The sequence below is a fragment of the Caloenas nicobarica genome, chromosome 2 (genome assembly GCF_036013445.1).
Source record: "Caloenas nicobarica isolate bCalNic1 chromosome 2, bCalNic1.hap1, whole genome shotgun sequence".
Classification (NCBI taxonomy): Eukaryota; Metazoa; Chordata; class Aves; order Columbiformes; family Columbidae; genus Caloenas; species Caloenas nicobarica.
In genome coordinates this window covers 136398333-136686690 of record NC_088246.1, presented here as the reverse complement: position 1 = coordinate 136686690, position 288358 = coordinate 136398333, and the positions used below count along the sequence as shown (strand labels likewise).

The following is a 288358-nucleotide window of genomic DNA, read 5'->3' as shown; positions in this document are numbered from 1 at the left end:
CTCCTCACTGATCCATGTCACCTTCTCCACTGAGCTGGTGTCTCCTCCCAACCCTTGGCAGGATGCAGTTTGTTCCCCCCCTGCAAGGTGAGGGCAGGGCTGGGAGCTGCCCTTCTTCTTCTCCCAAACCAGCCCCTGCACCCAAGGTGGGCAGTAACAGAGCTCGTGCAGGCAACAGAGACCCTGCCCTCCTCAGGCTTTTGAATTGCCTCGGCAGCCACCTACTCCATCTTCTGCTATTTGCAATTATAAAGACTTTCTGCGCTCAAATTGTCTATTTCATACCTAAGTGGTTCTAATCTTTTTTGCAAGAATAACTGTAATTGCAATGCTTTTCTTGGATTCATCTACAGTATCATTATCCAGAGCAAAAGACAGGATTCAGCAAATATAAGTGTTAAAGAAGATTGTGGGCTTGGAGTAGAATTCATGTGAAAATGTGAATATGACAGAAGCAGCAGATTATTTGATTTTCTTTTCATGAGTTTGGCCAGATTCTCATTTCACTTGTGATGATGCTGACTCCTGGACTTCAGATATTTCTTGGTTTTAAGTCGAGGAAGTTTTTCACAGTTGAATGACACCTAGGAAAGGGTTTGGTAGAATTCTAATAGGAAGAGTAAAATCTCCAAAAATCAATGAAAAGCAATTCTATGAACTGTTTTACATGTCAAGAAATCAAAGCTATTGTATTTATAACATCACATCAAGGAAATCTCAATAATTTTCTTACGTATTCATACTTATTCTTTAAATCTAAATCTGTTCAAGTAAGGGCTAAATGCCTCCCATGATAAAGTTGAAAGATAACTAAACTGTGGTCATAATTTAAAACCCAAACACATGCTTACATTTCATTATTCATAACAGCTAAATTCAGTTTTGCATGACATATCTAACTTCCTTTTTCCAGGTAACTCATTCATAATATCAGATGGTAATATCAGTTTAAAACTAACTTAAGTATTTTAAAGATGTTTATGTAGTTGCAGATACATCTGAAGAAAAAGTTCACATGTTTTTTAGACATATTCCGGGCTGAAAATTAGTGACTTGATCAAAGCATAGGACAAGAAGGACAACAATGACAAGGAAAAAAAAAGTATTTTTTTCTAATTTTTTAAAATTCACTCTGGTGGGCACTCTTTTGAAAGGTGTCAGCATGAAATTGATGTGAAACATATATTATAGATGAACACCACTCAGATCCTCCAGAGGAAGCTCCTGGCTGATGTCATAGACAAACCCCCATCTTTGGTCTTTGTTTCAAGTCTTATGCTGTAGTGTAAAAAAATCCCATATCTTTTATGAAGATACTTGCCAGAGTGTCATAGATGCCAGTTTGCCATGCCTAGAAAGCTGCTAACTTGTTCTTGACTGAGTTGGCTCTCCAAGAGAAATGGTGGTTGTCTCAGAGACAAAATCTGGTCCTTGGTTTGCACAGTGGTATAGGCTGCCTTTAGAGTTTAAAGACATTGCTATAATGTTTTCATCTTTTCCAGATCGATGCTGAGTTTCACACAACAGCTATAAAATAACTGTAATTAGAAACATGATTAAGTGTTAAAAGTTGAAGGTACTGTTCTTGACACGTCAACTTCTTTAATGAGAGCAATTTTGCTCGGGTGGTTGGCAAGACTGACAGTGTTCTTTCAGCTAGTACCCACTTTCTAGGTATGTAGGAAATCTACTTAAATCTTTCTGTCACTTGCTGTAAATCCAGAATACTTCAGTCCCCATCTACTGCTGTGTTGTCACTGTGCTCTTAAACTGATGCTATAATCCATCAAAACAGTGGATGTATTTCACTGGAAAATGATGGGCCTAAACATGAGCAAACATAGAGTTTGTAAAAGCAGCTGGGGATCTTTCATGATGAAAGTGCTAAGCTGTAAGCAATATATTTGCTGGCCTGGATAAACACTACCAGCTCAAAGGTACAGCTAAGTTGACTAGAGCTTGTACATAACAGAATACATCTCTGGAGGTTACTCAAACATACATGAGACCAGATACTTTAATTTTTTTTAATCACCTGAAGTTAAAAAAAAAAAGGAGAATATTTAAAATCCCTATCTGGATATACATGCAGAAACTCATATTCATCCTACTATTCAGTTTATTCAATGTTTCTTCTGACTAATGTGGCCTTTTCAGTATTCTTTTGGAAGAAAAAAAAAGATGGAAGCTCATATTTTATTGCTTTAGCTTGAATCCCCATGTTTGAAAAGATTGATAACATAAGGCAAACACCCAGTACTACACTGCAATATAGAATGGCTTTTTCCTTTGCCAAACAGCTGATTAAATGAGTTCTGACCGATATTGTTTTTTACATCAGTGCCTCTTCACATACACAAAAAAATGGAAATAGAGATAATTAACCTCAATGGAGTATGACTTAAATAAGGAACCAGATTTTTATAGGGTCCTAAGTGAAATACTTTTCTTCTTAAAGAACCTGTGGCTGTTTCCTTATGTTGTGCTGTACATCCCAAGATTCAGGCTAGAGGTTAGATTTAGAGACACGCTTCTTTCAGACACAAAGCAGGTAACAGTGTAAATATTTTACTCAGTAGCTCCAGATTTATGTTTAAAAAACAAGTGCTTCAAGTTGATGAAGTTAACTTTTCTTGCATCATTAGTCTGTAAGTGTACTGACTACAGAAGTACTCAAATTTAGTCACCATAAGCAATTTCCTAGAGATCTGGAGGAGGCTGGAAGTTCACCCCAGAACCCAATTTACAAACCACCTGCTCTAGTTGAACCTGCTTTAGCAGATGGGTTGGACTAGATGATCTCCAGAGGTCCCTTCCAACCCCAACCATTCTGTGATTCTGTGATAAGACTGCGTCCGAACCCCACAAAATTTGTTTTGGGGCATTAAAATTTGAAGCTGAATTTTGTGGTACGGGTCCAACATGCAATATTTATGCTGGGCTGATGAATGCAGCAGCTGTGAACAATCAAATCTGAATAATAAATATCTGGTTTCTCTATTGTGTTGTTTTGAAAGAAGCGGTTTAGTGTAGCCACTTTTGCAGCTGGCCTTTTGTCAGTGTATTTTAAATGAAATGGTTGTGGGGAATAAATTAGTCAGTTCATCGAGCTGGCTCTTGTAGGAAAAAGATGTCCACTGTGAAGTATTTTCCCATAAAACAATATTTGTCATTTTTCAGTCTGTTGGAAAAATCCTAACATTAGCTAGGAGATAAATTGATTATTTTGGTTATGTCAAAGGGATTAGAACCAATAATAACATGCCCATTATCACAATTGTGACCATGCTGAAGTTCGCAGTTCAACAAAGAATCAACATTTGTAGCTAGATATGAGTGCATGTCCCATATTTGTGAAGAAACAATCTAATCTGGGAAGAAATCTTTCTTCCTATCCGGTTGAGACAGCAACTAAGTTTTAATACAAAAGATGAAGGTACTCCTTAGTATATTGCAAATAAAAAATTAAAATACTGTCAGGAAGTCAGGATGTTCAGGGTAAAGTTTATAGAGAGGAAAGCTATCTAGAGCTATCTTTTTTTTTTTTTTTTTTTTTTTTTTCAACAGGAATCCTTTTCCACTTGAAACAACTGGCTGGAAAGTTTTATCGTATTACATGGAGATTCCACAAACACCTTCAACAAAGCAAAATAGCTGAGCTATCCAAGATCAAAGGGAAGTAAGTGTATCAAGGCAGGTACAGATCAGTGCTTTGTGCTCTTGCGGTCTTTCTTGACTTCCCTTCATAATCGGGGCAACTTGGAGAGTTTTTTCCTGGATTACCATACAACACATTTTACAGAAACTAAATTTGGATTGCGATGATTTTAGAATCTCTGCTAAGCACTGTGATTTGTAAGTATTGCTTTTATGTTTGTTAATTACGACTGCATGCTGTTTCTCAGTAAGTCTTAAAAAAAATTATTTCACAACAGATGTCATCCCTCTTGTTACGTATGAAGAAGTTTGTAGAGTCCGTACAGTTTCTTGCAGCTGAAGGAGTGTTTCACTTGAAGCTGCCAGTTCCTTACTCTTTATGGTCCTTGGCTGCCAGCCGATTTTATTCGAGTTGAAAAAGGTTCGATTATGGTAGATTCTCTGTCTGTATCTATTGGTCCCCCTTGCATACCAGTCTGCATAGGTATGGTGGCTATGCACATGTGCTAGAAGTACCTCATACACATCACATGGAGTAACACATTTCCCTTTGTAGAAAGACATCTCTTTTCCTCTGCTGCATGGGTACAAAACCCAGGTGGGCCAAAGTGGTTTTAGCTCTGGTCAGCATGCCACCACAACTCCCACTGTTCTGGACATCATCACTCTCTATTGTTAAAAGTGGCTTTTTCAAGGATTACTCATTTGAACACTACCGCAATGCCAAAACCCAAGCCAAACACTTCTACTCCTTTTGCCTTCTTATAGTTTTATTTCGTTTAAAGAGGAGCTGATGGTTCTACTTTTGCAGACCCAAGGACTTCTAAACAACCTTCAAAAGGAGATACATATATCCAACAATGAAAGTCCCTCGGTTCTCTTTTCCTGACTTGTCTGGAAAAAGTCTGAGTTGTGCTGGGTATCTCTGAATATACAAAACTAGTGTGTGAATGTAATCTGCATTCACCTCTCCCAAAGAAAGTAGCCCTCTCTGCTCCACTTGTTATTGGAAGTGAGCTCTGAGCCCAACAAGCAGAATCGAACTTAAACAGGTTTGAGAGAGAGAATCTGTCTGAATCCAAGAGTGTTTCATGGTCAAGTTACCGAGACGTTGTTTGATCAACATCTGCTACTGCTAAAAGTGGAAGGTTCTATGACATTTACAACATATAGCTTCATCTTTCATTGGTGTTACTATGCAGTAAAGTTTGAAAATCAAGCAACTTCTCTACATGTAGTGACATTATCAACCAGTAGGTATTGCATTAAATAACTTCTTGACAAATACTAAATATTAGCATGTCCCACAGGTCCTGAACTGTTAAATCAGAAAAAAAAGCAGCTGTGCTCACCTTACTTGGATAACATGAATGACAATCTGGACAATTATCTGGAATAATTCGTACAAAGTGTGAATTATTGCTGAAATTAGGGAAATGCTTATGTTGCTGTTATAAAATCTGCTCCTCAAGAATTACTGTCTACCATTGTATTTTCCACTCATGTAACCAGAAATTCTTTTATGTCTCATTCCCATATAATGAGCAAAGGTGGTGACAGAAAAAGCTTAGGACAATGAATAAGCCTGTTAGCCACTTTCTGGACTAAGCTGAGCTATGGAACAGGGCAAAATTATCAGATACTGAACAAAAAAGCCAGGAGAAGTGAGGCCTCCAGCTCAGAGATGGACGAGGTTTTACAAGGATATTTTTTTAATGATATAAGGCAACATGAAACACCTAAATTAAAAGGAAACTACAGCTACAGAAGAAGAAAAAAACCCTTAGTTTTTAAAAAGATACAGATGGAGCAGCAGAAGTCTGTGGAAAAGGACAAAACCTATGTCACAGACAGGTGAAGGAAATTCTTGGAATTATATGAACAAAAATGTAGGTCCAGAAATGTGTTGCTGCATTATGAGAAAATGTTGTGTTGGCAGGTAAAGAGGTGTTTTAGGACTCTTAAGAGGACACCATTGCATGGATGAAATAATGTTATATCAGCATCATTAACTTTTTGAGCCAAACTTGAAAGGTCATTAAACATCTAAGATTAGTTACACAAGATTTACTGTCTATGAAGCAGAAAAACAGTTGAGACAGAAACAAAGCGTAGGAATCAAAATACCAGATCGCCTCATTTTCCTAAATCTAGAGCAGTATGTTCCTAAAGAAATGCAATTTGAGTTAGCTATTTAAATTTTAAGTTAGACAAAGAAATGTGTTCTCCTGTTCCACAAAATCCATTCAGCTTGCAACTGTAGAATTTCTCTCCTTGCTGTCCAGTTAAAATACCAATTAAACACTTAACCTTGTTAATCTTTAATCAAGAAAATGAATGCTACTTTTAAACTCTTATTCAAGTCTTATGCTGTAGCATAACAACAATAATTCCTCTCATTTATGAGGACTTTAATGTTGCATCCAGCTGCTCTACTAATGTAACAGCTATGCAGTACTGGCTGGTTATTTGCATTCTTTTTTAATGTAATTTATGTGGTAGCAGAGTTGACCAAAATAGCCTGCCTGAAGTATTAAAATAATTCAATAAATTTTGTGACCTATTTGAGGTAAGCACCTAGTATTTTTCCATGACTTTACTGGAATTTATTTTGCTGTGTGCATGTCCAGCTTTCTAATGGATCCTGGTAGGATTTTTGTTTGCTAGTTTATTGTTTGGGTTTGTTTTTGTTTTTTTTTTTTTCCTTTTTCATTCCACGAACAGTGAATGACTAAAGCCAGATGAACTTCTGCCAAGGTTCCCCAGGTCACGTATACCTAAGAGATGCAACTATGTCTATGGGTGGTATTCAATCCACCTGACTTTTACATGGCAAATATCACTGGGCCAGTATGAGACATGTTGGTACGCTCTTTCTGTAATGGTGGTGAGGGACGAGAATCTCCAGAAAGCAGAGGACTAAGGCCTGGAGGATAAATTAAGGTCTCTCTCAGAGACAGACAAGGTATGGGGCTTAGAGCAGACACCTGCCTTGTAGATGGCTGTTTATGTTTGACTGTAAGTGCTTCATGTGGAGAAGGAGGCACAGAATAATAATCATTTAGAGATTGGCTCTTGAAGATTTGCCAAAGTTTTCTCAGTTATATGACTCCAAACAGTAAGTTTCCATCAAGTTTTGCCCATACCGGTATCACACAGTCTTCAAGTCTCTTCTCAGTCTCACTGTTCACACTCTATTACAGGAAGTTTTAGCTCTGGGGCCAGGACTTAAAGGACCTGGGAATGGTTTGCATCAACACAGTAGCAGCACAGTAGTGTCTGTGGGCAAAACGAACTAATTAGTAACTGGATTTTCTCTAATAGAAATAATTTATAAATAGAAAAATCCATTTAAGCTCTGTTTTACACTAAAAGATAAATCCAGGCACGTATCCAGGCATAATTTCAAACATCACAGCTGTCAATTATAATTTTGTGCTCAAAAGGTGTTCTTCAAGATGTGCGGTGTTTTCTTAGTGATCAAGCTTTTGCTGCCATGATATTCTGAGTGTGTAAATGGAGAAGGATCTGAAATGAGGAGTAAGACCTTTAATCAAGCCAATAAAATAATAAATAAGCTGTTGGATAGAGAAGCCATCTTTCAGGTATATTTTTTGCTTTTGTCTTTTAGAAGGAGAATGGCTTTCTTGTAGAAGGACAAAATTGTATTTTTCTGCTGAAAGGTGAATGAGGCATTTTCACTGAGACTAGAATTTTATTTGGTAGAATAAAATACATGTTCTTTTCTAAAAATTGCTTTAGAATGATAATTGTTTCTTTGTCATTATTCTTTCTAGATTTCTCTGTGGAGAAACAAACAGGAAACAGTTGGCAGAAAATCACGTCATTAACAGCCTTAATAAGCCTGGGTTGTGAATTTTTTTTTAAAGTCTTCCCCTTTTGAATTATTTTTTATTTTAACACTTTATAGTAGTGTTCCTCACTTATACCTGGTTTCCTGGAATCTTCACTATAGATCCTGTGTTTCGTGATACACTCTTGCTCTTTTAAATTGAAAATGCATTCTCAACTGTTGCTCAAAACTACAAAATGTGTGCCAAAAAAATTTACTAGTTAAATAATTACCTCTTGTTTTGCATTATCTGTGTAGAATTTCTATTAATTCATGAAATAATCATTGAAGCATATCCATGAAATGGGTTAACAAATATGCAATGAAAATACTTCTTAGTATTATTTTCTGCCAGTTTTCTTCTCCTGATATCACAAGCTTTCTGGAATCTGGCAAGAGATGTTGCATTTTAAGGTAGTTTGCTTCATCTGATTTGTATTTACCATCTCTATCTCCAAAAAAGCCAGAACTATTCCCAATGCCCATGTGTTATTAATGAATACAGAGGAAAGATTTTATTTATTATCTCTGACTAATGCTATTTTACAGCTTTCAGAGATCCTCTACATCCTGTCATTTGGTGCATGGAAAATCTGGGTTTTTTGCATTATCAAGCTTGGCTCCCATCTAGCCAGGCATTCACAACTGAAAAGTATGCCACATCACTTGATAAAGAAGAGATAATGAAGTATAATCAGCTTTTGCAATAAATGGCAAACCTCCCAATGACTGGCAGGGTTTGTATTTAGTACTGTTGTATTTTTTCATGAGCTCAGTTTGCAAAAGCATCATGCAGCTTCATTTCTAATCCTGCTCTGTGTGCAGTGTTCTTGCAGGCTGAGATCAGTCCTCTGGGCATCACTGCTCTCAGATGTCCTCTTCAGGATTTTAACTTCAGTTATTCCTTGGTAAAAAAAACTTCATATGCACTGTTCTGCACTTTTGTATGTCTCCTGTTCTCCTGAAACTTGATTTGATCTTTGCTATTCAAGGTCTCCTTTTGCCAATAATTGACTTGTTCTTTCAAAAGTATTAAAAAAAGCCAGAATGACATTTGGCTTTACAAAGGAAAGGTTACTCTTTCTAAGAAAGATCATGGGATTTTTCAGACTGTCTGGAAGAAATTGCAGATTCGATCTCTAAGAACTCTCTTTTATTGATTTAGGTAAGATATCTGTGTATGCACTCAGTGCTGGCAGGAGAAGATGATCCCAGCAGTGATGGCCCAGGAAACGTTATGCCAGGCACTGAGCCTGTTGCTGTGCAGCTCGTCAGTGTGTGTAGAAAGAGCTTTGCCATAAGTACACCAAGTCCCTGAGATATCCCTAGCTCTACTGACAGCAACTCTGGCTTATCAGCTGCTGGCATCTCCACTGGCTGGCGGTGGTTTGCAGTGGTTTCCCAATGTCTTTGATGCCATCAAGTCCACCACTGATTCCCTCACAATTTTGTTGCCTATGGAGAAACCAGGACTATTGCCATGGTCAGGGTGGCCAGCGCAAAGAGTCCCAGCACCCTTGAAATGCAGACAACTTGCTGTGCCTCACCTTTCTCTTGGTTCATTATGGACTCCTTCCTTTGATTCTTTGCCAACCTTTAGCCCTTGTATGCTATATCATTTGCATCCAGGGGACATTTCTCCCATTCCCAGTCTTCAATAGGAGAGCTACAACGCCCATCAGTCCTCTTTCTGGGTGGATGGAATCCGCTTTGGACAAGTGCCATCCTTACTCTTTCTGGCTTCTATGCAGACATGCTCATCAAGTCACACGGCCCACATTTTTCCCATGGCTATGACATGACTTGCAGTAATATGGAGCATTCATTGTCCTGTCCTTCAAATCCATCTGAGTAGCCACCATGGGGAAAGACCAGAAGAATGGAACCTGCAGCTGTGAGACAAACATGCCCAGCATGACCTTCACGTTGAAAGGTTGTAGGTGTTATAACTTGGTCAGGTTTGGGCAACCTTGATCACAATAGGCTAGATGAGTTAAAGTAGCTGTGAAAAGTAGAAGTTAATAAAAATTGAAGGGTATATACTGTTCTAAAAGATTTCTGCCGCAGAATAGTTATAAAGGAAAAAAATCAATAAAATAGTTGCACTGCAAGTTATGTCTGAAAAAAACATAGAAAAAATATGCTAGAATGTTATTTTCAAAATTCTAAGACCGTTATGGCATATATAGTCTTTTGTCTTTTTCAGTTATCAAGCCAATGCTTGCTTACTTAATTAATTGGCTTCAGTTAAAGCCACTGAGGAAGGCAATTCTCTGTTGACTCTTGTTTCCCAAATAATTCCACATCATTTTTCACTTTTGTGTGAGTAATGAATGAAAAAGAATTATAATTGGCAATAACATTATGGCTCCATGATGTGAGTTTATATAAAAACTCAATGCTCAAGATAATGACTCCGCAAGGCTTTCATCTTATTGCTATGAATACATATGTTTTTAATGCCAGGTATTAAATCTTCAATATTAAATCGTCAGTTCTTGGTATTAAATCATCAATACACTTTTCTTTAAAAAAAAAAAAAAAAGTACTCAGTCTGCCACTTACGCGAAAGGTATATTTCTTTCATTCAATGATTTATTCATCCTTCCAACCTTCCTAAACTTGTAGTCATATTCCCTAAATATAAACCAACACTTTTTATGGTAAACATGACAAATTTAGGGCTCAGAGGTATCATGAGTGTTGTCTTCAAAAGCATTGTTTATTTTCATCTCTACCTGAGCCTTAGCTTTTAGTTGGAGGCCTTTTGATAATGTTTTAAGAACTAGACTTTCTTCTTCCTGGTATAGGCAGTTGGTCACTTTTTTCTTCCTGGATCTCAAAAGCTTTGGCACAAATCCAAGATGAAGATATCCTCTTTCACACATCTTTCTTCCGAGTTTCAGAACAGAACAGAGAACAGAAGTGAGGGGCGAGGAAAGGGAATTTACATTCCTCTCTGTTAACGTCACACAAATTTGAAAGCCAAGTAGAAGACAGCAAGCTGAAAGTTTCATTACTCACAGTGGACCTGATGAAATGAGATGGCTAAGGTTCCCTGCATCGCTCTTGACATTCAATTTGAGAGATTACCTCTCTCTCATCTCCAGAGGCTGGCTGAGCACTTGGGTGGAACTGCAGAGACTCTTCTCCTTGGTTCTCCACTCTGCAAGGAGGCAGAAACATCGTAGTCTGTCCACCTATCTCCACCATTCCCTCAGAGCAAAGCTCTTGAGGAAAGAATGCAGATCTGCTTAAACCATTGTCTGCCACCAGCCCCCTTCTTCTCACTAGAACATTTTTGAAGGTGTGTTGATTTTGACCAGAGGCCAGATGGTGACAGCAGTCTCCCACAGTAACATCTTACTCCATGATTATCTGGTGACTTCAGTGGTATCCCTTGTGGAATAAGGTGCTACTTGGTTAAAACATCATGTACTAATCAAAGTTATTACCCTGAGAGATCTTAGAAATCTTGGGAGTAATAGCCAATGACTTTTACATCATTGTAAAAATAGTGGTGGAGGAAAGGACAGGTTTCTTCTTTTGAATCAAGCAGGGCCTTTCGTTAAGCATTTCCTTCCTGACATTCTTTGGCTACATCCCAGCTGGCAGATCATAAGGGAACTTGGAGGTGTCATGTCTAAGTGCACATACTGGCCCAATACAGACCCTGGGTGAGCATCGGACCACGTGCTGTCCCCTGCCAGACACCAGAAGCCTCGGTCCTGAAGGCACACAGAATATGAACATTAGCTGGTGCTTTGTTGCTTTCACAAACTGGCTAAGCATCTGGATTGGATGTACTGAGAAGACTTGTAAAATTACCTAATTACAAGAACTCTTCTGGCATTTCTCTTTTGATAAGGGCATTTATCAGGATCAAATCCTAACATTAGGTACATTCACTACTTTATTCCCTTGGATATAGGAGGATTCTTCATTTGGATAAATGGCTTTTCATGTATGGAGAATGCATACAGTACGTAATTTATGATGGCAGAAGTAATTTTATCAGCTTTTGGTTTCCTTTAAAAGCCTACAGACTACTGAATAACCCCTCAAGTCTCTTAGCAGTAAAGAGCCAATATGACTTTAAAGCAAAAGGAGCTTTTTCTTAACTTCCTGGGTATTCTTACTGGGATTTACTGTTTAATTTTTAAAAGCATTGATAATGTGATATTATTAGCTAGACATATGATAAACTATATGATAATGACTACTGTCTATTTCATCATAAATCAGAAAATAGATACTCAATATTTAATTAAAGTAGCACACTTTTAAGAAAACTTGGTAGGTTTGTAAATGCCAGTAAATAATAGGGCAGCATTGACTTCAGTGTGCCTAGGATCTTACCCCACATGTGCTTCACATCTGTTTTATTGTTTTACTCAAGTAAACATGGATTAAACATTTTTTGTTAATAACCCAGACTAAGAACCTAGGCCTGAAGCATTATGTTACTAACTTCCAACAAAAACAAGACTTCTCCAGAAAGCTTTAACTACTGCTGAGTGAAGGCAGAATAAGAAATATCAGTGTTTAAAGAGGACTTTTTAGGGTAAAACATTTGTCTCACTAGCTTGTATTTCATAACATTGTTTTATTATATTCTGGTTTTAATAGCACGAGTGTTAGTTTGAGCAACAGTTTTGAGAGTTCTCATTAAAATACTTCTGACAAATACCGCTTTATCCAGAACTAGATTATAGACAAGATACAGCTAATATGCACTTTTGACATTAGTTACAAAAATGAAGTTCTGTTAAAAAGAAAGGCTTGTAAGCACGGGGAAACAAACTTCACTCTGGTTTTCACTAGAGCAACCAGTTCATCCTTTTAGAGATCATTCTTTTAGGGTCTCCATCCAACAAGACTGTTCAATCATTATGGCTACAACTAAATGTTTCAGTATCTGTAATATAAAATACTGAAACAAGACTTTTATTGGTTTAATGTGGCTATTTTTATGTTATTGCTTTCACTCATAAAGTGTTATGAAGACTCAAGGTTTTACTGAAACTATTCCTTAATATTTGATGGAAATCCCCAGTTTTCAGAGAAAAGAAATCTTCCCCATCCCTCTCTTCTGCTCATCTCTCTTCTTTCCCTCTTCTTGCCTTTGCTCACTTTTCCTTCCCTTTTTAAGGCCTGCCTCCAACCATCATGGTTATAGCACAGCACCTGAAATCTATGACCACAGTACACATCAAAAAACTCTGAAGAACACCAAACATAACACAAATGAAGTGTCCACATACATGTATTTTTCGTGAGTATTAAACAGGAGTCCTGCTTATGAATATTTAAGGTTACCTTCTTCTTGCATCCAGTACTACCTTCCTTCTCTTCACATGTCCTTTCAAATGTAGACTGTTTTATTTTTAAGTGCTCAAAACATCTCCCTCACCTCTCTGCTGCATTTCATGCCATCCCATGTCACATGCACAGATTACCAGGACCTTCCTTTCTCAGTGCCTACTCAAAAGCTGTGAATTAAGGCTTATCAAAAGCATCCCATCTTCTACTCTGTGCTGCACATTTCACCCAAGATTACAGAGATTACAAGATTACAGAGCAGATGTGTCAAAGGTGAGAGACACATTGCCTAGTCTTCTACTGAGAGCTGCTCACAAGTCATGAAGATTGGTGTGGTTAGGAGAAGCTTCATAAAGAAGTTAGTTTTCTATTTTTCATGCTGAGGTCTCTGTACGGTTCCTTACACAGGGGTCCACAGTGTACATGAGATTGATCACTGATTGGGCTGTACAGGCTCTGAGGGTAGCAGAGGTCACTCAGTGCTTGGCCATAAATGTAAGCTAGTTCCTCCAGAAATGTGCCACACTTGGCTGGGATGGTCTCTGGTCCTTTTGCCCCTTCCCAGAGCCAACAGTCAACAATAGCTTCTGTAATGCACACTGTGGCAGCGACATAACTGCATACTTCACTGTCTGCTAGCCACTGTCTGCAGCTTGGAGATCCCAATGGAGATGAGCAGAGAGCTGCTGTGCAGTGAAAACAGGTTGGAGGCAAAGCTCACAGCCAGCATTTTGGCTGATTGCCTGTGAGAGCCTCAAGTGGTTGTTCACACTCCCCACAGCCCAGGGACCACACTTGTGTCAGAAATGGGGGAAACTATAGATGTCCAAGGAAAAACACCCAAAAGACTGAGTCAGAACAGGCTTTACAGTCAGAAAGAATGAGGAACTTCGAAAAAAATAGTTGACTTGCAGAGGAATTATTTTGTATATCTCAAATGGCTGCTGAAGTGCAAGAAGTCGCTGTTGGTTGGACCCAGTAGGTTTGGAAAGAAGCCTCCAGTCATTTCTCATGCTAACTAGGAGCATTTGCTTGTTCAGAACTGCAGAATCTATGAGAATACGACACAGAATCAGGCATCTGTGCCAATGTATGAGCAAACTCTAAGGTCATTTTTCAAAGTCAAACTTCAAAGTTAAAGTAAGGCTACAGGACATTTGAGTCAATAATAAAGCAATCCTTTTCTCCTTAAAGGCAGATGGCAATTTTCTTCTATTTGCATTTTCCTGCTATTGAGTAAGCGTTTTGATGACTTTCAAGAATTTCATCTGGGGATCAGTTTTATTTCTGGTACAGAGGAGAGCTTGCTTTGTCCTTGCTAGGTGGACACTATTTATGTGCATTTATGGGATTTGAGTAGTTTATTTCTTTGTCATTTTATGGATCATTACGATGTGATGATGAAATTGAAAATACTCAGAGCTGATCTGATGGATTCAGTAGACTTAGATTTCTTAGTGACCCTCTGTGGTAACTCATTTTTAAAGACTACCTATAGAAGTGAGAACTTAGAGAAACAAAGCAATAAGCTAAGAACTATGGCAGCTTAACTATATTTAATCTCAATGATGTAGTGCACTCATCTTGAAGAAAACATGAATCTGCTGGATTGCAAGTGCTTCATCCATGTTCAGAACTTAAAAACATTTTACAACCTGTTTTTAAACTATATTTCAATATAATGCTTCCACTATCCTTAAAGAGGAAATGGCTTTGGCAAAAATGCAAGGGAAAAATCTAGCACTGAAATCCTGAAATAACAGATTAAACTATTTCAGTGAAGTCTGGGGACAGTACAGTCTTGGCCCGGTTTTACGGGCTTACAAGTGAAACTATTTTGCATCATTGCCAAGTACCAGCCAGTTAGCTGGTCTGAACCAGTAGTGTAATTTCTTTAAATAGGACATGGATGATTTATCACAATATTCAACAAAAATATTTCTGCACTACCACAAGCTTTCTGGCAGTATTTTTTTAACATTTCTATAAGGCAAATTACATTTGATGGCAGCGATGTGTAAAGCTAGTGCCTTTTGCCCAGATAATGTGCCTTGAAATATTCAAACCAGAAGAGTTCCTTGCAGTTATGAGGCATACTGAGGAGATTTGTTTCACAGAGGTTTGTTATTTGAAATTCAGAAAGAGATATTACTAAATTCTGTCATTAACTACCTAATTTGACTTAATTTATTGTTATTTGAAGTTTTAGTGGCAGGATTCTACACTCAGTAGGCAATATGAGAAGTTCTGTGAGAAATGGGCAGAGCAATAAAATTCAAAACGGAGAAAATTGTTAATGCACAATATATACTCCATTTGAAAACATATTACATACTCAAGAGAAAGAACTAGCACTGGTTTTTGTTCATCGGTTAAAACCTTTCTCAAAGCGTGAAGTAGAAATGATATACTCTGGCTTAGGTGATCGATCATAAATACGCAGGACAAATAGATACCAACAAATCAGTGTATCATTTATCCAAGGTATTTGGCAAATACTTATGAATATCAAATATGTGCACAGAAATCAAGGTCTATTTATGACTGGCATGTGAACAGAAAATAAAGGTTGTCAATACATTCATAATTAGACCTATTGTATTCTATAGTTACTTGTTCTATAATTTCCTGTAAACTGCAGTCAAGTGCAACACACAATTTGCTGAAAATACTGCTGACCATTTGATCTTGGAAGAATATGTCACCCAGCCTAATGAAGCATAAAATAACTTTTTCTTCTCTTGTTGTGTAGAGAAAAACATCATCTAGAAAGATTAGAAAAAAAGAAACATGAAAATCTAAACCCCAAGGAACAACTTTTTATTCTATTATTGTGTAGGGAAAAGCATTAAAAAGAAACACAAGAACGCAAACCCTAACCATCTTATGAACGTTGTTATTATAAACTATTGCAAAAACTGAGGGCAAGTTTCTGAGAAAGCCCAAAAAGTTTTGACAATATATAAGGTACAACATAGCCAAGACACCTCAGTGAGTGTGTCCTTCCATTAAGCCTATGTATGTGTATAGTACTAAATGCATACATACATTTTTCATGCGTATTTTATGGGGAATCATGGCATGACTCTATTCCTTCAGCAAATCCCAAGCTCCTTCAGCATTTTCTAATGGGCACAGAAAATGTTTGGTGCATCATAGATGCAAATCCTCAAACAGAGTTTAGGTTACAACCAAATTATTGAATAAAGGGGGAACCCCTGTGTCATTTTTCCAGAGAAACTGCAGCATGTCTATGAACATCTGTTAATTTAACAGCTACATTCCCTAAACCACAGTTTTACAACACACGTTTCCTTTTATCAATTACATCAAAGAGCATATAAGTAGTTTTATCTAGTGAAGAACAGAATTTTTTAGCAATCACAGTGCAAAACAGTTTTGTGCAAAACAGCAGACAGTCCCATAGCTTCAGTGAAGCTGGAAAACAAGCTTAAGCAGCATTCGGTTAAAATTTCAGACAGTTTGCCACCCCCTGTCGGTTCATCTCATTTTCTTTGTCCTAATGATCTTTGTTGCATTGTGTGGTATTGACCACATTCTACAGAAATTAAAGTGTCAATTGTGAGTCCATAAATGCAGGAAAAAATGTTTTCTCCACTTCTGTTCCTATAAACATGTACCTTGTGGACATAATTAAGGGAATAAAACATGTCTTAATAAATATTCTATAGTAGTCGTACATGTTGTGATAAAATACATATGTCATCAAGAGGCGAGAACTGACACTCATTTGAAGGAACAATATTATCTCTATAAATACGAATACACTTATTTCTTGCTATGTTTGAAACACTTAGTCTCTAAATAATTTGACTTTCCAGTTTTCTTGCTATGAAATCAGCAGGAAGAATGTTCACTTACTGTGAAGTGAAAATAATCTTGATTTTATTATGGTTTGAAAACTATCATAAATCACCAGCTTTCTGGTACTGTATTTTGAAAAGATTAAGACACCAATACATGTGGGTTTTTTTACTTATTCTTTTAATGTCTAATCACTTTTTGCTCTAACTGCTGACTTACGTGGGAAAAACTCAAGACCTTTTCCAAATGAAATAAGTGTGCTTACAGTAATCTATAGATAAATGCGTTGCAACAGTAGCCCATGCACCTTAGAAGTAGGCCAACCAAAGGTTTCCACGGCTTTGGAACGAGGCAAAATGTGCTTGAAGGTCAACTTATCTCTGAAAGCTCTGAAAAATAAAGAAAATATGTAAAGGCATTCCTTGAATCATGATGTCTGCTTCCAGAGGCAGACAGGGAGAAGAATGCTTAAAAGAAAATACACCTGGGATGCTTGGCAATCATCTGGACACAGTTCAGAAAAGCACTATGTTTTCTTTGTGTACACAATTTTAAGAACATTATCCATAATCTAAAGAGAAGAGGGTGAAGTATATATCAGAGGCTTATAGATGGACAGGTCTTCCATGAGACTGAAATGGCAAGTGGTGAGGAGGATCCAACTGAAAAGGAAAGATACTGTTAGTAAAGAGCAGTAACGACAACTGAGTTTGCAGACTGAACACATTAGTAAGCATAGTTTGTTAAATGCAAACATTTAACAGTAAGCAGAGTCAAATTTTTTTTCTTACTTTTGATGGTTATCAGAAAATATCTGTTTGGTTGTCTGAAGCTTTTCAGATGAATAAATCTGAAGAAATAAAAGATACCAAAAGAAAGTGAAGGACACCATCCCCAAATACCTAGTTGTCCAGTGGATATGGCACTCAGTGTGGGTGTAGGAGACACGGACTTCTGCTTTACTGGGTACTTTCTTATAGCAGAGAATACCTCTAACACACGAGGCTGATAAAGGTACATCTCCAGTATTATGGTGAGTAGGACACTACTCTGGTCTTGTTCCCAAAGTGAACATACGAACCCAGGACAGCAGTTGTTTCACTTACTTTCAGCCAACTAGAAGTTGAGAATGAAGTATATAACCTCTATTTAGACAGTTACTTTACTACATTGGGAGAAATGTTTCCTGATAGCTGTCTTGGGTGAATCATCTCCCGGATGTACCTATTTGTCTCTATTTGCTATAGCTGAAGACTGCACGTAACCTTTGCAGTGGGTTATACGCTTTGACAAAGGAACCAGTGCTGAAGCTCAGATCCTTTTTTCATGCCAGGATAGAGAAACAGATTAGCAATTGTGTCAAACCTTAATGTCCAGTCAACCTAGATAATTTCTACTCTGAATGCAGTAAGGCTTTGCTTATTCGTAGGGAAAGCAGAGAAGAAGGTGTCTGCCACTGTCACGGTCTTCTGGAAAAAGTATTTATTGATTTTGATCGAATGTGGAACGAAAATGCTTTTTATCCCCACAATACTTCTTTTTTGTTTACACCACTAAATATTCATGAAACTTGAAATGTAGCATGAAGGGAGTGACATGTCACAAGACCTAATGACTGGGCAGTTTACACAATACATAATGCTGTAGACAGAAGGCTATCAGCTGGCATTATAGAGTTTGTCACTTATAATGTCATTCACTTAATTATTGTGAATTTTTCAAACACACGTCTTTTCCTGAAGATTATTTTTAATAGTCTGATCAAATTTATGGGATTTTCTCTACTTTGTATATGTACCGTACGTGATGCAATTCAGCATTCAGTCACAGTAGTGTGCCTAAATAGGTACAAAGTTTAAGTGAAGCTGTATAACTCTCCACTCAAAAGTTTCTCAAATCATTTAGTGCTTTCCTCAGAAATAAATATACTGTGGTCTAGAGCTGGCTGAATAATGAAGGAAGTTATTCATGGGTAATTATTCTATGAGAAATGGCCACATTTACAATAGGTTTTATTCACAATAGATTATTTGACCGGTTTCACTGGGGACTGCTGTGAATCAAATTTTCTAAGCAGTCGAGCTGTCTCCAATGCGAGATACACATCTCAATGCTATTAAATGAAATTAAGCATTTCTGCAATATTATTCATGGCTCACTGTAGCCAAAGAAATACCTTATGCTCTGCAGCAGTTTTTATGGTGATATAAAATACTTTGAATACCTTTAAAACTATCAGAGTGTTGTCTTGGGATTTTTCTGCAATTAAATACGTTCCTTTCTGCATCATCATTTCTATACCATTTCAATATTTGTATTTTACAATGCCTGCATAGTGGCAGTCAATACACTGGCTTCATGAATAAATCATTTGTTTGCAGACTGTTCTCTGATTGAATACCTATGGGATTCGAGAGGTTTATTGTACTTCAGTTGCATATAGTATATTTTATTATTATTTACTTACCTCTTCTAACATCTAACACTAGGAAGAATACTGTGGTGATGGGTAACAGACATTTCAGCTGATAAAATATACGGTTTGCTTTTCAAGAGCAGGTAAGTGACCTGAAAGGTGGTAGGTCTTCTTAAATTGCAAAAAGCCACACTGTGCCCCTGATGAGCTCTTGAGGAAATCTGTGGAAGTGTGTGATAACAGCTGTAGACAGAGCTAGAAACTGCAGTTGGTTTTTTGTTGTTTTTTGATTTTTGTTTTTTTGTTGTGTTTTTTTGTTTTAATTAATTTGATTCATTCTACCAATGTGGAATGGTTCCTTGGACTTCAGTCAGTGGTACTAAACATAAAAAAAAAGCTGTCTGGCAGTCTTACCAAGTACAGTTACTGTAGCTGAAGTTTTCTTTGGCTGGTATGATTAAAATTTGTGTATTTAAGAAGAGTGATATCAAAGGCTCAAGGCCAAACTAGTCAGTGTTATAAAATCTTTTTTCCTTTATGATCAAAGAGGAAAGATTACACCCCAAATTTATTATTACAGTTTTAAAGCCAGTGGAAGCCATTACATAATGTTTCCCAAACTGCAGGAAAATAAACCAGTTTTTACTATGATATTATGAATGCGCAGATTTTTATTTGACATCTGTAGGGAAAAAGACATATTAATTTAAAAAAACTTCCATATATCAACCAAGAGGAAGTCTAGTGTTACTCTAAGTTGGTCAAGTAAAAAGAAAACCCCCAAAACCCAGGTCTCTGTTCCTACTTTTTAATTGTCTTTAATTTCTAGTTTCATAAACATAGTCCTTGTCTGAATGAGAACATTGACTTAATTTCTCTAATTGACTGTATTTCTATTTTTATTGTTGGATTTTGCCACGGAACAGTTTTTACAGTCAATACTTCTTGGTGCCCTGTTTTAGTTCAAAGTTAACTACATTTCCAATTTGCTTAAAGAAAATAATTTCTTATTTCTTTTCTGTCTTTGAAAAGGCCAAGGTAGTAAAATTTCCCAGACTGCTGGTGCTTCCTTATTTGCCCTTTGCATTCCATAACCAGCATCATTTCCTGCAGCATCAGAACTTTGAAAGTGTAAAATATGAATGTATATATACCTTTCCTTCTCACTGATGTACACAGACCTGGTCTGTGTACAATGAATGTGAGATGGGTGTTTTCTCCATGCAGCATCTTAAGATAGATGCTTAGCAATATGTATTTTTTTCTTGCCTGAAACCTCTTTGCTGGGTCACTGCAGTTATCAGGACTGTGAAGAGCAGAAGGTCTTTGGAGCACTACAGCAAAGCTCTCATACCTTGTAGCCCAATAATTAATACCTTTCTTGTGGGCTGTTGGAAAAATGGGCCAAGAGCCTCCATCTGGTGCCTTGCAAGTTTCTTCTCTGTCGTCTGCATCCAGGTCAACCTGAACTTGAAGCCTGTCTCCTAAAATCCTGGAGCCCTGGAACTGAGGTGCTCTCCTGAGTGTTGAGAGCCTTGGTCCATGTCCTCCGGAAGAAGAGCAGGTCTTCTTCTGTGAAAAATAAAGTGAAAAAATTAACCCCACTATGTTTAGAGCACAAAGTTACTTTGTTTTTGTGAGTGCTGCCCGGGACCCTCTTCCCCCTGAAATCTTTCTTTCTCCATAGTCATTGTTTTTGTTAAAATAACCTTTTAAAAAGCTTGAAATTTAAACTGCAGAGACCATGTTGCGACTACTAACATATCAGTTCAGAATTATTTAGTTGGAAGTGTCGTCCTTCCTCCCAATGTTGCTTCGTATTGACCATAATTTTGAAATGTTTTCTTAGATCTGCTGGAAATTAAAAAGAAACTACCTCACTATTTTCACAGATTTACCAAGGCTTAGATAGTCTAATTTTATCTCAAACCAAAAATAAACAGGTTGAAATGCAGCGTCCTATTCCTCTCAACTAGTGAAGGAAAACTTACTACTGAATGCAGCAGTGGTTTTATGGATATTCACTGATGAGAAAAACAAAAGCTAAAACGTAGCTTAATCCAGTTCAATTTTTGGCTGTTCTCAAAGAAGGTTATCAGTCCAATTTCAGGGAAGAAGAAAAAACATGTAGGAAATTAAAGGCCATTGATATATAGGCTGTTATTTTCCTGGTTTAGACATTTATGTGCATTTTGTTTAGTTTGACTATATTACCTCAGTGGTGGTTAAAAATATTTGAAAATAAATTAGAGAAGGAATTAACTAGAGTGTAATAGGAAACTAAATTATGATTGCTGCTATTTACCAAAACTAATTGTGGAGGCAAAGGTATAAGAAAAAGGAACTGAATCAACTTGAAGTGGATGTTTACAGGCCTGCAAGGTGTCCTGTGATAATTAAAATAACGAGTGAGCAGCAAAGTAGAACAGTTGGGTGTCACTGTTTCACTGGTGGTCAGCATAGTTCAAGTTAAAGGCTAACTTATTTCTCATATATCTCATTCTCAATGTAATCCATAATCACTTTGGGGAAAATATCGATATAAAAGATCCAGAAGAACTTGAGAGTGCAGCTTATGGGTATTCTTCACAGGGGGCTCAGGTATTTTAAACATTATTTATGAGACCATTTGGTGAAAGTAAGCAGTATCACTGTGAGTGATATCATGCATATAAAGCCACTACAGTTCTCTTGTGTAAACCTGGTTCTTGCTCTTACTGTATAATTTATGAACATAAAGAGAGACTCAGAAACCTCAGAGGATCCCTCCAGGTCATGGAAATAAGGTTGTATGGTTACACAACTTTTAAAGGGTGAGCAACCAATATGACCTAACAGCTTATCCACAGAACAGCACATAGGCTTACATTTGATATTTTAAGCCATTCACAGAAGAACTGTGTCAAACAGCGTATTAAAAAACCAAAATGAACCAGTAACCTATTTATGGTTGTTTTACTGAAGACTATAAGTTGTAGCTTGTCTTAATTTGCTCTTTCCAGGAGCATCAGTGAAATAAGACCCTATGAGTTTTACTGTGTCACATAATACCACTGGATGCAGATGGACACCTTTGCTTCCATGCTAATCATTCTTTCAAATATTTTACCCAGGCTCTGAGAAGCTAAAGGGGATAACTCTCAAAAAAAGTCTTTTTCTCTGACTCAGGACAAACTGGAGGGAGAGAGATGAAAGGATGGCAGAGGCATGAAGGGTTTAAACAATGGCCATGATTTGCAAGACAGTAAATAAGCATAAGGGACCATTCTCTCCTGCACTGGATTGCATTTTTGAAAGCAGCATTTTGGCCTACTACTACTCTTTATTAACTCTCCTGTATGTGTTTCTCGGTTTCCATGTAAGTAAACTAAAGACTGTATATTGTAACCTGGCTTAATTTGCTCCCTTCTGAGGGCATTTCCTAGAGAAATCACGATTCTATGAGTCAAACTACTTTTAGATGAGTCAAATTACTTGTAGACTTGCTGAAGTAGCACCACACTGCTGCTTGCCTGGAAGCTATCTGCAGAGTGGTCTTTTTATGAATATTTAGTAAAGCACCTGGATGAAAATGGCAACAGGCTTAGGGTTCACATGCAAAGCATTTTTAAAAATTAAATTCTTGAATCTTTTATGTGGAAAAGAGTGCAGTCCTGATAAACCATGGGACAGGTCTCTGGGAATAAATTCTTCTGAATTATTAGGCAGAATGCATACACTATGTTGAGTGTCATTATAATTTCAACAAAATTATAGATAATCATAGTGAAGTACTTTTCTTTTTTTTAATCTCTTTTCTCTTCAGTAATTAAAATAATTGCCAGAGGTTTCAGTTGTCAACATTGTGTCTGGGGTGTTTCGTATTATTCATGTCAGGGTCCATGAGGTGAAAGTGAAATTCTTTTACAACACTGGTGACAACACTTGCTGAGATAAAAGAAAGAGGTAGCAGTACCAGCACTGAAGGGATCAGATTGACTGCCAATATTGTACTACAGAGAAAGAGGTAAAGAGGTAAAAATTACTTCTTTTGAAGGTCAAACTGAAAAAAGGAAAAGAGTTATATGATTTTGATAGTCTAAAGATAAAAATTCAAAATTTGGGAATGTTAAATTGGAGCATTTGAAATCTGATTTTTTGAGTAGCTGCCTCTCTGCTATACTCATGGAGGTTCATGAATGTAAATGGACCTCGTTAGAAAATGTCTTACTAAATTTCTTACTAATTGCAAGACATTCCATAAAGTAGTGAGAGACTACATCTGAAAACTGTCAGTCTCAAGGGATTACTAAGCAGGGCCTAAGTTTTGCAAAACTCTGACATATGTAGTCAGCCTGACATCCTTGATGCCAAAGTGACTACTCAGAATAATGGTGCTGAACCCAGAGGTGGGACCAGATGAAGTATAAATTGGGGTCATGGTCCATTGGTCTGGGGTACAGCATACATATAACTTTAGAGTATTAAGCAGAATAATGTAAAATTAGGATTCTTTATTTGACTAATCTATGTTCCTAACATTTTTAATTAAATAAGCTAGTGTAATTTTTTCTGTCAAAGCTGGTGTTATGATGTCTAGCTTCATATTATGCTGAAGAAAATGGGATTACTTTATGGTAGTAGACATACAGACATTTTCAGAGCATGCATTATTATAATTTTCCCTAAAAGGTAACATCAGCTTTCAGAGAGCTTCAAATAAATCCCAAAATATGAGAATCCAGATAGGACATGATAATAAGTTATTTGTTATCTCTCTTGCAACAATCTTTCTCTTCAAGCAGTGCTAGAGATTTAACATTGGAAAAAGATAAATTTATAAAAAAGCAGTGATTTTCAGAATTATGGAGGCAGTGACATATAGTATAGATTCAGAACATAAAAGTCTGGGAAAAATAGGCACATTCGTTTCTTGTCTAAAGTAACTGCAACTACTTTCCTCTCAGCTTTACTGGCCTAATGATCCATAAATTTTGCTGGTTCTCCTTGTATAGTAAAAATATGAGTATTGCCTTAAAAACTAATTCGAAGCCTTGCTGGGTAAAGCCTGATATAATCCTATTTTAAATCTCTCAGCCACAGTTAAGATTGTGGAGGATTTAGAGAAAGAAGAATTATAATAGAGAATTTTTTTCCTTTTAAACACGCTATTCAATAAGCCTGTATCCCTTCATTTCCTTTAGTTAAATGTTCAAGTCAGCAACACTTGAGAAGAGAGCAGTTTCTGGGTAAAACACACTGGTTTATGTCAGGATATGCAGGCCATAGGGCATTTGCTTGCACACAATTTAAATATTATGGGCTGTAACTTCAGCTGATGTAAATCAACACACATCTTGATTCCAGTGATTCCAAGTCAACTTACATCTGTCAGGGATTGTCTGGTTCCGTTCCCCACTTATGGGTCTATATACATATGTTAAAGAAGAAAGGTAAGCTTTACTGATTTGCTGTTTGAATCACTCCTGAAGTTCTGTGAAATTCAAGTCTCTATCAACCTCTCATACTGTCCGAGAAGGAAACTAGCAGCATGATTTATTGTTGAGGTTGTCAGTGTCACATGTACCTCTCATATTTAAAATAGGCAGAAAGAACTCATCTGAGTGAATGGGCATATGCTGCTAATCTTCATGTTGTTCCAGAAAAGACGGATAATGCTTGGGGTATTTAGCCTATATAGGAGAAACTAATGAAAGACTTCAGTAGCTTCACTTATTAAACTTAATAACTTACATTATTATGTAATAATTATTAACTTCAATAACTGACATTATTGCAAGCTTAGCATTGTCTCTGCAAAAAATTAGAGTTACAGCAGAGAAATTAGAAATATGCTTCTAAGCAAGAACCAGCCACTGGCAATGGGACTCCAGATGGACTGTCTCCATCAGGATTCTATTCCAGAGCAGCTTACCCTGAAGCATCTTGTGGCTGCCTTGAAACACTGAATTGTGTCCAGTGGCAGACAGAGGTTCACTCAGAGACTGAGTGGATCACTTGAGGCTGCCTCTGTTCCTGAAAATACATGTATGTTCTGCTGACTTCAAGGAAGAAGTGTGCTAGTTTGTCACAAGGTTTATTCTGTCAGAGCAGAGAAACTCTTTTACAGCAGCAGAAATACAGTTTACTTTCTCCACTGGAACACATTGAAAATGGGAAACATGCACTGTGAGGTATGATTCACCCCAAAATAGAGAGAAAAACCTCTTCTGCTGTGCTAGGTTTCAGAGATTCCCCAGCACACACTCCCATAGTAGGACAGCAGCTCATTAACTTTTCCTCTCTCTGCAGGCACAGCTGGATAGCATTTCAGCTCCAAAAAGCAAGCTCTACACATTTCATGCTCTCTCTTTCTCTCTGAGGTTAGACTTACACTGGATAGTTTCAAGTGCATTTCTTCCTACACACCTCCTTCTTCTGTGTTCTTCATAACTGGAAGAGGATTCTGCTTCACAAATAGTTAAAGAGAAGGAGAAACTATTGCAGGCCATAGGTCTTAAGTATACAGGTAACTGTGAAGTCAGCTAGTCTGAGTTCCCATCTGCACAAGCCAGGCAATTTTTTCCGTATTGCATATAGGTGTTCTTGGGGGCTTGAGTTCAGACTGAAAATGAAACAAGGGAACCCAAATTCAGAGGGCATCATGGCACTGAGCAAATCAGGAAGCTGAAATACTCGACATGTTCTCTTGTCTCAGTTCTTACAGGCAAAGCCCTCTCCTGGGATCTCTGCTGCTGTTGATATGGTTGGGAAGCAGAGACGTAGATGACCATTGGGGAGCAAAAGCTTTAGTGGACTATTTAGAGCAGCTGAATGTCTTCCAATCCATGGGACTGGATGGGATACACCTGGGGGTACTGAAGGAGTTGGCTGAAATGATACTGTGACTCATCTAAGAAAATTTTTGTTGCTCAGGGGAGGTTCCTGCTAACTGGAAAAAAAAGCCAATACTGCATCCTTCTTTGAGACAGGCAAGGAGGTGGAAGAAGTGGAGAATTACAGCATTCTTGTCATAAAGCTGATGAAGTCCAGGCTGGATGAATGTGACATTTTCAACCCAGATAGCAGCCCAATATTCTCTGTTGAAACAGGATGTTGAGAAACTGGTGCGAGACAAAGGGAAGGCTACCACTGGCCAGAGATAGAGAGCATGTAGTCCACAAAGAGAGGGTGAAGCATCTGGGTTTATTTAGTCTTTCAGAGAAGCTAAGGGGCAGTAGAATAGCAGCCTGCAACTACTCGAATGGGGATTAGAAAGATGACAGAACCAATAGTGACAAGTAATATAAAAGAGGTAGTGACCAGACATTGCTACTTTGCGGATTTAGACTGGACATTATGAAAAACCTTTTCAACAGAATAGCTCAGCACTGAAACAGGTTCGCCAGAGAGGCTACTAAACCTCCATTCCTACTTGTTTTCAAGACCTAGATATGCCTACAGCTTACCTGAAATAGTTCTGGGATTAGTCTTGTTTCAAGCAGGATGATGGACTAGGTGACTTCCAGAGGTCCCTTTCTGCCAGCAGTTCTAAGGGTCTGTGACTACCACAATAGGAAGACAAAAAATGGTAGTGTAATTATGCATGGGCTGGCAGAATAGCTTGTACATGTTTTGTAAAACCTACTGCCCTGTAGGTTTGGCACGTGACTTAATATATGGGTCCTGATGTATTTTTTATTAGAAACATAGTATTCCCACCAAGGACACGTACTTCCAATACCACTTAAAACTATCTCACTCTGAATATTTTGGAGTCTGTTGGATGAAACAAACAATGTGTTGTACTGTAATATAACGGAAGATACCAGGTTCTAAGAAATGTTCGTTTACTTAACCACCTACACTAGAAAACATTAGCTAATATTAATTGCAAAATAAGTTGTCCAGCTAAGATAATTCTCCTTGGTTTATGCAGTTTCATACACGTGGAATACTGGAATTAAATTTATTTTCAGCCTGGAAAAACATCTTACCTTTTAAGTGTTCACGTTGAACAGCACAATGTCACTTCATGAAATACCTTGTTTGGTTGTGTAACATAGCTTTTTATTCTCGCAAGTCTGAGTTACACATGTATCTGTAGCGTACCAGAGTAAATTCAGTCAGCCCTTCAGATAATGGTGTTGACTACAGAGAGAAACATATAAATAAACCAAATATCCCCTCTATAAAAGGAGACCCTGCAGTATAATTAGGTCACTAACAGCAACACATTGATTATACTTGTACAAAAGAAGAAGCAATAGGCTTTTAAAATAATTTGTTGTAAAGTTCCTGGATTCATATGTACAGTTAAAGGAACAGACTTCAGGGAAATGGAAGCATTTCTCTAGCACAGAGAAATTTTGTAATTTTGATACGTATCCATACCTTTAAATTAAATTTTAGGCAATTGATCATTAATCAAATGACTGCTTTCACAAGATCAAGCATTATATTTGAATTGTATCCCTGAATTTCTCCTATTTATTTTATACTATATTTACTTTAGGAAAAAATCAGTGTAAGTTTATCCAGCATCAAATGATATAATTGTAGCAAAATAAATTTGGAATAGGGTCAACACTGTCCTTCAAATGTACCTTTGTGGGAACAGACATGTTGTCACGCAGCAGTAAAACAGCTACTACCTGTGCTATATTCTCTGCTTTCTCAGGTGGGTGATAAGAAATGGAATTTAGGTTCTACAAATATGTGTGTAGATAGCAACTTGCTGTTGGTGGAGGACAAACACATATGATTAATCTTGCCAAGGTCAGGGCAATTCCTTCCTCTGTCTGTCTCTAGGACTCATAGTCTATCCCCAGAAGATCACAAGTCAAACAAAAACAACCCCTTCATTTCAGATGGATTTAAACATTGTTCATTTTTTCTTTTTTTTTTCAAAGTATATCTTTAGTGTGATGTGACACCCCACTCAAATCCCTCAAAGACAAAGTAAAACGTCAGTGTTATAGCAGAGATTTCTCTTCAATCACTGTCTCTCTCTTCCTGTGAGATCTGTAGGGATAGTGTAAAGCAATAGGAGAACCGATATATTTAAAGCTCTGGCTCAAAGCCAAGGCTGAAAATGAGTTCAACAAAAGTCTCTCTGTGTAACATCTGAAGCAATGCTGTGGATAGAAATACATTTCTAGAGAAAATATCTCCCTAGATGCTGAAAATATGTGGCAGTCCAACCAGCGTGCCAAGCAAGATTTGGAAGTATTTTTCTGCCCTGCACTGCACTGCACAGTGCACTTCCAGCACTCACTGGAAGAGATTTCCTAACTGGCACGAGATCTGCATATACATTTTTCACAGTGAAGACGGCATTGTAGAGTGCAAATTGCCCAAGGTGCCACCAACTATTTTATTTCAGCAACTAGGTCAATTCTGCAACATCTCTGCCAACCCAGTGCTTGGCCCTTCTTTCACAGAAAAGGTGAACAGTCTACAATTCTCTGGGTGTATACTGAGACAAAAAAATCCAACAAAACCCAATCAGATTTCACTTCCAAAATTAAATACAGACCGGTAATTTACTCTTATTCCTCCCCTCTTCTTCCTCCTCCCCACCCCGCCCCCCATCCTCTTATTTTTTGTCTAGTTCAAGTCATAAATTGCAGTAAGGCAAAATAATTTTCATTCTATGCTGTCTTCCTCACACAGAGAAACTTGGGGTTGACGGGTCTTAAAAGAAGATTATTTTTATGATGTATAGTTCACCTGCTGCAGAGAAAATCAAGTATTATGACCAAATAATTCAAAATAAGTAAATTAGTATCTGTACTTCAGTGTATGCTTTAAATACCTCTAACAGATGAGAATGCATTCTTCTTGAGCCAAAGATTTTAATAAGAAAGCTTAATTGTTTTTTAAAGAAGCAAAATGCAGTACAAGTGAAAAAAAAGTGGAGTTGGATGAAAGTGAGTGTCTTCTGAAAGTCAAGAGTTGTGATATTAATAATTAGGCAGTAATTGTTCAAAAAGATAGTTAATTTTAAAACACGACAAAATACCTATTTTTTTTTATAATCACATTTTCAGTTCTGTCTTCCTCATAATTTTTTTCAAAATCTTAATTATTATGGGAGACTATTAACTATATTGAAAGGATCTGATTACTTTATAGCAGGGGTGTCAAACTCATTTTCACTGGGGGCTGCATCAGCCTCATGGTTGCCTTCAAAGGGCTGAAGGTAATTTTAGGACAGTGAAAATGAGTTTGACACCCCTGCTTTATAGGCTGATATGTTGTGGTTTTGCTACAGAAAGATACTCTCTGTATTCTGTTCAGAGTTTAAAGTGTTCACTATTTGCAGCTTCTTAAAGCAACATGAGAATATTCCTAGACCTAATTCTAAATAGCATGTGACATTTTCAGAAACTGGTAGCTGTGCTGGTTTTAGGTACCAGACATCACTTAGTGTCTACTTATTACTCAGCGTCACTATAAAAATTTTGCAAAGTCTAACAATTTGTCCTCACTTCTGATGCATTCAGCAACTTCCTAACCCCCAGATTTTACAAAGATTCTTAAGAATAGTCTTCTATGTCAAGGAATGTTCATGGACCTGATCACATCTGTATAGGTAACTTGCCCACTCACAGCAGTGATACCTGTACCTGTGCAAAAGAAGTTGAAGCCACAAGCAGCTTTTCTGAAATATCCAGCACTGGCGACTTGTAGAAACTAAACAGGCAGCTGTTCTGCCTCAGCACAGTCACTTGTATTTGCAGATCCAGCTTTGCAACAGTCAATGAGGTTTCAGTATTGTCTTTGTTTTGAACCCTTTGCTCCACCTGTATACAGCACACCAGCTGATGGAAATATTTGCTTAAAATGGACAGATCAATGGTAGAAGAAAAAGTTCACTTCCTCTGACACAAAACCAGAACAGCTTCACGCATTTACTTCATACAGCTAAGCTCTAAGAGTATTTTCCTGTATTTTCAAGGCTTGTAAAAATGCTGGTAGCGGAGACAATGCTCAGGTATACATATAGAGTGAGTCAGTTCTCACAATCTTGTGATTTGTGTGGTTGAAGTTCAATTTCTACAACTTATGTACTCTGTGAAGGAGTGATATAGCAGTAAAAAAGAAACTCTGGAGTTTCTGTCTAACTGGCAACTCAAGATCAATTGGTCCACTCAGCCAACTGACTAAGACCTTTTATTAGTTTCTATCAGAGAAGCACCTCTCACGTGGCCTCTGGGGAATGCCTAATAAGGAAAAAAAATCCTGTTCTTGTTCCTGTGATAATTGAAGCAGGGCCACTGAACTTTAAGGATCTGTACTAATGTACAGAGGCAAAGGAGTTTATGCAGGTACAATTAGTTGATCTGCATGACTGAAGATTGGTTCACAAGTGAACTACACAACTCACTAAAATGCAGTCCTGTAACATTTTAGGTACTCGAGCTGTTATGCTGATTTTGGGTAACAGCAACATTTTACTGTGTATTCATTGGCCAAAATGTCACTGTGAGACTTCATTAAAACCTCCAAATCAACAATCTTGAACTCTGAAGAAGAAAGAAGCTGCAGATGTCTCTCCCCTGAGAGAACTGTCTCCACTTTCTAGATGTTCTCATGCATAGATTGATAAGGAAATAATCCAAGTTTGCATCACCTGCCAAGGCAGCCCTTAAGAAATAAAGATATTATGTATTTTCAAGCTGTATTTGGTCCTGTTGTAAAGTTTATAGAACCAAAGAATGGTTTGGGTTGGAAGAAACCTTAAATATCATCTACTTCCAAGCCCCTTGCCATGGGTAGAGACATCTTCTATTAGACCAGGTTGCTCAAAGCCTCATCCAACCTGGCCTTGAACACTTCCAGGGATGGGGCATCCGCAGCTTCTCTGGGCAACTTGTTCCAGTGCCTCACCGCCCTCATGGTGAAGAATTTCATCCTTATAGCTAATCTAAATCTACTCTCTCTCAGTTTAAAGCCATTACCCCTTGTCCTATCACTACATGCCCTTGTAAAAAGCCCCTCCCCAGCTTTCTTGCAGTCCCCCTTTAGGTACTGGAAGGCTGCTATAAAGTCTCCCCAGACCCTTCTCTTCTCCAGACTGAACAATCCCAGCTGTCTCAGCCTGTCTTCTTCAGGGAGGTGTTCCAGTCCTCTGGTCATCTTTGGAGCAGGCTGCCTATGGAGATGATTGAATCGCCATGCCTGGAGGTGTTTGAAAGACATGTAGATGAGATTCTTAGGGACATCATTTAGTGCTAGTGTTATGTTAATGGTTGGACTTGATGATCTTGAGGGTCTTTTCCAACAAAAATGATGCTATGATATTTTCCTCTTCAAGATATTTGAGAATTCAGTGGTGACACCTGTAGGTTGATATTAATCTTATGACCAATATACTCATCCCTGCAGCATTGGACCGCATGTCAGATCTATTTCCTGGAGTATATCTTCCTTCTCACTTACTTGGGCACAAATAGATGTCCCAAAGAAATCTTCTTCAGCAGCTGCAGCTCCATGTGTTTGTAAGGGCCAAAGCAATGCAGAACTGTCTGCACTGGTATGTGCAGGAAGGACTGTGTAACTTCTCCTTGTCTCTCTCTGTGGACATGATACTGCACTTCCTCAAAGCCAGTCCAGCCAAAATGTGTCCAGTTAGGTACTGCTAACTGCTGTGATCTGCTTTGGAGGAGTCATCAGAAAACCAGCACATCTCTGCATCCAGTTTTCCCATCCAACAGATTCACACCAAAGCACCTCTGAAGCCTGGAGGAAATTGTGTGAGGACTGCTTCAGCACTGGAGGCCAAGGACCTTCTCTAGACTAGAAATCCAGAGTATAAAGAAATACTTTTCACAGAATCACAGAATGTTAGGGATTGGAAGGGACCTCGAAAGATCATCTAGTCCAATCCCCCTGCCAGAGCAGGAACCCCTAGGTGAGGTTACACAGGAAGGCGTCCAGGCGGGTTTTGAATGTCTCCAGAGAAGGAGAATCCACAACCCCCCTGGGCAGCCTGTTCCAGTGTTCTGTCACCCTCACTGAGAAGAAGTTTCTTCTCACTTTTAAGTGGAACCTCTTGTGTTCCAGCTTGAACCCATTACCCCTTGTCTTACTGTTGGTTGTCACCGAGAAGAGCCTGGCTCCATCCTCGTGACACCCACCCTTTATATATTTATAAACATTAATGAGGTCACCCCTCAGTCTCCTCTTCTCCAAGCTAAAGAGACCCAGCTCCCTCAGCCTTTCCTCATAAGGGAGATGCTCCACTCCCTTCATCATCTTTGTGGCCCTGCGCTGGACTCTCTCCAGCAGTTCCCTGTCCTTCTTGAACTGAGGGGCCCAGAACTGGACACAATATTCCAGATGAGGTCTCACCAGGGCGGAGTAGAGGGGAAGGAGAACCTCTCTGGACCTACTAACCACCCCCCTTCTAATACACCCCAGGATGCCATTGGCCTTCTTGGCCACAAGGGCACAGTGCTGGCTCATGGTCATCCTGCTGTCCACCAGGACCCCCAGGTCCCTTTCCCCTACACTGCTCTCTAACAGGTCATTCCCCAACCTGTACTGGAACCTGGGGTTGTTCCTGCCCAGATGCAAGACTCTACATTTCCCCTTGTTATATTTCATTAAATTTTTCCCCGCCCAATTCTCTAGCCTGTCCAGATCTCGCTGGATGGCAGCACAGCCTTCTGGCGTGTCAGCCACTCCTCCCAGCTTGGTGTCATCAGCAAACTTACTGATAGTACACTCAATTCCCTCATCCAAGTCATTGATGAATATATTGAACAGTATTGGTCCCAGAACTGACCCTTGAGGCACTCCACTAGATACAGGCCTCCAACCAGACTCCGCCCCATTGATCACAACTCTCTGGCTTCTCTCCTTCAGCCAGTTTGCAGTCCACCTCACTACCCGATCATCCAGTCCACACTTCCTCAGTTTTGCCGTGAGGATGCTGTGGGAGACGGTGTCAAATGCTTTGCTGAAGTCAAGGTAGACCACATCCACTGCTCTGCCATCGTCAATCCACCTTGTTACGTCTTCATAAAAGGCTATGAGGTTGGTCAAACACGACTTCCCCTTGGTGAAGCCATGTTGACTGTCCCTGATGACCCTCTTATCCTTGATATGTCTTAAGATGGCACCAAGGATAAGGTGTTTTCTTCCAAGGATCCACAGGGCAGACTAACTTTCAACCCCTTTTTTCCTCCAAATTCTTTTATCCTTTCATCCGTTCTCATTAGACCTGACTTTTCTCTTTTTAAAGTTATGATGTGATAGAGGAGTGTTCCACATTCTAATAAAACAGCGCTAGAAGGAAAAACAAAGGGTGGTGGGTTTCTTTTCCAGAAAGGGTGAGTGGTTTCATTTCCTTGCTCTGGCAGACATGGTCTCTTGTGGTTCCCATTCCCATACAGCACCTCTGCCAACCTGCTTTTCGAGCTTGGCTCAGGTGATACACTGCCTAAACAAGGCCATCTGCAGGCAAATTGGGGCTAATATGGAAGTTTGGGGAAGCAAGAAGGGGGCCTGACAGTCGTGTCTCTTCTTCCACTACTTACTGTGCTGGTTAGAGAGTAACACTACCAGAATCATTATGCAAAAATATGCTGTGGAAAATCTTACAGTCACTTTCACTGCCAAATGTATTTTGGAGAAACAGATTAATTTTTGCACTTCTAGGGTACTTTTCTGCTGCTTCTTCTTTCCTTGTAGCACTTAGTGGTAAATTGAAATTATACAAATTATATCCAGGATGTTTTTTTCCTGCCTTTTTCTCTGTATGTGTGAATATGTGTTCTAGCTCTTTAGACCAGAGAAAGCATGTAAAGGCTACAAAATGACCTGTCCCAATTCCTTTAAATGAAAAAAAAACCAAAAACGAAGAAGGGAAAAAAGTCAAACATAAGTGATAGACATAATTCACACCACAGTAAAAGGAAAGAAACCCATGACAGCAGTGATATTTTTAAAGTTTGAAATTTCCAGTTTTTGTGAAATGGGAAAACTTTTGTAATACCAAGAACTGTAAATGAGTTTTGGTGGGTTTGTGTGATTTCAAGAGTAAGAAAGTTGGCTTAGACTATGTGAGTTATGTCAAATAGTAAAGAGAGAAGGTTTGTTTGTTGGTTTTCTTTTTTGATCCTTATCAAATTTCTGCAACTCTGGGGGCCTCAGCTTAAGAAGGACATGGTGCTGTTGGAGCAAATCCAGAGGAGGGTCATATCTGATCAACAGGTGGATTTTTAAAATGAATTTAATCTCAGTGTTACAAATGATGGACAAAACAAAAGAAGTAGTTGTGTGGAGGTATTCAGACTGCCCATACAGGATGTGAGTGAGCAACAATCCTACCTTTTCAACAAACCAGCTAGTTACACAGATTATTTTACAAATTATGCTTCAAAACAGCATTTCAAAAGATGCCAACATGGTTCTAAGAACTGTGTAACAACAAAATTTACTTCTCTCGTTGTTGCAGAAGGCAGTATAACACCACATAGTTAGTACTTATTAGTGTAGGTTCACAAAAAGTTCTGCAAAAAACATGCAAGCAAATGGAAATGCCATTTCACCAAGTTCAGAAAATGCTAACATATTTCTAGGTTTAATTCAGATATATACACAGAAAGAGAAGATAACAGTGCAGAAAACAGCACTGCAGTATATTATTTTGCCTGGAACCATAGCTTTGACTTCATGCAACTTGGTCCTCAGGAAACTAATTTCACCCTTCTTTAGTACTTAAAAGGCCCTGAAAAGAGCAGTTATTTATTTATTCCAATAACAACAAGAAGAAATGCATAACAAGGGAAGAGGAAAAACCTATTTACATTGTCCTTGCTTTCTTGTGTTGTTATTACAAGCTGAAGAGACAATGTTGTATTCGGTTCCACCAAATCGCATGTGTGTGCATCGTGCAGGTCAGGGAAACAAAACCGACATTCCCGAAGTTTATAATCTGTGTTCAGGTCCAGCTATAAAATAAGGATACATTAACAGCTCCAGTGTCTCTTCAGCCTGTCTCCTAGATATGCATTGCACAATGGTAACGCTGGTACACCATTTCATATGCCCAAGATGTATTAATGAGGTACACAGGAAAAGGGTCACAAGTAGCTATAAATCATCTAGGTCCTCCTGAAACAGGTACATCAGGTAACGCTTGTCTCAAACTAGATGTGATGTGGTGCTTTGTGAGACTCGCAGGTTCATAAAGCAGCCACAAGGTCTAAGATTGTCAGATACCACCAAGGACCCAGACCAAAGCAAGGCAGATGTGTTAACCAGATGTGACTGCAGCTGCACACGTGATTTCTGAGAGCTGTGCTTGCACCTGCTTCTCTGGGGACAGGAACAGGAAACAATCTGGGACTGCTCGGTGCCTGAGTGCTGCCAAACGTACATATTAAAGCAGAAAGTATTTCGAATTTTGAGGGATGTCTCGCTCTCTTTCATATCTACATCTAATCTATACGTATAATCTCTCAGAAAACCTAATAATGATGCTGCACTGTATATATATATATGTCTTTTGAATAATATAGAAACACTCTGCTAGGTTTATCTGGTTTATTTTGAGAAAGCTGTCAGACCCTTGAAAGCAGCAGGAGCTAGCAATGCAGAAAACCTATTGAGAGGTAAAATAGGATCTCTGAGTTTGCATGTATTTGCACTGCTATGTGGAGGACAGTGGGAAAAGTAAGATATTTTCCCTTCTAGGACCCTTGGGAAGCAGACTTTGTTGCCTGCTTTTTCCAAGTTAAGTCAACCCTCTTCCTAACAAAACAGTTATTGTAACATATAGATAAAACTTGTTAAGATATCATATTTGACATATGATTAAGATAAATGAGTCATATCTTGAGGACTGCATTCAGTAGTAAAAGAAAAATAGTCATAAATATTACTTCACCTGTGACTGAATAAACATTGTTATCACTCCTTCAGTGCAGGGATTTGGGCAATACTTTTTTCCGTATGGGTTCACAGTCAAGGGTCTCAATGCTTTTTTCCTTAAGTACACCAGGAGGAAAAAAAAGTAGTATTCTGCCTGTGCTTTTTGCTGTAAATGACATACTTCAAAGACTCCTTCAGATTTTAAATTGTGAACTGGATATGAAGTGGAAAGGATACTGCAGATAGAAAAGTCACTGAGACTGAAAGGAGAAATCCAAATATTTTAGAAAATTGCCACACATAACTACATCACTATTTAATACTTCCTTTCAAATAGTTTTACTTTGGTCTAAACAGAATGTAATTCTCAAAGGCATGATATTGAACTTCCACTTGCTATAAGTCTTTGCTTAGATAAAAAAGTTTTTTTATGTTGGAAAGAAAGAATTATTCTGCTTTCCCGGTTATAAACTCAACGGATCTTTCAGTGATTTCTTTCCACATAAAGTGATGCTTATAAATGCCATTTAATAGTGTCTTTATATTTGGTGTATTCAAAGACTGTCAATTTTACAGTAATGGAAAATACATAAACTTTGAGAAGAATTAAAAAGAGTGAGAGAAGATGAAATGGTATATTGAAAAATCAAGCTGTTTATAAACAACATTTAGCCCCCAGAAACGCCTCACCGATACCAGAGTCAATATTAAGGCAGCCATGACGATTGCATCAGATAATTTTTTTTGTTTATTAAGTGGAAAAGGAGATTGAAGTCCTTTTAGCAAATAAATAGGTGTCTGAGAAGAAAGTTTGATTTTTTTTTTCAAAGAGTAGCCCAAAACTGCCTCAGACCTGAGGTTTTTCTAAAGAGAGCTACATGAATTAGATGCTCAGCTGCTCCCATGTGTTAGAAGATATCAAGCTTCTCTCAGTTTCTCCGAAAATCTCAGCTTGGAGAGTTACAGTAGGTGAAAGAAGATGTGTCTGATTTCATTCTTTTGAAGCGAATGTTTGTTTATGAAAATATTAGATTTTAGTGTATTAAAATACAAATTACAAGAAACGAAGGAACCTGGAAAGATTCAGGATTAAAAACTAGGACTATCTCCTTAACTGAAGTGCTTGCAGAGTCTTACAATCAGAATTCATCCAAAAGGTCTTAAATACAAATTTATCTACATTTTTTGGAAGACTAAAATTTTGTAAATGGTCAATACTGTGGGAAAACTGCTTCCACATCAAAGTATGAAAATACAGACCTATCTACACTTTTGGTCTTGCTTTAAACAGCAGGAGCACATATAAAAAGCAAGTAGTTGAAATTGCAAATAGACAATACGAACACAGCTTTTTGAAAATTTGCTTGTCTGTTGAAGTACAAGCTCCCTGGTGACATCACCTTAGCAGTAATCCCAGGAGAACCCGGTACCTTGAACTCTGCTCCATGCTGTGCTGCACCTCTAAGTGTTGGGATGTGGTTTGCATCAAATTGAACTGACCTGGGAAGGAAATGAAAAGCTCTGACAAGTTATCTTCACCTCTTGCCAGTTCAGACAAATTCCAAAGGGGCTTTCCAGCTTTTTTTCCCTTTCCGGGTCTCACACGCCCACTGCCTCCTTTCTGTCATCTGTTGTCACCATGGAGTTGAGCTGGGAGCAGGCTGGAAGTCTGACCTTACAAAAAACCCCAAACACCCCCTGTCCCACCTCCCCCAACAAATTAGGAGTATCTTTCAGTTCATTTTGCCAGTTTATTCAACCTACGCTGAAAAATCTTTGTTGAATGCAGGGTAGTACGCAACACTGCCACTGTCTGGGGTCATCCTCAGCTGGGGAACTTCACCTCACCCATACGTATCAGATTGATCTAGTTTAAACTAGTTGGTTTTATTTTACCTTAAAAACCAGTGAAACTTGCAATTAACAGTCCTAGTTGCAAGCCAGTTCCAGCTCTGATGCCGTCCCCCGGTGTATGTGGCTGACACTGTTCAGACCTGGAGAGCCCCAAAACCTCCAGGAATCTCACAGGGCCGTTGCAGAGTCCCCCAGAAGCTGGCTGGCCTGCCTTCGTAGCCCCTTTCTATGACCCAGTATGAAGAGTGAAATAAATTGTCAGAACAGCTGTTTACATTCTCCATCTCGCCTTTACATAATTAGTTGCAATCTATTTCTTTGGGTCTGCTCTTAAGAGTCTGCAGTTTCTGTTCTTGATTAAATTTGTGAATAGTTAATTAAACATACTTCCAATCATTTAACTCACAAATAAACTAGATTTTACGTAGTTTCTTATGTAAACTCTGTTTCTCTCTGTCATAATACACATTTCGCAAAAATCTGGGTTGTTCACAGCCCTTGACTCTGATCTTACAGTGTGTGACAGATACATGTAACCTTTTGACATTAGAATCACCTCTAATTGAAATCTGTCATGATGCATGTATCTCTTCTCTGACTGACCTTGGTAATGAACCATAGATTGTGTCGTACTTCTCAGGCAGCATGAGAAGCAGGGTAAAACCTGTAGGAAAATAACAAAGAACTACCATATAAATGATAAGTTCTGTGGTTTAGTGAATTACCTCGAGGAAATATAATTTTAAATTGAACTGATACAGAACAAGATATTTTAGTTCAATAATCTAAAAGAAATGCAAATGTAGGATTGCCTTTTTTACTTAAAAACCACTCAGCTAAAATGCTTGACATTTTCTAATTTTCCCACGGTATTTAATTCCATAAGAAGCATGAATATTTCCATTCCTAATTTTAAGTTACAGAAATATTAGAGCTATTGATAAAAACCTCTGAAGCATTAATGTAAATATGGAAAAATTACTTTTCTCTACAGAATAAAAAATTTCTGATGTTCATTAAGCTTGTTCCAATAGCCAAGTTAAATAAGTAAACCTGGTGGTGTCATTCACAGATTTGCAGAATGGTTAGAGTTGGAAGGGACCTCTGAAGATCATCTAGTACAAGCCACCTGCTAAAGCAGGTTCAGCTGGAGTAGATTGCACAGGAACGTGTCCAGGCGGGTCTCGAATGTCTCCAGAGAAGGAGACTCCACAACCTCTCTGGGCAGCCTGTTCCAGTGCTCTCTCACCCTTAAAGAAGTTTTTCCTCATATTCAGATGGAAGCTCCTGTGCTCATTGCCCCTAATCCTGCTGTTGGGCACCACTGAAAGGAGTCTGGTCCCATCCTCTTGACATCCACCCTTGAGATATTTATAAACATTGATGAGATCCCCCCTTAGCCTTGTCTTCTCCAGGCTGAACAGACTCAGCTCTCTCAGTCTCTCTCCATAAGAAAGGTGCTCCAGACCCCTAATCATCTTCATAGCCTGTCGCTGGACTCCCTCCAGTAATTCCTTGTAGTTCTTAAACTGGGGGACCCAGAACTAGACACAGCACTCCAGATGCGGCCTCACCAGGGTAGAGTAGAGAGGGAGGACGACCTCCCTTCATGTGCTGGTCACACTCGTCTTAATGCACCCCAGGATACTGTTGGCCTTCTTGGCCACAAGGGCACATTGTTGACTCATGGTCAACCTGTTGTCAACCAGAACTCCCAAGTCCTCCTTTGCAGTGCTGCTTTCCAGCTGCTTTCCAGCAGCTTTCCAGCAGGTCCACCCCCATTAGCGTGCTCATTTCATCATCTCCTTTGCGGTAAATCAGTAAATTTAGCAGATTCTCCACACGCAGTGGAGACTTGGTTTGTGCACGTCAGGGGCCAGCAGGAGTCCGGCTGGTCCACTGAAGAGAATGAGCTGGGAGCTGAGAGCCAGCATGGCAGGGGCAGGGCAGGGATGAAGGCACAGACCCACCTCATCAGGGCACAGTGGTGGTGAGAGGGACAGGGTCCACAGACAGTTCCAGGTGAGGTGAGGTATTGAGTCTGGGGTGAGCCCAGGGATCCCCTCAGGAGGGGCAGGAGCCATGTCTGGAAGAGGCTACTACAGCGTAGGTGGAAGGTCTATCCAAGAAACCCGCAAACCAGGACAGCTTGTCTCCTCCCTTACTCTGCTCCTTACTAGGTGATGGTGGCCAGATTAAGTTAACCACCTTAAACAAGGATATCATGTAGCCTCAGTTTTGTGGTTCAAGAGATTGTTGCAATATTTTTTTTAAGGTAAACATAATTTTAAAGACTTCCTCTGAAAATATAAGCAAAGCAAAGCAAACCCCCGAAAGACACCACAAACAACAAAAAACAACCTTTCAATTATATCGAATTGTTACTATTCAGTCCTCAAACCCAACAATAAAAGAGGAAATCTAGCTAGAGTTTTTCAAGATCCCTTCCTTGCAAGGGCTTGTGTATGTGGACTTGCCTATGCACAGATCATTGGGGACAGAGAAAAGGTCTGACACTGATTGCTAAGTTAAAGGTCTCATCATTAGATAAATTTAATTCATAAAGAAATTATCAACTTCCCTTGAAAATTCTTAGAAAATTAACTTTTTACTCAAAGAGTAAGTGCAGTAATTGGGGGTATGATTTAGTGCATTCTTTATACATAATAAATAGGATGAATCATTGCAAAACTAGGTGCAAAACTATGCCATTTCAACCAGAAAACTCCCATTTTCATGCTGATAATAAAAGCTGTATCATGTTATGCCTAATCACAGCAGGCCAGATGACTTTAATAGCAATACACAGAACAGCTAGGAATTAACACTAGATTAATTGTATGTATAAGAAAACAGACAGTGGAGTGCTGTGCTATGAGCAACACGGTCTTTCAGCTAAGCCTGAACACATGAGCTACTCTTGTGCCCTTTTTTTTCCCTAAAGAATATGGAAATGCTGGATAAACTTGTGTCGTATCTTCACCTCCTGAGTTACTAGCAATGTATTTGTACTTCTCTGAAGCATGAGAAGTGCAATGCAAACTGAAACACAATAGTATTCTCTCCTCTATGCTGTGAAGGACTCATTACATTATAATTTTGCTCAGTAGCCAGGAATATACAGCTGTAATGTGTCTATCTCTGCTTTATGTCTTTTAAACCTCAACTTGCCTCCATCAAGTCCTATTATACAGTCTGTGATGATGCTGCCCTTCAAGGGTGCAGAGAGAAATCCCCAGGTAAATAGTCATGGAATAACCTGTTTCCTCATTTCCTTTGTGCTGTCAGTTAGTGTTTAGTTTGTGCAGTAGTAGAAAAAATATGCGCTTCTTAAAAGAAGAACTGTTCCCGTTTAAATACTCTTGTGGAAGTTTTCGTTATCCAAAGAATGACTAATCCCTTTCTGAATGCTATTCAAGCTATTGGCTTTTATTATCTAACTCACAGGGAAACAAATAATATTAAAATTATAATTTGGTGAAGCTGGCTCAGGTACTGCAGTTCTATCAAGATCTTCAGTTTTAGCCAAAGACACTAGGAAAATGTAGAGCTGAGGAATAGTTTTTGAAGAAATGCAAAGGCTCTGTATTTTTGCATTTGCTCAAATAATAAAGCTGGACATAGTTCAAAACTTGTTACATCCATCTCAAAACTGGTGTCTCAAATATTACTCTAGCTGGTGGGTTTCTCAATAGAAACTGTTGTATTACATATCTGAGTATGTGAGAATGAATATGTAGTGCAACAAAGGTTTAACGGAGCAATATACAAAACAAGAACAGTACATATTATTAATTATAAAGGTAGTACTAATGTAAGAATAGCCCAGTCTTTGAAAAAACGCACCAAAAAGGCCAGCGTCTTGTAAAAACCCTTGCACCTTTCTCTTGCCTGCCCCTTTTTATGCTCCTCCACGTGGCTGTCCCTGTGACAGCCACGGAAATGGCCAGGGTATTGCTTCACAGCAGCAAGAATGCCTCTATAACAAATTTAACTGTTAATGAAAAAGAAACTCATTACATTTCATGCATAGCAAGTTTGTATGAGACTGTGGTTACACCCTCACTCAATATACACTCTACTGCTACTGAGACAGAAGGACAAGAGAGATGTCTGTGGCATTCATAAAGCTCTGGTGGGGATGGATCCAACAGCGCTTGTGGTAGGGATTGCACTTGGGACTCAGCTCTTCCTTCCCTGAAAATGACTCTGTTGGCCAGTGCTGATTGCTTTTCAACCTAGTTTATAGCTGAGTTACAGGACTGCTTTGGTGTAGCTTTACCGAGCAAAGCGTCTCTAACTCTAAACCAGAGATGAACCTTTAATTCAAAGGGAAAAAAGAAGTCTGCACCACTTTTATGTTCATATCACAGTTCATGGTGAGAAATCATTCTTATTTTTCAAGCTCCTAGAGTGCTGAGCTGAGAAAACAGGCCTTCAGTAATTTTATTTTAATTGGGAGCTCAGCAGTACAAAGGTGGCACAGGCTGGGGTGTTTTCTGAAATAGCCTGCTGCAGCTAGCACTGTGGTAATAATTGAGTCTAGGTGTGACTAAAGTATAGTCCCTCTAATGGCAATAATAGGTGCCGAAGTCTGGTGTTCTTTCATGGGTGATAAAAGGATAATTTAACACATGCGATACCTAATTCTGTTTTCAGTGGCTAACACCATATCAGGGTTTCAGTTCCTACTATAGGTAACTATTATAGCTGTCACCAATAACTTTGAGTTTTATTGCTGCCAGTTTACTTTCTCATGAGCTTTGTCCAACCTACTTTTTCCAGTTTTCTATGATTTTAAGAAATTCTCAGTTATATCAGCAGATTTTTGGAAACTGTTGCTGACATGAATGTGAATTATACAGCTGCAGGTTCCCGTTTGAAAACATACTCCTTAGGTCGAAACTTTTCCCCAAAACTGTTCCCCAGTTACCCTATAAAGACACCACAGTTAAAACTGCAGGGCCCATTCAGGAATCTAAACATCTGCATCTATGCCATTTCAAATGTCCTGAGTAACTGAAACACCCTCCTGGGACTGCAGGCATGGACAGGAGTATGTGAGTGTTATTCCTTTGTGGAGGATCTAAAGGGACATCTAAAATGACGGTAGACATTTGTGTTTCGGCATCTAAATTGCTTCTTTATGTCTCTGGTTTGGGATCCTAACGAGGGATGCCTGAGGAGCTAAGTGTATGGTTTTGCCATTGACTCCAGCAGGACTCATGAACTTTTGGTACTTCTCCAAGTCAAGCCCCCAGGACTACAACCACTGAAAGACTTGTGTAGTGTATAGATGCCTCAGTTCAATCGCATGGTCTTCAGAGCCTGCCCTCAACTGTAGTCCTGCCCATGCTGCTTTGGTTCAGGAAGCAAGAAAATGCTCAGCCTGGACTTGGGCTGATTTGTCTTAGACTTAAGAATTCTGTGTGCCCTGTTCACATAGCTCATCCCCACAACCTGTCTGCGTGCATGCAAGAACTCTCCCTCCCTTATATTTTTGGTAGGTCTATCTCATGTATGTCTTTAGATGTTCTGCTCTGGATCCTGCACAAAACAGATTTGTATCCAGTGGCATTTTGGCAATGGGATAACCTCTCACTCTGCCTTCCAACAGCACTACAGTCTTCCCTGAGATTCTTACCACTCCATTCTGCACCTTGAGCCAAACATTGGTTCCTTGGCAACCCCTTTCTGGTTTCTCCCTCTTAGTCTTCCCTTTGCTTTTCCCTCTGCAGTGCCTTCTGGCTACTACCATTTGCTGTTTGCTTCCCTGAAGCAGATGCGTAGCCTGTCTTCTTGGGAAGCATCTGCCAGTGGATCTCAGGAATTTTTCTCCTCTCCTGTGGGAACAGCTGGGATGAGTGTTTACCTAATCTCAGTCTTCTTGTAGGTCTGCTTTGTCCAGTAGCTCATTGCTTAGCATAGACAGCCCAGATATGGAATAGGCAGGACCAGCTCACCTCACTGCCTCACAGACTTCAAGTCTCCAGCTACCACCTCTGTGATGCAGAGCTGCAGAATTTTCTGAGATAGCACTTTTTGATTCTTTCCAGCTGGAAGTGTTTCTCTTATCGTGAACTAAGTACTCATTGACTATGAATGAATATTAATCCTAAATAGGATGAGAGAAAGCAATCTGAGTATGATTTCAGCAGCTACAGGACTCTACTGGGAAAATAAGGTTCCTGCTTCAATAAGCGATCATGGTGAGAATGTGTTTTGAGTATTCACAAGAGATTCTTATGATAAGGAATATATATAAGATGGGTATTACATGCTGATTCTGGCATGTTGCCTGTGCACCTTCAGTATCTTTTTAATGGAGACTTTATGGATGCCATTTCAGTATAACATAAAATCACAACATCACAGAATAGTTGAGGTAGGAAGGGACCTCTGGAGATCATCTTGTCCAGCTGTATTACATACCATTGAGGCACATCTACACCGGTAGGTGCAGGGAAAGTCTTGGCCCTCCTTTGCACTGTGGATGGGCTGAAAAACCTGAGCCGGCAGCACATGTGCTGACACTAGCACCAGGAGAGCTGTAAGCAGGGTGTGAAACATAAGCTACAACAAACACAGCTGCTCCTGGAAAGCAGTCTAGGTGTATAGGTACCACACTGTACCCGTGTGGTTAAAGTGCTCCTACATCTCAGCTGAAGCATCAACATAGGCTGCAATGTTAGATTTATTGGTTCAGATTTTTACCAGTTTATGGATCTCCCTAGTGCTCTCTGTTACTTTGTGTATATGCACTTAATCTTTCAGTCCCGTGTTGCATTAAGCAACCTTCCTGGGGGGACTGCTGCTGCTCCCTCTTCTTCAAAGAATCCATATTAAGGGCAAATTAAAGACTTTGTCTAAGAGATTAATGAAAATAAAGGCTGTGATGGGTAGAGTCTGATGATACAGGATCTAAAAGACACTTTTGGTATTATAAAGGGTCTTAATGTTATGCAAGAACACAGTAGATTAATTTTTTTACATTGCAGGAATTAGTAAGAGGAATTCTGTATTCTAGGTTATGTTGGTGACCAGGTTATCATAATATATCATTTTGACCTTGAAATATATGAATCCAAAAAATAAAATTGCTGATAAAAAAAGTAGGAAAAAATCATCAAGACTTTAGGCTGAAATCTATTTGGCAAATTTCTGATCTCGTATGATTTGGAGATTTTTATTTATTAACACATAAGGTGTTGAATAAATTACTAGAGAAAATATACAAAAATTAATAGTTCAGAAAGCTTTAGATTTGTTTGAATCAAAAATATCTGCAAAGAATACGAAAGTAGAGATACTTTTTCAGAGAGGCAACATGCTACTGTAGCATGACCCTTGCTCAGTTATAATGATTCATGGTAACTAAATCCTATTATTTTCAATGGCAAATGTTACTTAATTTTCTCGGCATTCCTGAAAACCAAGCCTCAGTGGGATGTATTCTTAATATTATGAATTTCTTTATTTGCTGTTGGATACCTTCTTGGCTTTCCAAATTTTCACCTACATTGCTATGGAGACCACTAAAATTTGATTATTATTGCTGAAGAAAATATACAGCACCTCAGCTTGAAGAGATTAAATAATTTTGCTTTTGCACATTATTTGCTGCAAAACCTGATTAACAGTGTCAAATTAGAACCACACCTATTGGGGCTTTTTGCTGGAAAGTCAAATGTGATTTATGACATAAATTCCATTACTATGCTGATTATTCACAGCAGTAAAAATTTATACCCCGCATGATGTGAAATATTTACTTTTAGAACTCTGCCCATAAGGAAACAGAAAGATCTACTGTACTACCAGGTCGGGATCCTATGTCGTCCTCTGAAATTCTTGCTGTTAACCAACAGGAAAAGCCTTCAAGCCAGCTAAATGGCCTCTTCATACCCTATGTTCCCTGTCTATAACCCAGAAAGTATTCAGTTTTCTTCTTCTGTGACTGCTTGAGGTCTGCAGATTAAAAATGATCTATAAAAATGATCTATAAAAATGTATATAAAGAGGAGTTTATAAGCTCTGTGAGAGTTTTAATCCTTTAAACTCAGTCTCTTGCAGCTTCACTGAAAAAAATGAAGTTTCACACTCCTCAATGAGTTTGCCCTGGGCAGTGGAGATGGGAAGATCTGCAGGTCTGTGGGTCATGTGTGTGTGGGTGTGCACTCACTCATACTCTTCATTCCTAGGAGGACACCACTTCAGTGCATTTCTCTTCCCTGAAAAACCTTGTGGTTTAACCCATGAGACAAACCACACACAAATGGGGGATGAAGGTGATGGGTAAAAGGCTTGAGCTTGTCCCTTATAAAAAGACACCTTTGAAAAGTGCTGTCTGAGGAAGCTGCTGGAAATCTAACATCTGCTTGGGTTCTTTGTTCCCTTGCGTAGGCAGCAAGAGCAGATGTAGCTCTGCACTGCACGGGGTTTCACAGAGCTTCTCTTGTACTCAAAGTCTACATCTGACAGAGCAGTCAGCAATGTCATTTGTCTCCATGGCTGCTCACATACAATTCCATGGGCAATGATTTTTTGTCATTTTTCTTATTGCCATTATTGATTGTCTGCTGCTATCCTGTTATCTTGTGACATGTCTTGGATCCTCCAAAACCAGCGTGAGACAAATTGTTCAGAATGAACCACATTTAAGATGGTAGCAGTCCTGTTTTTCTACCTCATTGGCCTACTAGAAATACCACTCAGAACTTGCAATTCACTTAAAAATGATCCTCACATAAGTGGAGAAGTATCAAAATCTGAAAGGTCACTCATCCTTGAAATCAGCACAATTGATTTTATATAGCTTGTTGTCATAAACCACTTTTTTCTTCCTGAGACATGACCTGATACACTTGCTCTCTGAAGCCTGCTACCTTAAATAATGGTGCTCAATGAATAGATTTGTAAAACAGCATTTCATACTCTGATACGTTGATTACAAGTAATGCAGTGTGTTGTCACAAGCACAGTAAACCTCCTGATGTATATCACTGAACGTTGTCCTGTACAGAACTAAGAAAATTAATGTCTAGGCATTTATTTCCTTGGCATCACATATTTCATGAAACTTTGTCCTCCTGCGTTGACTACTGATGAAAACCAGAATACAAAAGACTGTGTGTAGGCAAAAAAAAAGAAAAAGAAGAGAAAAGAATGACCAACCAAAATTTATCACGTCAGACACTGATTTATTTGTTTTATACAAAATGATTTGTGTAACAATTACATAAATCAGAACTTTGACTTACTAGAAATATGAGTTATGGCATAGCTCCCTTGCTGATAAGAACATATCTGTTGCATTTTAATTTGCTGTTTTTAACAGCAGTGTTTTTGTAGACAACGTGATAAAGTCACATAAGGATGGTGTAAAAGTAAATTAGAAAAAAATTCCAAACCACCAGATAGGATTGTACACCTGAAAGATTTCCTATTTTTATCAGTTCTACTTGTCAGTCTAAAAAGATACCTTTCTACTAAACTTGTTTCCTCTTCATGTTTGTGAATTAAAATTTCTCTTTTTTGCAAATACTTTCTGAATGATTTATTTGCTAAGAGTTTACTTTTTTATAATTCCTTCCAGTTTAACACGGTAGAGAGAGAAAAATGAGATCAAAAAAAGAGATGAAATTAAGAAAATGTGCTATAAAAGCTCAAGAATATTCTGAAAATAAATGTTTGTGGTCTTCCCTTAATAGTCAGAGATAGTGAACGTTACTTACCCTGTATGGCACTAAAGCTGAAATAACTTTAAAGAATGTCAAGCCAAATTGTTTGCTGGTTTAAGACAGTGCTACTTCATTTACCTGAGAGCTGTTTTACATATTTTCACAATAAAAACTAACATAACATATAGAAACACCCACTTACCTATGGAGGAAGGATAATGTAAGGTAAAATGTCCAGCTGCTGCTCAGAAGAAGTGGATGGAGCGTGGGCTTCTGTCTAGGTTAGTTTTTCTGGTGGTAGCGCCCAGTTTCCATCTTGTTAGGATTGCACAGCCCTTCTCCTCACAGGACCAGTGTGCATTTTCTTGGAGTTTGGTGTTTAGATTGCGTCAGAAGTGTAGGTGCCTCGTCTGCAGTTTTCTCATCAATGTAAGGATAGATTTACAGTTAATGCATCCACTCAAGTAAACAGATTTATTAAATCCCTCCCCCACCTTGTGGATTAAACAACAAGGCCAAAATCCTGAACAGTGGGTTAATTTTGCATGTGATTTGCTACACATTGACAAGTGGTGAATTCTCGAGAAGTTAAACCAAAATCACCTGCAAATTTGAAGGCCTAGCCCGTGAAATAATAGTCAGAATCATTGCATCACAAGTAGGAATATGAAAATAAATAAATATGTGGGAGAGGTTTCTTCAAAAGTAAAGTGAATGCAAGTGCAGCACATCCTGTTTCAGTAATTTCCTCAGTCATTCCCAGGTAAGACCCTTTCAATGCTCCTTCAAGTTTCAGTGCCCCATTCGAGTTGCAGCCCTACCCTGCTGCATATCCTCTGCGCCCCCACCATGTTCCCCTTGCAGTAGCAATACTAGCAACAGCAATGTGAGTTATCACTTATTTTTTTCTTTAAATAACATGCTAAATGGTGCTGTAACTCCTCATAAGGTGGGCACCAATCGCAGTTTCTGCTTAAGAATCCAGTTGGAGTAGATGTCAAAGGTACTCATTTAGTGACTGATATCAGCAGACTTACCCCAGGGATGAGTTCGAATCTTATTTTCCACAACATTAGTTGTCTCTAGTTGGTGAGAAACCTTTCTAATTATCTAAAACACAAAGCAATGGAAGAATATTTTTTTCCATGCATAGCTACACATCATAGATATATTCACATAGAGTAATACACCACAGAGTGGTCACACAAAGCTTCTTCTTTATTACCTTAGACTGTTAAATATACATAGCCAGAATAGTATCAGAAAATTTAAATGTAACCTTCAGAAACATTTTTACTTGGTAGGTTGTATTTATATGGGATGTATGATATAAGAATTAGGTTTTTTGTTAAAACATGATGTGATAATTCTGTCTTAATTCTGTTCACACGTGTGGAACAGCAATCTTTATTTGAAAGGTTAAGCAAATAAATAGTTACTATAGCAACCTCAAAATATGTATCAATGAAAAACATTGAGTTCTTTTCATCTCAGATGAGTCTCAAACTCTACTATCTACAAAACAATAACTATTTGTTTCCTATGGCACTCAATGTTTTTTCTAAGCAGTATCTCAAAGGGTTTTCTTATCAGTTTTCCAAAGCTGGTCATTGTAAGGGCATGGATCACCAGAGTAGGGCTGCAAAAGCTGTACACGGATGCCCTTTGTCTCTCTCTCATCCTCATAGCCAGAGTGTTCCACTGGAGAAAAGCTCAGATCTACTGTACTAATTTGCCAAGTTGCGCTGATTTTACTTAGTGTGCAGAATGCTTCCTGCATCTTTACTCGTAACCTTGGCCGGACTCTTCTTGCTCTAGAAACCGTAGTCAGGTCTGTCCTTAGCTGACTGTTAAGATTGGCAGCCAGTGGCCAAACCAGACACCTTTTCTCCTAGTTTAAGGTGTCCAACTGTCCTTAGCTTCACCACACACACAATCCTTCCTCTTGTGTGGGACTCTAACCATAGAGAGATGGTTTTTCTGATCTGCTGGATCCGAGTGGGTGACTTTGGTGAGCTCTTACTATGGAGAAGTCCTACAAGTTTCTTTCAGAGAGGATAAAAGCCTGAAGTTATGCAGACATGGAATGAGGTTACTGTCTCAGAGTAAAGAATTTCTGACAGAAGAAAATCTTTTCAATGCTTTGCTTTGGAGCCACTCTTTCAGATTCTTAACGCAAAGAGACAGGATTCCATTACTTATGTGGAAAACTCCTCCGCCCTTCTAATAATTTTTCATTATTTTTATAATGCTTTTCCCTACAGGTTCAGAACTCAAAAAAAAATTGTCTCTAAAGGCAATGAATGAGGCTTAGAATGATTCTTCATATGAGTAAATAAAAAATACTGGAATATAATCCTGAGTACAACTGAATTGAAAGAATTACATTTTCTGTACTTTATTATTAATCATGCAAGGGTTAAGTATTTCTCTGTACCAAAAATATTTGTAACATATTGCTCCTTTGTCCATAGAATGTTAGATTGCTTGATGTTTTATCTATCTAACACTTTAGGATGCTCGCTCTGCTTATTCTTGGCTGATTGATACTTAATTTCAGTAATAATTGCCCTCGTGCCCAGTATCATCCAACACAGAATTTAAGATTATCAAAGTGATTTTTTTATGATGTTTATTATGTAAGATCTTGACAGACAAGTACAGAAAACGAAATTACCTTAATTATCCTCTTTCCTCTCAAATCAGATGTATTCCTTATTTAAGTTTTCTAGACTATTGAAGATTCTTCTGAACATGGAAACTGGAAACTTTTCAAGTTCTCAGGCTGCCTTCTCTACTAAAAAGGAATCAGAAATTATTTTAATCATCTACTATTTCATCTCTATCAAGGATCTTTCTGAATGAGGAATTGGCCTTGTATCATGCATAATAAGACTAACTTGTTTATAAAGTTCACAAACTTGTGCGAAATCTGTCATAGCTGTAACAATTAGGGACAACACATTCAAAAATGTAGAAAATGATGTGCCATATGTAAATCATACACATTTCTAAGTAGTCTTGCTTCTCCACAATTCCAAAATAGTTTAAAAACATTCTCATAGACTTAGTGGACCAATTTTCCTCCGTTTGCCTGTGTAGCAGCAACTTGGAATGGAATAATAAACTATTAATAAAAAATATGTTTGAATACCAAACAGAAAACTATAAATATTATTAACATGGTTTTCATAAGTTACATGTATGCTACTTTAGTGATACATGAAACTTAGAAGCTTCCAAGATTAAGAAAATGAATTTCTCACATTCAATGAAATGTCACCAATGGGCCTCTCTCTTTCTCCCTCTCTCATCCCACCAAAGAATTTCCTCCTTTTAGGAAGTTGGTCATATTTATTCTCAGTAATTTTTTAACACAGGATTGGTCCTTAAATTTCTTAAACTCTGAAAATGACAGCAGTATTTACTACCTTTTTCTCCATCTTACTTAAGATAAGTAATTCACACTATGGATGCCTGTTTCTGTTTGTTCTACTTGGAAAGTTTGTGAAGCATGGTTGTAGTACAGAGCTTTAAATGGTACTTTTCCATGAGGGAAATATATTTTTTCCTGGAAAGTTTCTTAGAGTCATATTTTAAGAGAAGAAATTACAAAACTGGATTAGTGCATAAATCAGAGAAAATATTTATTTACAGACATGTAAAAATTATGTTACAATATTTTGAGAAAACTATAATGAACCATCAATCTGCTCTACACGGGCAAACCCTGAATGTTTTAATTCTAACTTGCAGTGGCACTTATTAAAACTATGACTGCTTACAAGATTGTAGCTATCTACATAGTTTAAGTACAGTGATTTTTCAAAACTAAAAATGGATCTACAGAGAAAACTAATAAGAACTGCAATAATATGTCATACAAGAGTTTACAAAAGTAAAAATATTTTTTCTTGATCCAAACTTTAAAGCTTTTTAGTAAATGTTTTCCATTCATGCAGCTGCACAGTTTTGAAACAAATATCTGAAATACACAGAGAGTATAGGTCTGTGTAGAAAATGAATTGGTTTAATTCAGGACTGTCCATAAAGAATTTTATAAGACTGTTGACTATCCAAACCAATTGACAAGATCCTTTACGTTTCCTATTCTTCCATAGTGCAAGGGATGAGGAATTTTGACAAAAAACAACTGACAAAACCCATGTAAAAGAAGTATAGGTAGTGATGGCAAACAACACTGAGCATACCACATACATGAAAAGTAGAGAACTATCAAGCTCTGCTGACGCTACCGGCATACTCTGTAGTGATTTGAAGCAAACATGCCAGTAAGAAACCTTGTGAGTAATTCACTACATGGCACAACAATCTTCTGGTTTGCAAATGAAGTAGTGTCTGATGGTGTTATCAGAGGTGTCTTTTTGTGTTCAAAATATATTCATGACATAAACTGTGGCGTGAAACAGTGTTGACATTATGATGGTGCAATCATTTCTGTGAATAGATAATCTAAGGGTAATGATTGGAAAGAATTTCTAAAAATCTACTAGAGTGTTTTCTGTGATTATTAGCTCATTTGGAATGGAGGTGGTGAAGAGATGATACACCTAGCTGATTCTCATACACAGTTAACTGACACCAACACCAGAACTGATCTCCTTGGATGACATTCTGCATCTTTTAAGTCAGCCAACAGTTCACATAATTGAAACGGGCAAAATAGTTGTTGAGCTGCTCACGTTTGGAACTCCTTTTTTTAACAGTCAGCTAGAGATGGAGATCCCAAAATGGCAATTCTTTTTGCATTTTTACAGTTAAAAATGATCATAACCTATTCTAATAGATAAGTGGAGAAATATTTCACTCTTTGACTTGACCTAACATTTCACTTACACATAAGTAATCTTTTTTTCGCTGCACTTTTCTGGGAGAGTCAGCCTTGGTGGATTCTGACACTGATTCTTTATGCTCAGGAGTAACTACTTACACTATTCTTTCCTTAATTAAGTAGCTAGGTACTACTCAGCACTTAGGTAAACCATGTAACTCCACACACAATAGACAAGCTAAATATAAGATACACAAACATAACTGAGAGTGCTATGTTACATAATCTCCTAGTGAAGTAAATTCCCACTCAGTAATAGATAAATAAATTCAAATGTATGCTCTTCTTCCAAATGTTTGAAGAATATCAGTCCTTCTTTGATGATAGTTCCCATGCTGGAAAGTTGACCATAGACCTTGAACTCCCACCTCCTCATACCCCCACTGTTCGAGGTGAACCTGTCATCTCAGAAACTGCTGTTTTTTATAGAAATGGAAAGTTTGATCTTTTAAAGAGTCTCTCTGGTACCTTTATTTTTCTCTTGCTTTTAGCCTACTAAGACTGATTGAAAGGGCAAGGCAAGAATTCGTTTTTGTGGTTCTGAATGATACTAAATACCAATTACCCCTGGCCATAGATGTCAGTGGACATGAGGGCTCCACACTGCAGATTGGCACACAGCCGGGTCTGAAGTCCATTTGGCTGTGTCAGACATTTCTTAAATTAACTCCCCTCCCTCTTGGAAGGCTGTAGCTATTAATTTTTTTTTTTCCCCTGAAATCACTTTAAAGACTTGTCTCTTTGTATAGGAGTATATCTCACATAAAGATGTAGAAAAACAAATATCTATTCCTTGTTTTATGTCATCTGCAGTGCTAAGGAGGTCTAGCTTTGGGATAGTGGACAAGTTCCTACTTTCATTACAGAAGATGACCTTGTGCCCATGTATTAGATGCTTTGATACCCTTAATATCTCAGTAACACAAGAGAAATAATGCATCCATTCCGTTTGAAAGGAAATATGATTTATTAAGAAATTCTAAACTGAGATTCCCCCTACAACATCTGTAATAATTAATTATTCCAACTGATGTATTTTAGGAAGGGTTTAGGTGTTTGGGAGTGGAAAGACTACTGCCAGAAAATAAACCAAACAGTAATCAGTAGGCTAATCCAGGCTCTCAGATATTGGCAGTCTATAAGTAATATACATTGTTAGACAGGAGACTGACTGTCATGTAAACTTTCCATATGGTAACAACAAACTGTCTTTAGTGACTTGAAGGAACAGCTGTAACAACTGTCTGATGAATGGCATCACAGACAGTGCTTATCTGAAGAAAGGGATCTACAGGAGCATTCAATTTACAGTTTATCAAGGATTACTCTCTTATTTTGACATTTTCACTTTTCAGCAGCTATCTCTGTTAGTAAATATAAGTATTTCCAATGGTGAATATAATAAATAAAATAATGGAAAATACCATACAATGTATTTAATTGTGACACTGATCATAATGATCTTGTTTGAATTAAGCTGTAAACAAAGAAGTGCAATATCACCTGACTCTAAATATGGTAAAACACTAAACCATGCTAATCATAAAAATAGCTTTTAGAAATATACATTTGTATACAGTGTTTCCCACACCTGTTAAATATGTCCTTCATATTATTATGATACAGTACATTGGCCTTTAAGACATCAAAATTAAAAAAATAATACCAATAATTAGCCAGAGAAAAACACATTTACAATCTAAACCATAAAAATCTGACAATTGTACAGCTTAGAACATATAAGAAATGGAGTTTCTAATATTCGAACAATAATGTCCATTTTGATAAGTAAATTGAGTTTTCATACAAATTGAATCAAAGGTGTTGCTAGCCAGTAAGAAACCGCAGTTCACAATTTTCTGTAGGGAAGTCAGAGTTCCTCTTCTCAGTCTTCAGGGGGTTCACACATGACATCTCGTTACTTGATCTGTAGAAACTGAGAAATGAAATGTTTTCTTTAGTATGAAGGCACAGATATTCCTCCAGCACAACCTCAAAAGGAAGCCAAGACAACTGGGGAAAAGAGGGAAGAGGACTATGACTTGACTTTTTCACAAATCAATCCAATATTGGTAATTATCGGACTTTCCCACCTTAAACCTTTGAAGGCTAAAAGAAAAGTCGTGTACCTGCACCAGTGGACAATCGGGACTGTGCAACAGTCCTAAATTAGACTGAATGGCTCAAAATAACCACAGTGAATCCAGCAAGAGCTGTTGAGCCTGAAGGATACTTCCCCTCAACAATGCTATGTGAGCAACTGCTGAATAATTTCTATTTTAGCAGCAGAAAATAGGAGAATGTATCTTAGCTGCTTTGCAATGAAATGCTTTATTTGGATAATAGCATTTAATATAAATAAATTTCATGTAGGATTCTTTGGTTCAGTCCCATCGCACTATTTATATCCCTTATTACAGACCATTTACAATGACTGTGTGCTTTCGACAATACTTATAGTTACCAGATTGAAGGATCCTTCCTCAGTGGCTTCCCTTTTGATGTTGTCTATTTTATTACTGTTGTTGTGTACATGGTATAGGCTTTAATTGCATATTTTTTGATTTCTTTTGTTGCTTCACAAGCCACAGTGTGAAATAGCAAAAGTCCAGTGTCAGCCAACACTTCTTCTAGCAGTGGCTGGAGGCAGATTGCATCTAAAAATCTGAGAATCCTGCTATGTGACCCATTAATGCTACCAGCTTCAACTAGACATTCAGTGATGCTGCAGGGGAGCATAAGACATACCAGCTCTACCAACCCACAGAAAAACTGACAACACTTTTCCAATCACATCTGTTTGGAAAACTGACAGTAGAAAATGTTAACAGAAATAGATGGTTTCTTTTTTTAAGTGATTTTTTCAAGTTTTTCTAAACTTTTGACAAGAAAAATATATTCCAAAACCTGGTGCACTTCTGGTGCAATTTCCCCCTCCCTCAGTGAGTTTTAAGTCTGCTTTTTTCTTCCCCAGAAAAAAAAAAAAAGGATTATTTCAGTTAAAATTTCCATTTATTAAAAGCCTAATTTTCCAATGAAAAAGGTTATAGCAGAAACATGAGAGTCTCTGCAGGACTGGTCCCCTGCCCTTTGAAGCAGCCAGCCATCAGATTTCTCCCTTGTTGCAAAGGAAGCACCAGATTTCTGGTTTTACTCTTCACAGGTAACCAGGATTAGGGGGAAAAGCGCATGTGAGAGATCCCAGAACTTTCTCCTTTCAGTTAAAATATCCTGAAACTATTATTCTTCACTTGCATTGAGAAAAACCATCTCCTCTATTTTTAGCTCCTGATCCCTGGACAGACTTAACTACATGAAAAAGATTTTTAAAATCTCCCCTTAAGTCTGAGAGAGGCCTAATGGTTGTTAAGCAGCTATACATCTTACAAGAAGCAAAAAAAAAAATCCCATTGTACATCCCATTATCTCCAGAGAGCGTTCCTCTTTTCTAGCCTTTTCTTCACATATGCTTTGCTCTTCCATTATGCCATTATAAAAAGCAATAATTATACAAGTAAGATGAGAGACAGATTTTCAAGTTATTTATTGAAGCTTTTTTCCTGCCATAAACCTTTCAAGCATTTACCTGTCACCAGCACTGAAAAGCTTCATTAGGTTACTATTATGAAGCATTACTACTAGCCATCTGGATCCAAGTCATCATTGCTGCTTTGCTGTCGTTTAGAAACAATGACAAAAATTTACCATCCCCAGCAGTCCCAAATCTTGTGTTCTTCAGTACATGGGCTTGTTATTTGCCTCTTAAGGCAAATAAACTTAAAGGCTGAGAAGAAACTTTAAAATTTGAAATATTCAAGCTTTTATTTTCCATAGAATGACAGTAACCCAGAGCTATGATTAAGACAGTGTAATGGAATACTGATTTTATTCTATTACTTTCTTCTGAATAGTGCGCAATTTATCAGCTGGCTTTATGGTAGTGCTGATGATATTAAAAAACCTCATGATGACTAATGTTTTTTGGTTTATTTTTAATATTTTCATTTCCTTCCTGTTATATGTATAAAAAACATTCTGACACAACAAGGTTGAACTGAATTATATTTAAGCCAGCAATATGGTTTTCATTTGATGTAGTTCTAACAGAAAACCACTTTAGAAAGCATGATTTGAACACAATGCATTTTAAGAATTGAATAACCCAACTGAGTATATAGCCTTGGCAGCTGTAGACAATACCAAAGAAACAGTATAAACTTTCCTAATTGCCATCATAATCTCTGAAAAAAAGGTAGAGGTAGGTTATAGAATATTTATTGGTTCATTTTCTACCTGAAATTATTCCTGCTGTTTTTTTCCCTACCTGGGTGGCTTTTGGAGCATGAGTGATTGGAAACAGTATTCTTAGGCGTAACATGGTATTTCAGTCTTCCAGAAATGCTATTGCTACTGTTATTATAGTTCCAGTATGATCCTTCTAGCATTTTTATCAGACTCAAATTATACTAGATTCAATTAATTTTAACTTTACACTATTACAACGTATATAACATTGGGAAGCCAACATTAAATATTAAACATCTCACTAAATGAAAGTGCAGTTCTACTTAATGAGCCCCAAACTATAATCACTAAAAATGATGGAGTAAATTGATAAAATTCAGTAAAAATACAGTTTTCCATCTTGACTTTTAGAGGTTCAACAGTTTTATCACTTAACATCCCCTCAAAGCCTAGATAATTCCAGTCTTTACATCTGTAGATATTTAAGAATGCCCTGCGTGTAAAGGACATTTTTTATGGGAGAGCCTGGCTGTCAGATAACCTGCCAGGTGACCATTTCCTCTAAGCTCTGTGCTTCGTGACCAGCAGGTTGAGGGAGGTGATTCCCCCGCTCTACTCAGCTTTTGTGAGACCCCACCTGGGACAGCTGCATCCAGCTCTGCAGCTTCCAACATAAGAAGGACATGGACCTGTCAGAGTGAGTCCAGAGGGGGGCCACAAAGATGATCAGAAGGCTGTAGCATCTCTCCTGTGAAGACAGGCTGACAGAGCTGAGATTATTCTGTCTGGAGAAGAGACTGCTTTGGGGACACCTTAGAGCAGACTTCCAGTACTTAAAAGGGGCTTAGAAGAAAGCTGGAGAGGGACTTTTTACAAGGGCATGTAGTGATAGGACAAGGGGTAATGGCTTTAAACTGAGAGAGGGTAGATTTAGATGAGATACAAGGAAGAAATTCTTCACTGTGAGAGTGGTGAGGCACTGGAACAGGTTGCCCAGAGAAGCTGTGGACGCCCCATCCCTGCAAGTGCTCAAGGCCAGGTTGGATGGGGCTTTGAGCAACCTGGTCTAGTGGAAGGTGTCCCTGCCCATGGCAGGAGAGTTGGAACTAGATGATATTTAAGGTTTCTTCCAACCCAAACCATTCAATGATTCCATGATTTATAGTCACCGAGCACAACACAGTAGGAATAGTTTGCACCTAAAAGCTTTTATGAGAAGGCAAGCTCAATATAGTTTAAAGACCTGAAGGCACCATTTTTTTAGAATGAGGTGGGCCACCCCCATTTCCCAAGCCTCCCCAAGCAGCTGGAAGCCGCAATGGTGACCACTGCTTCTGTGGCAGGGGGAATGCTGCTGGCCTTTCTAAACTCATTCAGGTGGACTTTACTTGTCGACAGGAGACATGATTTTTGATCTTTGCTAGCTGGATCCAAACAGAGATCAGCTTCTTCCCTGTTTTGGTTTATTTCTCCTTCCTTACAGCTCTGAAAATGGGTATATATCAGGGATATGTTCCTTGATCCCCATAAATATCTAGTTTCCTTCTCACAGGGTTTATGGGAAAAGTGTTCTTTACCATGCTCATCTTCCTCACCTAGATGGACAGGAATAAATCTCACTGAGAGCGTAAATTCAGCATGTGTCCTTGGGAGAGAGTATTAGGAATGCAGCATGAATAAATGCCACAAAAGGTGTACATCATTAACAACTTACCTTGTAGTACATTAAGAAATGTTACAGAATTTACTCTATGGTTTACTCCACAATAACGATAAGCAATAAGAGCATCCAACAAGTATATACAAGATGTTAGTCTGACAAAATCCATCCGTTTTGAAACAATCGATTGCTCTGAATGGTTTTTGTGATAACAATAATGTTAGAAATTCCAAGAAATTTCAGCTAAATGGTGGATAGATAGATGATGGTGCACATATACACATGAGTTTGAAACCCCAAGCCTCAAATATCCTTCCTGTTCCTCTCCTGCCTCTTTTTCCTTGCCAGACAAACCCATTCTCAGGACTGGACTTCCGAGTTGAACAGCTGCAAGGGAAGCATCTGAAGCTAATTCTGACCATTGCTTGGTTTCAGGTGAAATAATTCTGCCTCTGTCAGGCTCCTGTTGATTCGGAGACTCTATGCCTGACGCCTTCCTAGGCTGTTGCTGGTGTCTGACGAGGCTTTGGCAGTGGGTTATGTGACAGCCATACATCACTTTCTGCAAAACAAGTGCAAGCTCCATTAAAATGCAGCTGCTACACTGTCCTTTCACTCACAACACTGGCCTTCATACTTGCACTACCTCAGACTGCAATCATAGCATGATTGCTTTGATTGCCTCTGATGCTCACTCCTGTGCTGTTATCTGTACAAATGAGAACACTGAATCCAGGTCCACAGATGCTACTACTATGTCCTCTAGGATGGCATATTCTGTTTAATTTCTAGTAATTTTTCTGATTATGAAAGGTACTTTTTGGACAGCCAAGGAGGTGAAAAACCGAAGCTGTTTGCAGAATAGATTTTTTATAAAAAAACCCCAAATCTTGGTTAGTCATTATTAATCCAGGTATTCCTGTAAAATGGGAAAAATCAAGATGCATCACACAAACTAGTATTGCAAATTGTCATTCTTTTTATTTGCTGTGTCTAACTCAAGAAAATATCCTTCCTATCTCTTAAGCAGGAAGCTCACACTGAGTGCAAACCCAGCAATTTATGTTTGTAAGATACCATGGGGGCAGGAGCTTCTATGAGCTTCTTTTACACAGGATTCATCGTGACGAATGGGAATCCACAAGCAATGAATAGGGCTTACCAAAGAACCTGGAATTTTTATTAGCTATCACGCTGACTCCACAGCTGCGTTCATTTGAAATACACCCTGAACTGTCCCTCGATTTAAATAATGAAATCTCTGATTAGGTAACACGGTTATATAGGTGATGTAGTACAATGTCGCCATATGAAGTGTAAACAGTCAATTCAGCAGGTGTTAGCAGGGGAACATGAGTGTGCATTATGGGTCTGCTGATGTTATTTGTAACGCTTGTAAAACACGACAGACAAAAATTATAGCACTAAACCAAAACTTTTTATGATGAACTAGTGATAGAATATTCACTGTGTATAACAAATAGGAGGAATTGTACAGTTTGGTAAATACTAAGAAACAATAATTAAAGGAAGCAGTTACACCTTCTTTAAACCTTTCTTCAAATGATGAAACCTAATCATTATCTTTTTTACTCTGTCAATCATACTTTAATTGCTGAAAACACTACGGAATTGTTTTTCTGTTCAGTGAGCAGTTTAATTGCTTTGAAGTGTTAGTACTTATGTGGGTACATGTGAGAATGGCTGTTTTACTCATCAGTGAAAACAAATTTCTATCTCCTTTGTATTAAAATGCTCTGTTTCACTTGCTTGCCTGAAAAAAAATCAGCAGGAAGAATGAGATAGCCCTATCAAATACTGATTCTTCCCCTAGATCAACATATATTTTCTTTCTCGGAATCCTGTGTAGGCAAATTTGTGATGAATACTGTTCGGCATAGTGATGGAGACAGGATCGAATACTTGGAGAGTGCCAGTGAGGACATGCTGCAGTTGAGATGACAGTCGGGTGTGAGGCTGAAGGAATGCCTTTGGGATTAGAGTTACCATGGTCATTTGAGAGATTCGTTGCAAGGAGCTACAAGGGCAGCGAGGAGGAGGAGGAGGGAAAAAACTGGATCTGTCCACTTCACTTTACTCCGTAGGTTTTCCTGCTACCCTACTGTTTTTGAAGCAATACCTTCCTCTACAAGGTCGTTTTTAGCTGTAGAAGACACAAGGACTAGCAGTGTAGTTTCTGGTAATGGTGGGAGGGATCTGAGGCTGGAGGCAGTGGACCTTCTGCAGACCCTGGGTTGGGCTGCAGGATCTCCCAGCATGAGAACATGGAAGAGCTGGGAAGGTGGAAAGGTGATGCTTTTACAGCACTCACTGCCCTGAAGCCTTTACCCATAATACACTTGTAAGGCTACCCCATGGTGAAGCTGTGCTCCCACCACCACCACCACTCCATTTTGCGTCCTCTTTTGGCTAATATAAGGCGAGATCTGGAACAGCGTGAAAACCAAACCAAGCACAGTAAGGCCTCACTGATTCTGTGCACAGAGTTCCCTTCGCTTGCATCAGCGTGTCTTGAGAGCAACTCAACACCTTTTTGGGATCTAGTGTCAAATATAGCAAAGGGGAGAATGTCCTACTTTCCTTTAACCCTGAATATGAATGGATATTCATCGTGAATTCCCAGAGGTATGACTCTCATTGGAGATCACTACGTGCTTTCTGATTCTTAGGGTGGGTTCTGTTCCATGAGAAACAAGTCTAACTGAGTCCTAGCAGAAGCAAGGACCATCCTTGATCATTCTGAATGTTATGAAGGAGATGGCCTTAGGATGCAGGGTGCTTTCAGAAAGTTGTAGAACAAAATTCCTACTTATTTAACCTTTGCTTGGTGTGGGGAGCAGGAATTACCTGGTGTGAGGTGGTGGTCCAATTAGTATGAATTCCAAAGGCAATAGTTCCCGTCCTAATGATGCCAAGGGTGCAAGTTTGAACATACAGCTTAATGTATAAAGTAACTATTTAAACTTGCGCCCTGAGGCCACTTACTATGTCTACACTTTAAGTGGTATGTTTTTAAAATATGTGAAAGTAGGAGCTTATGTGCTACTAGAAGAACTACCTTAAAGTAATGATACAGAAAGCACCTGTTAAACTTTCCCAGTATTGCCAAATTAGACTTGAGGTAGGTATCAAAAACCAAAGTGCATCATCCAGTAAAAGAAATTGTACAGGAGGATGGTAATAAAATCAAGAATGTCCTACACAATCAACATGAGATTTTTCAGTTACTTTGAGGCGGAAGTTCTACTCAACATAAAGACCAGGTGAAGCAAAGTAAAAAGCAAATTAACAGAAAAGAAATGGGGAGGAGAGGTTGCTGGAGGAAGCACCTGGAAGCATTTAACGTGAGATGACAGAGACACTGGGAAAGCTTGGAATAAAACATAGGAAGGAAGAGATGGATGAGACTAACCATGGTGCACAACAGGTACTTAAACGGTGACAGTAGTTACTGAATTAAGACAGTCAATTAAACATACAGGATGTAGAGTTACCTGCAAAAGACTTATCTGTGAAGGACTTGGTTTGGCAATGGGATTCAGATGGAAAAGACAATAAAAGCTGGTGCTATTTTAGACAGGTTTTGCTTGATATTTTCCTCGATAATGCTTGCATGAATGAAAAGTGCATAGTAGTACATAACATTTTTGTTTTATGAGGATTTCAAGAGACATTTCCTTAAAAATAAAAATTACAAAGTAAATTGGTGGACTTGGAGTTACACTGTGGTTTGCAAATGGTGCATTATCATCTAGTGTATGAGAAGGCAGTAGTATAACCCTGCAAAGAGGAAGCAGAGAAGAATTTAGCCTTTTGATTTACTCTTTATTTGGGCTGGCACACAACCTGCTCTTTTTGAAAGACATTATAGATCCGTAGTGTGCTTTTAGAAATCAATAGCAACACCAATTTGAAAACTCCAGATACACATATCAGCATAACGGGCTGGCTAAGATGGCATGTGATTAACTTCCAAATCTTCATTTTGGCAGACGGAGCTTGTTTTATTCCTCACTGATTGCTTTTTTATTGAAATGGCAATTACAGTTCTATCACCTTCTAAATAACTTCCCTTTTCTGAGGTCCATAAATGTCTCTGTACAGATAAATTCAATCTGCCTTTCATGTTTTGGTATTAATCATGCAGAAAATCTCCTTAGTAACACATTTATATTTCTCAAAAAACGGAGACCTTTTGGAATAACTGGGTCACTAACTGCAACGAGTCTGCAATTTGTATTGAAAAAATAAAAACAGATTTAAAATTTGTGACTTTTTATATGGAAAAATAGCAACCTTTTAGCTTTTCAGTGTTTACTCCTCTTTACTTGCATGAAGACTTTTGACAGAAAACTGTTTCCTCTGGGAATTTTTGATTCAGCATTCTTGAGGCTCAAGCATACTGATAAAGCCTGTGAAATTAGTGTTTTCTAGGGGAACTAAAGCTATTTACTTTCAAAGACTGACACACCAGGAAAAATGTGTGATGCATAGCAATTGCTCAATTTCAGTTAAATCTAAGAATTTGAGGATTAAGCTGACAGGCTCAAATCCATAGCCAAACACAGACCCAATGGCTGGCCTGAGCTGTTGTGGAGGATTTCAGTGTCCTCGTGAGAGCCTAGAAAATACCAGTGTCCCCTTCCCATTCCTTACCACTTTCCCACTGTACCTTGCTCTGCTGCTTTGGTATATGTGCTAGGTTACTATTCTGATGCCTATTCCCCCTACACAGGACTCAGGAATATTTGTTGCAAATAATGAAGGAACGAAACCCTATCCAGCACCTTTCACAAGTCATCCAAAGTTTACTGGAGTCAACCAAAATACAGGGAGGTAGAAGAAGAGTGACTCCACTAGAATTAGTGAAAATTACATTGGTAAAAATGTTCAGGGGGAGAAACTGAAATCAGTCTTCATTTTTAAAGTGTTGAGGTACTTTAGTTAAATCTGATGTTTCTTTACCAGTCATAAGTCACAGCAAAACGCTTGTGATCTTTTTTATAAACCACCATCAACCTCCCCTGAAAAGGGATCTAGGTTTTCTTCTGGGTGGTAAGTGTTTGGCTGTCCTTGTTTCTGTACTGCACTCAGAAGTTGTCTCTATGCTCATAAATTTTTGGCTAGGAAAATCTATGGAGCTAATTCTGATTTACTTAGAGAGAGTAAACATAACCAGGCCACTAGTACTGAATATTAAGGTCAATTACATTCTATCAGAGAGGAACTGATCTTTTTTAGGCAAGCATTTTGTTTGCATGTCTGAGAGAATTTTTGGCCTGATCTGACAGCCTCTGGATCCATTCACAGGTTTTTTTGTTTGTTTTAAGTTGGAGGCACAACTTTTGTTTTTAACAGTTGAAGCTGAGCCATTAAATATTTTGATGTCTCAAAAACATCAAGGACCATGACTATCTTATTCTTACCTAAAAGCTTAAAAGAAACATAGTCCTGCCTGAAAAGGAAAAAATAATAATAAAAAACCCCCAACAACATGAAAGTATCATAAAAACAAATAATGAATACTAAATAATGATAAAACTACTGACAGTGGGTCAACGAACAGCAGAGTCCCTATTCCCCTCAAAACAGAGAAAGCACACAAGCTACCCTTCAAAACATAGGTTCACAGGAAGGCACTGCATGAGCTTGACACAAAGCACTTAGACAATATCTAAAAACCAGTAAAACACATTAAGCAGTAATCAGAAATTCTTTTATGTATCAGATGTATTGCCAAGATGTCACCCATGTTAGTGTTTCCAAACAGACATGTCACCAACCTTCCACGAGGCTGTAAATCCCACATGCAAACCAGTGCTCTGTATTGACAGGCATCTGCTAAATAAGTGTATTTAGGACAAGCCTCATGCAGCATTGGGCTATAATCAGCTGTTGTTTCAGGTTGTCTGGGGTAGTCTAAATACCAGAATTTTGTGACCAGTTCTTACAGTGTCTCTCAAGGAATACAATAAACAAACATCCCCCCCTTCCATTTAATATTTATACCCATTTATTGTCTCGGAAAGGATGTACCCCATTTAAACTGCCAAGGACAGATGGTTCTTCCGTGCTCAGTGAGACTGACAGGGTGTAGGAGAAGACGCTGCACTTTTGCTGCTCTTGCTGTATGTGCCTGGGCGTTATGCTGGAAGCTGCTGGCAGGGTTTATTAACGTTTGCTCTGCTGGGTCTGAAGGGACCTGTCCAGAATTGCCTTGCATATAGGCAGACCTCAAAAGGAGAGGCCATGCTAATAATGCTACGCAGTAAATATAGAAAGTTAAAGGATGACTGAAACTTCAGGCAGGTCAATACTGATGGCAGGGGACAGTAAAAATTAAAACAAATTCATTGAAGAGTATGTTCAATGTTGTTCAACATGAAAAAATAAAATTTGCAATTTTCTTGACAGGAAAGCATATAATTTATATAAGTTTAATCCATATATTTGGGGAATGCTCCTATCCCACATGTTGGCAGCTGACCTCAGAAAGAGAGGCTGCGTGGAGATTCCCATTCCGTCTGCTGAGCTGCATTGCCCACTGCATTGGCTCAGTGGCAAAGCTGAGAATGGGATCCAAACTTCCTAATTCCCCACATTTTGCTTAAAAAAAAAGAGAACCAGAAGACAAAACCACTCTTTTCAAGCTCTTTTGCATCAAGATTCTAATGACTGTAAAATAATTATTTACCTTATAAATGTTTAAACAGTTTCATGCTTTTGATTTGTTTTTTTACATTTGGGGACTAAATAACATAGAGCAGGTTCAGAGGAATAGATGTGAAAGGTGACGAAATTATTTTGCTCATTCATTTTACAAATATGCAACTACAGGGAGGGAAGTCTAGCAGAGAGACACAAAGTGCATGATAACAGTGCCTGCATTTTCTGCAGGTTCCCATGTGACGTGTAGGAGACAGGATGTAAATAATAATTAGAAAAATATTATGTAGTCAGTCAGGAGTAACCTGTTTAAAACCCTGAACACCACTTAGGAAGTCTTCCTCTGAGAAATCGACTGCCAGGAAAAATGGGGAGGAGGAGCTGGTATCAAGGCTTTTCCAGTGGCTCATACAACAGTGTGTGAACAACAAACATGCCTAGTGTGCTGTTGCATATCTTAAATATAACAAAACGGCATGTCAGGAAGTTTCTTACAATTTTTGATTTCATGACATGCTTTTATTACTTTCTCTATTTTCTCAGTCACAGGTTATTAGATTTACTGGAGTTTTGGAAGGCACAACACATTAGTATCTGTCAGGTATGCTGCCTCTAATGACTTCCTTAGCTTGCTCAAGTACAAACATCTTGCACTGATATTTATCAAGTGAACACAATCTCTTACCTATTCATTTGTCTCAGGAATGAAGAGCTTCATGTTTTCCCTGGTACTGAAAACAAAATTTCAACGAAGTCCAAAATGTTCAGTGCATCAAAAAGACAAAATTTTGCTTGGTCTCAATGATTTTTAAAGTAATCTAAATAAGATGTCTGGCACAACATTGCTATGGCCATTGCCATTAATTAGAACTTCTGTCCCTATTTTCTTTTTTCTAAGTAGTACTCTCTATAAGTGCACTCAGCAAGCTGCAAATTGTCATGGTAGTTATTGATCTTGTTGACACGCCTAATCAGCCTAATTCTGCTGATAATAGAAGAGTCAGTCTGGTCTGCCCTGATGCTATTGACAGAAAAAAAAAAGTATATAAAAGGGGAATGAAAAATCCAGTTTGATTACAATAATACATTAAGTACTATCAATCCTTTCACATAGTCACATATTTGATCAATCTTGCTATTTGAATTATGCGAAATTTTTCTTGAACTATCCGATAGACAGAAAACATGCAGTGCAAAGGTGGAGAAAAGGACAAGAGTAAGAAATGAAATATCCTTGAGAGGTAAATGTAACTGAAATATACTCAATAGAAAGAGAACTGTAATTGTTGTTGAAATAACTGCATAAATCTACACTGTAACCAGAACTGGGCCTTACACCGTCTCTGTACCTTTTGCTTCTGACATAATTTAATAAAAACGCCTCTCAAGGCAGCTCATTAAAGGTGACTCATTATTGTGGAACTCTTACCTAATGCTTGTGTGGCTTAGTTATTTTTAGCATTGCTACACCAGCATAAAAACACAATGCCGTGACTGTGAATATATCCTTCAAATTCCAACCAAGTTACAAGATCTGAGTTACAACACCATAAATCTATTGTATTTGAAATCAGAAAACTCTGTTTGCTCTACTGAATGCTAAACTACTGAACCACTGCTGTGCTATTACCATTGTAGTTATTTATTGTGAAAGACTGACAGTTTGATAGAAACTGTTCTTCTCAGGCAATGTAATATAGACATGAGTGCTTGTGTATAACTCATTGCAATTAATTAATTTGTTGATATTTTATTCAGTGTTAGACAAAAGGTTATTTTGTTTTCTTTTTTTTTTTTTAAATCTATAGTACTTCAGGCTTTCAGCTAATTAATTGGATGCCACCTTTGTTATTTACAAGGGGATTGCGATGATGAGTTATAGCTCATTTTGAGCCAGTGCTTCCTCGATGATCGATTAGAGCCATTTAAAACAAATTCAGAGAAGTTATATGAGATTCTCTGGGCCTGCACTGGGTTGTCCAGCCACTAAATGAGCAGAGTAAGGAAACCACCACACATACTAACTCGGAAATGCTTTTTCTGCGTTCTCTCAGCAGCGCCACACATCGCTAATGCTATTTCTACTAAGGAGAAGGAACTTGCTTTCGAGGTGCTGAGGCCAAGTTGCTTCTCAAATATCAAAATGTGTGTTGTACGGTGCTGCAAAGGTGACTCTCCTGCTCTCTGCTGTGCAGCCACAGGAATAAGAGGAGGTTACTGGCTTTCCTTCCCACTCCTTACAATTAAAAGCCGTGGCAGCCACCTGAAAACTGCTTGATATCACTGATGACTTGTGGCCTGTGGTTCCCACGATTTATGGCCTGTTTGTGACTTGTGTGTGAGGTGAATTTAGTAAACATAAAGATCTTTCTTCCTAGGAGCTTGTTTTCCTTCAGCTGAGAGGGAAAGCTGCAAAGGCGTGTTGCTTTCTTCACAGAGCAGCTGAGGGACAGTTTACATTAAAAACAGTGAGAACGGATGTGTGCTCACTAGGAGGGAACACAAAGATTTCTAATTCACTGCAACTAGAAGCTGTTCAATGCAAGAAAGCTTGACTCATGGGTCCAATAAAATTTGGGATAAGAAACTTTTTTTTGTTTTTAATTTAAAGGGAGCAAAGGAAACAGACTTGAAGTTTTCATCCCCTCCAGCTATCTCTGATAATCAGTTAAGTGAGATGGGTTGCAGAGTAAGCCCAAGATTTACATTCCAAGTTCATTATTATTTTTTATATATATATATCTACAATGTATTATCGCATGCCCTTGTACAAGGGGCAGTGGAAGGCCACCATGTAAGAGCAGGTGGGTGAGAGGCATATGACACTCTTCACAGAGCAAGATGAAGTCAGTCGTTTGATTCAGTCTCTCCTAGCGTATCCATACATAGCTGGATCATATATCTGAAACCATCGTTTAAACAAGTTTTCAGTACGTCAGTGCAGCAAAAGTCGTTGGGGATTGTTCTAAAAACATTCCCAAGCTGAAGTGTCTGCAGCACTGGAGACACTGAGACACATTTGTGGGCAAACAGTTGGTACAAAAGAAACTTTCCCAATAGGTGATGTTTGATGACTGTGGCAGATACTTCAAATGCAGCATGTCTTGAATTAGAGTTCAGATGGGCAATCAAGTTATTGTGGCATAAAAGTTTTTCATGCTTCAGCTGAGCCATAACGACTATTTGTGGGTGTGTCTTTAGTCCATAGAAAATAACAGTGCCAGGATGAACAACATCGTGATCTAAATGGTGGGTGAAGGTGTGCAGCTGTTGAATGTGATGTGTTTTTGTGTGTGCAGCCAGGCAGGTAAATGAAGAGGCTAAAACCTCCTTAAATCCATGCCTGACTTAACTCAGACTGCAGGCTAAACTACTTAGCAGTTGGTCCAGGCTGAAGGCAGGCATGAGGACTGCTGCCATCACTCAGTTAATTTGCTGTAACCTGTTCCTCCAAATAGACAGTGTGTGAATTCAGAGAACTGATCCTACCACCTAAACCCACAACATACATCCTGCATAGTCACTTCCTTTGCAAGTCAGAAATAAAGAAATATAGTTTTGAGTCCTCTGGGCGGAAGATGCAGACCCACATACACAGATTCAGAGGCTCCATTCTGGCAGCAGCTGGACTCTGGCCGTGGGTCTGTCCTCACTGAACCCTTCCCTTTACCGCTAGCCTTGAGGCTGGTTACAGGGGAAACAAAAAAGAGACAACAATATCGTGTTCAGCAGAAAGAGCCCTGCAGCAGGCTATTGGCAAATAGCTTGGCAGGAGATTTATAGCTAAATATGGAGCACTGCAAAAAAAGGTTAAGATCTAAATTTAAGTCATACTTCTCTCTCCTTTTAATAATATTTTTCAGACTAGTGGACCCACAATCAATTTTTGGTGCTGAATTGACTTCAGAACATTAGCTATGCCCATTTCAAAAGTTCTCCTATTTGCTCTGCTGCTCTTAGTGATGAAAGAAAAGAATTTTTTTTTCATGATTGTCCTAAATCCCTTTAGCTTTATATTTGGAAAAGATTATAGATTTCAATTAAAAAATGCCTTTTGGAGGGATATTTCTTATTCTGAGTCCAAGGTTATGTTTTTCCACATGGCAAGTTTGCCCTAATTGTTTCACGTTTAACACTTTTCATGCTTGAAAATCTTTTTTTTTTTTTTCTGCAAATGAGTTATAACTGGCTCCATTCCAAAATGACACATTTGCTATTAGTCAGCACTTTTTCCTAAATAACTTAGTTTTCATAAACCAGGAGAGGAACCTGTTAGGACTTCTTGTTTTATAATAACCTTATCTATCTACTTTGCCTTTCACAAAACACAGGGTAATGCCAGATAGCAGGACACAGAACTGGTAGAGGCAGACTGAAATCTCAAGTATTCCTACTAGAGTATTCACTATGGATTTGACAGTATTCATATTGACTTTCCAGTTATACAGCTACCAGTGATCAGAGTGGGAAGTAAAACTTATAGGAATTGGCCATTATATCTACATAAATATATGTAAGTATAAGTGAAAAATAGACTAAATTAAAATATGCATCATAAACTACCAGCTTCATATTATAATGGTACTGGCTGTTACTGCTGAGTGTTTGGGTAAGACCTGTAGAGGAAAGATGCACGGTTCAATTTATAATTGCCTCTCCATGGCAAACACCCATTGCCTGAGATTTCTTTGAAGTTATCCTTTGCAGAGCAATCCTTTATCCCATCCATAGCAGTTTTTCATTCATTGATCTCCCTAGGCTTTGCAAAAGAAAGAAAATGTTATTATCCCATTGTAGCAGGCAGGAAAACTAAGGTGAAGGGGCCTCTTCCAAAGCTTAAGGAAAATGGCAAGTGAGGATGAAAAGCACAAGGATTTTACATCAGTGGAAATATTGGCTCTGAGCTTTAAAGTCTACAATACTGCCAGCTTCTTGGCTAAACGGTCCCAGTGTCTGGGAAGGTGGGAGACATGAGGCAGCCTGTCTTTGGAGCTGTGTCTGCAACATGCTGCACTTTAACTAATGTCATAACATACATCTTGGAAAGGCTTTTTAACTTGGAAGCAGGGGTGTGCGAATGTGCTGTGCCGACTCCAGACTTTCACTGCTAATGAAGTCTTCCTGTGCTGCTTTCTTTTTAGAAAATTTCCTGCTTAGGCCTTTGCTAGATGAAAAATTTCTTCTATATCACGCTTCATTATACAGTGTGGATACATGCTAAATCTGTCATACTCACTGGGTGAAATGACAGCACTGAACAATCAGAGGCTAATATACTGTACATTAACTTCCCCACTTAGTGTCTGCAGTAGGGAGTCTGACACCTAATTAGTGCAAAACCCACCAGTCTTGCTAAACTGTGGTCACCCCTATTGCTAATATCACTTCAGCTGTTCAGGTATTAGCCATGGTGGAATACTATATTTACAACTATTTATTCATTAAAAAATTACAACTTCCTACAAATTTAGAATGACAACTGCTGACAGAGGTCCCTCATACATCTACAAGAGAACACGTTCCTTTGAGAAAAAGCGATAATGTCATCTGTTCTACATGGCATGTTAAAAGATGGGAGATTCATGTTGTAGTAGGTTCTCCTGGGCATAATGCTGTTCAGGATTTATAAATCAAGAGGGCCATGTGCTGGCTAAAGGGACACTGACCCTCAAATTAGCAGTAGGTTTAAATTGCGTCTCCAGTAAGCAGTACAAAACACTGCTTATTATCATGCCCCGTTACTTCAGACTTGGTGTTGGCTCAACTGTGCCCATCGCTGACTGACTTCTATTGGCATCACTGAATGATTTTTGCAGTGGAGATGTGATTAAGTGTGTGTTAAAATGCAAGCAGGGACACTGACACTGAGCAACAGAAGTGATGCCTGCTCGAAGCAAAAGAATATGAAATCTGGGAAGAGAGGGAGAGTATTATAGAGTCTAAAATGATGTGGCTGATCCATTCTTATTAGGAGTGAAGAAAAAAGTGTAAATCTGACTTTCAAAATATTTTTAATGTTTTTCCAGAGGAACCTAGAAGTTTAACAACATGATGGACATTTCATTAATTGTATGGGCTCAGGCTGAAAACCCAAACATCTTAGCTGAACATTTCTTAGGGAAAAAAATCCTTCCACAACAAAAAAATCTATAGCTGCCAACACAGTCTGCAGAAGATGCACATGTTTACTCATGAGAAAGTTCTCCATTCTAGAATCTTATTTGATTTAGATATGCTCCAGTTAGGAAAACGTTTGCTTTTTTTTTTCCTCATCTACATCTCATTAAATGTAAAATAATAAATGTAAACCAATTTAAAGTACATTTCCTTTTCTTTCTAAAATCACCAAGTGTAGTAAAATATATATTTTCTTGTTTATCCTCAGAGGGCCTTATGCTTAATTGGTACTAGACTGTATGAAGCACATAGGACTAGGCACTAGTTACAGAACATTACAATGCTGCTGTGAGCTTCTTTTGCTAACCCAGATTATTGGTTCTCTGTGGTTACTTGTAGCACCTGTACAGACAGACATGGCATGGTTATTCCTTACCAGCTCATTGCTGCCATCCTCATCAAAATCCTCCTCTATCCCATCAGTCATCTCTTCTCCATCCCCATCTGCATCTGGCCCTCCTTCAATTGGCTCTTCTGTAGAGTTATCTGCATTTTCTGATATGCATTCTTCTTGAATCAAATCAGCATTATCTTCCATTTGTTTCTTTTGAGCTTCTGTAAGGAAAACATACTCTATAGAGATTCAGTAGCCTTCCCTGTTGGTGGCAAAGAAAAGCGGTCTGAGGAAGAACCCTAAACTTCCCATCTCCAGATGAGCTAGCTTTGTAAAAATCAGTGTATTAATATCTACAAGGCAAATATGATCAAAACTCTTGTTTTCAAAAATTAATGCATAAATCAACCATAGTACCAACACACTCATCTATCCCATGCAGTGGACGAGGGTGTGATTTACCAGCAGATCCAACTTTTTGATTTTCTGGACTTTACCTTGGGAATCCAAGTGGCAAAGTCACCATATATTTACTTATCTGCAGCCAATGAGAAGTACATAAATCTCTATGCTCAGAGAAGCAGAAGGCTGTTAATTGCCAATAAGTGAACAAGGATTTGCATAAATTTGCTGTGAATACAGCAAACATACAGATAATCAACAAATCCTCCTAGACATCCAAACATACTTTTTATGGAGTAAAGTAACAGTTTCTCCCGATTGGTATAATGTGACACAGTAACTGGAGAATGTCCCCCTCCAATTACCCAAATATAGGGCTTCCTATAATTTCTGCAAAGTGGTGAAAAGAAAGACCATTTCCATGGAGGCCCAGAGGATCTGTTCTGGTTGGCTTAGTGCAGAAAGCTGCATTGTTGTGATTATTCATTGCAAGACTCCTGGATCTGCTGAGGAATTTCATCCAGCCAGCAGAAACCCAGAGGAGGATTTAAGGAGGAATGACAGAGACAGAATGGCCAGAAGAGTGGTTGGAGGAATCAGTCTTACTCATATGCACATCAGGAGTTTAGATGAAAAGCTTTATGTACTCGAAGTGAATGTGGGCCAGAGAATTGGTTGCATGTAGCTGGAATACCAATGTCTTTTCAGGTGACAATACCCATCAATGATCAAATTTCTAGGACAAAACCACTTTTTTCTTTGTTAGATTGACTGTTCTGCAACACTAGTAGTGCATCACTTATCTTGTTGGAGAGCCAATGAATCTGCAGATTGCTTGTGAAGCTCTGTATTTTTCAGCTCTATGAATACATAATTATTTTACTATAAATTATTTTGAGCTGCATATAGTAGTCAAATTTGCTTGTACTTTTCTGTATCAGAGTCTTAAACCAAGACATTTTTTTCCTTCCACCTCTGCACATAAATTTTGTAACTTTCATCTTTTCAGTTTTTGTTAGTCTCTAGTCCTTCATTCTCATATTCATTTATTGAAGACATATAACAATTAAGCTTTTCTCCCTTAGCCACATAATTCCTCCAGAAAGATTCTTGGATTTAAAGAATAAAAATCATCTTAGCTGCTTTGACAGTACTGTAGTCACCCATATTAGTAGAAGATTTAAACCATGGCATGGTACTCTATAGAATACCATGCTAGTTATGTCATTGTGTTACTTGCCTTACCGTGCAAGAAAATGTGGATTGAACCTGCTGTGCCTACTATGTCCCGTCCCACCACCTTCTGCCTCAAGCCATTCCGAGATTAACCCAGCTGTGGCAGTGTCAACTGAATCAACTTTGGTCAAGGAAGTGTTCCTGAAATTATGGACTTGATACATGTACATTGGAAAACTTTTGGGATACAGCTGCTAAATTGTCTGAATGAGAATGTAGGTTAGATTCTTCAGAGGAGTCTAAAATACCAGCTCAGCATCTAAGTCTGTTGGGCTCTTCTGAGAAGCTAAACTTAAGATCCTACCTTTCAGCATCCATCTCTGATATTACAGGGAGAATATTCTCCCCTAATAATTTTTCACATCACAACAGTTTCTTATCCCTGGCTTCATGGTTCAGATTTTTACAAACAAAGGAGCTATTCCTGCAGTTTCCCTATGTACAGGAAATCCTCTTATCTATATTCCCCCAAATGGAGCGGTCAGGGGTTGATAATAGTAAAAGACAGAACATCAGCTCTTACTGTAAGGAAAGTTTTCATGCAGCTGTAGAGCTGTAACCAATGTATGCACTGACCTTGTCCAGCTTGTCTGTTTAACCTATCACATTCCTCCTGATATATAACTTTTAAGACTAATACTTAAATATGCTTCATGAGAGTGATGCAAACTTGAAAAAACAAAAGAGCAAGATGATGGCTTGATTTTTGTTTTGCGTAAAAAAGACATAGATCCTCTCTCTCTGATCCCAGTCTTAGTGAGGTCACACCTTCTGGCAGAGGAAAGTAAGAAATAATATTGCCAAACCATAGAGAAGGAACAAAATCTTCTCATATATGACATCATAAACGAAACAGTTCATCTACCAATGTAGCTTGATATTACACAAATCTTTTAGCTGAGGAAGGGATCATCTGCAGACTAATAACCCAGGCTGCATTACCCTCTACATCTGCTCATGAGACCTAAATGGGGATCCACGTTTACTGATCTCTCTGAGGTGTTTTCTTCTCTTCACACCTTCTGATGGGAGGCAAGGAATATGGGGGATGGGTTTTGCACCTGACATTTTAAAACATCAACAATTTGAAACTAGTTTTTAATCTCTGAGCATATTATTCATTACTTGTCTTCAAAAGGCATAACAGTATGATTCAATACAAGTCAAAGTTTTCCTCTTTGAGCTGATTTCTATTTAAATGAGTTCACTACAGTCTTTTAGCAAAAGTGAAAATTGGATATCAAAGTACAATGACATGCAGGTTGTTTTGCATAGTAATGAATTTTATCTAAAAGCTCCCTGAAGTAGGGATACGCCATCTCACAGCATTTCAGTACAGAAGTGATTCAATGGAGTGCCTTGCAATTACATCTTCACTGATTATACCAACTTTTGTCTAACTTGCATAAAGTACAAAATAGAATATAATGAATATATATTGTGTACGGTTCTCCTGAAAGGGATAATCACACTTTCTACTAATGGTTTACCTTAGACTTGGAAAAAAGCATTCTGCTTATTTTGTGGGGTAAACTATAACAGCTGAGGGATTCATCCGTGTCCATCAACTTAGAAAATTATTATAAATACAAAATAGTTTTTTTAAAGAGGTTTGGGTTTTTTAAAAAAATTGTTAACGACAAAATATTTTTCTGTAGTGTTCTACCCTAGGAAGACATTAATTAGAGTTATTTCTGAATGCTAGCAGGAAAATTCTGGATTCAGAGAGATACTCCCACAACAGATCAGCAAACAGGGCAGGCACAGGAGGGATCCAGATCTGAATATCTATTTTGCCTGTGTCAGGTTCCTGAACCTCAACTGCTAATTCCCACCAATGTTTTAGATAGGGTTGATGGAGCTTTCTTTATGTGTCCTGTTGGGCCTTTTTGGCTTCACGTAACTGATTTGATTTAGGCAAGGGACAGAAATCTGAGTGCTCAGACACCCAGGCAGCTGCAGATTCTGAGGCAGAGTTTCTTTCGCACATTCCACACAAAATGCATAAAAACTTTTCTTCAGAGAATGGAGGGAAAGAAAAAAAGGAACATTGAGATTTTCCATGAGATAAGGCTTCCATTTCCCCGCTGGCTCTCATCAAATCAGCTCACTAGTACACAGCTCCTGTACAGAGATATATCACGTAATTTATAAGGAAATAGCCAAGCAAATACCATAGACAGTGGTAAGAACTGTGATTGTTTTCTATATATACCATGGTGAAAATACAACCTTATAAATCCCTTATAACTGCTCAGCATGGCTTTAAAGTGCTGCCAGGTGAGATCATTCAGCTAACAACATGATCACTGCAATGATAGAAATAAAGATCTTGATTAAATTAGAAAGTAGTTTTGGATTTTAGCATTCCCAAGATGGGCCTCAAAATAAAACATTTAAAGCCAGAGAAAAGCTGAACTAGAGGTGCGGTCAGTTTTACAGAGACACCACAGCTTCACACAATAGCTTAGGCTGGAATCGATCTCTGGACTCTCCAAGTCCAACTTCTCTTCAAAGCAGGGCCAAACTCAAAGTTTGGTCCAAGTCCATGGGGCCTTGCCCCAATGAGTTTTGAATGTCTCCAAGGATGGAGCTACTACAGCCTCTCTGGGCAACCTGCTATACTGCTTAGTTGCATCTCTTTTCCTTAGATCAAACAGGAATTACCCTTGCTGCAGCTTGTGACTATGGCCTATTGCACAGCTAATAATTCCTGATATAGACCATCTAACAATTCTTAATGTGGGTAGCACAAGTGTCCCCAAGGTCAACAACCTCTAACTTAATTGTGTCTAGTCAAATTTTTAGCGATGTTTTGTTTCCAGAACATCTAGTAAGAATATGGTTTTTTTCATTACACCACAGAAAACAATTCTTGAAATGATGTTGCATGCTCTGTGGAGAATATTCATTTATCCTCCCAATAGTTCTACCTGAGAATTAATTTACCTTGCTTCAGGCCTCCATTATGTAGCAAAATTTCTGGAAGGCTTTCGTTCTCTCTGGTCTGTCTGTTTGACTGACAACTAGGTTCTAATTTATTTCATTTGACTATAAATTGCTTTCACCTACCTGCTTCAGCTTTTTGCTGCTTTTCAATCTTTTCCAGTCTCCCTAGCAAGGAGTCAATTTTTGTTTTGATTTGGGTTAATTCCTTCTTGATTGTTTGCAACTCATCTGATTTCACTGTGGAAAGAGAGCAAAGATGCAAAACATGAAATAAACTATATTTACAGCCCCCCAAGAACAAAACATGTTGTTTTTTCTTTCCTCTGTAGTCAGAGTCTAGTCTCTCATTTCTGTCAGTGATTTTAGAGATGTAACTCTCAAAATGAACATTGTTAGCTAAAAATTCCGAATGCTAGGAAATCACAAGATTCTAATCCCTAATGGCAAGACGTTATGTGAGGTGTATTGCTCTGTAGTAAGCATTTCAGGTGAAAAATCTCAAGGGCATTCTTAGTAAATCCAAGTAACTTTTACAGAAAAACAGCATGTAGTGAAAGAATGATTCAAATATGACAGACAGTTCACAGTCTTGCAACGCTATTTTGCTGGACTATTTTGTAATAATAGAGAGAATAATAAAAAGATCCCTTACAGTAGCAGTAGGTATTTTTCAACAAGAGTGAATGGTAACATAAATGCTAGTGCAGCCAGGAATTTAATGTTGTGTTCTAGTCAACAACTTCATTGCAATATGCGTTAAGTATTATTCTTTCAAAAGCTTTCAGTTCTGGCAATTTCTTCTACTTTTTCCCTGCTATGGATAACATATGAAAATATTTCTTTTTATGATCACATCCAAGGACATGGAGGCAACACCTATAAATTAAGAGCTGAAGTTTCCAAATCTTTGTTGCATTGCATTACTCTTCATTTATGTTCATTACTGCACTCTCATTGTCTAACATAAGAAAGAGAAACTGCTTTGGAGGTGTTTTGGCTTCAGAAGAAACAGTACTGCAGCACTGACGAATGACCTCATTATTATGGCATTGTCAGGACATGCTTTTATGCTCAGAAGATAGTCCAAACAAATCCACTTGCCCTGTCTATGCTAGGATATCATGTTGAAAAGGCCAAAAGAAGAAAATGGGAACCCCATGCTAGCATGGAAGAATAAGGCCATTTATAAAGGTCAAGAGTATATAACACGGATGTCACTCTTGCAACTCTTGTAGGAAGAAATGGACCATCACCTTAAATTGTGAGGGACTGGCAATGGAAGAGCACTGAGCAGTATTACTCCTCTATCCTTACCATTGGTGAAGGAGGATGTGGTGTGTGTATCCAGAGCAATCAGAAAGCCCTTAGTAAGCCTGGGAAAAGGGACGTTCTGCCATGGAGAAGAACATGTTCCATTTCTGTCCAAAGGGTCTCCTGGCTGCATCTTGCCATATCAGTCCCATTCATTGCCTCTTGGGCATGTATCTCATCATGGTGTTTCATGGGTATTTTTTTATCGGACAGTCAAAATCTGATGATGAAGTGTGCAGACAAGCTACTGTCTGTGGCAGTGGTAGTAAATGAGTATGTGCTTGTGTCAAAATCAGCCTTATTGCATACTTGGAGCACATTCACCAAGGCTGAAACCAAGGCATTTTATCTTAGAGTTTGGGTCATATGCATTATAGTTAAAACAAGTCTGGTAAAGGTAGTAGGTTGCTATATGTGGTAATGAACTTGTTTAATCATGTGCTCATATTGAGAAATTGAATATCTCACGCTATTATAGGCTGAAACCTCTGATCTCATATTAATGAATGGTAGGACTTAGAGAACAAAGCTTAAAGGTAACCTTTGCAATAGACCCTTATATGCTATAAAGTATTTGATTTAATTATTCTGTATATTTGTAAGAGCAAGGCCTTAAAATGTTCTTGGAGAAATAACAGTTCACTGTCTAGTCCTCCAGATCTGTAACAAAACATTAAGATTCTGACAACTGTGTATTTAGAAGGTTACTGCTTCCCTCAGGGCAGTGGTTGGTCTGGGCTGGAGCAGCAAGGCAGCGCACATTCCAGGATGAAATGGTGTGAATCTGTTCAATGGGAAATGCCAAATGTCTGCAGCAACTCGCGCTCAAGCCGGCTGGCAACAGACCCTGTGCAGCCGAGCTGTCGGGTTAGAGGTGCGCCCTTGACTGGCAAACAGCTGGCTTGACCAAGGCTAAAAGGTCAAAAGTCAGAAGTGATACCACAAGGACCCAATGATATTTCTTCCCAGTCTAAAAAGCAAAGCAGAAAATGTTTGCACTTCTGAATTTGGTAAGGAAACAGGCAAATACGTAGGGTTACCGTTCAACTTGGGTCAAACCTTCTGCTTCACAGGGACTTCCCTGTGGTGTCTCAGTGAGAAATCAGTTTGGGAAGAATGCACCAGAGGGAACACAGACACAAGTAAAAATTCCATAGCAAACAAAGATGCTGTAAACAACTAAAGAGCTTTATTGCTACCTTGTAAAATACTCCTATGCCAAAACTATTTCCTCAAGCTTTGGTCACTGAATCTGCATTGTTTCACATTCCATCATACAGCCAATCACTACAAGTTAATAATAAAAAGCACTGAAAGAAAAAAAGGGAAAGATTTTTCAACAAATTTGCACAAGTTCTAAATTTCCACCCTGCTTTCAACATTGCTATGGTGCAGTTATCTGAGTTGTTCATTGTCTTCATCTGCAGGGAATTATACAAATCTTAAAAACCATTCTCCTAGACAAATACCACTCTCAGTTACATTGTACTAGGTATTTCTGTAGTGAACAGCAATTACTAAAGACAAGTTACGAAGGGTCCTGATGGACAACAAGTTGACTATGAGCCAGCAAGACACCTTGTGATAAAGAAGACCATCAGCATCCTGGGCTGCATTAGGAGGAGTGTTGCCAGCAGGTTGAGGGAGATGATCCTTCTCCTCTACTCAGCACTGGTGAGGACACATCTGAAGTACTGTGTTCAGTTCTGGGCTTTCCAGTACGAGAGGAAATGAAGAAGACAAAGCCAGACTCTTCTCAGTAGTGCCCACTAACATGTCAAAGACCATTGGCATGAATTAGAGCACATGAAATTCCATCTAAACACAAGAAAACCTTCTTTTTTTTTTTTTTTTTTTTCTTTTACTCCTGTGAAGATGGCCAAACACTTGAACAGCCAGCCCAGAGACACTGTGGAGTCTCCACCCTTGGAGATATTCAAAAGCCATCTGGACACAGTCCTGGAAACCTGCTGTAGGCGACCCTGCTTGAGCAGGGCAGTGGGACCAGAGGAGCTCCAGACGTCCCTTCCAACCTCAACTCTTCTGTGATTCTGTGGTATAGAGCTTGGGAAGAACTTTAGGCTTTTTAAGTGAAGTACAATGACAAAGACAAAATGTAAAGACTCTAAATACTGTACTTCAAGTGTCCTGCTTTGAGTATATAAATTCTCTTCTAACATGTCACAGATTTTTTTTTTTTTAAATTGATCTCAGGCAAGAAATAAAGCAGTCGACAACATGAAATGAGAGCTGCATGTGTCCAAAATATCTGTTCATCTGCTTTTGAGAAAAAAAGTAGCTTACTGCCTTTTTTTTTTTTTTCTATTAGCAGATAAGCAAAGGCTAGCAGGCGACAGAAATATATGCATTAAAAGGGAAAGAAATTACTAATGAAATTCCTCCAGCACTGGCACCCAAACGGCTAAATGGTTAAATGGCTTCAACAACTTTGGTGGAAAAAAGTAAGTAAACAGGCAAAATTTGCTGATGACATGCAACTGGAAGGTATCATCTATTCAGAGTGAACGGAACAGAAGGGGGAATCAGGTGACTTTAAGGAATGCTACATTAGAAAAAAAATTAAACGTAGTTGCACTGAAAAAAGTCCTACACTTGATTGAGTAACAGCAGACCTCTTACCCTTAACATGGAAGCTCATCAGTAGCAAAAGACAGTGACAGAATTATCCTTGGGTGTAGCCATAATCTCAGGCTGACAATAGGCCATCACTGTAATGCAGCCATGAGAGGGAAAATGCAGTGCTAGGTTTTGTCAAATGGTGTATTGCTAAAGACGGGGAAGTACAAGGACCTGGTGAGAGCTCATCTGGAATAACATGTATAGGTTGAATCACTGAATTCTAGTGGGTACGTGGGGAGAATGGCCAAGAAAATGACCATAAGAATGGAAAGCCTGTAGTGTGACAGAAGAGTTTTACTTGTTTGCCCAAGACAAAATAAGGTAGAAGGAAATAAAACTTTTAAGCTAAGACAGTGTTGGTACAACAAATGTATATGAAAAAATGAGAAACAAATTTAGGCTGGATATTAAAAGAAACAGAGGCAGATAGAAAACAAACCCTAACCAGCTTTAAGATGGAGCATAAAGGATTAGATGATGCAGCTACTTGCAACAGTGAGGAATTAGATTCAGTGACCCTTTCCAGGCCTCTGCCAGGAATGCAAGGGCCTTCCAGAATGCATCTTTCATTGGAGCATCTAGCACCAAAGGAGACAAACTGCATCCACCTCAAAACAAGAGATTTAAAATTGAGGTCAGTCACATTTTTAGAAACAAAAGTACTACTGTTGAATTGTAGCTATATTTGTGGAATATTTTTTTCCATAACTACAAATTAATTCGTCCACAAAGCATGATTCAGATTTCTTTGGAAAGGAATGTCATGTATTTTTATCTAAGCCCTTCATGTTTAATATAAAATATTTTATCATATCATATTACTTTAGATTTCACTGAAAAATGGGTTAGCTGATGAAGCTAAATATAAACTATATGAGTCAAAAGGAATGAATTTAAAGACACAATTCAGTACATATTGTAACATCTTAAGTGTCTGCTCCCTAATCTCAAGCCTGCAGGGTATAAAAAATTTGATTAGTCTTTTCCTCCTGTTTTCAGATGAGTAAGATGAAAGTGCGTACTCCAGTTTCTGTAGTTTCAGAAAAAGTAAGTTTTCCCCAGTTCTAAATAGCAATCTGCATCTGCTGCTTCATACCATTAACACGAAGAACTGCTATGTGTACTTTCCACACCAACATATTTCATTTTGTGAGTTACTTCTGATAATGTGGAAAGGTTGATTGATTTTTTTCTAGTCTTTGGAGTTAAAAAGAATACCAAATGTTGTCAACTGATCCTTGAAAAATTATGGACTCAGGAAAGAAATAAAATCTTCCTAACTTAGGACACATATTGCCACTTTCTGGTAGAACAAGAATTTACTTCACTGGCAGACATTATTTTTGCAGATATACTCATTAATGACCAAGGCATTTTTGGTATTATATTTTTAGAACATCTTTGCTGTGTGCCACAACAAATTTCTGTCTTTGGATTGCTGGTTTTCAGCAATAACATTACCTCTAAACCTGGTAATTTCAGTGAGGGGTCCCTTGTGTTCTGACCCTTACTATTACATGGTATGGGTTCATTTTCTGGATTCAGGCTGAATTTGGAGAACAGCTATGAGAACAGTTATGCCTATGAGACTTCTACTTTAATCTGAAAAGTCTGTTAGGGGATGTGATCTCATGAGAGTTTTGCTATTTGGGCGTGAAATCTTTCAAGCACAGGCAATACCATTTTGACATAGTTAATTATGAACCTGTGGTTAAGCTGTTTTACAGTCCTGAATTTCACAGAATCACAGGATGTTAGGGATTGGAAGGGACCTCAAAAGATCATCTAGTCCAATCCCCCTGCCGGAGCAGGAACACCCAGATGAGGTTACACAGGAGGCGTCCAGGCGGGTTTTGGATGTCTCCAGAGAAGGAGACTCCACAACCTCCCTGGGCAGCCTGTTCCAGTGTTCTGTCACCCTCACTGAGAAGAAGTTTCTTCTCATATTTAAGTGGAACCTCTTGTGTTCCAGCTTGAACCTATTACCCCTTGTCCTATCATCGGTTGTCAATCCAATTGGTTTCAATTTTCATTGAAAGCCCAAATATCTTCCTTTCCACAAACTATGTTTCTCCTTATTGAAGAGATCCTTTATTTAACTAGCAATAAATTACAATTAGAATTGACAGTGCATTGGTTCAAGGGGTTCAGATTAGCAGTGTAGAGTAAGGGGCAATAAAATATTGAATTGCTTCATCCCATTATTCAATTTAACCAACTTTTCCAAGAAAATGGCAAAAGAAGCCAGAAAATACATTCTCTGCTTTCCAATTTGAATCCCCTAAGGGAATGGCTCCATTATTTCTCTGATAAACGTCTTACAATAAGCTGATTACATTCCTGTCCAAGTCAACAAAATCATGCTTCTACCTTTATGATGGGTTGGTTGGACTTGACTAAAAGGTAGTAATTCTATGGGGAAATTAAGCATGAATGTCTGTATACTGTGTGTCTGACTCCTTTTAAAGATGCCCTGCATGCATAAGGAATATTTTCTGAAGTTTATTCCAGCCCAATAAATAGCCTCTGTAATTGTGTTCAAATTGCCAATGTAAAGAACTGAGGGTGGAAACCCAGCAGGGGTCAAAACATCAGCCCACATTTTTAGTGATGCATCTTCCAGCTCTCGCTTCAGTGTTAAAGAGCTGGACCCAAAGATTGATCTTGTCATCTGGAGCTTGAAGACTCCAGTTTTAGAACTCACATCACACCTGAATACATTGAAGGGTACTTTCGCTGGGGCATAAGACTGTCTGTTAGGATGTCTACACTCCTGATTACATGCCATTAAATAATTTAGAGGTTCTGCAACATCTACCATGTTATGCAGACAGTGCTTTGGAGGTCTTATAGCATGTGGCTATGGGTACTCAGACTAGGTTTGAGTCCTATAATCTATGTTATGCATTACTTAAGTCCTGACACAGTACTACAAAACATGTTCTGAAATGCAGAATAAATAATAAAGAAATTTGGTGGTTATTCCGAGGAACAGATATCTATGTGTTAATGTAATATGATCTGTCCCATTCATTGCAATAAAAATCCAGATTTCTGGGTGGGAGATTTCCTTGACATCCATTGGTATATACTAAGGTCCTCAGCTTTCTAGAATAATTTTGGTTATTCTTGTTCTGGACAACAAGCAATATATATTAAAAAAAACCCAACTTATCTGAAAATAATTCATCTTCTCAAGGCAAAGTGAGTCCAAAAAGCCCATTCTTGTTAGATCACACTTTAGGACAATTAGTGAATTGAATGCACTACTAACTTTTCATACAGATAAGAAAAAAGGATGAACAAAGGAGATCTAATGAATGAATCTGTAAGTGTATATATTTACTAAAGCTTTGATTCACTGTATGAAAGCCCAAAGACTCAAAGGCAGGAAAAAACTAACAAAATAATTTATATTGTAAGTCTACTGAAGTGAAGATCTTGAGCTGTATGTTTTCTTTTAAATTACTATAAGGAATCATGATTCAGTACTTTGAAGTATTGAGGAAAGACAAAAAGTAGCTATGGACAAGTGGATTAGTTCAAGATGTGTATGAAAATGTCTGGACTCATGTTCATCCTCTAGAGAACAAAGGAAGTGCTGCTACTCCCGGACATCCTCTTAGGGTGTTAGTAGCTCCATAATATGACACCTACATTTAGATGTTTTCCTATCAAAACTAGGTGTCAAAGCTTCCATTATTGGTTATGGACATCTAGCCAATTCATTCACTAGAGACTCGAGGGTGATTCAACTGTACAGCCAACAGAGCCTTTCTTTCTCAGAATATCATCCTTTCCAAGGAGTGGCTTGTTCCTCAGTGTACAACATTATCTTTAGCTCTGTTTATCACATCTCCATTCTTTCAGTCACATGCAAATTTACTACATATTTTCTTTCAAGGTCTTTTATACCATCAGTTCATACAATAGGATCAAGAATGGATCCTAGTGGGCTCATTAGAGGTCCATCTTCTTTGTTAGATGCTAGTGTGTGAGATTTGGATATGTTATTCAAGTAGAGTATATAATGGGCTCATGTTGATGTCATAATTAACCCCTCTAGCAGTAAGATGTACTGTTGGTGGATTCACTTATTTCATGGTGAGACAACATGATGCTTTGTTGGCCAGTCTAGTACTGCAAGTGTCTTATTGAAGTGCCTTCATTCTTTCTAATATCTGATCCCTACCTGATCTTTCTCTTCCTCTTCCAGTGACGCTTCCAAGGACAGTATCACTCCACATAAGGGGCAGGGGAAGACAGGTGGGTGCTGAAAGATGCACGAAGAGGAAGATGAAGTTCCCAGGACATACTATGGGGTGGGGAGCTTGGTGAACAAGGAGGAGGGGATGCCTATGGTTCATCAGCTCTTCTAAGGCCAACTCACTAAAGAAGGGTTGAATAACCCCAAGTTGCCAGTCCTGTTTTGGACTCCCTTTGGAACAAGCAAAGACACTTTGCCCCTTTCTAACCTCAAAGGAACCTGACAAAAAAACCACACACAACCCAACCTCCCCTGTCCCACCCCAGCCCACCAACACCAGATCACATACTACCCTCAAGTGTCAACAGAAATTATTCCACCTCTGTCTATAACAAGATTATTAGCTTTGCTTTATTATCAGTTATTCACAAGACATCATGGTGCATAAGCAGTTGGGATGACAGGAGATTTTAAATAAACTTGTTCTGAGATGAAGGGAGTAGGTCAAATGTTTTTGAAGGGATTTCCTTCAAAAGTTACATCAGTGTGCTCTTTGACTTGCAGGAAAGGCACAGTAGCTTTGGTAATCAAACCAGGTTTTCAAGCTAAAAGGCTGAGGGTAGGGAATGACTGTAGCAGAGTGATATAGTGGAAGCTGTTCACAGAAATTACTGGGATCATTTTTTCAATAATATCCAACTGATATGAGCAACTCACATTTGGATCCTGAGGAAGAAGCCCCGCTTGAGGTGGATCGTGATGCTCCTTTCATGGAGAAAACCCCTTTGCCTCTGCGAGTTGTTGTCACAGCCACACGAGGACGCTTCAGTGGAATCACTGCACGGGGTGGTGGGGGGACACGGCCATGGTAATCAAACAATCTAGAAAAGATTAAGTCAGCTGAACTCCATAAAACTTTCTGTGGTATCATGTCATGGAAGCCCTGTCAACTAATTTTTCATGTTATCTTTGAGAAAATTACCCTTTGAAACTGTAATCACTTTATATCACAGTCAAATTAGATTTCAAGGACCTATGCACATTAAGTGCTATATTCAGATTTCAGTCACAGACCAGTGCATAGCTCAGATTTTTTGCATAATTTAAATGAAAGATGCATTATGGATCTCCGTTATTTGCAGTATGGAAAATCCATAACCTACTATCCACAGGTCCACACGATTTCATTGCACACAACATACAGCAGTACATTTTGTTGCAGCGACATTTCAGCTCCTTTATTACAGGCATAGCTTAAATTCTGGTTTTCTGTCTGCTATCCTTAAAGACAGAAAAAAAATGAACTTTTCTGAAGCCAACCATCACCATAAAGAAATATCCTGCAGTCTGTAAAACAGCAGAAGAGTCTTTATAGTGAGAGACCTGTATGTCCATCTGAATGTATACAAAAGATGTCCCAGCATATGTTCTCTTTATTGAAGAATGAATTGATGTTGAATCACTGAAATTCCCAGGCATGCTTAATGAAAATATCTTGTTTGAACTAAAATCACTGTGGCAAGTAGATATTCAGAGAATTACCACTACAGTCAATAAAAGATACTCTACAACTAAAATGAACTAGTGTTCACAAACAGAATATCCAATTCTAAAAACACAGTTATCAACAGCAGCTAACTAACCTAAGTAGAAGAAAATGAAGGCAGTAGAAAAGGTAATCAAAGCTATAGATATATTTAAAACATAAAAGCTATGGGCTCTGAATATGACAGGTCAGGACAAGAAGGTTCAGAAAATAAACATTACCAGTTCAGAGACTGAAGCAGATGGACAAGCAACATTCTCACAAAATATTCTTGAGTTTCTTTCAAATGATACTTGCAACTAGTAATTATGGAAATTTTTAACTGCATGTTTAGTTTTCACAATTCTAACTACTGTCACCCAGCTGGGCAGATAGATACGTATTTGAAAACAGACACACAAGAAACAGTAATTCACTCACCACAGGGTCTAACAGCATGCTGAACTGGAGGCAGAATCAAACTTAAGCCTTCTAGCTTGTTTTATGGCAAGTAAACAGTGCTTAAATCCCAGGATCCTTACTGTTGTCCGTACTGTAATCCTACAGACAAAGTAACCAGCTCCCTCCTTTTCCATAGCTGCCTACAAAATGTGCCACAGATATCCTGTCACCTCACTGAACTTGAACTCCATGGCCTTGGATATTCTTACTGAATAAGCAGTTTCTAGCTGTTGTGAGCATAACTAAACAATTCTGTATGAAGATGAATGCTAAAACATTTTTTTACTTTTTTTGACAGAAATATTATTTTTGCTGTCACTCATCATTTATCATATTGGATGATCTGCAGGTTGGTCACAATCTCCTGTCTGACATTACCGGAAAAAAAAATGTTTCAGAAGAGCTGTAAGCTATCATGAAAAAGATCATTATGTAATTTTTCCTCCAAAGGTGATTTTTTTTCTAGCTTCCAATAGTTCACGATCAGATAATGTAGTGAAATACAAAACTATGCTTCCTTTTTCGAAATATATAAAAGGATTATTATCTAATATTACTATTCTTACTTTTATTTTTGAAATTATGCAAAGCTTTTGGACTTGGTATTTTATTGCACAAAGTTCTACATATTTCAATTACATGCTTTGTCTAAAAAAATGCTTCCTTTTATCAGCTTTGACGTACCCTTCCTGTTTTTGTTGTAATATGAGAAATGATAAAGAGAACTGCTCAGTACTAAAGCAATTCTTTGTCCACATAATCGCTAGTGTGCATATAACAGTGCCTTTTCTTTTACTCACCCTTCTAAATTGTGCAGTCCTGATCTTGTCAATCTGTCTTCCGTACGGATTTTATTTTACAGCACTAACCATTTTTGCCACCCTTTTCTGACCCACCACTGCTTTAGTCAAGATAAGATACATGTCTTGTCCCTTCAGGGAGGTTGGAAAATTAATGAATATTAGAAAAAAAGACCTATCACTTGGCATAAACCACAGAAATTCAGAAAGTTCATGTTTGGAAATTCAAAGAAACATTACTATATTTCTTGATTTATATTTCCAAAAGGCATGGTGACAGTACCTTGGACTCTCCATGGGATTTCCTTTTCCATGCCTACCACACAGAGCTTTTCATCTTCCACTTCCATTAACTTGGATCTAACAGAGATCCTTAACTTTCTAAGGTTTTTATTGTGAATAGATCAGCATCTCCAGCGTTGTGAGACCAACCTCACATTTGGGTTTTCTACCATAGATGTCCTGCTGTCTTAATCCTGAAAGATTTCTAGATCAGAAAATTATACTATTGAATAAATTTATGGTCACATTTAACTGTCAGTGCTTCTCCATAATAAGACGATGACCAAGATAGACACCAAGTTCCACAGAAACAAGCTTTAATATCCTTTAAGTATTTATTTTGTTGTGGAAATGTAACCATTATATTTGTTCACTTGTGCTGCTCATAATATACAGAATTAGGGAAGAAAACTAAAGGAACATAACTTTATTATTCAGGTAGCATAGATGAGAAACAGTACTTTGTTTAAAAAGCACACAAATCCACTGATGAGTTTTGGAGCAGTAACCTTGGGGAAAGTAAACACAAGCCTGCAGAAGTTACCAATTTACAGGACATGAGCTGCTCCTGCTGTCAAGGCTGGGGTGAGCAGGATTAAACTACGTTGATGGCTTTTATTCCGTATGTTTATAGCTCACTATTTTTAGCTCTGTCCAAAGTGAGCATGGTCATTTACAAGCAAAAATAAAACTAGTGGCTCAAAGTGAATCAACACCAGGAAAAGACAAAAACAAACCCCATTGTTTCTACATTTTTCCTACAGTGTTTTAAAGCAGAAAGTTACATAGTGCACAATAACTTCAGAGTGTAAACTGCTCCCCTGCTGTTGTCCATTGCTTTACATAAGAGAAATCTCAGACTTTAGAAAAGCCTTTTATATGGTTTCCCACAGCATTCTTCTGGAAAAACTTGCTGCTCATGGCTTGGATGGGCATACTCTTCGTTGGGTAAAAAACTGGCTGGGTGGCCGGGCCCAAAGAGTCAAATCTAGTTGGTAGCCAGTCATGAGTGGTGTTCCCCAGGTGTCAGTACTGAGGCTGGTTCCATTTAGTCTCTTTATCAATTATCTGGATTGGGTGCACCCTCAGTAAATTTGCAGATGACACCAAATCGGGTGGGAGTGTTGATCTGCTGGACGGTAGGAAGGCCATACAGAGGGATCTGGACAGGCTGGATCGATGGGTTGAGGCCAATTGTATGAGGTTCAACAAGGCCAAGTGTCGGGTCGTGCACTTGGGTCACAACAATCCTGTGCAACACTACGGGCTTGGGGAAGAGTGGCTGGAGAGTTGCCGGGCAGAAAAGGACCTGGGAGCATTGGTCGACAGCCAGCTGAACATGAGTCAGCAGTGTGCCCAGGTGGCCAAAAAGGCCAAGAGCATCCTGGTTTATATCAGAAACAGAGTGGCCAGCAGGACTAGGGAAGCGATCGTCCCTCTGTACTGGGCACTGGTGGGGCTGCACCTCAAATCCTATGTGCAGTTTGGGCCCCTCACTACAGGAAGGACATTGACATGCTGGAGAGAGTGCAGAGAAGGGCAACGAAGCTGGGGAAGGGCCTGGAGCACAAGTTTGATGAGGAGCAGATGAAGAAACTGGGGCTGTTTAGCCTGGAGAAAAGGAGGCTGAGGGGAGACCTTATTGCTGTCTACAACTACCTGAAGGGAGGTTGTAGCATGGAGGGGGTTGGTCTCTTCTCCCAAGTAACAAGCAATAAGACAAGAAGAAATGGCCTCAAGTTGTGCCAGGGGATGATTAGACTGGATATTAGGAAAAATTTCTTCACAGAAAAGGCTGTGAAGCACTGGAACAGGCTGCCCAGGGAAGTGGTTGAGTCACCATCCCTGGAGGTGTTTAAAAGACGCATAGACGAGGTGCTTAGGGACATGGTTTAGAGGTGGACTTGACAGTGTTTGGTTAATGGTTGGACTTGATGATCTTAAAGGTCTTTTCCAACAAAAGTGATTCTATGATAAGGTCCTTCTAGACTTCTAAACATTCTTGGAAAACACATTTTTCAGGAGACATTCTATATCTTTTCATACACATGGATGAGAAGACAAAGACATGCATGTCTTACTGAAGAATTTTACAGCTGCTATATACTCCAGAGAAAGTAAGCCTGGAAGAACTCTGGAGGAAGAAACACTGAGCAGTTAAACTGCCATTAAACTGTTCAGCACAGAAAATGCCCCAAAATCTCTTAGAGAAGGATAAGACCAAAACAGCTGTTGAATGAGCATACATTTGGTGGTGGTAATCTTAGCTGTTTGTGATATATTCAAATAGTCTTCTTCTGATACACAATAGAAATAATGAAATGAATAACATTGAAAATCAGAACAGACCTGTTTAACCAAATGCTGTGATTACATTATAAACAAAGAGTAGAAATGGTGTAGGATGTACAAAAATATAACCACACTTACCGATTGTAGAAATCATCTCTGTAGTAATCATAATCAAAGACATAACCACTGTAGAAAAATATAGAAAAACAAGAACGAACTGGTTTAGAGAAAAAATATACAGTGATTAAATCATTTGTGGTAATACCGGCTTACTCTCACATTCCAAGCCCTTTTTCAAAGTCTTTCCACTTCTTTTCCTCAACCATACACTCTACATTATGTTTGTCAATGCTGTTGTCAGCTATCACTGTAGTATATCTGGAAATGTGATGTCTTGGGCAAGCAGAACAGTGTAAACAGTTGACAGCACATATAGAAAGGATTTAACACAATGAGACAGTTCTGTAGTTAGAGGATCATAATAGTGTAATTCTTTGAGTGATCAAATGAAATGAGGACTTTAATATGGAAGCCCTCTTGTTTGCTGGACTAACATAGCATCATCAGTGGGCTAACATACCATCATCAGTGGACTAGGAACACTGTTAAATATATGAATGACTGGTAGATGAGCAAGTAGGTAAGCAGAGATAAGACAATGAATTTGATTTATGAGAAACACAAAAAGGATTGGACTGTTGGTCCTTGAGTTTGCCAAATCTTCCTTCATCAAAAAAAGAAAAAAGTTAGGAAGATGAATGATGCAAGTAAAAACGTTACAGAGATGCATTTCCCCTCAGGTTCAGAAGGGAATATACATGCCAATCTGGGAGAAGAAAGGCACCATCAAAGGAAACAAGTATAGGTAGGAAAATGCGAAGTTCCAGGGGAAAACTATTTTTGAGCTGTCAATTGCAAAGTCAATCCTAAATTGACCTTCCTAGTTTTGCATTCCATTAACAACTTTCTGCCTTTATGGTGAAGAAATAGCAATGAAGGCTATCTATTTCACACATCCAAAAAAATAGAACCAAAGAGCTAGCAAATAATCTGCATGGAAAAGTCACAAGGGATTTGTAATCTGCCTGATGAAGGACTAATAACACAAACTCCAAGTTTTTCACTTGCCTGAGAAGGACAATTATGAATAGTGAAGGATGAAAGGCATGAACAAAGTATCACAAATAAGGAGAAGATTTAAATAAGAAAGCAGAAAGGTAGGACAAAGCACAGAAGAAAATACTCATAGAAAATAAAGGGAGATGAATGTTGGTAGCTACATATTAATGAAGTTTGTTTTCCCAGGCAATGGACTTCTGGATAATTTCTGCTCTTGAACATTGGAGCAAAATGTCTTCAATTTTTTTTTTTTTTAATTTTTTCTTTAGTACATAATTTGAAGAAGGGGCCAAAAATTCTGGAGTTCTTTGGGTTTGTTTTTCCTCATCACATTATGCCACTTTCCCCCTTTCTTCCATTTGTTATATCCCAGAAGGTGATCACTTAAATGTGGGGGAAAATTAGAGTTGTCTGGCTTAAATTACCTCAGTAATAATTTCATCCCAGTGCTTTGATTTTGAGGGTTTGCAGTTTCCTTTGTCTGCAACTGGCAAAAACATCTATCAAAGAAGCAGGATGCTGGGGAACAATTTCTATCTCTGCCACATCTGCCTTGGATGCAAATGCCCAAACCTCTAGTGACACTATAAGTTGTACCATCTACCTACATAATACTGGATCAGCAGTGAAGATCATGAGACTCACCCGGTCAGATGGGCAACTGTAGTCCTGTTGGTAATTTATTTGAGAAATTAAAGCCCTATATGCATTTTATATGAAACACTCATTAAATAAAACAGCCCTGGGAGACTAGGACTCAGCAGCAGGTAAGGTGTGTGTGGCAGAAGGAGCAAGATAACATTAAGTAACAATAGTTAGACCTCATATAGTGATCAAGTTTCTGTATCTTACCTTAAAACAAAACTAGCAAAATTTTCCCTAAACTATGCAACAACTCTTCTATTGTCTTTCGCTCCATAGTCAGTCTACATGGAACTAAGCAGGTAGCAAACCTATTATTTTATTTACAGCTCTCCACAGTTTGCTAGTGTTTTTATTTGGCCAAAATGATGAATAGCTGCAATAAGCCCATGCTTAATATTCAATTTGAGTTTTTAAGTAGAAGATAACAGACAATAGAAAAAAGATTAAATTTAAAAGGCCTGTCACATGAAACCTTTTACCCAGAGTGACACTAATTTAATTGGCATAAAGACCAGATAAATTCAGTTTTTCAAGGTTGAAAACGGTGAGGCCGATGGAGAATAATTCACTTCGCATCAGCTAGAGTAAGGCTGAAGGGCAGCGATATTTTCCTGTGGCAGCTCAGCTCTGGCCCACAGGACAAATTAATAGTAAGGTCTGATGGCCCTTCGCTGGGATTTGAGAGCATGGAACTTTTCATATACAAATGCCATGACAGAGATGGCTCAAATCCATCTCTGGGAATGGTAGCACTGATTTGGCACAGGAGGGAGAGAGGTCTTAGGCAGAGATCTGGGAAAAATGTCAGTAGGCTTGGGAGAAGGTTGAATGGTTGGGGAAGGCTAGTAGGTTCCTTGGATGAAGGTAGTCACAAGAAGTGGAGGTTTTGGGTAGGCAAAATGCAGGAAAGGTTTGTGGTGTGGCAACCAAGTGTTTCTCTCCTTCTCTCCCTTCTGCTCTCATTTTGTCACTGTACCGCTGAGAAGATCCTGTCACAACATTCTTCACGTAGAATATTTTTACATAATAGGAAAATGTGGATTATCTTATAAAAATTATTGTAATTTTTTTTTTTTGCATTTTTTTTAAATTTAGTGTAACATCTGGGAGAATACTTCTCTTTTGAGAGAAGCAATTTTGCACATCAGTCAGCCTCTAAGAAATTCTTTTTTTCTGTTCTCTGTTCAGGTAACTTCAGTCTTGAAACTGAGCTCAGTTCTTTATTTTCCTTCAACTTTGCAAGAAGCAGTTTCAGCCCACATGGTCTAATATTTATCTGTGGGACCAGAGCATGAAAAAGTAGAAGCACATTTTTGAGTCTCATTAGTCTCACATGGCAGTGTAATCTATGCATTATTGTAAATTTTTATGGGTTGCTTATATTACCTTTTAAAAATATTTCATTGCTTCAGAAGCATCTGATACTGTTATCACATCTTTAATTTTCACCCTGAGAAACCCCAGTGGTTTTCATACAGAGTTTTACAGGGGAAGCTATCCAGACAGCTCTGCTACAGATGTTGCCTCTAACCTTAAAGTTAGAAATGCTTTGCATTTTCGCATGGTTTAGTTCAGTAGCATCCATTGCTACCAGGAAAACTGCAGGTTGTCTGTATGTTGCATGGCTGTCAGCCTCTGAAATGGGTATACACGTGGCTTTAGCTGCTACAAACATTCTCCAATTTGTCCTTCTTAACCATCTCTCCGCCAAAAGGTTACTGACCTCATGGCTGGGGTATGAGATGCAAACATAATTGTGGCTTTTAATAGTGCAGCCTGTTAGTACCACTGGCAAGCTTACAGGAGTCGATTTGCCTCCATTTCTAGTCTGAGTTTATTGCAAATGAGATCATCACAATTCAAGGGCATCCATGTGAATTAAGTCCCATGGGTGCTGGAGACTGCAGCAAGAGGTGGGGAGCGAATCTCCGCTTTCCCCACAGATCATTTGGGATCTCTCTGCACAGGCAAAAGGCATTTCTGTATGAAAGTACCGTTCATATGGAGGGGGAAAGAGCCAGTTCTGCACATGCAGAGACTCCTTACCTGGGACCACTGGCAAAGGTGTGGTAACAGATACTTGACCTTTGAGGTAGGAATAGCACCTAGAGGTATTAGAGGTGGATGGGCTGCGATAAGCTCTCAACAGAGGAAGGGGCTCAATTCCTTTTTCCCTTTGCCATTACTTAGTCTCCTTGAAGAAAGTTGATGGAATTCAAGTGTTGATCATCAAGGAAAGACATATACCCTTCCCTGCTATCTATTAAAATAACAGAAGAGGAATAGTACTGTAGAACCTTATCTGTAGGTATTGACCTTTATGGAATCAAACAGGTAAAGGAGGATGGGTTTAAAGCTTTTGGAAATCTTGATGTGGACCCTTCTTTATATCCATGATGTGGGTCTCTTTTTCCCTTTCTGAAATTCTGCTTGCAGATGTGGCAGCACAGGCAACAAAGAGACAACACGCTGTAGCTCCTGGTGTCAAGTGTCCTTCATTGTGACTGCTGATTTAATAGCCCAGGGATGCAAGACACCATGTGAGATCCTTAGAGGTCTGGGGTTTTATAAAGGCAGGTTCTAGTCCTCTTGGCTGTGAAGCAGTTGTCCTGCATGTGTACTGAAAAGTCTGTGAACTAACAACAATGAAAAGAACCCAAAATGGATGACCTAGGAGAAAAAATGTCTCTTCTGTTTTCCCAACTCATCTTACTTGGCTTTTTTCTTTTTCTGTTTTTAATTTTTTTAAATTAAGTTGAATGACAATATGTCTTTTGTAATAATATATTAAATAGATTATACTGTGAAAGCAACCAGCAGATCACTCCATCTACAGCCATAATTGTTCACACTTATGCATGCCAAGGGACAGACATAAGCTTTGGTCAGTGCTGAGGTATAAAACATAAAGCAGAAAATTAGCACAGATAATCACTGGCACTGAGATCAAGGTGTCTGTAGGGCTCTTAACCTCTTGAAAGTTATTCCTTAGCAACTCAACAACCTGTGTTACGGAGGCTGCAGGACACAGCTCACATAGTGTTGAATACCAAATACTCAGCAAGTTGGAAGCAGAGAAAGGTTTAAATGAGCCTGTGAACCGGTGGAGTCAGCGATTTCCTAACGGCACTGTAAACAGGCAGATTAATTACCCACAAACATATGCTATCTCTGCAATATTAACAACAGAGCTGGGTGCATGATGCTGCTATTAAAACAGAAGACAGTAAAGGCACTGTAATGCTCACACTGAAGCAAAGAAAACTCATCAATAAAGTGTATTTCTGTTAAGCAAAAGTCATGCTTCCTTTTTCTGACCAAGTATCACCAAGAGAATCTTGTACGAGTGGTCTCTTTAGCTTCACTTCACTTAACACTGTGCCTGCTTTAAGTTGTGTATGCCTGAAGAGTAAAGGATTCCCCAAAGACCATATTTTCAGATTGATGATGGTGTACATATTCAAATTTCCTATGCATATCAGCACTTGCACATGTGTAAATCAGGCAAATGCGAAATCATGCTTCTGCATCTTTGAAATAAGCCTATGGATGGTCTTTATTTATCTGATGACATTGTATATTGAAAATATATTATTACTGCATAATTTTGGTTTTGTTCTGTGTTCTATGCCCACAAAACATTTTTATAAACTAACAATCACATTATGTTTTAATTTACATAGCTCCAAACACTAGTGAGGGCAACTGATTTCAGTGGAGTTATTCTGACTTTTGAATAGTTAATGCAGAACAGAGCAGAAATAGCTTTTGTTATTTTCATGGCAACAAGAATTTCTGTCTTGCATGTGAGTCACTCTTGGCTAATATCTATTTTTCTTTCCATGGGTACAAAGATGTATTCGTAAATCATAAATGTTGACAAAATGGGCATAATGTATCTTAATTCAATTGACAGTGCTATCACTATTTACACTGTCAATTACTTCTCTGTTGTCAGGGCAGGATAAAAATAATAAATACAAAAGCAATATTCCCTCAATCAAACTCTTTTTTAGGAGGCACATATCAACCTAATTGTTGAGTCTAGTATTCCAGTCACTTGTAAAATCATTTCCCTTGTCATGTAAAAAGAATGCTAGAAATTGTTCCTGTTGAGTGCAAAAGAGAATCAATCTCAACTGATGTGATGTTAAAAGAAGGGAGTGGGTGAGGGTTACTAGATGATTTAGAGAACAAGCATCAGGTGGTGGAAACTTTCCCTGATAGAAAATCAGACCACAAAGGCTATCATGAGCTATTGAAAAAAAAAAAGGGGAGAGATTTCAGGCCTCTTTTCAGTGGATGGTTACCCACGCTCCCCAAAGACATGAATTAAATTGGTGGGCTGAATCCAACCCCTAATTTAGAGGTTATTTGATTTTAGTTAAGGCTGAGGATGCTAGTAGAAGTGGAAGGACTCTTCTGTTTTGCAGTTCAGTCTGTATATTCTGCAGAGAAAGGGAATAGTCTCCAGAGTCTGCTTTTTGCTGACATACTTACTGTCAAAAGGCAAATCTTGTCAGTGATTCCTTTAACGAATACATTCTTGGAGATTTATAGCAAAAAAAGAGAGAGCCAGAAGAGAAAAAGTAATTGCAGAAAAGTATTTAACTTTAATTTCCATAACAGAGTTATGAGGGCAAACAGGTACAGTTAAAACTGAAAAATAACCACCAAAATCCCCAATCACTTGTCCCAAAATACCAATTGAGTATAACCTACTATTTGTATATTTCAATTGCAGATCAATTTTCATAGTAATTTTGTAACTATGTTAACAAAAGTTTTATTCTAATTTGACATGTTCATTCAATTAATAAGTGCAAGATAGATTTTTTTTCTTCCTGAGTTGGGGAAGAAGTATGGAGCCAAGTTTTAAAAAGCACAGCAAGCAATGTATTACTGTAAACTGAGAATTTTTTTCTGCAAAACCGAGAAGTTTTTGGCAAATCTAATCTGAAGAGGTACAACCTGTCTGAGCAAGACATGCATACATAAAATAGCTGACATATAGTACTCCATTTTCCATTAAAGTATCTTTCTGCAGGCACTAGACAGAATTTATTTGCAATATGATTAGGCTGTATTTTTGTCTGTCTTCGGATACATCCCTTCTTTACTCTCATCTTCTCTCCTTAAAACTGTTTTCCCAATGAAATGTATTTTAGGAAAAGCCTTGAACTTTCTCTCCAATCTGAATTTTAGGCAAAACTTGGTCAAATATTAAAACTTGCATATATGCAATCAAGTAATTAAGTTTACTTATACTCTTTCCTGTAGATGATTAGGCAAAGCTTGTGAAACATGGGATAGTAGAGACATCAAGATTAATGTTCAGCCTCTGAGCTGATCTGGGAGCTGTTTATGGCAGCCAGACAGGAACAAGTGATGAAGGGATTTCAAGGCAAAGTTCAGCCCCAACACTTTTCAGTACAGCTGAGTGCTGTACTTACTGTGGCTACAGTGGCAGTCTATGCTTAACACTGTTAGCCTGATGGTTTTTAGAAACAGAGTAGTAGCTTTTCTATGTAAAGAAATCTGAATAAGTATATTTAATGTCTCCCTGGCTTTTCTCCTCCTGCTGTTAAACTATTTTTCTTGTCATATAAATTAATCTCCAATTACTTATGTTTCCTACAGAGACATATAGTAAGGTAATGAAAAAGCTTTCCAGTGTCCTAACCAGTGGCCGTACGATTACACAAGGTGTCCTTTAATTTTATTGAGTGACTGGGAAATTCTTCATGTCCAGATGGTATTTTTTTCTTAGTACAAGAGTAACGAGTCCTGGCTCTTAAAAATGTGTTTTAAATTCAGTGTATTCAAGGTACTACTGCCAAAAACCATACACATGTGAGTGATTCTCCAATATATTAGCAATATTGTATGCATTGCAGGAGTGTCATTTAACTTGGTTTGAAAAGTACAGAAGACTGTCATTGACAGGTGTAGGAATAAGAGATGGATTTAGGTTTTAAAGCATTTCTACAGCATTTCACTGAGCAGCAGATTGATAAATTAAAATCACAGTGGTAGCGTCGGAGCTGAAAGACTTAAGATTACAAACACAGATCTGTGAAAACTTTATGCACCCTTCAGAGTAGCTGTCTTAGAAGCACTGAAACAGAAAAGCACAGTTCAGAAAAGATTAATCAATACAATGTGACAGTGTCAGAGTTCATGTAAAGAAAAAAATCTTTCTAGAAAATTGCAGCACATGTTTTGCTCTCCTCTTTTCAAACTGTCAGAAGGCTTAAATGAAATTTAATTCTCTTCTCAATTATGCTAAGTTTACTGATGAAATTTAATTCTTTTGGATTGAGCAACTCAAGGTTCAAAGCAGCAAAATGGAGACATGAAAGAGACCATATTTGTCAATGTCCTGAATACGGCTTGTGGAGACAAGACATACTACTTCTTTTTCCAAGAGTGCACTTTGCATGTGAAGTTACAACATAAATGGAAATACTGTGAATCCAACAAAGCATTCTTGTATTCCTGACCCATTGTGCAATAATTTCCAAGGTAAATGGATATGGGATGTGCACCTGATACAAAGGGGATTCTTCTGTAACTGAGCACAGGACTAGACTGAATTCCAGTCTGGTGGAAGATGAGTGGAAAAGGCAGTTGTGCATCACACAACCACTTGTGTATCCTCTATAGCAGTGCTAACTATGCTGACCACACTTTCCTTGGCTTCTGACAAATCTGTGCCCCCTCCTAATAGTTTGGCGCTCTGGAAGGGCCTCTGTCCATTCACTTTCTGTATACACAATGAAGAAAACAAGATTTATTTACTATAAGGGAATAGAAAAGTCATAAACCAAAGGAATTCCTGAAATACCACTGGAAAGACCTTTTGATTGACAGTAGGGTATTCAAATGTCGCCACTCTGAACTACCTCACTGTAAAGCCAGAATAAAGCAGTTGAAATCAAGGGATCTGATATAATTATTTATCTTAAACATATTATTTATCTCAAACATTTCTCAGACAATGATCTGTGTATCCATGTTTTCTCTTCCATACAGATGAATTTCATAACATTTTAGAAATTAAGAAAATGACTGCACAAAAGAGGGCTTGGGGAGCTTTATGCTTCCATTATTGCCATTTTCTGTAGCATGTGCCTCTGTATCATGTGGTCACAGGCCCTGTCAGATTAGGGCTTTGCTTGCACTGGTATGCATCAAGGCTGGTAAACGTTTATAGAAAGCTGCATTTCAAGTGTTTTATCACTGTGGGAAATGCACATTAGAAGTCAACAATACAGACACATCTTAGCCTAAATTTGTTTTTTATAGTCTATTGAAGTCAGCAACCATAGCAATTTAGTGCTGAGAATTGCCTCCAGCATCTCTTCCCAAACCACAAGCCTCCGTGAAGGAATTAAAGCTGTTAAGATCTCTCTCTCTCTCTTCCCTCCTTCCCCCTCCCTTACCTTCTTGCTGAACTCCCCTCATACAATTTCTGCCTTCTACCAGCAAAACCACATTACCGTTACTCACCTTATATGACTTACATGAGTGGAATGTTATTTTTCTATGAATGCTCTACACAGCAAGACAGTTTTATAGCCTATAAAGTATCAGCCAGAACATGAAATACACCTAACTACTGACACGTAGGCAAGGTCTACTTGAAATCAAATCATATTTGACTTCAGATTTAAAGTGTAACCATGATTAATATGTGTGTATGTGAATAAAAACATTAGTTTTGTGAGGAAACAAAGCCTTATGCTCTATCTTTCAGGTTCCTCTATCTCTACCAAAGAAATGTGAACACTTTGACATAATACTGCTATATAAGACACACTAACAACCCTCAGTTCTGCTTCACTAACTTCACTGTCTCAGAAGATGTACCTTCCATTTCTATCCCATATTCTCTTGTACACCAAAAAAGGATAGATCTGCAGGATGAATTACATTATCTGAGAAATGCTTCAGTTTTCCTCCTTTACATATTGATCCTAATTTCTGTGAAGATGTTCGCTATTTTCAGGTAGTCAACAAATAGTCCACAGGAAAAATGCAGTCTGAAAGTTGGTAATTTTTCATTTTGACTATTTGTTGTTCATAGTGTGTCTGGAAACCTACCTGTAGTTTCTGTCCCTTGATTTAGATGGCAAGAGCATAAACAAGGCCATACCTTGTAGGTACTTTTTGGCAAATTATTGCTTTTGATAAAATTCCTAATTTGCTGGGACTTACAAGTACTTTCTGGTGGCTATCTGGGTGGTTATGAAAATGTTTGACAAAAGTAGCTACAGGACAATAGCTGATTCAGCCTCCCATCCTTACCCCTGAGAATACGAGCTACAAGACCCAAGTGTGATGGACTTCAGGAAGATTGTTTTTGTATAAAGCACTAGAGGCAATTGAAAAAAAAATAAAAACAATAAATATATATTTGTTGAAAATGGGTTTACTCTTTTTAAATTAAGCAAATACTCTAGTATTAGCTACAGAGTCACTACTGTAGCAATATAAACTGTCAGTTGCTGTTGACGCATGACAGATACACATATTTATACACATATTTAAGGCACATCCTCCAACTTTTAATTCTAGTCTAACATGTAGTTGAAAAGAAATTATTGTTTCTGAACAAAACTGACCCTTACATGAATTCAGAACCAAAGCTGAAGACTTTACAAACAAAAGTAATCAAAGCACAGTAATTAATCTGTTAGCAATAACACTCAGCATACTAGTGGCCGTAAAACTTGTGACCTAATTCTTATTTATTTTTGTGTACATCATCAGCAAAATTATTACAACATGTTACACCTGTGTGTACACCCCCACAGGGATGTGTATGGCTGATGTTGACAAAGTTGTACTTTGGCTTGCAGAACGATAAGAATTATAAGAACTCAGCTTGAGCCTGAGATTAAAAAAAATCACAGAATCACAGCCCAATGGATAACTGCAGATTAGTTTTGAACTGCAGCTTATAACTGAAACTAAAAAAGCCCCAAATAGAAACCAAAATGACCAAAATGAAGACCCAAACCTCACTTTGGGCCAAATAGAGGCTATTGAATATGACCCTAAATACCCTAAACATCATCCTGCTTCTTTTCAAATTAAGGTGTGTAAAGGCATTATACCAATGTAGTTGAAAAGTGGTCTGTAAATGAGGTCAGATCTCAAAATAAGCTACATTGGTAGAAGATAAACTATTATATGATTCATTTTACTAGTTGAAAATTTGCATAGTATCAGGACATATTCTGATTTTGTTTTATTTTGAATGAGGGGTAAATGGCAGCATGCTAATATGCAGCTGGACAATCCAATAAGGCAAGATGTGTTGTTGTTCCTTAGTACCACGCACAAGACCATTGACAGACCAGCTCTAAAGACAATGTCTCCTAGCTTGAAGCTTAATATCTGTTAAAAAACCTCTAGCAAATATGAGAGAGAAGTAGGAGTTCCAATTTGCTCTGCGTCAGCAACGCTTCTCTCTGATGTGCCTTTTTCTCCACTGCCTCCTCTTAACAAACTTCACACCCTGGGAGGGGCCATTCTCCCGATTTCGCAGAGGAGAATCAGAGGCTGAAGGTATCACTGCACATGCAATGTGTCCAACACATAATGCGGGTCTCTTGCCTATTCATAGAGCTGCAAGGGACTTCTAGAAGGCGTCTGGTCCAGCTGCCTGTCCCAGGGGGAACTGTATCCAGGGCTAGACCAGGTCGGCCATGGCTTTACTTAGCTGAGACTTGGAAACTTCAGTGGATGGAGACTTTACAGGCTCTCTGGAGGACATCTTCCATTTCTTCCCTGATCTCACCTTTGGTGATGCAGCTCTCTGTGGGACACAATGCTTCAGTGAAGTTGTGGAGTCTCCTTCTCTGGAGACATTCAAAACCCGCTTGGACGCCTTCCTGTGCAACCTCACCTAGGTGTTCCTGCTCTGGCAGGGGGATTGGATTAGATGATCTTTCGAGGTCCCTTCTAATCCCTAACGTTCTGTGATTCTGTGTGGAATTATGATAGATTAAAAAGGTATAGAATCAAGAAAAAAAATCTTTCCCTCTTCCTATCACTATTCACGGTAGAAATCTTCATCCTTAGGGTTGTACATTCCCCTTCAGCACAAAACCTGGAACAGGGAAGTGAAAGGATGGTCCCATTTAAACTCAGAGAGGGTACATACATACTGTCATGAGAACACATGGATAGAAGGGAAGACATGTCCCTTTTTCTCTTTGCTGCCCCACCATTCTATTCTAGCACAAGTGCAAGTAGTATGTCAGGTAGATTAACCAATCTCAGATTTCACTTGAAAAAGATTAGACTCATTTCAAAGGTGGAATCAGAGGGATCAGTCATCAGATCCTCTCCAAATGTTTGTACAAGCCCTAGCACCCTAAGAACTTATCTTAAGAAGAGTTTCAGTTGTTACTGTCATACAAAAGTAGTAGGAGCTACACAGGCAGAATAACAATGGACAAATACAGATTGACTGACTTGAACAGCATTATAGGGAATTTGAAATTCAAAACATCGAAATTCAAAACATCAAACTTCAAAATTGTTATATGTTTCAATATATTTATTGTGGGGAAGATATTGAATTAAAACTTCTTTGCAATGTTCTGGAAACCCATGAAAATAAAGTAAGTCTTTTGTATGCCAATAGGCATACAAAGGAAGAAAAAATGTCTCGATTTTCAGAGGTGGTGTGAGTAGGGAGCTAGGTCTCATTTGTGAAATTGCTTCACATGCCTGTTAGCCTGCCACAGTAAGCTGTGCATATTCACAGAAGCCCACAGAGACTGGTGGATCAAGACGTTATGTTGAAACCCCAGAAATGGGAAATAGGAACATGGTGCTAACACAGACCTCTCCAAACACTGTTTTCTATAACTCCTGGATCAGTGACTACTGTTTGGGCAAAACCCAGTGAGTCTGAAGTAAATAGTGTGTAAAATACCTCCCTTTTTTCTTCTTTGTGTAATCCATTTCTATCCTCATGGCCCTGCATCCCTGTTTATTTCCTTTCAGTTCCCTCCCCCCACCACCACCCAGAATGTTTCAGCCTCCTGACTTTCTTTCAGAAACATTCTCTTGCACAGCATTTTCCGTCCTCTAAAGAACATCGTCTCTTGTACATAGGTGAGACTACAGATATTCAGTTCTGAGGAATTGTTCGTCATTAGCCCAGAACATAAATGACTTACATATCTATTGTTTTCCTAGAATTACTAATGAAAGGGTACTCTTAAATGACAGAAATAACAGAGAGTAAATTAAAGGGAAAAGCAAATAGAATAAACGCAAGAGAAAAAAAAAGTGGTCTCATGCTCTATTGCCTTTCTCAATTATGAAGCATATTGTTAGTGATGTCATTAACGTCAAAGGGGGGAAAAAAAATTTATTAAGGTGCATATTTGTTGAGTTTGTTGCTAATAAAAGTTAATAGAATCAGGAAAAGACTTTCTTTTTGCTGTATGTATTAGTCTTTTTTCTATGCAATATATATTTTTCTCTGTGTGTGAAAGTGGAAGTAGTGTAGAATGAAAAAGATCAGGAAAATAGAGGAACCATCAAATAATTATTTAGATGGTAGATGAATAGAAAAATACATAAATTGGGATCTTTAAACACTGAGTAACAGCACAAAAAAACCTGGTAAGTGCAGTAACAGGAATAGACCGACATTATTATTACTGTGGCTTTGTAATCTCTTCTTCAGAGATATCTTCAAACAGAAATAAACTTTTTATAAATTTATGAAACAGTGATATTCATCCACTGTTTCAGAGTCTTATAATAATGGAAAGCAGGCAATTATAGAAATGCTTAATCTTTGTGGTGTTTGGTAAATTGTTGTAAGAGAAATGTATCAGTAATACTGCTTGAAATTAAACTGCATAGAGCATCTTCCACATGCAGATGCCCAGCTTTCCATATGTGCTATCATCCTCCAAATCCCTCCTGTCCCTCTGGGGACCACCCTGGCAGCCTCACCATGCACAGAGCTCTTGCAGTCCCCTGACTTCTGCTTCTGACACCAGGCTAAACCTCACATACTTAGAGAGTTGGTTGTTTTGGAGGGTATTCTCTGCAAATGCACAAGACTTGCTCCTGCCTATCAAGTCACAGAGTCTGAGTGGTTTTAAGCATAAGGAGTTACTGCCTGTCTCTAAACAATGAGTTTACATAATTGTTAAGTGTGTTCAGTCATCCCACGTTTTTCATCAAAACACAGCTCCTGAATACCTGATGTGAATTTGAATGAGTTACAAAATTATATTTAGGTTGGTATTTTTATTAATTTCATATTAATAGTGCAAAATGCATCCAGTATGTCATCTTTTTATGTTTTTCCTCTGCTGAAGGAAAAGTAATTTTCTTAGTTATCTCTTTTCAAAAGCTGGATGGGAACAGTAGGAATAGTGTCTGTGTCCTGGTTTTGTTAAAAACAAGACCAGTCCTCTTTTAGTGATTTTTCCTTTCAGCTAAGTTCTTCTAAGTACCTTCTAAGTAACTGCATGTTTTTTTGGACACTGTGCTCCGAAGCTGAGAAGATGACCAATGGAATGCATAAGAGGCCCATGTTTAGATATATTGCTATAACAACCAAGCATTCTGATAAAATTCTGCCACCTCCACCGTGTGAGGCGCGTATTTCAAAGGAGAGGCAGACAGAACAGGTGATTAAAACTGACCAACTGAGTATTCCATCCCATACGTGTTATATACCATATAAAAGTGGGACATCACGAGGGTCTCGGGCTCTTTGACCATGGCCGGCACCTGAAGAGGACCCTGCCAGTTGTGCCTGCAAATCCGAGGCCTGATTCCAGATCCTGCATCCCTGAATGCAGTTCCAGTTTGCTGTGAAGTCCTGCCCAGGACTTCCAGGTGCCTGCCCTGCAGCTGCTGGAGCGACACCAGCTCCGCGCTGGAGGGGGAAACGCCGCTCTGCCCCAGACATTCAAGACTGGTTTTGTATATTTTGTATATATTCTCTATTTATTAGTAGCATCAGTAAAGTGTTTAAAACTTTTTTTCCAACTTAAAAGTCTCTCTCCCTTTTCCTTCCTTATCACCTTTTCCTAAGTGGAGAGGGTGGGGGGGGATTAACAGAGAGCATCTGACATGGTTTATTGCCACCTTGCATTAAACCTTGACAGATTTATTGGTGGCCCATATGGGGAAAAATAAGAGAAACTGTGACAGTCTGCTCCTTCCACTGGTGCTATCTGATAATCAGGATGGAGGATGAGTATTATGGCATTTGTTGTACAGAAGATGACATGTGGCTACATTCTGTTTTGCGCCTTATAACTTAGTGCATGCAAAAAAACCCCACGCAAAAACACACACAAAATGAACTTTGGATTGAAAGAACCTGCATAGTTTGGAAGCAGACTCAATATTCTCCTAAGAGAGTCTGCAAGAACTAGGGTTTTTTATTTTTTTATTTTTTTAACTATCTCACTTCTTCAGAATGGGATCCTTCAAACTGGTGTTTGAGTGCAGGATTTCCTACACATCTTCTGCAAAATGGCCTTATGGGAAAGAAAACACTACTGAGCAAGAGGAAGAAATATGGATGACAAAATCCAGTTGTCAGACATTTCTCAGAATAATTCTGCCAGAAGAAAATCAGGTGGTTTTATTTTATTTTATTTTATTTTATTTTATTTTATTTTATTTTATTTTATTTTATTTTATTTTAATGTTAGATGCACTTCCTAAAGCTGGGTCCATCATAATTCCTCTATCTCTTCTAGAAGTAAGTACCTGTGGCTCGAAAGGTACTGTGATTATGCTTCAATTTGAAAAAAACATGGCTTTTCTATTGTCATACACTTTCTAGAAATAGGACCTCAGTGAGGAAAGTAGTAGTTCATACAGATCTCCTGTCTTTTTACTGAGAATGTCAAAAAATGCAGCAATTAGTGCCAACTTCACTTGTATCTCTCTTTGTTCTCTCACAACAGACAACTATTCATCATGTAATAAATGCATACAATGCATTTGTTTCGTGGCTCTCTCTGGGTTTTCCGCCTAAATTTATACTGTTTATAGTAAACAACCAATCTTAAAAAAAGAAAAGAAGAGTGAAAAAGCAGTTTGCATTGTATTTTTTTTAACATCTACACAAAAGATAGACAAATAGATTGAATCTCAGCTGACAAGCAGATGTATAAAACACATGCATTTTCACAGACAAACTCACTGAAGAGCTATTGCCTTCTTATCCAGAAGTAATCCCATTCTCTGCAGCTGGCAGTAGATGAATCTAAGTTCTCACTAGCCTCAGAGAAAATCAGCTCTGTTTCTTACTCTCCTTGTCTCTTCTGAATTCAACAATATGGGACATATTATTAAATGACACCTAACAAAGAAGACAAAAATTTGTAGAAGTTTGACAAATTCATTAGTTACTGTGATGGATTTCCTTCCACTGCATGTGTTAAACAGCGGATGATACTCTGAAAGTTACATACAATTACAGTTAGATATAAACAAGAATTAATGCAAAGAATTTCTACAGTGTGAAAAGGTTACAAAATAATTATGGTCTCTCTTGGCTGTGTAATACTATCACAGGTTTTAAAAGATGCTGCAATGGCTGTGTCTTACAAAATGAGTTTTGAATATTAGGGCTCAGACCGATTATAAATCTGCATGCAGTATTATCTGCAATTTATCAAGGGCTAAACTTATACATGCAGATAGTTATCATGAATCAGCTGCCATGAAATAGCTGGGTGAATGATGAGTGGCTGGATTAGAAATTTAATAATCTAGAGAGAACAATAATTTTGTTCAGGGGACAATCGTTATAGAGAACAAAATGCCAAATGTGAATTGTTAAAAGTTGTTGGCATTTTAAAAAATTTTCATGTTAAAAAATATTATACATCCTTTGCCACAAAGAAGAATTAACATGAGATGGCTCATAGTTTGTCATTTTTGCATTATCCATTTTTTTTAACCTCTTGACCTGCCTCGTCTTTCTAGGTCTGAATCTTTCAAAGACTTCTGTGTGAAGATAATTTGATACACCGTGAGTAGTCTTCACTTTGGTGGAATCAGTTTCTAAAACTAAATGCACATTCAAAGCTTTACCAGAACTGTTGCCTCTGATGGTAAAGTCTTCCGGGCATTCTGGCTATTTGCACTTCTTTTTTATTCCAACCCTACATGAACATGAACCCTACATAACATGAAGGGGAAAGAAAGTCCAGACAACTCTGTCTTGCTCAGCTTGAATTAGGACACAAAACTCCAGAAGTGTGGAAATAACATCCTTTGCCTCTGTGGGGTAACACTCACTGTTCAGCACATTAAGAGATATTTCAGCCTTGCCTAGGGGATTTTATTTTCACCTCTAAGAGACAAAGGATGACAACATGTATCTCAAATTCAGCTTTGTATTCTAATCCAAAATGATAACATTGAATTCAGATACTCTTATATGAATGGATCACACACTTGATGTGATCCTGACTGCTACCATTAGACACTTGCATTGAAGAGGTTGCCATTACTTCAGTGCCAAATTATGCCCCTGTCTTGCACAGGGAGTGAAGGAGTGTGGATTCTTCTCTGCTATAAACTTTGCCTAGAAAGAAGGATAAATTGAATTTCCTTTACCACAGCAGTACAAGAGCTGTTCTCTCCCTGCATTTGAGACACAAACCACAAAAGCAAGAGGTGGGGTCTGCTTGTTTCTGTAGTTGGCTGCTTTCTGAGAGAGGAGCAACAATGCACTGTTTTAAGAATCAATTTTTCTTTACAGGTAGGCTGCAGCCCTGCACATACCTGCAGAGCTCAACAAAATGCAGCTGTCTTGAACTCTTAGGCTGCCACACTTCATGTTCCCTTCCTCTCCCAATAGAATTAACAACAGAAAAGAACCAAGAAGTCATCAGCTTAGCACAGCAAAGTGAAAAAGCATAATTAGCCCCTACAGGCAGTATAATATAAATGTGGAAACAAACCTCTGTCGCAGAAGGGAGATGAGCGCAAGTCTGGTGTGCAGGACCAAGTCATCTGTAGGCAACCTAACGTAATTTAGACACGTGTTTTGACCAATTCTGGCTGCAAAAGGCGTTAAGGACACCCACGTGTTAGTCTAATTGAGGCTGAGTCAGCATTTCTTCTGCAAACACTGTATTTTAAAAGCCTGGTGACTGCAGCCGTTAGTCTGGGTTAAAGCCTTGGATACAGGTCTTGGCACAAGAGCTCATCCTCTGAACAAATAAACCTCCTGATTACTGAGGGACTAGGAAGAGCATCTCTCTGACTGCTGGCACAGGCCCCTCCTCAGACCATGGTGCTCTAACCTCTGCCTGAAGCCCTCCTTTGAGGTGGACGAAATACAACAGTAAAAGGCAAAAGTAGCACAGAGGCAGGGATTAATTTTTACATTTTTTATCCTTATTACTGTGAAGTTGCAAAGAAGAATTCAAGTACATTACAGGCAAACTTCTGGGAAGTTCCGGGAAGAAGCTCTGTCTATTTGTTGATAAAAGACTTTCCGAGAGGAATCCAGTTTAGCAACAAAGTCGCACACAACAGCTATGCGGAGATAATGCTTGTTAACACAGTGGCCACCACCCCACTCATCTGGAGACAAACACAAATCAAAACTATAAAACATAACACTTCCTCTTAGGTAGTCATCTTCAACTATCCTAAAATTTGCAGCAAAATTCTTAAGACCATGACAGCAACTACAAAAGCAGGATTTATTATTTTACTGTAATTACTATTAATATAATTGCTGCCATTGTATTTTCTTTGCTTCCTAGGTTTTTATACTTTCAAGTTTGCGCCTCAGCCACAATGGCATTCAACTTCTTTTTCAATCTAAAGTTGAGATATTCAAGTAATCAATTCTTTATGACAGTGGAGGCCTAAAAAAGCAACTCAATAGTGCAAGTTACAAAGTGGAGTAATGAGAGGTAAATAACAGAAGTGACTGAATTTGGTGATGAATTTGGACTTTTCAAAGCATGCAAACCAAGAGACAACCCTCCATCACCACCATTTGACCAGAATTTAACTTATTCTTCAATAAGTTTGAGTTGGTAGAAAGTAGAAATGGCAAGAAATTAATTCAAACAAACCAAAGTTACCTTAGAAATTAGAACATATCTCAATCTTGCTTAGTCTCTTTTGTTAAGTTTCTTTGTTCATAACTGATACAGCAATTTGGAAGCTATTGATTATTACATGGTAGAATTAACACTTAAATGGCTACTTAGCATGAGTTCTTTTGTCTTCAGTTTGTGTTCTTGGTAGCATGAAGTACAGTGTTGTGAACAAACAAAAATGAGAATGAAGAGATGTAAAGAATATACAAATCTGAAGGAGAACAAAATGGCAGTGAGAATGTTAGGGAACTTAGGGAACATTAGGGAAAGATTTAAAGAAAGAAGCTAAGAGGAAAACAGCGCATGAAAAATGAACTTCAGACTCAGAAGTAAAATACAGATACTTACCTTTAATATATATAATGGTCTACATTTTATAAAAGAATGGTAGTTTTTTTTTCAGAGTATGTCACATTTAAAAATAAGTTTTAGAAAGGTGAGCTAATTTTAATATATAGACCACATGACTAAGTGGCTATGAGACTATGAAGTCAATAGCTATAATATAAAAATCAGTGTACATGAGATCTAGAATTAGGCTAAAATGTGATATTTTTCTATTTTATGAATTTGATTTTTTTCCTGTTATTGAAGTATCATAAAAATTTATTTAAAACAAAGTATTACTTATTTGTTCATGGGCTTAGACAAGTAGTATAGGCAATATTTGAAATGGTTTCTGACTGAAACAAAATAATAAAACAGCTACCATTCAGTGCAACATTTAACTCCTACATGTCTTTTAGTATAAATTTTTGTTGCTCAGTAGAGGTAAAACATACTTTGTAGTTTTTTTTTCAGAAGGAAGAGATCCACAAGTTTTGACTTTATTGACTGTAAATTACTTTTTCTAAGCTTAGGTACAGTAAATAACATGATGTTGGATCAGAATGCTTATGCTCAATGTAATATTGTATATCACATTTTATAATAGTTGAAGATATAAAGATCTATGGAAATATAAATAGTCCTACTTACCCAACGGACAGGAAAGGCTCCTTTGATTCAAGTCTGTCAAGTAAATAACAGAAGTTTTAAATCTACATATATTTATTGTTTTTTCAGAACATTTATATTATGAATTTAATACAGCTACTCTCAGTATCAAATTTCTTTGATATGCAATACATAATACGACAACAATAGAAGAGTCTGATCCATTATGCTAGGAATCTGACCTGAAAAAAATCCCATTTTTCTAACTGAACTTTGGTTTAGAAATCAAACATTTACAGAGCAGCACACTGAGGCCCTTTAAATTTCACAGATTCACATGACTTGTGAAGATATTTACATGGAGATGCCAGAGTGAAGTAGGAACACTTAGTTCCTTTTTTACTTTTTTTTTTAAACTTTAAACATAAAATTTATTATAGGTGTAAGAACTTTCCCGATTTGAGGGTTTCCACACGCATTTTGTTTACTTTTCAACATCCTCTATTCATGTGGCATGGTCACTTCTTCATTGTGAGAACTTCTAGCCCATCTACCACAATCAGCCTTGCCCTGGAAATGGATGCCACTAGTTTGATAGATCCAGAATCATGCCCAGTTCTAAAACCAGTTGTTAAAAGTGTTGTTCTCCAAATCCCTGCTGTTGCTGCTTTCTCTGTGAGGAGCTGTCCCGCTTGCATACTGGCAGGAGACTCTTCTACTAGTAGTTTCCAAACAACCAGAATATATTTTAAAATCCTCATCTATGTTATTGCACTGTATTTCTGCTCCAGTACCTGCTACTGGCTGCCCTTAGCTTTGTAGTGTGTCCTGGCTGCAACGAGTTTACTAGTATCAGCTCCTTGTGAGGACCATTAGCATATCATTTTAGGGTCCTTTATAAGCATATTTAAAGAAAAGTTACAACTCAATTATTTTGAGAGGTTGCATGATATGCAAATGACGCAAAAGTTCTGTTGGGCTAATTTCCATTGAGAGTACTGTGTTAAGAGAACAGCGAATAAGAACCCCAGGTACTTAATGTCTCTTCGTTGACTTTCAGAAAAGTGTTTCTAACAAAGCGAAGTATGTCACATTCAGAACTGAATGTTTCATTTGCGATGAACCCTCATATCCAAAATCAATTCAGTTGCACAACAAAATATCTGAAATAGAACTGTAAACAACAGGACTAATTGAAAACAGAAGGACTGTAAATAATTTGTCAATGTCTTAAGAATGAACATTTTCTGTAAATCTTTTGTAGAAAAAAAGCCAAGTACCTCTGCAGACATGATTCATTTAGCAAAGATTTTGTCCAAAAAGCTCACAAACTAATAGACCACTTTGGTTTGGCCATTTGTCCAGAAAAGTATTTACAAAAGGTGAACTTGTCACTGTGCTTTTGAAAGGATTATATGATTTTGTTTTAACTGAAAAATACTGCAAAAGCCTTTGCTTCTCAGAAAGAAGTTTTCCAAAATCACTAACGGAAATAACTTAGGAGCCTGTCTTCATTCACAGGTCTGGTTCCAATGTGCTTTAAACCTGGTCTCCTGGGTTTAGGTTTCCAGTAGTGGCAAGGACAACTTGCACAAGGCTTGAGGAGAGGCCAAAATGTATCAAAACATAGTAACTTTTCTGTTGTCCTCATGGCTCTACCTGACCTTCCCATTTCTTTCTGGGATTGTGATCCACATGGAAGTGAGGGAATGGAAGAGGGAATCACTGATGGACTTGTGTGTACCTGGAAGCACATTGTAGGCCCAAATCTGGGTCTCCCCATGCTCAGGCGGATGCTTCTCTACAGCAGTCCAAGTGCTGTCATGAATGGTTTCCCTCCCAGACTGCCAGTGCTGCACTCCAAATCCCTTAGAGCACCAAGAAAACGCTTCACTTGGGAACCTCTGTGCTTAAGTAGTACTGCCAGAGAGCAATAAAGCGATGGGGCCCATCACCTGGGTGGTTGCATCCTTCTCCTGCAGGCTTTGTGCAGCCACCATACCAGCTTCATGGACCAGCTGTTCCTGCTGTGGATCACACTGTTTCAGGAAAACATCTGCACCAGCTTTGCAGCTTCTCTCTGCTGTATGAGGAAAAGCCCAACTAGTGTTACGCTTTTGTTTCCTGTTTTTCTGCTTGATGAAATGAGATCTGGGAAGTACTCAGCGTTTGGCTCAAGAGAATAATGAGCAAAGAATGAAAGCTTCAACACATTTACATACTTCATAACACAGAAATTTTGTTACGAAGAGGCACCTGGCACTATCCTGATGGAGGACATTCTGGTGGATTTTACTTGCAAATGAAAAGTGTGTAATAGAATGCCCTGTGGACAAAATACTGCAATTAAAAATCTATTTTAAATCCATTCTCGGGATGGAATTCAATTTGATTTAAATAGTGTTGCCCTAGGTTTGACCCCTCTCTAGTATATTTGACTAAATGGTTTTAGATAATTTCCTGCATTACTTTAAATTAGTTCAAGTGTTCCTCATAGTAAAGGAATACAATTATATGTTGGCCTTTTATTTAAATTGGTAATTCAATATATGGCAAATTAATATAAAGGTTTTAAAACTGCAACACCATATAAAATAACATCCTATATCATCTTTACTGCTGACATTTATCAATATATATTATAGATTTTTTTGCCTTACTTTTCTAGCCTGCAGTACACCAAATTCTCAGGAGTTTTGAGAAAGTCTTTCATAATTAAATATGAAATCTCAAAAAGAGCAAACCTGATAAGCTCTGAGAAGGTCTGTCGTACACCTTCAGGAAAAATGTTGAAACAGAAATTTTACTTCTTGCAAAAATTTATTGAGTGTGCAAGAAATACTAGTTCATACAATAAACGAAGGGAATTATGTTTTAATTACGTAGGAAGGGTAACGAAGCAGGAGTGATCAGAATCTTTCCTTCCTTCCTTCCTTCCTTCCTTCCTTCCTTCCTTCCTTCCTTCCTTCCTTCCTTCCTTCCCTCCTTCCTTCCTTCCTTCCCTCCCTCCTTCCTCCCTCCTTCCTTCCTTCCTTCCTTCCTTCCTGAAATTGTTTTCCCATCAGCAAATTTCAGTTTGTCAAAATGCCAAGGCAATAAATCAGCTTGAACAGGGAGAGGGCAGGCTAATTGGTTGCATGCCTGGGACACAACATACTGAGGTTGTGTTTCCCTTTGATTCGGGGCTGAGATTTTCTGAAAGGTCTGACTTTCTTATCTACATATAATGGATACATTTTTGCAGGAGGAAAAGGTATTTTTACACTAAGTATACTGTTCAAGTAAAATCAGTCACTGTAAACCAAGCAGGCATAGGCAATCGATTCATACCCATTGACATACTACAGTATTGTCACACTTTGTGTTTAAAATAAAGAGCCTATAAATTTCTCATTTAGTATTTAATCCCTTGTAACCTGTATTGGAGAGATGTTTTACAAGACCTCATTAACATAATTGTGCATGTCATGATTTTCTTTGCTGCTAAGTTCGCTCATATTAATGCCAAATATCTAATTCCCATCTTTGACACAGACTGAATATGAAGATGGACAAATTTTTCGTGGTTTGCAGACAAATGGGGACATGTGAATTCCACTATGACTTGTAAACAAATCATTTAAGGGCAGGAAGATCCCAAAGAAAACTCCACTTTTCTTGCATAATTGTCCTATTAAGATTACAGGCAAGATGGCTTTTTATATCTGAGGCCTGACCCAAGATACATAAACCAAAATAATTTCTTCGTAAAGAATCCTCACCTCTCCTTCCCAAAATCTATTTACAGGACAAAGTGGATAACTCTTCTAACAATATCAGCATGGTACACAAGCAAATGGAATTTAGCCTAGCATTCTCCAAGGTAACTTGTTATGAATTAATGTATTCTTCCTCAGGTGATCATCTAATTTCATCTCTTAGCAGTAAGCAAGAAAAATGTGGAATTTAAGGGACTTTTCAGGGCTCTTATTCTGAACTTTTAGTGTCATAAAACTGTCTATCCTGAGTCAGGGAAAATGATGGTTAGGAACCAAAATCTTTTTAGGTGAGTCACAATTTTTTGTTACATTCTTCAAGTCAGAATTCCCGAGGAGTATAAACTGAGCATGCTTCCGATGTCATATATTTTCTTATTCGACTGTAAAATCCATGAATAGTGACTGCGGTTTTTTAGGAGACTGGAAGAGTTAATACCTCTAACAGGAATCCAGAGAATGCAAGCTTTTCATTTAAGCCATGCAGGAAAGTCAGGCCAACTAAAAAGCATTTTGATGGATTGGCTGTATAGTGTTAATGTATATATCGTATGATTGATGTGGCTGACTTATTTACCTGTCAAGTATGTCTGTCTCTTTGTGCTGTACAGCTCTAGGAATGAAAGATTTAGTGAAAATATGTGGAGTCAAAGAATATTCAGATTTATGGCTCACCCTGTTTGCCAATGAGTTTGATTTTGAAAGGATAACCAAGGACAACTCAAGGGACCTTTCAAAAGAAATGGAAATGGTTTGCTGTTCACAGTGATCAGCTGAGTTTATATTATTCTCTGCATGTTGACTTTGTGGTTTGTTTGTCAGTAGTGATTAGAAAACATCTTCTTTTGGAAATTTTTAAGGAGCATTGGTCACATTTTGTCCTTTAATTCCTTTATTATACTTTTTCAAGCATGTGCATTATAACTTTAGTAACTCCCCATATTTGCATACAATGCAAGCAGACCAAATAAAAGCATGTCTTAATTTATAGAGGAAATATTTCATGGAACTTCAACTTTCTATTGAGACTAAATAGTCATTGCTGTTGTATGCTAGATAATCTTTCCTTCCTTCCTGCCTTCCCGCCTTCCTGCCTTCCCATCCCTCCTTCCCCTCATCCCTTCTTGCCATTTATAATGGTTTCTGTGAGTTAAAATAATTTCAGTCCAAGATAATTTTTCTAGACATCAGTATCTGTTGTTAGATAGAATTAGGGAAGAAGCTCATTCTGTCTTCTGAAACTGCCTTGAATACCCTTATAAACATTGGCAAGTTTTTCAAGAAGCACTGTCATATTCTGGAATAAATAAATGTTAGAGCAGCTGTATAGAAGATCTAATCTGTTAGAATTGTTTCAGAAACAGAGGGTGTGGAGGAATAATTTACAGCTTTATGTCGTCTTTTACAGTTGTTCTTAATAAATTTAATAAGCTCCACTTCCAGCTGGTGGTAGACATTGCAACTGATGACTTTCGTTAGAAAAACAACACGAACTGTACTGTTTTCATGACTATTGTGTAATATCAAATACTGCATTAATATGAAAACATAAGAGTGCCCTGGGAAGTTCTTTTCCACAGAGCTAAATGCTTCTGTTATTTATTGAAACATAAAAATTCTAGTACAAAATAAAACACATGCCTCAAACCATGGAGAGAAACTAGTGCAATGCAAACTCAAAATGTCATTTCTCAGTGCAAACTTACTCTTTTGACATGATAACTGACTTAATGGATGGAAGAAGAGATCGATAATAGGTAACAGCCTGATTTTTAAAACTTTTGATATTGTCTTATATGAGAGTCTCATATTCAAGCTGGGAAGAGATGATCCAGTTACCTTAAGGGAAGCACACATTAAGCGAAAAACCCCAACCTGCTCATGCACAAAGAATTATGTCCATGTGAAAGGGGGACACATTAAATAGTAGGAACACTCAGGACTATGTTTTGTTCAGCTTTGGTTAGCATAAATGATTTAAACAACAAAATAGAGAATATGTATGTAAAAGAGATAAGAAACAGCTGGTTTTTAAACAGTCCAGCAAACAGAGTTAAAATTTGAAATTGGTTTGATAAATTGGAGAAATGGTCTGAAATCAGTGTAATGAAGTTAAAAAAAAATCTTTTACCTTGAAAAAAAAGATCTTTTACCTTGAAAAAAAAGATCTTTTACCTTGAAAATATTAGCTGGAGTTGATCCTTCCAATGCTGGGGATTCCTGCTAGTGATCTAGGAGCTTGGGGATCTGTCATTTACAGCCTTTCTTCCACATGAAAAGAGGCCTAAAATTTCTGCATATATAGACCTTAGGGACTATCTGCCTGCAACAGCTCACTGGAGTCACAGAATACGGGTGTTGAGGCACAGAAACAGGCTGGCCAGAGAAGCTGTGGATGCCCCATCCCTGGAAGTGTTCAAGGCCAGGCTGGATGGGGCTTTGAACAACCTGGTCTAGAGAAAGGTGTCCCTGCCCATGGCAGGGGGGTTGGAACTAGTTGATCTTTAAGGTCCCTTCCAACTCAAACCATTCTATGATTCTATGATTATGTGAATATGAAAGTCTAGGGCAAACACCAGATAACACAGGAGGAAGCAAGTACAAAGGCCACCACTCTAAAGAAGCATGCCTGTAAGCTACTGATGTGTCACTCCTGAGAAATATTTTTTGCCATGTAATCCCCTGCTGGTTCCATCTAATTCCCATTTGGAAACCAGTCTTTAGCATTCAGGAGCTAATTCCTGCCTGCCAAGCAGGTCCTAAATCACACAGGTTCTTTCCAATATCCGTTCCAGGAATGTTTCAGGTTAACTTCCGTTTCAGTCTATATTAAGTACAGACATGTCCCAACTTCTCACTTGAGGCACTGCTATTATGTGAGGAACACAAGCTGATCACATAACACAAGTTCACAAACTGTAAGCATGCTCAATTTTGTACCTTTGTTCAAGTAAGCAAACTCTGGAGAATGAAAGTATCTCCATGCCACAGCCATCAATTTTAATTTCCTTTTTCCTGTGATATGCTAAGAGTTGCTAAATTTTGCAAAAATCTATGCTCCCAACAAAAGAAAGAATTTTGAAAAAAATATAGTGCTGTCCTTAGCTATCTACCTTAATGTTCTCTTTCTGACAGCTTTAATCATTCTCTGCATGAAGCTGATGTCACCTGACCCTCTTCTGCTCTAAATCAGAGTAAGAACATTCAGGTCAATATGTACTGGTCTAAAAACGTCTGGAATGAGTTCATCAGGGTGGGCTGAACAAAACAGTGTTGACTGATCTAATGCACACAATCAATACTACTTTACTGCATGGCTATTTGTAGTCACAAAGAGATGAAGGTTAATGCAGGCATTGCCTTTGAGGATCCCAAGGGTAGAGGTTTAATCTCCTTTTCCCTCAAAGACACTAATAACACTTAAAAGTAGTTATAGGAGAGGCACTGCTCTGACGATGTATGATTCATGTTTGTAATGCTGTTTCATAGAATGTCATTCTTGCAAGACTGAAAAATACATCATACATTTTAATGTCAATAAATATTCAAAATTGCTCATTTCTTAGGACTCATAATAAATTCATAAACATACGTTTATGAATACATTTGTTATTTTGCAGTAAAATAGCCAATGCTTTTGCCACAAGTTCTAGGAATACAAGCAACATAATCTATCAAAAAGGAGGCAGGCTGGGTAACATATGTCAAGACAGTGTACTCTAAGACTAGCAGAATTCACCAAGAAGTAAACTTCTGGGGTGACTTCATTGTTAATAATTCACTGCATATTAATATTTTGTTGTTGATCCTCTGTGTTGCACACAGCATAGCCTTCCATGTTATTTGTAATGTTACTTAACAATCCATTTTATTATAAAACTAAGTATATTCTAAAGCTTTTATTTCAATATTATTCACAAGACTTTAAAATATGTGACGAGCTACAGCCTCTCATTTATCCAGTCTTCCTTATTTATTCACAGAATACTAAATCTATAACCCAGAATTATATTTCTATTGCTGACTGTAAGCCACCTAAACTGTGCCCTTGAAGTACATCAGCAGCTCCCAGACTGAATTACAGCCTTTTATACAATTAGTGGTACACTATGTGAGAACCAATGCCTAATTACAAGCTCACAAAGTGGTGCTCTGAAGCACAGCCTTCCCCTGCATCTCTGATTGCTGCTGCAATTAAGGGTTTACTAAATTTCTGAAAATGAAGAATCCCACTGTTCATTTGCTATGTTAGGACAGGCCTTTTTCTGTTCTGTGTCGCAAACCCTATTTTCTTACTTTTAAGGCCTCTATAAAGTTCATAAGACAGTTATCAAACAACAGTGGTTGCAAAACCAGATACTTTTTCTATGATGCCTGCTTCACTAAAACTCAAAGGTGGAAAAGTGACCATGGCAACTGTTTCTGACTTAAAAAAAATAAAAAAAGTTGTAGGTACTATCATTTTTAAGCTAACAGAAGCACAGTTAAGTATCTACAGAAAGCATAGTCTTTCTGCTAGAACACACTTAATCCAATTCTGATTATTTCTTAAATGAAATGTAAGAAGCCATGCAGAAATAGAGAGTGGAAATCTCACGTGTAATAGCTGATAGGAACATGGCTCAGACTGTCAAGATTTAAACTGAATGAATGACTAAAAGTACTATTTCTGTTTGCCTGCAGGCAAAACCATCAGTGCTCTGGCTCTTTTAGGAATTTACTTTGTGAATTATAAGTCAAAGTTTTTTCATTCATATTAGCAACACAAATTCTTGGATAAGAAAGGAGTCATAATATTTTCAATGCTATTAGAAGATTGTGAATATGTTTTCTGATCCACTGTGGTATGCATAGTGATTAAAAACCACGAAAAAAATAAGATGGTTTTACAGTTAGTTACTTTAGCTATAGTATACTGCCTTAGGTTTCATGAATAAAGTAAGAAAGAAGATTAAACAGCAGGAAGAAAAGAAAAGCAATACTAAGAGAACAGGATATTCTCCATATTTGCTAAACTCTGAGCATGAGTGCGATTATGGTGTCTCGGCTTTTGTGGAAGAAAACAACCGCAGTCATGTGGTATCCTATATCATCTTCTGCAAGAGGAAAAGTACTCAGCTGGGAAAAGGGATGCAGCTCCTCTGCAGATGTGTATATGTTGGTATCACTGACCTCCTCTCTTAATAACAACAAGAACAAAAAAACCCATACCAAAACCAACAACAACAAACAACAAACTGAGAAAAGACTGTGAAAAGTCTGAAGACCTATGCAGGTCTTAATTAAAAAGGAATCTAAGTCAAGACCATAGTTTGAAAACTCTGGTGAAGGTGAATACAGACGAACATGATAAAAATGTAAGATTTAGGATATACTGATAATCTGAGAAGGAATATCTTCCCTAGTCACCAGATGTAGTTTCTAAAAGGGAATGAGCAGTATTTTTTAAATAGTGAAGGGAAAGATTAAAAACAGAAAAAAAGAAAGAAAAAAAGACAGTTTTGTTGTGCTAGATGTTATTGGAGTTACCACACCAATTAGGACTAACATGACTGAATGAACAAATCAAGATCACAAGTGTATTTGGTATATTTTAGTCTTTTGAATTTTTTCTCTATCTGTGATTTGTCAACAGAAGCAAAGGTTTTCCTGGGTATTACTAAGGACTTGAGACCCTCCCCATTTTTCCCTCTCTAAACTTATCAGGTGCTGCACATTCATGCTGTAGATCCTGTGAAAGGGAAAACATGTCCTTGGCTGGCTCTCCCAAACCCTCTGAGCACATGGATTTGTTCTTTAAATATCTTTGGGCCTGAATTGATTGTTGCACTGACATAATTCAGAAATGCAGAGCTGAATGTGTTGCCTTCCATCAGCAGATATTTTTTTCTTATTCTTATGATATGTTATTTGACATGGGGCTTTTTCCTTGGAAGAGAGAAATAAACAAAAAATCAGACCAAACCGAACCACTGAATCTGTTGTAGCTTTGTATCTGTGCTTTTAACATTTTTAATATAATTGAGAATGCTACTTAAGTTCTCGACACAAGCAGAATTTGCACTGCTTCTTGTGAATTTTAAGTGGAAATTTCAGACTAAATGATCATTTTTTGTGTACAGTAATGAATACTTTAAATGTGATCAGTGAGAACATTCTTTGATTAAATGAATGTAAATAATATCTTACGGGACTTAAAATTATCTCCATTTAACCATATCTAGAAATGTAGTTTTATGGAAGCTAGATCTTTAGTCAGGAAAAGAGCTGTAGCGCAACAGTCATGTTAGATTCATTCTATTGCATTGAAATAAAATAGCTTATTTCATGAAGGAAGGTAATCAAAGGCATCAAGAAAATACATTTCTGCAAAAAGATTCAAAAGAAATATTGCACTATGTAATCTTAGTATGACGTATTCTTCAAAAGACTATGTTCCATAGGCAGAAATTATTTTTTTTCATTCAGTATGCAAAAAAAGTAAGAGGTATAATCAAAATTTAATGTAAATGTGAAGTATCAGAAAATAATGGTCAGGTTTATTTTCTGTTGACTGGACGGTGTCTTTAGGCTCTTGTAGGTCACCGTTAAAAATGGACTCACAAATGCATTAAGAAAAAGAAGGAATAAAGAAGAAACTTTTTTGAAATCTAGGACAGTATTCAATCAGGAAAGATCCTTATACCTGCAGTTATTTTTATTATATGCCAGTAGGTCAAAGCATATTGCTAATACACTGCCAATGGGCACACTACAGCAGCAATTATGCAAAATACTGCAGTATTCAAATAGAATAGTAATGCTTTTTTTGGCACAGAATGCATGGAGTTTATGTTATGCTTTCAAATGGGAGGAATGATCTCAAGAAGTGTTCTACCCTGGAAGAAGTGATCATGCTGCCCATCACTGTGCCTTTCACGCTTTCTCCTGAAATGAAGGGTGCCCAGGAGTGCTCAGAAAAAATAATGGATTGCTCTAAGGACTGAGAGAAAAATGAAACCACACCAAACTCTATTAATGATGTCATAAAATAAATCTGAGAAGCAGAAAGCAAGTAGAGAAAGTCTGTAAGCAATTCTTTAAGCCTCTGCTACAAAATAAAACTTCAAAACCAAAGGAAATGCAAGATGCGTAACATAATCCGATCAGTTTAGTGATGGAGATTATAGAAGTAAAATGTACTGAAGAAAGTGATAAGGTATTTTTGTCAAAGAAAAATAAAACTTTTATATAAAAACATAATCATACCCTGTAAATAAAAAAGCATATTTTTCTAGTATATCAATATTAGGTGTTTAAATAGAACAATTTCCTCCAGAGGCCATGGGACTCATGAAATAGTAAAGGCTGCTTAATACGGCTAATTAGTAGCATGTTAAATTAAGCATGCTGAATATACATTTCAATTGCGTTACAAGAAGTGTTTGGGAATGGGAAATGACTGCAGTATCTAATACCATTGAGGGAGCGCTGAAACATTAGCCTGAAGCTTCAGAGAGTGGCTTGGAAAGAACTTGCCCTCAAGGGACACCTTTGGCAGGGCCACCATTGCTGCAGACCGGTCGTGCTGCAGGAACTCAACCACTACTGGGCAGAGAACTGGTCAGCTGAGGCAACCTGGCAAGAAACTATTTCACTTGTTAATCCATCCACTAAATCCATCCCGTTAATTGTCTCATGCCAGAACCTGCCTCAGCTTGATGGATCCCAGGCTGGGTGGCTTCATGCCCAGCCAGCAATGGGAACACTGGGAGGAACGGGGCTTGAAGAACTCCCCACTGGGCCTTCAAGATGTGGCACTGGGGCAAGCCAGTTTTCCTTATTGTGGCCTTGTGAGGAAGCTTGGAGTTTGGCAAGGGTGAAAATAATCCACATGGGGAAGGTTAGTCTTATCTAAATCAGTCTTGGAAATGTTTATAGGTCAACTACAATCTTAAATTCTGTAGAGAAAAGTGAGTGATTAGATACCTTGTTGGTGCTGAATAACTTGCCCTCCAAGTTTACTTCCAAACTCTAGCCCCCTGCTTTCCTACGTTATACAATTATAATATTAGTTCACGTCTGGGGAGTTCACCTTTGGCAAACAAATTACTTTTCTCAGAAAGCAGACTCGGATGTGATCTGGGACAGTTTGGTCCCAACTCCCTCCCATTTGTACCACTATCACTGCACTGGTTTTGGCTCCCCATGGCCCATGTGGTCTCCAGCAGGTCCCCCCCAAGCACCTCACACAGCGGAGCCTGTAGAAGCCATGCTCGTTTTCATGCCACTAATAATTCCACCATTCTGCTAGTGCATACCACAGTCTTTTCATTATTTCAAGACACTCAAAAATGAGTGCCTCCCCATTCTCAAATCCCCCCATCTTCAGTACTGCTAGAGAATGCTGATCCATCAGAGTATTTGCAGTTGATTCTACTTGGGGCACAAACCCAGAGGAAAAAACAGTAAATGGAGTTTCATATGCTGGCACAGAACTTCTTTAGTGAAATACTGATCAAAACATGACTAAATGAAAAAGACAAAGTGTGACCCTTTATTTTACCACAACAGTGCTCCCAAAGATTGCTCTAACATATTTGTGTCAGCACCTTTAATCTTCACTTTGTATTTCAAAGATATGCACATTAGCCAGTAAAGTTAACTCCTGCTTGAGGCTAGACCCAAATAACAAGATGTAAAATAATTTTAAGATGCAGCTTTGTAAAGCGCTTCATTTTCTGCAGAAGTACTATACTAAAAAAAGGAAATTCACAGCAATTTTGAACTTTCTGGGATTTAGGTCCCCCCTCACATACTGAACAATGCAAATCAGGAGGAAGGCTGCTGGATCTAATGGTTGTGGTAGATTTCAGATGATTCCTCAGTGCTACCCTAAGCATATCTGTATTTGTTCAATGAGCATACTCATAGTTAATAATGTGTTTAGCAGCTTTCTGAAGCAAAGCCTAAATCCTTCTGTTATTCAAATATATTTTAGGCCTAATCCAAAATGGAAGTTATTTTATTATGGATTGAATGGTCTCGTCATGACATTGACCCAGTGCCACAGCTCTCTAACTCTGTCCCTGCACACCTAGACAGTGTCTCTGTACACCTCCCAGGGCACCTGTTGCTACTTCCACCTTTTTATGCCTCTTTTTTGTGTTTTTTTTTTTTCAGGAGCTCCTTGCTCACCTGTGCAGGCCACCTGCTACCTTTGCTTGATTTCTTGTTCATCAGGATGAGCTGTTCTTGAACTTGAAGAAGGCAATCCTTGCAAATCAGCCAGTTCTCCTGGCCCCTCTTCTCTCTGGGACAGTGTCCCACGGGATTATTCCAAGCAGGGCAAGTCTACTCTCCAGCAATCAAGAGTTATGATCAATGGGATCTTCAGCTAGTAGGAATTAGGGTATTAAACTACATTTAAGAGAGAAGGAGAAGTCGAAGTAAATTCTAGTCCAGTGAATGGCAAAAATTTTTGCTGACTTCACTAGGTCCATGATGTCTTTTAAATTCTCTGTATCGCTTTTAACTACAGCCTTTTTTTTTCTGTGAACTGTACCAGGAATGCTAGCATCAAACAGATGTGAAAGGAAGTGGAATAATAAACTGGAGAACAAAGGAGAGACTGGATATATAGATAACTTCATACATAAATTGAAGAAGAAACAATATACACTTATCTGTCTTGCATCTAGTTATTCTTATAGTTGAAAAAAAAAGGTGACGTCTTACATTTAGGCTTACGCTCGATTTCACATAGGTGAGATTAAATGAGATCATTTTCATGAAGATTATAAAACTATAAAGGATAAAAAAAGACTGTAGATCCTCAACTGACCAAGTATTCTTATATCATTCCAGGCAAAAGTGGATCTAATAACTTTGATGCACAAGCAAATTATGTGGGTATAACATGTCATAGGACATTGGTTGCTCTGTACTAATTACTCGTGCATATCCGGCTATAAATGTGATGCAGGTTTCTCTTCAGAGATGCAGAGTACTTTGAACAAGTTTGAAACCTCAAATACTTCACAATAAATAAAGTCATGCAACCCTGAGCAGCACTCCTGCTTGCTTACCTTAAAACTGTTCTTAAATGTGTCTCAAATATCCAAAAATAATCTAAAAATCTGTAACAAAGGAGACTGAACAAACAATAGGTGTTACCCTTAATATTATGATGCTTATGAAAACACCACATGTGTAAGTGTCAAAGCTTGTTTAAATGACCATCTAGCACATCTACTGTTACCTCTTTATCCACTAAATCAGCTTTCTTGCCAGAGAAGGAAATTATATTGCTTCAACATAACTTGCTCCTGACAATTCTATGATGGAATTTTTTTACTATCTCATTATCCTCTAGGTGTTGATAAGTAGATTATTTAATAATTTGTTCTAGTATATTTCTGGGACTAAAAGCTGGACTGACCTGATAATTTTCTGGGTCCTGCTCTTCTTAAAAATAGGTATAATGCCTGCCCATACCCACTGGTTTTCTGCCTTATGTATCCTCCATAAGTTTTTGAAAACAATCACTAATAGTCCACACACAGATTCAGTTAGTCCTTTAAACACTCTAGGGTGAATCTCATCATTCCATTTCCATTGAATTCACTTATTCCGATACTGGTTAGCCAATACTTTTATTCCATACCCTTTGGTTAAAATTGATTTTCTTAAACAGCTGGTCAACTAACCTCTTTTGCTAAAGCAAAAGCAGCCTTTTCTGTATCATCCACCATCTGGTCTCCTTTCCCGCTAAGTAATGGCACTATAAAAAAGCAGAGGAAGTTCCTCTACTCATAATCCTTTTGTTGCCTTTTGATACTGTTATGTGGCTTAGCCTGTCTGGCATCCTGTTAGATGACTCTGCTGTTCTTTTCTACTCCGAGTGACAGGGTTTTGGTTCCATATATTGTACAATTCCTCTTCACTTTTCAGGATGTCAAAGAAACTTGATGCTGCCATATTATTCTACTCCTGCTTGGTGAGAATATTCTGTTCCACCTAAAGCACAGTCAATGCAAGATTTTCTGCACTCCTTTTGTCCCTAAAATTTCTTTCTAATATATCCTACTTACCAGTTCTCTGAGCTCATTAAAGTCTGTCCTCTCTGAAACCATTATCATATTTCTGCTGATCTCAGCCCTCCCTTTTCACCGTGAATATTTTGTGGTAACTAAATTTTTAACGAATGCATCTCTTAGTCAAAATCAAACCTAAAGTAACCACTTCCCAGTTAATTGTAGGCTGACCCTGGCCAGCAGGTAAGCACCCACACAGTCACCATCTCACTCCCCTATCATTGTCCCCCATGAGGATGAAGGAGAGAATAGGAAGAGTAAAAGTGAAAAAGCCTTATGGGTATGTAATAAGGGAAGGAAGGAAGGAAAAAAGCAAGTGATGCAAAGGCAATTACTTTCTACCTCCCACAAGCAGCCCAGGCAGTCTCCAAGCAACAGCTACTTTGGAAGGAAAAACCTCCCGAGATTTTTTCTCAGCATGATGTTATATGATATAGAATATCCCTTTAGCCAGCTTGGGTCAGGTGTCTCAGCTGTATTTCTTCCACAGGTATTGCCCACCTCCAGCCTATTCATTGGGAAGGCAGAACAGGAAAAACAAGAAAGCCTTGAGGCTGTGTAAACACTGTTCAGCAACAGCCTAAACATTGGTGTGTTTTAGTAACAAATCCAAAACACAGCACCATATGGGATCCTATGAAAAAAGATAACTCCATCCCAGCCAGACCCAGTACAATGTTTTGAAATAAGTAAATGTTCTCAGCTTGTCAAGAACTTTGTAAGCTACTGATGCCCTCACATGTTATTATGCTAACAGATACTGAGATAATGGAAGTTCTCCATTACCATCAGATGAAGACACCTGTTAGTTGCTCAAAAAAGCCTCTCATAATCTTCTGGATAAATAGTCTGTACTAGATCCATGAAAGGACACAACCTAAGATTTTTTTTTCTTTTCTATTTAAAGTTCCCTCAGAACTTTCCACAAGTCTCTCTCTTATCCTGTCTTGTGTACAGAACAAGTATTTATGAGAAACCATTCAAAAGCTCAGAGGTGGAAGTGCATATAAATGTCAGAAACCACAGAACATTTTCAAAAATCTTTTAAAGTACTGACACAGGGACACAGTAAACCATGGTTACCAGGCAGTTGAGAGCAATTATAAAACAGGTGGTTTCTGCTTCAAAAATAATATTTCTATCACTTCAGCTGAGGGCAGCTATATGATAAAACTTCACATTAATATCATGTAGCATGTACACTCAGATCTAATATACTTCTGGTTGTCTCGTACTGGGACCCCACCCTTGAATTTCCGTCTGAAACTTTCAGACCAGACCAGGCTTAAAAATGTCCTGCTCAAGTGTCTCTGATTTCACGTCTGAGCGGCTGTTCTCAGAGCAAGTCTATCTGCGTTTCAGGCACAGTAAAAATCAGCCTTAACTCCTTTTGTGGATCTGGAGCATAAATTCTGTATTACTTTTATGAGAATTGAGGTTTATTGAGCAGAAATACATGTGTGCATGTTTGCCTGTCAGTCCTCCTAACAATCTGTAATGCTTCACTAAGCTTCATTGATGTTGAAAAACAGGTGGAGGTTTCTTCAGGTTTGTACAAGCTGTGTGAAAAGGCACATGGGAATAGCAGAAAGACACTATCTGAACACCTGAGGAGAAGTCTAGTCTTGTTAGCAGCTGGTTCTCACCCTTGACACACACATTAATGAAAAACCAGTTCTGTTGCTTCAAAAGTATTCGTTATTTCACTGAACCCTGCAAATTAAAAACTCACAAGAAAAAGGCCACAACCAAGCAATAAAGCATATGGATTAAGAATTGAAATAGCACTCAATTAAAAAAAAAAAAACAAAAAACAAAAAAAATTACTGATGGTGGTACTAGACATGAAGACATTAGTAAACACTTCACAAATCACCATACCAGTCTTTTTGTCAGTTGGTTTAGTAAATGACATTTTAGATCTAATTGTGTACTTCATTATAATTTTGTTAAACATCACACTTTTATATGGGACTAAAGTCTGCTTCTCTTCTCCTGCACTTCCATTTTCACTTCAGAAAGAGAAAAAAGGAGGCATGGAAGGAAAATTAAATTATCAGTGCATAAACAAAGAAATAAACACATTTCTAATGCAACATATATTTAAATTTAGAATTCAAATTCCAGACTGAGCACTTGGGTGGGGTCTTACAGCACTTAATGTTCACCAAGCACAACCTCAGTGGCTTTAACATCCCTGGAACAAAACCTGTGCAAGACAATTGCATACTGCTACTTCATCCTAAATGAGTGTCATTGTCAAACATCTTTTCAAATAGCTTTTTAGTACAGCAAGAGTATGTAATACTTCTTATTGTTTCAAGCTGCAGCCTCTTCCTTTGGATTGTTCTTGTATTGGCAAATAACACCCATAGTGTGAATACTGAGAAGGCATAGACCAGATTTTTGGCCTTAATAAAGCATAAGGTATTTTCACAAAGAAATACAATTCTGGTCCAACCAATTTAGTTTTATCTATTCTTCTGAATGCCTGTATTATCATTTAAATATCCAAAGTAATTTATTTTTTTACAGCAAACAGAAGTTCTGGTGTTTGTTTCCAATTAAAAGAGGGGCATTATGTGCATATTGTGATCATTGCATCTAAGTATCAGTTAGGAATTTTTTTGGCTGGGCTTACTCCTGGTTGGCGTAAGTTAGTTTTTTAAGAAAGGCTTCATACAGACAGTCTTTACCTCTGGAAGTTAGTACATTTGGCCCTGGAATCAGTCAGCAGATAGGCATAATGTCGGACACTACACTCCTGGGTCTTTTACTCATATTCCAAACCTTTCGGTGCGTACAGGAACTTGATTATCTTTCATAGGAACATTAAAGAGTGAATGGAAGAAAATTCCTTTGTCTCATTCATGTGCTACACAGTGACATTGGTAGATACATTTCCTGTTACCATCATTTTTCTAATAAAAAATGAATTCTAGAAGTTCAGATGAAATCTCACCTGTAAAGTGCTGAAAGTGGCCGCTTGTTGCCAGGTTTTGGTCTGTATGGTTTTGGTTCTCCTGCCATGTTGATATCTGTAAGCAAACATTTTATATTATTAAGCAAAACCTCTGGAAGTTAGAGTGAGTTTACAAAGCACCTTCAAGACACTGAAAATGAATAAAAGGCAGTGAAAATGGACAGCACACCTAAACCACCTACCTAGTTTTTACCACTTCTGAATTGATGCTATAAAACTTTCCTAAAAATTCTTACTGTGATGCATGAAGGTATTAGGCAAAATGTCATTTATTTGTAAGAGAGAGAAATGAAATTTTTAACCATACCTGAATTTCCACTTATGAAGTTGAAGCCAACAATGTATTTCTTTTACAGATGGAGACTTGAATAGTAACTATGAACTCAAGTCAAACTCGTTGTAGAGGGCTACAGTGCTTCTGAAGAATTTCCATTTAGTATCTAGAGAAATGCACACTAATCTTTAACTGCCACTTCACTGACCACTCAAAAAGAGACTTTTCAAAAGCAAATAAGAGAGTATCTATTTCCTACCCCAAATAAATATTTTTCTTTGCCTTTTTTTTTTTTGTTTGTTTGTTTTCTTGTTTTTGTTTTGTTTTGTTCTGACTGTAGAAACACTCTGGCTTTAAAAATTGTACGGAGAAAGAGAAAATATCTTTTTGCACATGCTTTAACTTAGGCAGGTAATTATAATTCTCAACAACACCAGAAATCTTGCGCACACTTTTGAAAAGTCCACTTACATTATGCCTGTGTATTTACCCTTGTTACTTAAAAAAGATGCAAATCTTAAACAGGCATTAGTCATGCTGTTTCTCAGATTATTCTTTCAAATGCTACTCAAACACACACCAGGAACTACAAGTCCACCATTTTGCTTGCTTGTAACAGGTACCCATGGAGAAAGAAGCACGGACCCTTCTGTGGAGAATACCTTGCTTGAGCTTAGAAAGCTGCCTTTATAAACAAAAACCTATATTAAAAAGCTGCCTCCCTCTGACTGAATGTTGCAAAATCGACATTACAACAACTTCTGATTAGGAAACCAATTCCCTGCCATCTGAGTGATGCTACAGCTAAATCTTTCCTCAGTTTCACTAATATAAGAAAGAGTAATATTCAACAAAATCATCAGAGTTATTTCGGTGTAAAATTGCTGTGACAGACCAATGTATCCCATATGCCTTGGAATCACCTGGTGATCAACACTTTCAAGGAAGCAAATGTTCTTGGTAAAGTCTATGTTTAACCTGAAATTGATTGTAGTGGAGGAAACAGAAATAGGAAGCTGAGGTGTAAATTGAGAAAGCCCAGTGTACTGATGCTAAAAGCCCAGATGTTTTTATTTTAGCTATTCTTGACATCAAAAGCTACAGTAAAGCCTAAGACTTACTGACTGCTATTTCACACAAAGTGGAAAAGAATAATTCATCTGACTTTTTTTTAAACAATCAGAAACACTGAAAATCTTTATCACTCAGGTTTTCTGACAGAAAAGATTTTTCCATTGGAAATTTCATGCTACAAACATTTAAAAGAATTTTAAACATACTTTCCATGTAAATTTTATATTTTTAGCTAAAACAACATTTATTTTAAATTACAAAATGTCCTGAAATGAAAAGTTTTGTGTAGAATTATTTCATATAAAATATACTTTTCAGTAAAATTTTCTCCATATAAGGCATTTTGGAATTCAATCCGATTGTAGTTCCTTTTGTAGGAGCAGTATTATTCTTAAATCATAGTTTTCCATAAAATATTAATTTTCTTGCTTTATTTATCTCTTTGAAGTTGGGTGAATACTACAGGTGGTTTTCATACCTCCTTGAAGTGCTTTCTTAACCTTAATTTTAAGCAAGTGCTTTATTAAAAAAATATTAATCTTCCTCTTCCATGGTTGTTAAAATTCAGCTACGATTCCCTTATTTAAAGAAATATAAATTCTACTAATGTTGACCCAACAAAGTAAACGTCAAGCATATCTGAAAACCACTAAAGAATTTTGATAGTTGTGCTGCATTTCCATTGGCTCCTGGAAATAACAGAATTGGAATAAAATTTTTATCCTGTGACCTTTATGATAATTAGACCTTTCCACGCTATTTTAATATGTCAGCCTTAAGGTCATTGACTGTATTGACTTTCATCATCTTCTACTACAACTAGGTCATATTTTAGGAAAAAAAATAGAATTATAATCTGTTCTTGGGAAATACCTGAGGCTGTGGGATTTATCTTCACATATTTCTCATGTCTCTCATGTGCTTCTCTTTCAGAGCTACAGCCCAGGTCACTATTCTCAGGCATATGAAAATCAAAGGACTTTAAAAACTTCTTCACATCCTTCTGAGACAGATCAATGCTATCTTGATGGTTATTCTTGTAGATCTATATTTGCAGCTCTACAGTGCCCACTTTTAACAAAGATGAGTAGCGTAGAAGATCAAGGGCTGTTTGTTCCCTTTATTTTAATCAAATACTGTCAGAAAGGTAACGCTGTAAGAAAACATGGCTGTAAAGCTGTTTAGAATCAGTTAAGAGTTCTTTGCACTTAAATAAATCTCTAAATGTACTAGCAGAAAACAGTGAACTATGTTATATGGACAGTAATGGCCAGAATTTCTCTTTAACACAGGAAATAGTTAATAGAAAAGCTGTGCACATGGGTTTTTTCTGTTAATATGAAAGTGATTGAATAACTCTGCAACTCCCTAAGCACCTTGTAGTAAGTTAAGAATGGATGTAGGAAATTATTTGAAAAGTCAGAACAGATTTTCACCCCATTATTTTTCAACACTATCTACCCCAACCTCAATTTTCTAACTAAGATTAGAAGTGAACTTGTCAACATTTCACAGGATAGATTATTTCTAGCCCAACTGGAAATCTTGTGAGATAACTTGTTCTCTTGCTTCATCCATCATTAGCTTCACAGCAGACATTTACATCTACTGGGTCATAAACTGTGTGTCAAATAAATTTGTTGTCTGCAGCACAGAAATTTACCTGCACTAATGATTCCACCCCAAGGGATGCGGAGAGGTATCACTCCTTATTCTGTAAAATTAGCTACTGCACTTGTACATTAATATAAACCAGGCAACTTGACAAAGGACAGACATTCACATTGCTTCTATGTGGGAATGGAGCATCCAAGGGACTCTCACATTATTTTTGCTGATCATAAACTATAAACGTTCAATTAGACATCAACATTAAGATAAATTCAATACTGAAGTTCAACATCTTAAAGAATGACTATGCGTAGGAAAATGACTGTACAGACAACAGCATATTGTAATGCAGCAGCCTGCTCTCTCTGTGCTTTCAGAATCAAATGAGATTACTTACTTAAAAGAAATGCAACTTCAGTGCCATCTATTCCTGTTAGCACAGCAAAGGTTAGTTAATGCATAAGACCTAGATTTCATTTAAGGTTGTGTATCATTACTGGAATATATCTAATTTTGAACGTGGTATTTTTATTTCTAATTATACTGAAAAGTGCATAACAATTAATGAGAAAAAAAAAAAGAATATGCAAACCATTTAGCGAGAGCCATGATTGTATTCAGGGGCTACATAAATTTGTATGAAAGCAATTCAACACAGTATGATCTACCTTTCTGCTATCACTGTTTCCGACCACTGCTGCCTACCTGCTCTAGGCTGTATAGTAACGACCAAGGAGATTGTGGTGCACGAATGTCTCATTTTTGGAGAGGCAGTATCATCTAGCCTTGAGGCTTTGCTCAGACTTTTTCTGCCAAAGCAATCTGAGAATCTGATCCTGAAGACAACAGTTGTCTTCAAGCAACCTTTGCAAGTTATTAGCAGTGATACCTAAAGAGTGTTCATACCCTAGAAGTATTTCAGTACTTCTCAGTATACCTGCCCTTCAGATTCTCTAAAATGTTTTCTTGAAAAAAACCCCAACAAAATCAAAACCAATCAACCATTTTGATTCACAAAAACAAATGCCATAACCAGAAGATTTAACGGGCACTAGCTCAACCCATGTAAATTCAGACTTTGAGGTTTTCTGCTGCAAATCCAGGACTTATGTCTCAGGCTACATCTACACTGTAAAATTAAATAGTGCCCTTCCCAGACACTAACACTCAGTTATCTCTTGGATTAAATTGTTAGAGTGGTTCTTGGCATGACTTTTAGCTTCAGTTAACAAGTACTCTCTCATACAATTTCTAGACATAAGTATAAAACTGACATGAGCTAGGGACCATCCTGAATTGACATTTTCATTGTGGCCACCCTGCTTTGCAGTGTAAGACCTACTGAAAGACAAAGGTTCCAAGCACCCATAATTAAGCACTACTGACATGGCCTCTGAGCGTGGGCTCCATGTGAGAAAGACTGGGAACCACAACCCAGAGCTAAGAAAACTCTTAAGGGCCTCTGTAGCTCAACAGCTAATTTTCTAAGACATATTTTGTCAGATGATCTTCCATCCATTCTTGTGAATGGTTGCAGAAGCTGAGAGATTCCTTGAAAAATCCCACAGTTGCTTGACTTAAAATTTTGGATGAAAAAGGTTATAATTGTGTACTTCCAGACCAGATCTGCTTTAGACTAACCTTTAATAGAAGAAATAGTCATTAAAATTAATGTACAGAGAAAGGATTCACACAATGAACATATAATTTATATCCAGACAGAGAAACAGATACAGGGAGATCAGGAAGCATTTTCTCCTTTTTCAGATGACCCAAAGTAGATGGGGCAGAGGAGGAAGGCCAAGAGATAGATGCAATTTAGAGAAAGCCTCCAGTCATGTGATTTATAGCATAAATGAACACCAGCAAAGCTAAAGCTAATGTCTTTCTTTTATACTTTTCCATCTACCAGTCCTATAAATCTCCTTGCTGCATACTAAAGGAATTTTAATGAAGTCATATGACACTTTTTACATCATAGACTTCCTTTTCTCTTTATATGTTGCATTAATTACATGTCGTCTCCTCCCTTTCCCTGATCTCTAGCACTGAAATGTGAAAAAATACAGAGAGGAAAGGACAGTTCTCAGTTCTGTTCAATTCTGTGCCCAAATTAAGCTGCTAGAAAGAAGATAGTTCCTAGAAAATTTAACACAAGCTCAAATTAACTTTCAAAGCTAGTAAAATATTAAATGAAGGTCTGGGTCACATATTTCCTTTTCCATAATGGTATTAAAAATAATTTGCTTGTGGGCCTCTCAGCTGCATTTGGATTTTCTCTTAGTATTAAAATAATTAGCAGACTTTTTTTTTTTTAGAAAGGTGACAGCTATTGTTAATGCTTCATACAGGAAGAGCTGCTTGTTGAATAGTATATGAGATTGCTTTGTTCAACCATCTCTTCTTTCATTAAATACTGCTAAAATGAAATGAGGCTATAGGATTATATAAGCTATCATTCTTAACATGATTCAGTAACAGAAGTACCAGGCATTGTCTTCCTGGAAAGTCTCTTTCTGTTCCCCAGGGAACTGGGTTGGTGTGAGGACAGATGCCAGCTAAAAGCAGAAATCCTGTCCTGTCTATATACCCATCAGAAATGATTCCTGCAGGGTCCTGGGGACAGAGGTCTCTCCCTTGGTTGCCGAACAGATGCCAATGTGCTTCACAGCTGACATGGAGCACTGGTCTGCCTTGGTTTTGGTCTGCTTGCTGCCATCCCTGCACCTCCCACCCGAAGCAACAGCACAGTCACCGGGCAGACCTTCCTGGCCCCTTCGGGTGCATGACCAGCAGTGGTGCATGGCCTGCCCATCCTGCCTGGGGAAGGTGAGAATGCTGATCTTGTGTCCTCTTGAAGACTGCCCATGGATTCTGCTGAGATTGCAGAGGCTGTGGCTGATACCTCCCGAACTGCTTCTCTGCTGGCACTTGAATCCCTGTAGATCACACTGGGGGGCAGCTGGAGTAACTGGGCTGGAGGAGAAGGGACGCTATGGAGAAAAGGACATGCCTTGTGAAGTGACTCCTATGGGAAGGAAGCCCTGTTGGTGGCAATCCTCCCCATTCCTCCCCCTCAGCACTGAACTTGTGGGTTCTTCTGTGGGAAAATCCACTGGTTTTTTGCCCATGGAAGAGTTTCAGACTCAGCTACATGGTACTCTGTGGCCACGGACACTTATCTGCAGACCAACTGTGAGAGTTTGGGTGTTGACTGTGGAAACCCCTAGTTTGTTTTGTGCCATGGCAGCCATGAAGTTGGCTGTCAAATGAGCACTCTACCCCACCAGAGCCAAACTATAGATGCAGGCAAGTATACTCTTCCTGTAAAAATATCCTTTTAATTTAATTGAATTTTCAACTGCCCTGTTTCCCACCCAGAGAACAAGGTTTCTACCTGACAAGTACATGCAGAACATTAGCCTTGCCATGAGAATATAGGAAACCAATGGAAAAGTACCTCAGGTACTTTCTGCTACCTTCAGGAAAATGAGGCAACTGTTTTACCATAAATTTAGCCAGTCCAAAAAATTTCAAGCAGGGACTCTCATATGATCCAAATCCCTGCTCACACTCTACTTTCTTATTGATGCTATTAATCGGAAACAGAACTGGACCTTGAGTTACAGCTTTTTTCAGACACTGGGGTGTGCAGGGAGCACCTTTCTTTCTTTGCCTTCTCTTGATCACAATGAAGATGCTGTTTACAAAAAGAAAATAGAGCAACTGTCTTCTTTCAGATCAAGCACAGTCATTACAGGGCAGCAGCCAAAAAACTCTCTGCTGTTTTACTTTAGTAACAAAATATAGTTATTACTATGAGACTCAGACAAAGCTTAATGTTGACTAGATGTCTGAGTTTCTAAGCATTGCAATTAGCCTCAAGCAGCAATATTAAACAATATAGTAGGGATACTGTATGAAAGATCTCATCTACCTCTTTCAGATTTCAATATGGTTTATTCTAGGGAACATGCCCTGAACCTCAGTAATTTTCAACTCTTCCTCAAAATACATTTTTTTTCTTTCTTCTAATATTTGGCTACTTTCTCTGCCCTACAGCCTTTTATCTAACACTCTTTACTAATGTTAGCTTCCTGCTCCAAGCAATAGTTTTTCATGACATTTGAAATCTGTAATGTACAAAAGAGTTCACTATCCCCATTGCCCCAATCCCTTTGTCTTTCTCACTATTCTTCCTGAAAATGGTCAACTTTATTAATGCAAACATGAACAAAAAGCATTTTTCCTAAAAAATCCCACAATAACAATATTTTGCCAAAATTTACCAACATTCTTTTGTCTGCATTTGTTAACCAAGTTTTTCGGACATTCCGACAAAATTTGCTTATATTTGAAATGCATTTCCTCATCATTTTGAAAAGTCAACGTTCCCAAGGCTTTGTGGGTGACATGAGCAGAATAGCCTCCACAAAAATGCCTTCTAACCCACAGCTCATTCTACACATTGCAGCAGCCCTGGGGTCTGTCCTGGTTTGGGGAGGAGGGACCAGCAGCCCCAGGGCCATGGGGCAGAGGCAGAAGGAGATAGTGTGGGGCAGAGGACGTGGATGGGCGCATCCAAGGTGCTGTTAGGTCTCTCAGAAAGCTGGCTATTATATCTGTTTCTGCCCCTGGGGTTTGTTGGCATAATGGTCATCACTGAGGGGTAGGTAGGTACATTTTTGATACCCTAAACTTTGCTGTCAAAACCTTCAAAGGTAGGTCTGACCTCGAGGGTATTCCCACAGGGTAGACACTTTCATCCAGGCTGACAACAGATCAGAGAGGAATCACGCTGTGGATTTCAGTGTCTTGAACAATGATGTCCACAGATCACAGAAGGCTGGCGAGGCAGACAGGAATGGACCTCTGCAGCCCCAAGTTCACTCCCACCACTTTCCACTACCATTCCTCTCCAAAACACATCTGACTTTATCCTCATTCTTTGTCCTGAAATCCTTCCTCTATTATTCACTGTTCTTCACAGTGATCTAAGCTTTCATCTTTGCCCCACTTCACTTCAACAAGCCTCTTGCCCCAAACAGCTACTTTCAACTACTTCTAGCAGTTAATTCTCCTCTCTGTATACCCTCTTTCTGCCCATGATCTTCATGTTCCAGGTTTATCTGGACTAGAGGACCTATAGAGGTCATTATTTTCAAGCTCCAAATACACTTCAGAACTGCATAGCACAAGTCTTGTAGCATTTTCCTTAAAATACAGTAATTTTTCAAGGCCAACTTTATGAAAATTTGCATCCCAAATTATAGTCTCATAGAACAGTTTGGGTTGGAAACATCATGTAGTCCAATCCACTTGCCATGGGCAGGAACATCTTTCACTAGGTTGGGTTGCTCCAAGTCCCGTCCAAGCTGACTGTGAAGATTTCCAATGATGGAGCATACACAACTTCTCTGGGCAACCCGGTCCAGTGTCTCACTACTCTCATTGCAAACATTTTTTTCTTTTTATCCAATATATCACATATTAGGGTTCTGAAAAGTTTTGTCTTTGTAACACAATCATTGTAAAACATGTGATGGACATCCACAGAATTAGCTTGTATGTTTTCATGCAAAAAATTTAAATATTCCCTATCCCTATTTAGATATCCCCTAAATATCACAGTTTTAGTATTATAAAGCAATATGGCAGTAATATAAAGGAAAATGCCCTGTGACACTCACTAACCCACAGTCTACCATTTTTCTTAACAGGTCAGGGTTGTGTTGAAAAAATGATAGTGGAAGTGGAGATAATTCCACTGAAATTTGGCACATGGGAAGAAGCATTTTTGTGGAGGTGATTTACAAACAAATGATATGCCAAATACAATATTTTTGTATTAGCAAGGTTTAGGTTCTAGCCATGTGTTAATACTAACTCTCTTTCATTGTCAGTGCATGAAGTTCCCCAGTGGGCTCAGTTTGACAATCAAACTATTAATACAAAGACATAGCAGCCTATTGCAAAAGCAGGACACAGAATAATTTGAAACACTGTCAAGCTTCAAAAAGAAAGATATGTGGTGCTGTTTTATTCAGATCTCTTTGGCATTTCTGCAAGGAAAATATAAAAATAGTTGATAGGAATAAAGAAAATGCAATATTTCATCAGACTGATGGTTCATATATTGTAGTTTTATGTCCTCAACTGCCTCAGATGGTTTGGAAGAAGATGCAAGAACCTTAAACTAGTTAGAGACATGACTATTTTCCCTCCATTCTCTTATCATCTCAGCATGATTCTCCTCCTAAAATGCTAAGTAGTTTAGGATTACTTTAGAGTCTTAATGCATAATGTTTCACCTTTCCTCTTATACTGATTTTTTAGTACCTAACTGGTACTAAAGTGGAACTGGAAATCACTACAACTTCAAATAACCTTGCTAACTGCATAAATGTCCAATCACTCTTATTTTTACTAGTGTATCACATTGGTGTTTTTTTTAACAAAAAAATGTTTTTCTCAACAAGAAATGACCTCTGTTTTGGCCCTATAATCCCCCCACCCTTCATCCTCTCAAACCCTTTTTCAACCACTATTCATGCTACCCATTCGTAATAACCAAAATCACAGAAGTCATGCCAGAAACCCTTTCTCTAAACATAAAACATCATCCTTCTCTCTGTGATTTATTGGACTGTTTATTTGCTGTATATTTATATTTGCTCTTGCACGCAGATATACTTTATATGCTGCTTCAGAGGTTCTCTCGCAAGACGTTTAAGTTGTACTACATCTTATTAATGACATCAATTTGCATGTATCGTGAATCAATAACAGGAAACATTGGAATAGGTTACTAAAAATCATATTAGGAAATAATTATTTTGAAACTCATTGAGTCTGAATATCAAAGGTACTACCAAAAAGGCCATATGACATATTCCAGCTTAATTTTTAAATATAAAACTATCGATTACCATGCCTATTAATACACAGTATTAGTGAAGCTCTCGAATTGGCCATTCACCGCCCTCTTACATTATCTGGATCCACATGCTTCTATGTCTCCCAGCAATATTTTCTGTTTACATTAGCTTTGCCATACAAACAATGGATCTCTATTACCCACAAGGAAAATATGTCATTTTGTCTCAGATACCATAGGAACCAAAAACTCCTTCACTCTGACTTCATTGTTTCCCCCGGAAGTTTATGGGACCATGAGATTTCCAGTTTATTTCTTCAGAATGTGATTGTTTTGAGCAAACCACACATAAACACACAGCACAAATGTTCGTAAAAAAGCTTCAGAAACTAATCTTTACTAGAGTTGGCATAAGAAATACATAGAGCTAGACAAGAGAATAAACTACCATTGGACATTTTCTTCCTTGAAGGCTTTTTGGGCTTATATCACAGTACTGTAAGGAGTCCAGAACCCTTATTTTTGCATCAAGTCTCATTTCAAGCCATAGTGTTTATTCTGCAACTTGGTCATGAAGTTAAAATAGACAAAAACCCCACCTCAGCCTCCCAAGATTATAATTTTCACCCAGGTTGCTAACCCTTACCCAAGGTTCCTGCATTTTTGTTTTCCCTCATATATTTGTACATGTATACTTGTGTGTGAAAATACTCACAACAGAAGCATGTATTTTCAACTGGAAAAATTTTTATTATGTTTTCCAATTCATTTTTATCACACAGTTTCTGAAAATAGAAGGTTGCAAAGAAACACTGAGGGATATTGAACTTCTGATTGTGGAGTGAAATTGTTGCTGTTGAAGTGGATGCTGGAGTCAATTGCTTTAATACAGCAAAGAAAACATTCCTTAGTCTCAGAAATGTCATATCTGGAATTGTTGCCTGTCATTATTGCTAAGGAAAGACTGTTGCTGTAGGCCTGACTTAAACCTCAGTACCTGCGGCTTTTGGAGCTGTTACATTTTTTTTTTCCCAGTGCAATGAGAAATTCCAGCGGCTGATCAAATGAAAGAGCTCTCTAAGCTCACCTGGAAACATTAATCTTCTGGACATATTGCATAAACCACTAATCTCATGCCTGTCATTTGAAATGAGGAAGGGAGCACAAGGAAAGATGCAGGCAGACTTTTTAAAGCCTGAGTACTGTTATTTTTAATTCATTTTAAGTCTAAAAGAAGATCCCAAAATCTCATATTGCAACAAACACAACTCGTCAGAGAAAACCACTGGGCTGAATGATCCCTCTGAATAAAATTTAATGTGGTTCAACACAATATTGCTTCAGCAGTCACCTAATCTTTCGCTTCCTAATATTCAGCTCCTTATCAGACAGCGCTGTTAACACCATGACACATTTTTTGCTTGAAAGTAAAGCCAGAGATATTTATGCTGGTCTGATATACATTGGCCCAACACTACAGCTAGTTGTGCATACTTTCACTCTGCTGTAACCTCGACTTTACAATGCTTTCCCATAATGCCTGATACTACTTATCAATCTTATAAGCTTTTATAATTCCATAGTTAAAAATATTTGTAATTATTTTCCAAGCAATTTGGTGAGAATGGAAAAGTAGTGCTCATGTAAGAAAGGAATCAACTTCGGATGAGAGTTTAAAAAACTCTCAGTGTTAGTGTTACCTTCCTTCCATTTAAAGCTGTGGTAAAATCATATGTAGGTCATTGTTGTTACTTTTCACTCTTCAATAACACATTGTATAATAATCAGAAGACTTTTTTTTCTTTTAAACTTGCTGAGGTGGAATCTAGTAAACTCCAATAAGAAGGAAGAACATAGTGGCCTTTTACATTTGCCTCTTGCTCTTTCACATGGTCACTATCAATCTGAGCTGTTTTATTTTAGGGAAAAGGAAAAAGGACATCCAGCAACAAAGCCTCCCATGGATTCAGGATTTCACGGCCTGTAATGGAGATGTTCCAAAAGTGACAATGAGAAAATGTCTTAGCAGCAGCTACTTCCCATTCCCAGTTCATTTTCCTTTTATAAAGTGAACCACAAAGAAATGGAAATAACATTGGGAAACAATAAATTGTAGTAAATGCATCCATTATTTCATTTTAAGCCATTCACTAGGATACTGAATCGCCACCATAATGGCTCAATGATCGATAATGACAATTGACCCTTTTTGTGTGCACATCATCTTCTTTATTTTCGTGTTAACCCCCAGAAGTCTTTTTTTCCACACTGCAAATAGTTCTAAAGGCTGAGATTAACAGAAAAAATCACGAACCAGAACATGAAAATGCTTCTCAGCTTCAGCTTATATAAGCGGACGCTATCCAAGATCAAGCATCAGTTACCCACTAAGAAAGCCAATGCTCACTTCAAGATATTCTCAAGTTCCGATGTGGGAGGGATGCATCACTATTTGGAATGGATTCATGTTTTCTTTCAGCACAATTATTCATTTAGGTCTGTCTAGAAATAGAGGCTGCTTTAACTGTTGTTCTGTTTGTAGAAAGTAACCCAGAAAGGTCCGTCTTTGTTTTACATACATTCAAATAATTAGTTTAATATTTCATATCTCTCCTAAATGATAACAGTGCTCAAACCTATTGCACTTATGAGATCACAGGTCCCCAAATCCTGCCCAGATATTGAAAGTCATTAAATCTCTCTCTCCAAGATGTGCAAAACAAACATGTCCAAAAGTTATTACATAGAATAATTAATGTCTGGCTGTACTCTCCACATTAAAAATTTTCCATTTTTTTCTCTGATACGTGTTGCAGTTTTGGGAAGGTGGGTAATACAGTTGAGTACAAAAGACTATCCCCAAAGGAAAACAAAATCCACTTGCAGATAACAGTGGCTCAGTTTGGGGTTCAGTAGGTTCTTCGGGATCTGCTACCCCTGGTGACACATGCTGACAAGGACGGTTGTGATGGATGGTGCACAGCACATTGTTTTTCTGCTAGGATGCCAGCCAAAACCGACATGGTATGGCTGCCATGGCAGAACAACGCGTGAGGGCAGGTGTGGTAGGGATTAGTACTGTCATTGACACAAACTTCAGCTGTCAGAGAGGGATGCAGCCTGTTGTATAGTAGATGGGGAATAGGAGGGCATGGTGATTAAGATCAGCCCATTAAGAATATAAATATTCCACTCAGGTCTCAGGATGTTCATAAACTGGGTACGTCTTCTTTTAGGTCTGCCTTTCTCTGTACCTCTGCTTGCTTCACAGGCAGCTCACATTCAAGTCTGTGGGTTGCCTGTGAAAAAATTTCTGGCATGTGTGATAGCGTATTACAGCAGTGCAGATGCAGAAATTATCTAGCATGGCACAGACATCCTCTAGGACTCTAACAACAAAACCGAGGTCTTGATTTTCACAGAGGAGTATGATGAAGTTTTGTGGCGCATACATGTAATCTTGCATTTGCAAATACCTGAATGTATTTTTCATGCATTATCAAGAGGAAGAATTTGCATACGAAATGCCTCCCCCATACGCAGATGCTAAGTTCCAAGTTTTTCTGATCTAGGAAAAGTTCTAGTTATCACATCTTCAGCTGAATTCAATTTTATTTACTTATTTTTAAATTGAGAGAAAAAGTAAAAAAAAAAAATAATCCGTGTACAAAAACTGGAAAGCAATGGAAAAGCTACCATGTTAGAGATGTAAATATACTTTAGGTACCACTATATCTTAAATATTAATATCTTAAATTTTAAATCTATATTTACCAAAATGTTGAAGCTTTACAGAACGCAGTATCTGTAGAATAGTACGGGAGCTTTCACTAGTCTTTGCTTTCGCTGGTTCTACTAAAAGTACAAAGATCTATTCTGATATATAGGATGATATTGGGAGAGAAGTGAATCACAGTTCTTTTGCTCATATAGTCTCTTGTGCAGTTCCGTCACTGGCATGCCAGCAATAAAAGGAATCTATCCAAAGGTCAAATACAAATTACATTTATGTGTTCCAGAAAATACACCGTGGCACCAATTTTAAAAGTTTAATCTAAGCTAAATATACAGCATTGGGGTTTTTTTAATAAAATAATGAAATATTTTATTCTGCTATTTACTTAGTATATTTATGTTTACTTACACAATTCAATAGTTACTATTTTCTCCAGCAGTAGAAACTGTACAAGAAACTTGCAGTGTGAAATCCCTGTAGTGTGAATGGAGGTAGGAAGGTAAAAATCCAAGCTTCTGTCAAACAGGAAATGAGGAAGACATAGCACTGCAAACCAGTGGGTAGCATAGCTAGAATAATCTAGGTATTAATTAATGTGCCCATATTGGAAAAAAAAACCCAGAACAAAACAAAACGATCCACAAACAAACACCACGACAAGACAAAACAGAATCACAGAACCAGCTGTATTTTGAGAAGAACTCAGCTATTATTTACTTTCAAAAATCACCTGTTTCTTCTTTCTCTTGCACACATACCTGCAAAAGCCAGCACCCTTCCTTTCCTTTTTTATTTCCAAGAACAGGATTCGTGGTATGCCAATCAATTCTGAAAAAATGGTCTTTTGTCTTAGTGAGCTACATAAAAGCTGAGCTTTTTTACAAGCAACACATACTGTGAAGGCTGAACACATTTGACAGGCTGCCCTGGAAACAGCTATATCCAAAGCTGTTATAAGCAAGGTTGTATTGGGCTATGAGCTTTCATATTTATTGTGCCACCTTGAAATAAATGGTGCCTCCTTGGCATGCACGGGACTCCATGTTTCACACCCCACACCCACTTTGGCATTTAAATACTTGAGCCACATGGATCTCTGGCAGCTCCATCCAGGAGCAGCCACTCATGCCCCCAACACCACCGTGGTGTTTGCTGCGTCCAGCAGCATCACGCCATGTCACAGCGGGGGATAACACACTGGGGAAGTGTTGGTGTGTCCACAAAACTAGGAACATTTCATGCAGGTTTCTCCAATGCTAATTGAAATATTGAGTTATTGACATTGTCACTGCATGGGGTTCAGTAGTAAAACCAGTATTTTTCTCACAGATCAACAATAGCAGCAGCTTCCTTTTACTGAGATGGCTATACCTGCATTACGATCCAAAACCAAGACACGGAATGGCAAGCTATTTTAAACTATAGTATCAGAGTTATCTCTCTATAACTATGCTGTAGTTTTGTCAAAACTAAAAATACTTTCGGCTGTGGTGCAGTTGCTATTTGCCCCAATGGTTTCACCCACTGAGCAACTGAAAACTAAGATCCATAATTCAATTTGTTAAGTATGTACGTCTCTAAAATAATTCCTCCAAAAGACAAATTGCCCAGCCATTAAAAAAACAATACTAAGAAAAAACCCCCTAAACACCCAGTCTTTTCATTCACCCTCTCCTTTGTGGCTTCATATGAAACTGGAAAAATAATTGGCAAAAATTTGAATATTACAAATAAAATCAATTACATGTGCTACCATATGGGAGCTGGATAATCCAAACCCTGGGGAGGGAAGCAAGCTGACTAGCTGAGGGTACTGTTTTAGCTCAACTTCCAGTCCACCCTGGGAGTGAGAAGGGCATCTGCAGCGCTGCTCCTGTTGCCCAGTTCTGAACCTCATGGCTCTTCCATTCGGTTCTCTGGGATATATGAGACATGTCATATGGCTTTATTCCTACAACCGTGTCCAGGTGCTTGACTGTATTAATATATTTTTTTCCTTTTGTAGTTAGGTTCTCCCACAGCAAGGGAGACAGAGCCAGAAGCCAAATTTTCTTTCAGCTCTAACTCCACTGAGAAGTAATAGATTATTGATGCTACTTGAATTCTTTTTGGATTATAGAATCATAGAATGGTAGAATCATTTAGGTTGGAAAAGACATTCTAGCCAAATGGCACACTGAAACTAACAGAAAACCCAAGTAATAGGTGTGCATGTGAGAAATCACAGATATTAATACTGTAAAAGCTGAAAGGAAAATCTATTTGGCATAGGAAGTGTGGGTAGTGGAGCATGACAGTTAGTTATACTAGAAACAGAACTAGCTCAAATGAAAGAGAAATTTGAAACCATGTGAAAATATTCTATTGATAGATTCTGCCCTCAGGAAAACTTGTTTTTGTAAATTCACTGTAATCGAACAGGATGTCAAACAATTTGCAATATACCAGCAATCTATTCTTCTAATGTAAATGACATGAAGAAAGACACGTCAGAGTTAATTTCTCAGTCAAAACCACTTATATCTCATTTCAAATTTCTAGAATTGTAATTAATTAAAAATATTCCACTTTTATCTCTCAACACAAGTTGCTATGCTAAATGAGATATCTGCCTTCTGATCACAGAAATAACAATTGTATGGTACAGGCAGGCAAAGGCTTTTGCATAGTTTGACTCCTATACTGGTGTCAAATTGTATGACTAATGTAATGACTATGGTATTTTGAAGCAATCTGGATCTCTGCTGCTAGGATTAATCAAGCCAGGAGGATCTCCTGAGACCATCAAAAGAACACGGAATGCAGAGCTCTGGGGAAAAGGAGAGCTGTGACCTATGGGATACAGGGGAGCTGTGCTTGACTCCCACCCGTGAACTGAGAATAACACTTCCCCCTCTGCCACTTATGAAGTGATACATAGATCTTTCTCATCCTTCTCCTTCCTCTTCCACATCTCTAATACTTCCGAACAGCGCAATGAGGTACTCAAAGAAGGAATGAAATGGTCTTTCAAACCCAAGGACAGATACACAGCAAATTCCTTGCCTCTGCTGCTCCACCATCTCTGATTAAACTCAGAGCTCACCCAGAGCGCCCACCAGCAAACACTGGGCACTTTACTCCCGAAATGGAGACTACCTCAAACAGACTGCCCATGGAAACGGTCAGCATGCCCCAGAAAAACTTCTCTCCTCATAACTTCACTGGAACTCCAGAGAGGAAGAATATTTGTTCAGAAAGAGCATCTGAGCATATCTGCTTGGAGATCTGATAGAGGATTTTCTCTCCTGCACAGAGTGTTTTTATCATACGTGGCTATGTTCAAATGGGAAAAACTGCATTACCCTGGAAGCACATGGCCAATGATAAACACCTTGTATGGGGATTCTGATGAGAAATACTGTCAGCACATATCTGCTACAAAGGGGATATCTTCTAAGCCCCAGCTAGCAATCAGCTTAGTTCTGATACAGAGGGATTAATATATTCACAGCATTTTGTACCAGCCAGTGTAACTAGAAATGGCACAAACTGGATAATAAATCAGCCACAAAGCATGGATATAAGTATCTATATAGACCTTCATTTATTTAAAGATGTATACAACAAAAATAACATTTCTGGCATTATTTCGTATTAACATAAAGCATTTGTTTTGCTTTAAAAAATAAGCTACAATTTCATGCAAATTTTTGGAAGTCTGGAACCAAAATTTTTAGTAATCTACAGTGGTTATTCTCAAACTTCATTTGCATCTAACCTCTGAGGCGCCACTTTGTTGAACAGCCTAGTTTGGTGGCAACCAGTTTAGCATGAAGCACTGTATACAGATTTCAAGGTAACCCCCCAATAAGCTGCTTCGATTTCATGCTTAACAATTTTAAAATATTAAGAATATTACCTATGACCATTTTTACAAGCAGAGAAGGATTAAGCTGTGGTTACATGGGTTGTTTATCATCCAGATTAGCCTTTTGCTTTTTTTGGCTAATGCTGAAGAGTTTAGCACGCAAACTTCGGTGACAATCATGGACTTCACCACATATATATGCAGGGCCTGACGTTTTTCAGACCTGACACAGAGACTTGTGTAAATCCAGGGACTTACATTTCTTAAAGGACTTTAAAATTAAAATTTTTGAAGAAACATATTTCTTCTGTGCACAAGCAGAAGTAATATCTGGCAAAGGCGATGTGCAGTCAGTTTTGATTAAAATATGCATCAAGCTAATCACTCGTTCACACAGGCACATCCCAAGCTTATCAATGTCCTTTTTTAATACTCCCTACTTTCCTGACTACACTGATTCAACTATGAAAATAATTAACCAGCTTTGTGGAAAATAAAATTTGTAGAGCTGTGGAAATGAAACGGGTGTGACCTGCATGTATTCTCGGTTGGTCTTTTGTCATGGGATTGCAGTCTCTTTTTTTTATTTAAGGACCTTGCCAGTAGTTATACATCACAAAATAAGGTTATGATTTGCGTGTCAAGGAAAAAAATAATGCTTGTTATGTACCACACCTGGACAATGTCATTGCACTGATAATGAAAGAAAGGTGCCAGAAGGAGTAACTTGTGTGCGTTGATCAAATCAGGGAGCATTAATTAGACACACGCTATTTAAGACTATGTAGCAGCCTAACATGCCATAAAATTAAGGGGGCATGATAAATAGCAGGTTGATTGCACATCAGGGAAAAAATGATGAAGTTATGCTCCATAATTAATTAAACCCTTCAGAGTACAACTTTCTTAGGCCTTATAAATATCACCTGAATTACTGAAGGAGCTTTGAAATCGTTCCACTGGGGAAATTAATGAAAATTGATGAAAGACATATAGGAGATATAGCAATCTTTAGTATTTCTGAGTTCATTGCAACCTGCTGTGTTTCCAGCTGTTTGAATTGTATTTCAGATAGTGAATCCCTGGTCCTTGTAGGTAGAGCTGCGAGCTGAAGAGGAACATAGCAGAAATAATGTATATTTATAATCCTTCATTAATTTAGCTTATGCTCTTCCAATTTCATGAACTTTTTTTGCTACGTAAGGGGAAAAAAAGAGGACATTGTGCAGATTACCCCCAAATCCTCCCAGAGAAGACATAGATATGGCTGCAAGTGTGTGATTTCCTTCCAAGGTAAAAACAGAAATGCTGTTTCCTTTTCCAAGCCTGGACTCAACTTTGTTTTCACAGAGTCAAGAGGGGAACTGTTACATCTTCAAAATGCATGTTTATGGCCCCAATAGCATAATGTTTTCAGTATAGAATGGAACTGAGCTCCATTTCTCTCTCTTTTTCTGTCCACCTGACTTATTGTAAGACATACAGCAAGAAATGCGAATTAATGCATAAAACATCAAACAGTATTTAATTATACAGAACGGTTTTGAAGAAATAAGTGACAAATGTTAAAGTAGTATAAATAGAAATAGATTGCTACTAAGGGTGTAAAATAAAAGCACGTTTGATATATGCACCCTGTATCTTACTGAAGTTGTGAATGATGCAATTCAATGGAGGGATCTGGGATGAGGTCTCCTCTGGTTCTGAGGCTGATCTTTAATCAGCTTGTTCTACCACTACCTTTGATGATTAAGTGTTTAGATTCAAGCCCAGAGATCACAGCCTTGGACAATATTCTATTTATACAGCCTACAACTGTGAACCTCCCCACTGAGCATTTCAATGAGCTTTATTATTACTGGTGTTATTTTTAGCAGGTTAGTAAAGACAGCACAAGAATATCTCTAATTTCTAGAACTCTAATTCATCATTGGACAAACCTTTCAATGTATCACACTGACTCTACCATGACAACATTAAATGGAAAGAAAGATCACTAGTACCATTTGACTCTAGCATCTCCATCAAAAGACCACTAAATATTCTTTTTAAAAATCTTCACCTTGTTAGGATGGTATTAAATCATTTGAACTTCAACACAAACATGAACTCTGTCACAAACCTTTTTGCTCTTATCTCAGATTTTCTAGAGTCCAGAGCACAATGTTCATGTGCTGTTACATGAAGTGTTAAATTGCATTAGTCCTAGTGTTTCTGAAAAATTTTTGTATAGAAAATTTGTAATATAACAGTGAGCAGTATGAATGTATTCCAAATGGGTTATAACTTCCCTTAAAAAAACACTTATGGCAGAGTTTATAAATCGGCTGCTTAATTTGCCTTTGCTTGAAGCACAGCCAAATATGTGGTTATTAAAAAAAACCAAGCCACATTTATTTTTCATTTACTAAATGTATTTTAAACTGATTTGGCTGGTGGCTTTTCAGAACTGAGAGATGAAAATACATATACACATGCTTTTCTGCTGTTTTTCAGTGGTCATCTGATAAAAGACATACAAAACTGACTTGCCACATTTCTTTCACCTCTGTTAGGCGAAGAGAGACCAAACTGGGGGACAGATCTTTGAAGATTCAGTTAACACCTGACAACAACCCGTTCCTCTTAAAAATCATCATTCTCCTGTAGAGTACATTCTTAAGGTCTGACTACTTAACTTGCCAAGAAGGATTGCCTAAAACATTGCATCTCACAATATACTATTTCAGTAATTCTATTTTTTTGCAATGCAACAAGTTGTCTGCCAACTATGTAAATGAAACTTGTCTTCTGCTGCTGTCCATGACAAGGTACTAACATGGCCTAAATTAAAGGAACCAGGTGTGCTTTTGAGCACAAGATGTGGTTGCTTTCTTGCCAACATCCCAGCTCCCTGCTGGAGAGAGCTCTAGCGATGTCCTCACTTTTGCCTGTTCCTAGACTCTGCTTTCCACAGAGGCAAACGTGACTATGGAGTTGGATGGAACCATCGTGTTCTTACAGAACGTAGATACTGGTGAGAAATTACTTCAGAAATCAGTTTAAATGCTGGCTAGTGTGTATTTATATCTAGAAAATAACCTGGAAGTTTGTTTATATACAAAGTAGATCCTGGACTTCTTAAAAAGTCACAGGTAGAGAAAACTAGATTACTTGGCAGACTAAAGTATGTTTCGATGGTGCAACATCTAAGTCTCTAATAAAGCCAAAACATTAATGCTTAACAGCTGTGTGGTAGCTTGTGTGTCAAAACAGTAGCTGTTTGTATTAAGTTTTCCCAGCAAACTGCTACAGAAAATGGCAGTAAATTGTGAACTTTTATGGCAGTTTCAACAGATGCTCCAAACAAAAGACAGAATAAACAGGCATTCACTTGTAAGACATTCCCTTCAAATCTCAAAGGAAGGGCTCCTGGGGCATGTTACATGGCTGGTTTATGTGAACGTAGCACGTAGGACAACATATTTGTCACTCTTTTGTAAGCATTGACTCAAGACTATTCAATATTATTTCAATACTATTCAATAATATTTCAATACTATTTCAGTCAATGTGAATTTTGCCATTGATTTCAATATTGTAGGACTAAAACTTCAGATTCATTTAAAAATATTCAATAAAACAAAAAGAACACCTGGAGGAGATGTTCAAAGGCACAAAAGGCTGTTAAAAGCCTGCTTGCTGGAACTGAGTTTCATCAGAGATTAGCTGGCAAATTGTTACTGGAAATTTTTCCCTTCTACTCTCTGATGTGTCCTAAATCACGCAGACAGCCATGGATGGTCTATATCACTTACATGTAAACTAACTAGGCACAGAATGTCTTTGTTTTTTAACTACATTAAATGACTCAGAAGTACGTTATAATGGGGAATAATATATATCAGCCACTTCCCTTAAATTCTGAATCCTCAGCATACAGAACTTGTTCATCATGTTCCTGGGTTATAAATTCCTGACAGGATGAATGTTACATAAGAGAAATGTAAACCTCTGCAAAAACTGTAAGCCATTTATATGCATGATGTTTTTTCCCCATTTATCTGCATTTTTTGTTTCTATACCTACAACTTCTTTTGAAAGTAATTTTATTTTTGTTTACATGTTTCAATTTGCCTATTTTGTTTACATGTTTCAATTTACCTGTTCAAGATAACATGATCTGTGGATGGTAGCTGACAATATAGTAAAATATAGATAATTCTGTAGAAAAATCTCTTTTGTTTGAATATGTGCAGTACATTCTGTGGAAGCAGGTTTCAAATTCAAATATAAACAGGTTCTCCAACATTCTTAATAACATTTTTGGCTAATAAAATATTTTGAAAACTGAAATCTGCTAGGCATTCTAAGCTAATGTAAAAATGTGCATATTTATTCAGGCAAAGGTAAAAAAGAGATGTAAATATGCATGCCAATATATTTTTACGAAAAGGAAGAAAGAAATAAGATTTCATGATGACCACACAAATATTTACAGTGGGAAAATTCATGCAGCATCTATGGGCAGGTCCATCCGATAGAACCTGCATTTCATGAGATATTTTCTTCTTCATTTTTAAAAAAGACCCTGGTCAAAGCATAAATAAATAACTTATTATAAGAAGACAAAATAAAATATTTTGTGTTTACTTTCAAAATCTTTCTAGTATTGCTATCACAATGTTTATCTAGAAAAAAGATTTTTCGATTAATCACTGAAGGGATTATTCTCACATACAGGTGATACTTCACAAAAGCACATATATTAATATTCATACCTCAGTAGACTAGAAATAATTTGTCTGAGCATTTTTTGTCAAGTATAAGCAAAGTGTGTGTGAATAGAAGGAAAATATTTTCTGTTTGACAGAAATCAAAAAGAGCCGAAGTAGGCTCATTTTTAACGAGTGTTTACAGCAGCTTGTCTATGTCAATTGAGATTTACTAAAAATTCACTTGAAATATCTGTAACATATACAATAATTTCTGCAAACATGTTCAGCAAGCTTTTTATGCTAGATTTTATAAAAAATTACAAATCATTGCATGTGTACAATTACTCTCAAACCGTTACAGAAGGCACTGGCGGCTGTATGTTATCCACTCATTGCATGCCTCTAGCTACTCACTAATGAACCTACTTTAAAAAAAGTTTTCTTCCCTACTTGTGACATCTGCACCAATTGATCACTGTCAAGTGCAATGCAGTATGTGTTGTACATCACAGGTTACTTATCTATCAAAATATACATTACTGGGGACTGTGACACTCTAGAATGTTCTTCCTAGAGAGCTGATCGGTCAGTACCAAGGATGTAAGGACAATGGCAAAAAGCTCAACAGATTTTTTTTCTCCTGAAAGGGATTCTTTGAAAACTTGCTTGAAAACTATTTTAATTTTAGAGAATATTGGAGTAAGCAAAAAAGTGCTACAGCTAAACCCATCCTGTCATGAGTCCATCTTTATAAGACTTAATCCTGATCAAATGTGATAAATAGAAGACAGAAAATGATAACCAGTGGGAAGCATTTAGGGCATCAGAAATGCAATCATAATGTAAGCTTCTGTTTCTCAGGACAGACATTCTATTTTACAAGTGATCAGTACCAAATTACTTTGGCTTTTAGTTCAGCCAGAGGGCAAGTAGGAAGGTACCTCCTTTACCCTACTACTGTCTCGCTCATTTTTTAAAAATTTTAATTATAGACTCTAAGTTAAAAACCAACCAACCAACCAACCAAACCAAACCAAACCAAAACAAAAAACCCCCAAATCCCCAATCTTCCCTTCAAAAAAAATAGCTCATAAAATGGGAAGACCATTTTCAGAGTACTAAGTCTGCCGAGTGTTGAGAATCTCTGGCATTAGGTTTCAGTTCTGTGCTGACAGCACATGTTGCCCTGCAGTAACACAATAAAAATATAGCAAAAACAAAGTCCAGCAAATACCTATGCAAAAGCTTCAGCGACTCCTGAGGAAATAATGTCTGAATGTAAGCAGTAAAACCAGGCTAGCAGGTCACACCTAAACTCAGCTTTATGACAGACCTGGCAGTGAACCAAAATGAGCAATTGAATTGCCTTTGGAAACTATTAATAAGACAGATAACAGCAATTTGGAGAACAGTGGGTGTTCTATTTAAAGGATTACAGTTGGATGATTTTCTAAGGCAAATGTAACTCACCAGAGTCAAAATAAGACTTATGTCTCATCTATCTATCTATCTATCTATCTGTCTATCTATCCATTTATTTATTTTTGGTTGTAAGCAGCCCTAGGCAGATATTTTTTTTTCTTGTGGGAAGTTCAAGAAAAAAACAAAGAATAGTTTGCAGAGATCACTGCAGGCTTCTGCAAAGGACAATGAGGAAGAGATGTCACCTTAGTTTTAGGCAAGGGCACAAAAATCTATAACCATAATCCACGACCATAATCCACAACATAAATTGATAATGCAACCTATTTTTCAGAATGTTTAACACTAATAAATGGCAAAAAAGTAAAAACCAACAACCAAAAAACCCCAAACAAACTGAAGAAATTTGGGAGAACAGAAGAAAACAGAAATTTAAGGACAAAAATGTGGGCTCCTCAAAACTGAAATTGTGAGGCTGAACGCTCCACAGATAGGAGCTGGAGTCTAAATATTGGTCATATTTGCTCACAGTCTTCATTGTAATGACACTGATGTACCTGAGATTTCTGTCTCTTCTGGGCTGTGTACCAAGGGAGGAGGCGGAATGATTCCACAGTAACATCCAGAAATGTTTCTGGATTTTACTGTTAAAGAATCTCAAAGATAAAACTGCTAAAAAAATGCTAGACTTTAAGTAGCATTTAGGTCTTGACTGATACTTCACAACCAGTAATTATCCCTTTAATGGTTTGTCAGACTTTGGATAATAACTTGGGAGACTTGAAATTATTTTTTAAAACTTTACTACTTTTTTTCTTGTGAAGGTGTCAATATACACATATTGTGCTGTGGTTAAAGCTGGAGGTATGCCACTGAAACATTTCTTAGAAGTCCTCTGCTTTCTTTTTAATTTTGTATATTTAATGTTGTAATAAAAACTCTGAGTGATTTATTAAAAGAAGATAGCACATATCAGAAAGATAGGGATTTCAGCCTGTTAATAGTTTTGATTATGGAAAGAAGCAGAGATACAAGCTTTGTTTGAAATTAAGACCTGTACTGGAGGTAGGACGGAGGTGTTTCTTGCACTGTTCCTACAGAGAAAGTAGATGAAAGGGAACACAAAAAAAATGAGGTTGGCTAAGAAAACAAAACCAAGTGTGCTTAAAATCAGGACTTCACCTGCATACGTGTAGTCATGTAAGTCTTTTTTATTTTAAAAAGTTGGTACTTTATATGGAAATGAGCAACAATGGATTTTTCTCCTTTTTCTGAGTAGACAGGTAGATGGCTGTCTACCACCAGAGGAAGAACTGGTGTCCCTTCAAGATTTACAGAATTTTACAGCAAGGACTTCTAGTAAATTATCTCTGTGACCGGTTACACTCAGAAAACGTATATCTTAACTTCGCCTGCAGTCATCTAACTTTGAGTTCTAACCACTGGACTTCTGTTTACTCAGTTTAAGTGCCAGAACTATTTTTCTATATAGATTGCTTTAGACTATGATTATCTTTAACCTTTCAATTGTTATTTTAATACACTTCACTTTTTAAAACTCTCATTGGTTTTCCCAGATCTCAGGTGATTACTGGAGTGCAGTCCCAGCACTTGCAAGTTTTGATTCCTTGTAGAAGATTAGCCAACACACAGTAAGTGCTGTTTCATTAATGACAAATTGTTTTATTGGTGAACATATCAACATTTGCTGCCAGCCTGAACAGGGCTGACAACTGGAATTTTATGTATGCGTGAGAACCAGTATTAAATTTATATTTCTGATACCATCTTAGTTTTCAATGACCTTTCAAATACAAACTTTCAATGGGGTGGTATATTCATTTGCTAATTCCCCTAATACGTTTCAAATCACATAATCTAAATTACATGATTTGCATATGCTCATCTTTTTTAATAATTTCCTTTTTATGATCCTTAAGAATAGCTGATGTATTTTTATGAGATCTCCCTAGCTTTCCAATTATTCTTTTTGATGAAATGTTGTATATTGTCCATTATTCTACTAACTTGCAGTATAAAGAAACCCCTCCCAACATTAAAACCATAAACTTTTAATAAAGCCAAAGCTATCATTAAGGTTTTTTGCTGCCCTAAATTTCTTGTCCATAAGACTGAGATGACTGGCTGGATTTCTTTGTTATGTTCTCCGCTTGCATTTCAGGTGTTCTGACTTCTGCTCTCAGACAATTTTTTTTAGAAGTCACTTCTGAATCTGTACTTGCACTGTTTATTCTTTTCTCTCCCCTTTTCAAGATGGGTTTTAAGTTCTTGATTCCCCAGGCTTCCCTCCTCACTTTATAATTTCCTCCCAGCATTTAGTCTACAGGGACAAATGTTCCACTTTTCTACCTGAGGCAGGTGGGAGCATCATGTGAGTTGTGCATGTCGGGTTTGGTCAGACTGCTAATCTCTCAAAAGATGCTTTTTGAAACAGTTATCTTTCAATACTTTTGATTCATTTGTATGGTCTAGAAGCAGAAAAAACATGACTGCTTCAGAAGTCTACACAGACACTTGAAGAAGTGTCAAAGAAAAAATTCTAGCTTATCTATCCTGCATGTCCCGCTGAGGGACGTATGTCTTAAGTTATACTGTTTAGTAACATTGTGAAATGAGTTATTTCAAACAAGCCAGCCTTCTCAAGTCATGATGAATTGCCTTCAAAGCTATGAGAAGAGTGCTTCTATCCCTGAAGCCTCTGACTTGTTGAGTAGCAATTATTACTTTTTTTTGTATAAAGATGTTATCCATGTGATGTGAATATTCAATGACATTTGCACTCCTGCAGGTCATGAGTGTTTTCTTGCTCAGCCTTATTACTGATACAGTTAATTGTGCTGTACTCTACTTCCTCAAAAGGTATGCAGCAATAGGAATATCCTGGGGCTATTCTGGGATAACTTCACATGAAGAAAGCTGTCTCTATATCATGCTGAAGAGATATTCCCTTGTTGTCTGTGCCTCTGATGTTTGAAGGAAAGAGGCAGAGTTTTCTCCTATGTATCTGGGTCAGTAACTACAATTGTTTTCCCCTCTGAGATTTGGTTTTCCAGTCACTTTAGCTCCTAGCACACACTGTAGTAAAGGCTGTTATTTTCTTTGGGCAGCAGCAGCCTCAGTACTGGGGGCTCTTTATTGCCCCAAGAGGCAAAAAGAAGATGGAAGCCATCATGGGCTGATCAAACTGTAATATAACAAGACTTAACAGATGTCAATTCTATTTTTTAAGGCTGAAAGTGATTATGCTATCTGTAAAGGTGCATAAAGAAGGTGAGAATCCATAATGAAAACACAGCAAGTAGGACTTTATCAATAAAAGAAAATATAGCAGGCCATGCAATAGATCCAAGAATGCTGATATGACAAAATAATTCTTCAAACTGGAATTTCACAGAATTTCTCATCAGATGTTATCAGCATACACAAAATTGTCCCTCTAGCAAGACAAGGATGCTTGAAAAACATGCATCAGGTGACATCTGTGGACAGTACATCTCTAAATACTGCACTAATTCAAGCCGAAAATCCTATGACCTTCTGCAACAGGTCACGTGCATTTTACATTGCAGCAGCTACCTGCATAACATTTGAAAATAATTTATTTTGCTTTCATTTTACTTTCATTTATTTAACCCTTTAATAAATACACATGCTACTTCCTACAACACTCTGCATGCAGGGAAACCTAGGACTGGACAAACGAATTGGGGATTGAGGGTAAAGAATCATAATCCATTTGACAATTATAGGTAAAGTTGTGACATGTCTCCTATGAGGAGAGAGAAATTGCCAGAATAAAAAGAAGTATGATGTCACACCTCTCATTACTCTTCATTTTTTTATAAAACCCTGAAATAAAGCTAATCATCTGTTGGTTTTAAAAGAAGCAGAATATGCACAAGATCTTGATGATACTTTATAAAAAATTACTGTTCACAGCATGTCAGCATAAAAAAATAGCAGTTACTATTTCAGCTAAGCAAACTGTAATATGAAATGGAAACAGATATTTTACATGGAGCTGGTAGCCAAGCCATGGCAGAAGTCATTAATGCATTTGGAGCACAATTTCAAGGCCATTTGAAGTTGGCAGGATTCTTCATATGGTTATGAACAAGTTTGGGATCGACGCCTTGGAATTAACCCTTTGGAAAGGGACAGAATCTGTAGCTGCACTTATGATAACAATTATCAATGGCTCCTAATATTCAAACGTAACTGCTCTTTGCCTCGACTGCCACTGTGATCTGATTGTCATTGCTGATGTGCCTAAAAGAACCCATGAAGCACCAACAACATAGAATTACAGAATCATAGAATCATTTAGGTTGGAAGAGACCCTCAGGATCATCAAGTCCAACCATAACCCAACCTAACTCTAGCACTAAACCATGTCCCTAAGAACCTCGTCTAAATGCCTTTTAAACCCCTCCAGGGATGGTGACTCCACCACTTCCCTGGGCAGCCTCTTCCAATGCCTGACAACCCTTTCCGTGAAGAATTTTTACTCATATCCAATCTGAACCTTCCCTGGTGCAACTTGAGGCCATTTCCTCTTGTCCTATCTCTTGATACTTGGGAGAAGAGACCAACACTCTCCATGCTACAACCTCCTTTCAGGCAGTTGCAGACAGCGATCAGGTCTCCCCTCAGCCTCCTTTTCTCCAGGCTGAACAGCCCCAGCTCCCTCAGCTGCTCCTCATCAGACTTGTGCTCCAGACCCCTCGCCAGCTTCATCACCCTTCTCTGAACTCTCTCCAGCACCTCAATGTCTTTCCTGTAGTGAGGGGCCCAAAACTGAACACAGGATTCAAGGTGGGACCTCACCAGCACCAAGTACAGAGGGACGATCACTTCTCTAGTTCTGCTGGCCACACTATTCCTGATACAAGCCAGGACGCTGTTGGCCTTTTTGGCCACCTGGGCACACTGCTGGCTCATGTTCAGCCGGCTGTCGACCAACACCCCCAGGTCCTTTTCTGCCAGGCAGTTTTCCAGCCACTCTTCCGTGAACCTGTAGTGTTGCATGGGGTTGTTGTGACATGAGGCTGAAGAAAGCAAAAGATAAGTCCTATTTTTGCCCTTAATTTTTTCTTGTTTGCTTTAATTTTCTGATCCCCAGTTCAGGTGTGTAGCAGGGAAGTCCCACACCAGCCTCTGCACTCCAGGTGTTGCTCTGCCATCTCCTCCCAAGTACTACCACACACCTCCTTAAAATATGGCTGCCTGACACACTGGCCATTACTGTCTCTTTCTTCTCTTGAAGAGCCAAATTTACAGTGTTAGACTGAAGCATCATTAAGGATTATCTTTTCATTCTTTTCATACACAGCCCTCGACAGTGTGGTCCTGATTTAAGCTGTGAAGCTACACTAACCATGAATAAATAATAATTATAATGTGAATTTCTTAAAGTTGTTTTATAGGTAAGTCAATTTTTTTCCAATGTTATTGTCTTCAAGGTTAGTAGTATGCCTTGATTCCTGTAACAGTGAAGTCTACAAGAAAGACCTCTGTGAAAAATGGGTATCTGCAACTTGTTTCATGAGAGGCGGCTTGGAGGCATGGCATCTCAAGAAGATGGGAATGACTGCCTCTCCATGGACAAGACCCACATGTGCACTGTAGCTTACAGTAAGGCTTACTCTTACCATCCTCCTCAGAAGCAGCAGCCCCAAAGCAGGTCAGTCTATGATTCAAATCTTTCATTTTAGAAAAGCTTTACCATATGTGTTTCTGGGTTTTTCAGTGTATATAAGATTCCGTTTGTTACAGTGGTATCCTCTCGCTCAATAATTATGTTCATACAACCAAATAAGATTCTAGTCTATCAGCTAGATAACACCCTGAATTAAGGATAAAGCAGGCTATAAATTTGTGTGTGTGGACAAACATACACATGGAGAGTGAGTATGTATGTGTAGGTAGGTGCACATGAACAGTCATTCAGAAACAGCCCTAATCTAAATTTTGTTTATTTAGTGATGAAAGTTTCACATTTTACTGTGATATTTATTTTTAATTCTCATTAGTTATAACCATGTATGGAATAAATAAAACATGTTAACTATTTAATATTAGTAACACTTTGACTAGAATCAAAACCAAAGGTATAAAGAAAGCAAAACATTAAGATTAGTTGTGAATTCAGAAGACATACATATGATGTTGCAGCTGAAAAAATACATAGGGAACCTTCAGCCCATTCATACAGACAGGTAAGTAGACCCATTTTTTTTGCATATACTCCTCTAGCAACTGTTTTATATCTGGGACAGAAATTTGAAATGGAGATTCCTTATATTTTATGTTATAAAAAGGTCATAATGTCTCTGTTTTCTCTATCTTCATCTCTAATCTGATGTGCTTTTAAATAAAGTACAAAATGCCCTTACACACTTCTTCAAACATTAAAGAAAAAAATTGGGTTAGGAAAGCAATGCTTATAATACTGTTCAGAGTGTACCAAATCCAGAAGCAGAACTTCAATGTATAAGAAAAAGCCACAAAGCTCACCTTTGTTTTATGCCACATGTTCAAGTGTTTTATAGAAAGGTAGTGAGGACATATAAAACCCAAGGTTTTCCATACATATACTGGAAATTCTATACTAAATATTTTTTATTATTGTTTATTAAGGACCACCAAAATGCCTCCAAGTTTGAAATAGGACATGTGTTAAATGTAATGGACAGAAAATGTAGTACTTGTCTACTGTTTAACACAGCTGCTACCATTATCCCTCACATTTCAAAATAACAATTGCTTAGATGAAATCTATCCTTAAAAAAACTTCTGAGTGATATGAATTGGAACAATATCAAACTTACTCAAATTGTTTTGTTTTTTAAGATTTTTGCAGTTGCTAATTCGGTAAGAGGTATTAGCGAAGCATCCATGTATACAGTGTTAGTATCTAATGTAGTGGAGATAGTTTTGTTGAGATATTTTATTGATCTGGATCTTAAAATTAGAGACAGTTTTAAGAACAGAAAACATTACAATAGCCACCCTCATAATTACAAATTGGATTCTATTTTTTTTTTCGTCTTGACAAACCAGTTTTTCCTTGCAGTCAGCAGGGGTGGAGCAGAAAGGGGAAGGTTCTCTTCATAAAGGCATTTTTGAAAGCCTCTCGTTCAGCTTTCATGAATGACTATATGCCTACAATAAAAAGCCCAACAACTCAGCTACTCGGTCACAAATTTTCTTATCGTACACCATAACAAGGCTTGAACAGGAGAGAATGCAAGAATGCAGCTGTCTGTAGAAAGAGCTCCCAGTTAACGTAATAACAGTGAGAGTAATTAGTATGTCAAAATGAACAAGACTAATTATAATCTGACTGTATAAAAATAATTTTCTTTCACTGCTGCTACAGGAACAAAATTTATGATAATTTATTTTATTGAATGTGAAGCAGATGACTGATTTCTGTTGCAGCGATTTTAGCAGAGATCTGTCCTGCAAACTTTCTACATGCAGCACATCCATTTGTTTTGGGAAAGAAAAACTAAAGGAGACCTGCACAGGTTAAGCTGTAAGGACAAGAAACTGAGGTCAGTGATGTAGCTGTACATATCGGTTCAACATTAACAATGTTCCTGTCCAAATACAGTCCAAATTTATATTCTTTTAAATTGATATTCCTCCCCTCCTGCTCTCTCCCTGAAAGCACACAGTCCCTACATGGCATTTTTCTCAGAAGAATGTCTGGTTTTCTCAGCCTCAGACATGCTCTCCATTTATAACTTGGCCTCTTGCTAGATTTCCTTACAGTAAGACATACTTCATGACATGACCCACAGTACTTCATTTTCACTTGCCTCAGTCACCCTTCTGTAATGTTCTGGAGGAGACAATATTGGTACTGAAATTCGCCTGGCTGATGCCATAGCAATTTAAAAAGTCAAACAGGTGCTTGGCTGGAAACTCACACATTTAGAAGCCAGTGAATTTTCAGGGCTGGAGTGTCTTAAATACACATCAGAGACACATACATGCTTCCCTTCCCCCCAGTTTCTGTTTCTGTTTCTGTGCTTTAAGCAAACTAGTTGGTTCTTCTGAAAGTTGTGGTGAAGGAAAAAAAATAACTGTCCTTGAAGTTCTGGTGTTGCTGACTCCCTAAAGCAAACCACATAAAAAAGTCCACCAAGTGAAAACATGTCAACCCTGTCAAGTCAAATGCTACAGCTAGCCAGCCATTAAGCCCTGAATAAAGGACACTGTTCTAAACTAAACTTATATTTGATCTATAGATTTTTGTTTATATTATGAAGCAATCACTTACTGAGGGTTTCCATAGTAACAAGTGAGATAATTTTTCATTTTAAAGCTTTTTCATGCATTTAACATACAGGTACAGTGGGATAACTGGCAGGGAATACTATTGCTGTTTTCCTGGTATTATTTAACCAGAGCAGGGTAAAGTAAAACATGGTTTTCAATGAATCTGGAGATTTATTTTCCCTCCTTTGTAATAACATTAAAAAAAAACTTTACAATTTACTTACATCTTTGGTTTCTGCGTTTGCTCTTGTACATAGTCATTCTGAAGAAATTCCACTTTCTAAGAAGTAATTGCCTTGAACACAGACAAAAGAGATGAGATCGTGCTTCTGCTTTGCAGTGAGACAGTTGCTCACTGACAGAAGGTAACCAGCAATCTCTCAGAGAAAGGCAGGGTAATACCATTCTCCTAAAATCCAGGGGAGATGCTACTGGCTCTAACTATTTTCTCTGTTACAAAGCTCAGAGATGAAATATATTTATTTTAACATTTTTCCCAATGTGTTTGAAAACAGCTAATAAAATCCAGAAAACGTACAGAGTCATGTAATCACACAAAGTGGGGTAATGTGCTACTCGATAGTCTGACATCAAGATTCCTCGAAAAAGCCCTGATAGAACCAAAATTGCATCAATGACCTCATAAACTAATAAAAATTAACTTTTCATTGAGAAGTCTTAGAATTATGGATATAAGGACATTAAAATATTTGGGGGTAAATTTTCAAGCAAAATTACTATTAAAAAAAAATCAACACATGCTAATCAATTAAATCCTGACCACAGGTCTGAGCTCATGAATAGGTTATTCAGGACATAACATATAAAATGCAATTATCTTTTTTCATGCCTATGTTTACTTCTGAATTACCTTTCAATGATTTGATTGGGGAAAAGTTATTTAAGCAACATTCTGCTGATTGCTCATTTTTATAACTACTTCATTGCCTGCTAGTCTGTTGAATTACAAAGTCATGGGAAAAAAATGCATTAGCATTGTGTGATCTTCCACACCATGTATGTCACCATTTCAAAGAATCCAGACATCATCTGAAAGGGAGCAGGGGAAAGTGGAAGAAATTCTGGCCATGCTGGGGAGATGAGAAGTATGACAACATTCAAGAAAGAAGACTGCAGTGGCAGCTATGGAGCTGGAAAGAGGTGGAAATTCCAGTTCCACTACTAACTCTGCCTTCAATAAAATTGTGTGAAAGTATTTCTTAATGTTTTAAGAAACTCATGTTTTGAGGTGCCTTTCATATTTTGAGATCTTGATCCTAGACACTAAAATACCGAAGTGTCAAAGGATTAGAGATGGGGGGTACAGCAAGTAAAAATAATGAATATAGTGCCTGAAAAGTCTTGGAAATTATTAATAATAATCTTATTGATGTTTAAAATGCATAGATTGACAAGAGCTCTCTAAACTACCCAGAGAAATCTAAAGCTGAAGTCTCTGGCTTACATAAAAAGAATTAACATCTCGTGCCTATGGGTCATTCATGTTTCAGGAAGTAAAAAAACTCCTTTTCAAAGACAGGAACAATTTGCAGCCTTCATCTGAAAACAATGACCTACGACTATTTTCTCAACGAAAAAAATAAAAGAAATTAAAAGGAATGTCTCTCAAATAGCCTGTCCTAAAATTACACTTTTTCCATCCTTTTTGTCCCTCTCAGATTTTTTTTTTTTTAAATATGTATCTCCAGTATAACCGTTTTTAGCTTTGTGCATCATTTAATTTTTCTTTCAGTTGTTCAGCATTCACATATCCTCACATTGGCACACCTGTAGCTACTGAAGTGAAATCTTTACTTTAGATTGGCTCTGTTGATCTACTTTCTCCCCCTCGTCAAAACCTGACCACATATCTTTTCATTTACTTTGGATTTGTATCAGCATAGCTGAGGATAAAGTGTAGCCTGAAGAAAGTAAAAGCAATGGATGCATTATTTAGATTTATTTAGTATTTCAACTGCAGTTGTCTCAAAATGCCACAGTTCCAATAACACCATCTCTGTTGTGGAGGTCAGCAGAAATTGCAAAGCACATCAGCGGTGACAAGAAGGAAAAAATTTGTCTAGGTCATTGCTAAACATAGCAGCAGACAAAGTGTATGTAGCATATAGAAAGACTCTGCATGCCAAATACTCAAACAGTGTTGTGCAGTTTATATCCATTGAAGTCAATATTTTTGCAGTAATCTATATTCACAGAAGATGATTCCTCAGTTTTCCAGCTTTATTTTTTTTCTGAGTTGATTTCCAGCAGAATCAGGTCTGTGGTCTGATTCAGACTACAGAGATCTGTGGTCTCCCTTTAGATTTGCTGTTTTGTGTAGGAATATTTCTTTCCCTCTCTTGCTCTCATCCATATTATTCAGTTCAAATTTTCCTGCTTTAATTAATTTGATAAGATGTCTTCAATCCTTTTACTCAGTCCGCATTAGAACTTAACTATAGAACTCATTCCTTTTCCTTATAGTTAATGGCTATTTTTTCATTAATTTTTATCATGTGTTTAACCGAGACATATATTACTAGCTCTCTATATTATATTACACACAGCACATGCAACAACATGTATATTTCTCCATTGTTCTTTTGTGCATTATTCTATTGCAACAATGTATTTGTATGCAAATATCTTGGTAACGGTACAACCTAAAAATATCAACGAAATAGAAATTTAATGGGATAGGAATTAATTTATTTTAAATCAAAGATCCCTGAAAAAAGTCTTTATTGGTTTTACTTCGTGTTAATTGCAAGTCTGATTACTCTTCAGTACAGTGAAATGCATTTGCTAAAAATAATGTAAATACACTCTGTTTTGTGAATCATTCTAGGTCTATTCATTAAAAAAACATTGAAAAAAGTATTGAATGTGCTGGGTAACTTCGAGTGGGCACCGCTGCTTCCTGTTTCTATGTGTTACTGTTCACTGTTAGGGGAGTTTAAAATTCACTTTCACACTATTACAGCTTTAAAAAGTCAGAATCTTGCATATGGCTGGCTAAATGCAGCAAGCTTAGTGAGGTGGGAAGAAATGAATGGAACATCTTAGCAACAAAAATCATCTAGTCACATTAAGCTTATTACTTTTCTACAAAGATACATCTCTTCTTAAATGATTACAGAAGTTTAAAATATTCTTAAAATAGTTTGTTGGAATTAATTTTATCGGTTCATTGTTGGTGGTGGTAAAAGAACCAATAATGTCTATACCTGCACATCCCATATCACCTCTCTCCTTTCTGTCCTCCCCACCTGACAGGTCCCAATAAGTAGCTTTTTCTTTGGATACTGCAAAAAATTTCTCAAACTGCTTCCTAAGCAGAGGGAAATAAAAAATACAGATCTTTTACAAATATAACTGCTGACTTGAATGTCACATATTACTCATCAATAAACACTTAGTCTGGGCTGTATCCTCAATTTTATTTTTAATGAGCAGGCTTAGACGAAAAAAGGAAGGTGGGGGAGGCTTAAAGTATGTTCTGTCTCTCAGTGTTTAATTCAATGCACCCAAAGAGTCTTAGAAAATATCCTTCTAAGGCTCCCATTATGGTTATTTTTATTATGTCAACTAAGGAAATATTACATCTATGAATATTAATTATTTTTTAATTGAAATAATTTTGGGTAGGGGTCTATGTTTAACTTATCCAAGTAATAAACGCTCTCTAATACAATTATTGATAAACTAAAACTATGCACTTGACATGTGCACACCTTTTACGGGTAAAAATTTGGACAATCATCTGACAAAAATGTTTTTTTAATATGGTTTTACATTAAATAAATAAAATTAATTCTACAAAGAAATACTGTTTAGCTATTAAGGTGGGTTTATGATAACATATTCCCTTTATGATGTAATGAGGACAGAGCTTAACATATTGGCTGAACTGTCCTCCTGACTAACATCACTGCAATACTGAATGTGCTGTGGCAAGCAGAATAAGAAAGAGCAAAATTTGTACTTCCCATGCTTATGACTGTAAGTTAGAGTTTCATAAATGCTTTTCAAGAGACAAAATGTTATCTAGTAGTCCTGAAGCAGACCAGGAATAAAGACCAATGAGATTGCCAAAGAAGGAAAATTTTATTAAAAGGTTACCTGTAGAGTAAAGGGCTCAATTCAGCTCTGTAAGCTTTGATGCCTAACAATGCTTTGATGACTTATGGCACCTGAGACATTCATATGGTACCAGAAAGTATGGCATAGGACCTGTACGAAACCTGCAATCTTCTGGAGTGGTCTGTTGATGTCAAGTCCATCTTGAATGGCTCTAGGCAAATATGTAGGCAACTGAACCCAACCCAAAGAGTTTATACCTTGCCCTCTTTCTGATAACTGTCATTTTTCTCTGGCTTTTTTTATCCTTAGGGTCATTGTTTCAAAGTGGTCCCAACCTGAATTCTCAGGCTCTGACCCTGCATGAGTTGATGGATACATGTGGAGGAGAACGCCTACAGGGATCCATCGAAATCCAGGTGGGGAAGAGGAAAAAGTCCTGTCTGTTGCAGGCCTGTGTTCAATTGCAGTAGAAAGTATATGGGAAGAGAAACTGATAATATGTATGACTGAGAATTTTTAAATATCCTCAAAGAAGCCACTATTTGCTAGTACACAATCCACAGCCTATTGTGTGGACTAAAAAATTGTGTGGATAAAAGAGGAATAGTGTAGCATAATACTTTCAAATCAGCAGTACTTCCTTTTACTAAAGCCAAAAAGACTGTCAAAATGTTTTAAGTCTTCCTTTTCTTCAGCCAACTTTTACTATTCCCAAGTGTTTATGTCCAGAAGAATATACAGTTCGCAAGACTTAACGAAAACCGCAAGAATTCATCAGAAGGTGCATTAGAATGAAATTTATTATATTCACAGCATTCTCATAATCTACTAATTTAGAAAAAAAAAAAAAACAGAAAAAAATTACCTTTTTTTTTTTTTTTTTCTGGAGTTGTTTGATTTTTAGAAAACCGTTTGGCTGGTTTTTCTCTCTATCATCTTCTACATTTCTGCTGACCTGTTTTACTTTTTTTCAGCACTATCAGACAGTAATGAAGCATCGCCACAAAAGATTCTTTTTTAGATAGCAGGAAAAATCCCCCAAGGTACTGGTCCTACTTTCACCTTAGGCAATTTTTTCTTTTTCAATGAATCTTCTTCACTGGAATATAATTTGTCTCATTGTTACACTAGCATTTATCTTTAATCTTTAAGGAATTCACTGTCAAGCCTACCGCATTAGACTAAGCTCTTTTTATCAGATGTCGATATTACCATCTAGCAATACGATCACAAAGCATATGAAACAAAGCCTGACACGTCTCTGGTAGGGGCCCATACTGGCTCTTCAGACCACCCCTGTTCACAGCACATTCCCATTCCTTCAGCAAGAACAGTAGAAAAGCATTTAGATATTTTTCTGTGCCTAACAATTTCTGCTGCTTTGTGTAGCAATCTTTGTTCCCTTTTCTTGCTCTTTTCCTACTTCTACCTGAAGGCTCACACCTGTATTATACAGCTCAAATTTTCCATCTTTAATGGATTTGATAATACATCCTGAATATTTTCCACAGCCCACATTAGATCTTAACTATAGAACTCACTCCTTTATCTTAACATTAATGCCTAATTTTTCATTAATTTTTATTGTGTGTTTAACCTAGACATATATTACTAGCTCTCCATTTTATATTACACATAGCACATGCAACAACACGTATATTTTTCCATTGTTCTTTTGAGCATTATTCTATTACAGCCATGTATTTGTATGCAAATATCTTGGTAATGGTACAATCTAAAAATATAAACTAAATGGAAAATTCATGTGATAGGAATTAATTTATTTTAAATCAATTTTTATCAGATGTTGCTACTACCATTTAGCAACATGTTCTTATTCCTCAATTTGGATATTTGTCATTTACTAAAAATTTCCAAGATTTGCAGTTTTGTTTCCTACAAATTCAAATTTAGAATCAACACCTGCATGTCTGAAAGTAAAATATTTATCTATTAGTAAGGACAGGAATTTTAAAAATTTCACAAAAATTAGAAAAAAAAACCCCAAAACCAACAACTAAGTAGAAGTACTTCATAACAGTCCTTAAATACATGAAAGGCTCACACACAAACACACACATACAAAGAAGAAGAAAAGGGAAGAGTTAATAAATAAGCCATTTTCTGTGTCTCTGGAGTTTAAAGCCGTCATGGACATAAACAGGCAGAACAGAAATTTAGATTGTTTTATTTGGAAACTAACTTTGTTATTGGTAAGTGCAGCTGTACATTGCCCAAGAAGTGCTAAAAACTGTATTGCTGGAGGATTTTAGAATAGGTTGTATATCCCAGAGGAGCCTGCCTAAGAGATGGGTAAGATGAAATCTTGTAGTTTCTTCCAAGCCTTACTTGTGATCCCATATGTCTAGATAAAATAGAAATCATCATAAGGTCCAGCAAGAGCCAAGATTCTGTCTATGTTTGTCCTTCATCCCACCTAATATTGACAGAGGATGCTAGGAGCAGCTTCTCCAACTGGGAATGAATGAGATCACCTGTGGTTGAACCCTGCTCTTAATCTTTCCAGCTACAGACACTGGTTTTCTAACTCAGGCACCTACGGATACACATTATGAACACCCTTCAGAATTGCACTGGATCCTCAATTAAATTTGTATTAACTGCCACAAGATTCAGAGGAGCTACAACACATGGAACCTTCCACTTTGCAACTCAGAATGATGATTTTACACAAAGAGCTGCTCCGCAACTTTCTCCCCAGTTACAAAGATTGACAGAGGCTCTAGAGAGGTTTGATACTTTCTCAACTCCCTCCTCATTATTCACACTGTCTTATATAACCCTTGAGTGAAACTTGGCCGATTGTATTCTGTTCCCAGTTCCAAAATGAATAATGCAGTTATGAATGCCTGATGACTCTTCATTTTTTTTTTTAAAGTACTGTACACAGTAAGTGCAGGTCTCTTTAGACTGGTAGCAATAACATAAAGTTTTCTCTTCCTCCATCTAAGAAACATTTAGCTATTATTTTAAAGCAGGTATAATAAGATATTCCTCTCTGAAGTGTCTGAAAAAAACAGTTAAACTTTAGCCTGAGAGTTAGATATTCTATATGATAGATTCTACAGTGGAAAAACACATCTTCCCTTCTGCTTTGGCAAGTGGAAAAATGGTAAATTGATCTCAGAAGAATGCCATTCTAACTCCTTTCATTTGCTTTACACACTCTGTAACAGCCAAGTTTGTTCCTCCTAACTTAGATCAGTTTCTTTCCTAATCCATCTCAGTTTTTGACAAGTTTGTTCTGGGCTAGTTTCCTTTTGGTTTTGAGCAATTTTAATGGTTTGTTTTGTTTTATTTTTACTAAGTCTTGTCTTATTTTCATCTCATCTTTAATTTGATTTTAGCCAGGTTTTATCTACCCCTGACAAGTTTTCATTTGTTCTGCTATATGCTTTGATTGCTAGTTTGGCTGGGAGGTTTCATCATCTTTCATTTCATCTTGATGAGGTTGTCACTATCCAGCAGCAATACTTAGTTACTTTAATGCTATTTCTAAACAGCTATTTAACAATTGAGACAGTGTTAAGAGATGTTCTGTTTCAAACTGCTCTGATTATGGAACTAAAACACAGTTCCTTTCCATTACAAGGAGTTAGAAGGGTTGTGTCCCAAATTGTTTTCCAAATATAAACCAAGATTCCACTTAAAAACAGATTTTCTTCAGGATTTGTGTTAATATAATTCAGGATGCAAGAGATCTATAAAGAGGTGGTCTGCACTTTTCTGATCATTAAAATATTTATATGTAATTCAGTTTATGCACCGCCTTGCTAGAAAAGCTACCTTATATTTCACCTTACAGTAATCCTTTCAACGATTATGATCTTTAATGTTTTGCACAACACACTAAAGTTACAGTTCAGAGATTTTTCTAAATAAAGCACAAACACAATCTTGTACTTGGGAACATACTCATTTGATACAAAATTGTGGAAAAATGGGTACCAGATTTATGATAAAAATTTTAACCTTTGCTAGTTAGTAGCATGTTAAGAACTTCATTAGCCTAGGTCACCAGTCTAGAATTAGCATTTCAAAATTTAATAGTTTTTATCCAGTTAGGAAATTTTTAATCCCAGTGGAAAACTGTCAGAAAGTCACTAAGTAATAGGAAGTTTTTCTTCCTTGTTGTTGTTAAATCTGAAAAAGTTTGTGGTACCTGTAGTAGGTGCTAGTTTCCATCATCTCAGAGCTGGTAGATCTTATTGGATACTGCAAGTATAAATGGGTAGACAAATACCAGATGTGGAGCAAAAGTAGCTCTGCTGAATTTTAAAAAAAAAATCAGTTTTTAATAGACGAACAAGTGCTCAATTGTGGATTTCATAAAAAATGTTCACATGTATCATTTCCAGGGAAATAAATTGCTGCATATTGGTGAGTTTTTATGAGAAACTTAAGACAGCTTTTTCTATAAATCTATCTGCTTAAGTAACAAAATCATTCCACTTCCATATAGAGACTTGTTTTTATTGGGAATTACAGACACTGTCATATTTGGCAAACATATAATATGAATTTCAATTTGATTAGAGTGGCATGCAGTTCAATGCTGCCCTGTTTTTCTTCTCACATTCCTTTTAATTAACACACTGCTGAGACCTTTCAGCATTCTAAATTTAATGGGAAAAACCTTCAGAACAGAATCCATTCTTGCATAACCCAAGAACATTGCAAAAACACACCTCAAATTCATGTATCTTGATTCTGCTTAAAGGCTCAGAAGTACTTGAACACCTCAAACAGGTTTTTTGGACATAACCATTTGGAGAAACCATTGCATGATGAGATCCTATTTTAATGTTTTTATATGTTTGTTGAAACAGCATGAACACACATTCAAAACACATTTTCAGTTCTTCACTTTAGTCAACGTTGTCTCACTTTGTCTACGAAACAGAACAGGGAGAGCTTGAGAAAGAACCTCTTGTGAACAAAAGATGCACTTAAAATATCAGTTTAGGGCTCATAGCAATGCAAACTGATGATGTTTTATGGTACAGCCAGTGAACAGCTGCTGCTTCAACCTTGCATTTCAAGCTAATGCATTTATATCGACGATCAAGAGAAAGCTGAAAATATTGCACTTTCTTTTCTCATTGTATGGGATCTTTCTTTCCCAATGTGTAGGACTCAAGACAATTTTAGTCATAATCAATCAGTGTAATGGCTGGCTTGAGAGGGAGAATAAGGCCTTTAAAAGACATGAAAAGTAGAAGAAGAAGATCGATTTTTAGAGTGACGGGAAAAGCTGTATTGTATCAATTCACCACCAGACCATGCTAAAGGATATACTATCGGTACACATAAAACAGCATCCTCTGAATCACAGAGCTCTGCTCACTCTGACCAAAATACCAGTGTGTCTCCAACTAGTGTGACTCCAATTTCACTTTTTTTTTTTTCTTTTAGGACACATGCATGTGCCTATGTGGGGTGGCAGGGTGGGGAAAGTGGCAACAAGAAGTTATTACATTGGTTGATTGATGAGAAGCTCAACATGATCCAGCAATGTACGTTTGCACCCCAGAAAGCCAACCGTACCCTGGGCGACATCAAAAGAAGTGTGATGAGCAGAGTGGGGGACCTGATTCTGCACCTCTGCTCTGCTCTCTTCAGACCCCACCTGCAGTATTGCGTCCAGCTCAGGAGCCCTTAACATGAGACAGACACGGACCTGTTGGCGAGGGTCCAGAGGAGGGCCATAAAAATGATCAGAGGAGTGGAACACCTTTCCTATGAGGACAGACTGAGAGAGTTGGGATTGATCAGCCTGGAGAAGAGAAGGCTCCATGGAAACCTTAGAGCAGCTTTCCAGTATCTAAAGTGGCCTACAAGAAAGCTGGGGAGGGATTTTTTAGGAGAGGTATTTTTTACAAGGGCATGTATTGACGGGAAAAGGGGTAATGGCTTTAAACTGAAATAAGGTAGGTTTAGATTAAATGCAAGGAAGAAATTATTCACCTGGTGGTTTGACACTTTGACTGTGGTTTTAAGGGCTTCATTTGAGGTTGGCAAAGACTAAGAGAAAAAACAATTATGCTGTCAGATTTTCCCAGGGAGCAAGCAGACTGATTTTATTTGGCAAACATTCCTGCGTGCTTGGAAAAGGTAAAGCAGAAGAAATACAAGATCATGTCAAACACATGACAAAATCAAACTTGTCCAAATTTAATCTAAACCACACACACAATGAAAACTATGATTGACATTTTCAGTGACTTCCACTGAATGCAAAAACAAATCCACATGAAAAGCTGAGGTAGGGTTAAGTGATATAAAAATTATTGCAGAAAACATTACACTTTCTCCAAACTGTACTCTGGACAGGTAAACAAAAATACATGGAGATATTTATTTTCAGAGTTTCATATGGCTTTTGTCAACATTCTAGTGCTGAGTATTTTGAATAGCAGTCAAAATATAGCAGATGTGACCAAATGGGAAGGGGAGGTGTTGGAAATCAATACACTGGAAGGCTCCAGTGTAGAAACGTAGTCCTGTCAAATGGATTTTTAATAAATTTTCTCACAGTTAAATCTGCAAAACATTGCCACAAACTCCCACTCTTCTGACAGCAGCAGAACACGTGATGATTATATTTAAAGAGATTACCATTTTTAAAGAGGTTAGCAAGACACAGGTCTGTTAAGCAGCCCTCACTCAAGTTAATAAATGTTAGTGAAATTATTTTTAAAATGTTGATAGAGGAATTGCTTCTGAATAACATCAAATTAATAACCTTTAAAACATCTGACTTTGGGGAAGGGGAAATAAGATTATATTTCTTTTAAGGTATCATACTGAAAACATAGGTTCAAGAATGCAGTATTTTTTATTAATGGGCTCAAGGAGAAGAAAATAGTCAAATTTTCAGCTCTTGTAAATTAGAGGTTATTATATGACTTAGTTGCCTGCATTCATGGATGACTGAGTTCATTGATGTGGGAGGTTCTGCATTATGCACCATAAATTCAGGAAAATCATGAAAATTATTTGAATTTAAATTAACTGAACATTTGGCTCACAATTCTTAGTTTTCCAATTCAGTGAACTTAATAGCCTAATCTTTCAAATAGAAGGATAAATTTGATCTGGAAATGTTATCTCTGGCTAAAGATCCGATTAATCATGCCATTTCACTGCCATCCAGGGATGACTGCACTAGAATATACTAATGGGGAGGCCTTCAGAAAATTGCTGAAAAATAGATGCCTGAATTTAAACAAAGAAGCTTTTAGGAGTTCCCTTAGTAATTTCACCTATAAAGTGATGTACCCTTGAACCATGATCTAGGACCTGTCTTGAGATACTAGGAAATATGGAGTATCTCATGTTAAGCAAAATAAAATTTTGCAAAGGGAAGTAAAATTGTCATAATGACAAATACAGCTTTAAAAGTTCCGTTCATAATGCAGGCACACCTTCTTATTTTGCAAAGTTATAGACTATTAAAAAAAGGTTTTTAGCATGACACCTATTGAAACATTATCATCACAGCTTCTTACACACTGAGATTGCTCCATTTTTTCTTTTTTTTTCTCTTACTATTTCTGTTATCAAAATCAAAATTGATACAAAATACTATTTTGTCAGGTAGTTTATCACAGAAAATTCTTACATAGCTTTAACAGCATGCTTGAGAAAAATCTACATAACAGTAGTCTCAAGTACCAGATGTTAAAATTTAAGCATGAGACCCTATGGAGAGTCAGAAAAATCATGTGAGTGCAAGGGCAAACTGTTGAACATTATGAGTGAGAGGGAAAGGGAGGAACACATAACATTCTGGAGAAGATGGAATGAGGTAGAACATCTATTTTTGTTACCAAAGTTTTAGTTAAATTTCTCTAAAACAATCTGACCCAAGGCATTTTGTCTTCAGCAGTTCACTGCTGCCTCTATAACTAGTCAAATAAAGGTGGTGTGTCCCTCGAGGAGTCTTCCTACATTTTAGTTTCTTTTGCTTAACCTCTGAGCCCTTGAGGGTAAAAGGACTCCCAGCTTCTGTGTGGGACTGAAGTGGCCCAGTGGACCTAGACATTACATGAAGTGCAGGTTATGACCTGAGTTTGAGGGTGCTCAAAAAAACCCCCAAACTCAGCATCTCAGGCAAGTATCTCCAAGAAAACGAATACAGCCAGTTATGCAGGTTTCTTAGCCAGAATCTCTAAATCTCTCCCTCTGACACTTGTGTGGCTTTGTTAAATAATAGTCTCTTCAGCAATATTTCTTCCTGATTTCCCTTCCTTCCTTCCTTTTCATCAAACACCTTTTTTTTTTTTTTTCTTTAATTGGAAATGTCTTTATTTCCCAAACAGCACACTTCAGCAGAACAATATGTGACAAAACAAAGTTTGATTTTGTAACCTACCTGAAATTCACCTATGGAAAAGAGATCACAAAACCGCATCAGTGACACACGAGTGATAGGACAGACCCACTATCACAAGGGTTTATAATACAAGGCAGAAGGAGTGACCTTCAGTTATGGCACTTTGCTGTAAGGAAAAACTTAAAAAGAATAAAATGTTTACACTTAAATCTCCAGATTCTTGTCCTGAGGACCACCTCAGTCTCACAGCCATGTCTCCAGTGCCATCTGCTGGCACAGGCTTCCATTGCAACTCCCAAAGTAAAAAGCTCCTCCAGAAGTGAGGTCCTCTGAGCTTTGCGCCTGTTGTCGTTGATGTAACCAGAAATTCATTGTCAGAATTATACCTGTGATTAAATCCACTTGCTTTTTAAAATTTTGTGTAGTTCTTTGCGGACATGCAGGGGTTTTTAGTAGAACTACTTGTTTATATTGCCAACATACATTACAAATTACGATGTTTAGAGGATTCCGATTCTTCTTAGTGCATTTAAATGTGAAAAAAAAAAAAGCTGCTACGTGAAAATCTTGGAGTTACATTATAAACTAAAGCAGGTACTTAATTTATAGTAGAGAAAAAGTAATTCTCTATAGTAGCCAGCTGCGGATACCAGGTTGTTTAAATTTGAATGAATATGTGCAAATTATGCCCTAATTTGACATTGCTATTGTCTTCTCTGACATGCTGGTTTTGAGTTGAGGTACTTCTTGCTTATCTGAAAACCCTTTACACCCAGGAAGATTTTGGCTTTTAATCACACTACAGTTGAAAAGGTCTATTGTCTTAAGGTGGTACCTCAAATTGGGAAGGCATAAAATGCAAACGTTGCATTTTCCAATATGAATATACTGGGCAACACAGACTGTAAAAAAAAAAAAAATCATAGAGCAGTTGTCTGACCAGCATTAGAACAAAACCAGCAAAGACTTTTTTTTTTTTTGTTCAAACTTTGGAGCAGCTCACTGGAATTTTTACACAGACTTGGTGAAGTCAGATTTCTATACAATAATTTCAGAGAACCCCAAGAAATATAGAACTCTTTCTCTTCTTCCCATATCATACAGAGCACAGGCAAAATTCCCCTTACTAATAGTTTTCGTGTGTTCTTTTTTTTTTAGAAGCCTTAGTTGAAAAAAATGTTAGAAGCAGTGAAATAAGAACTTGTGATAGAAACAGTGAAATGTAAAGAAAAATTAATTGATTAGTAGAGTTAAGAATTTCAGGAAACTGTAAGCCTTGCAATAGCAGTGGGAGATACTTACATTTGCTCATATTTACAGTTTGGACAAGAGATTTAGCATGATGTGTGTAGGAAACTTATTGATTCTGATGATAATAGTAACTTCCCATACTAATGATGGGAAGGACTACACTGGTATCCCAGAGCACTCCCTGCTTTCAGGGAGAAAAAGCATTTGAGAAGTTATAAAAGTTCAGTATTCTGGGGATGATAAGACGAATAGGCAACTGAGTTATATTTTGATCTGAAAACATAAGCACGTCCACAGGGAGACTTGAATGAGACTGAAATATCAAAACAACTACACTGACCAGTGCACTTTACTGAAATGGAAGAGAATGTCAGGAAACAAATGGAAAAGGCAAAGACAAGTGCAGGTCTTTTAAAGTATGTTTTCACTACAAAGTGAAATCCTTCCTGCCTTTAAAGAGCAGTTCTTTCTCTCAAGACAGTAAAATATATTATTGATCTGCAGTTACCTGGTTAGGAGCAAGAAACACCCAACGGATGTCTTTTCCATGGGGCATTCCAGGCATTTTCGTGAGAGGGACTATGGCAGAAGTAGGGAGAATTTTAAAATGTTAACAAGCTGAAATAGTGGGAAAGATAGAGACCGGTATAGCAGTTATCTCCTAAGGAGTCAGAAAAACAGATCAGTCAGCGCTAAAGACTAGACTTCAGACTCCATCTCTAAAACATTTTTGTTCCCCTGTTCCCCCATGCCACACATTGATTTCAACAGAAGCTGTACATGAATGATTGAAATCAGAGCCCCTTAGTCTTACTTACAGCAGGTGACTTGTTGAATAATCCTAGTAGACTTGAAAAAAGGCCTAATTTGACCAAGGGTTCTTTTTCAAGGATACAGGCTTACTAGCAATAGGCAAATGCATTATAAAATTAAAAGCCTAGAAGGACAGAACAGCTTTATGGACTAAGCTCCAGGTGCATATCCCACTGAAACAACTGACAGTTTTTGAACAAACTTCAATGAGGTTTGCATTAAGCTATTTATCAGGAAGTCCAAGGTAAATATCTTCTTGATGAGAGTTTGTTTATGAAACGTTTTCTTTAAAATGCTGAAGAAATCAGGCATACTTATCTTAGTAAGCTAGGAAAGTTTAAACATTCTCTAGATCCACTTTTACAGGGATTATATCTGAATCTTTGTCACTTTTTTGATAGCACCAGTTCTAAAAGCTAGTTTATAAGTTACCAGTTTCTAATCTACATTAGCCACACAATGTAACAGAACCAAGACGCAACTGGTACCTGTAAGATGCTGCAAGAGGTATGCAGAAAAAAAGAAGGGAAGTTATTTTCCTGCTACAAGGTATTTTTACCATTTTCATATTTTTTACTTTTTCTACTATGCTCCCATCACCTCCTAGGCTTTTAATTGCAATGCCACAGATTTTTAGATTAATGTTCCTCCTACATGATAGTACTGTGCATTGGACTAGCTGGATTGAAAAGGAACCTTCTCCACCTCTCTAAATGCACTCATGAGATCAGTGAACACCTGTATTAATTCAGTGTTTAGAGCATTCAGTAGTGAGTGTGGATCTGAGTCTGTGAAGAGAGAGGTGAACAAAACTGCCCGGCCTCTACTGGCAGCTCACAGACTTGATTAGTGAATAGAATTTCAGTATACCTTCCTATGGCTATGGATTTTTGGAAAGAAAAATAGCTGATCAATAGGTAGTGTAGCCAACCTGTGAGAGAATAGTATTAAATTTGAATGAAGTGCAAACGAAAAGTCCTGTAACTGCAACATGGCAAGAGAAAATGTAAGATAAACTCTTTGGTGAATGTTACCTACACAGACTCTGAGAAACACTGTGTCAGTTGCTAGTCAAATAAAAAATCTTATCATAGAAAAATACATTCTGGAAATGAGTCAACTGTTTCTCAATGGTCTTATCATGAAAGGATCTCAAAATCATTTCAAAAGTTGTTTAAATCAATAATGGCATCCTTTATTATTTTCTTTTGTAGAAAAGAATATGCTAGATTCAGAAGTTATATACTTTAATATTCATGAAAAATAGATAGGTAACAGGAAAAAAAAAAGATAGAGGAGTTGTCACCCCCCATACACACATGTTCTAAGGTAAGAATTTTTAAAAAGGAATATTTTTGCAAAACAACAAAGCTTCCATCCTTCTCTCATGAATTTTACAATCAATAGACTACCTGTTTGTGTGCAAAAGTAAGGAATTATTGTTGCTGAAATGCAATAGATTTTGGGCAGAATCTCACATACATGTAGCTCCAAAGAGTCCATTATTGGTTTAGCATTACTATTCTAACAACTGATTGAATTTATATGAAAGTTCAGCATCTGTTAAGAGCAACAAACATATTAATTTTTGTGATGGTTGTCATTTTTTATCACTAAAATAAATGCCATCATTTCATGTCATCGTATAATAAACCCATCACATTTCTTTGTTTACTCACAAGACTGGAAATCCACTTGCAACAAGAGGAATGTGTACTTCCTGCTTTGACCCTGTTTCCACCTTGCTGCATTCCTTTTCCTAAAATAGGTGTCTCATCACAGAAAAGTGAAGAAACCTTGCCATCTTGTGGTCAACAGTAGTTATTATGCTACCAAACAAAAAACACAAAACAGGCTGGAAATACTGTGGCGGTGACTACGTGAGGAGCTGCAGCTTCAGTGAATTTAAGGAAAAACCAGAACAGAACAAAATTTCTAAGTATAAATAAAGTGTCATTCACTTTTATCAATGCTGCAGAGATAACAAGAATAAAAATGGATCAGAGCAAGAAAGAATGAAGCAGGTTGGCTGTACATTTTTTTTGATTCAGCTGACAAACTGTTAACTTCCAGAGATGCAGGGAACATTGTCCTTTGGCAAATAGCTGACATTTGCCAAGCATTTCTATCATCAAATTCACAAACTGTTATCAAAACTATAGACTTAAGTGAGCTGGGAAAACCTCCTTAAGGCTGCTATGGAGCAGCAAAGTAGCTGTTTTCCATATTGACCGAGCCCCCCAAACGTGTGAAATGTTTAAGAATTACACGTCTCACAATGAACACAGAAAAGCGGCAGGTTTTGCTGCCACAAGATGTGGACAAGCTGTTGTGGCCACCTCCCTGCGTGAAGGGAGGTCTCCGAGGAGAGAAAATCTGCAGGTGGTATACGCTTGACAAAGCAGCTCCTCTGTCAGGCTTTTCGCCTGTTATGGTGGACAGATTAAAAGGTCATATCTATGCTTTGGTGATTTTTGGCTGCTAACACCATCCGCAGTCAAAATTATTTTTCTAATTTATGCAGGCAGCTAGCCTTATCATTCCCTGGCCACCTGACCAGGCCACAATACAAGAGATATAAATTCAGATTCATTTGGCTTATACAAAGACTTGACAGGTGCGATGCGAAGGAACAGTTAATTCTTATTTCTCTCAAAGAAGTTCAGTTTGCCTCCACTGCTATGATCTTGTAATTTTTTTCCCCAAGTCTTGCAATAAATTCCATGGGTTTTTGCTGCATGCCACCCCATGCAATTAATGATATTATTCTGTTAAGGATGGAAAATTCTAAAAAAAAAAAAAGCCATTCTTTTTGTGTATGTCAAATGACAAGCTCTCATCTAAGCCCCTGGAGTAATGATGCTTACTGGCAGTGATGCATGTTTGAGAATTTCTGGATGTTCAAAACTCCTTAAGAACCAACAGAGGGTACTTGAAATGCACCTAGGACTTTTCTCTTCTACCAAAGTCTAACTACTATGGAATAGCTCATGCCTATACAATTAAATACTTTTATCCTTATCATTATTTATTATGAAGACAAGGTGGCTGCATCCAGAGTACCTATTAAAACAGTTCTTGGTTCAAGCTTCATCCCAAACCATGTCCTGGTGTTGCCAAGTAAATGATATTTGGCTCAAATCAAAATCATCCCAGGGACTGTTCTAAGAACTTACGCTGTAGCTGGTTGAGGTCCTGAGCCTGAACATTCCTTCGTTCAGTTTAAGGACTATTAGGTGTAGCCAAACATTTTTACGCCCAGATTTATGTCAATGGTAGTGGAAAATTGTTTTAGAAAATTTTAGCTCTGAATCCTGAGGGTAAACAGTGAGTTATTTTGTTGTTCTTAAAAAGGGTATTATGCTCATAAATTGTAACAAAACTCCTGTTTGGAAGAAGCCATTTTTCACCTTATTCTCTGTTACCTATTTGAAGAAGAGAAAAAAGGCTTAGGGGAATTCTGTTGAATAAGGAAAAGAGACATATATGTGATATAGATCAAATGATGCTTTCTCTACTGTTGCTTTAATATCTGTCATAGCACAACAGTTCAAATTAGGACATGAAAGCCTGCAGATAGTCTGCTGTATTTGAGTTCTGCTCAGGTGAATTATAAAAAATTAAAACTGCATATTTGTTAATGATAGAGAAATTCTAAATTGTTAACAAAGGAAAAGACATATCACCAGTAAAATGTTGAAATATTTAGCAATGAAGACAAGATCCATTCTATCCTACCTGGAGGCAATGGTAGGCAGGACAAGACAACAGATTTATTTCTAGGAAATTTGCATGATTCATGGCATTTCCACTACAAAATTAAGATAATAGTGTTGAAACTGAAGTAGAGGCAATTTATTTGCAATCAAAGGCAATAATCATTACAATGAAGAAAGTCACATGTAAGAATGATAGGGGTTATCTTTGAACTGAGGATTTAGTGTAACATCTATCCTAGCAATTAGCTTCTTTGCATGAATCTTAAGAAGAATTCAGCAATCTGAACCTAGGCACCAATATCTGAGCTTCAAAACCTAATCCAGTCGGGATCCCACTATTGGCATATTCGAAGAATTCATTTGAAAGCTGTGAAGCTTCATTATAACGAAAAAATGAAGATGCTAACAACTACACATAGAAATACAAACAGCAGTAAGTATATTGGGTCATGCTGGCTGCATATAAAAAACAGCCTGAAGGGTACAGGCAGTCTCTGTCAGCAATGTCCCTTTGGTCTTGGTTACAAACAATTTAATCATGGGAAGTACTGAACAAGAGGATGGCAGGTTCTGCCAGGCTACCCTTTCTGCATGCCTGGAGGAAGGGTGAATAGATGGAGTAAAAGAGAACCGGGTATGACTCCTCTGCCATACCTCCCTGGAACCTCGGGGACTCTTGGAAGCATCAGCATGTACTGGATTTACTTTATTTTGTCCCTAGGAAATGGCTCAGTGCCTGTTTATCATGGAAATGAAACGATGTACTGCAGTCCATGCCAGCATGATAGATCCAAAAAGAGTCAGTTCAAGGCATACATTGTAACAAGATCCTAACCATACGCAAGCTTAGCTCCTACATGCTACCTCAAGTTTTCAACTGAAAAAAATTCTAATTGTAGGACAGAAATGAGTACTGACACATTCCATCAGGTTTGCTGATTTGGATGATTAGGATCACTATGGGATTACAAGCAAGCCATGGAGCTTGCCTAGGCTATGGTCCAAACATAGGCTCACAACCCACCTTGAGGGTGCCTTTCGATTACATAGCTATAGCTATACACAATTAGTCTTGTCAAAGAGTTAAGAAAAACTCTCTATTTGCTCTAGGCTTAACAGATTGTAAGGAATTTATTCAAAGACCAGTTTCAGTAACTAAAAAGCTATGCTACCACATGAATAACTTAACAGATCTTTAAATAGAATCATTATGTCTGTCTTCTAGGCTACAAGAATGTTATTTGCTGCTAAGAGAGAAAGTCTCCTAGAAGAAATGCATTTTATGAAAGCTCAGAAAGTTTTCCTGAATATTACACAGGACACACTTGCTTGAGCACAGGGAAAGTAAAAGCTGAATTCAGATTGACTAGAAATTATGATGCATATTGCTTACTATTAAACATATCTAGCAAAATTCCTTACAATGACAATGTCAAAGTTATAAATTCTGCTGAGCTGATGGAAATCAAGTCATCTGTTCTTCCCTGTAGTAGATATCCCACATATATTTTACATAGCATTGTTTAAGAACCAGTGAAAAGAAGGCAAAGGAGCCTTAGCGTAAGCTACTGAGTGTCACTGTGCCTCAGCAAACCTGTCACACCCAGAGCAATGGAAGATGGTAAAAAAAGGGGAACCCAAATAATCAATGACTAGAAAGGAGTGTCAGCAGTGCATTAAAAGACTCCAATTAGGGAAGAAAAAAAAAGAAAGAAAAAAGAAAGAAAAAAAAAAGAGAAAAAAAGGGGTTTTTATCTTCTCCTGGCTTTGTAAATATTACAATTAAGACCTCATAAATGCCATGACTGAAGGTTGCTACCAATTCACCCTGTCACAGAAAAGTGCTCTGGAATGTCAACTCTATTTTTGAAAAGAAGTTGTCTGGCTCATCTAACTGCAAAGGGCTAACTAATAATACTCAGTTGACTTTTCAGAGAGCTTGAAACAATGGGTCTGAAAGGGGCTAATTGCCTCGATCACTGCACTCAGGGCTCTCTGAACCTGCTGCTCTCCAAGTTAATTATTTTTCAGCGTAAGAAAAATGCAAAATTCAGTGTGGAGAGAGTTCATTCCACCATGGCTAGATGCCAAACATCTGTTTCACTGCTCTGCTTCATCCTGTGATTTTCTCCGGTTGTTTTTTTTTTTCACAAAAAGTACTACTTGAATATTATTTCCTCTTTTACTCTTCACCATTACAATGAAGAAAACAAGGTTCAAAAAAGACCAGGGAAAAATACACATTTTGTAAGCAGGGTGTAAATAGAACCAGAAGTTCAGATTTGGCCGCTGCACAACTCAGGGGATAGAGGAGCTGCCAAATGGAGCTCATCAAGATGCTGAGAGACTGATGATCAATATAAACTTTCTGCTTCGACATCACATGCAGCATAAGGAAAGGACATGTCACTTAGGAGTAAAGCAGTCTGGTCCATAATAGTAAGACTAAGTTGATGTTTTAAATTTACAAAGAAAATTATTTACGTTTGGAATTGAAAATGCACACTCTGTTACAGAATAAATGACCTTTCCTTGGGTGTTATACTTGAGTGCTGCAGACTTAACTCAGAGAATAAGTCCTACCATGGAACATCTTAAATGTCCAATATGCCTGAAAAACAGATGAATTCTTTGCATAACTAGACAATAATTCAGGAGCTTACTTTTAACTCTGACTTTTAAAGGTCAAAGACTATTTTAAAAAATGTGACTTGAAGAGGTGATGGAGTACCTGAAGCTTGTCCCTGAAGCTTTAACACAAATTGTGTAAATAGTTTCAACCATTGCAATGAAGTTCCTGGCACAATTTGGCTCAGGAAAGTCTCATTTTTTCCTGAGAGCTTCAGCAGAATGAGTCCCATCTGCAGGCTGTCCCAGACTTGCCTGGAATTTGGTGACACTTGAAAGGAGAAGGCATATTTTTTGAAGCAGAGTAGGGAGCTGATCCCATGTGCCCAACCTTCTGAGAAATTTCTAACTTCCTCCAACCGTTTATTTCAGAGAAAACATGAAGCTATTTCTTGTGCACAAAGACATACCTCAGTCCAGAATCTGTTGCAGGATCTGAAGCCCAAACTCTGAGTGGAATGTAAGATGGAAATTGGGATCCTCTCTCCAGTATCTTTTCTTGGTTACCCTCCATGGTCCCCATTTGGCTACTGGGGGTGTGTGACTCCCTTTCCGACAAACCAGGCTATTCATTGTAAAGGGATATAACTTGGGAATTATGTTATCATGAGTTCAATTTCTGACTCTCACTTCCAGATACATTTGTAATAAAGGATCATCTGTAAATTCCTTCATAGATACGGGCTTTCTTAACCCCTGAAGTTCTCAATACTAGGTAACATGAGCAAATGTAATTGAAGATTTTATCAGATGGTGGCAGCAAAGGACCTTCCAATGCTTGGACTTCAGCCCTGTCCATCCAGCATACTCATTGCTCATCCTATGTTTTGTTTTCACCTACGATTAGGAGTAAACATCACACAGCATTTGTTTCAGCAAGAGGAAAAATAGCAAGCACATGGTTTATTGCTTGTTTCTTGGAATAAAACCTGTTGAAATTGGATGTAACGCTTACAGCATAGTCAAATAAAATAGAAGAAAACAAACTCAACTGGTTAAATGAAAGCTAACAAAACATACAAGTAAATAAAAGAATGATGAAATAACTCTGTCATCCCCCCAGACAGTGAGAAATTCCTTGGATATTTTTGTCTAGGTGTTAAGAGAAATTCTAACATAGGCTGACATAATAAGTTATATTTTCATAACTGTTTTCACTATCATTGACATTAAAACAATTACAGTAACAAAACAGGCAGGTCTCTTTTTTATGCACTTGCTAGGTCTCAGCTGAAAGTGAAATATCAAATCTGAATATAGAACCTGTAGGGCAAAGAAGATTTTCATTATTTGTAGATGAAATTTCATAATTTAAGAGGCTGAAGATGGATAGCCCTGTTCGGTAGGATTGCTCTGCATTATGCTATAGCTCCATTAGTAAAACTGTGGGCAAATAATTAACAGCAAGGTCAGATATTGCCTAGAAGAGACTTGAAAATGGATGCAGGAGAAAAAAATAAAAGTAGTATTAAATTAGAGTTGAAAATTAATAGAGAGAGAAAACAAAAAGAAGAAAAACAGCACTGAAAGCTGCTAGCTACCCTGAAAACTGAGTACAGTTCATATCATACTGCACTAACTTGCACCAAACTAGTTCTGAGTGTTCCTTTCCAGTTACTATCCAGATCACTGACTTACCATTAGCTTAGTTGAATGTCTATTGGGTGTAATACTGAAGATTAGATTTAAACTTCAGAAAAAAGCTCTGACTCTGCAAACGGCTTTCCTGTGGCTGGACATACGTGTTGGCACAGAGCTTTAAGGACTTGAAGGGGAACATAAGATCCACACCAGTCATGTGGAAGAAGCTGGATGACTGAAACAGTATATCCTAATCAATGAAGAAATTGTGTATATCCTTTCCCAGTTACGCCATCTGTTTACTTGCACGCAGCAAATTCCACTCAGTTATCGATAAAGAGTTGAACGACATTGTCACCTCTATAGGCTGAACTCATTGGATCCATCAGGGGTTGCCTGCATCCCTCTGTCTGCTGATTTTTCATCCCAAGCACATACACCACCTCCTACCTGCCTCTTATTCTCTGCATTTTAAGGATGCACTGACACTCTCCACACACACTCCTCTGTGCTGTCTCATTCCCAACACCTCTGCTGCTTTAATACCAATACCAGAACCCATTTCTAGGACAACCATTTACCTCACTTCGCTTTCTCTGCCTCATGCATATTTCTGCCAGTCCATTCCTTCCATGATATTGTCCCTATCTGCTCTATCATGCTGTATCTCAATCTATGGCAGGGTTTTAGTGTGTTCCTGCAATTCCTACTTTTTTTTTTTTTTCCTCCGGTGGAAAGTGTCGTATAAGGTATCAGCAGAGACAGCTATTTTGAGAGGACTGAGATGATGGAAAGAGCGAATTATCTTTTTTCTTGGACATGCAGAACTTCCATCAGTTCATTCCTTGGTCTATGGGCAATGATACCAAACCAGCTAATTACCATATTTGCTGGGTCTGGTAAGCCAATTCAAGTCAAAAATTAATCCTTGTAGTCTTCTCTTCTGTATTTCAGACTTTTCGAGATCAGCAAGGTCCTTCTGACTGTAGCTCAGGTCACTCCCTTATGCCTTGGAGTTGGTGAGGCATACAAATATTCATAAATGGTATCTAAACAGAGCGATGCATTCAAATTATCAAAAACTGACTTTGGTTTTCTAGTGATGCAACTGTCCTGTGCCTGAAAGTCTATTAGAGGTGTTTGCATAGACCCATTCAATTGAATAAAACCAAGTATTATCTCTCTGTAGCTTAGAGATGAGAACTTTAAAGTGCCACCGTGAAGTCCCCTCCATGGAAAGCGCTACCTTGAATTCTTATTCAGACACTTCCAGCTCTAAGTAGTCTATCCAAATATTTTTGTTCTTCCTTCTAAGCTGGTGCAGCTTTAATAACCGCTGCACCGTGACTTAAAATAGCCAATATGTTGAGATGAAACAACTGCATCCTTCATCTCCATTTTCCCACTGCTGCTCCATCTGCACAGGCAGCAGCCGTGCTCCCTGCACAGCTGCCTTTGATATGCCAGGGCACCAGGGGTAACTTCCACCTAAAGTTAATATAACACAGCTTTGCTGAAAGTCAAGAAACTGGTGAGGAAACAAGCTGCTCTCAACACAAATAGCAAGTTTAAACCCACAGAAATGCAATGTGCCAATCTTTCTTTCATGATCAATATGCCAAACCGTAAACCAAACATTTGAAAATGAAGCAAAAAGCATTCCCTTCTATCCTCCTGATTTACCAAAGACCTCAGCAAGACTAAAGAACTCTTCCCAAATAATAGTGGCGCAGGACATTCCATGGGATTTTATGAAGAAAATAGATATGAACAGTGTTATCTAACATAATATTTCATCCAAACTTAATGAAATCAATAAACACCAAGGATAATATATTTTACATCTTAATGTTTCTTATTTGACCAGATTATTTCATTTTATATTGCATATGCTACTAGATGGGTCTGTGCAAGCAATCCTACTTTTTCTTAAATTCTAAATGTAGGCTATGTATATGTAGTTCATACCATGAAAAAAAAAAACAAGATTAAAATAAATTGTAAAGGAGCTATGAGGAGATGAGAATGGCACTGAAAATAAAATATGCATGCATTTTTAAATATCATTAAGAGAAAATAATAATGAAGTATAATGAACAGAAACCAGAAATGGAAGTTGGTAGCAGACTCAGTACCTGGAACAACTCAGACAGAAAAGAACCGAAGTGTTTCAGATAGCTACAGTTATTGATAAAACATTTCAGATACCCTGGAGAAATCCCAGAACATAGCCACAACTAATGGAGTCCAACAATGCAATTTTACATGGTTCAAAAAAATGTTGCATTTGAGGATCTCTGAAGTCTTGCACCTGGATGATGCAGTGTGATCCATTACTGTATTGGCTGTTTTATACACCAGGGGCTGAGGGGAGAGAAAGCTTAAAATCTTACAGATATCTAAAAATAGAACTAATCTAGCTTCCCTAAATTAGGCCATATGGCTTCAGAAATAATTAGGTTAAATAGTGTCATAAAGCACCATACAAAACATACAAGTCTGTATGTCACTAAGAATTACCAACAGAAATTGGCAAAGATTTGCAAGGTAATAATTAAATTCAAGCCCGAGAGTGACCTGAGAGTCATTAAACTCTCTACAGCAACAGGCACCGCTGAGAACCTTTGCAGATAGCGACTAATAGTGATAAAAAATCTTTGCAAGAATCTAGGATGATTTCAAGCTGCCCTCAACAGGAAAGAAAGTCAGGGAGGAAGAGAACAGAATCCTTTTTTTCTTTTTGAAAGCTGCAGTGCTCTCAGTAAACATGGCTTTTTTTTTTTTTCCTTGGTGCTACATGTTCCATCTTTTGGAATCTTAGCCTCATTGCAGAGACAGTGCAGGAATGGAAAATGTCTTCTACACATGAAAGTAAAGATTTGGTTTTTTGTGGGCAAAAGCAGACAACTCAGTGGTCTGGCATATTTATAAGCATTCTGGTTTTGAAGATTTTCAGGCTGTTCTTATTTAAGGAGCAGAGTCTGCAATAGGACTGTGACAAATTTCCCACAGCTGCAATGAGAAAAATATGCATAGCTTTGAAGTATTACAGACCAAATCTTGTGCATGATTTCAAGGTCATATATTCTGAATGAGACTTTTCTTTCGTCTTTGACACAATATGCATGTATATGTATATGTGTACGTGTATGTACATGCGTATATACAAAGTAAGTGAAGTCTAGGCTGCATTACCTCAGTTATAAATTTATATAAAACATTTTGATCAATAAACTTTATAACTGTTAAAGGAGGGATTGTTAAAATAGTTAGAGAAATGAGAAACTTATGTGGTGCTTTCTGCCAAGACATTCAAATATTCTCTAATTCTTTCAATCTTTGCCATTAGCTCTTAGCAGAAATAAGTCACCTCAAGATCTCATTTTATTAACAAAATCCTAACTCCAATAACTTGAAGTCTGAATGACAAGAATATTTATTTATTTATTTAGTTATTTAGTTATTTATTTCATTATCTATTTTTTTAACCTCATCTTCAGGAGTCCTGTAGATATGGGCAAGGTAAATCTAATAATAATATTAATGAAGGTTTGGCAGTGGAAATTCCAAAGATCCTAACACCTGTGTTGTGTTTTCAAAGCAATTTATTATTTACAGGGCTGTATTATTAATATTTATTCTCCTGAGACTGGAGGGCTGTTTACTTCTCTGCCTACTCTCTAAGAGACTACCAAGTACTGACTTGTTGGTGATGAGCAGGACATACATGAGGCATTATTGTTAGCAATGAGTGCAAATAACACTGCAGCAAATAGCAGCCTTCCATAATAGCAGCTTTACATAAGGTCATTTTCTGACATCCACAAGATACACAGTTAAGTCTATTACACTATTGTGGTGCAGTCCCTTTGCAGAACTGAATCAGGTTTAAAATCATGAACACCTCTGCAGAAACCTTTCCGATTTGATTCAGTTCTGCACAGGGAAATAACGAGCCCACTCTGTCCTCATCAGAATAGCGAATAGCCCAGGGTGGCACTGAAAGTGAGTCTTACCTATATAGTACGGATACTGCAACCTTGATCTTGTATATAAAGTGGGAAGAAAGGACATTCTTTCCTCCAACAATGCTCAAAGAAAGACACTGACTTTTAACAGATTCAGACAGAAACAACCAGGGTGCATAAGGACATAGTTCTTGCTGGAGGAAACACCTTTGGGAACTCTGAATGAAGTATCCACCCTCCAGGAATGGTGGATCTAAGATCTGTGCCTCTCCTGGATGTTAACAGTGGGTTAACTTAGACATTCCCCAGCACAGGATGCCAGCTGCTATAAATCCCTTTGCAATGCACTTCACTTTATCTCTAAGTTGTAGGGGAATGTGAGGTGCCCAAGTCAGCGCTATAGAGGCCCCATGGGAGTCAGATGAAATGTAGGTATTGCAAACTTTCCTTCTTGCCCTCACTCTTTCTGTGAATTCGGCTCCTATGCTAACTATGTCTGATTCACCCATTTTTGAAAGTAGCTGTGTTCTGGTTTTCCTAAACAAGGAACTGAATGGACTAAAGATTGCAGAATATTTGAATGCCAGAGTAACGCAGGGTCGTACAAGTGCTTTGGCCAGAAAGCAAGAAAAGGCAGGGAAAAGCAACCACTTCCTGATGCAAACGGTACCCATAAAATGTGTTGTAACATATGTAGTGCTTTATGCTAAACAATTCAGTAGGAGAAAGTGTGGGGCAAGAAACCATGGGGATAGTCTACTAATTAGTGAGTAATTAATTCAGAGTGTAATCCGCTCCCACTGATAACAATGTACTTGTCTCAGTAGGATTTTTAGAAAAATAGGAAATAATAGGCTCTCATAATTGCCATAGGTAGGTATTCACCTTGGTGCTCAAATGCTTAATTACTTCCCGGCTTTCCTGATATTAACTCTGTACCAAGGCAGCTCAGAAACTTCCTCCAGTCTGAAGCCATCACAGCAACTGTTGGGACTCAACAGGCAGTTCTGAAGTGGGGTCTCTGCACACCTGAGCTCTGCCTTGCATCATGAAGGGGGCCATCACTTGAGCCAAAAATTCAGTTTTAATGGGAAGAGAACAACCTGGAAATGTTTCTGCCATTGAGATGGAGAAAGAATAGCCAGCAGCAGCATTAGGAATTGAGCTGCTCTGGCTGCCTGTTCTCTCAGAAAGAAGCAGAGATTGTAGGGAAGGATGGCTCTGCACAGGTGGATGGGAAGTATACATACACATTTTGGGCATCTTTGGACACAAAAATATTTGGAAACACAGGAGTTTACTAGCAAGACAACTGCAGCAAGTGGACTCACACACAAACACACTGAAATAATATTATCAGTAATTCTCAGGCAATTAAACTGTAGGTCTCTAATACCATCATATGTATATATGTGTAGGTCCCAGGCTTGCAAGTTTCTTTCCTTCCAGAACTGAAACATTCCCAGGAAACTCCCACATTTCTTTCAGGTTTGGAGTGATGATGGAATGGCTATGAACCATAATATGAAAAATACCACTTTTCGTGTAAAAAATGTATGATAATGTACATTGATAGAAAATGAAGAAACCACACATTTGGAAGTCATGTATGATATGATATGATATGATATACAATATGATATTATATGATCATATCATATGATTGATAGAACTACACATTAGCTACCAGTGAGCTTTCCCATCTTGCACTTAATCTCTTCTCATTATATATTGCAGTGATAAAACTGCAGTATTTTCCCAATAACACAAATTCTGTCTGGAATTATTACACATCCATTAAAAATATTTAAACCTATATTTAGTAGGGTCATGGAGTGACTTTCCCACTGCGTGGGAGGCTTTGCATAGAGGTGCTATATGGGGGCTATCAGAATATTAATGTGAAGAAAAAGAATCTCCTTGGAAACACAATTGTATGCACATGATGCTGGGTGAAACAGATTATCTGATACTGAGCATATGAACAACGGGGAAAGGCCATGGAGTCTTTTTTTGGGGAAAGATGGCTGGTTAAATGGTAGCCTAATTTGCTGGCTCTTTTGAATGAGCCTCCAATTTTTCCAGTTGTGTGAATGTCCCTCACAGAGCTGCTTCAAAAGCACTTAATCAGGCTCCTGCTGAGTAGCTGTTTTGAAATGCCCTAAATGCAAAAACTCTTTATGAGTCACAAAAAACATCTTCATAAGAAAAGAGGTCAGGCTGAGACAACCTAGCAAAAGGTTTCATCAGTCTTACTTAAAATACACTATTTCACATTTAACAGGCTGTGTTTTATTTCTGCCCTTCTGGTTTAGGTTAAGTGTAAATGCTTCTCTAGTAAAGTCAGTAAATGTCATCTTTGAGCTATCATCCTCGTGGAAAAAGTACAAGCAGCGACAATATGTTTGAGCTTGCTAAATCTAAAGTATCACCATAACATTTTGGTGAATCTTAGTATTTGGGCCTGCTCAACATTTCTGAGTACTAGAATCACAGAACCTGAATTGGAAGGGACCTACAAGGATTGTTGAGTCCAACTCCTGTCCCTGCATAGGACAACCCCACAGTTCACACCATGTGTCTTGAGGGCAATGTCCAATTGTTTCTTGAACACTGTCAGTCTTGGGGCCATGACCACGTCCCTGTGGAGCCTGTTCCAGTGCTCCACTACCCTCTGGGTGAAGAACCTTTTCCTAATGTCCAACCTAAATCTCCTCTGGCACATCTTCCTGCCATTCCCTCAGATTCTGTCATTGGTCATCAGAGAGATCAGGGCCTGCCCCACCTCCCACCCTTGTGAGGAAGCTGTAGGTATCCATAGGTATCTTGTTGGAAACCATTTTAGACCACTGAGAATCAATTTTCCCTTTTTATTGTGGTACTTGTCAAAGTAAAACTCATTTTTAATATATCATTCTATGTAGCTGATAGAGTTGCAACCCGTAGCATAAATGTAGCTCTTTGACAATTATTCCTTAAGGACAGCATTGCAAAAGACTAGCTGTTGTAAGGAACTGATATTTTCTGTCGTAAACGATTCATATTGCACTGATAGCACGGATCGTGGAATTTGCACATCAGAAGGTAAATTCTAGGCAATAAGTTTGAGGGGTTGAAAAACACATTTAAAAAAATTTCTAAATGCATTCAATATTGTTTCTTCAAATTTCGCATTTGAAGACAAAATTTTTTAGCAAGTTTGTACATGTGATTCCTTTGTAGAAGTCAGCAGTCTGGCATCCACTAGGACAGAATCCACTTTTTGGATACTATAAAAAAACAAGACAGAGGAGAACATGAAAATGATCCAAAGTTTAGAAAACATGATGTACTGAGAAACACTGAAATATCTAGTGTCTAGTTTAGAAAAAGAAAGAGAAAGAAGGGGATATTAAAACTTCAAATATCAAAAATGAAAACGATCAACTGATATTTAAGTCTGCATAGAATATAAAAAGAAGTAAGCATTTTAACGTACATAAAGATATTTTTGTATTACATATTTAGGTTTGTTTATTGTTAAATGCATTTCCTAGGGAGATTATACGATTCCCTGTGCTGGAAGTTTGAGACATGAACCAGACAGCTGTCAAGGATGAACCAAAAGTACTGATTCAAACTCAGAGTAGGAAAACAGACCACCTGAGAATCTTGTCATCGTAGCAGTTAGGAGAATCCATTTAAACTGGGGCATCTCTTCTCCTTTTCGTATGGTCTGGGATTCCCTCTGGGACCTACCCATCTGCAGCACATCACAGCTCTGATCTGCTTCGGCCTTTTTCTTGGGAAAGGGACTATCTTCTTCAGGTATTAATAGAAAAAGAAGGATGCACAGCCTGTCTCCATCCCATCAGTCTCTCACCTGCTAGAGAAACTGGACAGGAACATGGTGAAATCAGACTGCATTCTGATCTTTGTAAAGCAAGGCACCACATAAGAATATGTGATATTGCTTCTCAGCCAAATTACTCATGTGGCACCTCATCTTGCATATCTTGGAATTCTGCTTTGCATTTAATGAATATACCAGGCCTAATCTGATAACTTTTGAATTTAAAGTGGTATGATAAAAGTTATGTAGAACCACTAAAAACCAAAGAAGTAATTGGGATAGGCTCTTTCTTTTGGAGGCAGGGAAGGTTCATTCTCACATTCAATATATTGAATATCTTGGAACTGGAGCACCTGAATGATTGTCTATAACATCAGCATAGGGACTTGGAGATTTAGACCAATTTTTGGCTTTGGACGCAGAAACTCTTCATTAAAAATTGAAGATTCATTTGTGTAAAAGACAGGTTTCTCAAGGATCACTCTTCCACCATGGAAAACTTCCATAAGAACTCAGGATAATCAGACATTTCATTGATTTCCATTCCAAATACAAAAAGGTCTTGTTTTCAGTAATAGTGAAGTATGGCAGTATGTTTATAAAGAAACTAGCAGCTCTCAGGGTGTGGTACACTGCCTGCACATTCAGTTTTCCTTTAAGAAGGTCAGATTATAAAGTGGATACCACATGGAACAGAATTTAACGACAGTACTTACTGCTATAGTGGAAGGTGCTCTCACAGTACAGTGATGTGCTGTTAAATGTAAGTGCTGAAATTGAATTATTCACAGTAAGCCCAAACTTTGAAGTGACAGGTACTGATGATTTAATTGTTATTGATTTCAGCTGGAATCATTGGACTAACCATCTACTAGAAAAGGTTGACTTTTGTGAAGCAGGATAGCATAGATTAAAATAAGACCCTCATTTTGAAAGAAATTACCTTTTCTATTAAGAACCACAACCTCAGAGCCAAATCGATGAGGAAATAATGACATCCTTGGTACACTGTACACTAAAATGTACAAGAAATTAGGGAAAAATATAATGAAAGGTTGTGAGGTCTCTTTCACATGCTCGTTAACACAGCCTCATCATCAGGATGTTATTGCCTGGAGCACACAAGAGCTGAATTTTCCTGGTTTTGACCCTGAAAGTAAATATAATGGTCTTGTTATTACCATATCCTTCAACTCATTGTGGAGTTGTAAGTGAACATTATTTCAATTATTTTGTTCTCCACAAACATACCTCTTTTTTTTTTTTTCCTCTTTTTTCTCTGAAATCATTTAGAGTTTTTTCAAACACAGGGAAACTGATAAGATTTTCAACATCTCTCTCCGACTGTTATGTATATTAACATAGAGGAGCCAGATATCATAAGGATAATTGTTTAGTCTTCTATCTCTAAGTATCATCTACTTGTAAACACCCAGGTTAATAAAAAAGTGTACATGTAAGGTCATGTTCAAAACAAAGACATATCATCCTATTAGGAAAGCTAGTTTTAATGATTTACTTCTACTCAAATGAAATATATTGGTTACAGTCTGTAGCTTTGGATCTAGAGTCAAATAGACTAGAAACTTGCATAAAAAGGGTTATAGAAGAAACTAATAAAGCCAGAAGGCTAATTTTTTGGTGTGACCTGGAAGCCTTATTAGTGCCACATTTTCTTGATTAAATTGGTATACGTGACAGGCCTGGAGATGTGTGGTTTTGGTCACTGTTTTTATTGTCTTCACTTTCAAACTCTGTTCCATTTCTCTGATTGATTTCTGCTGCTAATGTACATTGCCATGTGACAAACAGACATGAGAAAATAGATCTTGAAGGCACTAGGTAATTCAGTATTAAATAGAACTTACTGCTCTGAAAAGCCAAGGTTTCATATACAGATTAAGTTTAATGTAAACCTTCAGCAGTTTGGCTATAGTATGGCTAAAATGTCTGTCTGTTGACTACATACAAATATACATGTACATTATGCAAGACCATATTTATCAAGTACATAATACAGTATTACATGATGCATCTGCTTTGGATAACCTTGGATAGATGTATACTGAAGGTAATGTAATTGCAGATTTAAAGACTGCATCAGGGAAAGAAAGATACTTAAGGTTACACATTTTTTCCTAATGACAATGCAAGCAGGTTTAAATATTCATTACACTGTAATATTACATTGTTATAGCTGAGGTCTTCATTATTCTTTAAAAGGAAAAAAGAGTTCCGTATTTTATAACCGACAGTTGTTAGCCAGCCATGGTTAAACTGCTGAAGTTAAGTGGTTCCATGTTATATTTTTCTCTCTCTCCTTTTTTTTTTTTTTATAAACAGAACTGCTTTTCAGATGTACCAACCAATTCAGCAGAGAGCAGTACAGGCTTAAATAACATACACATTTTGTGCAAGCAGTATTAAAAAGTCATAACCATTCTTAAGTGAAAAGGCTTCAGATCTTATTCCAAATTCCTAGCTCCTGATTACATTGTAACTCTTCTAACTGTCCAGATTTGTTGTCATTTACAAATTCATGTTTCATGCCTAGAAGCATTTCTGTATGTGCTTGGAGAAACCTGCCCTGTGAAAGGGCCCTTGCTACACTGCGTGGTAGCATCATTTAAGCCCTTTTGTAAATTAATCAAACTCCTATTCAGAAACTTATTGGGTGACTGTGGAAATACAAAGATTTAGTACTGAAGGTCAGTGTAACTGATGACTGATCATAAAACCATTGGATGAGTCCTGGATAAAGAAACCTCAATACTGAATCTTCTGTTTGAATTGACCATAACAGATTTACCAAATGGCATCCTTCAGTGACTTATGTTGATTGCGGCTGTTTATTTATTTTTTTTTTAATTTCAGTTTAAGTTTCAGATTCTGCACAGGACAAGCCATATAGAAAATCCTATGTGGATCCTCTGTAAGCAAAAAATTACTTTAAGGCCAGGGCAATTTTTTTTTCTTTTCTCTTCTCTCTCTTTTTTTTTTTTTTTTTTTTTTCCCAACAGGATGCTTTATTGTATATCTGGCCTCCTAGCTAGGTTCAAATCAACCAAAAAAGTGATCTGCTTTTAAACCTGAAGAGTAGTAGTCTGAATACACTTTTTAGCACTAGGGAGCTCTGCCACTTTTTTGTGACCTTTTCTTTAATTCAGAGAGTTCATCACAAAGACCAATTTTTTTCTGTAATGAAAAAGCAAATGAGTGTAATTTTTTTTAATCTTACGGGCCCTTCTAGTTCATCCTTGCACAAACTTCCATATCAGAAAATATAACATCTTCCTTGAGCACTGCGTGCAGTTTTGGGTGCCACAGTATAAAAAAGATATTAAGCTACCGGAGAGTGTACAGAAGAGGGTTATGAAGTTGGTGAACGGTTTGGAGAGGAATCCGTATGAGGAGCGGCTAAAGTCACTTGGTTTGTTCAGCCTGGAGAAGAGGAGACTAAGAGGAGACCTCATCATGGTCTACAGCTTCCTCACAAGGGGAGGAGGAGCAGGCGCTGATCTCTTCTCTTTAGTGACCAATGACAGAACCCGAGGGAATAGCAGGAAGATGTGCCAGGGGAGGTTCAGGTTGGACATTAGGAAAAGGTTCATGGCCCCAAGCCTGTCAGTGTTCAAGAAGCAATTGGATAATGCCCTCAGACACATGGTGTGAACTGTGGGGTTGTCCTCTGCAGGGACAGGAGTTGGAATTGATGATCCTTGTGGGTCCCTTCCAACTCAGGACATTGTATGATTCTATATTAAAAAATAAACTCTATAGTGTAGTTATACACTAGCTATCATCTTCTGCATGTCTTTATTCTCTCATGTGGCACTTGAAAAATAACCATACTCTTTAATGAAGTCTCTGAACCACAAAAACCTCTAAAGTATATCAGGTTAAACTGTATTTGGGACTACAAAAACCAGAAGTGTTTCTGCATGTACTCTGAACTGGATATTGCTGAGCTTTGCAGTTGAAAAAGAGATACTGTAGATACATTGCAAAATCTTATATTTTGAAAGTAACACATCAGCAAAGCATCAGTATACTAATGAATGTTTCACAGCTGCAGTATTATAACTGAAGAGGCAAGAAATACATTAGAAAGACAAATGGCTGAATAAGGATGTCTCTATAAGGAGACATTCAACTAGATGAGGATCCAGTTCTCCTATACCTACTATATACAGCTTTTGAGGAAGTTGTGACAGAAATTGGGATATTAAAATTCTATTTATTACTTATTGTCTAAATGTCTTTTAAAACATGCATACATGGACACTTTTTTTTTTTTTTTAATATTTCCCCAAAACTTAAAGGTAAATCTGTAACAGTGGTCAGACGACAGCTGCTTATTTGATACAAGTATTTTTTAATTTCCGCTGTCCTGAAAGTTATTTCTTTTTTGCAGGTCAGGGTCTAAAATGTCAGAAGACTTAAATGGCAGTGAGGAGTTGGGGGTGAGAGAAGAAAGATGAAAAAGAAGAGTGATGGCACTGTTATGATGTGATATAATAATTTCTATGACAGTTCTGACAGACTATGACCAATAAACAAGTTCTCAGCTGAAGATAAGAGTATATGAGGCTTACCAGGCTCTCCAAGACCCAGATAATGTCTGGCCCAGGTGCTTAGGCCCGGCTTCTTGCTTAGCTTCATTCTCACTCTGGATCAAAGTGAGACCAATGCACATATTTTAAAGCTTTTCTTTTAGTCCTTTTAGCAATGAGTTTGCAGAGGAAAAAATCACTGGAATCCATCTTAAAGAGTATCCCACTGGTTTATCCCAAAGATATCGTGATGGGGTGAAAATTGCAGGTAACCTGAGAACTGCAGCAAGCATGACAACATGTCCAGTCTGTCATCTATAACTGGCAAAACTGTCCTAGAGGCATCCTTCTGGAGTGCCATCCTTTGCTCCAGCTGAAGCAGTGCAGATTTATGCCAAAAATCGGCTTGTCCACTTCAGAACTTGAGTGACACACAGAGCCGCATCCTCTGACACAAGGGCATCTAGTGGTCCCTCAGGAAAGGTACCTTATGGGTTTTCATGTCAGGCCATACCTGAGTGCTACAGGCTGATCAAGACCAGTGTTTGCTGCTTACGAACATTTATTTCTGAGGCTTTTTCCTTTTTCTCCCACCCCTTCTCCCACACACATCCCAACTCCTAGGAAAGAAGCATTCCCCAAATCCCACTGAACATGTTGCTTTAAAACCTTATGAGTTCTCAAATACCAGACCATCATTGGTTCAATATTAGACTCAGTTCTGGACGTGAATTCTCCTATTTGTAGCTGACCATTCCAAATCTGTTACATGTTAAACATTCCAAGAACATATCCTATTTAGCACAAAGCTGATGAGCAGCAATCAATAAAGATCATTGCCACAGCATCACTACCTTAATGGCAATAAGCAAGACCTTCAGAAATTTTATTTTCAATCAACATCCTGGAATGTACATGTTTATTTCTGTTTAAAAAGTTAAATCTACAAAACTTCATTAATCTGCAGTTGAAATGCACACTCCAGTCTGGTCTGTACTCTTTAAGCATTTTACATCTTACAGAAAACTTTTATAGTAGGTTATTTAGTATGGCCTTATTATTAAGATCATTTACTTGTTCTTTTTTCTAAACTTCTGAATTCAATACAGCTTTAAATACATTGAGGAATGATGTAAAGTCATAAATTAATTCTGAAATAATTCTGAAAAATACATACAGAAATACAAGTATTTTGTAAAGTACTTTTTTTTTCCTTGATTGCTTACTCATGCAGCTAGCCAGTGTACTAACAGTTGTATCTCTGTTAGTCTGCCTTTTTCCTCTCCATTCCCACACAAGTGTCTCTACCCATTGCACTTCATTAGAAAATCAGTCTTTTTTTCTTTCACATGATACTGTGTTATCTTACCAGCCAAGTGGACTGTAAGAATCAGAAAAGTCAGAATCCTAAAAATAAGAATTGGCATTACTTTTAACGGCTATAGTTATCTTGTTTTAACTACTGACATACGAAAGAGCAAGCAATACAATGCATAGTCATTCACTACAGAGCTGTGCTAGATCGTTTACAAAAATACCTAGGTAAGAGGCTTCTACCTTCCTATTTTTAACCTTTGTCTGTTTTATGCTGCCACATTATTAGGGATGAAAAATAAATGGTCTGTCCTGGGTAATTCAGAGAAATTCACATAAGCTGATTCCAAGTTGCTGAATATTTTTAACCTTTTCCTGTTTTTCTGATGCCATTCTATTAAGACTAAAAAAATTAATGACCTGACCTTTTCTCAAAGTCATGAATGTAGAAAGGCATGTGTACAAATGAAGACCAGAAGTTTCCACATCAGAGCAAAATGTATAATATTAATAATAATCTATAGCTTTTGGAGCCAAAGCTTTTATGCTGCATGCCCTCTTTATTCCTCCATGTGATTAGATTCTCTCATTAGAATGAAAACCATTTATCATCCTCAATGTACAGATAATATGATGATTGATGGCTTTGCAACCAGCTGTATAATATGCAAATATGTGACTTTTTAATATTTTATGAAACATGGCATGCATGCATGGTTGTTTTAATCCCTTTAACACATTATAAGATGCGGTGTAACATTATCACAGTAGGGCCACTGGACCCTCTCTTATTAAAACAGACATGATTTCAATAACAATCCAGCATGAAGTGCTTTTTTTTTTTTTCTGTTGGCATTTTCGTAGTATACTTGGGTAGCAGTTCTATAAATGTAATTATTTTGTCTCCAGCACAAACACAAAACATCATCTTTACTATGAGTAGGTTCATTAAAAGGTTCCATGTTATTAAGACCCTACATATTTACATTTTCTAAAGACTAGAAAAATCCTGCCACTACCTTCCTTCTCACCTTACTTTTGCTGCTGGTTTTCATCACCTATAGCAATGTGATTAACAGATGCAAGGACTGTCTGGAGCCAGTGAAGCCTGTGGCTTGTGAGAGCCAGCCACTGCCCCCATCCCAGAGAAGTGCTATAGGCAATGCATGCTTCACTCTGGAGAAGAGAAGGAAGAGGAGGATGATTTTACAGAGCCCAGCAATTAAGGAACTTGGCAATTTTCATTTGGATCTGGAACCCATGAGAAAACAAGTAGGTAGAAAAGCTGGAGAGCTCTCTTTCACGTTTGTCATCTCTTTGAGGTCCAGTAGAGGAGTCCAAGGACAAATGATCCAGTCAGGATGAAACATCTCTTATGACAGACAGAAACATGTGCCATAGCCTAGCAGACCTTAGGCTTTGGAGAAAGACACCAAGATATTAATCCTAGTTTCCTCCCATTTTACCTAGCGTGCCTCATTCAAGACATTTCAAGACAAAGTTAAGAAGAAACAAATTAGCACCATAGACTAGATGTAAATATGGCTGCTAATGAATTTCTCCCTTTCTTTCCTCTCCTACTTTTTATTTTTTCTTAATTCAAACTCAGCAGCACCTGACATGCACAGTCAAAGTGATTTTGTTTTGTGGAAATAACAAGAGTTGTATAGAAAGTTGTATAGACCTCATTAATGTTTATAAATATATAAAGGGGGAGTGTCACGAGGATGGAGCCAGGCTCTTCTCGGTGACAACCATTGATAGGACAAGGGGCAATTGGTACGAACTGGAACACAAAAGGTTCCACTTAAATTTGAGAAGAAACTTCTTCTCAGTGAGGGTGACGGAACACTGGAACAGGCTGCCCAGGGGGGTTGTGGAGTCTCCTTCTCTGGAGACATTCAAAACCCGCCTGGACGCCTCCTGTGCAACCTCATCTGGGTGTTCCTGCCCTGGCAGGGGGATTGGACTGGATGATCTTTTGAGGTCCCTTCCAATCCCTAACATCCTGTGATTCTGTGATTTCTACTGAGGTTTACTGCAGATGTCCCTCTGAGCCTTCAAGATTCTCTATGTACATTTATGGTTTTTAGACTTCCCTTTTCTCCAAGGACTTAATGATTTCTAGCTTTCTGTCTAAGAGAGAAAGATTAGTCTCTCTTACAAGATGCTGAACCCTGCTTTTTAAACAGTTGGACATTTTGCCATTTACTGATACCATAAACTTCACTGTGACATTTTCTAGAGCATCAGTTTCTTGTGATGGATACGGACTTGCAGTTACAAGGGAGCAGGGGATCAGTGAGGCTGCATGTGACAGAGCCCTCTCAAAGGCCCGTTCCTTCACTGCTGCAAGATTTACTGGAAATGATATTTTGACACAAATATATCCCCAAATGTATACATTGTATAAGACCACCTTCGAATTCTTTCAACTCAGTATGAATATGACTTTCAAAACTGTCAGTTATGCCCTCAAAAAACCACCTGTCTCATATCCTCTGCTGCTCCTGTCAGGGAACACACTGGGAAGACTGGAAAATAGTATGCTTAAGAACATTTTATCCCTCAAAGTGGTGAGTCAAGCACTTTGTTTTTCTGTCCAGTGGCAATACAGATACATTCAACCAAACATTCGAGAAGTTATTGCCCAGAGCTCTCCAAATGGGGTCTGGCTGGAGCCTTCTCTTAAAGAAGACTAAGCAGGGAGATGCCTCTCACCAGAGGTTGGGTTGAGATGGCTCTTGCCACCTCCAGACACTGAGAAATTCTTATTCTCTGTGTGTGTGTGATGGATATTTAACTTTGACATCAAAGGATTATTCATTGGCACTGCATGTACTGCCTTCTCAGAAAATTAATATTAAATTCCAATTGCAAATGCAACTTCTTTGGGGGAATGATAACCAGCAGAATTCCTCACTCTTGTCTAAAAGTTCAATAGCGAGACAAGTATTAGGTATTCACACTGTGTTAAGTGAAGTATTTCTCTTCTCCATCCCAGAAACCAGACTACCACTTTGAAATTCTTAAAGTTGTGTCTTATCTCAAATTGTAGGATTATACCATTTTTTCAAGGTTTGATACTACCAACTCCTTCTTTCATTTAAAGTCACTGAAGGTCATGGGATTATTATAATGAGTAAGGTTTATTCTTTTAAGGAACAAATCTCTAAATTATTAATTATACAGGTGTTCATTTCTTATTCTAATTCTTACTCCTTTTCTTAGTCTGATGCTTAGTATGAACACTCTTTCAACTTAAAGAACAGCTCAATAAATTATATGAAAATATTTGAAAATAATACTAAAGCAACAGCTACAGGATTGTGGATAAAAATTGAAACCTGAAAACAAAATAAGAAAAAAAGGGTATTTGTGTTGTGATTGCTGGAGTTGTTGATATTGGCACTAACACTTCTGCTTAAAGCTTCTGAGAACCAGCCCAACAACTTACATTACAACCATAAACCACCTCTGTTAAGCATTAAAATTTCTTAAGGTGTCTGTACATACTTTTAAAGCCAAGATACATATGCCTGTGCCCATATAGTGTCTGAGGGAAGTAACTTCCCTGGTGTGTTTGTCTTTCTGTTGAAATGAAGAGAAAAATGGTTTACCATTTCAGAGTTGATCACATCAATTAAAAATACTTCTGATGCCATTATCCTTCTCCCAGTAACAAGGAGAAAGTATAAAATATTTATCTCACTGCTTTCTCCATCCCAAATACACACCAAGTACAAGCAGTAGGAAAGCAGAGGGCTTGTGTCAAGGCAAATTCCTGGGTACCTGCAGTTCAGTGATGAGTTTTTGTAAAGTTTGTGCTCTTCACTGAAAAGCAATCTGTTGGGCAGGCTATAGACTTTTAAAATAAAGCTAAAAGGAACATCTTGAAGTTATTTAGCCCCTAGACTTTCTCTTCAGACTGAACAAATACAGCTTTCTCAGTCAGTCTTTGTATGCTACATGCCCATGACTTTCCTGGTGGCCCTTCACTAGGCACTCTCCAGTACGTCAGTATCTTTCTTGTGCCAGGGAGCCCCAAACTGGACCCAAATGGTACTCCACATGCCATCTCATAAATGCCAGATAGAAAGGAAAAAACACTTAATTCTGCCTGCTGCCTACATGCCTTCACTTTCTCTAATGTAGCCCAGAATGCTGGTAGGCCACAAGTCACCTTTGCAAGAGAGGAACAATGTAGTCATGAGGACCTCCAGATAGTTTCTCCAGAAGCTCCTCTTTAACCAGTTGGTCTTTACTGGTGTGTGTGTGTGTATACAGGTAAAGCAAACAGGATTTCGTTGTCCTCCTTCTTGAAGTTCTTGAAATAGGATTTCATTGTTCTTGCCAGGCCATTCCTCCATGCTGTCCAAGTCCATCAGAACAGCAACCCCGGCCTCCAGTATATTAACCACTCTAGATCACCAGTTTGGTACCAGCTGCAAGCTTGCTGAGAGGGCACTCCAGTCCATCAGCTGGGTTAAAAATAAAAGCATGAACAATGTTGAATCCTGAGATACATACCAGTAACCAAACACCAGTTGGATTTCGAACTACTGTTCACAATCCTTTGAGCCTGGCAGTTTGGACAATTTTCCACTTGCTTTATACTTCATCTATGCAGATATCACCCATTTGGATATGTTAAGTATACTGTGGGAGATTGTGCTTTAAAACTTGTGAGTGTATCACATCCCTTGTGCATTTTCATGCAAACTACTATAAAATGTGGCCCACTCATGCAGGTCAGTTCTTTTGAAATCACCTTTCCTTATTTTAAGAAAGCCAAAAAAACTTCAGTAGAATGGAACCAACCATATAGGTCCTATTCTGCAATGATTCAAAAAGTTCTTAGTACTTTTAATAAAATTCAACACTATTAATAATAGTAGTTAATTTAATGGGTGATTTTAAAAGCAGTACTGATTAAAGCTAGTATAAAAGTTTTTTAAAATAACCCCATATAGTGCTACCACCATCTTGATTTCTGCCGCTCATCACTCTGCTGTCATTCTGCATTCCAGACTTCACTTCATCTGCCAGGCTCTAGAGAACTGCCACAAAGAGTCTGACATTTAGCCTTTTCTGCTTAGCTTTTGTCAGTCAACTCTATTCTTTGTCTGAACTCCCCAAATGTGCTTTGCAAATAGTTGGGAAGTGTCAGGCAGACTGCGCTTGCGAGATTGACTGTTTCTTCCCTTCCAGAAAGCCTGCAACCATGCCAAGCTGTCTGCCTGCTTGTCTTATAGCCTCTCTATCACTCGCTTGGTACGGGACGACCTGAAAACTGTCAGATAACGGCTGAGCCAGGGCATTTGTATCACCCCTGGGAAAACACCTGTCAGCTGTTATGTACAGCCCAAAGTTCAGTAAGCAAGACGACAAGGAAAGCAATAGAATCAAGAGAGGAAAACTAGTTTGCGACTGTCAGAAAGCAAGTTGGGCAGAAATCCTTGCTAGCTGTGCCAATCAAAGTCTCGATTGGCAGTTGTTTAGTGTTTGGACTGTTCAGATGCATCTCATTGGTAGACTAGGGTATGTTCTGTGAGTTGAGTGACTTCAATCACATTTTTGCTGCTGTACTGTCATTTGTAGGAACACCACTTCCAGGAATGGATGGGTGAGAAATGGCAAAGCATTAGGGGGCAGTTTGGAAATCCTAACAAGCAGATGGGTATTTTAGTACCTGCATAATGGAGCACTCTATCTGCTTTATTAAAAAGAGGAGAAAAGACTTTAAATGGGAACAAAAGACAGGTTAAATTGTAGTAAATAGAAATAATAAAGGCTAGATATTAATAGAATTCAGAAAATTAAGTTACTCTTTTCCTGTGATGAAAAAAAATGTCTAAAATTTAAACAATGTTTTTATCTCTTTTGCATTAAAAAGATAAACCTAAATCAGTGGTATAGAAATGATATCCAGAAGTTCTTGAAAAGTTTTTTTCTGGAATTAAACTTTTGGCATCATACTAATTCTGCAGAAGAGAAAGTTATTTGCTAACCACAACATGCGTGAAGAACACACGCTGATTAATAAAACCTTTCCAGTTCATTACAAGATCATCTAAGGCACTACAAAACCACTTATCCAGAGACAATAGTTCAGAAAGGGACAACTATATTCCTAAGTAATTCTTACAAAAACTAATTTTTGTAAGCTAGGCTACAGGAACAAATAAAATGATGGTCCTTACTCAGAGTACTTCAGGGCCTATTAAGGGCATACAAAAGGTAAGAAGAGAGACATCCGCTTCCCCAGAATCACCCCACTGATAAGAGACAGAGGGAGGATTATAAGCATGACTTAAACACCCTTTTCAAGTCGCTAAAACTACTTCCCAGAACAGCCACAATCTGGAGTACAACACTTAGCCAGATGTTGTGGAAGCATGGATAATGACCGTAAAAATGGGCTGCTAATAAGCTGAGCATGAGCTTTTCTGACAAACGAGCTGTTAGGCAGCAGTAAGCTTGCAGCAGGTGAAGCTTTCTTGAACTGAATGTTGAGGCAGCCTAAGTGCTCTGCACCAGTACAGGATGCTGCTTGGGGAACTTCAGACAGCATCAACCACCCTCTTTCCTGTGCCCTCTTCAGAAAAAAAAAAAAATAAATAATCAAGTATCCAAACTTTAGCATGGTAAAAACAAACATTTTTTTCTGCTTTAAAATTTAGACCTTTTTATCTTATCTTCTACAGTGCAGAGCATTTCAGGCCGCAGCTACCTTTGGACAGTTTTCAGAGCGAAACCCCTGATTGTCCCCACTGACTGTGTGCTGGCTCAGTTCACAGACTTTTTTTTTTGTTTGTCATAAGTATGACTCTTCTGGAGAAAACTAAAATGGGAGCTCTACTCCAAACATGCACCAAATGTTCTCCCATACCTAATGAGGACAGAGACTGAACCAAAGAGAAGTACTTCAGATGGTTTCAATCATGTGCTGTCAATGCCAAATGAAATCTTGGCTGGAGTAAATCCACCAATCAAGTACAGGGAAAATGCAAGAATTACAGTGCCAAGTGCTTTGATTACTGGTCCATTTCTGTTTTGCCAAATTGCTTCCTATATAGATGAAACTTCAATATCCAAAAAAGATCCTTCTTCTAAAGTCTTCTAAATTTTGAGCCAGGGACACAAGACAGTGGCATGCAGTAGCATACTGTGGAAAAAACTTCTGAAATTTGGGAAATGTTTTCCATCCTGCCTACCAAAATAAGACCTCCTTAAAAATGCCATTAGCAAACTGATATCAGTTGTCATTTCCATAAATATTACATTAAAGATTCAAAAATGCATGGCTTAGACTCATTTTAACACTTGCCCAGCAGTAATATATGGAAACCAGCTTGCTTCATTGGGCAAAAAGAATGCAGCTCCCATGCCTAAGGTTATTTTGGGCAGAGTAGCTTCCTGCCTCTGCCAAGAGCGGCTTATAATGAAGAAAAGTGAACATATGACTAAATTCTTAGTAGCCTCCTTTAGAGCGTCAGCATACATAACGATTACTTACCTTAAGTAACACCTCTTTGAGATTTATTACCATGCACGTGTTTATGTTGTGGTTTGTGCACAGTCATGCTCTGGAAGACTTTTGGTTTGAGCATGGACATGTTTCTTCCTCCATTCCAAACACAGTTTTTATAAAAGAGCAAATGAAACCCCATCCCTCGAGCCTTCAGTTCCAATGTGTGTTTTGTGGGACTCAACTCTAGACAGTAACATAGGAGAGTGAAATGTAAATTATAACTTCCTTGACAGAGAAAGAAAAGGTGGTAGTTCTGTATATTCCCAAATTCTACATGATTTGTAATAAAAACTTAAATCCGAAGATGCTGGGTTCGAAAGACCTCAGAATGGAGGCTGTCAGCCTTGCTCTCTCTGCAGTTGTCTCAACCTACCTGCACTTTTTTGTTGTTGGTTGTTTGGGTTTTTTTGTTTTGTTTTGGTTTAGTTTTTGTATGTCACAATTACAGTTTTATACAGTTGTAATTAAGAAGTAGTTACACGGTGAAGAATGAGACACATAGGACTCTAATGAAATGATGCAACATTGGTAAATTCAGGCCTGGTCTTTGAGTCTTTGAGAAGTGGGGGCATAGGAAGTCATGCAGAGTATAGGCACAGGATGATAAGAAATGAGATGTAGACTCACCGTTGGTCAGATAAATAAATGCAGATCTGGAGCTGGACAAATCTGATCTTAGAGGTGACAAAGAGAACAATGAAACAGTGTTTATCATGTTTGAAATGCATCATATGTAGAACATTTGGATGTAAAATGGAGTTGTGGACCAATGAAGAAATAGCAAATGCTTTAAAGTGTTTTAGCAAACATAAAAATGATCCATGGTGAAAACAAGAAACAATTCTATGATTAGACTTTTAAGATTTCAGTTCAGTTACACTAACAAAAAATTATTTGTTTCATAAACAAGATGTATGTCTTTTTTGCCCCTAAATGAGGTTGCACAAACGGTTGCACAATGGGTCCCCTAAGTATCTGTAGGTCTCAGGCTCTTTAGTCAAAGACCATTTCCCTCTATGTGCTTCCTCAGAAGTATCAGCATTAGTGCTACAGAAGTAGTACTCCAGACTGTTCACTGTCATCAGCCAAGTTAAAAAAAATCCAACATTCCTCTCACCCCTGGTGGGAATGTGGCCATAAATGGGAGATTTCTCACAGGCTACTCAGGAATTTAAATCCAGTACGCTTCACTGGAATGCTATAGGAAACCAGTCTGTCCCGAAAAACCAATAAATACAATGCTGAATGCAAAACAGAAAACTTCAAATCAAATACTGCAACCCTTATGTGTAACAGTGAATAAAGAGCAGCAAAGTACACAATGTCTCCCATGGAGCCATTGTTTTTTTATACCTTCTCTAGCACTGGGAAAAAGCCATGAGTATCCTTTCCCTGGAAACCACTTCAGGTGAACAGAATCCACCTGAAGATGCTGTAAATGTGTGTAACACCCTGCATATCCAAGTATGCCTATGGACAATCACACAAAGGAGAGTAACCCATAGCAGGCATACCTTTGCTATCTAAGGACTCCTAGGAGTTTATACTGCACCATACTTCCCTTTAAAGTACACCAAATACACACGCCTTACACAGTGCACCCTAAGAAAATAACTATGAGAAACTTTGGCGAGCAAGGAAAGTCAACTGGAAGTGACTGAGAAAATCCATGTTATAAACTGGTGGGCAGAGTTTCAAACTCTGCTTCCTAGACAGCACCGGTATTTGCCATGGGGAACAGCCTCATCTCCAAACAGAGCTATTAGAAGTTGCTGAACAACCTCGAAACTGGAAATATTTGAAGATACCCCTGTATTTTCTGTTCTTACATCTATCAAGGAATTTGGTGTATTTCCTCTCTCTCTCTCTCCAGCTGAAACAGAACCAGCGTATTAGAGGCAGCAGAACTCACTTTCACCTGCCCTCAACCATCAACTTACACCGGACTGTCACAAATTTCCCAATCAGCCCCTCTGACTGATTAATGGGAAGGAGCAGATGCCCAAGTCTGTATCTATCACAGCACACAGCTCTCTCTGTTATTTACCTGACAAGCACAGCCCTTCCTCATGCTGGAGAGCCCGGCACTGGAAGGGAGAGCTCGGTATTGGGAGAGCCTGGTATTGACCGAGCTGTCCGTCTACATCTGCGTACTGAAAGTGCATGTCTGTTCCTGCAGCTGCAAGGAAGTAACTAATTATGGACTGGCACAAGTGCCTGGAACAGCACAGAAAAATCGCCTCCGTGATAAAGGCTGATGGGTTCTTATGGAAAATAATTCAAGTTTCCCTTTCTTTGCAGAAATACTGTATATCTTGTATAGACACATACATGTGTTTCAATCTAAATTGTGCAGGAAGTCCCTTGTACTTGTACATAGTTTCTATAGACCTTTAAACATTCCAAAACTGAAAATTTACTGTAAATTGGTGAGAGTAGATATGGAGAAAAAAGAGGCAGTAGCAATCATTTACAGCTTGGGGAACTGTAAAGAAAATTTAAAAATAAGAAAATTATATGGTGGAAACAAATATGTTGGATTATGCTTCCACAAGCTCTAATGATTAACTTGCAATAACTGTTGGCAGAAATCAGTTTTTGCCCTTTGCTTTTCTGGCTACTCAGGGTCAACAGAGCTCAGGGGATGCTGAAGAAGAGGTATTCATCTAGTTCTAATTGGCATAAGTCTTCTTGTTCAACAATGTCTGGAAAATATTTTTACTTAACATAAATATCTGGAGAGCTTGTTTTATTAAGCAAATAAGAGCAGCTCCTGCTAGTATAAAAACAAGTGACCCAAGTAACTGCTGCACTCAAATAAGGTGAACACTCCTGTATAAATTCTTATTTAATCCAAATACATTTTTGATTGAAAATATTTTTGTGATTTATTTGAAAGGAGTTTTAGTCACACAGTCCCAGGGGAAGTTCATCTGTAGAGCTGAAAGGTTCAAGGACAAGTCTACAGTTTTCTCTGAGTCTCATTTAGACTGATTAAGGATCAAAACTTAAAAGCCTTTTCTTTGACCCAGCAGAAGCAGAAACTTGAACTAGGATCTGGCAGTGTCTTTCATACCAAAAGTTATAAAAATTTTGTACTGAACATAAGTATAATTTTAAACCCTGGCAAATGAACTGTAATTGTCTTCTGGTGAAACAAGCCTGAGGCTTGTTTTAAAGCTGTTGTGAGCAATGTTTATACCTAGGCTTCCAAATAGATATTTAATTTTGATAAGAATCTCTTAAATAGGACCTGATTTTTAATCAATACCTGGCTTTTCTTCATGTTCTAGACACTTTACAGGGAGAGAATGGAAATGATGCTTTGGGAGAGTGATCATGCATAGGGAAGGTAGCTCATACTTAAATCAACTTTTGCTGAGAAAACATGACTATCAGGGAAAAAAAACAAAACCAAAACACAACCCCAAAACAAACAAACAAAAATCCACAAACCACTTTTCACTCTAAAGATAAAATTAAGAAAAGGATAATAACAGGCATCAAGTAGCAAAGGACTCTTGCAGAGAAAGATATTTTTTGTTTTCTGTGTCCACGGTAAACAGGAGATCATGAGTTCAAATCACAGACAAGAAGATTCAGAGTAGTTATTAGAAATAGCTGTTTAAAGGGAAACAAAACACTATAATAGATCATACAGAGACAATTTGAATTCCCTCTGCTGCCCACCCTTAACTCTGTCAAATCATTAAAGAGGTTTAAGACTAGCATAGAATGACCTAAAAGTAACTCTCATGAATAATCCAGTATTACAAATCTTGCCTTAGGACTGAAAGGGTAAGTAGACAAGTTCTTGTGATACTTTCCCAGCTTATGATATCCTTAGGCTAGTTAACACTCTTCAGATTCTCTATTTTGCTAATAACTAGAAGCAAATACTATTAGCTAGTAACTATTAGCATAATACAATGGTGAAGATGTGACCTGCTATGTGACTTAAGAAGAAACTGTCTGGCGTTTGGAAAAACACCTAAAAGTTTGCAAATTAACTAGTTTCTCAATTCTGTTCCACTATAGGTGAATCTGTTTTGTTACAGAGAACATACTTCTAAGTGTATGAATCCTTCTAAAAGTTAAAAGAATACTGATTTGCCTTTTTTTTTTTTTTTTCCCTAAATCAGGACATGCAGAAGACCATTTTACCCTAATCTGTGTTTTAATGTATTTAGGGAGGAGTTTCAGTTAACCAGAGGAGCTGGATGAAGCAAAGACTTAGCTTTCTTGCTAACTGTTACACCCCTGGTCCAAAATATAGGACATGTCAACTTGCGTAGAAGCCCATCCTGTAAAACACTACAACTTCGAGCAATAAATTGTCTTTTGCTCTGTTGGGCACACTTTCCCTATTACTTCTCAGTGCTAAGACACTGCGTTTTGTACGACATGGTGTACACCTGTGCTGTCATGCAGACAGCAGGGCACTCTTACAAGATCTTAAAGAGAAGATGTGATGATATTAGAGTCAAGAAGTTCCCTGGCCAGATCAGCAGCAGTGACAAGATCTGAGCGGCAGATCTTTCTCACATCAGGAAAGGAAAGCGCTCATCCGGCTCTAATGCAGGAATATGCTTAACGTAAAATATTTAATGCAAGTTTAGCAGGACACCTGTGATACATATATTGTTGATGAGGCCTGAAAGCAGTAACTGAATTTTTAAAGTGACCTTTCTCAATAAATTGGTTTGCTGCTCATTTCGCCAGACATCTAGTATCTAATTCATTTGGCTTTCAGTCACTTGTTAATGAGCCTACTCTTTAGAAGTTACAGTGTAATTCAGAATTAGTTAATAGGCACAATGATATTACCTCAGTTTGGAAACATTCTAAATTAGGTGGCCAGTCATTGTTAATTCATGAGGTTTTCACTGTAACATTAATCATGATAAATTTATTCACTGTACACTTATGTGTGATGTGTAACTTAATTTACGAGAGTTACTCAGTAATTTTGCAATTAAAATGCCATTATTTTAAAATGTTACCTTGTATATAATATCTATTTTTTTTGAAAATGTATTACAATATTTTTTGCAGAAATATAAAGAGATCAGCAAAATTCTTAGTAAAAATGCCATGTAAGCAGAAGCACTCGTGGTAGGGAATGCTAATCAAGTTCTAAGGGCAGCAGCCAGGGAAACACTTTCAAAAAGGCAAGACAACAGTCATGTAAGTATAAAAACATTTATGGAAACTATTCAACTGATAATGCTCATCCAATGCACCATTAGCACATGTTTTCCTCCATACGGTTCTCCTATTCTGGGGTGCAGGAGGAAGGTGAGAACAACATACAATTGAAGATGTAACAAAGTACTTATTGTAAAATATTTCAGTTAAGATGAAGTCAAATATGAAGCTTTCAATTAACTTCCATAGCTGCTCAAGTCCTGTCTGTAGTAATTTTTAACAATTTAACAGTTAATCTGAATAAAAATAAATTGCTAACACCACTTAAAACATGATCTAAATGAATATCCTTTGTACTACAATGGTCTGGCTGGGACGATTTTCATATTTCCTCTCATATATTCATATTTAATGAGTCTTACCTCTAGCCACCTAGAGTAAGTTTACAATAAAAGTAATGGATTTAGAAGTAATAGAATTATGGAAGTAATATATAAACATACAGGCAACATACATACTAATGCTTATGCATTGTATAGCTGTGCAATTTGGTTATCTTTGTATTTAAATATAAGAAATCTTAAGCAACAACGAACAGTAACATGACAAGAAGGAATTTTAGCACAACCAATTTCATAACGAGGGAAAAGTATGGGAGTTTTTGTAAATGATATTACACTCCCTCTGTATCTAGCAACAAAGATAATGTGGAAAATATTTTGTTCACTCATGAAATGAGTAAGAGACCAGCATGAGATGGCCAGTAATATCTGTATGGCCTAATTTCCTGGTGACAGCTATTGCTATTGGTGACATACATGACAGGAAGAAGCACTGTCCCCCCTCACCTGTCCATCAAATCTATTGCACCAGAGAGACAAAGAACACTAACAAGTCTTCAGCCTACAGTTATCCTGAGTAGAGAACTTAGTTTAGATCCTCACAAAATAATGAATTCCTCCTTGTACAAAAGACCCTTGAATATCTGGTTTGTAAACAAGTCCTACTTGAAATTACTAATTCGCTCTGAACTGTGATTGTGTATATTTCTATAACAATAGTACCGAGTACCACTGTTTATGAATTTTTAGTAGGTTAATATGAAAGTCTATATACTGGATTAAAAATAGGAGTGGGGAAAAGAATCCCTCCCAAGCCCTAAATACATACCTAAATTTCTAATAGTGTTCTTCTGTTTATTAAAAAAAAAGGAAGCTTTTGAGTCTCTAGAGCTAGAAATCATGGAAAAAATAATTCAGAGAAAATGAAACAAGTACAAAGGTTTCCCCCCATGGAAACAGTTAAATACAGTCCCTGACTAGAAAAGCAGGTAAGAAGATGGACTCATCGAAGTCAAATGCATGACTAAGTAGCAAAATATTTCTGCCCAGAGCCTTTATGATCTCATTTAAATATAAGGCACAAGTATTCAAAAATCTGTCTGGGCTCAGGCGATTTTTCCATCCTTTCCAGGAGCAGTGTGAGTATGAATTCCAGTGGTCTTGAGGTGTTACTATAATTGTCTAAAAATATGTTTTTCACCTTCCCTGACTGTGGCAAAACACCTTATCTGCAAGATTCCTTCCTGTCCCACTACTGTAGTTTATTGTTATAAACCAGTAAAAGGTGTTGGGTGCTGTTTTTTGGTTTTCGTATGTGTTGTGGTTTTTTTGTTGTGTTTTTGTTTGTTTGGTTGGTTGGTTGGTTGTTTTTTTGGTTTTGTTTTCTTTTTTTTTTTCTTTGTTTTGTTTTGTTGGGGGGGGTGGGGCAGGGGGACTGTTCCTTGGTGCAAAACAAAGTACTGCCAGGTCTCAGTGTCTGTTTGCAAATCAACCTGGAGACATGAAATCCTCAAGCACATAGATACCATCTTGATATAATAGTTCTTCAGCAGGTCCTATTGAACTCAACAGAAAAACTAATGAGTTGGATCTCGAACTATTTATTTTAATATATCCCTCATTTAAACTCATTTCTCTCACTCAGAAATAATGAATAAACTGCAGAACATAGCACTGGAGGTACTCAAAGAGAAGTGAGTAGGTGCACTTGAACCAGGGAAAGTTTCTATAGCAGAGCTGTTGGTTTCTTCCCCTTAAAATTTCTGAATGGAGTCTCTCACATATAATATGGATATAATAATATATAATATGACAAGACAGCTTTGCAAAGAATGCATAACTAGATCCAGCACCTAGAAGTTGACACTGCACAAAACTCAGCCTTGCAAAACATATTTTATCTGTAGAGAACATGGTAGATGCTTTGTCTAATAAAAAGGAGTGATTCTGACTGCAGAGAAGCTAAGAGCCTTGTAATTAGGGCATTCGCGTGAAAATTGAGAAAGCCAGATTCCAGTCTCTATTGTATCAGCTTGATTGGGGACTTCAGTCCAGGTCAGTGCCCTAAATAGAAGACTTTGTGGCTCTGTAGCATAAGTCTCTCTCTTTTCTTCCCAAAAATATGTGTCTCTTCTAGTCAAGGGGGATGTGGGTGGTGGTGGCAGAGAACCTCTCTAGATACAAGATGACCTTTATGGGGAAGGTTTCATTGCAGCTGTTAGAATTCTGACAAAAGCCTAAGCTTAAATGGCAGTGTTTTGCAATTTAAAAACCCACAAAAACCATTTTTGTAGTAACTTCTCTTCTCAGAGGAAACTATCTGCAGCGTCTTCTGGGTCAATGACTGTGTGGAGGTGTAACCTAAAGAAATGGTGTGATACTACAACTACAGATTTTGGTATAAAGCACAGAGTCCACACATACTATCTTTTTTGTTGTTTGTTTGTTCAAGCGTGGTCCTTGCACAGGTAAAAACCACTCTGTGTAAACACATAGTAATGGAAAAATAGATAAAGTAGGTCTCTTGCTCCTGTAAATCCATGTTTAAACATCTGGATTAAAAAGTACTACCACAGATAAACACAATTTTACCTGTAAAATTCTCTCCATTCTACCCCACAAATGTGCAAGCAAGTTGTCTACTAAAATGTTTGACAATTTCCAAATCAACTTCTATACTAAAACCAGCTTGTCAGCAGCTTGATTGGCAACCCTTTTTCCTGCTTCCCAGGAAATAGCTCTTTAGCACCCTTTAAATATGAGCCCTGCAAAGTCATCGCTTTTAGTACAGAAGAAATATGCTGAGCAGTAGTCAGTTTTCAGACCAAATGAGATCTAAAGATCACGAAGAATGAAAAAATCTAAAGCTGCTTTTGTCTAAACGAAGTTCTGGATCAAGTACAGTTAAATATCACAGTTGGCAGTAGAAGTGCATTAAGATATTTCACCAGGAATTACTTTGGCAAATATTCATTTTAGCTCTTATGGATGCCCTAATTAAACTTATTTTTGCCTAATCACATCAGAAAACCTTGCGAAAGTTACATTTCTCTGTTCAACTGCAAGTGCATCCTACAAGATTGCCTCAACCCGACGGTGGCCTCAAGCCGAAGGTGACATCATTTGACATACGAGCAGAGATGAGTCTGTGTGCAGCAGCTGGGCTCCTGGCTCCAGACGTTGTTCAGGGAAGCTTCAAGGAGTATGGTTTTGTTGTGTGTGCATGGCTGTCTTTACTGCTGGCTTGAAGAGGTGGATTGTATAACTATTCAGAGGTAGAATAGCCACGAAGTTGTGAAAAAGGGATTATAGCTACTGTGTGATTTCAAACGCTTCTTATTTTTTCATTTGTGGGGTAAAGTGACGCAGTACCTGAGACTGCTTGCCATAATCAGGTTTATTCTTGAACTCCGTGAAATCAAATGTATTTACTTCATAATGCTAAAACACATTCACAGATTCTGCAGTCATGGATGGAAGTTGATCCTCACGTGAACAAGTTTTGTGATATAGAGATGCCTTCTATTACAAAATCTTTTTAAAGTAAGTCCATGTACTAAAATGTAGAACATAAACGTTAGCCATCACCAGCTCTAACTGTACATTAAAAGAGAAAATTAGTTATCTAGAACAAGTAGCAAATTTTGTGTTTTTTCTAGTTGAAATGATTCACCAGTCAAACAATGGTACAAACCTCTTTGCTTTGATTCTTGTATCTTGTGTTTCAAATAATTACTGGAGTTGATTAATTTTGGCAGAAACTTTGAATTGTTCTTTACTCAAATGCAGTGGTGGCTGAGACATTCAAAATATCCAGAAAACATATTTCATTTTCTACATTATTTGCCACCATTAAAAGAACAGCCAAAGCAATTACATTACATGTATTATGGAGTAGAGAGGTAACTGATAGGACTTTCTAAACTGCAAGAAATACTTTTAAACAGGCTACTAAAAAATTTCAAGCACCAGAAAAATCAGTTTGCAATGTGCCCAATACTTTTTATGATTCAAGAAAAGAGCAAGCCTTGCTTACTGATAAGAATGTAATAAATCCCACCCATTGATGTTAAAACACATCTCCTAGATTAAGGAATAGAAATATTTTTTTCTTCTAAAGTAGGCTTATAAACATAATTGCATGTAAATAATAAATAACAACAATAAACCATAATTATAGCACCTGGTGCAAAAGAAAATAAATAAATACAAATTAAGTTGTGTATGGTGGGCTTAAGGATAAAAGAATCCAGAGCATGATATAGAAATACTTGTTGTGCTCAGTACTTACAATAAAAAAAATATTTATCAGGTCTGTCTGTCCAATCATATGCTTATTAAATGGGAAATCCTTTCAGCAAATTAAAGTTATATGAGATCAAGACATATTCTGTCATATATATGCAAGTTTAGGTGGGACATATTTATTCCTAGGAAAGAGCATGTGTAATGAGTCTGATGTGTATGGGATGTATCAGCCCAACCTTTTTTGTGTTTCACAGATGGTTCTACAATAAAACCAAATTATTTAGTACTTTTACCATTTGGGCAGAATGTCCCTTGCAGGGTGTATGCATAAATCTGCATGTTCCCAAATATGTTGGACTTTGTGCACACATGCTGTCAGATTTTCTTCTATCACTGTCCTGACAATGTTTTGAGCTTTAAGCTGGTAGGGCAAGTAATGCAACAGTAACCTTGACCAGAACAAACTCCACTGAGGCAATAATCTGAAGTAACCAAGTAACATCTATGATAAGAATGGAAACCAAAATAAAATATGAGCAAATTAAGGCACTTGGACTGAATGTGACGGTAGGATACTGTGCAGCTAGTCACATTTGACAACCCAGGCAGACAGCTTTGCCTTACAGTATTTATTTATTTCTATTTAGTAACATCTCTAAGCAACGTCCAACCTTCCTTTTTTTCAAGTAACTTGAGTTCCTGTCTCCCTCTTCCTAAAATGCAATTATTTTGAAGGCATGCTTAAGCAGGGGGCTTGGACTAGATGACATCAGAACAATTTTGTTATCCTGTGATTCTGTGGCTACTCAGACCAAGATGTGATATTTGCGTTCTGCTCTGTTGGAGAATCACTGCCATACAGACCTCCTCTCACAGAATCACAGAATCACAGGATGTCAGGGGTTGGAAGGGACCTCAAAAGATCATCCAGTCCAATCCCCCTGCCGGAGCAGGAGCACCCGGGTGAGGTTACACAGGAGGCGTCCAGGCGGGTTTTGAATGTCTCCAGAGAAGGAGACTCCACAACCCCCCTGGGCAGCCTCTTCCAGTGTCTGTCACCCTCACTGAGAAGAAGTTTCTTCTCATATTTAAGTGGAACCTCCTGTGTTCCAGTTTGAACCCAAACTGAGTTCAACTGGGCTCGTCAGCCGATCTTTGAAACACTCACTTCCCAAACACATGCACATCTCTTGAATCAATCATCCTGTTGCTTCAGCAAGTTCTAGCATTTGCAGGAGGACGAAATTACTTAAAAAAAAAGAAAATGGTGCCAAAGAAGGCCCTGGTGAGGACAAGGCCTCCTCTCTTTGAGAGGAGCATGCACAGAGCAGAGCCACACTGTGAGATGTGTTCTTCGTGAACTCTGAACCAGTTTGAACACACATTTTTGCATGGTGATTTCATTCAGAGATGCCACATGAAATCACGCCTGCGGGTCACAGAGGGTGACCACAAGTTTAAATCTAATGTGACAGGATAGAGCACTCTTCCAAGCATAGTGGGAAATAAGTGCTTTTTGGATTCCTGCCTATTTCAGTGTCCGAAAGCAACAGTGTCCGAAAGCAGCAGAAGTTCAGTAAAGTAGCAAGAGTCTCAGCTGTCTCTATCATTTAAAAGCAAATGTGTCCAGTGGAGAATGAAATCTCAAGGTTATGAATTTTTAAGTGTCTTTCTTTTTTGCCCACATCAGCCTTCTCTTCACTGTTAAAAGGTTATCTTCACTAACTTGCTGATCTTTCTTAAGACCTTATACCGAGGAGAAAGATTATTTAGTGGAATGTGAAAGTAATATTGAGTGCAGTAACACCAGATATTGGCCATATAGTTTTTGTGGTACTCATTGCCAGCCTTCATATAGAATAGAGAAGGAGGGCAGGTCCTGCTGTGAAGACAGAGTTTTTGGAAGAAGTTATCACATTTTAATATAACAGGGAGTGTTTGGATGGGTCTTAGCAACCTTGTGAATCCTTAACATCTCTCAGAGAGAAATGTATTCCCAGATTGAAAGGGTTTAAGTGTTGCCTATGATTATTCAGCTTTATGTCTGCTGTCCTGGATCCCCACAACTGCCTGAAACTCAGCAAGGAAGGGCGGATAACAACACTACTGAGACATAGTTAGTGCCTGCCAACTGTTCAATTAGCTTTTCTGAAGCATACCATTTCCAAATTAATTCCCCCCTCATTTTAATCATAGATCTGATATTTGCTATTTCATTCCCTGTTTCCCGCAATATCCTCTAGTTCTTTTTGCAGCCACCTCCCAGTGATCCATGCAGCCCCACAGCTTCTTTAAGAACAGCCTTGCTTTTCTCCATTTCCCATTCTGGAAAGAAATCGAGATTTGAAATCTCTGTGCTTTTGTCACTAGTCCCCAAGCTGCATTCATATCTCTTAGCAGCCCAGGCTCCCAGTTTGCACAGTTTCTCTTTGCTCTACTCTTCTCCAGGCACAGCTGCCCACCCTCCTCAGCCCACACACCTCCCTGCCCTGCTGTCCACATACCTCTCGCCTCTTCCTCACCTCCCAGGCTGCCTGAGACTCTGCTTCCCTCCTGGCTTTCCTCCAGCTTCTGGAGCTTCTGGACACCAACACGGGATGATGTGCCAGCCACACCTGATTATTTCAGGTATAATCTCCCCACTTTATGTCTGGTCTCTTATTGCTTTTGTTGGAAGCCATGCCTGGTCTCTCATACAAAGTACTAATCTCAGGGAAGCCTCCAGCAGCCATCAAGGCTTCCTCTGTTTCTACTTTACAAGACAGTCAATAGACAGGACTCTTCAGCTAGAAACACTTTCTTTTTTTTTTTTCTTTTTTCAGCCTCATCGACTGGATGTGATCCAGAAGCCTCATACTGAACAAGCCAGATTTTAAATATTATTTATAGAGAAAGATGTACTCTACAGAAATCTACACTTAAGTGAAATAAGTTTCCTGGAGGGGAATCTATGGGGAATAAATGATCAGTTTATATTGTTGAGATTCAAGGACAGCTATGACTTCGGTTATTTTTCCCTGTTAAAATAAGAAGGACAATCACTGATTGGCTGGAGTGGGCCACACAGAGAAAAAAGGGGGAAACAGATTCTTAATACAGCTCTTAATCAATGCTATCTAGTAGCAAAACCATGAAATGGTATTTGATGCATCAGAAACAAAAAGTTTTTATTATTTTTTCTGAAAATGAAAACAAGCAATCAATTTTCTGTGAAAGGTGCAGATTTAGCAAAATCAGTTACTGAGCTGCTCAATATTGATGGAGCCGAACACCTGGATTTTCATATATACATTTCAGGTCTCTGTTTTTATGAGAGTGTGTAAGGAGTGAAGAGAGATAAAGAAGAAGCAGAGTATCAAGCTAAGGCAGAAAAATATCTGTTCTCTGGCATCCCCATCAAACTGTCTTCCTTTGAAGGTGCTGATTCAGCCTGGGGGCATAAGGACAATGCAACAGTGACAGGTAGCAGTTAATAAAAAACTTAGATAAGCCACTTTTTTTAAAGCTTGAGTTTATAGTCGCAAGGGGATCCTTGGCGGGCCTGCCCTTCTTATGTCAGACCAAACACAAACGGATATAAATATTCAACATATAAAGTATGTTGCAGGGAAAAAGTAGGTATATTCCCCCTGCAAACTTAAAATCCGTAACTACTTTATGGCGAGCACATTTTAAATTTAATGAACAGAACTGAAAGATGATGTACAGTTCACTTAAAGGGGCCTAGAACTGCCATACAAGTAATGGGTGCCATACAGAAAGATTTAAAGTTGTTCTAGAAACTAGGTAGAGAGGAAGGATGGAAGAAACATGTTAAATATTTCATTCAGGTCAGTGTGCTGCTCCTTGGTGTATTGACCTTATTCAGCCAAGGGCAGCCCTGGGAATGAAGCCATAGTTTCAGTTCCCTCCTACTTCTTGCAACCATGAGCTTGACCCTTGTACTGACAGTAAAAGAAAAAGGAAAATCTTTGGAAAGCCTCACCTTTCCTGCAGACCTCACTGAATAAGATTGATTGCCAGCTAAAATTTGTAACCTGGTCCAAAACCATTCTGATGAACACATAACATGAACTTCTGTTTTCCCTCAAGTGCAAAGAGTGTAGCTTCACACAGACTATAAATAGTAATATCGATTAAAAAAACTAAAGAAGGCAATTCTATAAAGAGGCTGAAGCAGAATAGTCAGGAATTCCTCATCTACCATTTTTCTCCAGCTATCACTTATATTCTCCATTTTGCATATGTCATTTCATGCTTTCATCACATTTTCATTCCTTATACTTAAGCAAGTGTCATTCAATCTGAACTAATATCTAGACCATGGTTTAAATGTTTGGATCATCTGAGGCTGACTGAAGTTCTTACTCACATGTGTGGCTGCAGCTGGGCCTCTGGGACATGGAGAAGGATCAAACTAAAAGGTTAAGATTCTTCTGATTTTTCGGAACATGAAGTCAATGGGCTACTCTCACAACACCTTCAGTATCAGCACTGTCAGAGCCCAAACATTTGGACCAAATGTGCTTGAAACCAAAACCAAATGAATACTTGTCAATACCAGCAATGGGCAAGCATTTCTGTTCAGTTCACAAAAAGGGATGGGTTAAAAGGAAAGGGGACAAAAAATGAGTTGTACTACTCTCCTTTCTCAGTTCTTGGGCAGACAGCAGTATGGCTGCTGACATTTTACTCAGCTGTCCCCAGCACTTCAGGCCTTGATGGGCTACAGCAAAAGCAGAGGGCTCCTAGAACTCTCTGCTGACTGGCAAAATTGCTGAGAGTCCTCTTCAGCTATGGAAAAAGAAGAGGGTGTGTTTTCAGCCAGATGTGGGGCTGGGAGAGGTGCAAAGCTGTCTGGAGGGACCAAAATGATTGATGTGGGGCTGGGAAGCATATAATTAATTTCTATTGCTATACTAAGAATGCGTAATAAATTGCTGTAGGTCTGGAGGGACACAGATTAATTAATTGGGGCTTAGGGAGAAACCGGTGCTCTTAGTACCACTGGGCAATATTTTATGCAAATATGTGTAATGTTATGCAAATTAAAAATCTACTGGGGTTTTTGTGCCATAAGATATTGGCAGAGATGTGCCTGCATTGTAAAACAAATTACCTCTGCAGCTATGGCTTGACTAGAATTGGGTGAAGAAGGTAAAAATGATATATTTTCAAATTTTATACTGCTTGTAAAATTCCATATTAAAAATATTTTTAGTAAGATGTGTACAAAAGCATTTTTTTCCACATATGCTTTTATAAATGTGTATTGGGATAAATAAATAATTGAAAAAAATACAGTAATGAAACTTTTCAAATTATTCAAAGACCTCTGTGTGTCTGAGCTCTCATCCAGCAAGATGTGCTGCTTGAGAAGAGAAATTACAGGATGCCCATGAGGGGAACAGCATTTCAGGGTAATGTGAGAGGACTGTAATTGCTACACTCTGATATAAGAGAAAGAGAAAGAATCCTGGCTGCAGCTACTAAAATAAGGATCTGAAATATGAGGGCAGTAAAATCCTAATCTTTTCTGACCTGGTGTCGGCCCGGACACACAATAAAGAACCATCAGGGATTAATCATTTGAGGAAGGATTTCGAGAAGAGTTATCGTATTCTCTGCTAAATTTTGCAAGACTTCTCTGAAGAAAAAACATTCGGGAATGTGGTGGATGTGTGATCATCATTGACGTACTGTGGTAATTTAAAGTAGAACATAGCTGCAGAAGAAGAATGAGATCACTAATGGAAGTTTCAAGAAGCAGTGATTCTAGCAAGTACAGCGCACGTTCTCCGAACAAATGTGATTGTACCCCTTGGTCCGGGGTTAATTTCATCCTTAAAAAAACCCACAAAACACTTAAGACATTAAGATGGTATTAAGCTAATGGCATTATTATGTTGTCTGTCTTTTTTTTCCTAAAGACAAATAACTTTATGGCTATGATGGTCAGAAAATTGGGTGCAAATCTGTCTCTGCTTGTCTGGAATGAAAAAGTAGGTTGCAATAAAATAGAAGTTATGGGCCTGATGGGGAAATCTTTTGCTTCTGTAGCAAAGAAAGCTAAAACAACACTGATCTCATTCACAGTATTTTAATTTTCTTATAGATTTTCTTACCAGTCTTGTTAATAACTATCTAAATATAAAAAAGACCTTGTAACAAATTTTTTAAAAATGACATTCTTTTGTGTAGAAAACTCAGGTCTCTAAACCCTATTCACCCCTTCATTTACTTAATTGCAAATATCACTGGGAAAAAGCTACTTATTTCTGTTGGTTAAATTAAGCCAAGCTTGTTGTTAGGTGGATATTGCTAATCTAATTTACAAAGGTGCTGATACAACAAGAACATTTGTGTAATTTCTATAGATTCATTATTAATATCAGGCATAAATCACTAGGGACCTTAATAAAATTAAAAATCTTTATTTTTTTCCTGATTTACTATACTTACGCAAAGAGACTGTAGAATCTCTGTCTTTGGAGGTTTCCACAGCTGGTCCAGACAGAAACTTCCAGTCTGTTTTGGTATAACAGACCACTGAACTTCCTTGAATTAATTCTGGGCTGAACTTGGACACATCCTTTATAATACTATCCAGTGCTTACTTTAGAAATTTCGATTGAAACTTGTGGTTCCTAATGGCCTCACTGTTTAAAATGTGCTCTATTTCGAGGTTTGCTTTTTCTCACTTCAGCTTCCAGCCTTCAGATTTTGTTACACCTTTCTCTTCCATACTGAAGAGCTAATCATCCACGTGTTAGATATTATACTTAGAGTATTCACACTTTGACTCCCTATTTTGGTATTTATTTTCTATTTTGATATCAATGTCCCATTTTCTTCATCATTCATGAGCATCTTTGTGCTATCTACAGAATTTGTGAGTCTTTCAGACTGAGTGAAAGAATGATTTAAAAACTGATTCCGCCATGCACTGCAAAAAACACACACACCTGCTCTACAATTACTTCCCAATTACCAGTCTTTTGAGATTAGTTTTTAATCCATTTGGTGTGCACCACACAAATGTCATAAGACAGTTTCTTAATAAATTTTCCACTTGGAATGAATCAAGTACCCTGCAGAAGTACGTTACATCAGTTCAACTTTACTATAATCCATGGTGTTAAAAATAAAAAAAGGATATATATTTAATTTCTCAATCACTATTTTCAGTAAAGTCATGCTGACATTAGTAACATTATCGCCATTATCATTCTTGATCAGTCAAGCCCCATGCCAGCAATTCCACTTTTTTTTCCTATAATTTAAAACAGTTGTGACAGGATCATTGTTATGCAGCCTGGCTCTTTTACCATTTTAAATTATTTACATAATGTTCATTTTTTGCTAGTGGGAGTACTCATAACACCAGTCAAAAAGAGAGGAGTGAGTATAAGGATGTGGTTGAGTGGGATGGCCAAACTGCCCAAGATGGCATTTGCCCCAAACTGATTTAGGTAAAGAGTAAGACAACCATTGGCCGGATTAAACAATAACTGGGGAATTACCAGGAGGCTTCTGGGAAAAATAATAATAAATTGGCTAAAGAGAAATGCAAGTCAAACACAAAGATTTGTAATGGATGGGAGAAGATGAGAGCAGGGCAGAGGGGGAATGGGTGACCCTTCCAAATGCAGCCCCATGGCCCAGGGCCTCTGCCTGGGCCCAGGAGCACAGCCTCACCATGGGCACCCCCAGCTGCTGCCTCCAGTTGTTGGTTCCTTACGGCCAACACGGGGTCACTGAGGGACCTGTGCCCTGGGGGTGCACAGTCCCCTCCTGCGGGCTGCCACCCCCCTCTGGGGGATGTAGGGGTCAGCCAGGGCACACATGTCCCGCAGCAGGGGTGTGCTCTGTCGGGATTAATTCTAGAACAGGATTTAGAAATTTTGGAAGCATTTTATTAAAATTTTATAAGTGCTTAGCATTGAGGTTGATCTTCTGTTATCGTTATGGGTCATGAATTCCAATTAATTTTGAGTCATTAACAAATCAGCTTCAGTCCTGTTTTGGTTTAAACTGTGCAAACTGAACAATTTATCCATGTGAAAATTCCACCCCTCTGAAATTTTTACTGCAGTTCAAGAGTGTAGTGAAGTTAACTCCCCCAACTGTTAGCAACTGAAAAACTCCCTGGAGAACATCCCTGATAATTTTTTAGAAACTCTGGGATGAAAATTAATTTTCACGACTTAAACATAACTTATTTTATAGCTCTGTAATTAATTCTGGAATGGAAATCAAGTCATCGTCATTCTGTGACAGGAATGCATTTGGCAATTTCCAAATACAGGAGAAAAAGCTTTATAGAGCTCTTTTGAAAACAAAGCAACCACAATCCCACATTCCTTCCCAGCAATGCACTGATACCATTCTTTCCAATTCTTGTTGTTTTGCACACTTAAACTACTCATAAATGTAATCTACTTTAATCTTTCTACATATTCTACTATCTCAGTTACCTACAGCTTTCTCTGATTGTGCATTTTTATGGTGTGTTTTTAAGCAGAATTTTCATTATTATTTCTCTTTTGGCAACAAATAGTTTAATCATTCCTGATCAGATTCATATTTATCTATTTCAGCTCTTCAAATAAATTGAGCTTGCTTATGTCTACTTTGAAGGTTTATAAAATTGGTCTTTATGAGCAGCAATTATACTTGTGACCATCTGTACCCAAGCAACCACTGTATTTTTTTTTCTTTCCGTAATCGGTTCTTCTCTATCTCTCAGTAGTGATTTCTTCTGCAACAGATTCTGGAATTAGGAAATTGCATTTTGTAATAGCTAGATGTTTGACTTGAGTGCGAATTAAGCACAAGAAGACTCAGTGAAGTATCTATTTTCTGTCTTTTTACACAGATTTGGTGCTCTTCTCTTTTTCCCATTACTTTATCCAAGTTAAATTTCTAGATTCCTGAATGTCACTAAGACATTCTTCTCTTACCAAGATGTCAAGAGCATAATGGCACGTGGACTGAAGGAAGCTTTACGGAAGTGAATAAACTGGGATCTGTACACCATACTATGGAACTTGCTGTATTTTTTTTTCTTGCTGTTCTCACTCTAGACATATTAGGATGGATACCAAGCAATCATTAGCAAGCACTATTCCTACCTACGTATTTCATAAAATGCTGACTGGATGAAAGGTTAAGTGACTAGCCTTCATTCCTGTAGACATAAGGAAATCATATTCCAAAATGAGTACAAAATATGGTAGCCATCATTTCTTCGGGATTTTCATTGTCTCAGCTCATGAATTTTATAACTTCTTATAAATTCTAAGAACAATTTGACATTTTCTTCTAGTATCACCGAGCCAGAGGATTCCTGTGAATACTAATGAACATTTACAGAAATAAATATATTGTGTACAGTGGTGGTGCAGTTCAGTGTCAAAGTATCCCACCACACATATACTGTATACCATCAAAATTTAAAACAGATTGCTTGGAGTACTACTGGTAGTTTTACATAGTCACTGAAAAAAAAAAAAAAGATGGCATTTCTTCCAAGGCAGTGTACAATTTCAGAGAGAAAAGACATGAAGTTACAATGTGTTATGATGCTTTACCTTTCCTCTCTGTGCACTATTCTAATTAACTGAATATGAATCATGGGGAGATAAACTTCTGTAGCTCAGCTTTTTACAAAATATTCCTGTTCAGTAGCTTCTGTGATTTAGTCATATTGTCGAAAAACAACTGAATGAATCACATTTTTGCCTTTGTAAAATGATAGCATCTATGACACTGTTACTACAATAAAAATTGATTTCATGTGTCCTTTGTTACGCTTTGGGTAAGCAACTCAATAGGGAACTGCCAACCCTTTTTCTGTCTCTCAGTAAAATGTGCTGTGAGATCCTGTGTCAGTGCTTTTGCAATACCTGGTATGATCATGCGGTCCTGCACTTCTGTCCTTACCAGGACAATAATCCCTCAGCGTGAACTGAAAGTGCTCAGAATTGCCAAAGCTCCCCATTAGAAATGGAAGAGAACATCCAAAGCAAACAGCAAGGGAGCAAGATCTGTTGATGAAATAGATACTTAATAGGGTAAGAAAGTAGATTTTTCTGGAAGTGGTAAATAAAAACTGGAAATGGAGGGATTTATTGAATGACTCAAAATACGATTTGAGGCTGAGTGACTGTATGATGGTGAGCAAAGTGATGATACCAGTGTAAGGAACAAAGAAGTTATTCTTCATAAGTATGGCAAATGTTGATAAAAATCAAGGATGTCAGGATGAAAAGGAAAGGAAAAAGTGATATAATGGGACCGTTTTGTCCATAAATTAGCTTCATTGCTATTAATGCATTTCTGTTCTACTGTTGGTAGAAAAAAAAAGAGTAGGATTTTGTGGGGAAGCTAGCTGATATTGTTATTTTTCACTATGGTCAATACATTCCTTATGGAAATACATGCTCATGTACAAGGACTTTATCTAGGATAAAACTATTTTTAAATTCCAGCTAATTAGATTGAAATTGCTACTTCATTTTGCACAAGACCAAAGAAAAGAATCATAGCCACTTTGATTAGTTACATCTAAAATATCCAACTTTTTTCTGCCTTTTCTTCCTTGTCTGCCTGTGGATTTAAATACATCAAACCCAAAATTTAAGACTAGGAAACAAATAAAGCAGCAGTAAGTGCCAATTAACAGAAGATAAAGACCTTTAAAGTGAGGCTGTAAAAAATCATGACTGCTTTTCCAGCTGCTGCAATGCTAGTGTGAGTGTTGATTTTATCTTGCTGTAATTTGATTGTTTTCATTTAACATTCCTCTAATAATTTCAAACAGAACCTGGCCAAGAAACAAAACAAATCTTCAAAAAGCAAAAAACTGGAACAGCAACCATCCTCTTAGCCACACAACTAGCCCGTTTTCCACAAAAGTGGTGGCACAGAAGTCTGGGAAACCCAATGCACTTTCTATGAGGAGATGAGTGGAGGAGTAGTTACATTTATACCGTCCTAAAATTACATTCAGCCCTTCAAAGGCAACTAACAGGCTGATGTAGCTCCCGGTGAAAATGAGTTTGACACCCCTGGCTTAGTGGATGGGTGAAGAAGTGGTGTAAGTGCTCTTGCCTTCAGCAAACTCTTCGACATGATCTCCCATAGAATCCTTGCACCAAAGATTGGGGGAGATACAGACTGCATGGGTGGATTATGAAGTGGCTGAAAAACAATTTGGACTGTCACTGCCTTGAGTCAGCCCTGCTTTGAGCAGGGAGTTGGACTGGATGAGCTTTAGAGTTCCCTTCCAACCTAAATTATTCTATAATTCCACAGTTCTAGGATATTATCAAGTCAAGGGATAAAGCTTATCTGAAGAAATCATTTTAAAAGGAAGTATTTTTAAGTGTCTCTTCAAATTTCAAGATGTTGAATTATCACAGTGTACAGCTGAGAAGTGCATCATGTCCTGAAATGGCTTCAGATTTTGCCAGTCACAGGTTTTCCTGTCATTTAGTATCTATTTATTTGTTATCTACTGTTTGTTTCACACTTGCTATTTTCAGTCAAATTTTGTGTTCCTCACCTGAAAGACAAATTAAACAGACATAGATTTCACAAACTGAGCAGTGACCTTGAGTCCAGAAACTTAAGATAGTAGAACTAGAAAACATACACTTCCCAAATTACTTTCAAGACTTGAAAGTTACCATCACACTCACTTCAAACTCATTAAGTTCTTTTTCTCTCTCTTTCATATTTATATGAAGGACCAGGAGCACACTGAAAGAAAGCACAAGGGACTTGAAATTTGCCATTTAACTGCAAACAGTATGAGAGATGGCACAGATGTCTACAATGAATTACCACAGCAGTCAATTGTCAATGATCTCTTTTCAATGAGATTTTAACAACTCTTAGGAATGACTGTGATCATAATAAAAGTGTTTGGATAACATCAAACCAGTGAACACTTCTATACTTCCGTCAGGGAGAAGACTAAATAAACAAGCAACAGAAGTAAACTAAAAAAAAAAAAAAAGTATTACAATACGGAAATTGACACAAACAAAAATGAAGTAGTTTAAATTTTTAAGCACACTATCTCACTACCTCAGAATAAAAGAAAGAAAAAGAAAAGAGATCTTACCTATGGTAGCAGAGACATTAAAGCAAATTCTGTCCAGCTTTCATAGATTAATGAAATAAAATAAAATAAAATGTGTCCTTTTTATTTTTTTTTTTAAGTGTAATCAAAGATGTTCAACAAAGTGGGGCATAAAGGAAATTAAGTGTCATCAGGCTGGTGAAAAAACATGAAGCAGGATAACTTCATCGGTAGCTGGGAGACAAGTTTTAGGTACCTCTAGTGTGGATTTGCTGTGGAAATGATTGTACTTCTTTCTGGAATAAACTAGTGTATGCTCTCAGCGTTCTGCTGTCTGGTTGTTATCACTTGGTGAGAGAAAGCTCAGGGCTCGATATATCTAAGCTTACATATACGTGAAATAAGAAATTCCAGGCTGGGTTTGAACAAGATCAGTGTCTTCTCACAAATACATTAAAATTTTGTAAATAGTATGAGGTTTTCTGCAAGGTATAGGGGGACTTTACACAACTCAGAATAGAAGTGGAAATATCCAGCTTTATATTTAAAACCAGACTAATCCTTTCAGTAGGCCTTTTGAGACTGACAAGTCTTACCATGAAAAAAATGTCTCATTCAGCTGCCATGAATTTTCTAGATGAGACTGAAGTGAGTCACTTAAATAGTTACAATAATCAAGAACATAAAGGTTCAGTTCTGGGTCTCTAAAAATACCTAGAAAATGACTTCTATTCCAAAATCTATTAGCGTGGCAGAGCTCAGTAATACAAAATTTTCTTTTGGGGGAGGGAGGAGCAGTGATATAGAATTTGAGCACCTCATTTGTCAAATTTCCCTTTTTTCACCTGTGAATTTCACTTTGTCTGTATGAAGTGACGAAAAATAAATGAGTTATTATAAGGTGTCAGTATTATTTTTTTCCCCCATATACAGGATTTACACAGTTTTGCTGATGAAATTGTCTATCCTTGAAAGAACTGTAGGATTAAGTGTGAAACCTGAGGTAGGGCCTTGATGAGAAAGAAACAGATTTCCTCCACTGTATTTTCCTTAGGTGTGAAGTGAAAGTAGGCTTAAGACATGAAATCAAACCTGAAATAGCAAATATGCCTTTACAAGCATTTCTCAGTTAAGCTACATTAAAAAAGAACATTTGCATTTTAGCTGACCTTGCTGTTAAGAAGGAAAAGAAAGAGAGGAAGAGTGACCCTAAAAGTTCAGCATGCTAAAAAGCAACCTCCATGAACTGAGAATATGATCGAGTGAAGGATTTTTGTCTTCTACATCATTCTGGCAGGAAGAATATTTGCTATACTTTCTTCTCCAAACAGCTGAGCGGTGTCTTGGGAGGGAAAGCTGTTTCATGGGTTTAACAGTCATAGTCCAAAAGACAAATAGCAGGGTTGGGATTTGCCTGGATTATGGAATACACTAAAATATCATTAGTCTGTCTTGTCGTCCATTTAGTGATGAATCCCTGGTAAAAACCCGCCATACTTCCAATTACAGATTAGAAGTATAAATATTGGCAAGTCACATTTAGATGATAAATCATCTGACCTGTACACTTTCAATATACCCTGGAGCAGATATGAATTTCTCCATGTCTTTTGGAATAAGGTCAGCGAGTGAAATGTTTTAACATGAGAATGAGAAAGCATAGAGATATGGCGGGCACACACACATAGCCAAATAACATCATGCTAGCAGCACAACTCCAGCAGTAAATGACGAGATAGTGATGAAAGTATTGTCAGATGATCAAGAAGAAAATATTAAACTCAGTCCAGATAAGATTCTGTTTGAAGTGAAAGAAGCCAAATACACAGAAGACAGTCTATCAAATTGAATCAAGCTAGATCAAGCAAAGAAGTGAAGCTGTAGACAACATGAGACCTCCTACAACAACAAAACCAAAAACTGCAGAGCATCCTGAAGATAATTCTTCTTTTTATACAGTACATCCCACATGAGGCACTGAGACAAATGTTATGAGAGAACCTATCATGACAGCGGTTTTATCACTGCGTGATTCTTTGACAGTTCAGAATGAAACATTATAGAATAGCTATAAAAATTTTAACGATCCCAGCAGTCACTGATCAAAACAAGTATGTTTAAGACAAGGTACAGGTTTTTGTCTACCACAAAAGAAAATAATTTTTGTAACTTCTTCTAGAGCTGCAACAGAAACAAAGCATAGTTATGTTCACATCAGGAAAGAAGTACTGGATATCGTTTGCTAAAAAATAATCTAATCACGATACACATGGAGTAAAGGCTGAAGTACTAGGAACTTTGAAGTAACATTGTATAAAGATTTTGAAAAGTACATACAAAATTACAGTGGATATATCAGACCTATGAACATGTAAATATTTGTTGCAAGCAGATTTGAGGGACTTAAATGTAGTGTGTTATGAAACCCCAGGATGAAACAATGAAAAATGTAGCACTTAATGCAGATGAAACCCTATGCCATACACAGACATCAAGCAGCAGAGGAGGACACAGAAAGATTCCATAATAACACCTCGTCAATGATTTTAAAGATGAGCTGGCCGTGAAGACGACTAAGTGAATCCTGGTATGCATCTGTATACAGCCTTGAAGGAAAGTTTTTCTTACAATAACACTTGCCAATGACAAGCAATCAGATCATTATTCTCAGCATTACAAGGGAAGAAATACTTAACATTTGCATGAGCTGACATGAGACTCTTCGGAGTACAAAATCTTTCACCAAGCGCAACTTTGCAAATTTTAGTTCATCATAGTTTAGGAATATGTAAAGAATTTCACAGAAGGAGACCCCAAGGAATAAAAAGTAAAGCTTTGCTCTTGTGAGTTCATCTCATAGATAAACTATTTCCTTAATGTACACCTGATACTTTTCTGAACATGAAAATGTTTCAGTTCTGCCAGAAGTCAGGTCAAAATTGTAGTTTTAGTTTTCATAATGAGTTAGAATGATGAAGTCCCACTAAGAGGGAAATAGAACATTTTGTAAGATTATTCAGTCATTCTTATTCTAGCTATTCTCAATCTTATTAAATGGCTCATTCCATTAAAATACGGATTTTTGTGACACGATGAAACTTTCAGCTTGCTCCTCTGGAACCAACATGCATCAATTGTGCAATGGTGTCCTGCCCTGAATGGAAGCATGATGATTGTTAAAAATAACCCTTCCTTCCTTTATATGGGTTTCTTTATATGCATGGATAGTACCTGAAGTGGTTCATGTCAATGTGACTGTAGGATGAGAAAATGCTGGTTAAAAACCTCCACAACACACAGGACTATGGAGTGACAACAAGAGTTAATCACCTTTTTGTGTTCAAGAGCATAAAGAAAGACAACTATTTTACTGCTGAGGCAGAGTCTGCTGCAATGGCTATAGACTGTAGCCACAATGAAACTTACTGATGTGACAACAGAAGGTATAAAAGTATTGGGAGATGCCAAAGTATGAAATGGAAATGGACATACGGAAATTATCTATTATCAGAAGAATCCCATGATTGTATTCAAGATCCTCTACAGTGAGACTTGACACTCATGTCTGCCATCACACAGGCTGCAGCAAGACCACAAGCACATGGGTAGGCATCAAGCTGGAGACCTGTGTGGTAGATTAAGACAGGTTTTCTGTTCCTGCATGCAGGACTATGCTGAGACAGGATTACATTGGTTCCCAAATATAGGAACAGATTGAAATAGGATTAAAGAGTCAGTTCTAGCGGGTAAAATTTAACAACCTCTGAATTAAGCTGTAAAAGGTTAATTAATAATTTTTCAGAAGTTCTGTATTATGTTGTTCATGCTTGAGGTCTGGACAATGAGGACATTGACTAAGATGTGATTTAGTGGGAAAGACTTTAATAAAGACAGCACAAATCGATACTCCTAGTTTCACTCTAGGTTCTTGAGATATCTAAGGCATTACTTTTATCATGACTACATATATATGATTCTTGTGGGTTTTGTTTGTTTGCTTTTGTAAGAAGGCCAGTTAGTATTTAAATGTATTCTTTATCACCACTCTATGTTTTGTTCAACATAAAAAATATTGGATCAAATAAACTTGGCCCTGACATTGTCAGCTATTTTACAACAGTAATTGATCTCATTTGAGAAAGCATTCAGCAAATAGTTAAAGGAGTTCAGCAAATTTAAAAGTAATCCCCACAATAAGCCAACATCTATGGCATCTCACATATTTTATAGGTTCGTGGATAGCTTTATGGATAATTTCCACTGATTCAAGTATTTGTTTATTAAACATCTTTTTGGTTTAAACTTACATGATAATGGTAATTCCTTTTACAGCATTTCACATGTGTGTTTTTGCTTAAACACTCTTCAGAAAAAAGTGGATTATTACACTAGAAGAATACAAAATTCTTTGAGGTATAACATTTAAGTGTCAAAAACCATTGCACGCTACTGAATGAAGGCTGATAGCAGAGTAAAACCGAATCACTAATTTAATTTTGAATTTCCTTTCTTAGTGTACGATTGGTTTAAAGAAAGCTCAGTCATCAAGGAAATTTGTATAGATGTGTCATTTTTCAACCTAAAGTGCATTTTTCACAAATGACCTCACTAAAGAAGCTAAGTATTTATTCTTTTGAAATACAAACATTCATGACCTAATTACTGTTTTCTGGTTTTCATGTTGAGGTGAGAAATTTATTCACTCTGAAAGTCCTGTTTCTGGAAATATGGGGTTAAGTCTCTCAGTGTTGCTAGACATCACAAATACAAACCAGAGAAGATCAGTTTTGAGTAGAGGCAAGGGAAACCAAAGGAGAAACAGTCCTATTGTCACATCAATTCAATTTATAACAAAGGTATATGTTGAGGCTCTCTAAAGGCTCTCTTTATTACCTGCTGTTGTCCTTTGATGTTTTCTACTGGGTAGTCATCACTTAGAAAACCCCTGCAGGGCTTCTGTTCTTCTCAGAAGGATGTGCAATAGAATATGTCACCCAAAATAATTATCTGCAACCACCATCTTACCTTAGGCTGCATGTCAATATGCACCCACTTGGTACTCTGAGACTGCATCTAATCTAGACCTGAAGGCAGATATAAGTGAATAATATTTACAGCAACAGAACAGGATTGAAGCTAGAGTGGAACTAATTTATTAGTTAAAAAGGGAATCAACTGAAGAACTAACGTGTATTTCATACTCTCGGTACTGTAATCTTTTTGCTTTTTCTCAGCATCCAAGAATGAAATTCCATGGTGCCTTAAAGAAAGCAACAGAAGACACCAAAGTACAAGCTTTGCAGCATTTAACTTGCTTTCTCAAAGTGCCAGTGAGGTGGCTTGGCTCTTATGCTGGTGCAAATCAAAACATATTCTGAGGCTAAAGGAATTATGTTGTTTTAAAAATATGAGTGAAAGAGGAAAAAAAATAGGTTAAATAATTATAATCTATAAGGCTATGAAATATGAACCAAGCAAATCAAAGAGACATTATGATGTAGAAGTTGCTATGATAGCTATACCAGAATTTTAGATGGAAGCTGTTACATACATTTGCCAAATACATAAGGTGAACAGGAATATATAATATAAAGTTAAATGCCTTTTACATGGTATTTGGCTTCACAGAATTCATATGTGCTGGAATGGACGAAAGAGTTAAATAACATTGCTGCAACCCTTGTGAAGAGCTAGAAAGACACGGGAAAACATCAGGTGAGGAAATGTGTTCTCCATCAGGTATCCAAAAGTTTCATTCTTGCTGCAGCTCACTCAGCCCACAGCTGCAATGAAGGACTTGTGCGATTTGCTTTGGAGCAAAAAGGTATCTTGTCACTCTCTCACTGCAGAGGGGTGGCATCACCCTTGGTAAAGCTCACTGACAAATTTGGTATTTTCCCAGAATAATTCCTATTCACTCTGCCTCTTTGCCTTATTTGGCAAGGAGTTGAATATGGGGAAATGTTTTGTAACTTGTAGGTGTGTTAAATGGATGAAAAACTTTTGAGCTGGTACACCAGAGGGAATTATGTGGGTGTGTTGCCATAACTGGGAACATACAGTTTTGTTGTAGACCAGCTTGAACATTTTCTTGGCTCCAGCCTGAGGCAATTCACAAAATAATCATTGTGAAAAAGACTCCTGTGCCCAATACTGACCTGACCCTACTCTGCTGTGGGCAGGGAAAACATGCTATTCCCATGAAGGTAGAATATAATTTCAAGAAACCACACTGAACTTCACAATACCACTAAATTTCTTAAGTATGGTTCCTTGTGTTCCTTTACAATCTCTTCCCCACAGCTTTTCAGAGTATGTTGCACTTCATGGAACAGAGAACTTGGAAGTAACCACACAGCTCATGAAATCCACTTCCCTGAGGTTACAATACCCACAGCATGGCCATTACACATCACTGTCCACCAAACACATGAGTAGGAGCTTGAGAGTTGTCCAGGGAGGCTGGGAGGCCAAGTACAATGACCCACAGGAAGCTGGCAAGACTGAGGGCACTACCAACACTTTACATTTGTACTTCTCAGGAATTTGTTAAGCATAACACCTTGTTGTGTACTTAGGGAGCCTAACACGCTGGGACTCCACCTCAAAAGAAACACTTAGGACTCTAATGCACACCATTAATACAATTCCATTGACTACAACTGGATGGGAATTGAAGCAGTATCTTCAATGAATTGGGCAGCACTGTACAGAGCTATAGGAATTTACAAGTTCAGCTTTTAATTTGAGTTACATACATGTGAACAGTTTCTGATTCACAGGTAAAGCTGCTGCAGAGGATATCATAATTTTGAATGGCAGGACTCCATAGAAGACAGGAGCTAACATTAATGGTTAGTTTGCCAAAACTGAAGGAAATAATGAAAGAACTACAAAAGAACTAATGTAGATTAATAATGCGGTCTAAATTAAATTATTCCTTCCTTTGTGAGGTACTTTGTACTAGAGTATATAGTAGCATCACGCATATACTATAGGATAATCTTTTTGAAATATTCCTTTGTCCAAACAGCTTTCCACATGTGGCTACCATCCAGCCCTCATTATATTACTAATATATTCTAATTCCATTTAAAAGAAAAATCAGCTATGCTAATCAAGTTTATTTGTACATCTCTAAAAGCTTTTTCTTGTCCCCTTTCCATTCCTTGACTGGCGATACAAAATCACGTGTGTTCTGTTTATTTCAGAATGCAAAGCTCTCAGGACAGAGAGTAGTTTCACAGTAATGAGTCTACTTGTTACTTCTTTCCATTGAAATGTACAATTTGCACATAAGTTATTCTTCTGGGTCATTCATTATTTTGGAGTGACAGTTAATGTCTACTGCTAATAAAAAGAGTTCATAGAAACAGTTTTTGTATCAAGAAGTATCACTTTTACAAAGTCATTTCCTTTGTCAAACAATACCAACGACAATTCTATTTCATATACAGAAAGAGTAAATGAGGTATGGAACAGCTGAAAGAAAATTTCACCTTGCTTATTCCTTATCTTCCCTGATGCAAGAAGATTTGGCAGAACAATCAAAGTATTTTAAGATTATGGAGTTGAAACTTAGTACTGAATAAACTTCCTGTTATTATTAAAAGATTTGAATAAATCAAGTAATTATTGCTTCTTTAATTTCTTTTTCAACAACTTCACTTACCTTCCATACAAAGTACAAAAGTACTCTGAGTAGAGCAAGGGCATCTCCAAAGCACTTGGCATATCACAGATGCCACAAGAAATAGTAAAAGAGACTCGCAACAGTAGTCATAGTAATAACAGATCTATTGCCTTAGGAAAACACAGTTTAAAAAATCTGGTCAGACCAGTGTGCAAGGAGCTGTAAATAATGCACTGATGGCATCACACGGCCTATTGCTCAGAGACCACCGCTCCAGGAAACATCTTATAATAATGCCATCCCACAGACTGACTTTGCTGCCTTGCTTTTATCACTTGAGTTCTTTTTTTCACTTATATATATAACTTTTCCAAAAACCAAATTGTAATCTTCCCAAAAAAGTAATTGGATTTCTTTAATCTTTTTTTCTTTTGAATCCAAAATACAGGGGTTACATCTTGGTTTCAGCTGGGATAGAGTTAATTTTCTTCCTAATAGCTGTTATAGTGCTGTGTTTTGGATTTAGTACGAGAAGAATGTTGATAATATAGTGATATTTTGGTTGTTGCTAAGCAATGCTTTTACCAAGTCAAGGACTTTTCAGTGAGGAGGCCAGAGATGCACAAGAACCTGGGAGGGGGCACAGCCAGGACAGCTGACCCAAACTGGCCAAAGGGATATTCCATACCATCTGATGTCATGCTCAATCTATAAACTAGGGAAAAGTTGGCTGGGGAATCACTGCTTGGGAACTGGTATCAGTTGACAGGTAGTGAGCAATTGCATTGTGCATCGCTTGTTTTATGTATTATTATTATTATTATTATTATTATTATTATTATTATTATTCCTTTCTGTTCTATTAAATTGTCTTTATCTTAACCCACGAGGCTTAACTTTTTTTTTTTTCTGATTCTCTCCCCCATCCCACTGAGTAGAGGAGTGAGCAAATGGCTGTCTGCGATGTTTAGCTGCCTGCCAGGTTAAACCATCACAGGTTATAAAACTTAAAATTAATGTTGAGCAACTGTGACAAAACAACAACCCATCTAACACAAATACCGCAATTTCTACAAATAATCAGAAAAACAGATTTCCACAGCCTGAGAAACTGAAAATGAGTAAGCCATATCCATTTTTTATGACCTGTTACCGCCAAGGCACCAGCTACACTTCACCTTTTCCTGACATAACCATTACACACATGGGCTTGGATCTGAGCAATATAGTTCAGAGGTCTAGTGAAAGATCTCTGGCTCCCACCAAACATCTTGCTGTACTATCCAGCATTACTATATATATATGACAGATGGGATTAGTACTGTGCTCCAGATGATTTTATCGTTGACAGACTCCATATCTAATTGCAAATAGCTTTCAGAGGTAACACTTGCAATAAGAAACAACCAGATTCATGACAAAGCACTAGAAAACAAAAATGTTACACTTTCTTTTTAATTTGGCGTTCAGATGAACAATATCTGCAACATTATGTGGGAATAACTTCAGCGTAAGTTTTTAGTAGTAAACTTCTCTAAATGAATAACAGCATTACAGTTTGATTTGGTAGAACTTCAAGGACTAACAAAACTCCTTCTTCTGCTACTGTATAAAATCTAACACACAGCTGGGCTGGATGTTATTTTAGATTAATTGAATGCAAGATAACGGCATCTATTAGATCAGTCTTGTATTATATGAAATATACCAAATAGAGTCTAAGAGAAAATATTTACATTTTCCTCACATAAGTCATCATGTTCACTACAATGGGATTACGTAGAGAATTATAAAGTAGTCAGAAGTAATGTACTTAATAAAACAGCATTTTATAGTAGAAAACATTTCGTAATATATAAGTAGCATCCAATACTTTGAAAATTCTGCCAGACTCAACATCCTGGAAATAGACTTAGATGGAACAACGGCAAAACAAACTTACTAGCCCCAAGGTACCACTAGCAGATGATATTTCAAATAGAAAGGAAAGAGAAAACAATATTTCAGTGGTATGAACAAGCCCTTACCTAGTGGCTGCCCTGCGATGATCCTGGCATTCTCTCCTGCCACCGCAGCCCTGGCGTGCCTCTCGCTCATGTACTGTACAAACGCATAACCTTTGTGCACTGAGCAGCCAACTATTTTCCCATACTTTGCAAAGATCGCTTCGATGTCACCTTTTTTGACAATGGCTGTGTTCAGATTGCCGATGAAGACTCTTGAGTTGATGGACTTTGGGTCGTTCTTATTGGTGACATTGCTGGTCTGTGTTTTGCCAGTCATGGTTGGATCACTTGGCTTTAACCCTTAAATAAAGAACAAAGAGAACTATGTTTCAAAGCATTCAGTTACCCCTCTCTATGGATGATTTTTCCAGCAATAATTCACTTTTCATTTTTCACTTAGGGTGAATCTAGACTCAGAAGAGCTATACTTTCTTGAAATGATTAGCAATAAAACCAAGGTAGCACATTTTAAAATACTGTTGATAAGTCATATTAAAACTTCTTATTTTTATAGATCCAAAATATAACAATATATCTCTTAATATAATGCTGTGATAGTGGAGCTTTACTGTAATCATAGGTGGATTTCTGCTCAGAAATTCAGTATTGACTTTTTAAGTACCTAACCATCTAGAAACGGCAAAGCAAGAGGATGAATCATTATCTTATGCCAAAGAAATGAACATTCAAAGCCATGTAGAGAACAAACTCTAGCAATGAAAGACAACTCTGCTTTTGTTTGGTAAGTGTCAGCCAGGGCATGTTTCTCAGCAGTTAAACTTCATTGACCATTGTGAGGAGTGCAGAGCAAATAACATACAGTTCTTTACTGAAATCAATATGTTTCTATCAGAACAGTTTTTCCTATTAATTTGGTACAAAAAAGAAAAGAGAAAAGACAGAGGAAGCACAAGTGGCTTATATTCCTAGAATTAAAAAGCATGAAAACAATCTTCCTTAATTATAGGAACACAGATTTGCTTGCTGCTGTGCTCTTTCCTCTGAGGTCGCAAGTATAAATGCATCCTGGCATATCTCAAATGGAAATATTCACATTATTACTGGGAAAGACTTGGCAAAAGAAAAAAACCAACTTTTTGTGTTCATCTAGCCTCCCACTTATGAAGTGCACCTGATTTTGTTAGCATGTATGCAAATTACACCTGTCAGCAGCTCCATCCATTTACATCAATTTGCTTAGATGGAGGTAAAGTGAAAGAAATTGTTCCATGAGGCTGCTGGGTTTTCTCTATCTATATTAGACAACAGAAATATAAAGAACATGCATACCTCTAAGTAGTGAAAACTTATTTTGTAAGAAGCAGGCCATTTCGACAGCAGTCAAATACAGGCCATCTCTTACAGCTAAGAATTATGTTACTATTTTTTAACCTGTTCTTGCTTTTGATCATATCACAGTAACAGCTCAGGCAAGAAGAGCATCCAGTTAAATACTGCTCACAGTTAAAGCTCAGTTCATTTCTTAAGATGAAAAGGAACAATGACCTCTATTCTGGACACCTAAAGCTTGACACTAATTACCAGAAGTTTCATATTTTCAATCAAAAGCTACCATATATTAAGCTAGACTGACAAAAAAGAAACCATTGTTACTGAACTCTGCACAGCTCCTGGTGAACAAAAAGGCCACAGTTGCAGCCATCCACATTTTGACCACCTCCATCACGCAGGATCCAAACCCCACCCTTCAGGTAAGAACCCACAATGGAGACGTGTGGCGAGTCCTCCCAAGTCCTGGCTTTAGTAAAAGTCCTCTGCTTTAGTAAAAGAATGCATGCAGCGGAGCTATCAGTCAAATAGCTTTCATTTGCTTAACAACATAATATGACAGATTCACACTATGATGCTTAGAGAAAACACTGTAGAAAAGCAAAAACGTGTTTTCTTGTAAGTTTATCAATTTTAAATACATTCTGGAAACACAAGATATTGTATACATGCACAAATTTCATTATAGAAAACCAGGAAAATTGCCTTGACCAAAAGCCTCTGAGCTTTATTACATAACAGGCTCAATACTGTGTATTTCCAGATTTCTGTGGAGATAGTGTATGTTGAAGTAATGTCTATATGTAGTTAACTTGAACATTGCGAACAGTCATAATAGTACACTTGGTACGGTAATAGTTTGAAGACAAACGACCTACAAAACGTAAATATAACGCACATTGAGCTCCATGTTGGCATAAAGTAGACTGCTGAAATTATCTGAGAACTAGCAAGTTTAAACCCATATTAGCTATATCTGTATTTACAAAGGAGTCAAAGTGACAATAGCATAGCCATGTTATTATAGCTTAATTGAAGAGGTAACATGGCAGAGTAGCTGGGCATAAAGAGAAAAGTTAATGCAATCAGGCGGCTGGTGAACAGGGAACTACCGGTATCCTCTGTGGTGCCAAAATGCACAACACTTCAGTGTGCAAATAACCACTTCTGTTGGGAAAACTTAGCATGGACAATATTGTGTTCATTTTTGTGAAGATCCAGTAAAAAAACTGTATCTGTCCTTATATAACTCTTAGCATGTTGTTAACTCTGTCTGTGTATTTATCAGCTGTGTAACTCAATTGATTTTACTAAACTCACAGTGTTTCAAAGTAAGACCACTGGTCTAGAAAGCAGTAGACTTAGTGGGTAGACCTCTCTCTTCCACTAGACTGCTGTATGCCTCCCAGTAAGACACTGTTTTGTTCTTCTGTGTCCACTTTTAGACTTCAGGCTTTCTTTTTTTTTTGACTAAGAGCTGTCTCTCAGTGTATTTTTATATACCTTCGAACACAATGATGAGACCTCAGCTGGTATGTTTGGGCACAACTGACATACTAATAATAAAAATGACAAGGGGACAAATTCTACAGAAAATCTTCTGCCAGAAAAGACTTGCATGAAAACGGTACATAAAAAAACCTCTTTAATTATTACCATCACAACTGTTTTCAAAATACCGGAGTACTACACTCTGTATTTTCTCTATTCTTCAACCATTTAACATGGGATTTAGTGAAATATTCATTTATCATTTCATTAAATGAAATTTAAATGAAATTCATTTAATTTCATAAAATTATTTTTTAACCCAGTTTTGCTACACATTAATTTAAATAGACTTTGAATAGGACATTGAATGTTTTTCTCTTGTAGTGTTCTTCGCAATGCAAATTTATGATATTTTTATAACACAAAGAAAAGTAGTTGTCTGGTGGGTTTTCTCATATTCAAATGAGCAGTCAGGAAAATGTGTTGCAGAAATTCAAAGAGTGAGAATAATATTAACATGTGAATAATTGAGATTTGATTGCCTTGCTGGTCGATGTACAATACTATTGTGAATATTTCATAAAAATCAAAGATACATGGGATCTTTATTACAATGAGAAAGAATTTATGGTAACTTTTAGACCTCACTTACAATTTGCATCTGTGAATACTGAATTATACCCATCCTCTCTGATCTATCAGCAAAATCACAAACATTGTAACTCGTACAACCACAGAAATAAATGAAATAGTGAGAGAAACATATCTAAAATTATCTCATTTCCTTGAAGCCTTTAACAAGGTATCTTCTTAATTTCCTATTATTGCAGTGACCATTTCTGGTAATAAATATCCTCTGTATGCCAAACATATATTTTAAGAAATGCTTTACGAATAGCATCTAGCTGTAAATACACTTCATTATATTTATTTATTCAATACACCTAATTATAGATAGCATTGTTTTATGCTGTAGCTGATTTAATTATTCTACCCAGAAAGAACTAACTAGTTGAAGTTGCGGTATACTTGAGCATAAAAGTCATAAATGAGACCTTTTCCATTATTACATAAATCTCTGGTTCTAATAGTAAAGTTTGCAAACTTGTTTGAAACATTGAAATTTCTAATGTATTAAACAGGACCAAAAATGTAAATGATTGAAATGAGATTCCTATTGTCCAGCACACACCCAGTATAAATCTAAACCAGTCAATTTGAAGTGCTGAAGAGGGCTCAGATTTTAAGCCCTGGCTTCCTTCATTTTTCCAGCATTTTGTGACATAGTTAGTTAAGCACCAGCACGCCAACACATTGCTCTGTGTATGTGAAACTCATTTGCAGTCCCTAAGACGAATGTTTGAATCCACATCTATCGTTTCATATGAGATGTTCCTCCGAGAGCTTTGTGGCTAACAACAGAACAGTGAAGACAATGACACCTTTTAGAGCTGGGCTTTGTCCCCGTGGAGGGAAGAGCACAGGACCTGAAGCAAAGGGAAAGGGCGCAAGTTGTCCAGTACATCCCAGTAACCCCCAGGCATTTCTCTGGGGGATGGGGACAAGGTACCATGACCGTCTCATTGGACCTCTGCTCCAAATGCTGCTTATGCATTTTAGCAATGACTCTTCACAGCAAAATGCAAAATTTGTCTTTGAAGAGATAGCTTTTTTGCTCAAGCTACAAAACAATTTGGGACACACAGAGACTTGAGGACCTAAGGCAATTAAAGGGATTTTGAGAGTGATTCACTTCAGCATCTTCTTAGTTGTACAACTATTTCTTATCTTAAAAGACTGATTGGAACTTATCAGCCCAGTGAAATTTCTACTGCATACCGAAAATTTGTCTCTGAAATTATCCTTATGTATTTTCCTATGTTGAATAGACGAGTGAGGCCAATGTGTAACAACGCTGCTAGAATTAAAATCTCATATAAATATCTTTAAAGGAGATTAGGAAAGACTCATGTTGATGATTTGGGGATTTTTTTTTCTTAGGAAGATCTATGCTTAGTTTCACTTTTAAAAAATCTGCCCTCAACAAGTTTAGTAGTACTTCCAGGAGCTTCCATGTGCTTTTGTCCCGAGGCTCTTTTCTTTGCTTTTGTAAATGGAACATTTACTTCTTCTAAGCAAATAGAAAAAGTCTATATATTTGAATGAACTAAATATTACGTGCAGGGACTTTAAGAAGAATTAAGGTCTACTGAGGAAAAACTGAAACAAGAAAACTGAAAATCTTTAAAGAAAACTGGAAAGCTTTCTGAAAATAGATTAGAACCATGTTATAGATACATTTAATATCACACTTCTATGTACACATTATTTTTACAAAGAAAATGTTAGGAAAAATAAAACACACTTTCATTTCCCTCAAAAGACATAAATTCAGTTTGAGATCGTGTCTAGACATGTATTAGCCATATATTAAATGTATTAGATCTACGGGATAACAAAAGACTAATTCTGTGGAGAAAGGTTTTAAAATATGAAAATTCCTATCACTGGCAGCTTATTGTAAGCACCATTAAATGCCAAATCTTAATTTTTACTATTTACAATAATAAACTTTGCATAGTCAGATGCATAGTACATATTTTAAAATTACAAATACTGTCAAGACAGACAAAGACCTAAACAGACACGTGGTTGGACAGTGAAGTCTGTCCCCACAATGAAATCCACAGTAAAATGTACAGCCTGTAGAAAATTAATTGCTAGGTTGTTTGGAGGTTGAGTTGAACATGGGCATTCTGGCTAATGTCAAACATCATGGTATCGGTCCATAGATGGACAAAAAGCAGCACTATGACATGTGGTAATTCTCTGTCTTAAAACAAATGGTTCTTTCTTCGGCATTTCCAAGTAATTTATCTCTGCCCTTCTATTATCCAGCCTCAGTTAACAGCTGAACTTTTATAAATACCAAGATTCAATCCTTGCTTTAATGTGATTTAGTGTCTTTAAGGTTTAAGAATCAATAAATATTAAAATGTTTATCAAGTAAAAGAATTTAAGGCCATAATATATTTTCTCTCCTTTTGAATTACTTTTTAGCAACAGTGACAACTTTAATACTTTTGTGGTGTAAATTTAAGTTTAAACACTGGAAGTGCCCTTCTGTGGGTGAAATGTCCTACAGCATAGATTTATCTTGCATTGGTACTAATATTTCATGGAGAAAATTCACTATTCATGTTAATTCCTTTAATCAGCAGTCATTAAAAACTATCTTCCCTCAGCTAAAATCAGTCCTTGATAAACCTGTACCAAATTTTACATAGCTGTTGGAAGTAAGACTATTGGAAATATCATGGAGGAGGGAGGGAGGGAAGGAGAGAAGAGAGAGAACAGAAAGCTATGCAATAAAATATATTTTGTTTTGGAAAATACTTTCTTCTTTGTATTTTAAATCCAGTTTTAATGAATTACTATATCTAGGTCACACAAATAAAGAAAAACGTTATTCATAAGATGATTAGTTAAATCCATATCAAAATATTCTGGGCTTTTCCAGTCCTCATTAAAGTCTAAGAATCTGCTTCCCCTCTTTCATTCCAAGATATTGCGCGTTTTACATTCATTTTTATTTTATTTTTTACAGTTTAGCTTTACGTTTTTCTTTCAGTTATTTTTAAGAAGGGGTTGACATATCATGTCTATAACACAGACAACGTTCTCTTCAAGATGGCATTTCTGGAGCTGTATAAATGACAAAATGCATCAATACTTGCTATGCCACATCTTGTAGAAAACGAAGGACTAAAAAATAAAGTGATGTAGCATATTGCACTTCATCTCCTGTTGTCACTCTTTTCAAAGCGACAAATATTCTCTCTTTGAGGAAAGTGAAGAAAACGTATCTACTTAAAAAAAAAAAGAAAATAAAAGAAAATATCTAGATATTAATCACTTTTAGGAATACATTATTTTGGGTTAATGGTTGAAGCATTTGAAAGAGTAAGGGGGAGACTCGCACCCTGTCTCAGGAGCAGTACCACCTCCAAGGAGGGAGAGGAAAGAGGAGGTCTGAGATCTGTACAGGTGGACAGAAGCTACCATTTCTTATCACCCTGCACTAACTCATGGTGCTGGGACCATCTCCCACCTGAATGGGCCAAAGAAAATGCAACCTGTCAGCAGAGAGTTATGGGGATTTTCCCTCTCATTCACATGCTCTTTGTTCTCAGGATACAGAAAGTAGCTCTAAATAATCATGTAAAGAAATATAGACCCCTAATATCATTTTTTTGATGAGCACTCAGGTATGGGTCCCTTTCCCCCATCACACTTAAGCCCTGTTAAACACAAGGCTTTATTTATCAGTGGTAAAATCAAACCATAATCCTGCTGGCTAGGATAAGAAAATAATTATGATAACACACGCCAGTATAGCTGAGTAAATAATACAGTGATTTCAGAAGAAAAACATTAAAATTAAATCTGAAAAATAAAAAAATAGACTTATTTGGGATTCTAAGTAAAGAAGAGGTTGAAATAGGGTAAAGATGTTAGATTACCTAACTGTCTAATCTCATAAACAGATATGCCTTTCCAGGGAATACCTGAGAGACCTGGAAACTGAGGCTACTTAGCAAATTCCAGAGTGGGACCTTCGGTATTACCCCTCAGGTAATGCCTCACCTATTAAAATATCTACAATAGGAGTATTATGACACTAATGCTAGGCAGTAAAATAAAGGGGTAATTTTCAAAGTTTTCTTTAACATGAGTTAGTTATGATCTATGCTATGATCTATGCATTGGATATGTCTGTCTAGTAACCTAATAATGGAAATTTTTAAGCTTGGTATGTGCTGCTTTTATGTGCTATCAGTCAGCCTCTTGGAGATGGAACTGAATACAATTTTCTTTGTTTGTTTCTTTTTTATTTTTATTTTATTTTCGAGAGAGGTAAACAAAAGCTGGTGACTTTTCCCTTCGCTTCCAATATTTTGACCAGATCCATTTGTAGCCAGGTATCTCATCTCCTTTCAGTTATCATTTATCATTTACACAACAAGCTATTTTAATCTTCCCTCATCGGTCATTCCTGTTGGCTTCTTAATAGTTGTTAATACATTTCTGACTTTCCAAAGTTTATGTGGCCTAAATCTGTTTTCAGTCTTCAGGTTTAGGTATAGTGACAGTAAAAGGTGCAGGACTGCTGTCTTTTCACTTGGTGACTCAATGATACTATGGATTGCCTAAAACCAATTTTAGCTATATTTGCTGTCATATGACATTTCAAGCTTATCTCATGTTCACTAGGACTGCTTGGTCTCATTTGGCAGTGTTGCTTCCTCTGTGTTTTTGCTTTCTCTTCAGCTTCATGTCACTGTGAGAATTAAATCAGCCTTGGCAAGTAAGACGGTCTCCCCTACTATCATGTTTATATTTCTAACCTTCCCAATAGACTTCACCAATTTTCTCTCTTCCCAAGGGAGTTTACAGTCTCAAAGTACAATGTCTTCTGAAAGTTTAGTCAGTGAATTGTTTTAATGCTTTAGAATTTTAAGTCATTATTTAAAACCAGGTCTAATAAGGATACCTGTGGCATGGTTAGATGTTTCCCCTACAAAACTATTCTTATTCCAAATCTTCTCTGTTTTTTATTAAGCTGTTTTTTGGAGACAAATGGCATTAAATAGGCTGATATAAATTAATTTTTCAAATGATTCATAAGGGAAGAAGATTCTGTTGGCAAATGTCATGCTTTTTTGAAGTAGCGTCTGATCTTTATTGTTTGTGGAACTGATATAAGTGACTCATAGATGGACTATTTCAACCAATTTTATTCTACCAAAGCTTCCAAGAAAACTTTCAGTACCATTATTTTGACTAGAATCTTAGTCCCTTATGTTTCCTGTATTATTTTATGAGAGTTTGAAATCGGATTTGAGGTATGTAATGGTCTAGGCTGTCAAATAGGAAACAAGAAGTCAAAAGCTTCCAAATTGTAATCCTAGTTCTGGTACAGACTTGATAAGAAGACTTATGCACATCACTTAATATCTCCACCTTGTCCTCTTCCTTCGGAAACTGGCAATAATACTGATGATATTCCACTTCAGTGGGTTGTTGCATGAATGAAATGAAAGAACGCAAAACACTGCAAAAATGCTGTGGCACTAGGAAGTTTAATAGAAAATATGCAGTTTAACAGAAAACATAGGACTTTGTTTTGAGGATAAGTGATATCTTTGTTTTTCCTATCCACACCATTTGTACCTGTATATTTCTAAGAATTTTTATGTATTTTCTGTTCATGGGGAATTTTTACATTTTATCTCTAATATTAATTGATCGGTATAATTTTGTGATCTTTCATAATGGAGCAAGGTGCTCAAGAGTACTTGATTTTCATAATCAGAGGAAAATTAGAATCACATTTGCTCCAAAAAGTCCCTCTTAGATGCCTGTCTTGGTGATTTATGCCAGATGACCATATTGTACATCTGACTTACAGGAAGAAAGGTTAGTACTGACAACCAAGTAATCCTGATATTTGACTCTAGCTCTGCCAGTAACTTTCCCAAAATGATGCAGTAATCACTCGCATATTGTACTTTTGTTTTATCCATCCTATTATTTTACTCCATTTATTCAGCCTGGCTAGATTTTTATATCAATCATGCCTAAACTGCATCTTTAAAACTCAAGTACATCTGCAGGCAACTTGTGGCAGACTGGTACCTCCCTGCAGAGCCCTGGCTTTATTCCTTAGCCAACACACTACATCCTGAGTCAAGACCCCAATGTAACAGGCTATCATTCACTACAAAACACCTGAATGCCTTTCTGGTCTATCTAGAAAGTCTATTCTACCTTTTCACATGATGAATATCACGTGCATATATCAAAGTGTAAGATGACAAAGGTGGTTAAGAAACAGGCGATCCTCTCATAACTGAGGATATGTAACAAGACGTGAAATTCCTTTCCTTGATGAACCTTACAGTTCTTTTTGTCCACAATGTGGCAATGGAATTTTCTGCATGGGATTATGAAAGCTTCTATCATCTATATATACAGTGTACAGGGATCCGATGAAGAAAAACTTAAAGAAAAAAATTGAATATGGGTCTAATGATCGTGGCGTTAGAGTCTTGAAGTCAGTCTTGTATTTGGGTCTTATTTCAGCTCCTTTTTCCAGCACAATCATGCAGCCATGACCAAGGTCCTTATAAACTAGATCGATATGTTCTCCTGGGCTTTCACCTGTTCAGAAACATAAATCCAAAGCTATTTGTGGAACTACTCTTCCTCTGTCATCTCATCCTGAAGATATCTGAAGTCTAATGGCATAACAGTTTATTTCATTAAAGCTTACAAGTAATCTAATGTTCTGCAGAATTCTCTTTAAAAGTTTTCAAGACTAAGTGGCTTGATATATATACCATGTTTAAAACTGCCCACGTTCACATTCATTGACCCGTCTTGCCTGAAGAGACTATTCAGTAATTTTCCTCTGTCATGACTATTACGGACATGAAACTCAATTGTGGTGCCTTTCCCAGAGCTCTAACTGAATAGTTTGACATTCAGGACATTCTCTGGGACAATGGAAAGCTTTATTCAATTCTCTGCTGCTGAAAATTAGAATGTGCATTCTTGGTCTCCTGAGCATGTGCCTTGGCTCTCTTAGCAATCACTGCAGCATGACTGCTTCAGGGTCTTACCCCTACCTCTCCTTTCCTAGTTTATCTTCAAAATCATTTGACATTTACTTTGCAGTTAAATCTGGGAATTTTCATACCAAAGTCTGACTAGGTACTTATCTTTTAACACAAAAGTAATTTTAGTATCTGGCTGTTTGTTTTTCAGTTCTGTGCTGAGACAGTGGAATGAAATGAAACTTAGCATAGTAACATTCTATTGTTATGAGAGATCACAAAGCCTTCAGTTCCTACACTATGCCCCATACCATATAAAAATCTGCTAGATAGTTTAAGAAAGGTATTAAAACCGTGTTCAAACACTGTGTCATTAAGAACCGCTGAAATGATACTCTATTTTTCTCTTTAAAATGCATTATGTATAAACATAAAAATTGTTATCTGTTCCCCCTTTATTATTTAGTGAAAAGCCAAAAAAAATTGGATGAGAAACTTTTTTTTTAACATTTCACAATCATTGTAGTCTCAGCAGTAACTTTTTGCTGCAGCAAGTAGACACAAGGGTGATTTTAATTTAGTTTGGGATGTCTTAGAGAAGCTGTGATTTTACTCTGGCAGATATCTGATGCCCAAACACACAATGATAATAGCCCCTACTCAGTACTGAGTACGCAGTACAATGCTTTTTCTTTCTGCATTATAGATACCTATGGGACAGGATCAAAAAAAAGGAAAAAAGAAATAATTTCCACTAAATTTTCAAAGTGCAAAGTGGATTATGATTTATTTTCAAGCAAAAAAAATACAAGCCTGCAAAGAAAAGTTTTAGAAACCTCAGCAGAAAACATTAAACCCCAGGATGTTTAACATAAATATACTTTATATTATTGCCCCTGTTACATGGGAGATTAGAAAAATCTTATGAATCTTATATTTAAATAATTCGTTCGATTGATTATACTCAATCTCCAACAACATGCTGTAGAGCTGTAACATATCGGATAGCAAAATGTGGTTAGAGCAAATAATTTACAATGAATAATTTATCTCTCAAATTTTCTACCCTGTAAAGATTTTTCTATAGCGCTTTCTGTCATAATATCTAATGTCTGGTCTAATGGATGATATTATTAGAATGATTAATTATTAAAGTAACTCTGCTTTAAACCACAAAGTAGCTTTCATTGACTTAACTGGGACAGGAAAGGGTCTAAATTGAAAGGAGAAGGGGTTTGCTGTTGTTTTTATCTTCTTCCCCCTAGTGAATCTGAACAGATGCACTTTTAGTTTTGTTATTCAACAGCTTGAAATGAGTAAGGATTTTTTTTCTTGTAAATATAGATCAGTTACAAAGAGCTCTTTGATAGCACTTGCATTTCAACATGAAATATTCTAAATATTCCTTAATTTTATCTAGTTTACCTAGATTTAATTAGATCTAGTAAGTCAAACTTTATCATTTGCTTCCAATTGGTTTTTAGTGTTTCTTCCACCAAGTTTGCCCAGCAAGCTCTCAAATAAATGTTCAAAAACTTTCACACCAATGAAACTCAGCTACTCAGAGCTGAAATATATAAAGACCACAGAAGCAGGCATAGCTAATTCTTTGTATGAAATCTATGGAAGAAAGTTGCTTGTGTTATTTCACTTGGCTTATGTGATCAGCTTTGGCAGCTCAAATTGATTATTTTCAGTCCATATTATGTTATCATCCCAACTAATTACAACATGTGATGTTGCATGCACTTAACTTGGTCTTGTCAACAAATATTAATTATTTGACAGAGCTAATTATTTTGAGAATAAAACATGCTCAGCAGGGACCACACTGGTCTTTTAACATGCAAGTCTCAGTTCCCCAACCACATCATATACAATATACAGTCTTTGATTTCCATTAGTATTGTTAGTTATTCTTCTAATGTGATTATGTATTCTTATATTTCTTTTGGATTAATAAAATCCTACTAAAGAGAATCTTATTCCTGTTCTACAGTGTATTGCTGCTTTGTTACAACACCAATTTCTACATATCTCATTTGTGTAAGTGATGAGAACTGTCATGTAAAGAAGGAACTGCTTGTCAATTCTTGCACGTTACATCAACACCTGGAATTATTTTAAATTCTAAGAGTAAGCTGTAGCTGAGTAACATCACTGTCGTCATCATTAAATTGTACCACTTAAAATAGCCTTTTATTATTTTTATCCGTCCTTGCAATATCTTCTCTAAAAGTGATCACGTGTTGATTACAGATGTTCTGATAAGTTATTCAGCTGCTGATAATTGGGAAAATTTGCAAGGTGTTGTGGAGTAAGAAACCAGAATGGCAGATCAATAGGCACAGGTAACATTTTGAAGAGAAACTGGCATTCACCTACTTCTGTAAATTAACTAGGCCACCTACAATTTAAGTAAGAATTTGCTGTTAAAATTATCTCTGTGTTTACTTTCAAAAGGTTCTGATGTAATGCTTTTTACTGTTATTCTATTTTTATATTTTTATTGTAGAAAGATGTGGGACCCTGAAGAAGAAAAGGCGTCAGAGGAAATAGTTACTAGTCCTTTATTTCTTTGACTTTAATCAACAGATGACTTTCATGCCTATCTTTAATTTTTACATAAAGGAAAGTTAAGTGCTACTGGCTTCTATAAAAGAAAAAGTACCTTCACAACAAAAATGTTTTTCATGGTTAGAAGAAGCATCTGGACAAATTTCAACAGATAAGTACTTCTCAAAAGTGATTTCCTTAGATGTTTCCAGTAGTTTTTATTGAGCTATTTCTTTTTCTGTCTGTCAACTCCTCTAAAGGGTATAATAAAAAATGAGTGTAAAGAAATGCATTTAGGAAAGAGCAGAAAATTGCACCCATCTCTTTTTTATGTATTGGTAATCTAAAAATAACGACTTACTATTTGATGCATTTTTCTGTCTTCTGATTATTTGGAAAATGCTCTGATCAAGCCACACATTCTGAAATGCAGAAATTCTTTTGGAAATTGAGGTCTTTACTACCAGTTTAAGATGAATTCGCAGTTCTGTGTGCACACATCTTCAAAACAGGAAGAGGTGACATAGATTTGCATTAATTCTTGCTTTCCTTGCTTCAGCACTATACCAGAGACCTGTGAAATGCTGTGACTAATACCAAAAGCGTAGACTGTAGGATCTAAGGACAGTAAAGGGGTCTGACAGAGTCAGAAATCTTGTTCTTCTTTTGTTTGTTGCTGTCTGACCTAATAAAGCCTCAGATGCGTAGCTTACACATTTGGACTGCTTGACATGAATATGTAGGGATACATTAATCTACACAAAGGTATGAGTAATGCAGGCAGTCTATTTATAATAGCTAAAGCAGAGATTTGAAATAACCTTGTCCAGAAGAACAATTGGTTTGCAAAGCATAAACATTTATAAGTGTTTCTGCACAGTTCAGTCTCTGGCTACCAAGACAAACCCTCCAAGAAGTTCCATAGAAAATGGGAAACTTTCTAATGTAACATTGTCAGTCTGTTCATTTGTTGGATGTATAAAATTATCTCCTGCCCCCAAATATATTATTGGAAAGAGAATCATAGTACAAAATCTTCAGACAAGTCTTATTCTTTACAGAAGGCAGAACTTGGCAGATCTCCCCAAATGGAGAAAATACTATCCTCTCATTCTAAGACTAGTCTGCTAAATTATGGTTGAATTTTAAATGCCATGCAAAATAGCTTTAAAAATATAATGTCCTGAACCTCCTAATTTATTCCCTGATCACCAGAACTCTGTGAAAGTGTATCACACCTTTTTTTTTTTTTTTTATGTCTTTGTGACTTTGATCCTCACCTAAACACAAATGGACTGAGAACTGAAGATGAACACCTCCAAAACAGGCGAAACTATGTCTTTAGTTGTGTCCTTGGTTTAGGAAGAAGGGCAGTTTTAAGTATTCAGAAATAATTCATATTCTAATCTCCTTGATGTGAAATTTTGAAATACTGAAAGATTTGGAACAGCAAATATATGAGATTAAATAGAAAGTACTGTTATTAGCAACAATGGTATTTTAGAAAATGAAGCGATTTGCTCACTGAAGATTTAGAGGACAACTCATTTTCATGTGCCTTTTTCCAGGTAAGTTTTATTTTTGGGAAATATGGTAGGAAGGAGGAACTGAAAATAATAATTAAGAACAGAGAAACAACGCATGACCCTCCCTAACTTAAAGAATGATTGCTACAACACAGGCTGGGAATGCAAGGTGTAATCATCTTTCTTATCTCTATATGTACTGTTCTATCTTTGTAAAATATGGAGAAGTAATTCCTTCTATTTACTTGCAGGACTTCTTTAAATATTTTAATTTTGTAAAGTTCAGGATAAATAGAATGGGATTATTAGGTTTCTCATTTTAAAACATATTTCTAAATAAATTTCCATCAATATTTAATGAAGTGCTGTTGACATCTTAAAATATCCTGTCATGATCTATATCTAATACACATAAATAGACATTTAAACTTTTTTTTCTAGGGACTCATCCAGGGTGTTCCAATTGACCCCTGCAAGTGGAAAGCATACTGCTTTTTCAGTTAAAGGAACTCTAACTGAAAGGGAAAACTAGGTCTTTAATTCTAGGGTAGTTATAGTTTCTAACTGCATATTTTATATGGAAAAATGTACTGTAGCATAAAGTCAAACAGATGTTTGCATCCAGGTTCTGGTACATTCCAAATTAGAAACTTAACCTGAAATAACAACCTGCAAATAGAAGCACATCACTCACCATGAGCAAAGCACAACTCTGTGGTTGTTAAAATAGTCTAGACAGACTAAAAAAAGAATGAATATGATTAAAATAAATGAGATGCCCTTGTGTTTGAGAGAGCTGAGTGAATCTGCCAAGATTTTATAACTCACAGGTTTCCTAATGCTACTGAGAAGAAAGCTGTAGACATCATCTATTTGTATAGGTGTCAGTCTCAGACAAAGGACTTTCCTCAGCTCTCTTGTTCCACCAGGCTGATGCATCTGGCAGCATATGCAATACAGGATTAATGTTATTATGAGGAATTCAGGCTCCATTTAACCAAATTTTATGAAACATTTGATAGAATTCAAAGAGATTCTTTCTAAAGCGTATTTTTATTGCAGCCACTAAGCTATTATATTATATAATGTTTTTACTTTTAGCCTTGGATTTTCACATGAATAAAAAAAAAATGTAGGCTTTATTCGGACCTATTTTGTACTAATTTCAAATGTGTTAAATTATTTACTCAGTTTTTTTTAAACAATGCTGTATTCCTTCTACTGCTGACAATATAACTTTTGGCCTACAATTAAGAGGACTTATCAAATGGTCATTTATGTGCTTTTATAGAATTACCTATGTCTATATTAAATTGTATTTGATTTCTCATGAACCAGGCCATTTCTACTAACTTGCTCAACTAAACTATCATAGATGCTAGATAAACATTTACCTGTGCCTCTCTACCCCTGATATATGAAAAGTTCTACTTTACAAAAGTTATGATAAGCTAAATTTGATGATGGAATTTTTTATGAACTTTTTCACAAAGTGTCATTGACAAAAGCATGCCATATACGTATAAAATAATCTCTTGATTCATGGTGCTAGTGTTACCATAAATACTTTCACAACTCTTACCTACACTTCAGTAGGTAAAGAATGAAGAAATAGATCCACATAATTTTCTGTAGTCCAAACTCTGTCCCAAAGTCGAAAAGAAAAGCAGATTTCCATGCCACATACCTGAACTACTATCTATTTACCATCTCAGAAAGATCTCAAGACTATGGTTGTTAGTTTGTTTGGTTTTCCTTCTTTGTGCTACAAATTCAACAAATCCTTAAGGTAAATAGCAGAAAAATTCTGCTTACAATCTGAAAATATTAGTGCACTCTCAGACAACTGTAAGGATTGGAAAGCAACTTCTACGAGCTTGGTTAATGATCCTCTAAATTGTATAAAATCTCCTTGTCTCTCTCAATATATAGTTTAAATATATATCCTTTAAAGAGTTTACTATACAAATGTTGAAAAGATGCATAACAAACTTCTTTTTTTCCCAGCTAGCAAGATGTAAAAAGTCTTTAGAAACTAACAATTTGCAAATGGAGATATATTTTCAATAAGTCTGTAATTATGGAATCAACTAAATGACATAAAGGATGTCAGAGAATACCTGTTCCACCTGCTCTTAACAGATTCTGCTCCATGAAAAAGCTGTTGACAGTAGGTTTTTCAGTTTGTTGCTAATTGAAGTGAAAAAATAAACATTTCAGGTTGATTTAAAAACAAAATACATATGTATGTATTTCCTCCTTTTAAAACCAAAGTGAAAAACTGGGGGAAATACAATGTCTTAGGTAAAAGCTAGAAGACAAAACAAAACAGGAAGACAGACATTTCAAAACATCAGTGTATGGGAAAATTCAAAGCTATTATACTGTGTCCATGTAAAATGGTTTGATTTTTATTCTGTCTCAATTTTTCATGCTGACCTTATATGATATATTTGCCATAATTTAAGTGCAGCTGCTTGAAAGCTTTGCAGTTTTTCAGTGATTGTTCCACATTTGCCAAGTGGCATCACCTGACAAATATTAACAAATTCGCTTTCATGACGTCTCCTGCTGGGAAGGAGGTTCGCTGTCTGAGCCTAACAACAAACTCACAAAGTTCTAAAATTTAAATAATTTTATCAAAATATCTTTATAGACACACAAACTTAGCCTTAAGTCCTGATCAAGTACTTATACACAAATGTAATTCCATTTGAAATATAGGCAAAGTGGTTAACAGAAGGAGTTAAATGAGAACGGAGAACACTATAATGAAATTAACGCATTGCATCTTCTTGTAAAACCTCTCATATATATTTTGTTTTACTCTCTTGTAATATCTGTTAGCTAAAGTTGTCACTCAGATTTTTTACTATTATTTCTCAAAGGATGAGAATGTCCACACTGACAGGGCAATTTTAAATGGATGCACACAATGTTGCCTACACTTGGATGAACCTTATTCCATTCTGGCCTTGCTTCTGCAGGTTTCTACAACTTTTTTTTTTTTTTTAATAGAAGAGTCTATTGAATCCTCCCCAACACTTACATAGTTTGTGGTTGCATAGTATGTACTGTGGCTACTTCCAGATGCTGTGAGGTTATATAGCATTTCAAAATAAATACTGCAGGCACCAAACCAATTGGAGGCTTACAGATGGCTGATTGTGAAAAGCCATAAGAAAGTCTGAGTCCATGCAGCAGCAATTTCTGACTGAAATAGTCCAATGAATTGTACCCACTACTTATTTCATTTTGGATTTTTTTTTTCCTTCCAACAGCATTCAGCACAGCAAAAAGCCTTCCCGTTCCCCATCACCACCTTTCATGACAGACCAGCGGGGAAAAACTAAAAAGTAGAGAACATATCTACATGACTTTCCTCATTGTCCAGCCTCTCCCAAGTTCCAAGTGAATTATTTTCCTGACAATGTTTCCACTAATGTTTTCAGAGAATGTTTGTGATTTCATGAGGCTGGTATTGCCAAATATGTCATTTAGGGGATATATGACAGAGAAAACATGGAAAATGAGTCCACTGGATCATGTATCTACAGTGCAGAAAGCTCCAACATAATTGCTCTGGGGTTCTCATCAATGATATTTTGGGCTCTCATTCCCTCTTTCATTTCCTTTTCCCATCCTGGCAGAGAAGAGCAGAGCAGGAGCTTTTCCAGCCCCAAGAGCACAGTGTCAGCCATGGGCACCCGGAGGAAAAGGGTTGTTCTTTAATGTCACGGTGGCGCAGTCTCCTTATACCCAAAGCCTCTATTGATTTCTGTGAGGGTTTGGAACGCTGCCTGGTAAATATAAAAGAATGAAAATAAACACAGAGAAACACAACCATATTTGGCAGAAACAGCTGTTTTAATAGGATTTCTGGAAGCTGAATAAGATTCAACTTTTTGATCTCTCATTGTCACTTCCTACATTCCCTCTTCATGTTTTTAACAGAAGTAATAGCTTATTTCTCTAATTTTCTTTTATGAGCTCTGTTCTCCCATTGAAAACAGACAGAACCTTTTTATCTAAAGACATTTAACCTTTCAGTTGACTGCCACCCTGGCACCCAACAAAACAAAGTAGTTATCAAGCAAGAGAATTTACTGCAGTCCAGCAACTGTTCTTACTAAATAGCTGAAAGATGTCACTGTGTCATCCACTAGACTATGAAAGCAGCCTCAGAGTGGGTAGACCTCATCAGAAACTTCTCTGGTTTCTCTTGTGTAATGCCACCAGCAAAAGCTCTGGACTTCAAGCAAGTAACTGCAAAAACACGATATACTGAATTCAAGCTTTGAAACACTAGGGGTCTAACTTTGAAAGGAAACAGAATGCTTAACCAAGAGAGTATCAAAATGGTTAAAAAGCACAGTGGAAAACCAAGTGGAATTCAGGACAAAAAAACCCATTTATAGATTGAGTAATTTTTCTCTCAGGAGTGTGAAAACAAGAAATGCCTCTCACAACAAGATTCTTAGGTGCTCTCTCCCTGCCCTAGAAAAGGTTATTTTAATAGATTCAAAAGCTTGACTATACATTTGTGGTGAGAAATATTGCATGTTTGTAAACATTCATTATGTGCAAACAAAATCCTAAGTTAGAAAAGCAGTAAAGATACTAAAACCACTGCTTCATTTGCAGGGAGTGCATTGTATGCATCTGTGGCTGAGTGAATCAGGTTTTATAATAAAAATCATTGCTTTTGCGATTCTTTTCTCCTTTGCTGGAACTGGCAACACAAATAAGAGGCTGCAGTATGAATGTGGACACTCAGAACAAAAGTAATGCCACTCCAGAAAATCTATGTCTTCCCCCTCTACCTGTTCCATTGTAATGCAAAATGTAGTACTTCAGCCAAATTTCTCTTGGAACATGATCTCTAATTCTCTGCTTCTCATTTCATATACAGTAAAGTTTAGCTTGTGCTAATTTGCTGGTGGGCCAATGGGCTTTTGTGTTGGAGAATCTCTCCTTTTCCAGGTCAAACACATGGGTTGTGAGTTTCTTTGTTTGTTTCCCCATATGATGGACTGAAAGACTAAGGAAAAAAAAGAGTCAAAAGAAAAAACCCAATGTTTTCACATAACCATATCATACTATAAGCTGACGTACAAAGAAAAACAGAGTCTTTAAGAATATACTATTAAACTTTTGATAAAGTTTTTATTTCTCAGCTATAGAAGACAAGCATAAAAAGATCTACAGTAATTAAATCTTCCAGGTCACAGCTTATGTATGCTAACAAGGGTCAGAATGAACCTTGTTAATTTGAAAAAGCTGTGTAGTGGACTTTGACCTCTCTCTGGTAATTTTAAAAGCTAAGTACATTTAGTGTTCAGGATAGATGTCAAAGAGAAAATCTTCAAACTTTATAACACTTTCACAGAGGACAGAGGAGCTGCACCATGGCAAGTTGAAGATTTATGGAATCAAGTTACATAGTAAAAGAATTATTTTTAATCATCACTTATCTACCTAAATCTCCCTGAGGTTCCTTCCACAAGCTCAGCTTATAACTCCTTCCATGTTCCTACCTCTCCTACCTATTGTTCCACAGAGAAGTAAAGCAAAACATCTACTAGAAATCTGTCCAGCACTTACAAAGCAGTGTCCTGGAAATACTTTTAGTTTATATTCTTATTTTTAGTTTATATCTCTGGAGAATGAGACTGAGCTGGAAAGATACTCTTAAGGTATTGTGTATCAGTGTGTTGAGATGAAGGATATGTTCACAAAAACATCAGAAAAATTTTCACCGCATAGATAGTTGTTTTACAAACACCTGGGTGCGATTTTTGAATATAGGTTCTATGTAAGTTTCTCCAAATCTTGCTATTACTCAAAATTCCTTTCTCCTGAAAAAAAGCATCCTTGATTTGTGCTCTAGGCTCCAGCTTCTATCAGTTGCATCATTGAAAGAACAGCAAACTACAGAAATAACTGTTTAAATCTACGCAAAATCATATCTAGTTCTAGAGTTCATTCTTCTGAGAATGGCCAACAGAAGCAAAGCACAATCAGAGAATAATCAGCACTATGCCTTTTACATCTGTCTCTTTCATAAGACATCGGGCAGCTTATTACATGTACAAATTCAAAATACTGAATAAAGCTGAATTCAGAAGTGGACAATCAAGACTAAAATGAGTGAATGCATAGAAATGTATATGACAGAATGAGATATCTCTGGTTGCTTTGCACCTCTTTGAAATGAATCCTGGTGTAGCTACTCAGAGCTGGTCAGATGGTGCCCTGCCAGCCCAAGCAGTCTGGAGGTAACCCAGGCCAGGGAGCACAGTGGGCAGCTGGGGCTCCTGGGCTTGGTCACGCAGCTCAGGGCAGGCAATTGCTCCTTCGAAAGCTGTACTTCATACTGCAGATTAGAATAATTACATAGGCAGCTTACGTTCTATTCTAATTTGCACTTTAAAATGTCACCTTACGGAAAGCTGAAACCAGTCCACCATATGACTTCAGACCCCACTCAAGTCACATTCGCATTCTGTCACATAAAAATCAGTTGCACAATTGTTCGTACTCATTTTATAGCTTCGGTGATCACTAGATTTTTTACTGAAAGCAGAATTTGGTTCAAAAATTAATACACAGTTTAGATTTCAGGTATGAATATTAATTAATTTCCCATTTTGTTAGTTAAAAAAGTAACAAGAAATTAAAGATCCCTGTTTCAGAATAATCCCTATTATTGGAACATCTACCCTGCCAAGTAAGGCAAAGTGGGAATTAGGAAAGAATAAAGTGCATACCCTCTCCGAGGCATTTGTAGGAACTGACTAGAGCTACTCATCTGTAATTGGAAGAAAGTACACTTATTCTTACTGTGCTTTTGCCTTTGTATCTGAAGTTATGCCCAATTTACACATACATACCTTGATGATAAAAACAAGACTGCTTAGGTATTCCCCAAAATCACAGAAGTCATAGCAGAAAGTACTTAATTTGCTTTTAATCTGTGCTAATTTTATACTCCAAAAGGAGGAGAATGAAATTTCCTTCCCTCTGCTTCATTGCTTATATCAGAAAAATAGGGGAAACAGGAATTATTTTGGTTTTAGTGTTAAAAAATGAAGTAATGGACATACACATAGTATGTAGTAAACATAATGGTACCTGCAAATCTGTAGAAGAGCTACTACAATGCTTTTATAAAAAGGAATGAAGATAAGCTACAAAAATACAGCTCTTCAGTCACAAAAAATTAATCTCCTAGACCCGCCAGTAGTGCCTGCTCTAGAGAGAAGGGTGCGTACCTCGTGCTGGGACCACACGGCAGCTACGAAGAGACAAGATTGAAATCAGCTGATACGATATTGCTGGTGCCACTATTCCTCTGAGCAACAGGGTGTGAATTAAAAAGATCTTCCAGGGTATCCAGTTTCTTGTCTCTCTTCAGCCTGTGGGCCACACCAATAGTTGCACAGTGCCCTAATCACTGATCCTGCGTGGTGGCATTACCACCCTCCCCTACTTTAAGCACTGTCTCAGTCTCAGGTTAAGTGTCCCAAATGGATATCGCAAGTACCTGCAAGTAACAAGGGATAATAATAACTTCTATAGGCTATCACTAAATCCAGCGCATCCGTAGATGAATTTGCCTTTTCCATAAAAACTAGGAGATCAGTTCTGCTGCCTGCAGTCAAGCTGAATCAAAGCTTACTGCACAAGTAATAGCTGTTATTTCAATAGGACCATAGAGTATGACGGTACTTAAACTGGGTACGAGCTGCAGGATCTAGCTAAATTACTTAAGTCTAATAACTTGGGGTGGGTAGTGGAGGATAAAAGGAAGGTGAAAGAATATTTCTTTTGGTTAAAACATACAAGATCCTAAGGCACTATGCAGCGATACAGTAGCAGCAAATACAGAACAGCAACGACATAATTACATCCTAGAATTTCACAAATTTTACAAAAATCGAGTTGTTATTTCATAAAAATATATTAATATTATTTTGCTTTTTCAAAACTGGATGAAAAACAATTTTCTTTTTGTAATCATTGCCCACCAAAAAACGTTAATCAATATATGGATGAATGTGCGCTGCTCTGAGGATCAGTGCTGACAGAGTACAGCGCCCTGCTCAGAAATTGCTCAGGGATCTAGGGGATAGTCAGCAGCAAACACAACATGATGTGATTACAATAACCAGTTCAAGCAAATGGTCATTTACGAACAGCAAACCTCAAGTTTCAGGGGGACTTCCATAGAAATTCACAAACTGCGATAAATAATTTGGACAGTTGTGTACCATATGTGAACACAGAGATCACAGCAAAAAGCAAAATAATACTTTTGACATTGATAACTTCTAAAGATAAAGGCAGAGATGAAATAATTTCACTTATTCTACTGACATTATTTAACTAATGGTATTGGATCTATAAGTACAAAAATAAAAACTTCAAATCCAAAGCAAATATGTTAATTGTAGCAAATGGGATAGCTAGTCAGAACATGTAGTTTACACACGAATCTGAAAAGAACTGGCAATTTGGTATAACATTCTGTTATGCGCTGCTTTTATTAGAAGGCTACTTCTGGTAGGAACCTTCTGTTGCTTATTTTGAAACAGCCATTTAAATCACTTTTAATCACTATTTAGCTAGCCAATTATTCTGGATAATGTATTTTAACACATCTTATTACATAAGCATCTCAATTATTCGGTTCACGTCACTCACAAAGACTGCAGAAATTTAGTCCATCTACTCCCATACAGAGCAGAAAAGTTGCAGTGTCTGAGCAGAAGGAAATCTAACTTGTTTCAGATACGTCTAGCTGCAAATATATGAACTTGTTACCATAATAAAAATCACAAGAAAAAATAATCTCGGAACTGAAGACCTGGCAAGTTTACTGAATTAGCATATTTTAGACTTCCCATAGTGTCAATTAAATCGCTGTTGGATTACTGCATTAAAGAAAACTAGGATATGGATACATATAATATAAGACAATTTATGATTTATGATCTGCTACATATGAAAGATGATACCACACAGTAGGGAATTTCAGTCTCAAGTACACACTGCGCTGGGTACATTTTCCGGGTTTGGGTTGTTCTTTTTTTGTAAACAGTAATGACTACGAGCAGGTTGGCACAGCCATGCAAACAAAAAGACAGGAGATACGGCACGGTCTGTACAATTGCCTTATGTTTGCTTTCTTTCAGGCCAAATTCTTAACAGCCAGTGTAGAAGATATTTTATGTATTACTCCTCTTATCTGATTTGTCCTGTCAATCACAGGATTATTCCAATGCTTATTGGTAAGCCCTACTCAAATCAAGACTTCGCTTTCAACTACATTTTTATTATCCAGAGATGCTGGCTTTCTATTTATAACTTCATTTCCTGAAAAACCCACAGAGTCTTCTTTATACTATACTGTGATTCATTATTTTTCTATTATTTAAATATTTTAATAAAAACTATCTTTTAAATATAATTTGGAATAATCCAAAGAAATATTTCTAATGCTAGAGCATCCAAAAATGTGTATTCCTTCCAAAACTGCAATACAAGAGTGTATTCCAAGAAAATACAGATAATAATTTTTATCGCTCTGACACTTTCTCTAACACTATACAGTTTATCTTTCCATGCTTCAGTAATCCTGGATTTGTGCACAATCAAACTAAGGAGCCCGTGGGTCGTGGCTACAGGCAGTCCTCTCACTGAGATCTATTTCTGCTTCCTAATTATGTCATCATTAGAATGTAACCAGTAGCATGTCTTCCAGAGGGGTAACCATTCATTAATGCAGACAGATAAGACTGTGGTCCATTGAAAGTAATGAAGCGGAAACATCCACATTAGTTCTAAAGCCCTTGAGACTACGTCCGTGATATCCTCTGTAGTCCACAAAGAACTGTCAGGCACCTTCTATGCAGCTGTGCAAGTGAAACGATTACCCACACAGTTTGTGGATCTGGAGTTTGCTGAGTCAGAAGGAAAATTTCTGTGCCTCATCTTCTTTACCTCTTCTAACTGGCTTTTAAAATATATATATATGTATAGATATATTGCATTTTATTATGTGCTATTTTCAGTTAATTCACAGTCAAGTGAAGACCATCAAGTGGGAAGATGGTCAGATTTCAAATACCTAAAATGTTTCTGCTATTAAATGAAGTAATGTATTCCCCATATCCCTGATGGAAAGGACAAAAAAAATGCTAAATTAAATTACAGCAGGCATGTAGGTAAAAACAGTAGAAAAATGTGTAAAGACAACATAAAAGTACACTAAAGCTCCTGAATATACCTGTCTTGTGAGGTTGTGGGATCTCCATCACTGGAGGTCTTTGAGGCTGGACATATGTCAATATGATTCTTGATAGATATATTTTAACCTTGTTTCAGAGCAGGCAACAGATTTTATGGTCTCAAAATCCCTTCTGAATCTGTTTTCCATACTTCAGTGATTATTTTCCATGTTATAGCAAGATCGGAAAACTCCATTAAAGTTCAGCACCCCAAAGTGCTAATCACTGTACGAGTGCTATTTTAAGAGACAAATCCTTCCTTGGAGAATTTATGATCTCATTTCAGATAAGACACAAGGACAGGTTATAACTATTGAAGGAATGGTGGATGGCACAACAGTGACAGACAATAACTTTACACTTTGTTATTTTCAAAGTGCAATTTGTGCTTTCAATCATGTAAAAGCTCTTAAAAAAATACGGTTTCATGAAATAGACAGCCATTGATCTGCCAACCACGTCCCTCTGAGTGATGGGTTACTCTGGCAAAATCCATGCAAGTAGCACCTATTCTGACAAATAGTCCCGTTAGCTTGAGAAACGTGGAGCACCAGGAGGGAATAATTTTCATTCATTCTCTGTTGTAATATCCCAAAGCCAGAAATGTGCCTGTTTTTCCCTCCCAGACATCTTGCTCGTTTCCCCGAGGCTCTTACCCAGTCCTGACAGCAGCTTCAGTCAGAAGCTCAATTCTAATGCTCCCGGTTGCTCTCTGGAGGGGACTCTCCCTTCTCCATAGAGAAATCAGGAAGACTAAAGGGATAAACTAAGAGAATTACAATGAGCTTTTCAGTATTTAGTAAAGTTTCACTTCAAGAAGGTTGCTCTTTCCCAGGTTGTAATTAAAGCCATGTGAATTGTGTGTTTTGTTAAAAAGTATATTTTTACTTAGCAACACTCTTGTTCCTTTGCAAAGTTTCCACCTACTATATGACTTGCCACCATGACTCACAATTCTCAGGTAAAAAGGATTCTGCAGCAAGTACTCTACAAAAAGGAGCCTGATTCCAGAAAGCTTGCCCAAAACGTGTTCCACCACCTGAACATCCCCATCAAAACATGTAATTTGGGAAGAGTTTACTTTGATAGGCTTGTAAGTTTTATTTATGTAAAGTTAAAACTAATAATTTTAGTTGGTAGGAAAAGATTTTTCAAAAGATGTTTCCAAATCAAGACTAAAAAGAGCCTTGTATATGTTTATAGACAGTGATTTTCAATAATTGGCTACATCCAACGTTTTCCTTCTTCAACATCTTTATGCTCTTGACTGTAAAGATACAGGCACTGTTAGCTTTCTTTTCCCAGCTGATCTAACCTTTCCCACTGAAAATGTCTTTGGCTAAGAACTCACTTCATTGTAAAATCTCCATTTGTTAAAGCTCAAATTATTTTAGTCATCTTTGTGGTTACACTGGTAGAATGGGCAATAATCCCATTATCCAGGAAGCAAATACAACAATCCTTCATGCTGCTAAGAAAACTCACACTGAAACACTTCTATGACATAACTTATAGTATCAGAACCTTAATTTCCCAAATTAGGTTAGTGACCTGAAATGACAGTAACAAGAATTTCTTGTGACAAGATCCAGTTATTTTCTCATGCTGTCTTACAACAAGCCTTTGCATTACTTTTTTCTTAATATAAAAAGCCTGAAAAAAATCCTGGGAAAAGGACTGGTTTATATAATATGCATATTATTTCAGTTGCTTGATCACTGTAATAAATGCCAGAGAAGATAAACGAGCGCTCCTTGCAAATGAAGCATTGCATGCAAATTTCATTTTTATTGGAATGACACTTGGTGACCTATCCTGGAACCTTAAATTGATGAGGTATTCCTAACCAGTCATGGTTTCTAATACTCAGTTAATGAATATTTAAAAAACAAAACCAAAACCGGTCCATGATTTTTGTTTAAAAAATACACACATAAGAAACCTCATTAAAAACTTGGGATGGAGAATATCCCATTGAAAATGCTTGAATAGACAGAGATTATTACAAAGCACAGAAGAGCAACATTTCATGAATAAATCAAAAGGTATTAAGATTACACAAACATGTAAAGTTTGAAAATTAAAGCAGGTCAATTAATGAAAGCAACAAATTTATTCAATTTTCATTTGAGCACTTGACATTAAACTTGCTGCTGTACAAATAAAGTCAATTTCAAGGTGTTTGATGCAGAAAACCATGTTGCATCAAAATTAGAATTTGTCTCAAAACTTCAGTTCCCTGGTTGCTGAGGTAAGCCAAGCCATACCTTTGTCCTGAGTGGTATGAAGATGCTGGATTAATATCGTATTATGTTCAAATCACCCCTCATTTCAGATCAAAGAAATCAAGATGAACATTGAGCACAACAGAGAAACGACACACTCATTGCAAGTGGAAAAGCAGCTACATATGACACAGAATATATTATTTGTAGACAACTAATGGGGGTACTACACCTTATTTGAAATTAAATGACGGTGTATTTCTGCTGCTGAATGCTATAAATAATAACCTGAAAGCATATCAGCTCTGGTAAACAACAGAAGACATCCTTCTGCATTGTATGGTGCCACTGTATTGAAACAAACATTCCTGAACCGTTTATGTAACATGGCTGGATTGTGGATTTCATCAGTAAGGCCTCTATGACAGCTTTTGAACCTATTTCACTACCACTGAAGAATCACGCTATATAGGACCAGGAACCACAGCTTCTCAGTAAACGTGGGGGTTTTTGCCACACACATAACACTCTAGACCAAAAAGAGAACAAGTTTTTCTGTCTATGTAGCAAACCGAACTAACTACACAATTGCAGAGCTGGCAAGCACTTCTTTCATTGCTTGTCCATAAAAAGTTCATATGGACAATACAAGCTTATCCAAAACTTAAAGATGAAAGACAAGTGGAAAACGGCATCTGATCTTGAAATCTTTGCAAAGTACTTAGATGGGTGTTTACTTTGTAAAGAATTTCACTGATATGAACAATATTTTGGAGGATAGCTAATAAGAACACAGAATGACTGCTTCGGAAAGCCAATTTACCTCAGATTTTGTGCTAAGTGAATGATGTCTCTGACATTGTATCTGCTAAATGAGTTAATAATGAAAATTTAAATTTCTCCCATTCTTGCTGCTGACATGCCACCTACTAGAAAATGTGTCTCATCAATGACAAAAGTGGTATGTCTAGATTCAGATGCCAGTTCAAATATCTTCTCTGCCTGATCAAACTAAGCAGTAGTCTCTATGGAAGGATACACAAAGGATGCAGGTGGCAGAAGGAAACTGAGCATGGGCAGAAACTAGTTGCCTCTTATCTAGCTACATGTCAAAAAAGAACATAGGAATCCTATATCTTTTTTCTGAAATTCTGGTTTAATAAGCCCATATTTCACCATGGAACGGCATCTATGTAGACAAAACAATAACCACTTTGGTACAAGGTAAGGTTAAAAGCCTTATTGATTTCACAAGCAAAACTTCTGCTATGACCTAATACATGGCTTAGTCTTCAAGCTAGGATGTCTCCATGATTGTGCTCCTCGGTAAAGCCAACCCCTGTTGCAGCACCATGGGAGGTATAAGGTGCAAATGCTCATGTACTCTGACAACACTGAAATGCACGTACCCAGACCTCTGAGCTCTTAACTTCATCCACACTCACAAAAAGTCATGCACAGCTAGCTCCACTTAAATAATAAATTCTTCATTTGAGAACCATGGTTTTTTGTTTGTTTGTTCAGTGTTTGGGGTTTTCTGTTTGTTTGTTTAATATTACTCAGAGTTTATCTAAATAGATTTTTTTTCTAAACTGCAACTCAGTTCCCAAAGGTATCTCCTGAATAAGGCAATTTCAATCTTATTTTACTGATAGGGAAGTTTTTGAAAGGAGAGGGTGACAGAAAACATGTACGAAATCTGTGCAGTAGCAAGAATCTTTGTCTTCTGGTTTTTGCTCACATTACTGTATCCTGGCCTTTCAGAGAATCCTTTTTTACACTGTAAGAATTCAACTTTTCTGCATGTAGTCATTTTAAACCTTTGCAAAACACATGTTTTTGAAGAAATATAGGATCTTATAAAATAGGTTGTCATATTGTATCAAGCACTTCATCATTCTTATTAAAAATCCTTGCTTAGGGGCTTGGCACTTGTGGTATGATTAGTTCTACTCTTTGATATACAGTATTTGAGTTTTTATTTAGGTCAGTATCACTTGAAAAAATAGTTATCTATTTATTTTATGGTTTGTTGAAAATTACCAGACCTTAGGATTCTCAGCCAGCGAACAAGGGACCTTCTCAAATTACCCTATCTGATCAAGCTTGCCAAGGTTTTCTTAAGTCAAACATGCACATATTTTAACTTACTAGTTTTATCAAGACAACTTCCTGCTTATATCTTTTTTTTTCTTTCACAGACTTCCTTTTTATATTCATTCTGGGTTGTATGGTTAAATTATTCATTTACAGTGGAAAAAAAATTATGCATTCTTATTTGCATGAGCTGCTACAGCTGTAGAGTATTTATGTGTTCATCCTAAGAGTCTGAGAGGGTATCAAACCCAGCAGATACTGTTCAGCGTTACAGAAGAGAAGCAGTATTGAAAAGCGTAACAAAGTCCTCTCTGGGATACATCAACAATGTCTGAGTTGGGTAGCTTGAAATGCTAACAGCATGCCATCTGTGTTTTAGTGAGGGTTAGCTACTGCTTAAATGATTGTGATTAACAGCCAGAGCTTTATACACTAACAAGCCAAGTTTGATTGTAATTCTTTGGAGAGTAATCATCACTCTACCCTGCAATTATACACAATGTGTGTTGAATTAGAAGCAAAGAAAAAGAACATGAAATAACTTTCAGACTTGGAAAAGCAGGCTATTGAACACAAGCCAAAGGTGAGATGATTGGTGAGAACTGTGACTCATTGTAATATTGCTGATATGCCATAAAAAGATCAAAGGAAATGACAATTTGAAGAGTTACCGGGAAAAAAACGAGGACCATGTCAGGAACACAACTCACATTAAATAGGCAGACAAGCAGTGTATCATTTCAGAAAAAGAAAATAAACATTTGATTTTAAAATTTATGTGAACTATAGAAAAATTTTGACTTTACCTCATGCCTCATTTCTTTTGCTGATAGCTAAGTCTAGAATGACTACTTTCACTTGTGCCCACTCACAACAGATGTGCTTTTGCCTTCACTTCCAACTTGATCTAAAGCTGTACTAAGCAAGGCTTAAAAACTACATAAAGTTCCATTGACATCTTTAAGCCCAGGTTAATTTTGCTGAGAATGGAGGAAGAAGAATACTAATGTCCAAAAGGCAGGTTTTTCAGCAGAAAATTAGCCTTGCTTACAATGAAGACAGAAGGGGATGTTTGTTAAACGGTGTAAGACAGCAAAATATTAATTATTAAATTAAACCACTTGATTAATCTGTTTAAAATGCTTAAGAAACAGATGTCAATAGCTCATAGTTGTTAATAATTTCTATTCCTCTGTGAAAAACAGCCTATAACTGAGGTCAAACCACACACAAACTAGAAATCATACGTGTAACTCCTGGAGGTGATATGAAGTCATAAAAGGACTGGTAAAATATGTTTATCAATTTCCTGCTGAGCTTTCAAAGTAAACAGTGCAGTCAAACTTGCATTTGAGGAATTTAAGGAAAAAAAGTGGAATATTTAGCCTCAGAGAGCGAAAATGTTCCCCCCAAAGTGTACATTTCTTCTCAGTCTCAAAGCAGGACTATTGCTCATTTTTGCAATGATTCTGTCTCATCTCACAGCTCCATTTTCAAGCCTTTCCTACTCTATATCTTGCACCTAATCTGTTTTTCCCCCTAACCTTTCATTCTGCAGAACCCAGATGAAGGCAACATTGAATTTTTGCCTCAGAGACAGACCTTGCTGCTGCTGTCCTGAGAAAGAAAAGAAGTTGAAGACACATCAGGGCAGAAAATTATGGCGCCAGACATGGAGTCTGGCTTGCTACACCCACTGCTGGCAGAGTAGGTGGGATAGGGAGGAATCTCCCTCTCAGATTTGCAACCTCTTCCCCACTTTCGGGCCTCTCAGAGAAACTGTCACCAAACTGCCTTCGCCTGGCTCTGCCACAGGCAAGACAGACACCTCAGCCAGAGCTCCTGCTTTTTGCAGAGTGTCACTCAAAGCAGATCCGTCCCCACACAGGCCTGGAGCATCCCGCGCCTCTGCTGCTCGCAGCAACTCTCAGCTCCCTTCCCTCCCACAGCCGTCACCGCTTGTGCCGTCAGGACTTGCTCTCCCATCCAGTGCACCTACAGTTTTGCTGCTTTATGTCCAACAGGAGGGTTAAAGAAGTGGACATTTATAGGCCACATCTGCTCTGTAGCCCCCTCCTCCAGCAATATAAGCAGCTTTTGCCTAGGTCCCTAATCATCCATAATCTTCTCCTTCCTGCTTGATTAGCTTCTATTCTGCCAATTTGATGCTTTTCTTGAACACCCACTCCATCATTCCCTGCTTCTCTAACAGCTTGTGGAGAAAGAAATACTTTTCCATTTCTTTTTCATATCTTTTTTTTCCCCCTTCAATCTCTCTTGCTAGCTCAACATTCCCCTCTTCATACTCCTTGCCCAAAAATATACATTCTGATTTAGAATATTAATTAACTTCATAGGAAAGGGAGTTAAACCTCTGAATAGCTTTTTTCCTTTTTTTTTTCTTTTTTTTTTTTCTGACCCTAAACCAGCAGAGTGCCTCAGCACCACCAGATATACACACATCAAAAAGCAAAACATATATATCAGATCATCACCTGTTTCCCTTATCTTGGAGCAACTGCCTATCCAATTCTGCTAATACTTATCTGCAGTGGTAGGACAGAGATTTTGCAGCGCTCTTGTCTTGGAGGCACATAGTATTAACTTGAATTTACCTGTGGCAATTGTTATGAGAGTTGATTTTTAAATACAAAGCGAACAAAATCGGCTAACTTCACATATCTGTCAGCTACCTCATTTTTTAAAGTCCAAAGCTTTATTCAATTGATGTGTCATTCATTTACAAAATGAATGCATTGTAACTGGAAAGTTATCTTTATCTCTTTTCATCCATTGGTATAACTAAGAGATTTTTCTTACCACATGAAAAATATTTGCTTTTTCACTGCCTTTTTCACAATCGGTCTGGTAGCTGGTATGATAGTATCTCTGTCACTTTGATCCCTGTGGAGGCCCTGAGGTTTATGAAATGCATTGTTCATGTTCAGCAGGCTTTACTATACATTCTTCTATCTATTTAGAATTATTCTCTGCAAGTATCACATGGAATATTCCAGAATCACCATTACACTTCAAAACATAACAGTACAAACATGTCAAGAAAACAAGGAGTTCAACTACAATTTCAAAAAGGGAGATGAAAACTCATTTTTGATGAATGTTTTCTCTAGTCATGCTCACATTGATTGCATGGCCACAGCACTTCTGATTCTGAACCATGGAGCAAGTTTCCATCGAGTTCTGCACATTTGGCAGGAGAACTAGGGAGTACCATCAAGTCAAGAGACAATGCTCAGTCCACTAGACAGCCCTGTTGGAGACTTATTACTCTTGTCGCTGGACTGGACATAGAAATGGCTTCCAAAGTAGGCACATGTTGATGCACAAACTCAAAAAATGCCTGGGTAAGAATCAAAACTAATATGAGATAACTAAGATCGCCTCTGAGGACAGGCAAACTTAGAAGGAAAAAGTATTTCTTTGATCATAAGAATAACGACAGTCCCACGGGGTGAACCAGAAAACTGCCAGTTTATTTACTTGAATTGCTTAGAGGAATCACAGCAAAGCTGCCAAGAACAGAGAACCATGAACATGAAGGAAAAGTATTTTGCGTTTTTAACACCTTGCTCCTCCTTGAGTGCAGCTACACAGTGAAGCTTCACCTGGATCACCAGACCAGGTCGACAGATGCAGGCATGCAGTCCTATTTCCATAAAAACATGAGAGGTTCACTTTGTATCTCATTGTGGAGTCTTGGTATTACAAAGTCTTCATAGCTGTCTTGCTAAAATATTTGTCTTTTCCAAAGGTGTTTTCCAAAGTAAAGAATATTTCCTGAACTACTGCAACTAAAAAACTATAGCAAACAAAGTTTGCTTATATATACATATATACTAAATATAAGCAAATAAGGACACAATTATTTTTAAGCCTAAGCAGTATAAACTGTGGGACAAGTAATTTATTAATGTGGACTATTTGAACTCGTATTTTAAGATATTTGGGTTTGTTTGACCCAAAACCTAGAAAACAGAGAGATTTAGCGGTTCAAAGAAGAAAGGTACAATCTTTATGAATAAATTGTGAAATTAATTTGAAAATTAAAATGATAGCAATGAGTATTAAAAGCCTTACTTTCAAATGGAGTTTTTCGTAATCTATTTAGAGCAAAGACAATCCATATTCATTTTCCAATTAAGGGTACAGAGTTGAGTGCACTGGACATAATTTTTATTTAATTCATTCTGAACAACATCTACACATGCAGTCAGGAGAATAAATACTTTTTCCAGTGTAGGAAAGGGAGAAAAATGGTAACATATCTGTATCCCTGGAATACCCATAACCTATGGTTGGACCTTTTTGAAAGACTGTTATTGATTCTCTATGTTCGTATCTTTTGACAAGCTAGATGTCTTAGAGAAGGTTTATTTAGAATAAAAGAAGTCCTGTAAAAAATAATAAAACGGGTACATATTATTTTTAAGATTAGTCATTACCATCACATCTGAGCCTCTGGGGAAAACAGTGAGAAAATTGCGATTGTGAGTTGCAGTTATTAATATCTGACATATTTTACTTTTCATTTTGGCAAAGATGATCTCCCCTAGAGAGGTCCAACTAAGAAGAACTGGGATATAAAGAAAATTACTCCACTCAGGAAGCATCAGCTGTTTATAAACTTGAATGGAATAAGATGCAACGCAAATGCCAGGCTGACATTTTGTGCAATGTACCTGTGCAGGCAGGAGGGTAACATGTTGCCCAACCTCAGTGATGTACAAAGTACAAGAATAGTGGGGCTATCACTGCAACTGGCATGTAGTATTAACCAGGAGGCAACCTTCAAACTCTCCAGCACAAGCTTATGTAAAGACCATAGTGAAGAAAAATATTCTGTTTCACTACCAACATAAATACATACATTTGCTACCAATTTAATATATATATTCTAAAATTAACTTCAAAGAAATATTTGTTTTGAGATGGAAGTAAAAGTAATCTCCAAAGAGACTAATCCAGACTTTTAACCATTTTCTCTAGAATTCTGTCTCAATATGATACATTTTAAATGGCAAAGTCACCACAAAATAGTTGAAAAATCAGAAGTCAAACCACAGAAATGACAAATTGTCTGAAAAGATCTTCAGGACTAGTTTAGAACATATTTATTTTATTTACTTTCTGTATTGGGTCAGAAGGTCATGTGTTCAAGGTTGGCTTTCCTGCACATAGAATGAAAGTAGTTGTGCTTTATTTTCCCATTGGCTTGTAGAAGGTTAAATTCTAGTGAAAAACAGTAAGACATGTGCACATGTGTGTGTGTGGGGGGGGCTGTATATCTATAGAATCATTTCGGTTGGAAGAGACCTTCAAGATCATCAAGTCCAAGCATAAATCTGGTACTAAACCATGTACCTAAGAACCTCATCTATATATCTGTTAAACACCTCCAGAGATGGTGACTCCACCACTTCCCTGGGCAGCCTGTTCCAATGCCTGACAACCCTTTGCATGAAGAAATTTTTCCTAATATCCAACTTGAACATCCCCTGGCACAATTTGAGGCCATTTCCTCCTGTCCTACCACATGCTACAACCTCCTTTCAGGTAGTTGTAGAGAGTGATAAGATCTCCCCTCAGCCTCCTTTTCTCCAGGCTAAACAGCCCCAGTTCCCTCAATCACTCCTCATCAGACTTGTGCTTCAGGCCCCTCGCCAACTTCATCACCCTTCTCTGAACTCTCTCCAGCACCTCAAGGTCTTTCCTGTAGTGAGGGGCCCAAAACTGAACACAGGATTCAAGCTGCAGCCTCACCAGTGCCAAGTACAGTGGCAGAATCACTTCTCTAGTCCTGCTGGCCACACTATTTCTGATACAAGCCAGGATGCTTCTTGGCCACCTGGGCACACTTCTACCTCATGTTTATCTGGCTGTCGATCAACACTCCCAGATCCTTTTCCATTGGGCAGCTTTCCAGACACTCCTCCCCAAGCCTGTAGTGCTGCCTGGGGTTGTTGTGACTCAAGTGCAGGACCCAGCACTTGGCCTTGTTAAACCTCATACAACTGGTTCCAGCCCAACAATCCAGCCTGTCCAGATCCCTCTGTATGGCATTCCTACCCTCCAGGAGATCAAGCCTCTCACCTAACTTGGTGTCATCTGAAATCTTACTGAGGGTACACCCAATCCCCTCATCCAGATAATTGATAAAGAGATTAAAGAAAACTGGCCGCAATACTGAGCCCTGGGGAGCAACACTTGTGACTGGCTGCCAAGTAGATTTGACTCCATTCACCATGACTCTTTGGGCCCGGCCACCGAGCCAGTTCTTCACCCAGCAAAAAGTACACAATCAATTAGAAGGTATATTAGTAAATTAGAAAAACTTACAATGTTAGAAGTATTAACTGAAAATATCTTTGACTCTGACCAAGTCTGAAATACTTTTGATTTCCTGTTCAAAGAACTGTCTCCAAAAGCAATAAGCAGAGCAAATTCTGCCTGAAATTCTGCATTAAATTAAGACAAAACCACAGATTTAGAAGATCTATAACTTAAAGGTCTCTTATGGGTGAACACCTCTCAAATACCAGCTATAACTCTACTAGAAAGAAGCAATTAACGTTTTATTACATGTATCTATTTTTATACAGTGTTCATATTAAAGCCATCAGTTAAATTCCAGACTTGCTTGTTTAAGTTTACATTGCAAACATCCCATCATTATTGGCTTAGAAGCTGGCAGTTAATGTGCAGTAATCAATGTCCAAAGTAGAGCCTTGCTACAAATAATGTTGTGCCTACATTTTACAGATACATTTATATCAATATTTTGAGATGAATACAAATGTGTGGATTTTTCTAATAAGAAAGGTATCTTTGTGTCTTTGCTTTGGGAATATATTTGTAGAAATTAAACTCTGGTCTTTGGGGAGCTTCAGAAATAAAACATGCAGAAGATTAAATGCACCTACACAGGCAAAATTCTGTGTTCTTGTAGAGAGACATTTGATGAGTGAATCCATTTTCTGTATGTCACCTTTGAAAGGGATAGTATTTTCTTTTTATGTGTGAATGAAAAGACAAAGCAGGTAAAAACCTTCCAGAGCACAGATTCCATTGTACTTTGCATTGCTAATTGGACACTGGTGGAAAGAAGTAGCCATTCCAACTCCTTGCCTGAAGGCTGTAGAGAGATAGTACCATTTAAAATCCAATCATGGTCTTGGAGTAATCCTCAGTCCTGTATCAGAACCTTATGCGAATGGAAATTGGATGGCAGAGACACTGACCATCAATCAGATCAGATGGAAAAAATCTTAAATTGCAGGAGTCTTCATACAGTAAATTAATTTGTTAATGATTAAATACAAAGTTTATAACAACAATCTTCTGACATATTTCAGAATGGAAATCCGCTAGACTTGAAACTGGCAACAGAAAAGGCCCAGCTTTGCCTTGCTTGTTTCAGTACAACAAGCTCAGGTGAAGGGCATGACTGGTATCCATAGTTCAGCAGGTTGGTTTCTTGTCTGGGTTAGAAAAATCACAGAGAGACAACCATTAACTGCATAAAATACAGTTTAAGTGGTTCCATGCTGGGTCCTTAAATCATCCCAAAATGACAGAATGGGCACTGCAACTATTGCATAAAGAGAAACTTAAAACTGTTGAGGTACAGACCTCTGCTTTTGAGAATCACCACATTCACAGCTCCAGCCACAGGCACAGTCAAGGTGAGCATCCAGGGCATAGCATCACACCAAGCACAGACATATTCACAGCGCAAGATATAAAACCAGTACCCTGGATGCTCCCTGTCCTCGATAGAAGGACTACGCATCACTGCAGCTGGGACCACACCCATCACTTGGGCTTCAGAGGAAAACAATTTTAAATTTAATGTAAACTCCCAAGCTTTCGCCCAGGTTTACTCCATGTGATTGGCACCGTTTCTGCAGACTAGGTGATCTTTAACTTCTGATTGAAGTTCCTTTATGCTAGTGCTTTCTTACAGAACCTTTACCATGAAACAAAATAAATAGTGACTTTACTGCCCTTTTTCCTTCTTTATTTTTTACATTACATTACTTTCCATTCCAGCTCTCTCCTTTTGCACCTTTCCATGATGTGAAGAGGAAACAAACAGTTCTGATTCCCAAAATCAAATGTCAGATCAAAATATGCTTCCAGCTGAATTCACTCTAATTCTTAGTAAGTTAAAATGATTCCAGTTTAGTGAAATTCCAAACCATTTCTTCCTGTTTGTATTTTTAAATGCTTTTAACAAAATGTCACTGCACAGTAGTTTCTCTCTCTGTCTCTCTCACAGACACACACACATACACACAAATACCACTGGTTATAAACTGTGTGCAATAAAGATGTAATAAAGATAAATGTAGATTCTCTCCTGCTATACCTTTAATTTTTCCAAAAGACTAGTCTGCTGACAGACTGACTTACTAAGAGATTTTATTTGAAACCATAAATAACTTGTATTCACTGATCTAAATGAAATAAATATTGTAGAGATAGTGCTACAAGTAAAAATGTAATGAAGAATAATGCAGGTTGAACAAAAGCAAGTTTGAAATATTCATCATCTAAAGGAATTATCATTCCATTTTACATTCTTAGAGTAATTGACTTTGAAAAACAAATGCCCTTAAGAGTTCTGCTTAGAAAATAAAATCTTCGAATCAATGTTAAAACCATTTCTGTTACCACTCAGAGATAACATGATATGCAGAAAGTGTATTCTATTATAGATGTAACAACAGCATCAATTAATTTAACATGTTTATTTTCATTGCCTTTTACATAATCCTGAAACACTCACTAAACCAGACATGTCTGATTTCCAAGAAGAGCTGAAACAGCGTGAAAGACTGGATGACTCCATTACCCACTGGTGAATTCAAAAATGCCTCACTTGCCCTGATCTCAGAAGTTTTCCCTGTTATCAGCTCTATACAACTATTTTCAGTGTATTATGCAACAACAGTACTGCAAATGCAAACATTCTTTTGAGATCACAAAGAGAACAATTTAGCTGAACAAAGAGAGCACATACATCAGTTCAGTTTCGAAGAGATGTAAGTGGGCATCTTAGCCTTTGAGGTTGAAGCACCCCTGTTCTGCAGGATTACATGGAACACTGCTGTTTTTTCTCACACCTCTCTTTTATCTCTGGCCCAATTCCTCCTCAGGCCCTGATCCTTCAGCCTAATTGGTTTCCCCTACTCCCAAGTAGCCACCAGGGCGAGAAGCTCTCCAGGTGCTGGGCAGGACCACCAAGGCTGTTCTGGTGCCGCTGCAGCCTGCCCTGCCAGTGGGCACTCGCTGCAGCTAAGGAGGCAGCACGGGGCTCCAAGCTGCAAGCCTTTGAGAGCCCTCTCCTCAGGGCTTGTTTATTATCCACAAAGCGACTGCAAGTCCAGTGCAAAACACATGGCAATGGTCCCCAGAGGCTTTCTGAGCTCCAGTCAGCCAGGACAGAGGGTCACGTTCTCCCCTCTTATAACAGTCTTGTTTTTCCCTCTTGCTCCAGCAGCCATATGACTAGCCAGGATGACTTTAACACCTTACTAGCTGTGTTTACCTTTCATTACAATGTTTGCATATAAGTCAACAAGATGAAATTTAAATTCAGTGGAATTTCTGATTGTGAAATAAATTTATCAACATTAAAGGTTCACAGCAAACATTGTAAGGACCATAAAATTAGGGATTTTGTTCCCACAGCTAAAAGACAGTAGAATATCAATACAGAGCTTTTTCCTAAGACAATAACTGAAAACATTTTCAATTTAGGTATTCTGTACGCCTGCTCACTTATTAGGATACTTCACACAATCCCTGGCAATATTTATCTGACTGGGCCACTGCCAAAAATATAAAACAATTTGGAATTCAGCACAGGTTACTCAGAGCCACCTGCTTTGCTATCTATTACTACGCAACACCCTACTATAAGCATGTCAAAAGAAAAAAACAACAGAATTTTGAAGCCTCTCTGTATCATGCTACATTTTTTCCCCTTCTAATTTGTATTTTTCTTTAGAAGCAGTCACCAATTTAGGACCACCCTTTGGATCTGGCCCAGAGCCACATGACTCAGAAAACAGGATTTACAAATGATATATGAGCACAAAACTGCAGTAGAAAAATCCCATATCACATTCTAAAAAGGTTCTCTCTTTGGCTTGAAAGGCTATGCCTTTATTAGCCCAGCAACACAGTCTTGAGAAAGCTTTCTTATTTGTGTCTACTCTAGAATACCATAAGCAGACAAATTGCAAACCAACCAATTCTTTTGTGCTGCAGTGCTCCTATAGTACCCTGTCAGAAGGTACTGAGAGCACACAGGAAAAAAGAGTGCTTAGCTTAAATGAAGGGGTAGGTGGTGCTTGTTTCTACACCAACCTAGCTATGAACCAGAGTTCACACAAAACTGGGACCAGGAGGCCAGCCCATGCTGAGAGGTGCATGCAACGCAAGTATAAGAATATAGACACAATCAAGCATGCATCTAAATTATAACCAGCCCTCAAGGGCAACATATTAAACCACACAATCATGTAACTTGCAGGCTACAGAACTATCTTGCAAAATAATAATTATAATAATAATTAATTCTTGCATCCATACCAGTACAGACCTGTTATTAGTCCAGTTACAGTGGCTTCTAATCTAATTATTACAGTTTATTCCTTGTAATGACAGAATTGAAGCTGACATGCAAAAAATTACCCATTTCTCTGGTGTTTTACTCTGACTTCCAAGTGTTGGTATGGTGAGTCACTAGCCCTTAAATCCCTTTATGGCTCCAAGTATGATGACTGTCTATGAAGTTTTGCCTTTGGACCATGCCCAGAACTGCCAGGGCTTCCAGAGGATCAAGGTGCAGTGCACTGAAATCACCTGGCCAGTAGACCAAATAATCCCACACTTGCAGCCTGCACTTCAGTTTAGAGAAGAACACTGCTTTTAATTAATGACATGAAAGCACCTCTGAAGACAGGCTTAACCACCAGGTTTTATAGCCACCATTCCAGTGGAGGTAGTATCCAGTCTAGAATTATGAGTTTAAGAGTCATTGTAACAATTATTCCCCAGATGTGAAATATCAAGAATATTGTTTTTTTCAGCTGAGTTACCAGCAAAAAATACCACTTTCTTATCATAATAAAGAGGGTTTCCAAGTGTATAGACATTACCTAAAATGAAGACTGTAGTCCTAGAAATCACAATTCACTGGTTTCTGTGTTTTTCTTCTGTGGAATAAAACATTTCTATTATATTTTCGCAGGAGGAATCTATAATATCCTTAAGTATGAGTCAGGAGTATGGAAGCATTTTTAAATGTTTTGACATTTTACCACCTTACATTTATTGTGCAACAGCTTGACTTCACTTTTATGGCAGCTCTAAATTTCATTGCCTGTCAAAAGTTTCTAAGGTGCTACTACAGATACTGTCAAGGAGCATCCATATAGAATCATAGAATCACAGAATTCTTTGGGTTAGAAGGAACCTTTAGACATCATCCAGTTCAACTGCCCCTGCCATGGGCAGAGTCATCTTCCACTATATCAGGTTTCTCAAAGCCCTGTCCAACCTGACTTGAGCAATTCCAATGATGTGGCATCACCTCTCCAGGCAACCTGCTGCAGTGTCTTACCACCCTCATTATAAACATTTTTTTGCTTTATGTCCAGTCTAAATCCACCTGTATCATCCCCATCATCACAGCAAATATGCAGTGGATGCAATTTTGTGACAAGCTATTTGGGTGCTTTCATCTGGCACCAACAAGGAAAATTCCAGTTGGACTACTTGTGTATACATTTATTCTCATGCAATATTGATAGCTAGCAGCAGATAGCTAACAGAAAGAGCAGACAGATAGGCTGTTATGACCCTAGAAGTAGAAACGCCTGCCAGGTAGAAAGAACTTGAACCATGTCTCCAAACAAAGTTAGAAAGGTCAAGCTGATGCTGAGACAGCTTGCCTTACAGGGAGCAGCCTCTTTGTGTAACTGATAACGGAGAAGAGTCACTACATTGTGTCTGTAGGGAACCACTTATTAAATGGGTCAGAGAATACATATTTCAAAAGTTAGACTGTTGGCTATAAAGGGTGTAGTTTCATTCTATAATAAACACAAGCTTGATGTTCACAGAAATAACACTGTCAGAATTGCCCTTTAGAATATTGATCCAGTGCTGGTAAACACCATGAAGAGGACAGAAAGCTTGCTGCAAGTACAAGCCACAGACATTATGTTATCGAATTGCAGTGAAAACAACATGAATAAAGCAAGGTTGATAAACTCATAATGCCAAATATTTTTCTTAGCGATACAGTACCAGCAAACAATCTGCACTGCTGCCCATAAGGAAAAACTCATTTTGATAATCTAAATATTAGCCCGCTAGTCCCACCTGATTTGTCAGTAACAGTGTTAATGTACTAGGAATGGTAATGCAATGATTTTGAACACACTTTTATGCTTCCTTTGATATTCCAAGTGTCTCAGTTGCTGTCCCTGAACAAGAAAATCACATAATTACTTCTGCAAAGAAGCTTGTCATAATCCAATGTTTAGTATGGGCTGCTTCTTTCTTTAGAATGTGAACTCCGAAATGCTAAATGCAAAAGGAAACAGCCAACAAATGCACACATTTTTCAACAGAAATGGTCCTGTACTGACAAAATCATAACCTGCTAATGCACTTCTTGGATTGATAGATGCGAATGTGAAAGACGAACAATGCGACTTTCCTATCAGGTTTTTCATTTGCATAGGTTACCTCAAGGTCTCCATTCAAATTATATGGTCTCTTACGTTAAATCCACAAACGTGAACCACTCACTTCTCAGCACCAATTTCCCCTTGTTTCGCTACTTTCTGTTTCCAAGCTCTTCACCTCCAACAAAGCGCTGAACCTTGTGAGACCAAAATGTGATACAGCAAGTGAATTTTCCCACTATGTACTAAAGGTGAAGAAAGGGATTCACACTACATATAAATGCCAGACAGTAAAAAAAGCTTGAGATAAGATAAGATTCATTTGTTTATGACCACATTTTTTACCCATAATTCAACAGTTAGCAATAAGGCATACGAAGACACAGAATAGCATAGCTTCATGGGACACATGGACTACAGCAGGAGTGAGAAGCAAAAACTTAGAAGGAACAAGTATCCCAACGTAACAAAGAATACACTCTGTGTGCAAAAAAAAAGAAGAATTCATTGACAAATCCTGCACGGGCTCATGTTTTTGCCAGCTTTATCTCATACTTGAAGAATTGCTGGCTAGAGCTATATTAAAATTACAGGTTGCCAAGGCTTGCCTTCTGACCTTGAAGGCGAGAGGCACTGCAGGGCTCTGGCTAAATGCCTTCCTTCCCTTCCCAAAATGGCATGGCTATGTTTGAACCACTCCACCTTGTGCTCCTTGCAGACTGTACCGAGTGATGAGACGCTGATTGGTGCAGGCCACAGCACATCAGGGCACGTGGCATTGACTAAGCAGTCCTGACTGTTTTGTGGCTGTGTTTGAGACTTCGCCATGGCCCTGTGTTTGGTTCTTTGGGCATTGTGGGAAGAAACCTCAAAAAGCAGTTCTCTCTCTGAAAAGTAGGACCTTACAGGTCAACGTAGAGGATGTCTTTCTCAAATGGCCTTTGAAGGTTAACCAACATTGCTCTGTTCCTCAAAAGAAGAGGGCTGACCCTGAAATCTGCCTCCAAAGGACAACAAAATGCTATTGAAATATAACATCACTGGGGACAAGAAAGACTTGACGATTCCTCCAAGGCTTGGAGAAGCATACAAATCGTTGCATGCTTTGAAAAGAGAACAGGTGTGTCCTACAGAGCCATCTTTCATTTCTCTATATACCCATTCCTTAGCTAGTATGGAGATTAATAGGAAATTTAAAAGCAAAATTGATTGGTTCAATCTGGCTATCTTGGTAGAGAAAGAAAAGTGGTGAGTGGAAAAAAGAGAGACAGAAGGAAAAGCAGGAAAAACTGTGTCTTCTGAAGTGAAGCATCAGTGGTTTCCTTACAACCAAGGCAACTGCAACAGGAGAGGGAGCAACAGCAACCAAAGATTGCTGAGGTGTCCAAAAAAGCAGAGGTTTCAGACATGCAAAGCTGTATGTGGTAGGCATTGAAATAGACATTCTTTGCTAATTTAGCTGGCTGTTTGCTCCCTCCCTCCATTTACTCTGCATGCCATGTTACCCACACAACCTTTGCTGCTGCTGTGTTACACACCGTTGGACAAGACATAAAGTTTCCCTGTGACTCCGTTACTGCCCCTTCCCCACCTGAAAACAAACCTTATACTTATGTAGTCTATTTAAAGTGTCTTGGGTAAACTGCCTGTTACTTTAGGAACTGCTCCACACAGGAAAGCCTCATTTTAACTATTCCCTAGGCAATACCAGAGTATGTCTCTTCAGTGACACAGAGAAAAAGGGTTTAGAAATGTGTTTGGGTTTTTTTGTTTGTTTGGTGGTTTTGTTTGTTTGTTTGGTTGTTTGTTTTAAAGGATCAGACTGTGTCCTGTCTATATGCAAGATTTTATTACACCGTTTGAAATATGAACAAAATAAACTTACAGATCATAAGTGATGGTGTGAATCAAACATAGGAGGTCTGTTCATAGGAAGGGAGGAAACAGTCAAATGAATCACACAGAGTCACATAATGACAAAAGTATTTTGGTTAAACGAACAAGGTGAGATTGAGATTTAAAATACTTTACAAATAATTAAAATATTGCCTTGATCCACAGTTCTCAGATACACATCTTCCGTTGGCAGTCCAAATTACCATGTGGTAGTTTTATTAGAAAAACAACACAGCTCACAGATTACCCAGCATATATCTCTGAATACCTTTCAGAATTAGCTTTCATGCTTGAGTGAACTAAGAAGTAGTTGATTTTATAAGAAATATAAAGCTGTTCCCCAAAACTGCTGAACCTTTTAAATCCCACCAACCAATACACTACAAGCAGTACTCTAAATATCACTTACTGCAGTCTGTACGTTCCTTACAGAGAAAAATCAACCCCTGTAAGCAAAATAATCGGGGAGTGCAGAAATAACTGTGAAATCACAAAAACAACGGAAAAAATAAACTTATTTTATTCCAAGGGTCTAATTCTGGCAACAGTCATACACAGGAGTAGTTTCATTCCAGTCTGAGCAGAGGCAACAAATAGCTTTACCACAGCAAATACTCCTGTGCAAGTATTTCTAGGATCAGTTCCCAAATCTATAAAGAAACCATGTTAAGAGCCCAGGAAAAGTTGTTTTGTATATTTATATAGTTTTCATTTGAATAAAATTACATAAAAATATGTAATTTAACATTAAAGTTATGCTAAGAAATTGAAAGAATTGCTTGCTTTTTCCCCCCCTCCATCGGCTATCAGAAAAGCAATTTGAAATTGAATAAAAAGGGAGATATTATCTGAATGGTAGGTGTTGTGAAAACTGTGCAGTGAAAATTAAAATACTAGTTTGTGCTGCAGCCATAAATTACTAAACTAATTATCTAGTAGCAGGCATAACTGAATCATTCAAAGGGGTAATTAGCAATCAGACATAATGAGTACTGCTACTATTTCTTGTCATACTGTATTTAGCTTCTGTGCAGCCTAGAGGAACTGAATTATTTCCTACCCTTCTCGGAGGGCATTACTGCCATATTGAGTGCATCAGCCCATATTATTACTCCCAGTAGTTTAATTCTTCACTGGACTGCATGCTTCTGATTTCTCCTGTCAAAGTTTTGCCTGATCTCATGGGCCCTTTTAAGCAGTTATCATCTTCACAGTTTCCTCCTTGGCCTTAGCATAAGCGTAAACTGCAACATAATCAAATTACATGGTTCTTATTATTTTCATTGTATTCCTGCCCATGAACATATACTGCCTCGTATAGGTAGTTCATGTTTTCTGTAGCACTTGGACACTATACAAAGTGTAAAAGGGAGGACTTCTATAGAACTGTATATCCAGAGACCATAGAGGGGAGCTAGACTGTTAATGTTGACCTTTCAGATAGGAAGGTACAAACCCACATATGCTGTTGATCAAACGTAGTTTGGAGAAAACCCATTTTTTTTCTAGTGAGTTCACCATCCACACTTCACAACAAGGAGTAAGAACTACAAAAACCAAGCAGTTTTGCTTTTATTTGGAAAAAAAAAAAAAACATAGAGAATCCAGATTCGTCAGTTAATACATTCTGTTTGGAGTTTCTTAACTTTGTCTTTCAATATAAATTTTATTTTCAGCCAGACGATGCCTTATTGTCAAAAGTTTCACATTACTAATGGTCTTTCATTTTGCTCTAAATTTTTGTATGTAAACATACTCAAGAATATATCTATCATAGAGTTTGGTAGAACATCTCTTTATGAAAGCCAGTTTCTACCAATATCCTTGCACAGCTCAAGGACCATCTAGTATTATGCATCAGTAGAGAAACTGATCACTACAAAAACTGGTGGAAACAGGATGCTGTAGTGAAGGAAGAAGTACTACTCCTTGATAAGAAAACTCCAGAGTTTAAAATATTATAAATATATAATGGTAATATTAGATATAATTATAAATAGTATTCACTTATTAGCATTTAGGTATCAATGTTCAAACTTTCTTTCCTCATTTTCAGCTTCAGGCAAAATTTTCCTCTGCCATTCACCAGCTGTCAAGGATCTGGCTGTTTATCAAGTTTTTATGGAGTGATCAACTCCTTACTTTTATGGATCTGGGCTAATACCAAGCTACCAAGGTTGAACTCTTTGCAATGAGTTGACAGAATATGGTAACAACACAGAAATCATTGGAACTATTATCAAGAAGATATCTCCTCACTAAACATAGTATAATTTACATTTCAGCGTAAAGGCCCTTTCACCCCCAAATCAAATATTTTGAAACTTGCAGTGACACTAATGTTTGTTGTTGTGGTGCAGGCAAAGGGAGAATTGCAGTGCAGGGTTATTGACCAGCCTGCCTGTGGATGGGCTCTTCATCACATCATTTGCTTGCTTACTTTTGTGCTTCTACAAAGGCCAGGATTTGGCACGTAACAATTTGGCCCACATTCCCAAAAACAGATTAACATAATTTAGTGTCAAATTAGAATTCGTGGCAGAGTAAACACTACCTGCAACATCAGGGCTGCTCCATTTAAAAAGCAGGACATAGATTTTATGAGCTGCATACTTTTTAGTCAGTACCCATGTGTCAGTAGCAGCCCCTCCCCGAATAGGCTGATAAAGTGTCAACTTCAGGCATATCTGAGTCTGTTACTTATATTTGAAAAAAATCCCACCCTCAAGAAACTGCTCACTCCCAAACATCTAAATGTGCATATTGTTGCGGTAGGCTGAAAAGAGTTTATTGTATTTTATTTTTTTGTCAAGTACTCCTGTAGATGCATTATGTTTGAATGAAGGTCTTCAGGAGTTATGACAGTGGCTTCCTTGCACTGTTAACTACCAGTTTCATGGCTTTGGACTGTAGATTTACATTGGTCTTTACATTCAGATAGTATCTAAGATGCTAGTGCCCTAGTCCTGAATACATGCATTGAGGCTTAGAACATGCAGAGCTCAAAACAAACCAGATTATTGGCTATTTTTATGAAACAAAAACAAAGCATGTCATAAAGCACATAGTTTTAAGTGGGCTGTTTTAGTCAGAGAAAAAAAGGAACTTTGAATTATGATAATTTTTCTTCAACCTCGTTAAAAAAAATATTGTGATTTTTAGCAGGTTACAGTCATGGTTTAACCCGACCTAGCAATACAACCACGATAGCCACTCACTCACTCCTCCCCCCGCTCCCCCAACAGGGGAGACAATCAAAAGGGAAGGGAGAAACTTGGATTGAGATAAACACAGTTTAATAAAATCACAAAATACTACTACACTACTAGTAAATATATATATATATAATAGAAATAAAAGATACTCAAGGCAATTCCTCACGAACATGCTGAGCAGCCAGTCCCAGGAAACGGCACCTGGTCCCACAGCTGATACCAGAGAGAGAAAAGAGAAGAAAAAGGTAGAAAGGCTCAGAGACCTCTGCAAAATGGCAAAAGGCTGGGCTAAACGTCCTGAACCAAACTCCCCCAGATCGAGAGAGAAAGCGCCCGAGAGCAAGAGCAAGGACACCCAAGAGAAGGGGAGACCAGAAGGGCCCTTCTCTTCTTAAATATGAAGCATGACGCCAATGGGATGGAATAGTCTTATTGATCAGTCTGGACGTCGGTCAAGCTCTGCCCCATCCATGCCCCTTCCTCGATGCCTCACACCTGTGGGCAGAGCGCTCAGAGTGTCCTTGGCTCTCAGACCAGAGCAATTAAAAACATTAACTCTGTGCTGGGGTGTTATCTCTTGTTCTCAAACTAAGTCCACATAATGACTGTGGTAGCTATGAAAAGGAAAGATTTCTAACTGCATGAAGAAAATTAACTCATTTTCAGTCAAACCAGCACAGTTACTGAAATTTTTCTTTAGTGAGATGCTGCAAATAATAAACCAAGTTTAGGATTGCAAACTACTATATAATTTTTATTTGGAATATATATAACTTCCATACTGTCATCCACATCTTCAAGGAATATTACAAATTCAACCTCACCTGTATATTTTTGTTTACTGCATTTCCCAAGCATCCAAATTTTGCTCTCTGTTTAAAAAACATATTAACAAGGTAGAATTACTAAACGAGTAGATTAAAGTGGATGTCCAGAAACAAATTTCAAATGGGTCATAGATAAAATTTGTGATTATACTTGTACCAATTCTCCTCACTGGACAATTTGATTTCGTGCAGCCATGAAAGTCAAGCCTTTATTCTCACTCCAATTCATCTTTATGTAATCCTTCCATGGAATTATTTATAGCATACTTTTTTGATGTCAAGTGGTCACTATGAAAGCTAATTTTATTTCAAAAATGTGAAGCTCCCTGTTTTCTTTTCTCTTCATCTCCTCACTTCATCCTGCCTTCTCTTTTTGTTGTCAAAAAAGAGAATTTGTGCATTTTGATTCAAAATGCACATCACACAGTTGAGTTAAAGCTTTTCCGCTTTGATCTCCTAGAAACCTCTCAGACCTCTTGATCAAAGAATTCTTTCCTAAGATCTGAGTCCTGCAGCCATTGGTTGTTTCACTGAAATTAGTGAGAACAGGACCATTCCCAGGAGCACATCCTGCAAGGCTGGCCTTGAACAAACGGAGCTAGAGTGTTAACATTCACTAACTGCATTCAGTTTTCCTCTTTCTTGGCAGTTGATGCTTTGTCATTATCAACCCTTCCCTATCTCTGGTGACTGATCTATTTATACTTTGTAAAATCTACGTGTTTTCACATTCTGCAAGTATGAGAATTTAATCGGCCTGTATCTTCATTTATTCTACACATTTTCTATTAAACTTATTTTCATTTCAATTAAGTGATAGTAGATTTCATATCTGACAGCTGTGTCACAACACATTTCTATTCAATAGCTATTTTCCCTCATTTGAACATATTTCAAAAGGTCAGTCCTGGCTGCCTTAAGAAGAAAAATTGACTTGCAATTTAAATTTGGACAAATAGTATCCTGAAAAAAGTTTAAAAAGGCATTATATGCACACTTATTTACAAAATATGTACACACAAAAACAAATCCACAAAAGTTAAGAAACTTTTAATGTTTTAACCATCTTAGTAGAAGCAAATTAATATAGAAATACTCTAGAATATGGAAGAGTACGAGCTCTATTTCTACTCCTGTGGTTTTGCCAGAACTGTATGAGGCTTGACCAATGCCTCTGCATCCAGTCTGGTGCTGTCGGCAAGATACTCACCCTTAATTGTTCTGTTGCCTGTGGCCTCTCTTAATCCTGGAAAGCATCACATTACTGTGGTTTATTGCACTCTAGATGCATCTTTGTATAAAGCAGCCAGAGAGAGCATAAATGGAAGTAAATGTTTCTTCTTAAATATTGTTCCTAAGTGTGAACTTCGTTTTATAAACTATCATTTAAAGCACTGCCGTAACCTTTATTCAAATATCAAACTGAACTCTGAGATTCATTATGGCTGAACAAGACAAATGTTTCTTGCTTTCCATTTCCACACTACCAGCAGTTGTTGGTTCTAACCTGACATGGAAATGGGTTAAATTTCTTATTGAAACCTCAGGTTCTCTTACCCACATCCTTATGCCATCACGATTACAGCAAAATATCACTGTGATAAAACCAGCCGTCTCAATTCCCAAGGCTACTACCTAATCAGTCTTTAAATGCTACTCCAAGCACTGACCACATAGGTCTATTGGTAACCATTTGCTCATATCTTTCCATGCATTTAACCATTTTTTACATAAATACATAAACCTCAGGTGATAAAATACTCAGTCTTTCATTGAGAACAAACCTCATCTTTTTGAGTGCTTTGACACCCAAGAGCTTTGGGTACATGAAACCTGTGATTACATTGCCTTAAGAGCAACATACCATAACTTACGAAAGAAATTTTGGAAGTGTAGTTCCTACTAGGTGAAGTTCCCACTGGGTTTTAAATGTTTGGGTGGAAAAAACAAAAAAAACCCAAAAAAACTCCAACCAAACAAAAAACCACAAACCCCGCCCCCCAAAAGGCAGATTCAATGTCTTTTTAGATGCAGCTTGTTCTGTCCCATTGCTTTCTGGGAGCAGGAAGGAAAAAGGAAGAAAATAATGCAACTGATTTGGAGAGAGGGACCTTGAGTTGTCCTATATGGACTCTTGAAATCATACATTATACACAACTACAAAGAAAAGGTTCTTATAGAAAAGAAGGCAGATAAAAGGCCTGCAAATTAACCTTTTGAGATTAAAATAACTGACAGAGAACAATGTTAGTTTGGAAAAGTTAACTTGTCTACTTTGATGGCAGATTTTAAGATGCATTTTCAAAGTCCCAAAGTTTCTGTAGAGTCTTTTCTAAATGTCATCAGGTTTTATTCTTTGTCTAAAACTGGTACATGTCACATCTAGTTTATCTCCCAGCACAGCAAAATAATGAAAGGAACAACAAAAGGCACTTTTCTGAAGCACACTTTTAAAAAGCATCTGTATTCCTAATGTGCCCTCCTGGACTAAATTTAGCTACATGATTGCAACTGAAAGCAGAATTCCTCCCAGGTTTTAAATATGTAGTTCCAATGACAAACACTTAAGGCAGAAATTATGCCCTCAGACACACTTCAGCATCTGGAATCCAGTACATGTTTTGAAGGCAGAATTTGCCCTTAAGAAGTAAAATAAAGGACAGTCTCATAACCTTCAAGGAGGTCACCTAAACGTGATGCTAAGGGGGCACCGTACCAAAGCTGACAGAGCAGCAGCTGCATCTAGTAGATTAGAATCCAGCTTTTTAAACTAAAATATTTTTAATATAAATATAATTGCATATAACATAAAATTCAACAAAAGCTTTTATCCAGTTCTCTAGATAAAACTAATAAATTTCCTTTCCTATATTAAAGGTAAATAGCACTTATTTTTACCATTCTGCAGTGCTTATTGTTTTTTAGTAAGTAAAGACAGATTATGGATGAAATTTTCAGTTGTGAAGTATACTAGGTTTTTAATCTACAGCTAACTATTGGTCTTCATCATATTTTTATTTTGTAAAAGGATAAACAGCTTAAAATATCATTCTTTTTTTTCCCACAATCATTTGGTTTGAATAATTAAGGAAGCTTTTCTCACTAAGAGGTCTAGAATTTACCACCATGCCACCAAGCTTTCATATTCTCTGCATCTGGGTATAATATTTGTTATGCAAAAACTCTGAAGTTTCTAACTTTGCATTCCTTCCAGCACTGTAGCTGTGCCCTTTCCTAGGCTGGTCTTAAAATCTTAATAGATTAAAATCTATTGTATTTAGAAGTGAAGATTCATACATATTCCACATAAAACCTCATTTCATTTGATTTCAAGTGCTGCTTAAACAAAATACACCAATTTATCTGCTATTTATATTTTAATTCACAGAAAGAAACAGAAAAGCTTGCATGAAGACTCCAGTAATTGTCATTTTATGATAGACACTACATTTGCTTTAGAAGATACCTAAATCCAACTCTGAACTCAATTACCGTTATTATTCCAAACATCATAATGAGAGCAGAAGATTGACATCTACTTTCTCAAGTTCCACATCTGACTGCACATTTATTTGGTTGAACAACTATCCTTCAAAAGTTGTAATGTATCCATTTTCTAATGACAACATGCAGAAGTATAAGGCACTGCAGGAACGCTCAGTATACTTCTTTGAAATATTTTCTTCCAGCACCATTTCCATCTTCCAAATACTTCAAAGAAAATGTCTTTGTGTACCTGCTCCATTTCGGAGTGGATGATCACAATAAAAAATAGACACAAATACTTTAATCTCTTAAATTCTGATTAGAATCTGATTTCACAGCATTATTTTTTTTCAGGTTTTGGCAGGTAAATATTCACTTTGTATATATTGGTACAAAATATGGAGCAAAGACACAGAAACAAAGTTAGTAAGGCTTCTAAATATGAATAATTATTCTATACTTATTCCCATTGTCCTAGTAAAGACATAAGCGAAATGATACAATGAAACCTAGACTGAATTAATGTGTTGTGATTTTTTTGTTTTGTTTTGTTTGAGGGTTCTTTGAGTATTTTCTGTAAAAGAGAAGATGGAATTGCAGTTAAAGTCTTAGCAGGTGAGGGAGCAAAGGACCCCAAAGGGAGAAATGTTCTCAGTTAACTTTACTAGTTTATGAAATTTTCACTTACGAACAGGACCAGAACTATCAAACTTCTTGTTCTAGGGAGTCTTAATGAAATCTTATTTCAGAGCCTTAGACAAACCCAGCACAATATTCACAAAAAGAGCATTTAATAGCTCTGAGCTACTGACACGTACATCAACTCAGCAGTTCAGCAGACTTCTGTCGCTATGTATTTCAGTGGCCACCTGCCTCTGTGGGATCTATGGCTGCCCTGTTTAGGTTTAGCATAAACTCAGCAGAAATTTGCAGTATCAACATGACCAGTGTATAGTTTCTTCCCATCTCTCTGCCTTCTTTATAAATCAAGAACATTCCAGAGAGGATCAAACCTTGCACAAGGAAGCTATTTTCAGAGCAGCCAGCTCGGGATAAATCAAGGAAGCAGTCTCCAAGACAGTAAGGCTTATTGGCAGAGATAGCAGTCTCGTATCTAGTATAACATGTCTAGCATGGGCAAACATGATGGTATTCAAGCTTCTGGAGACAAACGTTATCATTGATGTCTGCAGCACTGACTGCTGACAAAAAAAACCAAAACCAAAACCAAAACCAAACCAAAACACACACCAAAAAAAAAAAAAGGAAGAAAAATCCAAATATTTTCCTAACTAAGTAATCAGAGATGAGCAGTCGGTAATTATGCTTTTATTAGCAGATTTAGATTATCCTAAAAACACCAGACAACTTCTCTCTTGGAAAGATATATTGCAAGCTCATTTCTGATAAGGGTAAAAAGGTTCACATGTCTTCCTCAAAGGAAAAAAGCATTTGTATACAACTTGATCTACCAGAAGTTTTGAAAATGATGGATCGTCTATTTGTTCTTGACCATAACCTCAGAATCCTGTCTCCAGTGAACATTTCAATGCTCATAACAATAGCTCTTACAGTAGATTTTAAAAAGAATAGCTAGAGTAGCTATTATTAGAACTTGAATTTAATTTTGCAGAAAGTTCAAGTATCAGATTCAACAAGCTGAAAAAGATGCTGCATTACAACGCCCATATCATTACTCCTGGTAGTTCTGGAATAAAAAAATATGTAGGAAAACCCAACTGATATATCAGTGTGATTTTGGTTTATGAGAACTGAGGAATTAGTGAAAATTCTAGTTAGAGAACTGAGAATTGATATGCATGACTTCTTTCTGAAGAAAATTCCTCCACATCCCATCCCCACATATACGAACAGCTTAATACTTCAGTTTTCTACAGAACTACACTGAAGTTTCAGATGTGGGGTTTTGGTTTGGTTTGGTTTTGTTGTGGTTGGTTTGTTCTGGTTTTGTTTGCTTGGTTTTGGGTTTATTTTATTTTGGTTTTAATATCTATCTGTCTCTATGGTAATAAGTAAGGGAAGCTTCAAAGGAATAGATAACATGACTAAGACTGAAAATCAGCTGAAGAATTCTCCTCCAAAACAAGTTAACTATTTTAATTTTCCATCTCTGACCATATTACTATAGTGCAATTGAAATAGATGGAAAGATAGAAAGAAGACTAACATTTATTAAAAAAATACACTAACCACAATTGTCAGAAGTTTGTTACTTAAAAATACTCAAATCACAGAATACTAGATACACGCAGTTTATTGAAAAATGATGACATTTGGATTATTGAAATTTTCCTCCCTTCATGAGCCATTGACAATCACAGTTTTTTAAACTGAGTATTTTACTGATGTTTTTAGGTTTCATGATTGAAAGGAAATACCTGCAAGCTGAAACTTCTCAAAAGCAGCAGTTTAAAGTTTCAGAACTTGAGAATACATAGTATTTTGAATTTTGGAAATAAGGCAAAACTGCAGTTGTGCCTTACACTATTCCCTTTTTCTAGTCCCATATTAGACAGCACACACATCATTCATGAAGGTGGTAAACTTTCAAGGTCTGACTCCTGTTTGGGATGACCTATAGAGCTTTTTACTCCCTGTTAAGATTTTTTCATAACTGTACACAAAATATGCAGAAGATTCACCTCTCCCCACCAAACGTTTCCAGCCAGATGCTAAAACAAGCAGAAAGCCTCACGGCACTAGACAATATCAAATTTACATGCTATTTTTTTACTACTAGGAGAGTTTATCCGTTACTTTGAACAGGAAAAACCCACCAGGTTATATTTCTGATGTACATTTCATATGGCATTCAAGTTACCTACAGGTTTTCCTCCAAGACAGCACTAGCAGAATGGCAATGGATGCTTCCTAAAGAACTTCAGCAATCTGAAGTCCAAGGGGTAACTTATAGCTGAATAAAAAATATGTTTTCAAGCACTGAATCAGCT

At 37.5% G+C, this 288358-nt stretch overlaps 1 protein-coding gene across 1 annotated transcript; it reads right to left on the bottom strand.

Moving 5' to 3' along the window:
• Positions 1 to 54217: 54217 nt before the first annotated feature.
• On the bottom strand, positions 54218 to 234418 carry RALYL (RALY RNA binding protein like). Its single transcript, XM_065628790.1, has 9 exons — positions 234163 to 234418; positions 127168 to 127243; positions 109418 to 109450; positions 89673 to 89720; positions 84891 to 85054; positions 84159 to 84239; positions 76139 to 76252; positions 71471 to 71649; positions 54218 to 54261 (listed from the first exon to the last, which is right to left on the bottom strand). Exons 1-9 carry the CDS (start codon positions 234416 to 234418, stop codon positions 54244 to 54246), a joined length of 969 nt encoding a protein of 322 aa, XP_065484862.1. The 3' UTR covers positions 54218 to 54243.
• Between the last annotated feature and the right edge of the window lie 53940 nt (positions 234419 to 288358).

What these genes read in the sequence shown, in the direction of transcription:
- RALYL (XM_065628790.1), bottom strand. Translation starts at nt 234,418, where the DNA reads ATGACTGGCAAAACACAGACCAGCAATGTCACCAATAAGAACGACCCA. An exon ending in CCACTTTCAGCACTTTACAG is followed by an intron (nt 109,451 to 127,167) that starts GTGAGATTTCAT and finishes TTTACTTGACAG; the next exon opens with ACTTGAATCAAAGGAGCCTT. An exon ending in GAGCCTTTCCTGTCCGTTGG is followed by an intron (nt 89,721 to 109,417) that starts GTAAGTAGGACT and finishes ATTTTTCTACAG; the next exon opens with TGGTTATGTCTTTGATTATG.